The sequence below is a fragment of the Saimiri boliviensis genome, chromosome 11 (assembly GCF_048565385.1).
Source record: "Saimiri boliviensis isolate mSaiBol1 chromosome 11, mSaiBol1.pri, whole genome shotgun sequence".
Lineage (NCBI taxonomy): Eukaryota > Metazoa > Chordata > Mammalia > Primates > Cebidae > Saimiri > Saimiri boliviensis.
Window position 1 is genome coordinate 29,850,498 of NC_133459.1, and position 246,341 is coordinate 30,096,838.

Sequence of the window (246,341 nt, forward strand, 5' to 3'; positions counted from 1 at the left end):
CTACATCTGTGCCTCCTGGGTTCAAGTGATTGTCATGACTCAGCCTCCCAGGTAGTTGGGATTACAGGTGCCCCTACCATCCCTGGCTAACTTTTGTATTTTTAGTAGAGACAGGGTTTCACCACCTTGGCCAGGCTGGCCTCGACCTCCTGACCTCACGTGATATGCCTGCCTTGGCCTCCCAAAGTGCTGAGATTACAGGAATGAGCTACCGTGCCCAGCCACCCAAGAACATCTGATAACATCAACATCGAATCATCCCTGCCTGCCTTTGTGCAGGGACTTCTTTTTTTTTTTTTTTTTTTTTTTTTTTTTGAGACGGAGTTTCGCTCTTGTTACCCTGGCTGGAGTGCAATGGCGCGATCTCGGCTCACCGCAACCTCCGTCTCCTGGGTTCAGGCAATTCTCCTGCCTCAGCCTCCTGAGAAGCCGGGATTACAGGCACGCGCCATCATGCCCAGCTGATTTTTCTATTTTTGGTAGAGACGGGGTTTCACCATGTTGACCAGGATGGTCTCGATCTCTCGACCTCGTGATCCACCCGCCTCGGCCTCCCAAAGTGCTGGGATTACAGGCGTGAGCCACCGTGCCCGGCTGTGCAGGGACTTCTTACTTAGAAAGTTCTACAGACCCAACGGGCAGGACAGGAAGATAGAGAAGAAAACACCATCTTTAATCAACCCACCTGCACAGAAACCAGGAGAGCATTCCCCTCCATGCAAGGTCCCAGTCAAAAGAGAACCTGGTCCCCTTGCAAAAACCGTCTTATAAAAACAAAAGGCTTCAAAGCACCAGTGGCTACACCCGTTGAGTAGAAAGGGGCCTGGGGAAGTAGGGGTGAAAGGAGTGAGGGCTGGAGGCAGGGATGGCCCATCGGAGGGCAGCAGCTTAGCCTGAGGGAGCTGCCCCACTCTGGAGCTGTACCCACCAGCTGGGAGCTCCATGCCTGTGGGAGCCAGAAGAACTCCTGGGGCTGGCTAATTGTAGATGGGATGGTGAGGTGAGGTTGCCAGCCTTGCTCAGGATATTTTGGCCTTAGAGAGTAGGGAATAGATTGGAGGGTAGTGGGCAAGGAAAGGAGTGGTCACCACAGACAGGCTCAGGTGTGCAAACCATCTGCACCATCTGGGTGTCCCTCTATGCCTCCTGACCGCCTTTCTAACCCAGGGCCATGCCTCTCTCACAGATTGGAATGCTGAGGCCTGATCCTCTCACCTGTGGACACACCAGGCAGGGCATGGGATGCAGGGTCCTCAGGAGCGTCTGTAGAGGGAGGTGGGGAAAAAGTGTTCTCGTCTGTAGTTGCTCCCAAGGAAGGGTGAGAGTGCTGGCAATCCTGAACCCCCCACTACTCACACCCCCATCTGTCCCTTCAGAACTCCTTCTGGGCTTGTGAGAGGAGGCTTCTGGTCATTGGGTTGGTCGTAAACGCTGGTGATCTGTAAACACTAGTGTCTGGGCAGCACTGACCAGCCTTGCTCCTCTCTGGAACCACAAGCCTTCCAACTGGTGAGGTGGATGGAGCTGTCAGGGGGAGCAGAGTTGTGGAGGGGAGGAGGATACAGCAGACCCAGCCTCGGGGACCTGGAAGGGGATGGGGTGACTGAGTTGGGGCCCCACTTTCCTGGAGGAGAGAGTTTAAAAGGTTTGCCAAGGGTGGACAGAGGCTGAGCATAGGAAGGCTTCTCTGTGGGTGGGGCTGAATTTAGGGCTCTGTCCATCCGGTTCCCAATAAGAGAACGAACGGGTATATTGCTTTAAGAGAGGCATTGGCAAGTGGTGGAGGTGGTGGGTGAATATGGTGGCCACATGGGTCTAAGCTGGAGAGGGGTTGGAAATGGAACTCAGAGAGCGGACACTGGGTTTTACAGTCAGAAACTGCAGAAAGTATACTTCCACCAGAAATCTAGCTGTGTGGCCTCAAGCAAATCACAACTCTGGGCCTCAAAATGGGAATTTTAATCCCAGTCTGGCTCAGGGAATTGAGTTAAATGAGAAGTCTAAAAGAGAGCATTTGCTAAGGGATTACTTGAGGTGGGGAGACTGAGGCCCAGAGAGTGCAAGGGTTTTGCTAGATGTCACAGCCAGTGATGGGCCTGTGATTAGAACCCAGGACTCCTGCTCCTAGTTCACAGTCGCTTTCCCAGAGCTGGTGAGTGGTGTGGTGAAATGGGGTGGGTCTGATGTCCTGCTGTTTTGGACAGGGGGCAGTATGCTGGGTGAAGAGGGAAAGGGAGAGGCTGGAGAGGGAGGAAGACCCCAGCTCACGCCAAGGCTGAGATTAAAACAAACAAACAAAAAACCAAAACCAGAAAACCCGCGGTGCCCCTCCCCCGCCCCGCCCCACTCCTCCGAAGTCGGGGCTGTGAAGAGCCAAGTCCAAGTCCAAGACCAAGTCCGCGTCTCCGGCTGCAGACCCAGGGGCGGGCGCAGGCTGCAGTGGGCGCGCGGGGCACCAGGGGGCGCGCCTGCTCCTTGGCCCGAGCTCGCGGCAGCAGCGGTCAGTCCAGCAGCCCAGGGCGAGGCGCCGGGGTGGGCGCTGGGCAGAGGCTACCCCGACCTGCAGGAAACAAAGGCAGGTTAGGGACAGTAGGTCCCAAAAGTATGGGGGAGGGGAGACTCGGGTGCCCTGCCCACTCCTCCGTCCCCTCCTTTCCGCAACCCCGACGCCCGGCCCTCCCCAGCCAGCAGAGCGCCGCGACCCACGTGTACAGAGGCTGCAGCTGTAAATGCGACGTCTTCTGGGGCGCCTGGTATCCGTAGGAGTCAAAGCCTCCGATGAAGTCAACTGCGGAAGCGGGGCGGCGCGTGTTAGGGATGGGCGGCCGGGGCGAGGAGAGAGAGAGGCTGGGTTCTCAAGGGGAAGAATTTGGGGCAGGACCCCACTCTGGAAGCGGAGCCAGATAAGCCATGGGGAGGGGAGCGGCAAGGGTCAGGCCCGGTGCAGGGGCCTGGGGCGGGGCTCCAGCTGGACCCTGAGGGTTGGGCCTCTGGGGGTCTGGAGGTAGCGGGGCCGTGCCAGCGGAGAGTCAGACCCAATCCTTGAGGCTAGAGCCCGGAAGGCCAGGCGGTCCTATAGGAGACAAAGCTCTTGGGGGCGGTGCTCGGGCCTCTAAAGGAGGCAAGACCTCCGATGCGGGTGGGGCGACGCTGGGGAAGGCGGTGCGGGCCCAGCACTGGGCCCATCCCGGAAAGGGCTGGCCAGGCAGAGCCTCCCACTCCAGCCACCTCTTCCCCTCGGAAGGGATCCGTAGTGGACCCTGGGCTCCCTTCCGCCGCGGCCTGTCCCGGGCCTCTGTCCAGGGTGCTGAAGGCGCAGGGCCAGATTCCCCGCTTCCCCAGGCGCGCCTTACTCACAGCTGTCCTCCTCCTCCAGGAACACTTTGCTCACGTAGCAGGCGAACACGAAGCCGAACAGCTGGGAGTGGGGGTGACACGTCAGGGAGGGAAGGAGGAGTGGGAACCTCTTCCTCCACCCCCTGCCCTGCCCTGTACGCCCTGACTGTCGAGGGAGGACATGTGCCAGGATGAAGGCAAACCATAACTTCAAGTTAAATGCTTTCGCCTTAAAAGTCAGACATACATGGTCCAACTCTTCTGAAAGTGTGACTTGAGACAAGTAATTATTTTACCTCTTTGAGCCTCAGTTTTCCCAGCTGGACCTGGGCAACACCTTACAGCTTAAGACAAAAGAGAATCACGTGACTTTGTGAATACAAAGTGCCTAGAAACAGGAACGACTTCTATCTTGGAGCCTTCTTTCTTCCGCGCCCGCCCTTCCTTCTTTTCCTTCCTTCTTTCCTTCCTTCCTTCTTTCCTTCCTTCCTTCCTTCCTTCCTTCCTTCCTTCCTTCCTTCCTTCCTTCTTTCAGATAGAGTCTCACTCTGTCACCCAGGCTGGAGTGCAGTGGTGCAGTCATGGCTCACTTCAGCTTGTTTCCTGGGTTTAAGCGATCCTCATACCTCAGCCTCCTGAGTAGCTGGGACCACAGGTGTGAGGCACCACGCCCAGCTGGGGTCACTTTCTTAACTCTCACAACTCTGAGGTTATTATCATTCCTCTTTGTGAATAAGGAAACACACTCAGAGAAGGCAGGCGACTTGTCCAAGGTCACGAAGTGGGTGTATTGAGTATTTAAACCCAGTATTGACTCACAGTCTATTGCCTCATCCTGTTCACTAAACCTGTTCACTCCCTGCATAGGGGTTGGGGCAGGGGTGAGGGAAGGCGGTACAGGGTATGGAAACAGATCCAGACAAAAGGACTGACAGGCTGAAGACCTAGGTTCATCCCCTCTTAATTAGAGCTAAAGAAAGGGATCAGAAATTGTGTGCAGGGTGGGGAATGAAAGGACTCACTGCCAGGAAGATCTGCAGGGCACTGCTGAGGGCTTCAATGTAGGGATAGTCAAGCAGGCAGCCAGTGACAGAGATGACATGGTGGTCCTCCAGAGCCAGGCGGGAGTTCAGAACGGGTGTCACCAGGCAGCCAGGCCCATTCTCCATCCACCAGGAGCGGTGCAGGGATGTGTTGAAGGTCATGATGAAGTCCCGGTCCTGGGGGCAGAGGGGCATGGGATACTGAGTGTGAGAGAGAGGCAGTGGGGAGCTACTGCCCTGGCCCAGGGAGTCTTGATTGGTGAAGGGATCCAGGGAGCCTACACCTGCAAGTCCACATTTGGCCAACAGGTGGCACTTAATGACCACACAGGTCTTACTCTTTTGTCACTGAGATGGGAAGGGGCTGGTGTGTACTCAGGGGCCACACAATTTTCAGAGCTGGAAGAAACACTAACAGCTGTTGGGTTCAATTTCCCAGCCACTGGTGAAATCCTCAATAGGGGCCCCTTCGCAGCCCATTCAGTCTCTCCTTTGCTCCCGCTGAGTGTGACCCTGGGGGCAAACCTCTCTTCCTTTGGGGCCTTGATCTCCCCATCTGTTAAATGGAGAAGGGGCTGGCCTAGATCATAAATTTTTCTTTTTCTTTCTCTTTTTGGGGGATGGAGTTTTGCTCTTGTTTCCCAGGCTGGAATGCAATGGTGTGATCTTGGCTTCTTGCAACCTTTGCCTCCTGAGTTCAAGTGATTCTCCCATCTCAGCCTCCAGAATAGCCGGAATTACAGGTGCCCACCACCACACCCAGCTAATTTTGTATTTTTAGTAGAGACGGGGTCTCTCCATGTTGGTCAGGCTTGTCTCAAACTCCTGACCTCAGGTGATCCACCTGCCTCAGCCTCCCAAAGTGCTGGGATTATAGGCCTAAGCCATCGTGCCTGGCTAGATCAGAAGTTCTTACCCAAGGTGTGCACCTATGTACTCATCCATGCAGTCACTCATTCAGTCGATAAATACTCACTGCCTGCCAACCAGGGGCCAAGCACTCAGATATGCCATCTTCTTTTATCCCCTCAGCAATCACATAAAGTTGCAGTTGCTATTACGTCCAGTTACTAGATGAGGAAACTGAAGCTCAGAGAGAATCCGCCACTTGCCCAGGGTAACACAGCTAGGAGGTTTTAGAGCTGGGATTTGAATCTAGCAGAGTCAAACTACAAAGCCAATGCTCGTACTCACATATTTTGCCTCCTTTATATCTAAAAATAGAAGTTGTGTCTCTCTGGGCTTGCTCTTATTCAAGCGAAACAGTCCTACTTTCCTCAGCGGTTCTCCATGTGACATGGTCTGCTCAGTCTTCCCTGAACAAACTCTAACTAGTCTCTTTCCCTTCTGAAAAATATTGATCAGAATTAGACCCAAATCTTTGTGGTCTAAGCAGTACAAAGCGCATGGCATTTTCACCTCCCTTGCTTTGAATACTCTACCTCTATTAGTGGGGCCTAACAGTAGCTTTCTGGGCCACCACATACTGTTGGTTTTTACTGAGCTTGTGATCAACTGGGACCCCCAGCTCATCTTCACATGGACTGCTCTTCAGCCTTATCTATTTCATTATTGTGTTGGAGGAGGCCAGAAATAAATCGTGTAGGTGGGAAACGGGGCACACAGATTATTTGGGTGTGGAAGGAGAGGGAGGCCTCTTCAAGACATGATGCTCTGATTCTATACCACAGTACCTTTGGAGCAGGGGATAGGAATGGTCAGGCTCTGCCCTATGGCACTGCCAGGCCTGAGGCTTACCTGGGACAGCTGTCCAACCTCCAAGTAGAAGCAGATGATAAACGCATTCCAGCCAACCCAGAGCACCAGCCAGGCTGCATACTGGGGAAAGCAGAAGTGGGATCAGGGTGGGGCCTGGGGAGTAGGGGATGGGGCGTGCCAGTGGAGACAGAGCTCAGGGATGAGGAGACCTGGGCAGGGGAAATTATGAGATTACCTCACTCAGAGAGCACAGTGTCCTTACAAATCATTTTCACACCCATCAGCTCTTACAACAGCCCTGCAAGGTAGGCACTGTCCTCTCTTTAGAGAGAACTAATTTAAGGCTGAAAGGAGGTTGAAGCTTTCCAAGATCACACAGCTAGGAAGAGGTAAGGCTGCCACTCAAATCCGAGTTCTCCTATAGCTAATCCCATCCACTGTGCTAACAACACCCTCTAGACCAGCAGTCTCTAGAATACTGGAATCACTCAAAGATGTTTGTTAAAAATGCAGATTCTTAGGCCGGGCTCGGTGGCTCAAGCCTGTAATCCCAGCACTTTGGGAGGCTGAGGCGGGCGGATCACGAGGTCAAGAGATCGAGACCATTCTGGTCAACATGGTGAAACCCCGTCTCTACTAAAAATACAAAAAAATTAGCTGGGCATGGTGGCGTGTGCCTGTAATCCCAGCTACTCAGGAGGCTGAGGCAGGAGAATTGCCTGAACCCAGGAGGCGGAGGTTGCGGTGAGCCGAGATCGTGCCATTGCACTCCAGTCTGGGTAACAAGAGCGAAACTCCTACTCAAAAAAAAAAAAAAAAAAATGCAGATTCTTGGGTTCTACCTCTAGACCTACTGATTCTGAATTTCCAGGGATGCTGTTTAGGAGCTGTTTAAGCAATCCCTAGGAGATTCTGACTCAGATGACACTTTTAGAAACATGTCCCAGGTGGTCAGCTACTAGAGGGCGAGGATTTTGCCTGCCTGGCTCACCACTGCAATGCCAGTTCTTAGCACAGAATAGCTGGAGAAACCCATTAAGAATACAGGAAGTGGGCCAGGCGCAGTGGCTAGTATCTGTAATTTCAGCACTTTGGGAGGCCAAGGTGGGCAGATCATTTGAGCCCAGGCAACATGCAGAAAACCCATCTCTTAAAAAAAGAAAAAGAGTCTTCCCCACCCCCATCCACCAGAGTCTTGCTCTGTTGCCAGGCTGGAGTGCAGTGGCGCGATCTTGGCTCACTGCAACCTTCGCCTCCCAGGTTCAAGAGATTCTCCCACTTCAGTCTCCCAAGTAGCTGGGACTACAGGCACGTGCCACCACACCCGGGTAATTTTTTTTGTATTTTTAGTAGAGACAGCGTTTCACTATGTTGGCCAGGCTAGTCTTGAACTCCTGACCTCGTGATCCACCTGCCTTGGCCTCCCAAAGTGCTGTAATTACAGGCATGAGCCACTACACCCAGGCAAAAAAAGTCTTAATTTTTTTTTTTTTTTTTTTTTTTTTTTTTGAGACAAGTTCTCAGTCTCTCACCCAGGCTGGAGAGCAGTGGATGCTGGGAACTTTAGTCCAAAAGAGACAAGAGAGTATCCTGCAGCTTTGTGCCTGAGTATGTATGTGATATCATCTCACATGGCTGTGGCTGGAGTCTGGGTATAAGGGAACCCAGGGGGGATGGAGGCAGGACCATGGATGGGGCCTGGTGAAAGGCTGGGGTGAGCATACCAAACCGAGGCCCCATGGATGGAAAGGGAGTCCAGCCTGGACCCTGGATGCCCTCACTCTATCAGTTTTCTCCCTCCCTTCCTTGCCCTGTAAATTGTACCTGAATGATACAGGTCAGGCCAATCTGCTCCAGGCATCCTTCCATCTGGCTGGAGGGAGAGGGCTGGGAGAGGAGGGACTGGGAGCAGCATTGCTAGGGCAGCACCAAGACCCCTTGGCCCCTCAGTTTTCCCTCATCCTGAATGTGGCCACTTCTGGGGAGAACAGCAATCCACTCACAGCAGTGAGCCGGAGAGGGGGTTAGGGTAGATTTGAGAGCTGGATGCTTCTACCCAAGTCCTGTGTCTGCAATCCTAGTGGCTGTCGCCTGGCAGACAGTGTTGTTGACAGTGGTGCCTGGGGCTTTCCTGAGACCTGGGGAGAAGGGTTCTCTTATGTCAGATGAGAGAGAGCCTTGTTAGAGTCCTGTTTACCTGGCTTCTGAGCCTCCGGAGGTGGGGAGAGAAGTCCTACAATGAGTGTGTGTGGGCTATGGAGGCAGCGTGACACTGCATGTTATTGTGATTGTAGGTGTCATGCTTGTGTGTAGTAAATCTAGTGAAAATCCTTTTCCCTCAAGACAGCCATGTGAAGAGGTCACTGAGGAACAGCAGGGAACATGGGTGAATCTAGCTGAAAGCAGGAGTTCGACAGGGACCATCAGGGACCAGGACTTGGGAAGAGGCTGTCGGGGAGGAGGAGAGATACCCAGACTCCTGGGGCTGGAGCACAGAGAGGCACTGACCTCAAAGCCACACTAGCTGCTCCAGGCCACATCCTTGATGTACATGAGGCAGGAGAGACAAATGCCAAGCCTTCCTGAAGCTTTCTGAGAATCTCAGTAAGATAAAGCCCACCCTCCTGTGTCCCTGCGCCCACCCCTCGGCTTCCTGAGGCCATGTGTTGCCATGGCAGAGGCCTTCACTGTAGATCTGACGCTCTAATCCTGCCGTTAGCTGTGTGACCTTAAGAAGACTCACAACCTTGCTGAACTTCAGTTTCCTCATCTGGAAAATGGAGCTGGTAAGATCTACCTCACAGGGCTATTGTAGACATAAGATGAAGCACGTGAAACTTAGCAGCATGCGTGGCACATGCCAGGCACTCACTACATGATCCATTTTGTTTATATTTGGATTATTTCCCTAAAAAATTCTTCAGAAAAAAAAAAACATGTTGTCTCCTATGAGCAAAGAAGCATTGAGATGTGCACATTTACCCCATCTTGTCTTGGGTGGAGCCAAGACTGGTGTGCCAGGGTTGGGGGACATTTCTGGTTTTGAGGAGCAGGGAGGGGTGGAGTGGGCAGGGGTGAGGAGAGGAGGTGGCTTGGGAAGGGGCTAGGTGAGCCGTACCAGGATGAGGTACCGGGAGCGGTACTGCACGGTGCCAAAGATGCCCAGGATGACTGCCATGATGTGTAGGAAGTTGGCTAGGATGGGAGCCCACTGGTAGCCCAGGAAGTCAAAGATCTGCCGCTCCAGCGCAGCCACCTGTGGAAGAGACAGCCTAAGGCCACTGTCACCCCCTGAAAGGGAAGGACAGGGACTCCTGATTGACCTTGGGGAGCAGGTGGCACCAGTTACCATGGTGATGAGGTGTAAGTCTCAGAACCATTCAGTCCTTCACTAGCAAAGGGATGCTGGGAGGTGAGGATAAGCCTGTGGGAGTGGGGTGGACCCTTAAGCTTGATCATCACTTTGAGGTGGGCTGAAAGGTGACAGGAGCCAAGGTTCAGAACACCCTCCTCCCTGCCGTGGAGTCCCTTCCCTCTAGCAGCTCAACCTCCTGAACCTCCTCCACGTGGGGAAGATGGTGTGGTCAGAATCCAGACTGCCACCGCATCCTGGTCAAAGGCCGAGCCACAGCCCTGGAGGGCAGGGAAGTCCTAGAACCCGAGTCACCTCTTCCAAGGATCCCTATCTGGAGCTTGCCCTGGCCCATGGCATTCCTGGGCTACAGAGAAGGAATGCTTTTCACTCCCCTTCCCCGAGGGAGCGGGAATAGATTGCAACTGGCCTCGAATCCTCCTCTTCCTGTTTCCACGCTCTTCTGCAGTGCCCTTCCACACGAATGCTGTGCCTGGCCAGGCAACTTGCTTTGCCTAAAGGGACTTTGGCAAGTGCGATGCAAATGAAGGCTTGAAAAAAGCATGTGTCCAGCCTGGGCAACATGGTAAAACCCCATCTGGACAAAAAAATACAAAACGTTGCCAGGCGTGGTGGTGCACGCCTGTAGTCCCAGCTACTCAGGAAGCAGAAGTGAGAGAATCGCTGAAGCCCAGAAGGCAGGGGTTACAGTGAGCCAAGACTGAGCCACTGCACTCCAGCCTGGGCAAGAGAGTGAGACTCTGTCTCAAAGAAAAGAAAAGAAAAAGGCCGGGCACGGTGGCTCAAGCCTGTAATCCCAGCACTTTGGGAGGCCGAGGCGGGTGGATCACGAGGTCGAGAGATCGAGACCATCCTGGTCAACATGGTGAAACCCCGTCTCTACTAAAAATACAAAAAATTAGCCGGGCATGGTGGCGCGTGCCTGTAATCCCAGCTACTCAGGAGGCTGAGGCAGGAGAATTGCCTGAACCCAGGAGGCGGAGGTTGCGGTGAGCCGAGATCGCGCCATTGCACTCCAGCCTGGGTAACGAGAGCGAAACTCCGTCTCAAAAAAAAAAAAAAAAAGAAAGAAAAGAAAAGAAGAAATGGGTGTGCACTGGAGCTTGCCCACTTGTTTCACTTATAACAAGACTACCTTGTAAATGAGCCCCAGGTGACCTGCTGGAGGATGAGTGGCCATGGGGAGGAGCAAGAAGGCGCCTCAGCTGACAGCCCATCAGCCATTAGCCATGTAAGTGAGGCCGTGCTAGACCCCCCCGGGTCACTAGCTGACCACAGATACACAGCCCAGACCAGAATAATCACCTAACTGACTCACAGAATTATGAACTAAATAAAATGGTTGTTTATTTTTAAAGTTAAGTATTTACTATTATTATTATTATTATTATTATTATTATTATTTTGAAACAGAGTCTCACTGTTACCCAGGCTGCAGTGCAGAGGAGTGATCTCGGCTCACTGCAACCTCTGCCTCCTGGGCGGAGTCCTCAGCTACTCGGGAGGCTGAGGTGGGGGATGTTAAAGCCAACAAGCACCAGATCAAATACTCCCAAAGTGCTGGGAGTATAGGCGTGAGCCACAGCACTTGGCCTCATCTGCTGAATTTAATGACAAGGAGGTCGCCAGTGACCTCAGTAAGAACTGCTTCAGTGGTGAAGCAGAAAGTCACACTGGCAGAAGACTGAGTAGCAGGGAAGGCCGTGGAGACCTTTTATGTAGTTTTGGATGTGAGTGTGTTGAGATAGATAACAAAGCTGATCAGCTGGAAGATGGTCAGGAGCTTTTTTTTTTTTTTTTTTCTTTTTGAGACAGGGTCTTCTTGCTCTTTCTGGAGTGCAGTGGGCTATGACGGCTCACTATAGCCTCAGCCTCCTGGGCTCAAGCAATCTTCCCACCTCAGCCTCTCAAGTAGCTGGGACCACAGGCATGCATCACCACACCCGGCTGATTTCTTTCGTGTTTTTTATAGAGTTGGGGCTTTTGCCATATTGCGCAGGCTGGTCTCAAACTCCTGAGCTCAAGCAATCCACCCACGTGTGCCTCACAAAGTGCTGGGATTACAAGCGTATACCTAGACACTTTTTCTTCTTTCTTTCTTTCTTTTTTTTTTTTTGAGACGGAGTTTCGCTCTTGTTACCCAGGCAGGAGTGCAATGGCGCGATCTCGGCTCACCGCAACCTCCGCCTCCTGGGTTCAGGCAATTCTCCTGCCTCAGCCTCCTGAGTAGCTGGGATTACAGGCACGCGCCACCACGCCCAGCTACTTTTTTGTATTTTTAGTAGAGACGGGGTTTCACCATGTTGACCAGGGATGGTCTCGATCTCTCAACCTCGTGATCCACCCGCCTCGGCCTCCCAAAGTGCTGGGATTACAGGCTTGAGCCACCGCGCCCGGCTTCTTTTTTTTTTTTTTTATGGTGAAAAGATATACATATATTTAGAATTAGCCAGCTGGACTGTTTAGATAATTCCAATTTCGTTGGCAACATTCAAAGCGTCGTAATCAGGAGCCAGTCGAACATATGCCTTCTTCTCTCCATCAGGCCGAATCAGGGTGCTGACCTTGGCCACATCAATGTCACAGAGCTTCTTCGCGGCCTGTTGGATCTGGTGCTCGTTGGCTTTAACATCCGCAGTGAACACAAGTGTGTTGTTGTCTTCCATCTTCTTCATGGCGGACTCAGTGGTCAGCGGAAACTTGATGATAGCAAAGTGGTCCAGTTTGTTTCTCCTGGGGGCGCTCCTCCGAGGATGTTTGGGCTGCCTCCTGAGTCGCAGTGTCTTGGGCCGCCGGAAGGCGGGTGACGTGCGGATCTTCTTTTCTTTGTGGCTGTGGACACCTTTCAACACTGCCTTCTTGGCTTTTAAAGCCTTTCCTTTGGCTTTGGCTTTAGGACGGGCAGGAGCTTCCTTCTTCGCTTTCGGCGCCATCTTGTGAAAAGGGTCCTTTTTCTTTCTTTTAAATGGGAGAGGCTTTGAGCTTTTTTAAGAGCCAGTGAGAAGGATCCGGGGAAAGGGAGAAGCTATGTTTATAAGAGGGGACCGTGGATGGTCCGGATTCAGCTCCTCTGAGAAGACAGGAAGAGCTGGATCCAGAGTGCAGGTGGCCAGGGCCAGGAGCAGTGGCTCATGCTGTAATCCCAACACTTTGGAAGGCCAAGGCAGGTGGGTCACTTGAGGTTAGGAGTTCAAGATGAGCCTGGCCAACGTGTTGAAACCCCAACTCTACTAAAAATACAAAAATTAGCCCACTGTGGTGGTGCATGCCTGTAGTCCCAGCTACTCAGGAGGCTGAGGCAGGAGAATTGCTTAAGCCTGGGAGGTGGAGGTTGTGCTGACCTAAGATCACGCCGCAGCACTCCAGCTTGGGCAACAGAGTGAGACTCTGTCTCAAAAATAAAAAAATAAAAACAGAGTGGCCGGGCGCAGTGGTTCAGGCCAGTAATCCCAGCACTTTGAGAGGCCAAGGTGGGCGGATCATGAGGACAGGAAATCAAGACCATCCTGGCTAACATGGTGAATGAAACCTCGTCTCTACTAAAAATATAAAAATCAGCTGGGTATGGTGCTGCATGCCTGTAGTCCCAGCTACTCAGGAGGCTGAGACAAGAGAATCACTTGAACCCAGGAGGCGCAGCCTGCAGTGAGCCGAGACAGTGCCACTGCACTCCAGCCTGGGCGACAGAGTAAGACTTTGTCTCAAAAAAATAAAAATAAAAACAGAGTGCAGGTGGTAGGAATGGCCTTGGGTGGAAGGAGAGGCAGTGAGGGTGGGGATTGGGGGAGGGTGGAGTGATCCCAGGAGAGGAGAGGAGGGGAGGGGAAGTAGGGAGGAGAAGGGAGGAGAGGGGAGGAGAGGAGAGGAGGGGAGGCTCACATCTGTCATCCCAGCACTTTGGGGAGCCGAGGTGGGTGGAGGTCAGGAGTTCGAGACCAGTCTAGCCAACGTGGGGAAACCCTGTCTCTCCTAAAAAATACAAAAAATGACACAGGCGTGGTGGCAGACCCCTGTAATTGCAGCTACTGGGGAGGCTGAGGCAGAAGAATCACTTGAACCCAGGAGGCGGAGGTTGCAATGAACCGAGATCATACCACTGTACTTCAGCCTGGGTGACAGAGCAAGACTCCACCTCAAAAGAAAACACACACACACACACACACACACACACACACACACACAAAGAAAGAAGGAAAGGAGGGAGGGAGGAAGAAAGAGAAGGGAAGGAAAGAAGGAAGGAAGGAAGTAGGGAAGGAGGGAAGGAAGGAAGGAAGGAAGGAAGCGAGCGAACTGGGTCAGGGGAGAGCAGAGATCAAAGGCAGAGAGGACTGACAGGCAGGAATGTGGGGCTTCCTCTGTGATCAATGGCAGTGAAGGCAGGGATGTGAGGCCTGGGTGACTTGTTCTCATCTGTCACTCTGGGACTACAGTCAGGGAACTCATTCTTTGTGGCTGGGATGAGATCTGTTATTTCAGAAAAAGCAACTGGGCAGGGTGGTGGCCAGCCTTCCCCTGGCAGGAGATCAGGGAGAAGCCTGTATCTACTGCCCCCAGGAACTTTCATCCCAGCCCACTTAGGAGAGGGATTCAAGAAGCTATCTTGGCTTGGCTTGCAGCTGACCAGGTAAAAATATCCCCAAAGTGAATTTTTCCCTCAGCGCACGTGCATTTGCAGTTTTTGCAAAGGAGTAGATTGCTGTTGCCTCTGCACAGTTCCTCCCTTTTAAGTAACAAAGACACAGCAAGGCGGGTTATGATTTACAGTCACCGCAGCCCTCAGATTAGTGTTTCGGAGCTAATGCAACAAGGTGGGAAAGATATTCCTCTTATTATTGTTAATTAGTTGCATGTAACTGCTACACAAGTCCTGGAATATTTGACATGGTTTTCTTTCGTTTTTTATTTTTTTATTTTTTGAGATGGATTCTCGCACTGTCACCCAGGCTGGAGTGCAGTGGCGCAATCTCAGCTCACTGCAACCTCCACCTCCTGGGTTCAAGTGATTCTCCTGCCTCAGCCTCCCAGATAGCTGGGATTACAGGTGCCCATCACCACACCCAGCTAATTTTTTGTTAAAAAAAAATGGGGGGCCGAGCGCGGTGGCTCAAGCCTGTAATCCCAGCACTTTGGGAGGCCGAGGCGGGTGGATCACGAGGTCAAGAGATCGAGACCATCCTGGCCAACATGGTGAAACCCCGTCTCTACTAAAAATACAAAAAATTAGCTGGGCATGGTGGCACGTGCCTGTAATCCCAGCTACTCAGGAGGCTGAGGCAGGAGAATTGCCTGAACCCAGGAGGCGGAGGTTGCGGTGAGCCGAGATGGCGCCATTGCACTCCAGCCTGGGTAACAAGAGCGAAACTCCGTCTAAAAAAAAAAAAATATATATATATATATATATATAATAAATATATTTTGGGCTGGATGTGGTGGCTCACGCCTGTAATCCCAGCACTTTGGGAAGCTGAGGCGGACAGATCACAAGGTGAGGAGTTCAAGATTAGCCTGACCAACATGGTGAAACCCCATCTCTACTAAAAATACAAAAATTAGCAGGGCATGGTGGTATGCGCCTTATCGCAGTTACTTGGTGAGGTGAGGCAGGAGAATCACTTGATCCTGGGAGGTGGAGGTTGCAGTGAGCTGAGATGGCACCACTGCACTCCAGCCTGGGTGACAGAGCAAGACTTGTCTCAAAAACAAATAACAAACAAATTAATTAATTAAATATATATTTGGGCCAGGCTTGGTAGCTCACGCCTGTAATCTCAACACTTTGGGAGGCCGAGGCAGGTGGATCACTTAAGCCTAGGAGAGTATTGAGACTAGCCTGGGCAACAAGGAAAGACCCCGTTCTCTACAAAAACAAAACAAAACAAAACAAAACAAATCAACTGGGCATGGTGGCATGTGCCTGTAGTCCCAGCTACTCAGGAGGCTGAGGCAGGAAGATCACCTGAGCCTAGGGAGATTGAGGCTGCAATGAACAGTGTGCCACTGCAAGCCAGCCTGGGAGACAGAGTGAGACTGTCTCAAAAAAAAAAAAAGATATATTTAAATCTGCACTCACCATCGGAGGTGGCTTTCTGCAGGCCTGGGTCATAGCTCTGACTACCCCGGGTTGTACTGTCTGATTTCCTGTCCCCCTCCTCTACTAAGGGGGTACTGAGTTCCCAAAGGGCGGGGGCCACAGCTTCCTTCCTTCTACATCCCAGAGCTAGCACAGAGCCTGACATAGACTAAACGTTCTGTGAATAAATAAGTGATGAACCCTGGCTGGGTGAGGACCTGTCAGATGTCGGACGGATGAATAAACGGGTCTGGCTGGCTGTAGATAAATGAGTGAATGATTGTTGAGCGTGAGGATGAAGGAAGGCCAGGGCCGTGTTGAGAGTGGTAAGAATAGCCCCAGCTCCATGTCAAGTGAAGAGAGCAGTCCCTGTGAGCCAGACAAGCAGGCCTTCCTACCAAAGCAGGGAACTGAGCTGCACTGTGAAGACTAAGGAAGACTTGGATAAAGGCAAAGGGAGGCCTGGTGCAGTGGCTCATGTCTGTAATCCCAGCATTTTAAGCAGCCAAGGCAGGAAGATCACCTGAGGCCAGGAGTTCAAGACTACCCCAGGCCACATAGTGAGACCCAATGTCTACAAACAATTTAAAAATTACCCAGGTGCAGTGGCACATGCCTGTAGTCCCAGCTGCTAAGGAGGGTGAGGCAGGAAGATGCCCTGAACCTAGGAATTTGAGGTTACAGTGACCTGTGATCACCACATTGCGCCCCAACCTGGGCAAAAGTGCAAGACTTTCTCCAAATGTCAAATAAAAAATAGGCCGGGCTCAGTGGCTCACACCTATAATCCCAGCACTTTGGGAGGCCAAGGTGGGTGGATCATGAGGTCAGGAGTTCAAGACCAGCCTGGCCTATATGGTGAAACACAGTCTCTACTAAAAATACAAAATTAGCCAGGTGTGGTGGTGCATGTCTGTAATCCCAGCTACTCAGGAGGCTGAGGCAGGAGAATTGCTTGAACTCAGAGGTGGAGATTGCAGTGAGCTGAAATTGTGCCAATGCACTCCAGCCTGGGCAACAAGAGCAAAACTCCACCTAAAAAATAAATAAATAAAATACAATAAAATATAGGCTGAGTGAGGTGGCTCACCCCTGTAATCCCAGCACTCTGGGAGGCCAAGGTGGGCTGATCATGAGGTCAGGAGTTCCAGACCAGCCTGGCCAATATGGTGAAACACCATCTCTACTAAAGATACGCTATTAGCCAGGCGTGGTGGCACATGCCTGTAATCCCAGCTACTTGGGAGGCTGAGGCAGGAGAATTGCTTGAACCCAGGAAGCGGAGGTTGCAATGAGCTGAGATCGCACCACTGCACTCCAGCCTGGACAACAAGAGCAAAATTCCATCTCAAAAAACATAGAAAATAAGGCAAAGGCAAATGAAGGTGGGACTTCAGCTCTTGTTATAGCCTCTTGGAGGCAGGAGCTAACAGGCTATTCAGGATTGAACCAGATCCTAGAGGCCCTCAGTGCCAAACTAAGAAGCTTAGATAGTTAAGCCTTCTATTAACTAGCCACTGTTTATCAACTCTAATTGTCTGTTAGTTTCTGTGATATCTCCATATCCCCACAACAACTTCTCAAGAGAAGAATTATCTTGTCTGTTAATAGTTGAAGAAACAGATTCAGAGAGGGAAAGTGACTTGCCCTAAGTCATACAGTAGAGCTGGAATTTGAACCTGAGTTTGAGTGACTACAGATCTGCTGCAGCTTTAAAATAAAACAAAACAACAAAAAGCAAAACAAACAAACAAAAAACTATCTCTGTTCTCTATTAATAAGGTCACAGAGACCAGAGGGGTTTTGAGCAGGCGCCAGGGAGTGGAGATGGTATCATCTCTTAGGTGGATTTTTTTTTTTTTTTTTTTTTTTTGAGACCGAGTCTCGCTGTGGCACTCAGGCTGGAGTACAGTGGAGCTTCTCCCCCAAGGTCAGCAGACCATGGAAGTCAAGGCTGGAAGGGCCCTTGGAGACTACCTTGTCCAACGAGTTCCATGCCTGGAAGAGGAGCCCCAAACCCAGCTGGGAAAGTGGGCTGCCCAAAGTCACCCAGGAGTCGGAGGCAGAACTTCCCACCTCTTGACTAACTACAACCGAAGAGGAGAGAATTTACACCTCTTGACTCCCCTACCAGTGCCAAGATGAGAAAGGTGGTGCCAAGATGGGACAGGTGGCTGAGAAAGGCCTATTCTGCCACCAACCTGCTGTGTGACCTTGGAGAAGTCACTTCCCCTCTCTGAGCCTCATGTTCTTTCCTCAAAATGAAATAATGATTCCAGCTCTACCTTTCTGCCAAGGAGTATGCAGAGATGAGCTTTACAATCTGCAGATCCCTGGGAGAGGAGTCACCAACAAGAGGCAGGCTGATGCCAGGTGGGTAAATGCCACAGTTGGCCTGGCACCACCAGGCTTCCTCACCACCTTGCCCAAGCCTGCAGCTTCCTTGGTCTCTGCCCAAGCCTTGCCATCTGTGTGGTGGCATCAGCTCCACCTCCTCCTGCCTCCCTGCCTGGAAAAAGGCTTCTGATAGCTTCTCACTTTATCTGAATCTTCCCTCCCTCTCCCCAACCAGACCCTCTTCTCTCCTCTTCTGTTGTAGTTAGAACTCTTTCTTGCAAATGACAAAAATTGGCAGGACAAAGGGAGAATGAGTTTTAGGCACTGCTAGATCCAGAGACCTGAAAGATGGCACACGCTTGGTCTTCCTCCCACACACACTGTCCCTCTGCTCCTTAGCTATGCTTCCTCCTCAGGCAGGCCATCACCTGAGGTGGCCAAGGCAGCCACCAACAGCTCCAAGCTCACACCACACCCATTCAGGCATCCTGGCAGGAGAGCAGCTCTGTCACGGTTATTCCAGCAAATATCTGGGGTGATTCTCAGGGGCAGATCACGGGGTGAGCGCCTAGCCCTAAATTCATCATTGTCTTTGACTATTTGGCTAGACCTGGCTTACCTGTCCACCCCAGAAACTAGAAATGAGTCAGCCCCACTCAAGCCATGTGGACAGAGTGGTAGGAGGTGGTTCTTTAAAGCAAAATTTGGCCGGGCGCGGTGGCTCACGCCTGTAATCCCAGCACCTTGGGAGGAGGTGGTGGGCAGGTCATCCGAGGTCAGGAATTCGAGACCAGCCTGACCAACATGGAGAAACCCCATCTCTACTAAAAATACAAAATTAGTTGGGCATGTGCAACACCTGCCTGTAATCCCAGCTTGAACCCAGGAGGCAGATGTTACAGTGAGCCGAGATTGCTCCATTGCACTCCAGCCTGGGCAACAAGAGTGAAACTCCGTCTCAAAAATAAATAAGTAAATAGCCAGGTGTGGTGGTGCATGCCTGTAATTCAAGTTATCGGGAGACTGAGGCAGGAGAATTGCTTGAACCAGGAAGGCAGAGGTTGCAGTGAGCTGAGATTGTGCCACTGTACTCCAGCCTGGCGATGGAGTGAGACTCTGTTTGAAATGATAATAATAATAAAGCAAAATTAGCCAGGCATGGTGGCATGCACCTGAATCCCAGCTACTCGGGAGACTGACATGGGAGGATCCCTTGAGCTTAAGAATTCAAGTCCATCCTGGGCAATATAGGTGAGATGAGACCCTCACTCGAAGAAATTAAAAAAAAAAAAAAAAAAAAAAAAAAGAACAAGGCATGGTGGCTCATACCTGTAATCCTAACACTTTGGGAGGCCAAGGGAGGGGATGGCTTGAGCCCAAGAGTTCAAGACCATCTGGGCAATATAGTGAGACCTTGTCTCTACAAAAATTTTTTTTTTTTTTTTTTTTTTTTTTGAGACGGAGTTTCGCTCTTGTTACCCAGGCTGGAGTGCAATGGCGCGATCTCGGCTCACCGCAACTTCCGCCTCCTGGGTTCAAGCAATTCTCCTGCCTCAGCCTCCTGAGTAGCTGGGATTACAGGCACGCGCCACCATGCCCAGCTAATTTTTTTGTATTTTTAGTAGAGACGGGGTTTCACCATGTTGACCAGGATGGTCTCGATCTCTCGACCTCGTGATCCACCCGCCTCGGCCTCCCAAAGTGCTGGGATTACAGGCTTGAGCCACCATGCCCGGCCTACAAAAAATTTTAAAATACAAAAATTAGCTGGGCTTGGAGGCATGTATCTGTAGTCACAGCTACTCAAGAGGCTGAGGCAGGAGGATCACTTGAGCCCAGGAGGTCAAGACTGCAGTAAGCTGTGATCACACCACTGCACTCCAGCCTGGGCAACAGAGTGAGACTCTTATCTCAAAAATACGAACAAAAGGCCGGGCACGGTGGCTCAAGCCTGTAATCCCAGCACTTTGGGAGGCCGAGGCGGGTGGATCATGAGTTCGAGAGATCGAGACCATCCTGGTCAACATGGTGAAACCTCGTCTCTACTAAAAATACAAAAAAACGCCGGGCGCGGTGGCTCACGCCTGTAATCCCAGCACTTTGGGAGGCCGAGGCGGGTGGATCACAAGGTCAAGAGATCGAGACCATCCTGGTCAACATGGTGAAACCCCGTCTCTACTAAAAATACAAAAAATTAGTTGGGCGTGGTGGCGCGTGCCTGTAATCCCAGCTACTCGGGAGGCTGAGGCAGGAGAATTGCCTGAACCCAGGAGGTGGAGGTTGCGGTGAGCCGAGATCGCGCCATTGCACTCCAGCCTGGGTAACAAGAGCGAAACTCCATCTCAAAAAAAAAAAAAAAAAAAAAAAAAAAATACAAAAAAACTAGCTGGGCATGGTGGCGCGTGCCTGTAATCCCAGCTACTCAGGAGGCTGAGGCAGGAGAATTGCCTGAGCCCAGGAGGCGGAGGTTGCGGTGAGCCGAGATCGCGCCATTGCACTCCAGCCTGGGTAACAAGGGCGAAACTCCGTCTCAAAAAAAAAAAAAAGAAAGAAAAAAATACGAACAAAAAAAAAATTTTTTTTGAGACTGAGTCATGTTTCAATGTGTTAGCTAGGCTGGTCTCGGCCTCCTGACCTCGTGATCTACTCACCTCAGCCTCCCAAAGTGCTGGGATTACAGGCATGAGCCACCACGCCTGGCCACAAAAACTTTTTTAAAAGACAGAGATGGATTCTGTCACAAAAAGAAGGGAGATTGGACTGTCAAACACAATAGGTATCTTGGCACCTTTATTCCTAAGTATATCAGCATAAAGGTTGAACCAGGGGGCTACCAAGAACGGGTTCTTGACTGATTCCTGTAGGTATAGTTAGCTCTTGATACTGAGAAAATTACTCCAAAATTTAGTGGTTTACGACAACCATTTGGCTGACTTCGGTGGCTCATGCCTGTAATCTTTTTTTTTTTTTTAATTGCATTTTAGGTTTTGGGGCACACGTGAAGAACATGGCAGTGTGATTTGCTGCCTTCCTCCCCATCACCTATATCTGACATTTCTCCCCATGCTATCTCTCCCCACCTCCTCACCCCCCGCTGTCCCTCCCCTATTTCCCCCCAACAGACCCCAGTGTGTAGTGCTCCCCTCCCTGTGTCCATGTGTTCTCATTGTTCAACACCTGCCTATGAGTGAGAACATGCGGTGTTTGATTTTGTGCTCTTGTGTCAGTTTGCTGAGAATGATGGTTTCCAGGTTCATCCATGTCCCTACAAAGGACACGAACTCATCGTTTTTGATGGCTGTCATGCCTGTAATCTTAGCACTTTAGGAGGCCAAGGTGGGGGCATTACTTGAGCCCAGGAGTTGAAGACTAGCCTGGACAACATAGCAAGATCCCATCTCAGTAAAAAATAGTAATAGGCCGGGTACAGTGGCTCATGCCTGTAATCCCAGCACTTTGGAAGGCTGAGGTGGGTGGATCATTTGAGGTCAGGAGTTTGAGACCAGCCTGGCCAACATGGTGAAACTCCACCTCTACTAAAAATACAAAAATTAGCCGGGTATGGTGCCAGTCACCTGTAGTCTCAGCTACTTGGGAGGCTGAGGCAGGAGAATCGCTTGAACCCAGGAGGTGGAGGTTGTACGGATCTGAGATCGCGCCACTGCACTCCAGCCTGAGCAACAGAGCAAGACTCTGTCTAATAAAATTATATTTTCTACAAAACTCCCTACTTCCCTCCGTCCTTTATTTTTTCCACAGTGCTTATGATTTTTTTTTTTACTTTTTTTTTTTTTTTTTTTTTTTGAGACGGAGTTTCGCTCTTGTTACCCAGGCTGGAGTGCAATGGCACGATCTCGGCTCACCGCAACCTCCGCCTCCTGGGTTCAGGCAATTCTCCTGCCTCAGCCTCCTGAGTAGCTGGGATTACAGGCACGCGCCACCATGCCCAGCTAATTTTTTGTATTTTGAGTAGAGACGGGGTTTCACCATGTTGACCAGGATGGTCTCGATCTCTTGACCTCGTGATCCACCCGCCTTGGCCTCCCAAAGTGCTGGGATTACAGGCTTGAGCCACCGCGCCCGGCCTATTTTTTTCTTTTTCTTTCTGAAATGTAGTCTCACTCTGTGGCCCAGGCTGGAGTGCAGTGGTGCAATCTCAGCTTACTGCAATGTCCACCTCTTGGGTTCAAGTGATTCCCCTGCCTCAGCCTCCTGAGTAGCTGGGATTACAGGTGCCGCCACCAAGCCTGGCTAATTTTTTTTTTTTTTTTTTTGAGACGCAGTTTCGATCTTGTTACCCAGGCTGGAGTGCAATGGCGCGATCTCAGCTCACCGCTACCTCTACCTCCTGGGTTCAAGCAATTCTCCTGCCTCAGCCTCCTGAGTAGCTGGGACTACAGGCATGCACCACCATGCCCAGCTAATTTTTGTATTTTTAGTAGAGATGGGGTTTCACCATGTTGACCAGTATGGTCTAGATCTCTTGACCTCGTGATCCACCCGTCTTGGCCTCCCAAAGTGCTGGGATTACAGGCGTGAGCCACCGCGCCCGGCCTTTTTTTTTTTTTTTTTTTTTTTTCCTGGCTAATTTTTAGACTTTTAGTAGAGATGGGGTTTCACCATGTTGGCCAGGCTGGTCTAGAAATCCTAACCTCAAGTGATCTGTCCACCTTGGCCTCTCAAAGTGTTGGGATTACAGGCATAAGACATCGCACCCGGTGGTATTTTACTTTTTATTTTTATTTTTTTGAGATGGGATTCTCCCTTCATCACCCAGCTGGAGTGCAGAGGTTTGATTCCGGCTCACTGCAGGCTCGAACTCCTGGGCTCAAGCCATCCTCCCACCTCAGCCTCCTGAATAGCTGGGACTACAGGCATGTGCCATTGAGCCAGCCCGTGCTTATCACTGGCAAACACACTATCTACTCCTTAGTGACAGCGTGCCTCCTGCAGTGAATGGCAAGCTCTGCGAGGGCAGGAATTTCTGCGTGTGTGGTTCACTGCCGTATTTTCAGTGGTGAGAGCGGTGCTTGGCACACTCCAGGTGCTAAAGCCAAATTTGCTACCTTCCTCGGCTACTACCCGGTTCTAGAGCAGTCAGGCCCCTGACTATTAGCGTGCCCCAGGGCCACATCCCAGGCCCTCTTCATGCCACACTTGTCCCGGGAAATGCATGCCCACCCAAGCTTCAGTGACTACCTGCTCGCGTGCAGCCCTCAGCTGCATTCTAACCGATGACTCACAGAGCGGCTCACTGTGAACTCCATAAGCCCAAACCTGGTCCATTTCCAGTGTTTTGGGCCCCATAATGTGTCTAGTTGCTTGAGTTAGGAACCTAAAGGTTTCAGTCTCCCTTATGCTCCCTACTCATTCCACATCCCCTCCCCCGACAGCCTGTCCCTAAGCCAGGGCTCTCAGATCTTGCAAATCTCTCATATTTCGCCACGTTTTCCCATCCACCTTCTCTTACCTGGCAATGCCAACCCCCCTGCCCTCCAGCTTACTTCAAGCCTAAATGGAACCTCTGCTCTCCAGAATGGGGCCTCCTTGAGGCTCCCTGCTGCCCCTCTCCCCTGCCCTTCGCTCCCCCCCACCCCTAATTATTTATTTATCAGGTAGCTGCCAGCTGTAGGGGGATGCCGTTGCCATGGGAACCTTCAGCCCCGAGTCAGGGCTGCCTCTGTTCTCAGTAGGATGCTCTTGTCTGTCTAGACGCCAACCCCAGGAGCCCAACACGAGGTAGGGGGTGGGGGACAAGGGCTGAATAATGCAGATGGGTCCACCCTAGCCCCAGGAAGCTGGCTGAGGGAGAAGGCAGGGTAGGGGCCAAGCTCAGGGCCATGGAACTCATCAGAAGTCTCTTGTGCCCAACCCTTGCCAGCCAGTTCTGCAAGTCAACTACTTTCCTGGCCAAAATTCCAGCCATGTTGACATAGGCCTTAGATACCGAAGTCAGCCTGTCTGGGGAAAGAGGAGAAAGAGCTGTTGAAGTTTCTGCAGAAAGCTCTGGTCCAGCCTGGTTCTGTCTCTCTTAGTGACTTCGGTTCACTGAGGGACGAGCTCTCCATTTAAGGACAGGGAGACCTGAGTTCCAGCCCCAGTTCTCCCTGACTCACTGGGTGACCTTGGGCAAGTTATTCCCCCTCTCTGAGCCTCAGTTTTCTCATTAGTTAAATGTCCTGAGGATTCAGACGGTGAACGTAAAGCCCGCAGCCAGCCGGGTATCGGGCACACAGGGTGCTCGGTAGCTGACAACAGCTTTTGTTGCATCCCCAACCTCAGGCCCCCCTTTTCCCAGTGGATTTCTGAGGCAGCTGACAAAATTAAACTCGACTCAACCCCTCATCCGTGAAATGAGGGAGTGGGACAAAAGCCGCAGATGACAGAGCTGGAAGGACCCCTGAGATCCGCTGGCCCAACCCCCTCATTAGGGAGGTTAGCAAACCGACAGCAGAGCGGGCAGTGATCTGCCTGAGGGGAGGGTCTTCTCTCTCTCTCCGAGCTCTGCCCCCATCTCCCTGTCTCCAGGGGTCCATCTGAGGTCAATGCCATTTGAGCATGAGTTGAAATGAGATTCAACTCAACATGAGATTAAAAGGAATGGTCAGAGAGACCAAGTGGTCTTTGACCCTGCCAAAGAAGATGGACCTAGTAGGGATAGGGACTCAATTCATTGAACAAATATTTCTTGAGCACCTACTATGTGCTGGGCCCTGGGCATACGGCAGTGGACAAGATGGCGTCCTGCCCCAGAGAGCTCAAGTCTGGAGACAGAGACCACTGTCCTCTGGGAGCTGGTGAGCTGATGATGGGGGTTTCTCCGCCAGATTCCCATCCCTAGTGATTCTCCCACCTCAGCTTCCCAAGTAGCTGGGATTACAGATGCCCGCCACTAAGCCTGGCTAATTTTTATACTTTTAGTAGAGATGAGGTTTCACCATGTTGGCCAGGCTGGTCTCAAACTCCTGACCTCAAGTGGTCCACCCACCTTGGCCTCCCAAAGTGTTGGGGTTACAGTCATGAGCCACCACACCTGGTGCATAGGGACCTGTGAAGATGCCTTCCTGGGCCCCCCAACACACACACACACACACACACACACACACGTCTCCCCTCTGTTTCTTTCAGGGCTTCTGCAGCCTTTCTGCCTCCCTATCCCAGTCCGGATCCCACTGGGAAATGGCCAAGGCCATCACTGTTAGGTGAAAAAAGCAAGCTGCAGAGCAACATGATTCCATTCATGTAAACACCTTCCCCAAAAGGCACCAAACGCGTGTGACTGTAAATACAGAACCAAGAGCCTGGGAGAGACACCATAAACAGTTATGAGATGTTATCTCTACGGTGTGGGGAGATGGGGAGACTGAATTTTAACTATATGCATTTTTTTTTTTTTTTTTTTTTTTTTTTTTTTTTTTTTGACATGGAGTCTAACTCAGCCGCCCAGGCTGGAGTGCAGTGGCAGGATCTCGGCTCCCTGCAACCACCGTTTCTCGGATTCAAGCAATTCTCTGGTCTCAGCCTCCCGAGTAGCTGGGATTACAGGTACCTGCCATCATGCCTAGCTAATTCTTTTATATTTTAGTAGAGACGGGGTTTCACCATGTTGGCCAGGCTGGTCTTGAACTCATGACCTCAGGTGATCTGCCCGCCTCAGCCTCCCAAAGTGCTGGGATTACAGGCGTGAGCCACCATGGCCAGCCTAACTATATGCACTTCTATAATTCTGGAATTTCTTACAACAAAGTTGGACCACCAGAGAAGTCTCCTCTCTCTCTCTCTCTCTCTCTCTCTCTCTCTCTTTTTGAAACAAGTTCTCACTGTTGTTCAGGCCGAAGTGCAGTGGGGTGATCAGGGCTCACTATAGCCTCAGCCTCTTGAGTAGTTGGGACTACAGGCACTTGCCACCCACACTTGGCTATTTTAAAAACTCTTTTGTAGAGACGAGGATCTCACTATATTGCAGGCTGGTCTGGAACTCCTGAGCTCAAGTGATCCTTCTTTGCCTTGGCCTCTCAAGGTGTTGGGATTACAGGAGTGAGCCACTGCGCCCAGCCACATTTATTAATCTCCTATTTGATCTAGACACTATTCTGAGTACCTAACATGTATTCGTCCTGCAGACATTCCTTGCGTGTCTCTTGCATGCTAAATCCCGAGAACATAGGGGTGAATACAGCGCACCCAGTTCCTGCCCCCTGGGGATGAGAGTCCCACCCTTGCCCTCCTCAGTGCAGACACCGGTAACACCTGTCCCCTTAGGAAACAAAACAAAACAAACCTCCCAGGAGATCAGGAACCTCCCTCAAGGGGTCTATCTTAGGATACCTCACAGAGCGCTCACTGTCTATAAACCTCATGCTCCTGTCATATCTCTTAATCCTACCCCTTCTTATAAATGAGGAAACTGAGGCCCAGAGCAGTGGCAGCCTTGCCCAAGGGGATGCAGAAGAGCTGACTCCAACCAGTCTTGGTGCCACACCCTTGCTCTTTTCTACCGCATCCTACCACGCGTGCTCTCTGAGACTTGGCTGCCCAGCCTGCTTGCATGCTCCGGCATTTGGGAATCTCACGCTTTACGGCGCTGCTGGAGGTGCCTTCCATTCTGGAGGGGTAATCTTCCTCCTCCTCAGGACAGGTCCGGGCCCCCAATCCCCTGACTGCCATCTGCCTGTCTGCACACCCTCCTGCTGCAGCCCAGCCCTCAACCTTCACTGGGGCCCCGGGAACCAGGGAGCATCTGCTCACCTTCTGCATCATTAGCCCTCAGAGACCAGCTTGGAGCTGCTAGGGAGACCCAGGATGCACCTGATCTGGCCAGCTCACATCTTGTCAGGAGGCAGCCACAGGGGCCTGGCCTCTGTATCCATGGCAACCCCACCCCTCATCTCAGTGACCGCTGACCCATCCCCATCCCTTCCCCAGCCGGGGGGCTCTGCAGGCCCCTTCTGGGCAGATCTAACCCACTACACCTCTGAGCTGGCAGCTCCATTAGAAGAAAGTGCCTGGTAGTGATCTAATTAGAATATATCTACATTAATTTGCATAAATCCTGGGCCAAAAGGCCCAGGGTGCTACCAAAGGGAAGTCTTTAAAAAAATGAAGCTGGGTGCAATGGCTCACACCTGTAATCCCAGCACTTTGGGAGGCTAAGGTGGGAGGATCACAAGGTCAAGAGATCAAGACCATCCTGGCCAACATGGTGAAACCCTGTCTCTACTAAAAATACAAAAATTAGTTGGGCACGGTGGCCCATGCCTGTAGTCCCAGCTACTCAGGAGGCTGAAGCCTGAGAATCGACTAAACTTGGGAGGTGGAGTTTGCAGGAAAAGCAAAACTCCGTCTAGAAAAAAAATCCAAAGTCACTTCATCCTATTGGCCTGTCTTCTCACTGACCATCTGATTCAAGCCGCTGTGGGCCACAGTGGAAGGCAATCTGGAGCAGTGCAGAGACCGGTCTGCAGGCCAGTGACTCTCTGTGACTCAGTTTCTTCCCTAGAGAGGGGGACAGGATGCCCTCCTCGCTGTGGTGCTGAGAAGACTGAGGGGTTTCCTAAATTCATTCCCAATCACAGGCCTCACCACACGCAGGCCAGTCCCCAGTCTCCATTCCTGGAGTTCCTTGCCTTCTGCCCGGGGGGCTGGCCCCTCTCAATGGCCCAGAAATCTTGAAGGAGCCAGGCAGAGGCTGCTCCTCTGATGCCGCAACCTTCCACGAGCCCTTCCCCTCCCCCATCTCTGGTTTTGGACTGGAAGTGAATTAGAAGCTGGAGGCAGGCTTGGCATGGTGGTTCACAACTGTAATCCCAGCAGTTTGGGAGGCTGAGGCAGGTGGATCACCTGAGGTCAGGAGTTCGAGACCAGCCTGGCCAACATGGTGAAACCCCGTCTCTACTAAAAATACAAAAATTAGCCAGGCGTGATGGTAGGTGCCTGTAATCCCCGCTACTCAAGAGGCCAAGGGAGGAGGATTGTTTGAACCTGGGAGGCGGAGATTGCAGTGAGCTGAGATCATGTCACTGCACTCTGGCCTGGGTGACAGAGCGAGACTTTGTCTCAAAAATAAAATAAAATAAAATAAAGAAGCTGGAGGCTACCAGCTTTGTACGCTAGCCCTTTCTTTCTTTTTATTTATTGAGATCGAGTTTCACTCGTTGCTCAGGCTGGAGAGCAGTGGCGCAATGTCGACTCACCGCAACCTCCGCCTCCCAGGTTCAAGTGATTCTCTTGTCTCAGCCTCCCAAGTAGCCAGGATTACAGGCACATGCCACCATGCCCGGCTAATTTTTGTATTTTTAGTAGGGGGTTTCACCATGTTGGCCAGGCAGGTCTCGAACTCCTGACATCAAGTAATTTGCCTCCCTTGGCCTCCCAAAGTGCTGGGATTACAGGCGAGCACCACCACACCCGGCTGAAGAGTAATATTTTTATAAGAAAAAAAGACATTCAAAGACTAAACTGATGGGGACAAATTAGCATGTCCGCATGAGTCTGCCTGAGACTGTGGGTGACCCTGAGCTGCAAGTGACCAGCCGTCCCGGTGTGCCTGAGGCCATGGGTTTCTCGGAGCACAGCACTTTCAGGGACAAGTTCCAAAAGTCCTGGGCAAACTGGGACAAGTTGGTCAGATGATATGGAGAGGGTATGGACAGCTTGGAGGCCTGGGGTAGCTCTGGATGAATGAAATGAGGGGTGGTGGGGTGTGAGAGAAGAGATGTGGCTGGACCTTGGACCCAGGGCTTTATTCTGTTGGTCCGTAGGAGACAGGGAAGGTCTGAGCATAGAGACATGGAATCTGGGTGCTTTGGGTGCAGTGCTCTCTGGCTGCAGGAGGAGGATGGGCTGGAAATGGGGGACCAGGTGGGAATGCTGAGGCCTTTCTTGGCAAGCTGAGGACGGGGTTCAGAATCCTCCATGCCTGAGGTCACACTCTTCCAGGACTCCCATCTTCTTGTCAATTCCTACTCTACCTCTGCCCATGTCCCCATGTCTATACTGAGGCATTCCCAATCCCATCTTCCAGATGCTGGGACCTGGGCAGGCTTTGGAGTGGGCAGCCAAAGCCCGGAGAGAAGGTGCCCTCCAAAGAGAAGCACTTAAGACAGGGGTGGAGGGGAAGACAATCCAGGCAGGGCAGCTCAGCAAAACCAAGGCTCTCCCAGGAGACGCCAACTGCAGATAAATGAACATTTGGGTAAATAAAATGGTGATTAATCAGATCCCCCGACTAAGTACAATGAACACCACATAATTAAGCCAAAAACTCATGGCGGAAAGCACCTTAATGAAGCGGGCACTTAGATAGAGAGAATGAATTAAGGCAGCGTTCGGAATTTCAGGAGTGGCTAGAGGGATGGAAATGATGAATGGAAGGTCAGAACAAAAACAAGCAGGAGGTAACGTCCGCCCAGCACGGGAGTGAGGCTGCTGGAGAGCTTGGTAATTATCAGCTCAGGCAGGCCTGGAGGTGAGTCCCAGCTCTCACAAGTTGTAGGATCTGGGAAAGTCACCTCCTGTGTGTCAGTTTCCTCAACTGTAAAATGGGAACAATATCTACCTTCTCGATTTGTGGGAGGATTACTGAGGTAATGTGAATGAATGACTTTTCACATTAGGTGTTCAATTATCATGGATTGGACAAGGTTTTTTTTTTTTTTTTGAGACAGAGTCTCGCACTGTCGCCTGGGCTAGAGTGCAATGGCTCGATCTTGGCTCACTGCAACCTCCGCCTCCCAGGTTCACATGATTCTCTTGCCTCAGCCTCCCAAGTAGCTGGGATTACAGGAGCCCACCACCACACCTGGCCCAGACAAGCATTTTAAACTCTCTAGTTTAGGCCAGGTGCAGTGGCTCATGCCTATAATCCCAGCACTTTGGGAGGCCAAAGTGTGAGGATCACCTGAGATCAGGAGTTTGAGACCAGCCTGACCAATATGATGAAACCTGATCTCTACTAAAAATACAAAAATTAGCGGGGCGTGGTGGCGTGAGCCTGTAGTCCCAGCTACTCAGGAGGCTGAGGCAGGAGAATTGCTTGAACCCAGGAGGCATGGGTTGCAGTGAGCCGAGATCACGCCACTGCACTTCAGCCTGGGCAACAAGAGGGAAACTCTTGTCTCAAAAAAATAAAAATGAAAGTAAAAAATAAATAAATAAAAATAAATAAACTCTCTGGTTTAAATAAGAAATAAACATTTAAAAAGAAGCCAATAAAGCCCCACCTTCTTTACAGAGAAGTTAGAGAATCAGTAAATCACAACCGTGAAAGCAAGCTATATAGTAGTATGTGGTTTTTATTTTATTTTTTAAATTTTTATTTATTTTAGGTATTTAGTTTTTTTAAGACAGGGTCTTATTGCATTGCCTAAGCTGGAATGCAGTGGCAAGATCTTGGCTCACTGCAACCTCTGCCTCCTGGGCTCAAGCGATCCTCCTGCCTCAGCCTCCTAAGAAGCTAGGACCATAGGTTCATGCCACTACACTTGGCTAATTTTTTTGTATTTTTGGTGGAGACAGGGTTTCACTACGTTGCTCAGGTTAGTCTCAAACTCCGGAACTCAAGCGATTTGCCCACCTCAGCCTCCCAAAGTGCAGGGATTATAAGCGTGAGCCACTGTGCCTGGCCTATTTTTATTTTTCTGACACAGGGTCTCACTCTGTCGCTCAGGCTGAAGTGCAGTGGCATGATCATGGCTCACTACAGCCCCAAGCTCTAAGGCTCAAGGGGTCCTCCCACCTCAGCCTCCTGAGTAGCTGGGACTACAGGCATGCACCACCACATCCTGCTAATTTTTGTAATTTTTATAGAGATGGGGTTTTGTCATGTTGGCCAGGCTGGTCTTGAACTCCTGACCTCAAGTGATCTGCCCACCTCAGACTCACAAAGTGCTGGGATTACAGGTGTGAGCCACTGTGCCCGGCTATATGTGCTTTTTAAACTGTAAAATGCTGTGTCCACATGTGCCATTATTGGGATAATAATTAAATCATTGATTTTATACCAAGGTCAGATTCTTGCTGCTTGTCCTCCAAGAAATTGTACACCATAGAAGCTAAAGTATGGCCTAGCTAGGCGCGGTGGTGCGTGCCTGTAGTCCCAACTACTCAGGAGGCTGAGGCTAGAGGATCGCTTGAGTCCAGGGGTTTTAGGCTCTATCACGCTATGCCGATTCAGTGTCTGCACTAAGTTGAGCATCAATATGATGACCTCCTGGGAGGTCGCTTAAGGAGGGGTGAACTGGCCCAGGTCAGAAACGGAGTAGGTCAAAACTCCTGTGCTGATCAGTAGTAAGATCGCACCTGTGAATAGCCACTGCACTCCAGCCTGGGCAACACAGCGAGACCTCGTCTCTTAAAAAATAAAAATAAAAGGCCGGGCACGGTGGCTCAAGCCTGTAATCCCAGCACTTTGGGAGGCCGAGGCGGGTGGATCACGAGGTCAAGAGATTGAGACCATCCTGGTCAACATGGTGAAACCCCGTCTCTACTAAAAATACAAAAAATTAGCTGGGCATGGTGGCACGTGCCTGTAATCCCAGCTACTCAGGAGGCTGAGGCAGGAGAATTGCCTGAACCCAGGAGGCGGAGGTTGCAGTGAGCCGAGATCGCGCCTGGGTAACAAGAGCGAAACTCCATCTCAAAAATAAATAAATAAATAAATAAAAAGTGTGGCTTAGGAGCCAAACTATCTGGGTTTGAATCCCATTTTTAAGACTTATCAGCGGTGTGACCTTCAATAAGTTACTTCACCTCTCTGTTCTTTAATTTCGAATCCTGGCTGTCATTTACTAGCCATTTGTAAAATGGAGAGGATGACAACGGTACCAATTTCAAGGGGATGTTGTGAGGCTTAAGTGAGGGAATCTGTGTCAAATGTTTCGAACGCTGCCTGCTTCACAGCCACGTTAAGTGTCAGCTATGATGACTGTTCTCTGTAGTGCAGCCTCTGGGCCTGTGTTGCCCGTACAGAGGACTCATGTTCTGAGGGAGCAGGGATCACAGTTGTCCTACTGTGCAGGTCACTTTGAGGCCAGGTGGCATTTTCCCCCACTCATCCCCAAGCAGCCCAGCAACTGCCTGGCCCAGCTGGACTCCCTGCCCCACTCTTGTTCTCCTCTGCCCATGAAGCATTTGTGGGTGCAAAGAGGAACAGCCCGTGCCCTGACCTTGAGTGGTGCCCAGTTATGGTGACACAGAGACCAACTTCAAGTGTCAAATTACACAAGCCCAAGGAAGAGGGCAAGGACTGAAACTGACATTGCCCACCCTCTGGGGTTTTGCACTGAGCCTGCCCTGTACACACTGCTTGATGTCCATTTCATGTACTCCTGTCAACTCCTGGTTTTGTTTTGTTTTGTTTGAGACAGAGTCTCGTTCTGTCACCCAGGCTGGAATGCAGTGGCGTGATCTCGGCTCACTGTAACCTCTGCTTCCTGGGTTCAAGCAATTCTCTGCCTCAGCCTTCCAAGCAGCTGGGATTACAGGCTCCCACCACCATGCCCAGCTAATTTTTGTATTTTCAGTAGAGACGGGGTTTCACCGTCTTGGTCAGGCTGGTCTTGAACTCCTAACCTCGTGATCCACCCGTCTCGGCCTCCCAAAGTGCTGGGATTACAGGCATGAGCCACTGCGCCCGGCCTCCTGTCACCTCTTGAAGAAGTGTCATTTTACATACATGGATGCTGAGGCCCAGGAAGGTGAAGTAACAGATCCCAGGTCACACAGCCAGGACATGGTAGAGGCAGGAACACAGATCTGCAGGCTCTAGAGCCTGTCCACCAGACTCAGGTGATTTCTCCACTGGCTCTTCTGGTCCACAGACAGCTGCTGGGCTCCCAAAGCATCACCGCTGGGGCCTAACTCCCTGCACTCCTGGAACCAGAAACCCTCCCAGTGGATCCATTCACGCCACCGATGATGGCTGAGATGTGTTCTGTTCAAATCCCCACTCCATCATTTACTGGCCGTGTGACCTCTAGCAAGTGTTTAAATCTCCCGAAGCCCATTTCTTCATCTATAAAAAGGAAAAGAATAAAACCTCAGCGTCTTTGTGACATAAAAGGACGCAAAGCATGATGTCTGGTACAGAAGAAGCACCCAGCACATGCCGTTCTTTCGTCTCCTCTGAGTCCAATTCTTTCTTCCCCTCCCTACTTATGGAAACTTGTGTTCTGATGGAGCTCTGCCTCCGCAGCAGCTTTCTCGTTCCCGGCTTCCTTTCGTGAAGGCTTCTATCATTCTTTCCAGAAGCCTTTCTTCCTTGCTAATAAGACAAAATGCAGAAGTCCTACAGGCCTTTTCTACCCTATCAAGCAGGGCAGCCTACCTGCCTTCATAGTACCCCCGGGGGTGGAGGTCCCAGGCACAGAGACATCAAAGCTCGCAGGACCCTGCAATTAACCCGAGGTCTCTGTGGCCCCCACAGGTGCACATGGGGGCCACTGGAAACCTCTGATGTAAGTGCACTGTTTGCTAGGCCACAGGGCTCTCTCAAAATGCTCCCTTGAAGCTGCCCCAGTCTTTGAGAGCATCAGCCCTTGTCTACAGCAGAGGTGTTACGCAAACCTGACTTTCAGGAATTCTGCCTGTTCCTATCCCGTGCCACACTCTGGTGGAGGTCTCTAACATGCTGTCGGTCTCTGAGAGTCATGATATTGAGGCCTTGGGCAAATCACCCTTGACCTTCCAGGGCCTCAGCTTCCTCATCTGTAAAATGGGCACTACAACTCCTACCCTTCTCGCCTTCCAGGTGGTAGGAGTGGATCCAGTGGAATAACCGACATCCTGGGAGCCATCAAGCTCTCCCCTAACAGGGAAGATACCCTCTGTGGCTTGAACAGGAAGACCATCCCACTGGGCCAAGACTGGGCTAAGAAAAGCAGGCCAGGCTGGGGGCGGTGGCTTATGCCTGTAATCCCAGCACTTTGGGAGGCAGAAGCAGGTGGATCACCTGAGGTCAAGAGATCGTGACCAGCCTGAGCAACACGGTGAAACCCCATCTCTACCAAAAACACAAAAATTAGTTGGGCATAGTCCCAGCTACTCAGTAGGCTGAGGCAGGAGAATCGCTTGAATCCGGGAGGTGGAAGCTGCAGTGAGCTGAGATTGCACCACTGCATTCCAGCCTGGGCAACAAGAGTGAAACTGTCTCAAAAAAAACAAAAGACAAAAAACAAAAAACAGCGGCCCAGCAGAGTGCAGCCTCTACCTCTCTACCAGCTGAGCACCCCAACAGCACAGTCCACCTCCAGGGAGCCTCCTGCAGAAAAGGGAGTCTCCTGTAACTTTGTTTTATCCTAAAAGAATATCCATAGCCAGGCATGATGGCTCGCACCTGCAATTCCAGTGTTTTAAGAAGCTGATGCAGTGCTACTTGAACCTAGGAGTTTGAGACCAGGGCAACATAGTGAGACCCCTGTCTCTATAAAAAATAAAAAAAGTAGCCAGGCATAGTGGTGTGCACCTGTGGTCCCAGCTACTCTGGAGGTTGCGGTGGGAGGAACACTTGAGCCTGGGAGGTCAAGGTTGCAGGGAGCTGTGATTGCATCACTATCCTCCAGTCTGGGTGACAGAGCGAGATCCTGTCTCAAAAAAAAAAAAAAAAAAAAAAAACAAAGAAAGAAAGAAAAAAAATTAGCCAGGTGTGGTGGTACATGCCTGTAGTCTTAGCTATTCAGGATGCTGAGGTGAGAGGATTCCTTGAAACCAGGAGGTTGGTTGAGACGTGAGCTATTGTTGGGCCACTGTACTCCAGCCTGAGTGACAGAGTATGACCCTGTCTTATTAAAAAAAAGAAAAAAAGAAGGCCGGGTGCGGTGGCTCAAGCCTGTAATCCCAGCACTTTGGGAGGTCGAGGCGGGTGGATCACGAGGTCAAGAGATCGAGACCATCCTAGTCAACATGGTGAAACCCCGTCTCTACTAAAAATACAAAACATTAGCTGGGCGTGGTGGCACATGCCTGTAATCCCAGCTACTCAGGAGGCTGAGGCAGGAGAATTGCTTGAACCCAGGAGGCGGAGGTTGTGGTGAGCCGAGATCGCGCCATTGCACTCCAGCCTGGGTAACAAGAGCGAAACTCCGTCTCAAAAAAAAAAAAAGAGAGAGAGAATAGAATACGCATCATCCAGCATTCTACTGTGCAATAGAGGCTCCTCCTTAGTTCATGCTCACCAAGTTCAGGGTAGAATGATGCTCTGCAGAGATGCATTATGTCTTTTTTTTTTTTTTTTTTTTTTTGAGACAGTCTCGCTCCGTCGCCAGGTTGGAAGTGCAGTGGCATGATCTCGGCTCACTGCAACCTCTGCCTCCCAGGTTCAAGTGATTCTCCTGCCTCAGCCTGAGTAGCTGGCACTATAGGTGTGCGCCACCACACCCAGCTACTTTTTGTATTTTTTTTTTTTTTTTTTTTTTTTGAGACGGAGTTTCGCTCTTGTTACCCAGGCTGGAGTGCAATGGCGCGATCTCGGCTCACCACAACCTCCGCCTTCTGGATTCAGGCAATTCTCCTGCCTCAGCCTCCTGAGTAGCTGGGATTACGGGCACACGCCACCATGCCCAGCTAATTTTTTGTATTTTTTAGAAAAGATAGGGTTTCACCATGTTGACACAATGGTCTCGATCTCTTGACCTCGTGATCCACCCGCCTCGACCTCCCAAAGTGCTGGGATTACAGGCGTGAGCCACCGCATCCGGCCTACTTTTTCTATTTTTTTTTAGTAGAGATGGGGTTTCATCACGTTGGCCAGGATGATCTCAATCTCTTGATCTTGTGATCCAACCACCTCAGCCTCCCAAAGTGCTGGGAATACAGGCATAAGCCACACGCCCAGCCCACGTTGTCTTACTAATGGATCTCTTAGAGCTTAGCACCCTCCTTCTCCCAGGCCAGCAGGTACAAGAACAGCAACCTGAGAAACCAGACGTACCCACCGGCCACACAGCTATTAGGTCTGGTGCAAAAGCAATTGTGGTTTTTGCCATTACTTTAGAGTAGGTCAGTCAACACAGCTGAGCCCGTTTCCTCATCTGAAATGGAGATCATTTCTAACAGAACCCAAGTCTGTGTGTCAGGTCAGGGGAAGGCTGACAGGGGTGAGTAAGGAGAAAGGGTCCGATCTTGAAGTCAGGGACATGGACATTTAGAATCCCTGAAGGAAGGGTCTTGGAAGGCTGGGCTCCATTGGCCATTGTGAGTCCTCTTCATTCTTACCTGATTTGTCCAACCAATACATATTTATTGGATGTCAATCATAACACTAGACAGTGGAGACAAAGCAGCGGACAAAGGCAAAAGCAGGCACAGCCACTGTCATGACAGAAACACTCAACAAAATAGAAGGAGAAAGGAACTTCCTCAACCTGGTGAAGGGCATCTACAGGAAACCCACAGCTGACATCATACTTAATAGTAAAAGACTGAAAGCTTTCCCCCTAAGATCAGGAACAAGACTGGATGTCCGCTCTCATCACTGCTATTCAACACTGTGCTGGAGGTTCTAGCCAGGACAATTAGGCAAGAAAAAGAAATCAAAGGCATCCACATTGGAAAAGAAGAAGTAAAACTATTTGCTAATTGCAGATTTCATGATCTTGAATGTAGAAAAAAAACTAAAGAATCCACAAAAAAACTACTAGAGCTACTAATTTAGGTCAGCAAGGCTGCAGTCCAAGATCAATATGCAAAAATCACTTGAATTTCTACACACTAGCAATGAACAATCTAAACATCCAATTAACAAAACAATTTCATGTACAATAGCATCAAGAAGAAGAAAATGCTTAGCATAAGTTTAACCAAGGAAGCGCACGACCTGTACACTGAAAACAAAACACGATTGAAGAAATTAAAGAAGACCTAAATTCATGGGTTGAGAGACTAGGTATTGTTAAAATGGTGATACTCCCAAAATTGGTCTACAGATTCAATGCATTCTCTATCAAAATTCCAACTACCATTTTTTTCCCAGAAATGTGTAAGTTGACCTCAGAAAATTCATATGGAAATATGTAGAATCTTGGCCAGGCATGGTGGTGCTCGCCTGTAGTCCTAGCTGCTCAGGAGGCTGAGGCAGGAGAATCACTTGAACCCAGGAGGTGGAGGTTGTAGTGAGCAGAGATCGTGCCACTGCACTCCAGCCTGGGTGACACAGCAAGATTCCATCTAAATAAAAAAAGAAATACATGGACTCCAAGTAACCAAATAATCTTGAAAAAGAACAAAGTTTTAGGACTCACACTTCCTGACTTGAAAACTTACAATGATAAAGTTACAGTTATCAAAACAGTATGGTACTAGTGTAAGGATAGACATGTAGATAAATGGAGCACCTAGTCCCAAACCAGATCCAAACATCTATTGTCAAGTGATTTTCAACAAGGGTGTCAGACCGTTCAATGGAGAAAGCACAGTTTTTCATCAAATGGTGCTGGGACAACTGGATACCCATATGCAAAAGAATAAAGCTGCCCTCCTACCTCACATCATAGACAAAAATGAAGTCAGAATAGGTCAAAAAGCTAAATATAAGAGCTAAAACTGGGCCAGGGGCGGTGGCTCACGCCTGTAATCCCAGCACTTTGGGAGGTCGAGGCGGGTGGATCACGAGGTCAGAAGATCGAGACCATCCTGGTCAACATGGTGAAACCCCGTCTCTACTAAAAATACAAAAAATTAGCTGGGCATGGTAGCTCGTGCCTGTAATCCCAGCTACTCAGGAGGCTGAGGCAGGAGAATTGCCTGAACCCAGGAGGCAGAGGTTGCGGTGAGCCGAGATCGCGCCATTGCACTCCAGCCTGGGTAACAAGGGCGAAACTTCGTCTCAAAAAAAAAAAAAAAAAAAAAAAGAGCTAAAACTATAACTCCTTAGAAGGAACCATAGGTATAAATCTGTATGACTTTGGATTAGGTAACAGTTTCTTTTTTTTGAAACAAGGTTTCATTCTGTCACCCAGGCTGGAATGCAGTGCTGTAAATCTCACCTCACTGCAACCTCCGATTCCTAGGCGCAAGTGATCCCGCCTCAGCCTCTAGAGTAGCTAGAACCACAGGTGCACACCACCAAACCCAGCTACTTTTTGGATTTTTGGTAGAGATGGGGTCTCGCCGTGTTGCCCAGGCTGGTCTCGAACTCGAGCTCAAGCAAACTGTCCATCTCGGCCTCTCAAAACTTCGGGATTACAGGCATTAACCACTGTGCCCAGCCATAAAATAAAAACAACTTCATTTTTCTTTTTATTGAAAAACAGTATATCAAGGATACCATCAAGAAAGTGAAAAGTTGCACTGATAAAGTTGTTAAGGTTACAAAAAAAAGGCAGTGAAAAGTCAGCCCATACAATGTGAGACGGTGTTTGCAAATCATACATCTAATAAGTGTCCAAAATCCAGAATATATAAACTTTTGCAATTCACCAGTAAATAGATAAACAACCCAATTTAAAATGGACAAGCAGGCCGGGCGCAGTGGCTCAAGCCTGTAATCCCAGCACTTTGGGAGGCCGAGGCAGGTGGATCACGAGGTTAACAGATCGAGACCAACCTGGTCAACATAGTGAAACCCCGTCTCTACTAAAAATACAAAAAATTAGCTGGGCATAGTGGCGCGTGCCTGTAATCCCAGCTACTCAGGAGGCTGAGGCAGGAGAATTGCCTGAACCCAGGAGGCAGAGGTTGCAGTGAGCCGAGATCGTGCCATTGCACTCCAGCCTGGGTAACAAGAGTGAAACTCTGTCTCAAAAAAAAAAAAAAAAAAAAAAAAAAAATGGACAAAGGATTTGAAGAGAAATTTCTCAAAAGAGGTATACAAGTGGGTAATAGGCATGTAAAAATAAGCTCAAAATAGTCATTTGGGAAATGCAAATCAAAAACGTGAGATACTTCACACCCACTAGAGTGGCCTTAATGAGAGAGGCAGATAATAACAAATGTTGATGAGGATGCAGAGAAACTGGAACTCTCATGCATTGCTGGTGGAAATGTAAAATGGTGTGGCTGCTGTGGAAAATGGGCCAGTTCTTCAAACAGTTAACAGAGTGATCACGTGGCCCTGCATTTCTACTCCCAGGTATCTACACCTGAGAAGTGAAAACAAAGTTAACACAATGCTTGTACACAAATGCTCAGAGCAGCATTATTTACGGCAGCCAAAAAGTGGAAACAGCCCAATGTCCATCACCTGACAAATGGATTAAAAAAATGCAATTCAAGTCGGCTGCAGTGGCTCATGCCTGTAATCCCAGCACTTCGAGAGGGTGAGGTGGGAGGATCCCTGGAGTACAGGAATTCAAAACCAGCCTGGGCAATACAGGGAGACCTTGTTTCTACAAAAACTTAAAAATTAGCTGGGTGTGGTGGTGCACACCTGTAGTCCCAGTTACTTGGGAGGCTGAGGCATAAGGATTGCAATTGCTTGAGCCCAGGAGGTTGAGGCTGCAGTGAGCCACGATCACACCACTGCACTCCAGCCTGGACCAGTGTGAGTCCCTGTCTCAAAAAAACAAAACAAAACAAAATAAATTAATAAAATAAAATTTTAAGAAGTGATATATCCAAACAATGGATTATTAAGCCATAAGAAGCAATGAAGTATTGATACCTGCCACAACGTGGATGATCCTTGAAACATTATGCTAGGTGAAGGATGCCAGTCACAAAGGATCACCTACTGTGTGATTCCACTTACACAAAATGTCCGGAGTAGGCAAATCCAGAAAGACAGAAAATAGATTAGTGGGTGCCAGCGGCCAATGGCAAGGGGGAGTGGGGAGTGACTGCTAATGGGTTTGGGGGTCTCTTTTTTTTTTTTTTTTGAGACAGAGTTTCACTCTTGTTACCCAGGCTGAAGTGCAATGGCGCGATCTCGGCTCACCGCAACCTCTGCCTCCTGGGTTCAGGCAATTCTCCTGCCTCAGCCTCCTGAGTAGCTGGGATTACAGGCACGCGCCACCATGCCCAGCTAATTTTTTTTGTATTTTTAGTAGAGATGGGGTTTCACCATGTTGACCAGGATGGTCTTGATCTCTTGACCTTGTGATCCACCCGCCTCGGCCTCCCAAAGTGCTGGGATTACAGGCTTGAGCCACTGCGCCTGGCATATGGGTCTCTTTTTAGGTGATGGAAATATTCAGGAATCAGACAGTGGTGACGACTGCACAACTTTATGAATACATGGAAAACCACTGAATTATACACTTTAAAATAGAACAATTTTATGGTATGTGAATTGTATCTCAATAAAACTTGAAAAAAAGGAAAAAAAAGAAACGAATATTGGCCTCAGAGTTTACATTCAGTGTTTGTGGATGTGTGCACATGCACATATGTGTGCACACATATGTATGCATGCGTGTACTTGTGTGTGTGTGTGTGTGCACGCAAGCCCACCCCTGTTGTGCTCAGCGCTCTGAAGGAAGGGTGCCAAGGAGAAGAGCTGTGATGGGAGTGGTCAAGGAGGACTTCCAGGAGGAAGTGACCTGAAGGAAGAGGTAACAGGATAAGGAGGAAAGGGAGGGAGACTCCGGCAGAGGTGAGTGCCTGTGCAAAGGTCCCGTGAAGAGAAGGAGATAAGCATAATAGGAGGGGCTGGAAAGGACCCAGGTGGCTAGAGCTGGGGGCATGGGAGGGATCGACACCAAAGGGAAGGGCTGGAGGGGCTGTTGTGCCCTGTGGCCTGAACAGGGAAAGCAGCCTGGGGCTGGGAAGGGGACACTAAGCCCTCCAGTGGCCCCTAGGGCCAAACATCATGCTGGAGGCATTAAACATCTATGGTGGGGAGTCTTATGTTCCGGTCAGCATCTGGAAGGAGTCCAGAGGTCATTGTCCTGGCTGAGGCCACTCTTCATGTGACCTTGAGGGAGGAGAAAAAATCCAATTCCCTGACTTATTTAGTGGCAGCTCCTTGTACTGATTCTCCCAGGAAGGAAATTCTGATGAAAACCAGTCTCACTGCTATGGCAGCAGCAACCACTTCTGACTTCTCCTTCCCACTAAAAGCCAGGTGGGGAAGTCTGCCTGGCAACAGCAGTGGGTGTCCGGAGCCCCGCAGGCAAAGGTGCACGGCAGTCCCTCCCCACCCAGGCCTTCAGGATCCCCCGTACCTACTTTCTGTCCCAGTCTTGGCTCAGATCCCAGCCTCGGATCCTAGCTTCCCGCTTCTCTTTCCTGTGGAGAGTCACAGCAGGCACCAACATCTGGACAGCGCTTCACTGCTCAGATGGTGATTTACGCCGCCTGTGATGTGGGACTGTTATCCCCATTGGACGGTCCAGGACACTGAGGCTCAGACAGGTGGAGGGGTCTGCCAGTCTGGTGTCCTTCCTGGCACTGCACTACTCATCCCTAAACTGAGGCTTTGCTTGTCGGCACAGGCCTCCTGCTCTGATTCCGGCGGCATGATGGAATAAATGACACCTCCTCCACCCCTCCTCTCAGTCCCTTTCCTGGTAATCCACCGTATATGGGGAATGGAGGTGTCTGGCCCAACTGAAGGCCCTGGGAGGGATCACTGGGGCCTGTGAGTGTTCAGGCAGTGGGAAGGAATCGTGGCGGAGGCCGTGAGCAGCGCATCTCTGAGGCAGTATCCCCAGTGACTGGGCTTGACGGTTTCCCTTCAGAATACTGGACTCTGACCTTTAATACAAGCATTCATAACAACGGCTAGGGCTGGGTGAAGTGGCTCACACCCGTAATCCCAGCACTTTGGGAGGCCAAGGTGGGTGGATCACAAGATCAGGAGTTCAAGACCAGCCTGGCCAACGTGGTAAAACCCCATCGGTACAAAAAATTCTCCTGGCTCGGTGGCTCATGCCTGTAATCCTAACACTTTGGGAGGCTGAGGCAGGTGGATCACAAGGTCAGCAGTTTGAGACCAGCCTGACCAACATGGTGGAACCCCATCTCTACTAAAAATACAAAAAGTAGCTGGGCGTGGTGGCACATGCCTGTAATCCCAGCTACTCAGGAGACTGAGGCAGGAGAATTGCTTGAACCTGGGAGGCAGAGGTTGCAGTGAGCTGAGATCACTCCACTGGACTCCAACCTGGGCATCAGAGCAAGACTCTGTCTAAAAAAAAAAAAAAAAATTAGCTGGGTGTGGTGGCGAGCATCTGTAATCCCAGCTACTTGGGCTGAGGCAGGAAAATCAGTTAAACCCAGGAGGCGGAGGTTGCAGGGAGCTGAGATCGAACCCCCGCATTCCAGTGGCGGTTTTTTGAGACTCTGTCTCAAAAACAAACAACAACAAAAACAACGGCTAAGACCTGCACATGGACTCTGGGCCGGCACTTTTTGTGCCCCATGTCATTCAACTCTCACAACTACAAATGAGGGATGGGCCCCCTCATTCTCTGAAGGGAACAAGATCTCAGAGCCGGAGAAGGGGCACAGCTGCAGTAAATCCAGGTGGTCTGGGCCCAGAGCCTGAGCTCTTACGCAGATACCTACAGGCCTCACTGCAGCCTTGGGAGGAGACTCTCTCCCCGCTCTATCTAGAAGGCAGGCTGGGAAGATGAAAGGGGAGGGCAGAGGAACACAGGGTGGGGGAAGGGAAAGGAATAATCATTTCCTGGCCCAGGGCCAGAGGCGGCTGGCGGGACTTGTTGGAGGAAGCGGTGGCGGTGGCGAGCTCGTGGCCAGAGTGGAGGGAGGAAGGAAAGGAAGGCCTGGTTCCCCTGGCCTAGTCTGCACGGACATATGCCGAGAGCGGCTCTTCACAGGTGGGATTTCCTTCCATCCCCCAAGTGACACTGCGCGGGAATCACAGCTGATGCTTACCCTACGCCGAGCATCTCTCCAGTGCTTAGGACGCTTTGATTCATTTAATCTTCAAAGAAACGTGCCAGGTAGAGCCTAAAGTCAAGTCTGTTTCGCATATGAAAGCACTGAAGCACACACGGAATAACTTGCCCAAGGTCACAAGGCAGATCAAGATTTGGACCAGGTCCCCTGGCTCAGGCCCATGAGTTTGACAGACTCGCTGCCTTGCTAGGAGAGCTAGAGGACTTTTCTTCCAGAGGAGGGACAAGGCCCTCATCAGTGGGGTTTGGTCTCGTGGGAATGCCTGTGGCATTGACTTTTATTTATTGATTATTTATTTATTTATTGAGACAACTGGAGTCCCGTGGCACAATCTCAACTCACTGCAACCTCCACCTCCTGAGTTCAAGCGATTCTCCTGCCTCAGCCTCCAGACTAGCTGGGATTACAGGCGCATGCCACCATGCCTGGCTAATTTTTATATTTTTAGTAGAGTCGGGGTTTTACTATACTGGCCAGGCTGGTCTTGAACTCCCAGCCTCAGCTTCCCAAAGTTCTGGAATTACAGGCATGAGCCACCTTGCCCTGGCACTGACAGTCTTAGTCTGTTGCCCAGGTTGGAGTACAGCGGCACAGTTATAGCTCACTGAGGCCTCCAACTCCTGGACTTCAGTGATCCTCTCACCTCAGCCTTCCAAGTAGCTAAGGCTACAGTTGTGTGCAAACACGCCAGCTCATTTTTGTGTTTTTTGTAGAAACAGGGTTTCACCATGTTGGCCAGGATGTTCTTGACCTCCTGACCGCGTGATCGGCTCACCTTGGCCTCCCAAAGTGCTGGGATTACAGGCATGAGCCACCATACCCGGCCGCAGCTACCATTTTCTAAGCCTTAACTAAGTGCCAGGTGCTGTGCCAAGTGCATTTCATGGATTCTCTCACTGAATGTGCTCAGTGGCTCCAAGAGGCAGGTACAGTCATCTCTGCTTTACAGATGAAGAAACTAAGCTCAGAGAGGCTGGGCAACTTGCCTCTGTTCACACTTTTAGGAAGTAACAGATGGAGGATTTCTACGCCCTCAGCTTCCTCTTCTGCAAAATGGGAGGAAACTGTACCATCACCTGGTGCCACTGGGAGGGTGAGGGTTGATCAGGTGCATCAAGCATTCGGCCACAACAGGCCTTGATAAACTGTGTCCCCGTCCCCTCCTCCCCACTTCCTGTCCTGTTGGTCTCTGACACCAACCAGCCCAGCCTGTCACAGTTGACAACCAGGGTGTGATTCCCAGGCTGGGCCCCAGACAGCCTCTCCGTTTAGTGGATGATCCCTGTCTCTGGTGACCTGTCTTGAGGATGACAGCTAGTGGGCAGCCTGGGGACAGCAATACGCTCAGATGGCTTATGGGGCTGCTGACCAGCAGACAGGCAGTGACAGGCTGAGCAGCTGGCATCACCTGAGGCTGATCAGACACCCAGGGAGCCTGGGCCCGCATCCCATCCCCAAGTCCAGACCTTTCTCTAACACTGGGGGCCTTGTGGACCAGGGCAGGAGCACCAGTGCGGGTGTACACCTCACATGCCTGAATACCTAAGTTACAAAACAAACTAACCAACTCCTAAATATATGTTCTGTCTTCTAATAGACCAAATGGTCTGGAAGGCCAGGCTGGGAATTCCAATTCCTCTGACTTCTCGGAGTTCTGAGCCAGAAGGCAGTAGCGTCTTTCAGCACGTGGGAAAGCCAGCTTTCCAGCTAGCGTTCCCATTTCTGGCTGGGGTCTCATACATACGGGTCTGGCCCCTAGGACACATGTGTAAGTTCTGTCCGCACCTGCCCCTCCTTCCAAGTAGCTGGCCCTGTCTACGGGTGAAGACGCACACACCGGCCATACAGGCTGTCCTCTGGAGAAGCCCTGGCAGGCCCTGATGGTGGGCTTGGGGCTGACTGGATGGAGGATTCCGGGGGTCTGAGTATGTGGAGTGGAATCTAGGGTGGGAGGGTAGGGCATAGGTTTCCAGTGGACATGTCCCCCTGATCTGGTGGAGTCCCTGCCTTGGGGCAAGGGGCGTGGCCAGAGAAGGGCCACAGAAGGCCCCCTAATGCCTCTGGTACCGCCCAGGTCCCCTGTGATGTCTGTTGGGAGCAAACTAGTAAATCATCACTGGAGACACATTCCCAAAGGAAGGTCTCAGGCCACACAGGTGCCTGGACTCCAGGGATGGCCCAGGTGTATTGGACAGCTTGGGATCAGGAAATCCAGGTTCAAGTCCTAGCTCTGCCACTTGCTGGCTGTGATTGTGGCCCAGTGAATTCCCCTCCTGGGTCCCATCTGTTCATCTGTAAAACAGCGATGACAGTTTCTGCCTAGCAGGGTTGTAGGAAGGAGCACATGAATGCAGTAAGGTCTGTGGAACGGTGCGCGCCTTGCTTGCACAGGCTGTTCCACGCCACCCTCGCCACTGCTGCTAAACCCGCTCCGTAACGCTCAGATCTTTTATGGTCATTTCCTGTATAGCGCTCACCATTCGTGTCCCAACAAGATCACTGAGAGTATCTGGGTCCACATGGGCAGAGACATTGCCACCCATACTACTGCATCCCCAGCACCTACCTAGTGCAGAATAAGCACCCAGGACCAGGTGCAGTGGCTCATAACTTTAATCCCAGCACTTTGGGAGGCCGAGGCAGGTGGATCACCTGAGGTCAGGAGTTTGAGACCAGACTGGCCAACATGGTGAAATCCTGTCTCTACTAAAAATATAAAAATTAGCCAGGCTTGGTAGCATACCCCTATAATCCCAGCTACTTTGGGAGGCTGAGGCAGGAAAATCACTTGAACCTGGGAAGTGGAGGCTGCAGTGAGCTGAGATTGTATCAATGGACTCCAGCCTAGGCAACAGAGTGAGACTCCATCTCCAAAAATTAAAAAAAAAAAAAAATACACCCAGTAAATATCTGACTGGCTGCATAAACTATGAAACTTTGTGATTATTCACCTGGGCCTTCCATCTGCTCTTGGGGTTCATTTAAGCATCACACATTCACTGAATTCCTTCTTAGGGCCACACTCCATGTCCACACTCAGTGGACACTATTCCAGGCCTTAAGGAGCTCCCAGTCTAGGGAGAGGGATTTGATGTGGAAATAGAGCAGAATTATAACAGCATACGGCCGGGCGTGGTGGCTCAAGCCTATAATCCCAGCACTTTGGGAGGCCGAGGCGGGTGGATCACAAGGTCAAGAGATCGAGACCATCCTGGTCAACATGGTGAAACCCCATCTCTACTAAAAATACAAAAAATCAGCTGGGCATGGTGGCGTGTGCCTGTAATCCCAGCTACTCAGGAGGCTGAGGTAGAAGAATTGCCTGAACCCAGGAGGCGGAGGTTGCGGTAAGCCGAGATCGCGCCATTGCACTCCAGCCTGGGTAACAAGAATGAAACTCCGTCTCAAAACAAAACAAAACAAAACAAAACAAAACAAAACAAAACAAAACAAAACAAAACAAAACAGCATAGTACCTGCTGTGATGGAAGCAGGGGGCAAGGTTCAGGGCCCAGAGAAAGAAGTTAGTGTGGCTAGGATTCGGGAGTACAGAGAGATGCCCTGAGGAGGAAATGATGGATTAGTGGGCCTAGGAGATAAAGAAGGAAAGAGCTTCCAGAGGAAGGCACAGCAAATGGCAAAGGCTCTGAGGCATGAAACATCCCAGGGTGTTTAGGTCCATGTGGCCTGAGTTTAGGGACATGGCAGTGGTGAGTGTTGGTTAGCAGGCAAGCTAGGGCAGGCTTTCAGTGTCCCTCTGGTCTAGACAAATAATTCTCAATGTGTGGTGCCTGGACTAGCAGCATCAGCACCACCGTGGAACTTGTCAGAGATGCACATTCTTGGCCCCCACCCCAGACCTCCTAAATCAGAAACTCTAGGGGTGAAGCCTGGAAATCATATTTTAAGAAACCCTCCAAGAGATTCTAATGCACGCTAAAGTTTGAGAAACACAGCTCTAGACTTGATCCTGAAGGCAATGAGGGGCCAGGGACAGGCTCTAAACAGAGGCGAGGCAGGATCAGAACTGTACTTTTGTTTTTTTGAGACAGAGTCTTCGCTGTGTCGCCCAGGCTGGAGTTCAGTGATGCGATCTTGGCTCACTGCAACCTCTGCCTCCCAGGTTCAAGCGATTCTCCTGCCTCAGCCTCCTGATGAGCTGGGATTACAGGTGCCTGCCATCACGCTTGGCTTATTTTTGTATTTTTAGTAGAGACAGGGTTTTGCCATGTTGGTCAGGCTAGTCTTGAACTCCCGACTTCAGGTGATCCACCTGTCTCAGCCTCCCAAAGTGCTGAGATTACAGGTGTGAGCCACCGTGCCTGGCAGAACTGCACTTTATTAAGATCACTGGGCTTGGCCGGGCGCGGTGGTTCAAGCCTGTAATCCCAGCACTTTGGGAGGCCGAGGCGGGTGGATCACGAGGTCAAGAGATCGAGACCATCCTGGTCAACATGGTGAAACCCTGTCTCTACTAAAAATATAAAAAATTAGCTGGGCGTGGTGACACGTGCCTGTAATCCCAGCTACTAAGGAGGCTGAGGCAGGAGAATTGCCTGAACCCAGGAGGCGGAGGTTGCGGTGAGCCGAGATCGCGCCATTGCACTCCAGCCTGGGTAACAAGAGCGAAACTCCGTCTCAGAAAAAAAAAAAGATCACTGGGCAGGCCGGGCCCAGTGGCTCAGGCCTGTAATCCCAGCACTTTGGGAGGCCGAGGCAGGTGGATCACGAGATCAAGAGATCGAGACCATCCTGGTCAACATGGTGAAACCCCGTCTCTACTAAAAATACAAAAAATCAGCTGGGCATGGTGGCGCTTGCCTGTAATCCCAGCTGCTCAGGAGGCTGAGGCAGGAGAATTGCCTGAACCCGGGAGGCAGAGGTTGCCGTGAGCCGAGATCACGCCATTGCACTCCAGCCTCAGGAACAAGAGCAAAACTCCGTCTCAAAAAAAAAAAAAAAAAAAAAAAAGACCACTGGGCAGGTTGGGTCCAGGGCGGTCTGGTGAGGGGCTGGCTGGTAGAAACCCACATTTAAAAGCTGGCCTGACATGGAGCCTCCTTCCAGCTGGACAGAGCTGCTGTGGCTGCTGAACAATCTATCTTCACCGGTGAAAGGGAAGTGGCCACTGGGAAGTCAGTGCCCTGCTGAGCAAAGGGCCTGTTGCCAGGGTGACCACCTGTCACTCAGATAAAGGGGCACAGTCCTACAGAGAGTCAAGTTGGGGAGCTGGTTGTTACGGCAACCTCCCCTCAGGTCAGGCATGGTAGGGGAAGAAGGAAGCCCAGACGGATGTCCCCAGGTACCTCACCCTCATTCTCTGGATGGAGCACCACTAACCCCAAGCCTCAAGTTCCTCCTTGACCATCTAGCCCATCCTCCCTTCCTCTGTCCATTTGGGCCCCAGGAGGCAGTTTCCTTCCCTTCCCATCATGAAGCTACACCCTCCCTGTCACAGCCTGAGCGCTCGGGGACTGTCTTCTTGGCTACAGCCCAGGCTTCTGCAACCACTGGGACCTTCATTCAAGACGCCAGAGACTCTCATCCACCAGGCCTTCGCTTTCCTTTGCCAAGGCAGGGTATGGACCCATCTGGGGGTGGTGACCCATCACCAGTGGTGGGGCTCTCTCATTCTCTTATCAGCTGGCACAGGGCGAGAGGAAGAGGAACAGGAGGACTCAGTGCATTCCCTTCGACCAGGAGACCGATGCAGAGGCGCACATTAAACAGCTCTTCAAGGATCCCCAACAAGGAAGCTCAGAACAACTGAGGCCCAACTTGAAGCTCATTAGAGAGGAAAGGAAGAAAGAGCAATTGCACCCTCGGACCTGGTAGAGTGTAAAGTTCAAGGAGTCTAGAGTCCGAAAGGCCTGGGTTAGAGTCCTGAACCAATCAGTACTGTGTGATGTTGGGCAGGCTCTGTCACTGGAGCCTCAGTTTCCTCATCTGTACATGGCAGATAGTATCCATATAATAGTGTGTACTTCTTTTTTTGTTTGTTTTGTTTTTGAGACGGAGTTTCGCTTTTGTTGCCCAGCCTGGCGTGCAATGGCGCAATCTCAGCTCACCAAAACCTCCATCTACTAGGTTCAAGCAATTCTCCTGCCTCAGTCTCCTGAGTAGCTGAGATTACAGCATGTGCCACCATGCCCAGCTGATTTTATATTTTTGGTAGAGATGGAGTTTCTCTATGTTGGTCAGGCCGGTCTGGAACTCCCAACCTCAGGTGATCTGCCTGCCTCGGCCTCCCAAAGCGCTGGGATTACAGGCGTGAGTCACTGTGCTCTGCCTAATAGTGTCTACCTCTTAGGAGTACTTCAGGATCAACTGAGGAAACGCATCTGAAGTGGACGCACAGTGCCTGGCACCTCCCTGCATCTTGTCCTCCTTTTCCTCAGGGAGGGAGAAACACCGGCTCTCAGGTGGCTACTCCTTGATGGTGGGACACTTGCTGGGGAAAAGCAGCAGCTCTGGGGTCAGAAATGCTCCATAAATGGCCGGGCACAGTGGCTCACACCTGTAATCCCAGCACTTTGGGAAGCCAAGGCAGGTGGATCATCTGAGGTCAGGAGTTCGAGACTAGCCTGGCCAACATGGGAAAACCCTGTCTCTACTCAAATACAAAAAATAGCTGAGCATAGCGGTGGGTGCTTATAATTCCAGCTGCTTAGGAGGCTGAAGCAGGAGAATTGCTTGAACCTGGGAGGCGGAGCAAGACTCCATCAAAAAAAGAAGAAAGAAAGAAAAGGAAAGAACAGAAAAGAAAGAAAGAAAGAAAAAGAGAAAAAGAAAAGAAAGAATAGAGAAAGAGAGAAAGAGAAAGAAAAAAGAAAAAGAAAGAAAGAAGAAAGAAAATGAATGCATCATAAACATTGACTGCTGGTACTGTTCTTATTACTATTAATTACCTAGCAATGAATGAACTCTGCCTTGCAAATTGCTTCCTCCAGGTAATCTGCATTTCCTATTGTCCTTACAGTCTTCATTCACTACAATCTGCTGAACGCATGTTTTCTAGAAAACAACTAGAAAGCAGGAGCCATGTGGTACTTTTTAGTTTTCTTACAATCCCTGGCCCAGTCCCTGGCAGGGAGCACCCAAGAAGCTCAGCAAGGAAGGGACTGGGAGATCATCTACTCTAACTTAGTATGCAAGACAGACAGCTCTCCTCCCTAGCCTTATCAATTGCTTGAATGCCTCCAGGGATGAGGTCCTTATTCCTTGTAGAGCAGTTTCCAGTGTCCAGGACTTGGGAGGCTGAGCTCCACGGGGTGAGTAGGAGCTGCATGGGCAGCTGTAGGGGTTGGGGACATTCCCCCCGCCCCGCCCCGTGCCCCAGCAGCCCCCCTTCCCTCCCTCTGAGAGCCGATGATAGGAGTGGTTCTAATTATGCTCTAACTGCTTTCTTCCAGGCAGTTTCTCTGGAGCCAAGGAGTTCAGAGTTCATGAATAAATGAAGAGAGAGGAAGCGGAAGGGATGTTTATTGATCCACAAATCTCTTCGTGCCAGTGTCCGCCCCACAAATGCTTGGGCATGCAGCAGTGTGCAGTTTCGAATACAGATGCTCCCTGACTTACGATGGGGCCACATCCCAATCAACCCATCCTAAATCGAAAATGCATTCCACACCCAATAAACCCGTCGTAAGTAAAAAAACCATCTTGAACCACTGTATGTTGGGGACCAGCTGTACATACAAACACAAAAACATACCAGCTATGCATACAAACACAGAATCATACCAAAGACCCCAAAGGTCTCTCCAACACACTGGTGGGGACTAAAAGGAAGGTAACAAGAAGTTTCCTGATAGATGAAGCAACTTGAGGCTCAGCAGCGTAAATGCCCCACCCAGGGCCTCAGAGCCTGCGAGTGGCAGAGCAGGAGCAGGAGCAGGGCAGGAGCAGGTCCACAGCCTTTGCTCTTCCCCACCTGGTGTCCCACCAACATGGCGATAACAGTCACCCAAATGTGGGTTCCTCCCACCTCTTCCCTAGAGCCTCTTCTCTTGGAGGATGGCCAGCTTCTCTTGGGGGATGAGGCATTTGGATGGAAGGGCACTCTGAAGGTGGCAGTGCCCACCTGCCAAGGGTAGAGTTGAGAGTGGGACCCGAAGCCAGCAGGCACCGTGTGTAGAGACTTGTGGATCAAATACCCTTGACTTGCACCATGGTCTGGGGCAAGCCATAGCACATTACCTTTTCTTTTCTTTTTTTTTTTTTTTTTTTTTTTTTTTTTGAGACGGAGTTTCGCTCTTGTTACCCAGGCTGGAGTGCAATGGCGCGATCTCGGCTCACCGCAACCTCCGCCTCCTGGGCTCAGGCAATTCTCCTGCCTCAGCCTCCTGAGTAGCTGGGATTACAGGCACGTGCCACCATGCCCAGCTAATTTTTTTTTTTTTTTTTTTTGTATCTTTAGTAGAGACGGGGTTTCACCATGTTGACCAGGATGGTCTCGATCTCTCGACCTCGTGATCCACCCGCCTCAGCCTCCCAAAGTGCTGGGATTACAGGCTTGAGCCACCGCGCCCGGCTTTCTTTTCTTTTGAGATGGAGTCTTGCTCTGTTGCCCAGGCTGAAGTGCAGTGGTGCGATCTTGGCTCACTGTAACCTCCACCTGCCAGTTCAAGCCATTATCCTGCCTCAGCCTCCCGAGTAGCTAGGACTACAAGCATGTGCCACCTGCCCAGCTAATTTTTGTATTTTTAGTAGAGACAGGGTTTCACCATGGTGGCCAGGATGGTCTTGATCTCCTGACCTCGTGATCCACCCACCTTGGCCTCCCAAAGTGCTGGGATTACAGGCGTAAGCCACCGCCCAGCCTTGCTTTTTTTTTTTTTTTTTAAGACAGAGTCTCCCTCTGTTGCTCAGGCTGGAGTGCAGTGCCACTATCTTGGCTCACTGCAACTTCTGTCTCTCAGGTTCAAGTGATTCTCGTGTCTCAGGTACACAAGTATCTGGGACTACAGGCACTCAACAACACGCCTGGCTAATTTTATTTTTAGTAGAGAGAGGGTTTTGCGCTGTTGGCCAGGCTGGTCTTGAACTCTGGCCTCAAGTGATCTGCCCACCTTGGCCTCCCAAAATGTTGAGATTACAGGTGTGAGCCACCGCATCCAGCCTCATAGACCATTTCTGGGCTTCAGTTACCCCAGCTACCTAGTGTGAAGGTGGAGGCAATGTGTGAGAGCTCCCTCTCAGACAAACTAGAATTTAAGATGTCCGGCAGCTAGAGACCTGAGCTCTGCCCCCTCAGGTGGGCACTGCCTCCCTCAGATTACCCCTCCATTCAAATGCCTCATTCCTCTAGGAGGAGCTGGCCAGAGGCTCTAGGAAAGAGACAGGAGAAACTCACATTTGGGTGACTGCCACCTCCACGTTGGTGGGACACCGGCTGGGGAAGAGCAAGGCTGTGGACTCAGGTGCCTGCTCTGCCACTTACCTCAATGTATGCTTTTTGAGCCTCAAGGTGCTTCATTTGTTAAATGGGAATGACAGATTATGTTAAGAAGCTTCACCCAGGGAATATAACAGGTTTAGCTGAGAGCCTGGCACATAGGAAGTGTTTGATAGGTGGTAGTTGTTATTGCTAACATTACCAAAACCCTGCAAGGAACAGCTGTCGCCTTCCTTACAGATGAAGAAACCAAGGCAAAGAGAGGTCAAGCAACTTGCCCAGAATCACGTGTTAAGCACCAGGATTTGAACCCACTATCTGATCCATCTGTGTCCCCAGGGATTGGCACATAGTAGGTATCCATAAATAATGTGCTGAATTACGGAGAAATGGAGCAAAAAAAAAAAAAGTGCATGTAAAAACAGGTCCTGCTTCTAGTGACCAAGTTGGGGGTGGGCTGAGAGAGGAAGAACTAGACCAAAATTTCCTTCAAGGTCAAAGTGAAATGCTGGGTCTGAGGGACCCTGGGACCCCTTGACTCCTTGGTGGCTGGGACCAGGCCAGACAGGGACATCAGGGCTCCATGGTATGTGCTTGTTGAAAACCTTTTTTTTTTGAGATAGAGTCCCGCTCTGTTGCCCAGGGTGGAGTGCAGTAGCACAATCTCGTCTCACTGCAACCTCCACCTCTTGGGTTCAAGTGATTCTTGTGCCTCAGCCTCCCGAGTAGCTGGGATTACAGATGTACATCACCACACCCAGCTAATTTTTATATTTTTAGTAGACATAGAGTTTCATCATATTAGCCAGGCTGGTCTCAAACTCATGGCCTCAAGTGATCTGCCCACGCTGGCCTCCCGACGTGCTAAGATTAGATGTGTGAGCTCCTGTGCCGGGCCAAAGGAAATCTTTTTACCCCTTTATGACTTCCACTAAGAAGCCAAAGGTAGGAAACCTGGCTGTTGGCATCAGCCAGACCCTGCCTGCCCTGCCGCTGCCTCGCTGCGTGACTTTGGACAAGTGACTTCAGTTCTCTGAGACTCAGAGTCCTCATCTCGGAAATGGAAATGGCTGTGACAGTTTCACCTCTAGGGCTGTTGTAAGGATGACTGCAGGTGGCACATGCAAGGCCATGTGGCACTGGGGTAACGGCGGGGCCCGGGTTTGCATCCCAGCTCTGCCACTGCTGGATGTGACTGCTCTCAGACTCAGATTCTGCTTCAGTAAAATAGAGACAGTAGCTGTGCCCACCCCACGAGGTGTCGTTAGGATGAATGAGCCACTCCAGGTACAGCAGTTACAGCAGAATGAGGTGGGTCATAAGTGCTCAGTAAATCTTCTCTATTAGACTATGCCATGTGCAGAGACCCTGCAGTCCATTTTATATATGGGGAAGCAGAGCCCCCAGGAGGCCCAAGGACTTACCCAAGGTCACAGAGCCAGTTCACAGCAGTGCCAGGCCTATCTGCGAACCAGGTGTAGGCAGGACCCCCTTGTCCAGACCTCCAATTCCCGGGTAGTGTGAGATGTATGAATAGATAAACACAAGATTTTTCATGGCCCCAGGCCATCTTGCTCACGGCTTGAGGATTCCAGGGGTGAGAGGTGGCTCATGCTCCCCTCCCTTTTCCTCCCTGGTGGCTCCAAGGTTGGCCTGAACCAGTGGGGTGTGTCAGAGTATGGGGGGGCTGCCCCACCTTCCTGGCCTCCCTGACCAGTTCCTCCACTCCAGTCCTGGCTGTTAGAAGCCTCAGAAACAATCCAAAGGCCCAGGACCAGAACACCATTTGTCAGCTTTGCATGGTGGTGGCGGGCTTGTCTCCATGGCAACAGTGCAGTGTGAAGGCATCCTGGCATCATTAGGGAATGCGCTGAGTAGTATAAACAGAGGCTGCAGTAGATTACACGCCTATTATGAGCAGTCTCGGGCTCTGAGCACTGGTAATTATGCCTAATTGTGCATTTAATTGTGTAATTGAAAACCCACATCTCTGGTTCAGGCTGGGGCTGCAGAACATACCCACCTCCCTCCAAAAAGGAAGCTTAGGAACCAATGCTTACCCTGAAAATCTCAGAATATTTGCCCTTCTAGGGCAAGGGGTGGCCGGAGCAGGCAAGGGGGTAAAATGCCTATAGATTTCCATTTCCTCTACTGCCTGTACCAGGAGCTCACCAGGCCCCGTGATTAGAGGTAGGCGGTAAGGAGTATGCTAAGGCAAGGGGACATGGTGAGCTCACAGAAATGTTCATAATTATGTACACATAAATTCTTTCTTTTCTCTCTCTTTTTTTTTTTTTTTTTTTTTTGAGACAGGTCTTGCTGTGTTGCCCAGGCTGGAGTGCAGCAGTGTGATCTCGGCTCACCGCACATTTGACCTCCTGGGCTCAAGTGATCGTCCTACCGCAGCCACCTTAGTAGCTAGGACCACAGGCAGGCACCACCATGCCTGCGAATTTAAAAAAATTTTGTACTGTACTAAATCAAAGTTAAAAAAAATTTTTTTTTTTTTTTGTAGAGATGGGATCTCATGTTGCCCAGGCTGGTCTTGAACTCCTGGCCTCAAGTCATCCTTTGGCCTCAGCCTCCCAAAGTGCTGGATTACAGGCGTGAGCCACCATGCCTGGCCACACATAAATCCCATTGCCTGGGACAGGAAACTCATCACCTGGTTATCAGCCCCCACCCCTGCAGAGCCTCTGGAGAGTCTGAAAGCTGTGGACAGAGTTCAGTACTCTGCTCTCCTTTCCCACTTCACAGAATATGATAAATGAGGCCCAGATAAGACCAGGCCCAGCTCAAACTTGCACAGCGAGTGAGTACCAGAATCCAGGGATTCTGACTTGCAGCTGAGGGCATGTTTCATACCCTAAGGTGACTCAGCACCTAGAATCATGCCTGTCAGTTTGTTTGTCCTTGATAAATATTTGCTGGATTCAACTCCAGGCAGAGTTAGCTGGAGGCAATTCTCACTCTGACTCAAGAGTATTAGTCTTTCTGTAGTTCAGGAAGCTCACCCGTGGTGAGCTGGAGGTTAGTGATGAGCCACAAGCCTCCCAGCTCTGAATCTCTATAGTCCGAGACTTGATTTTACAACCAGATATGCTACTTGGGCATTTGGGGTGGGAGCAGTGCAGACATTCAGACAGACAAAAGAAAGATGAGGTCACCAGAGTCCCTGACAACCTGACACCCAGGCGCAAAGTCTGGAGCAAGCCAGCAGAGGCAGAAGTCTCCTCCTGCCCCTAGGCCCTGAAACCCCATCAGTCCCCACTGCCTGCCACACCGTGAGCCAGGCAGCACCTCCAACCTGCACCTGGGAAAAGACGGAGCTCATTGCTGACTCAGAGCTGGAAGGGTCCTTTGAGATGATGGGTCTAACCTTTTCGCTATACAGAGCGGAAGAGAGGCCCAGAGAGGCCACGCCTTTGTCTTAGAACCCCTCTTAGTGAGTAGCAGCCTGTGCCCACAGCTCTCCCTGCATTATTTCAGGTCACCCTCATTATAATCCTATGAGGTGGGACTATGGACTATGGGTAATATAATTATTCTTTTTTTTTGAGACTGAGGCTTGCTCTGTTGCTCAGGATGGAGTACAGTGGCATGATCTCGGTTCACTGCAACCTCTGCCTCACAGGTTCAAGTGATTCTCCTCCCTCAGCCTCCCAAGTAGCTGGGACTACAAGCATGTGCTGCCACTCTGGCTAATTTTTTTTTTTTTTTTTTTAAATTTTTAGTAGAGACATGGTTTCACCATGTTGGCCAGGTTGGTGTCAAACTCCTGACCTTGTGATCCACCAGCCTCAGCCTCCCAAAGTGCTGGGTTTACAGGCACAAGCCACCATACCTAGCCATGCATCACAGCTCTTTTAAGTCCAACACAGAGCTTGGGGTGGGTAGAATGGGGGAAAGGGGGCATCTGAATAAGCAGTTAGATCTGGCATCTGGTAACAAGCTCTATGGCTGAGGAAAGGTTTGGATTTCTCCACCTGCTTCCATGCCGGCATCCCACAATACTAGCAAGGGGCAATGGGGCATGCAGGAAGAAGCTGTGGCCTCTTATTCCCATTTTACAGAAAAGAAGACTGTGGTCCAGCAACACCAAGACCACACAGATGAAGAAGAACCACTGCTCCAGCTTTGGCCTTCCACTCATTGAGAAAGGGGTCGTCTCATTTCCCACCCCATGGGTACTCAGATTTGCAGAGCCTGCAGCCTCATTTCCTGGGCATTTAAGAGTGTGCCCTCTTTGTGAGCCCCCACTCTGCACGTTTTCTTTTTTATCTTTCCTTTTTTTTTTTTTTTGAGACAGAGTCTTGCTCTGTTGCCCAGGCTGGAGTACAGTGGCACGATCTCAGCTCACTGCCACCTCTGCCTCCCGGGTTCAAGTGATTCTCCTGCCTCAGCTTCCCAAGTAGCTAGGATTACAGGTGTGCACCACCACGCTTGATGAATTTTTGTAGTTTTAGTAGAGACAGTGTTTCACCATGTTGGCCAGGCTGGTCTTGAACTCCTGACCTCATGATCCGCCTGCCTTGCCCTCCCAAAGTGCTGGGATTACAGGCCTGAGTCACTGCGCCCAGCTGCACATTTTATTTCAAAGAAGCCTCCCAACAACTCTCTGAGGCAGATGATTATTATCCTGATTTAGAGAAGTGCAGGTGGAAGCTCAGAGAGGTTAGGGATCTTCTTGCCCAAGGTCATCGAGCTACAAAGAGGCAAAGCTGGAACTCATTTCCCAGCCTGCCCCCAAAGCCCAGCTTCTTCCCAGTTCCCAGTCCACCTCCTTGTCTCTCGATTTGTCAGTTGCTTTGAGAGAGGCCAGGAGGCCAATGTAAATCAGGAAAACCTGCAACCACATTTCACAGCTCTTCTAAAACCTCAGTGCTCATTCAGAGCGTCTCGGGGAAGGCTGCTTTGCTATCTGAAGCTCTCCCTCATCTCTGAATCAATCAACATCCCTAGGGAAAAAGGGAAAGGCAGGCAAAGCTCTAGGACTTAGCTCTCTGGGCCTAAAACCAGCCTCCACCCCCATGGCCTGGATCTAGTTTTCAATTTCAATTTTTTTTTTATTTTTGTGGGTACATAGTAGTTGTATATATTTATGGGGTACATGAGAAATTTTGATACAGGCATCTACTGTGCAATAGTCACATCAGGGTAAATCAAGCGTTTATCCTTTGTGTTACAAATCATCCAGTCATACGCTTCAGTCATTTTTATTTGTATTTATTATTTTTTTGAGATGGAGTTTCACTCTTGTTGCCCAGGCTGGAGTGCAGTGGCATGATCTCGGCTCATTGCAACCTCCGCTTCCTAGGTTCAAGTGATTCTCCTGCCTCAGCCTCCTGGGTAGGTGGGATTACAGGTGCCAACCACCACACCCAGCTAATTTTTTGTATTTTTACTAGAGACGGGGTTTCACTATGTTGGCCAGGATGGTCTCAAACTCCTGACCTCAAGTGATCTACCCACCTCGGCCGCCCAGAGCGTTGGGATTACAAGCGTGAGCTACCATGCCCAGTCAGTTATTTTTAAATGCACAGTAAATTTTGTTGACTGTAGTCACACTGCTGTGCTATCAAATACTAGATTTTATTCATCCGACCTATATTTTTATACCCTTTAGCCACCCCTACCTCCCCACTCCCCTACTACCTTTCCCAGCCACTGGTAATCCTTAGTCTTACTTCTTTTTATAATTAATGATTTTTTTTTTTTTTTTTTTTTTTTTTTTGAGACGGAGTCTTGCTCTGTTGCCAGGCTGGAGTGCAGTGGCGCAGTCTCAGCTCACTGCAACCTCCGCTTCCTGGGTTCAAGCGATTCTTCCGCCTCAGCCTCCCGAGTAGCTGAGACCACAGGCACGTGCCACCACTCATCGCTAATTTTAGCTTTTTTTTTTTTTTTTTGAGATGGAGTTTTGCTCTTGTTACCCAGGCTGGAGTGCAATGGCGCAATCTCGGCTCACCGCAACCTCCGCCTCCTGGGTTCAGGCAATTCTCCTGCCTCAGCCTCCTGAGTAGCTGGGATTACAGGCACGCGCCACCATGCCCAGCTAGTTTTTTGTGTTTTTAGTAGAGACGGGGTTTCACCATGTTGACCAGGATGGTCTCAATCTCTTGACCTCGTGATCCACCCGCCTCGGCCTCCCAAAGTGCTGGGATTACAGGCTTGAGCCACCGCGCCCGGCAATTTTAGCATTTTTTTTAGTAGAGACAGGGTTTCACCATGTTGGCCAGGATGGTCTCAATCTCTCGACCTCATGATCCGCCCATCTCGGCCTCCCAAAGTGCTGGGATTACAGGCGTGAGCCACCACACCCAGCCGAAATTTTTTTTTTTTAAATAGAGCCAGGGTATCACATATTGCCCAGACTGGTCTCAAACTCCTGAGCTCAAGCAATCCACCCACCTCAGCCTCTTGAAGTGCTGGGATCACAGGTGTGACCCACCGTGCCAGTACTCTCATTCTATTCTCTACCTCCATGAGTTCAATTGTTTTAAATTTTAGCTTGGACAAATAAGAACATCTGAAGTTTGTCCCTCTGTGCCTCACTGAATTAGCTTTTTGTTTGTTTGTTTGTTTAATTTGTTGTTTGTTTGTTTTTTATGTTTTTGAGATGGAGTTTCACTCTTGTTACCCAGGCCGGAATGCAAAGGTGTGATCTTGGCTCACCGCAACCTCCGCCTCCCGGGTTCAAGCAATTCTCCTGCCTCAGCCTCCTGAGTAGCTGGGACTACAGGCACGCGCCACCATGCCCAGCTAATTTTTTGTATTTTTAGTAGAGACGGGGTTTCACTATGTTGACCAGGATGGTCTCCATCTCTTGACCTCGTGATCCACCCGCTTCAGCCTCCCAAAGTGCTGGGATTTTTTTTTTTTTTTTTTTTTGAGACAAGGTCTTCCTGTGCTGCCCAGGCTGTAGTGTGCAGTGGCACAATCATGGCTCACTGCAGGCAGCCTCAACCTCCTGGGCAGTCCTCCCACCTCTGCTTCAATAGCTGGGACCACAGGTGCATGTTACCATGCCCAGCTAATTTTTACTTTATTTTAACCTTTTTTTTTTTTTTTTTTTTTTTTTTAGATGGAGTTTCGCTCTTGTTACCCAGGCTGGAGTGCAATGGCTGGATCTCGGCTCACCGCAACCTCCACCTCCTGGGTTCAGGCAATTTTCCTGCCTCAGCCTCCTGAGTAGCTGGGATTACAGGCACGGGCCACCATGCCCAGCTGATTTTTGGTATTTTTAGTAGAGACGGGGTTGCACCATGTTGACCAGGATGGTCTCGATCTCTTGACCTCGTGATCCACCCGCCTCGGCCTCCCAAAGTGTTGGGATTACAGGCGTGAACCACCGCGCCTGGCCTTTTTTTTCTTTTTTTGGGATGGATTTTGCTCTTGTTGCCCAGCTGGAGTGCAATGGTTCAATCTTGACTCACTGCAACCTCCCAGGTTCAAGCCATTCTCCTGCTTCAGCCTCCTAAGTAGCTGGGATTACAGGCATGCACCACCATGCCTGGCTAGTTTTATATTTTTAGTAGAGACGGGGTTTCACCATGTTGGTCCAGCTGGTCTCGAACTCCTGACATCAGGTGATCCGCCTGCCTTGGCCTCCCGAAGTGCTGGGATTACAGGCATGAGCGACTGCTCCTGGCCTACTTTTTTTTTTTTTTAATATATATCTATAGAGATGGGGTTCTCACTATGTTCCCCAGGCTGGTCTCAAACTCCTAGGCTCAAGTGATCCTTCCACCTTGCCTTCCCAAAGTGCTGGGATTACAGGTGTGAGTCACTGCACGTGGCTTGGAGCTAGTTTTTAAAAATACACCTGTAGCCTTAGTCTGTCTTTCTGTTACCCATCTCTCCTTAAGACCAGAGAAGAGTAGTTTGGGAATCTTCTACCGCATAGAAGGAAAAAAAAAAAAGTATTAGCGAGAACATGTTCCAGTGATCAGAGCTGACTATCTCTGCTTGGTCCACATTTTATAACAATTGTTCTCCAACCTTTCCCCTTGATGACTACTCTGAGGCCCAGACTGTTATCTCCTGTTTCCTTGGTGAGATGTCATTTCACTCTTCTTAGCCTCAGTATGTCTATCAGTTAATGGGTATAAAAACCACACATCCTGGCCGGGCACGGAGGCGCATGCCTGTAATCCCAGCACTTTGGGAGGCTGAGGCGGGTGGATCACGAGGCCAAGAGATCGAGACCATCCTGGTCAACAAGGTGAAACCCCGTCTCTACCAAAAATACAAAAATTAGCTGGACATGGTGGCGCGTGCCTGTAATCCCAGCTACTCAGGAGGCTGAGGCAGGAGAATTGCTTGAACCCAGGAGGCGGAGGTTGCGGTGAGCCGAGATCCCGCCATTGCACTCCAGCCCGGGTAACAAGAGCAAAACTTCGTCTTAAAAAAAAAAAAGAACCACACGTATCTCATATAGTTGTTATGAGGATGGATCAGATGTAGATACAGGGTAGTTTATTCCCTGGTTTTCTCAATCTGCATTACAGCTCCTTGGCTCACTGCAACCTCCGCCTCCAGGGTCAAGTGATTCTCCTGCCTCAGCCGCCTGAGTAGCTGGAATTACAGGCACCCACCACCACGCACAGCTAATTTTTTTGTATTTTTCGTAGACATGGGGTTTCATCATGTTGGCCAGGCTGGTCTCAAACCCCTGACCTCAAGTGATCTGCTTGCCCCACCCTCCCAAAGTGCTGGGGTTACAGGCGTGAGTCACTGTGCCTGGCCATGCATCGCAGCTCTTTTAAGTCCAGCACAGAGCTTGGGGCTGGTAGAATGGGGAGAGGGGACATCTGAATAGGCAGGCAGATTTGGCATCTGGCTAGGAAACCCTATGGCTGAGGAAAGGTTTGGATTTCTCCACCTGCTTCCACTCCATCATCCCACAATATTAGCAGAGGGCAATGGGGCATGCAGGGAGAAGCTGTGGAGTCCCAGATCTGAGTCTGAATCCTCATTTCTGTACCCACCATTTATGTGGCCATGGATAAGCTGCATAGTAGCAAGAGACATATATAAAATGCCTAGCATAATGCCTGGCTCATAGCAGACACCAAACAAAAAGAAATTCTCATTCTTTAAATTTCCCTCTCAGCCCCGTATTTTCCACATAAAGAAGAGTTGGAGTGTTTGTGGGGATGACCCTGATCACGAAATCCTCTAATAACAGGCAGAGATGGGACTTGACTGTGATGTGACTTGTCCAAGTCTCAAGGCAAATAATAGCCCTGGAGAGCACTTTCCTAGGCCGGGCACCATACTTGTCTATCCTGGCATCAGCTTGCAAATGCCCCCAAACTGCCATGGGCTCATGGGGTAGAGGCTGTTGTTCTGACCACTTTGTAAGTAAGAAGGCAGAGGCTCAGAGAGGGTACGGAACTTCCTGGGAGTCACAAAGCAGAGCAGCAACGTCTGCCTAATCCCAGATGTAGTGTCCTACCCCCTGTGACAGATCTCAGAGAAGCTGCCATTTACCGGCTGCTAATTTAAAAAGCATCCACCCACCTACCCCTACAAAGGAGCAGAACCAGGGCCATCCCCAGGTCCCCTGGAGGCCCTCTTCTCCATTCTGCCTTGCTCCGCCCATCTCATAAGGGGCTTGAGGGCAGTTTGGCCTCAGTCTGTTCATCCACAAAGGAATTTGATCCCCCACAACCACCCCCAACCCTGTGCAAAGGGGTATGAGAAACAAAAGGAGCCAGTGGCCTGCATAATTTCATGCTCCTGACTCTGACACCTGGCCCAAGGACCTCAAGCACCCCAAGCAGAGGCAGACCCTCCCGAGAAAGCCCTGAGCCTGCAGCTGCAGCTGCTCCAGAGCGCAGGGCCCTGCTGGAGCCCATCTCCCTCCGGTCTTTGCCATCAATATTGCTAATAACGACATCAATCAGGTTGACCATGTTTCACACCATTACTCGCAGCTCAGCTGGAAGCTACACCTCCCCCGCCCCCACCTGCCAGAAAGCAAAGAGCTTTCTAGAAGGGAAAAGAATGAAACCAGCATTTTTCTGAGTACCTACTATGTGTCTGGCACCTGGCCAAGGCAGCCCTTTCTACAACTCTGCCAGGTAGAGTTCTCTTTTACAAAGGCTAGAGGAGTGACTGCATGTGTCCAAGGTCACACAGAGCTGAAACAGAAACAACCATGGCATTGATCTATTACTGGGCACTCACTGGCTCACAGTGCAGGCACTACCCATGAGCCTGCTGAAGAAACAGTACCATTTCATTTTCAGATGAGGAAACTGAGGCTTGGAGCTGTCCGGGATGAGACACGTTAAACGTGAGCAGCAGAGCAGTGTGGGGCTGAGAGGGTGGCTCTCTGTTCAGACAGAAGAGTCCTCGAATCTTTGTTCTATCACTTACTAGCTTAGCGAGGTTGGGCAAACCTCGCACCCCTCTGAACCTCAATTTCCTCACCTGAAAAGGGGGATAATAAACACATCTATCCCATCGTGTGGAACTGCGACAAGAAGGATGAAAACAGAAAAAGAGCTAACGTTTATTGATCATTTAACATGTACCAGGCACTTTGCCAAGCACTTTACATATGTATGCTCATTTGGTTAAATGAGGTAATGCATATAAAGTGCTTAGCACAGGACTCCCAAAATAGGAATGATAATGATGATGATGAAGAAATTGATGACGATTCCCTAGGGCAAATCTCACTGGTTCGTACACTTCCAGGAAGAACAGAGTGGCCTGTAAGGTTTCAGAAAGGAGGTGGACTAGGAAGAGCTGGGTTTGGACAGGGGAGAGAAAAGGCACAGGATTAAAAATTACAGGGTGTGGCCAGGCGTGGTGGCTTATGCCTGTAATCCCCGCACTTTGGGAGGCCAAGGTGGGTCACCTTTCAGGATCACCTGAAGTCTGGAGTTCGAGACCAGTCTGACCAACATGGAGAAACCCTGTCTCTACTAAAAATACAAAATTAGCCAGGCGCGGTGGTGCACGCCTGTAATCCCAGCTACTCAGGAAGCTGAGGCAGGAGAATTGCTTGAACCCAGGAGGCGGAGGTTGCGGTGAGCTGAGATCACATCAATGCACTCCAGCCTGGGCGACAGAGATTCTGTCTCAAAAAAAAAAAAAAAAAAAAAAAAATTAGAGGGAACATGTTAATAACGTTTCAAGATAATATACCAAAAAGAATCCAGGAAAGCAAGGGACCCAAGACGTTCTACAGAAAGGAACCAGACCAAGATTCAACAAAACTGCTGTGCCAAAGCTGGGTGTGGTGAGATGCACCTTTAGTCCCCAGCTACTTGAGAGGCTGAGGTGGAAAGATCATTTGAGCTCAGGAGTTTGAGGCTGCAGTGAGTTATGATTGCCACTGCACTCTAGCCTGGGCAACAAACATGGCGAGACTCCTATCTCTAAAAAAATAATAAATAAATAAACAAAACATGCCAGTCCAGGCATCATCCTGAGTTCCAGACAGGTAGAGCTGGCAGGATCCCAGCGAGCCAGACCAATAATTCCTCCCCATTTTACAGATGGAAAAACCAAGGCCTGGAGTGGGGAAGAGACTTGCCCCAAATTGCAGAATGTCAGAGGCAGAGCAGGGCTTGAATCCAGGTCTTTTGCCTCTCAGCTCAGTGCCCAACTACCTGCTACTTCCTACAAAGCGCAGTCCACAAGAACAGTGCAGGGGGCCACCTGGATATGTACGGGCTACAATACCACAGACACATCCCATGATATGAATCATTGAGATAATCAGAGTAAGCTACAGCTTAATGAGTACTCACTCTGTACCTGGCACAGTGCTAAATTCATTATAGGGGTTGAATCCTCACAACAACCCTAAGGATTAGGAACTGTTTTATATTCACCCTATTTAACAGATGACAAAACTATGGCTCAGAGACGGTAAGCAACCTGTCCCAAATTGCACAGCCAAAAAGTGACCAAGCCAGTACTAGAAGTCAGGTCCGTCCTGTCAAACTCCAGAGCCTTAACTATTATCTTACAGTTATCAATCTGAAAGGCACAGTCCCTATCTGCTTCCCCGAAACCCCATGCCCCACTCACACCTCACTCCCTCGCCCAAATCACATCTATCCCAACTGAGGAAGAATGTTTCGAATTGGCCTGATTCATTGTAATGATTAAACTCCATTTGAAAAAGAAAAATGACATAGTTCCTCCTGTTTTCAGCTAAAAGATATTCAACAGCCTCTTTTTTTCGCTTAGTCCCTTGGATGAGAAAACCAAGACTCCCTTCTCCCCACAGGCTGGTGAATTCCAACATCCCAGGAGCACATTATGGAAGGTGCCAGGCAGTGGGAACTCCTGGGTGTCAGTGACAGCTAGAGAGCCCCACTCTGCAATCAGCCCAGATAGCGCAACAGAGCCAAGAGAGCAATTTTCAAGTCCCCCCTGCAAATAATCTCATGTAACCTTCACAAGCTGCCCAAAAGCCACCCAGCCGGGAAATGGGAGAACTGGAATCCCACCCAGGTCTCATATAACTCAAGCCTGTAGTGCTGGTGAGATCTTCTAAGTGGAAGAGTGGGGTTAGCTTAGTGAAGGAGAACCATGAAGGAAGGGAAGTGGGAGGCAGAGAGACTCTCTACCACCTTCATTTCTCTCTAGAGCCATGAGCACCTCCCATAGAGCCCCAGACTTATCAGGGCCAGAAGTACTTATTTTATAATTAAGAAGGCAACAGAGGACCTAGCCAACTGCCTGGATTCAAAGCCTAGATCCTGGCTGGGTGTGGTGGCTCATGCCTATGATCCTATGCTGGGATCATAGGCATGAGCCACCACACCCAGCCAGGAAGGCTGAGGTGGGAGGATGGCTTGACCACAGGAGTTCAAGACCAGCCTGAGCAACAGAGTGAGACTCGTCTCTAAAAAAACAACAACAACAAAAAAAAAACGGGCCGGGCGCGGTGGCTCATACCTGTAATCCCAGCACTTTGGGAGGCCGAGGCGGGTGGATCACGAGGTCAAGAGATCGAGACCATCCTGGCCAACATGGTGAAACCCCATCTCTACTAAAAATACAAAAAAATTAGCTGGGCATGGCGGCGCATGCCTGTAATCCCAGCTACTCAGGAGGCTGAGGCAGGAGAATTGCCTGAACCCAGGAGGCGGAGGTTGCGGTGAGCCGAGATCGCGCCATTGCACTCCAGCCTGAGTAACAGGAGCAAAACTCCGTCTCAAAAAAAAAAAAAATTAGCTAAGCATGGTAGTGTGTGCCCATAGTCCCAGGTACTCGGGAGGCTGAGGTGGGAGGATTGCTTGAGTGTGGGAGGTCGAGGATGCTGTGAGCCGATTGCACCACTGCACTTCGGCCTGGATGATAGAGCAAGCCCATATCTCAAACAAAAACAAAAACAAAACCCCCAAAACAAAGCTTGGATCCTAGTTCCTGTAAAATTCTGGACAAGTTACTTCATAGGGTTGTTATGGTTAAATGAGTTAATATATGGAAAATTCCTTTTAAGAGTACCTGGCACTTAGTCAAGGGCTCTCCAAAGCTAACTGTTGTTACCATCACCAACAGAGAATGAGCATGGGACAAACTGTTAGGTTCACCTTTGGGAAGGAATCTAGTTATAGAGAAAGTAAAACCTTTTATTTTATTTTATTTTTTTGAGACATAGTTTCACTCTGTCATCCAGGCTGGTGCGCAGTGGCATGATCTCATCTCACTGCAACCTCTGCTTCCCAGGTTCAAGAGATTCTTGTGCCTCAGCCTCTCGAGTAGCTGGGATTACAGGTGCACGCCACCATGCCTGACTAATTTTTGTATTTTTAGCAGAGATGGGGTTTCGTCATGTTGGCCACACTGGTCTCAAACTCCTGACCTCAGGTGATCTGCCCACCTCACCCTCCCAAAGTGCTGGGTTTACAGGCGTAAGCCACAGCACCTGGCCTAGAAAACTTACTTAATCTTCTGTCCTGTTTGATTATGTATTGATTTATTTATTTTTACAATATATGTACAATTAGTTTTCTAATTTAAAAAAAAAAAAACCCATGCCGGGCGCGGTGGCTCACGCCTGTAATCCCAGCACTTTGGGAGGCCGAGGCGGGTGGATCACGAGGTCAAGAGATCGAGACCACCCTGGTCAACATGGTGAAACCCCGTCTCTACTAAAAATACAAAACATTAGCTGGGCATGGTGGCGCGTGCCTGTAACCCCAGCTACTCAGGAGGCTGAGACAGGAGAATTGCCTGAACCCAGGAGGCGGAGGTTGCGGTGAGCCGAGATCGCGCCATTGCACTCCAGCCTGGGTAACAAGAGCGACACTCTGTCTCAAAAAAAAAAAACTCTAGTTTAAAATTTAAAAATTAGCAAACACAGAAGTAGAATTCTCTGAAAGGTTTACACATTTCCTGGCATTACATGTTCCTCAAAGTAGATAGGGAAAAACAGACAATCTGCCCTTCTGGAGTTTCTGTTCCACCTGATCTTAATCTCCTCTGCAATCCTCAGGGATGATCATTTTACAGATGGGAAGACTGAGGCCGCCTCCTGGGGGGAAGTCACTTGTCCAGTCTCCCACAGCTGGGAGCAGGCTATAATCTCCAGTGCTAGGGCTGTTTCTACCACTGCCCAGGCCAGGTCTGTGGATGGCATGTTTGAAACTGGTGTCCCCAGGAGAGAAGCAAGGCGAATGAAGAGGTCTGCACGTCCAGGCTCAAAGCTTCACTCTACTCTACATTATCATGGGCTCCTGTGGTACGGAGGGCGTCATGGATGCAGGCAAGAGCAGAAACCCAGAGCAAGGAGTCCAGCATGAGGGGGGCTCAGGCTCCTCACTGCTCACACTCATAAGTTCAGCAATGGAGGTCCCCATGCACCTCTGCCTAGAGGAGAAGCACAGCTTCAACCTCCCTAGTTGTTCAACCTCAGCTCTAAGGTAGGTAGGAGACTCTTGCCTCTCCTTAACCACCCTCCCAGATTCTCCTGCCATGGCCTTATTTGAAGGGCAGAGCTGGTTCCCCTCGTCCGATACAGTCACTCCTCCCCGAGACAAGAACCGGAGTTCCCCATGCTGGGGCTAGGCACAGTGTCCTCAAATGCTCTGGTCCTCCCCGGGGCACCCAAGTGTCCCCACCCTACTGGTGCTGGCCCTGGCAGAGGAGGGGCTCTGGTGGAACTGATGACTGATGGAACCCCATGGCCACAGCGGCCAGACCAAAGCAGGAAGGGTGGTCCAGGCTGGGTCAGGCTGGTCCAGATTCTGGCAGCTCCTGGTGACCCTCTCCAGGGAGGTGGCTACCCATTCCCAGGACTGCCCGGTCAGGAAGAAGGGAGGCAGAAACAGCACAAAGGACTGGAGGGTTCTTGAGGTCTAAGATCCCAGCACACAGATGAAAATGGACCAGAAATGGTCAGCGATCTGGAGACACACCAAAGACAAACCCAGAGAGACACACGCGGGCGCAGAGACTTCGTGAGAAACACTCACACAGGGGCGGTGATCAGAGGCAGACACCCGGAGGAAGGCAGACCCATGCAAACGAGGGATCTAGAGGGAAACATAGCAGGACCTCAACGGATCCACAGATCAGCCTCAGACACACCCCCGGTCCCAACGAGCCACAGTCCCACAGCGCGTCCCCCAACAAGAGGCCACTTGCACAGTGCGGGCGGGCCGGGGACTCGCGCACAGGACGCACTCAGGGACCCGAGGAGCGCCGGGCACAGCAGCGAGAAACGCACACAAAGAGACAGCCCGGCCAGCGGGAGCAAGCTCCGCCCGACCGCTCCGAGACTCCAGACCACCCCCCGCCCGGGCACACGCACCAGACACACACACAGAGACACGAAACCCCACCCGCCCGCCCCGGGACCGCGCCCCGCCGCGCCCCACCCTGCCCCGAACGCCCGGGCGCGCGGCGCTCACCAGCTGCAGGCAGCAGAAGGCGACCAGCGTGCAGCGCCCGCTGCACTTGCCCATGGCTCCGGGGGCTGCGCGGGCCGCCCGCCGCGGCGCCCCTCTTGCTCGGCGGCCGCCGCCTGCTCGCGCCGCGCGGGCTCCGCGTCTTCCCCGCTGGGCGCGCCGGGCGGCGGGGCCGGGCGCTTAGGGCCGGGCCCGGGAGCGTCGGGTCCCCAGGGCTGGGGCCGGCCGCCCGCGCTCCGAGTCCATGGTCCGTCCGTCCGCGCGCTGGCTCCGCCGAGCCGCGCCTCCTTTGTCTGGCGGGCCGGCAGTCAGGCGCGCCTCCTGCCCCGGGGCGGCTGGCGGGGAGCGCGGAGCAGGGAGAGCGGGCACCGAGCGCGGCGCGGCGCAGAGCAGCACTGCCCAGCTGGGGCAGCCGCCCGGGCTCTGGGCGGCCGCGGCTTCCCGGCCCCACCACGTGGCTCAGCTGCCGCCACCCGCAGGGAGGGAGAGAAGGGGAGGGAACGGCACTGGAGGGTGGGGCGGGGCAGCGGCGGGAGGGGAGGGGAGAGGGGTAGGGACGTGAAGGGTTGGAGGCTCAGAGAGTGAAGTGAAAGAGTGCGGTTAGGCGACGACGCCCTGGTCAAATCCAGACTTTGCTGCTCACTTGCTGTGTGACCTTGGGCAAATCTCGTCACCTCTCTGGTCCCGTTTTCTCCTGAACAAAGTAGGAATACTTATGCCTCCTTAGAGTTGATATGAAGATGAAATGCAGGGATGTGAATACAACGCTTAGCCCTGTGCCTGGCCTCCTGGCTTGGAGCACTTTTCTGTCCACCCTGTCTCCAGGGTTCCAGGGTTCCAGCTTGGACTTCTAGTTCCATTTCCGTTCCCAGATCTGCTCCTCACCCAGCCTCTCCCCTGAGGGCCTGGCCACATTTTCCACCTTCCCTCTTTCCTTCTACTGGCATTTATTGAGCCCTGACTGCATACACACTCCTGGGAGCCAGAGTTGAGACCTGCAGCACTGTTCCAGATCCCTAGAGCTTGACCGCCCAGGGAACAGATAGGCTCCCAAGAGCATGTCAGTGAGATGGGTGATGGCAGAGGTCTGCCCAGGTGGATGTAGGGAGCCCCTACCCTGGGCTGCAGTAAGGAGAGAGTCAGAAAAAGTTTCCCAGCAGATTGTCTTCTCCAAGCCACCCCAAAAAGCCCTCAAACTGGACACATCTCAAATCACATAATCGTCCCTGTCCTACTCCTAACTCCCTAAATTCACTTTGGCAATTAGCGCCACCCAAGTGGAATTTCCTAGATCATCCTCCAGGCTTCCCTACAATATCTGATCTGCCATTACATTCTGTAAACTGTACTTTCCAACCAACATTTATGAAATACCTACTATGTGCCAAGTTCTCTGCTGGGGATAAGGGAACAAAATCCGACAAAATATCTGCCCTTATTGAGCAGTCTAGTGAGGGATTGTCATTAAAACAAGGAAATACACAAATAAATACACAACTGAAGTTCTGATGAATAAAGAATATTCAAGAAGAGACAGGGCACGGTGGCTCGCCCGTAATTTCAGCACTTTGGGAGGCTAAGGTGGGTGGATCACCTGAGGTCAGGAGTTCGAAACCAGCCTGGCCAAGATGGTGAAACCCAGTCTCTACTAAAAACACAAAAATTAAGCCGGGCATGATGGCTCACGCCTGTAATCCTAGCACTTTGGGGAGGCCAAGGTGGGCAGATTATGAGGTCAGGAGTTTGAGACCAGCCTGGCCAACATTGCAAAACCTCGTCTCTACTAAAAATACAAAAATTAGCAGAGTGTGGTGGCGGAAGCCTGTAATTCCAGCTATTCAGGAGGCTGAAGCAGGAGAATCGCTTCAACCCGGTAGGAGTAGTTTACAGTGAGCTGATATCACGCCACTTCACTCCAGCCTGGGCAAAAAAAGATAGAAACTTCATCTCAAAAACAAACAAAAATACAAAAATTAGCCAGGAATGGCATTGGGTGCCTGTAATCCCAGCTACTTGGGAGGCTGAGGCAGGAGAATCATTTCAACCTGGGAGGCAGAGGTTGCAGTGAGCTGAGATTGGGCACTCCAGCCTGGGTGACAAGAGTGAAATTCTGTCTCACACACACACACACACACACACACACACACACACACATACAGCTGGGCATGGTGGCTCACACCTGTAATCCCAACACTTTGGGAGGCTGAGGTGGGTGGATCTCCTGAGGTCAAGAGCTCGATACCAGCCTGGCCAACATAGTGAAACCCCGTCTCTACCGAAAATACAAAAATTAGCTGGACATGGTGGTGGGTACCTGTAATCCTAGCTACTCAGGAGGCTGAGGCAGGAGAATTGCTTGAATACGGGAGGTGGAGGTTGCAGTGAGCTGAGATTGGGCCATTGCACTCCAGCCTGGGCAACAAGAGCGAAACTCCATCTAAAAAAAAAAAATACTGAAGGAGAAAAGAGAGAATAATAGGGGCATAATTTAGGTTTGGGGACCAGAAAATACCTCTTTGAGGAAATGACACGGATACTCACAGGACAATAGGAAGAAAGGAGAGGCAGTGGAGCAAAGAGTGTTCTGGTGGGAGAAACAGAAGGTTCGTATTCTTTCCCTTCCTCTCCACTCTCACTAGCTCTCTTGATTCAAGAGACAGGAAGTGTGGTAAGATGCTTGAACCTGGGAGGTTGCAGTGAACCGAGATCCTGCCACTGCACTCTAGCCCGGGCAACAAGAGCAAAATTCCATCTAAAAAAAAAAAAAAAAAAAAAAAAAAAAAAAAAAAAAAAAAGATAGGTCCCTTCACAGGTCTGCCTCTTCCACGCATTCTGCAGGATACCACTTTGTATTTTAAAAGACACAGGAGGCCAGGCGCGGTGGCTCAAGCCTGTAATCCCAGCACTTTGGGAGGCCGAGGCAGTTGGATCACGAGGTCAAGAGATCGAGACCATCCTGGTCAACATGGTGAAACCCCGTCTCTACTAAAAATACTAAAAATTAGCTGGGCATGGCGGCGCGTGCCTGTAATCCCAGCTACTCAGGAGGCTGAGGCAGGAGAATTGCTTGAACCCAGGAGGCGGAGGCTGCGGTGAGCTGAGGTCGCGCCATTGCACTCCTGCCTGGGTAACAAGAGCAAAACTCCGCCTCAAAAAAAAAAAAAAAAAAAAAAGACACAGGATATTCTCACAGTTGAATATCCTATGTGTGCTGAGGTTCTCACTTGAATCAATAAGCTAACAGTGGGAACTTTTTTCTTTTTTTGAGACAGGGTCTCACTCTATTGTCCAGGCTGGAATGCAGTAGCAAGATCATGACTCAGTGCAGCCTTGACCTCCCAGGCTCATTTTATCTTCCCACTTCAGCCTCATGAGTAGCTGGGGCTGCAGGCGTGTACCACCATGCCTGACTAATTTTTGTATTTTTTGTAGAGGAGGAGTTTTGCCATGTTGATCTCAAACTCCCGGGCTCAAGCAATCCGCCTGCCTTGGCCTCCCAAAGTGCTGGGATTACAAGTGTGAGCCACAGTGCCTGGCAGAACAGTAGGAAATTTTCTCAGCCGTGCTTGGCAAATAACAGCTGTGTCCAACCAGGTTCCCTGACTAGACAGGCTTCCAGGAGTCTGTGAAGTTGCTGAAATAATATGCAAAGCATCATGTGAGCAGCTGTGCCTTTTTCTGGGGAGACGCACAGCTTTCATCAGGTTCTCCAAAGAGTCCATTTCCCACAAAAGAATAGAACCACCTTCACAAAGGCTCCACCCAGATGTAACGTTCTGTACCAGATCCTCTGCAGGGACTCTTCCAGATAGAATCTCTGCCAGTTACCTCTGTGAGGCTAACAATGCAACTCAGTAACAAAAAAAAAAATAATAGCTACCATTTATTGAGTGCTTTCTTGGAGCCAAGCTCTCTACATACATTATCTCATTTAATCCCTGTGGTAACAGTGGATTCCACTGGGGCTCTGACTACTCCTGCCGGCTCATGACTATATCATGTCATGACTGTATCATGTCATGACTGTAACCCTCTATTCCAAGGCCTGGCTGACTCACTCATAAGTCTGTCCTATGGGACTGGGAATGGCCTGCCTGTCCTCAGTAGAACTAACCTCTGCCCCGGCTCATTCCTGCTTAGTCCAAGTGCGGCCCTGATGAATTCACACACACTCGAAGCCCTCTCATACTTCCGCTCTTAAGCAACCGCATCATAAATTATCTCCACAGCCTACAGGGCTAGGATCATGGCAGGAATCAGCAAATGTATAGCGAATGAATAATTGCACACCCAGCACTCCTTTCTTCCCTGCTTCAGTGCCCAGCTTATCTTGGGCCCTCTTTACCACCTGGAAGTCAGAGTTGTGAGGAGGAAGGCAGCCTGACTGTAAGGACAGATAGAAACATCTTTGGCAAGAAGTTGGAGGGGCTAGGAGCTGGGGATGACATCAATATTCACCTTGAAGGATGACTAACCCTTGGGCCAAAGAAAGGCTATGGGGAGAATGAGCACGGTTTGGAAATAAAGGACGAAGATAATTCAGATCACACTCACGCGTCCTGAGTGAGAAGACAGAGGCATGGTCAGCCCCAGAGAGATGCACGGTAAGTGCTGCTGGAGGTGATGAGATTTTTTTTTTGTTTTTCAAATGGCCTCGCTCTGTTGCCAGGCTGGAGTGCAGTGGGGCGATCTTGGCCCACTGCAACCTCTGCCTCCAGGTTCACGCTATTCTCCTGCCTCAGCCTCCCGAGTAGCTGAGACTACAGGTGCCCGCCACTATGCCCAGCTAATTTTCGTAATTTTAGTAGAGACGAGGATTTCACCATGTTGGCCAGGATGCTCTCGATCTTTTGACCTTGTGATCTACCAGCCTTGGCCTCCCAAAGTGCTAGGATTACAGGCATAAGCCATGGCGCTCGGCCTTCTCGGAGGTTAAGACGTTCCTCCTCTGCCTTAAACCAAGCCCTGTCAGTGTTTGAATCGTCCACCATTAGTCTCTCTGTGGGTTAAAACACTAAAGGCTTCTGAGAAAGTTCATTTATAAGATAGCTGAGTGTTAAATCTAACAATTTCCCCTTCTTTCAAGTTAGAGGACTGAACATGCTCACTAATTATAGCCGCTGGGATGTTTTCTGTCATCAGCCAAATTCTTCACACCAACTGGGTGGCCAACAGTCCAGTTCAGTTCTGACACGAGCTGTTAGGAGTTAGCGTAGACCCCACAGGTTAAGGACTCAGTTCGTCGAGACTGCCCCTACTTCAGATGCCAGTCACAAGTCTCTGGCCACCCACCTATACTGCTGATAAACTGGTTACAAATTGGGGGTCCCCATGATCCCCTCCTCAGTTCTGATAGTTTGCTAGAATGGCTCACAGGATACAGGAAGCCACTTTACTTACGTTTGTGGGCTTATTATAAGGGATACTAATGAGCAGCCAGACGAAGTACACAGGGTGAGGCCTAGAAGAGTCCCAAATGCAGGACTTTCTGCCTCTGTAAAGTCAGGAAGCACCACCCTTCCGGTCTGTGGACGCATTCACCAACCCAGAAGCTCCCTGAATCTCACTGTGCAAGAGTTTTCATATAGCTCCATCTTCAGCACCACCCCCATTCCCAGAGGCCAGTGGGTGGGACTGAAATTTCCAGCCTTATAATCACTTGGTCTTTCTGCTGACTGGTCGCATTCCTAGATCTAGGGGCTCTACCTAAGTTACCTCATTAGGGTAAACTCAAGTGCAATAGAAAGGGGCTTATGAATAACAAAAACACTCCTCTCTCAGGGAATTCCTAGGGTTTTAGGAATTTTGTGCCAAGATCCAGGGACAAAGACCAATTATGCTTTTGTATTATACCACTGTAGCCAAAACTTATCAAGAATAATGTGCCAGGCTTGGTGTGGTGGCTCATGCCTGTAATTCCAACACTTCAGCAGGCTGAGGTGGGAAGATTGCTTGAGCCCAGGAGTTCGAGATTATCCTGGGCAACATAGCAAGACCCTGTCTCTACAAAAAATTGTTAAAAAATTAGGTGTGGGGCCGGGCGCGGTGGCTCAAGCCTGTAATCCCAGCACTTTGGGAGGCCGAGGTAGGTGGATCACGAGGTCAAGAGATCGAGACCATCCTGGTAAACATGGTGAAACCCTGTCTCTACTAAAAATACAAAAAATTAGCTGGGCATGGTGGCTCGTGCCTGTAATCCCAGCTACTCAGGAGGCTGAGGCAGGAGAATTGCCTGAACCCAGGAGGCGGAGGCTGTGGTGAGCCGAGATCGCGCCATTGCACTTCAGCCTGGGTAACAAGAGAGAAACTCCGCCTCAAAAAAAAAAAAAAAAAAATTAGGTGTGGTGGTGCAAGCCTGTAGTTCCAGCTATTTGAGCCCAGGGGTTTGACGCCGCAGTAGGCCATGATTGCACCACTGTATTGCAGCCAGAGTGGCAGAGTAAAACCCTGCCTTAAAAAAACAACAACAAAAAAAAAAAAAAAAAACAAGCCAGGCGCAGTAGCTCACGCCTATAATCCCAGCAGTTTGGGAGGCCAAGGCGGGGAGATTATGAGATCAAGAGATTGAGACCATTCTAGCCAACATGGTGAAACCTCATCTCTATTAAAATAAAAAATTAGCTGGGCATGGTGGCATGCACCTGCAGTCCCAGCTACTTGGGAGATTGGGGCAGGAGAATCACTTGAACCCGGGAGGTGGAGGTTGCAGTGAGCCAAGATTGTCACTGCACTCCAGCCTGGTGACAGAGCAAGACTCCGTCTCAAAATAATAATAATAATAATAATAATAATATGCCAGGCACAATTTCTATGTATTAACTTATTAAACCTCACTACAGGCCGGGTGCAGTGGCTCAAGCCTGTGATCCCAGCACTTTGGGAGGCTGAGGCGGGTGGATCACGAGGTCAAGAGATCAAGACCATCCTGGTCAACATGGTGAAACCCCGTCTCTACTAAAAATACAAAAAATTAGCTGGGCATGGTGGTGCGTGCCTGTAATCCCAGCTACTCAGAAGGCTGAGGCAGGAGAATTGCCTGAACCCAGGAGGCGGAGGTTGCAGTGAGCCGAGATCGTGCCATTGCACTCCAGTCTGGGTAACAAGAGCGAAACTCTGTCTCAAAAAAAAACCTCACTACAATCCTTTGAGGTAGGTTCTATTACCATCATCTCCATTTTCTTTTATTTATTTATTTTTATAGAGATGGGTTTCACCATGTTGGCCAGGCTGGTCTCAAACTCCCAACTCAGGTGATCCACCCGCCTCAGCCTCCCAAAGTGCTGGGATTACAGATGTGAGCCACCGTGCCTGGTCTTTTTTTTTTTTTGAGACAAAGTCTCACTCTGTTACCCAGGCTGGAGGGCAATGGCGTGATCTTGGCTCACTACAACTTCTGCCTCCCAGGTTCAAGTGATTCTCCCTGCCTCAGCCTCCCAAGTAGCTGGGATTACAGGTGCCCTCCACCATACCTGGCTAATTTTTGTATTTTTAGTAGAGATGGGGTTTTGCCATGTTGCCCAGGCTGGTCTTGAACTCCTGAGCTCAGGTGATCCACCCGTCTTAGCCTCCTAAAGTGTTGGGATTACAGGCGTGCGCCATTGCGCCTGGCATCATCTCCATATTCTAGATAAGGAAACTGAGGTTAGATCACTTGCCCAGAGTCATATAACAAGGAAGTCACAGAATCAGGATTTGATCCCAGGCAAAACTACTTTGCCTATGCCATTCCTTATGATTTCAAACTTTTCTAACAGTGAACTATCTTCTTCAAAAGAAAGCATACATTTCTTTTTTTTTTTTTTTTTTTTGAGACGGAGTTTCGCTCTTGTTACCCAGGCTGGAGTGCAATGGCGCGATCTCGGCACACCGCAACCTCCGCCTCCTGGGTTCAGGCAATTCTCCTGCCTCAGCCTCCCAAATAGCTGGGATTACAGGCACGCGCCACCATGCCCAGCTAATTTTTTGTATTTTTTTTTAGTAGAGACGGGGTTTCACCGTGTTGACCAGGATGGTCTCGATCTCTTGACCTCGTGATCCACCTGCCTCGGCCTCCCAAAGTGCTGGGATTACAGGCTTGAGCAACCACGCCTGGCCTCGCATACATTTCTAAAAAAGAAAAAAGTAGAACTTGTCTGGTTGTATATGGAAAGAGGACTAGACCTGCTCTCTCAGTCTGCCCTCCCCTCCTGTAAAGGCCTCCAAAATCAGCTCCTCAGTCCAAGATTTCTAAAGAAAAATGGGAAAACTCATTGGCCTAGATGATCTTCAAGGTGTCTTCTTTTGAAGAGGGGAGAGAGAAAGAAAGAGAGAAGCTGAAGGGCAGAGAGGTTGAGTGAGTTCTTTGCAGTCACACAGCACCTTAGGTGCAGAGCTGGACCTCAACACTTCTGGTCACGTTAGTTTCATTACTGTGACAGGTATTGTGTTAGGAGCTTCAGAAGCAAAGATGAATAGGACAGGTGTGCCCAGGAAAACCCTGGGATAAAGACCTGAGGTTAGTACAGTGGCCAGCAGCGTGGCATTGTCCACTGATCAATGTCTTTTTTTTTTTTTTTTTTTTTTTTGAGACAGAGTTTCGCTCTTGTTACCCAGGCTGGAGTGCAATGGTGCGATCTCGGCTCACCGCAATCTCCGCCTCCTGGGTTCAGGCAATTCTCCTGCCTCAGCCTCCTGAGTAGCTGGGATTACAGGCACACGCCACCACGCCCAGCTAGTTTTTTTGTATTTTTAGTAGAGACGGGGTTTCACCATGTTGACCAGGATGGTCTCGATCTCTCGACCTCGTGATCCACCCGCCTCGGCCTCCCAAAGTGCTGGGATTACAGGCTTGAGCCACCGCGCCCGGCATTGTCTTAAACTCAGCAGCTTCACCAGTTGTTTTTCCTCTCTGGCCCTTGCTGGCATCTGAGTTTCTGACTCTTAGGCCTGTTGGAGAGGCAAAACATATAAACAGAGTTAGAAGAAATACACAGAATGGCAATAGCATCTATGAGGTACAGAAACAGAATAGTGGGGAAAATGATATTTTGCTTGGGATTAGGCCGTAATGAAAAATTTCAGAGAAAAGATGATGCCTGAAATACAAGTTGACAAATAGGAAGAGATGTGCAGACACAAAAGTGTGTAACTTCTTCTTCATCTTTTTTTTTTGAAACGGAGTCTTGGTCTGTCAGCCAGGCTGGAGCGCAGTGACGCCATCTCAGCTCACAGCAACCACCACCTCCTGGGTTCAAGCAATTCTCCTGCCTCAGCCTCCCAAGCGGGTGGGACTACGGGCGCATCCCACCACGCTAAATTTTTTTTTTTTTGGCGCATATATATATATATATATATTTATTTATTTATTTATTTATTTATTTTTGATATTTTTAGTAGAGAGGGTTTTTTTGTTTTCTGGGTTTTTTTTTTTTTTTTTTTTTTTTTTTGTATTTTTAGTCGAGAGGGCTTTCACCATATTAGCCAGGCTGGTCTTGAACTCCTAACTTCATGATCCACCTGCCTTGGCCTCAACCCATCCACCTGCCTTTGCCTCCTAAAGTGCTGGGATTACAGGCCACCTCGCTTGCAGAAGTTTCTAACTTCTGCCCATACTTTTTCAGGAACTATGACCCCTCTTTTCTTTAACTTCTTTTTTTTTTTTTTTTTTTGAGACGGAGTTTCGCTCTTGTTGCCCAGGCTGGAGTGCAATGGCGCGATCTCGGCTCACCGCAACCTCCGCCTCCTGGGTTCAGGCAATTCTCCTGCCTCAGCCTCCTGAGTAGCTGGGATTACAGGCACACGCCACCATGCCCAGCTAATTTTCAGTATTTTTAGTAGAGACGGGGTTTCACCATGTTGACCAGGATGGTCTCGATCTCTTGACCTCGTGATCCACCCGCCTCGGCCTCCCAAAGTGCTGGGATTACAGGCTTGAGCCACCGCGCCTGGCTCTTTTCTTTAACTTCTACCCACACGTTTTACTTCTTCTTGCCTCCTTACTGCCGTTACTGTAAGTTACTTCCCTTAACTGTCTTCCAAATCTCACCTCCAGGGCAAATATTAAAAGGAGAAACAAAATCTATGATCAGAAAGGATGGCTGAGAAAAAGGGAAGAGGTTAGGACAGGGTGCATATAAATGGGCAGTGTCTAGGACAGGAAATCCTAAACAGTTCTGACAGCAGCACAGCTTGTAGAAAATTTATTTATTTATTTATTTAGAGACGGAGTTTCGTTCTTGATGCCCATACTGGAGTGCAACGGCGAGATCTTGTCTCACTGCAACCTCCACCTCCCAGGTTCCAGTGATTCTCCTGTCTCAGCCTCCTGAGTAGCTGGGATTCAGGTGCATGCCACCCTGCCCGGCTAATTTTTGTATTTTTAGTAGAGATGGGGTTTCTGCATGTTGGTTAGGCTGGTCTCAAACTCCCCACCTCAGGTGATCCACCCTCCTTGGCCTCCCAAAGTGCTGGGATTACAGGCGTGAGCCACTGTGCCCGGGGAAAATATACTCTTCTCTGGGCTGCGGGGTCCAGTGTTTAGCGCAGAATCTGTCGACAGCTGAGACTAATCTCCCTTTCCAGCAGCCTTTGGAAACCTTGTGGGCCTTCAGTTCAGGTCTGCCCTCAGGCCAGTTGAGCTGGGGACAAGGAGAGATGGCTAGAGGCCTTCTCACTGATTGCCCCCTTACTGTGTTGAGTCATTATGCTGCACTGGGGTTGTCTAGGGACCAACTAGGGATAGGAAGACAGATGGAGTCAGCTCAAGCCTGTCCCCTCTAGCTTGTCCCAAATGCCCTGATGAGATTCTCAACTCCCTGCTGCTCTCTATTCCTTGACATTTTCCATAGGGCCTCATCCAGGTGTCTCTTCTCAGCCAACAATCCTCAGGATCCTAAAATTACCATCTTTGAGTCTGAGGAAAACTATCATCTTAAAATCACAGCACTGTAGAGCTGGAAGGACTTTTTTTTTTTTTTGAGACAGGGTCTCGTTCTGTCATGCAGGCTAGAGTGCGGTGTGCAGTGGTGCAGTGGCGTGATCTCGGCTCCCCACAACCTCTGCCTCCTGGGTTTGAGTGATTCTTGTGCTTCAGCCTCCCGAGTAGCTAGCATTACAGGCATGTACCACCACACGAGGCTAATTTTTGTGAAGTTTTAGTAGAGATGGGGTTTCACCATGTTGGCCAGGCTGGTCATGAACTCCTGGTCTCAAGTGATCTGCCTACCTTGGTCTCCCAAAGAGCTGGGATTACAGGCATAAACCACTGTGCCTGGCTAAGCTGGAAGGACTTCTAATGGACCAGTTCCCAAATGACCAGTTCAGACCACCTGCATCTGAATCAGGGCTCCACACCAACCAAAGTCAAACAAAGGATCTGTGGAGGTGGGACCTGGTTGTGGGTGTTTTTAATATACTCCCCATGGATTCTGATGAGTAGCTCTAATCCTCTGAATCAATCCGACAGGAATTCCTGTCTAATAGTCACCCAGTTTCTACTTGCACACCTCCAGAGGAACTACCTTCCATTCTGAGAACAGCTCTGATTGTTGCTCTTTTTGTTGTGGTTTTTGAGATGGAGTCTCATTGTATCACCCAGGGTGGAGTGCAGTGTCCTGATTTCGGCTCATTGCAACCTCTGCCTCCTGGGTTGAAGCGATTCTCCTGCCTCGGCCTCCTGAGTAGCTGGGATTATAGGCGTGAGCCACCGCGCCTGGCTAATTTTTGGTAGAGACGGGGTTCACCATGTTGGCCAGGCTGGTCTCAAACTCCTGACCTCAGGTGATCTGCCCACCTCGGCCTCCCGAAGTGCTGGCATTACAGGCGTGAGCCACTGTGTCTGGACTCTTGCTCTTTCTTTGCTCAGTATAAATCTGCCTTCCTATGATTCACTTTGTCTTGGCTCTGCGCGCATCTCAGAGTAAGAGTGTTTGCCCTCTTTTCCAAGGCAGCTTTTTGCTGTTTAAGGCAGTGATCTTATCTGTCTTCTTCCCTAATTCCTCCAACAACTGTTTCCCACAATAACTTCCTAAGAGGGCACCCAGAACCAAAAGCATCCTTAGGTGTGGTTGACCTCTTGTGCAGGGTACCAAGAACCCTCTGGTTGCTCCCTTTCCACAGGATGATGCCAAAGCTTTCCAGGCCTTTCGTAATTCGGCTCCATCACTTTCCAAGGCTCCTATTTATCTGTTACTCCCCCAACATGCTGTCACCACATACGCTGCATGCTATTTTTGAACACACCAGATTTGGCAATCTGTGTTGCTGTCCACGTTTATTCCACTATCTAGACGGCTCTTACCCACAGTCTCTCAGCTCCCTCCCTTCTCCACAGTTTCTGATCCTCCTTTAAGATTCACCTAGGCCAGGCGCAGTGGCTTTCTCCTGTAATTCCAGCACTTTGGGGAGGCCAAGGCGGGCAGATCATTTGAGGTTAGGAGTTTGAGACCAGCCCAGGCAACATGGTGAAGCTCTGTCTCTACTAAAAATACAAAATGAACTGGGTGTGGTGGTGCACACCTGTAATCTCAGCTACTCGGGAGGCTGAGGCAGGAGGATGGCTCAAGCTTGGGAGGCAGAGGTTGTAGTGAGCCAAGATCGGGCCATTGCACTCCAGCCTGGCGACAAAGCAAGACTCCGGCAACAAAACAAAACAAAACAAAACAAAACAAAGCAAACAATTCCCCCGAAGTGTTATTACCTCAGTAAAACTTTTCCTAACTCCTCCCTATGCATTGCCTCCTTTGCAGGTATGCCCTTGACAGCATGCATTAGACTGAATTGATAACTGGTCTAAAACAAGTACATGAGAAGACACAAAGCACAGAGTAAATGTACTACATCTTCCTGGAGTGTCCATTTCAGTTGGTGCTAAGTCATTTAAAATATTTATTGGCTGGGCATGGAGGCTCATGCCTGTAATGCCAGCACTTTGGGAGGCTGGGGTGGGTGGATTGCTTGAGCCCTGGAGTTTGAGACCAGCCTGCGCAACATCGGGAGACCCTGTTACTATGAAAAATTAACGAAAAATTAGCCAGATGTTGTGACACGTGCCTGTAGTCCTAGCTACTTGGGAGGCGGAGGTGGGAGGCTCACTTGAGCCTGAGATGTAGAGGCTGCAGTGAGTCAAGATCTCACCACTGTACTTCAGCCTGGGCAACAGAACAAGACACTCTCTCTAAAGAAAAAAATGATTAACATAAAACAAGCACAACTATATATTATGAAGCAACATACAAAACCATATACTTTTTATTTTGAGACAGGGTCTCACTCTCTTACCCACCAGAGTGCAGTGGCACGATCTTGGCTCATGGAACCTTCGCCTCCCAGGCTCAAGCGATTCTCTTGCCTCAGCCTCCTGAGTAGCTGGCATTACAGATGCACATCACCACACCCATCTAATTTTTGTATTTTTAGTAGAGACAGGGTTTCACCATGTTGGCCAGACTGGTCATAAACTCCTGACCTCAAATGATCCACCCACCTCAGCCGCCCAAAGTGCTAGAATTACAGGAGTAAGCCACTGTGCGTGGCCCATATACCTTTAAATAGTCAGTATCATTGAGAAAAAAGGTAAGGGGACTGTTGTACATTGAGACACTAGAAAGAATAGCCAAAATATAAAACTTGATTGATTCTTTTTTTTTTTTTTTTTTGAGACAGAGTGTCGCTCTTGTTACCCAGGCTGGAGTGCAATGGCGCGATCTCGGCTCACCGCAACCTCCGCCTCCTGGGTTCAGGCAATTCTCCTGCCTCAGCCTCCTGAGTAGCTGGGATTACAGGCACGCGCCACCATGCCCAGCTAATTTTTTGTATTTTTTTAGTAGAGACGGGGTTTCACCACGTTGACCAGAATGGTCTCGATCTCTCGACCTCGTGATCCACCCGCCTCGGCCTCCCAAAGTGCTGGGATTACAGGCTTGAGCCACCGCGCCCAGCTTGATTGATTCTTGATTGAAAAATAGCTATAAGACATTTTTGGTGCTGGTATGATCATTAGATGGTATTAGGAAATTGTTTTAATCTTCTGAGGTATGGTAATGGAGAACATTCCTAGGAGATGCTTATTGGAATATACATATACACACACACACACACATACACACACACACACAAATATATTTTAAGAAGATTTGGGAGTAAAGAATTGTGATGTTTGAGCTCAGCATGGTGGTGTTCATCTGTAGCCTCAGCTACTAAGGAGGTTGAGATAGGAGATTTGCTTGATCCTAAGGGTTCAAGTCCAGTCTGGGGAACAAAGCAAGACCCTATCTTAAAAAAAAAAAATTGTGATGTAGGATGTCTGTATCTTACTTTCAATGGCCACTGAAAGTCAAATATGTCTGTGTGTATGTACATGTGTGTGACAGTGCAAAGATTTTGGATTATCTAACCTAGGTGGCATACAGATGTATATTTTATATATTACAGATGTTCAGTATATTAATCTTTCTTTTTGAGATGGAGTCTCCTCTGTTTCTGTTACCAGGCTGGAGTGCAGTGGTGCAATCTTGGTTCACTGCAACCTCCACCTCCTGGGTTCAAGTGATTCTCCTGTCTCAGTCTCCTGAGTAGCTGGGACTACAGGCACACGCAACCATGCCCAGCTAATTTTTGTATTTTTAGTAGAGCCAGGGTTTCACTGTGTTGGCCAGGATGGTCTCGATCTCTTGACCTTGTGATCCACCAGCCTCAGCCTCTCAAAGTGCTGGTATTACAGGTGTGAGCCACCGTACCTGGCCCTCAATTTTTATATTTGAAAAATTTTAAGTAAAAAGTTGGAGGGAGGATCACAGATTCAAGGTAAAATTTATTTTTAAGAAAAATTTAAACATTAATTTTTTTGGAGACAAGGTCTCACTCTGTCACCCAGGCTGAAATGCAGTAGCTCAAACACGGCTCATTGCAACCTCAACCTCCTGGGTTCAAATGATTCTCCCACCTCAGCTCCTGAGCAGCTGGGTTCACAGGTGCATGCCACCATGTTCTGCTAATTTTTTTGGTGATTTTTTTGTAGAGATTGGATCTCACTTTGTTGTCCAGGCTGGTCTTGAACTCCTAGGCTCAAGCGAATATCCCACTTTGGCCTTGCAAAGTGCTAGGATTACAGGTATGAGTCTCTGGGCCTGGCCAAGGACAACATTTATTTATTTATTTATTTTTGAGATGGAGTTTTGCTCTTGTTGCCCGGGCTGCAGTGTGATCTCGGCTCACCGCAACCTTTGCCTCTCAGGTTCAAGCGATTCTCCTGCCTTAGGCTCCCCAGTAGCTGGGATTACAGGCATGTGCCACCATGCCCAGCTTATTTTGTATTTTTATTAGAGACAGGGTTTCTCCATGTTGGTCAGGCTGGTCTCGAGCTCTGGACCTCAGGTGATCTGCCTGCCAAAGTGCTGGATTACAGGCATGAGCCACCGCACCTAGCCAGGACAACTATTAAGTAAACAGGACAAGGCTCTGGCACTCTCCTAGGAAAGATTAAAATTTTCCGAGCCTATAGAACAGTGGTTCTCAAACTTGCACCAGAATCACCTGGATGGCTTGCTAAAACACAGACTACTGAAAACTTTCCTCCCACAAAATTTCTTGAAGGGGAAGTTAACTTGGCTTTATGCTGTCCTCCTGGCTATAGTTCTGGCCATGGCCTGCACCAGTGTTTTCAACCTTGACTGCACATTGGAATCACCTAAGGAAGTTTTTTTTTTTTTTTTTTTTTTTTTTTTGAGACGGAGTTTCGCTCTTGTTACCCAGGCTGGAGTGCAATGGCTTGATCTCGGCTCACCGCAACCTCCGCCTCCTGGGTTCAGGAAATTCTCCTGCCTCAGCCTCCTGAGTAGCTGGGATTACAGGCACGTGCCACCATGCCCAGCTAATTTTTTTTGTATTTTTAGTAGAGACGGGGTTTCACCATGTTGACCAGGATGGTCTAGATCTCTTGACCTTGTGATCCACCCGCCTCGGCCTCCCAAAGTGCTGGGATTACAGGCTTGAGCCACCGCGCCCGGCCCCTAAGGAAGTTTTAAAAACTGATACCCTTGGCCGGGCGCGGTGGCTCAAGCCTGTAATCCCAGCACTTTGGGAGGCCGAGGCAGGTGGATCACAAGGTCGAGAGATCGAGACCAACCTGGTCAACATGGTGAAACCCCGTCTCTACTAAAAATACAAAAAATTAGCTGGGCATGGTGGCGCGTGCCTATAATCCCAGCTACTCAGGAGGCTGAGGCAGGAGAATTGCCTGAACCCAGGAGGCGGAGGTTGCAGTGAGCCGAGATCGCGCCATTGCACTCCAGCCTGGGAAACAAGAGCGAAACTCCATCTCAAAAAAACAAAACAAAACAAAACAAAACAAAAACTGATACCCACCTCAGAGATTCTGATCTAATTGGCAGGCCTTGGTGGGGCTATAGAAACTGCACTTTCAGGAATTCTTAGGTTACAGATGCTGTTGGTCCAGGGACCACACTTTGGGAATCACTGTTCTAGAGCAGGATTTCTCAAAAGCATCACTCATGACATTCTGAAATCAGTAAATTCTTTGAGCATCTCTGGCCTCTACCCGTTATATGTCTGTAGCACCTCTCTAGGTATCTCCAGACATTGTCCAATGTTCTCTGGGAGGCAAAATTGCCCAAGGTTGAGAAGCACTGCACTGCTCTAGAAGATCTAAGTTGAAAAAGAATGCGAGTTTAGGTGGGTTGCAGTGTCAATTGAAGAAGTTGAAGCCTAGAAGAAAGCGTTTGGAACATCCCAGGGGCTTGATGCAGACGATGGGCATCCATGCAGGCTTCTTTCAGAGAAGCATCATTGTGTGTCTGGGGTTCAGAGACACCTGACCAAAGGGCAGGCTAAGAGCTCAGACTTGGCATCATTTGGTTGCACAGGAACAGGGCTGTCCACTTTGTCAGGCCCCTCCCTCTGTCCTGGGACATCAGTTGTCAAGCCTTGAATCTTCTTGGAAAAAGCAGTCCTGTCCTAACTCAAATGGCCTAATGACCTTTCTTTAAGGCTCCATTGCCCACGGCTCCAAATTGCTCAGAGCGCTCTCTTTTACCTCAGTTTCCCATTATTCCACTTTGAAATGTTAATAAGGAGCAGATTATAGTCTATTAGTAAAAAGTAAATACTTTCCTTTTGTTGTGAAGAAGCAACTCTGGTAAGGGCCTTGACCTGTTCTTTCTAGTTACTCACTAGACCCAATCCCTGAAAAAGATTGTTCTTGTCTTTGAAACCAGCAACTCTGCCTACTATCTATTTACTTGAAATAGAAGACAGTGTCTGGAGGCTTGGATCTGCCTCCCTACAGAACTCATCTTTGCATAACTTCACGAGGCCCATGAAGATCTCCAGGGAATAGCTTCTCTAACTTGAAAGGGATTAACCATCCCTGAACAACCAGAGGAAGTAGGTGAGGGAACAGTAGCAATTTTTGTTTTGATAGGTTGGCCTGTAAATAAACTGTTCAGGGGTTTAGGACTGGATGGGATTAGGGCTACTGACTAGGAGAAAAAGTAATTATATCAGGGAGGCCAAAAATAAAAAAAAAAACTGACCTGAAAATCCGCCTCCCTGAAAATTCAACCCGCAAAACTCAGCCACGCAGCAAAAAAGAAATTTGGCTCTTTTAAGTGCCAGCAGTATTAAGTGCTAGAGATTGTGGAAGTCATAAAGGGAAATTAACTGAAAGCCAGAGACGCCATTACTCATTCGGGAGCAATTTCTTTCTCCCAAAGTGAGGATACAATCTGCACCCTCTGGGGATGTTTTATCCTCAAATCTTTATTTCCCAGACTGGGGCTTCTATTTTCTTCAAATTCTAAGTGGTGCTGCTATTTCCTGCTAATGGCTTCTACCCAGCCTCTTGAAGAAGGCACCTGGGAGGGGACTGGAGAAGCTGAGGTTAGAGGAAAGCCCTTGCAGTCTCCAGGGTCTTGGTTCTTCCTAATCACTGCCAACTTCTCAAGGGATTGGTAGGCTTTTAAAAGTGCAGTGTCAAGGTTCAAGCTCTATTTTATTCCAAGCCAAGAGGAGGGTGGGTGGGACTGGATCAATTTCCAAGTAAAAGTGGAATATCTCTCTTTTTTTTTTTTTTTTTTGAGACGGAGTTTTGCTCTTGTCACCCAGGCTGGAGTGCAATGGCACGATCTCGGCTCACCGCAGCCTCCGCCTCCTGGGTTCAGGCAATTCTCCTGCCTCAGCCTCCTGAAGCTACTCAGGAGGCTGAGGCAGGAGAATTGCCTAATCCCAGCTACGGGATTACAGGCACGCACCACCATGCCCAGCTAATTTTTTGTATTTTTAGTAGAGACGGGGTTTCACCATGTTGACCAGGATGGTCTCGATCTCTTGACCTCGTGATCCACCCGCCTCGGCCTCCCAAAGTGCTGGGATTACAGGCTTGAGCCACCACGCCCGGCCAAAAGTGGAATATCTCTTATCCAAAATACTTGAGACCAGAAGTGTTTCAGATTTTGGATTTTAATTATTATTTTTGAGGCAGGATGCCACTTTCAGGATGAGTACAGTAGCACAATCTTGGCTCAATGTAGCCTCCAACCACTGGGTTCAAGCGATCTTCCCACCTTGGCCTTCCAGGTTGCTGAGACTATGGGCGCATGCCACGATGCCTGGCTAATTTTTGTATTTTTTGTAGAGACAGGGTTTTGCCATGCTGCCCAGGCTGATCTCAAGCAACCCTGGGCTCAAGCAATCTTCTCGTCTTGGCCTCCCAAAGTTCTGGGATTAGAGGCACAACCCATTGCACCCAACTTCTGAATACTTGCATATACATTATGAGATATCTTGGAGATGGGACCCAAGTCTAAAAACAAAATTCATTTGTTTCGTATACACCTTATACACATAGCCTGATAATCTTGTAAAATATTTTAGTTTGTGCATGAAACAAAGTTTTTTTTTTTTTTTTTTTTTTGAGATGGGTCTCACTCTGTCACCCATGCAGGAGTGCAGTGGCATGGTCATAATCACTACAGCCTTGACCCCTTGGGGTCAAGCAATTCTCACCCCAATCTTCCAAGTAGCTGGGACCACAGATGTGTGCTACCTCGGCTAGTTTTTAAATTATTTGTAGAGACGAGGTCTTACTATATTGCCCAGGCTGGTCTCCAACTCCTGGGCTCGTGAACCTCCCACCTCAACCTCCCAAAGTGCTGGGATTATAGGTGTGAGCCAGTGTCCAGCTGAAACAAAGTTCTGTGACCTATCACATGAGATTAAGTGTGGAATCTTCCACTTGTGGCATAAGGGCCCTCAAAATTTCAAATTTTGGAGCATTTAGGATTTTGGATTAGGGATGCTGATATATTTTGGATAGTTGTTCCCTCCAAATCTCATGTTGAACTTTGATGTCCAATGTTGGAGGCAGTGCCTAGGTGGAGGTATGTGGGTCAAGGAGGTGTATTCCTCCTGAATGGTTTGGTGTCCTCCTTGTGGTAGCGTTTTCATGGGTTATTTGTAAGTGCATGGCACCTCTCCTCTCTTGCTCCTTCTCTTGCCATGTGATACACCTGTTCCCTCTCTGCCTTCCACTATAATTGTAAACTTCCTGAGATCCTCACCAGAAACAGTTACTGGCGCCATGCTTCTTGTACAGCCTGCAGAACTGTAAGCTCAATAAACTTCTAAGTTACTCAGCCTCAGGTATTTCTTTGTAGTAATGCAAAATGGACCAAGACAGATGCTCTACCTGTATGTGGACCTGGTGCTTAAAAGGGAGTAATCTGTGATACCGCTGGAGGTATGAAAAGTAGCTTGCATACTATCTTTGTCCAAATCTCACTTGGTTAAAGGCATAACCATATATATTGCTCAGACCAGAAATCTGAAAGTCACTATTCCCTTTGGAGATTCCACCACACTATGTATATTAAAAGCTCTTTTTTTTTTTTTTTTTTTTGAGACGGAGTTTCGCTCTTGTTACCCAGGCTGGAGTGCAATGGCGCGATCTCGGCTCACCGCAACCTCCGCCTCCTGGGTTCAGGCAATTCTCCTGCCTCAGCCTCCTGAGTAGCTGGGATTACAGGCACACGCCACCATGCCCAGCTAATTTTTTGTATTTTTAGTAGAGATGGGGTTTCACCATGTTGACCAGGTTGGTCTCGATCTCTCGACCTTGTGATCCACCCGCCTCGGCCTCCCAAAGTGCTGGGATTACAGGCTTGAGCCACCGCGCCCGGCCTTAAAAGCTCTTAACAGTCCTGCAGTAAATAAACTGGCTTCACTTTATTTAACCTGGTCTTGAGCAGGGTATCTTTATGCCCCAAAGTACCTAGCAAACAATCAAAACAGTGTTCTTTGCAATGCACTTTAGGAAACCTCAAACTATGGATCATGTACATGAAGTAAAAGCTTTCTAGGATTTGGCTTCTAATTCTGTAATTTTACTCTTTGCTGCTCCCCATCTCTCACCACCTTCAAGTTCTTTTGGTTTATAAAATGTGCCACACTTTCAAACTTGTGCCTACTTCTTGAAATGCACATGTTCTTTGTCCACCTGGCAAGACCTACTCATCCTCCAAGTCCCAATCTCAGCATAATGACATAATATGTGAAACTTCCTAAACTCTCCAAGTCACAATAAATTGTTTCCTCCTGTGTTTCCAGTGCACTTTATCCAAACTTTATTCACTGATTAAAAGTAATTGGTTTGAGAGCTTTCCCATCCTGCTGGTTCCTTCATTAATGAGTTGTATAAATCTTTGGCATGTGTTCACTTAAACAAGTAATGAATTTGAGATAGTCTTTTCTACTGGTGTGAGCACTTCTCAAGATGGCAAGGACAGCAACTTATTTCTCTCTGTCCTCAGCAACAATGATCATGCCTGCCACATAATAGGGCTGATGTTTCTGTTGAATGATGATGCCCCAAATCCAGGGTAGATACCCTCTCCCTAACTTAAGATAAATAGATGACTCAGGTTTGAGAGCTGTAAGTGTAAAACCAAACATGCTCAGACAGGTTAGAACTGTGACACTCTCTTTGTTCTGAGATAAGATTCAGAAAAAATGCACTCTACTCCCCAGTGCCAGATGAGATTCAGTAGTGTCTGTCTGTGTGTTGGGTATAGTCATCCAGTGATCCAGGGAGACAGTAACCTGTCTTAGTGGTAGAAGGCACGTGATAGCATTTCTTCTTTTTTTTTTTTTTGAGAGATTTTCACTATTGTTGCCCAGGCTGGAGTGTAATGGTGTGATCTCGGCTCACTGCAACCTCTGCCTCCCAGGTTCAAGTGATTCTCCCGCCTCAGCCTCCTGAGTAGCTGGGATTACAGGAGCCCACCACCATGCCTGACTAATTTTTTATTTTTAGTAGAGATGGGGTTTCTCTATGTTGGTCAGGCTGGTCTCAAACTCCTGACCTCAGGTGATTCGCCTGCCTCAGCCTCCCAAAATGTGGGAATTAAAGGCATGAGCCACTGTGACCGGCCAATAGCATTTCTTAATGTCCCTGTCTGTTTATGCAAACAGACAAGTAAACAGAATCATAAAGATGTCTCAGATAATATCATGGCTAAGTTGCACCCAATCAGTCTCATATTCTATTTGAGTTGTGTTTGATGCAGCATTCTGGCCAATGTCATTTTTACAAGCATTTGGCCACTTTCAAGAGCCTGAGTTTAGAGAATGCAGCTCAGAAGAGTTCTTTTGGCAGGGGACAGAGTAAACACAGGCTCTGTTAATTAAAGATCAGGTACAAGTACACAAAAACAGGTTCTTTTATTTATCACCTCTTGCCTGCACTGCTTCTAGTAGGAAAAAAGTATTTGTTACTGATAAATAATTATTCTCTGTCAGTGTCGTGGAAATGTGGAAACCTAAAAACACAGAAAAGTGGGGAAAACCCCCCAAGCGAACAGCTTCTTGGACTTTTAAATGACCTGTGGCCACATCATGCTCTACTCTGATTTTTAGCAATCAAGCCTCAAAAAAGAAGATAGCAATAAATCCAATCCATACGGCTCTTGTAAAAAGGCATCTATTTGGCTTTTAATACAAAATGACTCAGAGAAATACAGAGAGAAAATATCATACAAGCCAGTTACTTTAAAAAAAAAAAAAAAAAAAAACCCAACCAACAAATTTGTCACATTGGGCCTGCATTAGAAAACAGAAAACAAGAAAACAAAACAGTCCCTGAAATCTGGCAGGTGGTTTTTAGAAGCCACAGGGAGCTTGCCTTAGTCATCCTGGTGAAATGGGACAGAAGTGGTTTTTGGAATATGGCCACCACCTCCTCTGTTTCTTGCTAGTAATGGTCATCTGAAGGGAGGCTGCTAGCCTGGGCAGCCAACATTTTACGTCACTTATGCAGTCTGAGGTCTCAAAGACAAGCAGCCTTGGAATCTTCTATTCCATATCTTCACTGAATCTCTCCCATATACAGTCTCTTGTCACTCGATGCTGAGATAACTGAGGTAAAAAAGAACAGAACAGATAACTAGAAATAATTAAGGCTCAAGGAGACTTGGTACTCAAGGGCTCTTGTGTTAAGAGCCAATTTTGGTATAATTTTGGTATAACAGAGCAATTGGATTTAGATAAATTCCCCTCCTCAACACCATCCACAGGAAATGGTAGCCTTGCTTTTCAATCCAAGTCCTCTAACATCATGAGGATGACTGTACTATGGGAAATACGTTATCAGGCTCTAAATACTGATGTCCGCTGTCAGTCAATCCCCAAGAAAAAGACTTTCCCAGTCATTCTAGAAGAGAGGATCTATGTCTGTACCAGCCATTTTGTAAATGAGCTTCTGCTTGTTACACTTGGCCCTGGAAAGTTAGTTTCTCCTTTAACTCACAGCTTAAATTATTTGGTTTAGCCAGCGAAAAAATTTTAAGCTGAAATTTGTAACTAAATATTAAGAAGTATCATTCTTTTAACCAAATACATCATTGAAACAGACTTGATGGAAGTAAACTAAAAAAAAACTAGACTTACCAACTTCCCCTTGAGATCAAGAAGAAAATGGAACATTGCTCTTATTCTCACCACTTATGACCAATGGTGAGCCTCACTGATATCCATATAAAGACTGTTTGCGGCTGGGTGCAGTAGCTCATGCCTGTAATCCCAGTACTTTGGGAGGCTGAGGCGGGTGGTTTACTTGAGGTCAGGGGTTCATGACCAGCCTAACATGGTGAAACCTCATCTCTACTAAAAATCAGTTGGGCATGGTGGTGGGTGCCTGTAATCCCAGCTACTTGGGAGGCTAAGGCAGGGGAATCGCTTGAAACTGGGAGGTGGAGGTTGCAGTCAACGGAGGTTGCAGTGAACTGAGATTGTACCACTGCACTCTAGCCTGGCTGACACAGCAAGACTCCCTCTCAAAAATAAAAGAAAAAGAAAAAAAGGCTGTTTGCATGGAAATTCGAATAAAACAGATACCCACTTTTGACTCTGTATTCCCAGGATCCCTAAATGGGGGGTTCCAGTTTCGTTTTCCCCCTCGTTGGGACAGACTTACTGATGGGCTCGTCAGGGTGGAAAGCAACTTCATTGATGGAGCCAGCATGGCCAGGCAGCTTATACAATATTCTCCTGCTTGTAGTATCCCACACATACACAAACCTGTAAGGTATTATGAAAAGCAAGGGTAAGGCCTTCCAGAACTGGGGGAAGGGCAGAGGCATGGCTATTCAAAGGAAATGGAAGCAACTATTATTTACTTACCTTACATTTACTGAACCGTGTTCTGGCTTTTAGAAACTAGGAATAGAGAGTTTCAGTAAGACATGGACTTAGCTCTTGAGCAATAGGGTAGAGAAATAAAAATAACTAAAAATATAAGTAGTACTGGCATGTTCAAATATAAGCTTCTCAAATGGGAAACACCATAGAGAAGAAAAGAGTTTTTCCTGCAGACATCACACAAAAACCTTAAACCTTTTTTTTTTTTTTTTTGAGACGGAGTTTAGCTCTTGTTACCCAGGCCGGAGTGCAATGGCGCGATCTTGGCTCACCGCAACCTCTGCCTTCTGGGTTCAGGCAATTCTCCTGCCTCAGCCTCCAGAGTAGCTGGGACTACAGGCACGCACCACCATGCCCAGCTAATTTTTGTATTTGTAGTAGAGATGGGGTTTTCACCTTGTTGATCAGGATGGTCTCGATCTCTTGACCTCGTGATCCGCCCGCCTCGGCCTCCCAAAGTGCTGAGATTATAGGCATGAGCCACCGCGCCCAGCCCTCCACAAAAACCTTTTAAAAGGTGTCCAGTATAATTAGGCTACAGTTAACTTCACACTCATCCAGGAAGCCTAAGAGGTAACCCAACTCATGGCAGGAGGGAGCCTAGATTGTAGATCCAGGTGCACTTCTTAGTACTGTATTCAAACAGAGCCCAGAGAAGGGACAGGAAGTGTCTGATATATAAAATATTTACCGTATTTGCTAACCTAATACTCACTTGAGCCAAATTTTCCATTGAATTAACAGGCAAAAGGAATACTGAATTCTAGAATGGGAAGGGGCCAACAGAAATCAGCTTGTCTAGGTTGGGTGTGGTGGCTCATGCCTGTAATCCCAGTACTTTGTGAGGCCAAGATGGGTGGATCATCTGAGGTCAGGAGTTTGAGATCAGCCTGACTAACAAGGTGAAACCCGTCTCTATTAAAAATACAAAAAATTAGCCAGGCGTGGTAGTGTGTATTTGTAATCCCAACTACTTGGGAGGCTGAGGCAGGAGAACTGCTTTAACCTGGGCGACGGAGGTTACAGTGAGCCAAGACTGTGCCACTGCCCTCTAGCCTGAGTGACAGAGTGAGACTCTGTCTCAAAAAAAAAAAAAAAAAAAAGATTAAAAAAATCAGTTTGTCTAAACTCCTCGTTTTAGAGATAAGAAAACTGAGGTACAGTGACTTTTCCAAGGCAACACAGTTCATCAATGGCATAACTAAAATTAGAACTCTTAAAAAATTGAGTTTATTAAAGAATGTTCTTAGGAAGACAACATTTTTGATTTGTCATTAGAAAAAATCATGGGGCTGGGCATAGTGGCTCATGTCTATAATCTTAGCACTTTGTGGGGCCAAAGCTGGTGGACTGCTTGAGCTCAGGAGCTTGAGACCAGCCTGGGCAACATGGTAAAACCCCATCTCTACAAAAAAATTAGCTAAGCGTGGTGGTGCCTGTGGTCCCAGCTACTTGGGAGGCCAAGGTGGGAGGACTGATTGAGTCCAGCAGGTTGAGGCTGCAGCGAGCTGAGACGACACCACTGCACTCTAGCCTGGGTGATAGAGTGAGATCCTGTCTTAAGAAAAAAAAAAAAGCTATGCTTTTTTCATACTGTGTAATAAAGGTAATGCAAGAGACAACAGAGTTATAAGCTTCTTTCTACTGGAATACTCTGATATAACACAATGAAATTTCTGCAATGCTAGAATAAAAAAAAAACACTTCTACATTTCTCTTCAGAAGCGATGAATAGTAACAGAAGATGGTATAAAAAGGTGATTATTTTCTTATTCAGTCTGTAGTTCTGGAGCCAGTACTTTTATCATCACAGGCCATAATTTTCACTTTGTCCACTTTAATAAGTTCTATCACCTTTGGGAATCCAGTATCATTCAACAGAAAAGTCTACATATTATTGCAGAATCTTTTTATTTTTCTAAATTAATATATATATATATATTTTGGTAGAGACAGTGTCTTCCTATGTTGTTGAGGCTGGTCTTGAACTCCTAGCCTCAAGTGATCCTCCCACCTTTGCCTCCCAAAGTGCTGGGATGACAGGCATGAACCACCATGCATGGTATAAGGCAGAATCTGTCCGTATTCAGAGAGCCCCTGAAATCAATTCTGATCCTGATCCTCTGAGTCAACGATGAGTTTATAGCCTTCTCAAACTGAAGTAAAACTTGAAGGGCAATTTGAGTGAACTGCTGAGATTGCATGAGCTCATCTAGGCTTTCCTGAAGACTATTTCCCAACGTAGTATTTCTGTATAATTGATACGACATGGCTTAGGAGGAAGAAATTGTTCTTCTTTTTCAAGCTTGCCTTGATGTCCTGTGCTGAAGGCGTCCTGCCATGAAGAGGACAGCAGTGACCAGGAGCCCCGCAGGGCATTCCTGTGTTCCTGACCACCTCCTTCTGCAGCCACAGATACCACAGAGCTGCACCTAAGACCCTGGAGGCTCTTAATATACTCCAGTATTTTACTTCCGCTTACCATCTACAAATATACAGGCTAAAAATAAAAAGTTCCTTTGACCCTCAACCTTGCTTAAGTCATGAAAGGGGAAAATAAAGAGCTGTTATCTCTTAATCTGATGATGTAAAATTCATCTGTTGGTAAATATAAAGGGCTGGTGGCTTTGAATCAGGTATTTAAAATTATTTACATATTTTGTTTTGTGCAATCAACAATTCACCAGTACTTGATCATAAAAATGGTACATTCACCAGTACTGGATTATAAAATTCCTAGTTCTAATCCAACATTACACTTTTGGTCAAAAATGCAAATAAACAAGAGCTTCTTAATTCTACTATTTCGATGTCATCAGCTAGGCTCCATAGAAACTAAGTAAAAGTTCTAAGCAAGATGGAACAGAAGCAGGAACTCCATCTGTATAGACTCCTTGGCTCTGATACTCATTCCCTTCCTACTGTCTTCTTCCTTGTCATGCACAAAAAGCTGGTTCTCATTAATTCAACGAAAGGCAATGTAACAGTGAAAGAGTATGAGCTCTGGAGTCAGAAACACTGGGGTTCAAGTCTCAGTGCAGCTATTTACTAGCTAAGTAATCTTAGCTCACAGAAGTTAAATAATAATTGGAGATCATTTAATTTCTCTTAAGGTTTTTAGTTACAGTGATGGAGAAAATATTGATCTCATAACTTTATTGAGAAAAATGAGATAATATATACAAAGTGCCTGGCACACAGAATTAATTACAGCTATTGTTATTATGAGTACATTCATCATCAAAACAGAATCTCATGAAGTCAATGGGCTGAATAAATCCCTCTTGGCCGAGAGCCTGGCCAGCCTTTCTGTAGTCCATAGGACTATTTAGGATTTCAAGTTTGAATATGAGGAGATGATTTGTAAGTTATTAGTTAACAGAAAGGAGAAATTTGCCAAATCCAGGCCAAGCTGAAAAGCAGTTTTCTGAGGATACATTTCCCAGACACATAAAAGACAGAACTACAAATCTCTAAGGGTTTACACTTCAAGGCCTCACTCTTGATGGTTGCCAATTAGATGCTAAATTTAGAGGGGTTCCTTGCCCTCTCCTTACTTTGGCATGGCAACATTTGGCAGGAACCAGGAGCCTTATATAACAGAGCTGCTTGTTGACTTGGGGCTAGCTGGTGAGGTGGCCTGTTAAATCTGGCCAACCCCCAATAGGTGGAGAGGGGCAGGTTTCCTCTGACCATGCTTCCACATGTGATTTTTTTTTTTTTTTTTTTTTTTTTAACGAGACGGCATCTTGCTCTGTTTTCAAGGCTGGAGAACAGTGGCATGATTGCACCTTGCTAATATCCTCAAACTCCTGGGCTTAAGGGATCCTTCCACCTCAGCCTACCAAGTAGCTGGGACTACAGGTGGGTACTACTATGCCTGGCTAATTTTTAAAATATATTTTTTTTGTAGAGACAGGGTCCTGCCATCTTGCCCAGGCTCGTCTCGAACTCTTGGGTGCAAGCCATCCTTCCACCTTGGCTGCTCAGAGTGTTGGGATTACAGGTGTGCACCACTGTGCATGGACCACATGTAAAGTTTAAAGGGAGAGTGGAGAGGGAAAGAGAAAAGAGGACATTGCAATTCAGAAAGGGCCAATGCCAGAAACAAACTGCTCAACAGAAAAAAAAAGTATGTAAATATAATTTAAAAATTTAATTACAAAGGAAAGATATGCTCTGCTGAAAATTATGTAAAAATACTTAGAATAGTTCTTACTCTGTCAGAACATGAGACACCTTAGTCTGTTTCTTAAAGTCTTCTTCAGTAACTTGACAACTTAAAATTCTTTTGATTTCCCCCTTCCAGGCAGCTCTCTAAACCACTTGCACTCAAATGACCAATGTGACACTTTCACCTGAATCCTTTCTATTTTCTCCAGAAAACACCTGAATACTTGTCCATTTTTCTTGGTATTAAACTTGTCAGGAAAAAAAAGTAGACTCTGGAATTTAAGTATGTTCAGTATTATTCATAAATAGAAAGGTAAGAGACAGACTACAGTGCAGCTTCTGCATGGCAGTGCTAGGGCCCCAAATAGGGGAAAACCCTGGAATATGCTGAAAGCCCTGGCTAGCCCAAGAAAGGCTTCCTATTTATTGGATGGTGCCTGTTTCAGGAGGGTTGGAAGAAAAACTCTAAAGGGGAGGACAGGATTAAGCTAAAAAGGGTCAAGATATTGCCCAATGGGAGCTAAATGCAGAAACTGCTATCAGGGGGTCTTATTCTTTACCATGCCACATTTGCAGCCCATCACACTTCAGACCTGGACATCCCTATTTAACCTGATTCTCCCCCAAGCACAGGTTACCACAGACATGCCAAATACAACAACATCTGACAGAATAATTCTCTTCCTTCTGTTTCTCATTCAGCATATAATGCCTGAGCCAGTTTAGATTCATATTTCATAAAGCCTTAGCTGATTAATTCAGCATTGGGTGGAAAATACCTAGTTCACATTTTATTACATCCTGCACCTAGCAATCATCGTACTTCCCACTAACCCAGACACAGCTCTGAATCATCCCTAACACAGGCAGCCATTACCAACAGCTGAGCTGTTATGTAGGGTAAAATTTGACTGCCATTCTTCAACTAGGAATTCATTCATATAATATAAACTAATCGGTTAGAAAAGTTCAAGCATTGACAACAGTCCCATGGGTTCACAGAAATGACTAAGATTCATTCCCTAATCTCTAGGAGAAAATAATTTAGTGAGGGTGCCTCACTTTATCTGATTGTAAGATGTAATAAATGCTAATAAAGCTTAGATGTATGAAATGCGATTACAGCACAAAGAACAATTATTATGCCCAAGAGGTAATAGAGAGAGGGAACCAGGGACAGTTTATAGATATAACATAGAGGTGGCTACTAGAGAGATACCGGAGTCTGGATAATAAAGAAGAGGGAATGTGAGAGAGAACCTGGAGGTGAGAAAGCAAAGGGAGGTTAGAATACAAGAATTCCATGTGAGCAGCACTGTGGTGATGGTGGGGGAGGTAGGTTAATATGTATTCAAATGAATTGAAGCATGGCAGAAGAAATGTGGTGAGGGAGACTGGAGACAGGTTATGAGACTTAGGGAACCCAACAGAATCAAACAAATTGTTGATCCTCTAGGTCTTAAATGTCTCCAAAGTGGGTAGAAATGATCTATTTGTCCAACATGGTTTCCGAAACCTTTCATGCCACACAGAGCTTCATCTTCAAGCAGTCATAACTCTATGTCTGCTCTAGCTCCATATCCATGTTTTATGTATCAAACAAGAAGATATCCTCCGCAGCTACATCATTTTTTTTTTTTTTTAGATGGAGTCTCACTCTTGTTGCCCAGGCTGGAGTGCAATGGTGCAATCTCGGCTCACTGCAACCTCCGTCTCCTGGGTTCAAGTGATTCTCCTGCCTCAGCCTCCCAAGTAGCTGGGATTACAGGCATGCTCCACCACGCCCAGCTAATTTTGTATTTTTAGCCGAGATGGGTTTCCCATGTTGGTCAGGCTGGTCTCAAACTCCTGACCTCAGGTGATCCATCTGCCTTGGCCTCCCAAAATGCTGGGATTACAGGTGTGAGCCACCATGCCCGGCCAGCTACATCATTCTTTACTTTGCACCCAGTAATGCTTACCTGTCGGCTGAGCCAGCTGCTATTTTGCTTCCATCAGGTGACCAAGAACATCTCAGAAGATTCTATGATAAATAAGAATTCACTGAATAGTAATATACCAAACTCCTCTTTGCAAGGCTACAGAATCACCGAGAGGCTTTAAATTTCCTAAGAAGAGTTTTAATTGTTCTTCTTAGGAAGATGGTTATCTTATATTCTATGGCTTCAAATAGCATACTTTGTTATTTTACACCATATAAAAACTGTAGAAAATGCTTAACTTACAATTAATTAGATTGAACCTCGCAACAAAATTTTGTTCTACTTATAAATGAAGGCTCCCTTTATCTTGATATTCATTATTCTTTTTTCCTATTTATCTTGAATAAAAGCAAACCCAACAAATAATTTTTTTTTTTTTTTTGAGATTGGGTCTCGCTCTATTGTACAGGTTGGAGTGCAGTGGCACAATCATAGTTCACTGCAGTTTTGACCTCCTGGGCCCAAGTGATACTCCCACTTCAGCCTCCCAGGCAGCTAAGACTGCAGGCATATGCCATCACATGCAGATTTTTTATTTTTTGTAGAGACAGGGTCTCATTATGTTGCCCTGGCTGGTCTCGAACTCCTGGCCTCCTGCCTTGGCTTTCCAAAGTGCTGGGATTAAAACTGTGAGCCACCGTGCCAGGTCTAAAAAATAAAATTTGATTTATACAGTGAAACTGAATCTCAATGAGCTCTCAAAAGGAAAACATTAATCTCTATTAACAAATTCTCTGAGAGTAAAAGCTTCCTTCAATAGAGCTGACCTTTAAATTTGAGGGTCTGAAAAAATTCTGTCTCTCAGAACTTGGGCCACGGTAGGTATTGAGAGGAGAGATGTATTCTTAGGGTTCAAAAACATCTGGTCACGGGGTAGGGAGGCACGTGAGGGAGACCTTTTAACAGCTATGGGAGCTTGGGTTCCATATGAAAAACTGATTTAACGGCCGGGCGCGGTGGCTCAAGCCTGTAATCCCAGCACTTTGGGAGGCTGAGGAGGGGGGATCACGAGGTCAAGAGATCAAGATCATCCTGGTCAACATAGTGAAACCCCATCTCTACTAAAAATACAAAAAAAAAATTAGCTGGGCATGGTAGCACGTGCCTGTAATCCCAGCTACTCAGGAGGCTGAGGCAGGAGAATTGCCTGAACCCAGGAGGCGGAGGTTGCGGTGAGCCGAGATCTCGCCATTGCACTCCAGCCTGGGTAACAAGAGCGAAACTCCGTCTCAAAAAAAAAAAAAAAAAAAAAAAAAACTGATTTAAGAGGGTAAAATTCCCAGGTAATTAAAAGGCCAGTAGTGTCGTGTTGAAGGTGGTGTGAAGTCAGATGCCCTCAGTTTTGAGAGCTGGCTCCATTACTTTTGGGCTATGTGACTGGCTTCTTCCCAATCACGAATATTTCTATTAGTTTTATTTTTGGCAACAACAGTTTTGATTAAGAGCAGTGTTACCGGAATGAAGTCCATTCTCAGCAGAGCTACTGCTCTCTATCCTTAGTACCACCTGAAATGTTTCTTTGAATTAAATGAACAGTCAAACTCCCCTGCCATGTAGAACTCACCTTTTCAAAGTTGTGTACATTTCCTTGAAATATCTTTACACACCTCTCTTTGGGGGCAAATGGCCGGACATCCCAGACACGAACTGCAAAACAAATCCAAATAAACAAACCAACCAAAACAACTATCAGCCAGAGGCCTCCTGAGCACCCAACTGAAATTAGTATCATGTCAATGACAGATGCCGTTTCCAGGATGGGGAAGTCCAATATGACTCATTACTACCTGTTATGCCTCTTTTCTTTTTCAAGCAGGAAAAATACATCTAAATCCCAATAACCGAGGCTAGCTGAGGAGGCAGAAAGGAAAAATGTCACTCACAACGTTGGTAATTTGCAACAGAATGCAGTTGGGTGTGATACTAATTTCAAAGATATTTTGCAAAAGAGTCCTCTGCCAGCAAAGCTTCAGTAAGACAAACTAAATACCATGAACTACTATGACAATGAACTTATAAAAACCAAACTTATACTGCCCTTTCCTAATTTCCCTCATCTGGGCACCTGACAGTCTAAAACTGAACAAGGTCAGATATATATAAAATACATAAAAAGTTGTTGGACTCAGTGGCTCATGCCTGTAATCCCAGCACTTTGGGAGGCTGAGGCGGGTGGATCACCTGAGGTCAGGAGTTCGAGACCAGCCTGACCAATATGGAGAAACCCCGTGTCTACCAGAAATACAAAATTAGCCAGGCGTGTTAGCTCATGCCTGTAATCCCAGCTACTCGAGAGGATGAGGCAGAAGAGTCGCTTGAACCCAGGAGGTGGAGTTTGCGGTCAGTGAGATTGTGCCATTGCACTCCAGCCTGGGTAACAAGAGCGAAACTCCATCTCAAAACAAAACAAAACAAAAGTCAAACAAATCAAAAGAGTGTTGCACGATACCAAAAATCAGAAAAAGTAAATACTGATTCTAATTCTAGCTCTGTTGCATATTTGGGTGACATCAGGTAAACAGTGAGATTGTGTCTTGGTTTTCTTGCTCTGTAAAATGAAGAGAAATTATCTGTTCTTTTAAAAATAATACTATTTTATTTATTTTTTTGAGATGGAGTCTCACTCTGTCACCCAGGCTGGAGTGCAGTGACACGATCTCAGCTCACTGCAACCTCTGCCTCCAGGGTTCAAGTGATTCTCCTGCCTCAGACTCCCGGGTACCTGGGACTAGAGGCATGTGCCACCACACCCGGCCAATTTTTGTATTTTTTAGTAGAAACGGGATTTCACATATTGGACAGGCTGGGTCTCAAATTCCTGACCTCGTGATCTGCCCACCTTGGCTTCCCAAAGTGCTGGGATTACAAGCGTGAGCCACCGCGTCCAGCATATTTATTTTTGAGATGGAGTTTCACTCTTGTTGCTCAGGCTGGAGTAAGTGGCACGATCTTGGCTCATTGTAACCTCTGCCTCCTGGATTCAAGTGATTCTCCTGCCTCAGTCTCCCAAGCAGCTGGAATTCAGGCACTTGCAACCATGCCTGCCTTGTTTTTCTATTTTTAGCAGAGACAGAGTTTCACCATGTTGGCCTGGCTGGTCTTAAACTCCTGACCTCAGGTGATCCAACTGCCTTGGCCTCCCTAAAGTGCTGGGATTACAGGTGTGAGCCACCATGCCTGGCCAATAACACTATTTTAAAGATCCAATGAGATAACGTATGTGCAAAGGTTCTAAAATTTGTAGGCAACAAAAATAATGTATAATTTTATTATGCAGCCATAATAAGAAATTATTCTATTAATTTTTTCCCTTATTTTAATATCAATTTAGGAAACTTCACTGTTCCTCACTATAAAGAATGCTAGAACTAGCTAGGCGTGGTACTTGGGAGGCTTGCTTGAGCCCAGGAGCTTAAGACTAGCCTGGGCAACACAGCAAGATCCTGTCTTGCCAAAAAAAATTTTTTTAAATGGTAGATTATATGTGTATAAACATCTATTGTAAGCAGTAACTATAGCCGTTGTAACTGAAGCTATATCTGTAGTGGAATTTGAGTGATGTCATTTTATCTGAGTATGAAAAAAGTATTATCAATTCTTGGAGTCAGGCATAAAAAGGCAAAGCTATGCATGAAAGTTTGTTATTAAGAATATAGTCAAAAGGTAAAGATGGCCATTCATTCAACAAATATTTATTAAGTATTCAATGAATGTCAGGTATTGTTTTTGCTATAAAATGTCAGGGAATACATTTTAGTTCCTGACAAGCCTGTAAGTTTGTATACCAGGGCCATTTCCAAACTTCTCAACATTAAGCATATAATCCAGCAAGCCACCTTACTTTTTGTCTATAGTAATCCATCCTCCCACCCTACAACTCAAAAACAAGTAAAGAGAAATAGGAAGAGTATGTTTATGTAAATCCAGAATGTCGAGATGTTTTATTGAAGACCTCTTTCCACACCAATGCTTTTGGAGTGGGGAGGAAAGACAGACTGGCAGGAAAGAGCAAAAGAGATCACTCAAGCTTGGTGTTCTCTGAAAACGCACGAGGACTGCCTTGAATAGACTTCTAAATTCACATCTTTCTCATTAAACTCATCACCTAGTTTCTTATGTCCTGAGAGCTGAGACGGATCTTAAAGGTAAAGTCCAGTCTTCTTATCAGTGTAGAAACTGGTGCCCAGAGAGAAGAATTATTGTGTGCAATGTCGTCCAGGAACAAGACAGAGATCTGAGACTAGATTCTTTACTATCTTACTAGCTTTCACCATTACAACATGTTCTAATTGTCTGATGCAATTTGTGAGCAATCTTTGACTTTTTCCTTGGATCCTGGGAGAGATTTCCTCTCCAAAGTTACCTGTATTATCCATTGCATTGGACAAGAGATAAGAGCCTTCAGAACTTAAACTCAGGCCAGTCACTGAATCTGCATGGCCTCTCATGGTGTAGGTTAGCTTGTTCTGGCGTAGGTCCCAGACCTGCAAAAACAAAAAGGTGCCCCTGGATCAAATTAATAAAAGTAGAGAAAAAGAATGACACAAGAAACAAGAGTCAATTGCCCAGAGATATTGGTATTACTCTACCATAAGATACAGGATTTCTTTCAAAGAGAAAAACACCTTTGTCTTTTTTTTTTTTTTTTGAGACACGATCTCACTCTGTCACCCAGTGCAGTGGCACTACCATGGCTCACTGTAGTCTTGATTTCCCAGGCTCAGGTAATTCTCACACCTTAGCCTTCCTAGTAGTTGGGACTACAGGAGCGTGCTACCATACCCAGCAGATTTTTTTTGTGTATTTTTGTAGAGACAGGGTTTCACTATTTTGCCCAGGCTAGTCTTGAACTCCCGGGCTCAAGCGATCCTCCCACTGCATCCTCTCAGTGTTTGGATTACAGGCATGAGCCACTACCTGGCCAACCTCTGTCTTTCTAAAAAGGTACTTAAGGTTACTATGTTTGACTAGACAAATATAAACTAATGCATAACAAATGTTAAGATAAAGTTTTAAACAAAAACGGAATTCAGAAAGGTTATTTTCAAATCATAGCAAAATAATTAAAAACAAACTATTATAGAAAAAACTAAAGAGTGCTTAAAATGCTTAAACTATGATTCTTAGTCATTAAAAATTATTGGAAATACATAAAACCAGTAAACAATATAAAAAATATAGATGCTTGGGCTGGGTGCAGTGGCTCACGCCTGTAATCCATCCCAGCACTTTGGGAGGCTGAGGCGGGTGGATCACCAGGTCAAGAGATCGAGGCCATCCTGGTCAACATGGTGAAACCCCGTCTCTACTAAAAATACGAAAAATTAGCTGAGCACGGTGGCGCGTGCCTGTAATCCCAGCCACTCAGGAGGCTGAGGCAGGAGAATTGCCTGAACCCAGGAGGCGGAGGTTGCGGTGAGCCGAGATCGCGCCATTGCACTCCAGCCTGGGTAACAAGAGTGAAACTCCGTCTCAAAAAAAAAAAAAATATATATATATATATATGCTTAAAATTTTTCATTTAATGCCACAATATGTGACAATAAATGTATACATATGCACATGTATGGGCATGTACATATACTATGGAAAAGCACATTTATTAAAAGAAAAACAAATTATGGATTCACTATTGCTTGTGTAGGAAAGGTAAGATACAGAAAATAACCTAAATGTCAAGCAGGAAAAATTGACAGTTTATTAAATTATGGCCCATAAGCACACTGCAAAACTAAATTCTCATACAGGAGATAGCATGTCAGAGTATAAAGAGTAGTGACTTAGGGTAAGAATAAACTGGTCCCTGCCACTTAGGGTTATGTGTCATTGGGTCACTAACTCTTTCTGGGCCTGTTTCCTGGTCTGAAAGATTAAGGATAACAATAGCTACTTCTTAAGGCTGATGTAAGGATTATAAATAAGAATGCTTAGCATATGCCTGGCACATGGCAGGTCCTCAATAATGTGTAGCTACTGTTAAGCAGTTCCTAAAAATAACTCCCAAGACCAAATGTAAAAATATTTACATAGTAAGCTATTCAGCAAAAAAGGAAAATACAAAACAGTATTTATCTTTACACAGACTATACCTATGTAAAACATGTATTTTTATTTTTATTTTTATTTATTTATTTTTTTGAGACGGAGTTTCACTCTTGTTACCCAGGCTGGAGTGCAATGGTGCGATCTCGGCTCACCGCAACCTCCGCCTCCTGGGTTCAAGCAATTCTCCTGCCTCAGCCTCCTGAGTAGCTAGGATTACAGGCACGTGCCACCATGCCCAGCTAATTTTTTGTATTTTTAGTAGAGATGGGGTTTCACCATGTTGACCAGGATGGTCTCGATCTCTCGACCTCGTGATCCACCCGCCTCGGCCTCCCAAAGTGCTGGGATTACAGGCTTGAGCCACCGTGCCTGGCTAATTTTTTTTTTTTTTTTTGAGACGGAGTTTCGCTCTTGTTGCCCAGGCTGGAGTGCAATGGCGCAATCTCGGCTCACCGCAACCTCCGCCTCCTGGGTTCAGGCAATTCTCCTGCCTCAGCCTCCTGAGTAGCTGGGATTACAGGCACACGCCACCATGCCCAGCTAATTTTTAGTATTTTTAGTAGAGACGGGGTTTCACCATGTTGACCAAGATGTTCTCGATCTCTTGACCTCGTGATCTACCCGCCTCAGCCTCCCAAAGTGCTGGGATTACGGGCTTGAGCCACCGCGCCTGGCTCTTAAACATGTATTTTTAAGCTAACAGAAATAGTCTGGAAAGTCACATGGAAAAAAAAACAGTAATTTTGTTAAGGTCACTGGTATTACATAAAATACAAAATTTCCCCCAATTTTATTTCATATTGCAATGTAGTATTTTTCTAAGTGAATACAATTTTTGCTGTACCTTAAATCAAGACACTTTTCCTTATCTAGAAATGAGTTAGGTGTTACACACCATTTTCTCCATCAGTAACTCACTCATGTGTGGAGTCCAACACATTTTATATACAATCATTTTTTTATGTCAAGATGTTGTTCCTTATCTTCCGAGCAGACACTGCTGAAATCTAGCATTGTAATTAGGAATGTGTTTTGCCAATCCCTCATAGAAGTGGTATGCTGTTTCCAAACTTCCTTGAGGCCTATACACCTTGTTTGTGCAGGGCCCAAAAGCATTCACGATTTGCCACAAAAAAATCTACAGCAGGGGCCGGGCATGGTGGCTCACACCTGTAATCCCTGCACTTTGGGAAGTCGAGGTGGGTGGATCACCTGAGGTCAGGAGTTCAAGACCAGCCTGGTCAACATGGTGAAACCTCATCTCTACACTGAAAATACAAAAATTTGCCAGGTGTGGTGGCAGGTGCCTATAATTCCAGCTACTTGGGAGGCTGAGGCAGGAGAATTGCTTGAACCCGGGAGGCGGAGGTTGCAGTGAGCCAAAATCGCACAAAACTCCGTCTTTAAAAACAATAATAATAATCTAGAGCAGGAATTTAAGCAAAACATTTTTCAAGTATCCTAATCAGCTGTTCAATGAAAATCTGGGCATCTGCTTAGTGAAGGTACTTCTGGAGATTAAAAAAAAAAGACATAGCCTCTGCTCTCAAGGAGTGTTCAGTATAACAAGGAAAACTTAAGACGTTTAAACAAGTAACGTGAGGCTTATGCAAGGTACAGTTGGCAGTTGCAAAGAGAACAGAGGGGTTAACTCTGGTGGAACAGAGATGTGAGTGAGAAAGGGAAGCTTCCACAGAAAATGAAGCACCTGAGTGTAGTCTGGAAGAAGGAAGATTTTTTTTTAAAACTTAGACAAATAGAAGGGTATTTACTAGGAGAAGGTAAGTAGAGGGGCCTGAAAAAACTGCTGGATTCTAAGAAATTAGGCACTCAGAGGCCGATGATGAGGTAGACAGGCAGAGGCCAGCTCATGAAAGGTTTTGAATGGCTGGCTTGCATTTTATTTCCTTCGCTGGGGGATCACAGAAGGGTTCAAAGTAGAAGAATGAGTCATTCAGATTTACATTCTGGAAAGATCCTTCTTGAGACCAGAGGATGTAAAGTTAGTGAGGATCTATCCTATTTGTGTGTTTGTGTAGTAGAAATGGGGTTTAGCTATGTTGGTCAGGGTCATCTTGAACTTCTGGCTTCAAGGAATCCACCCGCTTTGGCCTCCTAAAGTGCTGGGATTACGGACATGGCCACCACACCCAGCCTAATCTATCCTTTTAACCATTACATTAAAAAATAAAAATTACAAACTGAACTCCCATCCTAACTAGAGCTCAGGATTATAAGAAATGCCAAAGACTGCCAGCCAGACCAATAGACTCTCAAGTGACATTTTTCTTTTTTCTTCATTTTCTTCTGACTCCCCAATCCTATCACCAGGGAGGAAGTTCCAAGAGATTGATGGGAACAGCATATCTGCTCACAAATATACACAGAATTTGTTCACCTTCGGTTTTAAAAAGGGTTCCCATTCCTTATTTCTCTTTCTCAGAACAGGCAGTGTTACCTAAGATAGACTGAGAAACAAACAAAAACCAGGCTCTCTGAGGAGCATCTCCTAATGTAGAGAGGCAATGTGGTGATTTGTCACGCAAGTGCTCAAGACTGGTAAGCCTCTAAGTGCTTCAAAGGTACGTATTTGTTAATTGACTAGAGGTAACAAGATAAGAGTGGTAAGATTATTAGCCCTCTAGAGATAAAGCTCTGGTCCTGGCTCTACCACTGTCTGAGTGATGACTATTTGATCTTGGCCAGATCAATTAACCTTGTAGGGCCTCACTTAGTCACCTATGAAATGAAAGATGGAGGTGATGCCTAAGGTTCTTTTCAGGTTTGACATTTCCTGAGTCTTTCTAATCGAGCCTCTCTTTTGCATGTTGAGAGAAATGTATGAGGTCTTTAGGACAACTAAGAGTCTTCCAGGTTCGACAGAATAATTACTCTCCCCTCTGCATGTAACAATTAAAAAAAAAAAAAACACCTTTTTTTTTCTTCTCTGAGACAGAGTTTCGCTCTTGTTACGCAGGCTGGAGTGCAATGGCGCGATCTCAGCTCACTGTAAGTAACCTCTGCCTCCTGGGTTCAGGCAATTCTCCTGCCTCAGCCTCCTGAGTAGCTGGGCTTACAGGCACGTGCCACCATGCCCAGCTAACTTTTTTGTATTTTTAGTAGAGACAGGGTTTCACCATATTGACCAGGATGTTCTTGATATCTTGACCTCATGATCCACCCGCCTCGGCCTCCCAAAGTGCTGGGATTACAGGCTTGAACCACCGCGCCCGGCTTAAAAACCTTTTTTTTTTTAATTTTTGTTTTTTTGTTGTGATGGAGTCACACTCTGTTGTCCAGGCTGCACAGCAGTGGCATGATCTTGGCTGGCTGCAACCTCTACCTCCCAGGTTCAAGCAATTCTCATGCCTCAGCTTCCCAAGTAGCTGGGTCTATAGGTGTGTGCCACCATGCCTGGCTAATGTTTATATTTTTAGTAGAGAAGGGGATTGTACCATGTTGGCCAGGCTGGTTTGAAACTCCTGGCCTTAAGTGATCTGCCCTCCTCAGACTCCCAAAGTGCTGGCATTATAAGCATTTTGTGCCAGGCCACCGAGCCACCGTGCCGGGCCAGCAACAGGGTATTTTTAATAGGGAGAAGACTAACTTCTGAGTAAATTCTAACACACATCCCTACCTCTCCAGTCCATCTCTGTTATATGGGAGCAAAAATAAAGAAATAATTCTAGCAACCTGGTTCAAATATTAACTGCTGCTGCCAGAAAACAATATGGCAGCCTATATGTATCCCAAATAAGAAACACCCTTATACTTGTTAACACATTAATTTTCATCTGGATAGCTATTCTAAGAAAACAAAAACAGGAAAAGTTTAATGCACAAATATGTCCATAGCAGCATAATCTGTGATTGTGACTCAATTGAAACAGCCTAAATGTCCAATGACATGGTTGTCACTAAATTATTCAATATTGTAATAATAAAAATAAAAATGATGATGATGATGACAGCTGACATATATTGAACATACTATGTGCCTGCCACAGTGCTAGGAATACTATATCCTTACTTCATTTAATTCATGTAACAATTACATGAAGTGAGCTGACAATTCCCATTTAGAGATTAGAAATGGAGACGATGAGGTTCAAACAACTTTCTTTCTTTCTTTTTTTTTTTTTTTTGAGACAAAGTCTCACTGTGTGCCCAGGCTGGAGTGCAGTGGCACAATCTCAGCTCACTGCAACCTCTACCTCTCGGGTTCAAGGGATTCTCCTGCTTCAACCTCCTGAGTAGCTGGGATTACAGACCTGCGTCACCACGGCCAGCTAATTTTGTATTTTTAGTCGAGACGGGGTTGCACCATGTTAGGCTGATCTCAAACTCCTCACCTCTTGATCTGCCTGCCAAGTGCTGGGATTACATGCGTGAGCCACTGTGTCCAGCCTTAAAACAATTTTCTTAAGATCATAAAGCTAACAATTAAGTGGCAGAATCAGAAAAATGATCTCAATTTCGCTGAAGCCCAGGAATTCAAGGTTAGAGTGAGCTACGATTCTACCACCACCCTGCAGTCTGGGCAACATGAGACCTCAAAATAAAACAAAAATGGACAAGAAAATGATTCTAACTATAATTCTAAGAAAATAAGAATGATTTGATAGAAAGCAACTAGAGGTGGGCTTAGTTTAGGAAATACTTTCTAGAAGAGATAACTATACTGAGATCTGAAGACAAGACAGCAAGTCACTGCAATGCATCAAAGGTTGGGGGGGTGGTTCATGATAAAGGACCAGCTATGTGGTAATAAGCGAAAAGAGATCATGGCTGGGGCTGGGCACAGTGGCTCAAGTCTGTAATCCCAACACTTTGGGAGGCCAAGGAGGGAGATTGCTTGAAGCTAGGAACATGGTGAGACCTTAGTTCTAAAATTTAAAAAAAAAAAAAAATTGACGGGGTGTGGTGGTTCATGCCTGTAATCCCAGCACTTGGGAAGGCTGAGGCAGGTGGCTCACCTGAGGTCAGGAGTTCAAGATCAGCCTGGTCAACATGGTGAAACCCCATCTCTACTAAAAATACAAAAAAATTAGCCAGCCGTGGTGGCAGGTGTCTGTAATCCCAGCTACTTGGGAGGCTGAGGCAGGAGAATTGCTTGAGCCCAGGAGGTTGCAGTGAGCTAAGGTTGCACCACTGCACTCCAGCCTGGTGCCTGGTGACGGAGTGAGACTCTGTCTCAAAAATAAATAAATAAATAAATAAATAAAACCAAATTAATGTTTTTAATTTTAAACATTAATAATAGAACATAATTTAGAATTGCCGAGGTGAGAGAATTATCTCTACTGAAAATACAAAAATTAGCAGGGCATGGTAGTGGGCGCCCGTAATCCCAACTACTTGGGAGGTTGAGGCAAGATAATTGCTTGAACCCGGGAGGTGGAGGCTGCAGTGAGTCAAGATCCCACCACCGCACTTCATCCTGGCAGCAGAGCGAGACTTGCCTCAAAAAACAAAAAACAAAAAAGGATAAAGACTACATGGACACAATGTAAATTTATAAACTAGAGTAAGTAGGAATTCACCAATAAAAACCAGCATTGAAGGGCTCCCCAAAGAAACAAGCAATATTTTAGAAAAAATAGTAGTGCTGTACACAATTGCTGTATTCATGGAACTACATTTATACATTTCCCATATTTGAGGTTAAGTTCAAATTTCAGAGCCAAACTGGTATAAAACAGCAGACAGTGATGGAGATTTGTTATCTGCAGAAATAACCCTAAAGGAAGGCATAACATACAGCATATCTTTAAGAAAACATGAAAAACCTTCAAATTCTGAAAGGGGACTGGGTATACTTTCTTTAGGACTATATATCACTATTGTCATTAGAAGGCCTAGAAACAGTCTAGATAAAGCGCCCGAAGTAAGCCATACTTTCAGCAGTAAAAACACTTTACTAACTCAAGAGTATTACAGTTTAGGTTAGTCTACCCCCACAGAGAAGATCAGGGCATCAATCAGATTCTTACAGCTTAAATAAAAGAAGCTAGCCTCAAAAGGTTATATATATATATATGATTCCTTATATGATATTCTCAGAAAGAAATTATAGGGAAAAGAAGAGATCAATAATTAGGAAGTGTTAGGTCTGACATAAGGGGAACACTTAGGAAATTTTTGGAGTGATGAAAATTGTTAAGTACTCTACTGGTGATAGTGAATGTATGCAAACATTAGAATTCTTCTAACTATGGCTGGGTGTGGTGGCTCTGCTTAAAGAAGGTGCTTAAAGTCACAAAACTAGAAAATGGTGAAACTGGGATTAGAACCCAAGTCAATTACTTGAATGTTTGAGCTACATTGTACTGCCATAAGGTCTACGGCCTCTTTCTCTAATATTACCTTCTCTCATTCTTAGAAAAACTTAGAATTCTAATTCCCTTTCCACAGTGTCGAAAACACAGTGAGAGATAAGGATACAGAATCACAAACTGATTCAATGCTCTCATTAAACTGGTTAAAAAAAATTTTGAATGTCTTTAAAAGGAAATGCACTCTATTTTTAACAGTCCCCTCCAGAGACTTCACATTAAGTGCCTGATCCCTGACAGCATTTATAAGATCTGCAATACAACCTTTAATTTAGGAAGTCAATCAAGATAGGAGAAAAAGAAAATAAGTTTCAACTTACTATTTTTCTTTCAATTGGTATTAAGTGCAAAGCTACCATAATCTCAGAAGTTTGAAAAAATTCGTTTCTAAGTGCAGATAGATGAAATGGAAGTATATCATAAATATCAAGCATACCTTGATATCATTGTCTATTCCACCAGAAATAATCTGATCACTTGTGTCATTGAAGGTCACAGCTAACACCTGGTATGTGTTCTGAAATGTCTGGATGGCTGCTTTCTTCCGGATGTCCCAAAGCTGAAGCAAAGGACAAGAGAGTCTATCAGTAACATCATTCTAAGAAGTAACTGCATAATACAAATATCCCTAAGTATGAGGACTTTGTGGACACATCTATAATTGGGATCCCATTTCACAAACTCCTTGATATCCTAACAACACATATGGTAAGCAGTGTCTTCAATTTTGCCAAGATATTTGAGGGCAAATAACAACTTCGGTTATATTTTCAGACTCTTTTGTTAAAGTGAATAGAGTTAAATCAACATACTCTTAGAATGAAATTCCTCTAAAGTCTTAGTTCATATATTTTTTTAGGACAACAAGGGTATCAGATAGTTTCTTCAACTGTAGATACTAACTCATTAGTGGGCTACGATCCACATTAAAAAAAAAAATAGGGTATGTCAGTGAAAATAGTATAATAAACAATGACAAAAGCTTGTCCCTCCACAAAAGCAGCAAATTAAGCAGCAAAAATCTGTCAGAATCAACTGTTGGAATTCCAGAAACTAATCAAAAGTTTATAATAACCAGGCAAACCCTTAATGAGGAAAAAGGGAAACAAAAAACCACCTGAGTCCCAGTAAAAGGGCTTTGTAGTGTTTTAACTTATGCTGGCTCTGTCTCCTACTCAGCAATGGCTTTCAAGGTAACCCACATTCCTAGACGCTTTCCTAGTACTGAGGAAGCAAAGGGGTCCTATTTCTTATTGTTAAAGAATAAACAATAAAAATTGTTTATTTTTACCTATCTGGTGGCTCTCTGAAGGATGAGCTCAAAGGACTTGCATTTATTTTGCCTAACTTGGAACTTTACTTGAAAACATTTAAAAGAAAAGACATTATTAGCCTCTGGTGCCTGGGGGCAAGGAAAAACAGTTGGGGAATCAAGTCCAAACTTCTTAACTTGGAATTCAAGGTCTTAACAATTTGGATCCCATATATTTTATAAACTGTACTATAGTCTTTGCCTCAAAAGATTCTTTACTCAGGTCAAATCTATCTTTGTCGTTCTCCTAAAAGTTACGGTAGTCAAAGTTTGTTTAAAATAATTTAGAATTTTAGTTCCAGATAGCTATCACTTTTTTTTTTTTTTTTTTTTTTTTTTTTTTAAGGCAGAGTTTTGCTCTTGTTACCCAGCCTGGAGTACAATGGCGCCATCTCGGCTCACTGCAACCTCCACCTCCTGGGTTCAGGCAATTCTCCTGCCTCAGCCTCCTGAATAGCTGGGATTACAGGCATGAGCTACCATGCCCAGCTAATTTTTTGTATTTTTAGTAGAGATGGGGTTTCACCATATTGACCAGGATGGTCTCGATCTCTTGACCTCATGATCCACCCGCCTCGGCCTCCCAAAGTGCTGGGATTACAGGCGTGAGCCACTGTGCCTGGCCTGCTATCACTTTTAATAATTATTTTACTTTGAAACAATCATAAGTTTATAGAAAACCTGGAAGTAAAAAAGAACACTTTTTTTGGTCTAAATCATTTGAGAGTAAGTTGCTTATGTAATGCCTTATCACTCCTTTTTTTTTGTTTTTTGTTTTTTGTTTTTTGAGAGAGTCTTCCTTTGTTGCCCAGTCTGGAGTGCAGTAGCATGCTCTCCACTCACTGCAACCTCTACCTCCCGGGTTCAAGCGATTCTCCTGCCTCAGCCTCCTGAGTAGCTGGGATTACAGGCACCTACCACCATGCCCGGCTAACATTTTTGTATTTTTAATAGAGACAGGGTTTCTCCATGTTGGCCAGGCTGGTTTTGAACTCCTGACCTCAAGTGATCCGCACACTTCAGCCTCCCAAAGTGCTAGGATTACAGGCATGAGCCACTGAGCCCAGCCCCTTATCACTCCTAAATAGTGTTTGTCTACAAAGATGTTCTCCTACATCATCTCAACATAACCATTAAAATCAAGAAATACAGATACATTATCACCATTTTATCCTCAAATCCCACTCAAGTTATACCACCTATCCCAAAAGTCTTTTATTGCAAAGATTTGGTCTGGAATCATATGTTAAATTTAGACTCCAGCCTGGAAGATTCTCAGACTTTTCTTGAGTTTTATGAACTCAACACTTCTGAAAGTTACAGGACAGTTAGGATCCTCAATCTAGGTTTGTCTTATGTTTCCTCATGATTAGATTTAAGTTATACATCTTTGGCAGGAATATCACAGAAATGATGTTGCATCTTTGTTGTATCCTAGCAAACGGCTCATGACTTTGACTCATCCCATTACTACCTATGGTTGATTTAATAATTTAGTTAGGATGTTCTTTTGACAAGCTTTCTTGCACAAGATGTTCCAGGCTTATCTTGTACTTTCACTGCCCTCAGCCTGAAATAGGAACCCTGGTTCCTTTTAGTGGAAAACAGTACTTAAAGGCCATGACCCGTGAAGTAAGGGGTGCTCATTGCTAATGGGGTCTTGTTGCTCCGAAACATTTTCAAGTGGATGGTCAGGCAATACATGTACATTTAGGTACACCCACACCTATACACTCACACATTCATGTCTTTTTTCTATGCCTATCTGTCTCTATACTTAATGTCAAGAGTTTACACATACACCTCACACAAGATACATTTTAGTTTTCTCCTCTTTTGTACTGGTAACTCCTTTCTCAGAGAGAGAAATCAGCCTTCCATTAAACTCAATATATTCACTTATTTGATTACGCTTCCTGCATGCAACCAGTTTCCCATATTCTATTCCATCCTTCCCCTGCATAGCTGTCCTTTCCCTATTTGAACTGTTGATTCCTATTCTTGGTTGAACTTATCTGGGACTCCTCCTTACCCAACTTCAATCATTCCTCTGTGTGAACACTCTCATCACTTGCTATGGCTCCTTTCCAGTCTGCACTTCAAGTTCCAGGCATGCTGTCATCATCTTGCTCAGTCTCAGACTCCCTACACCAAATTGCTTCTACCCTGTGTGGATGCTCTCGGTTCAGGCTTTGACATCCACACTCTCCCCATATTGCTTCATGAATAGACGACCCTTTCACTCAACTAGGGCACTGACTCTCCATGTTAGGCTGCTGCCCCTGCCTCACCCTCAAATTCCCCACACTGGTTACCTACCCTGTGTTGTACAGATGCCTTCCTCACCCTCTGACTACTCCCTACAATGTACTGCCCTGCCCTGTGTTGATACCTCTCGTTACCACATATGGGCTCTGACACCCCACCCTGGGCCACCTTGGCCCACCTCCAACTATAGCACCTTCCCTGCTTTGGCCTATATAACTGGCTTTAGGACTGAAATACTCATGAAAGGGAAAAATTTATATATATATGAGTACATACAAACACATATACACATACATACACACAGTATTTCACTTTATTAGAAGAATGTGCTTGATAAAAAGTTGAAAACGATCTATATGCATAATGCCCAGAACATTACTTCTAAACTAAAAATGCAAGTGCTGTTGGGAACCTCTGCTTTCTGTTAAGAAATGAAACGTAAAAAGCAACATGACTTTTCTCCTTTTAAACTGAAGTTATTCAATTCCTGTACCTGCAACCTAGTAACAAAAAAACAGTAACACAAAAGCATTCCAACTTCCCGAGTAACTGAAAAGTACGTTGCAAAAAGTTATTTAATGATGCCTTAAACATAAATATACTGAAATTAAAAATAGGAGCTGGTGAAAAAGCAGTCAGCTTTAGGTGATTTGACATATTGCTCATTAAAAAAAGTATTAAGTATTGAGTAATGAGGTAAAAATAACTATTCCAAATCATGTTTACTTCAGGCAGAAGAGAAGCAAAAAACCAAAAGAAGGAAGACTACTTTTTCTACTACTTAAATAGTTCCTAGATATTTATTACAGCAGGCCCTCAATAATAAAGTTAACAAAATTCACTAGTATTTCTACCTGTTATCTTCTGAAATGCCAATTAGCAAATCAGCTACTGTTAAGACCCTCAAACTACAGTAACATCTAGGTCAGAGCTCTGATTTAGAAAACAATCTTATACCACAGACTCTCCTCCCATCCAAGCATCAAGGAGCCCCAAGTGATTAGGCACAGGAAAACCACTTAGCAGAAAAACATCTCGGCCAAGTGTGGTGGCTCATGCTTGTAATCCCAGCACTTTGGGAAGCGGAGATGCATTGATTACCTGAGGTCAGGAGTTCGAGATCAGTGTGGCCAACATGGTGAAACCCTGTCTCTACTAAACATAAAAAAAGCATCCGGATGTGGTGATGGGAACCTGTAATCCCTGCTACTCAAGAGGCTAATGCTGGAGAATCACTTGCACCCAGGAGGCAGAGGCTACAGTGAGCAGAGATTGTGCCACTGCACTCCAGCCTGGGCGACAGAGTGAGATCCTGTCTTAAAGAAAAAAAAAAGCAAATTCATTTAAAAAGCAGTATGGGGGTGGAGTCTCCCAGATGTATTCTTTAGAAGTCCCTCCCTGTTTAATAATTAAAATATAAACCAGAGTCCAAAATTCATGTCAAAGAAAGAATCAAATGTGGTACGACGCACTGTGTCCATGTGTGCCTCTGAGTTATTTCTAGGCCTCAGTTTCCTTATTTGTAAAATAAGGATGCTCAATGAGATCAGTGGCTCCCAGAATGTCAGACTGGCTACTATGAATCACTTGAAGGACACATTAAATAAGTCCTGATTCCCATTTCAGATCCACTGAACCAAATTCTTTGGGTATTTTTAACAGGTTCTTCAGATGATGATATAAAGATAGGCTGGAAACAATGTGACTAAACGATTTTTTTTTAAGATGGGGTTTCACCATGTTGGTCAGGCTGGTCTTGAACTCCCAACCTCAGGTGATCCACCTGCCTTGGCCTCCGAAGTGTTTGGATTACAGGCGTGAGCCACCATGCCCGGCTAAATGATGTTTAAGTTCAAATCTTGTGCTATACTAAAACCATTCACTTAAGTTTTTATATATTGTCTGTAATCTCACGACAGCCTTTTTTTTTTTTTTTTTTTTTGCTGCTTCCCTGTAGGTAAAGATACTCATAACAGCCTTGAAAGACAAGCATGTTACTGTCACTGTTCTGAAGATTAAAAAACAAGCTCAGAAAAGGAACTGCCCAACCTCACACAATTAACAGCTGAGCCAAGAATCAAATCCATATGGTCCACTTTATTCCAAGTAACAATTTATTCTATGGTTCTATTATTGTTCTGTAGGGTAATTAAAACACATATTAAATGTTTTATTTTAAATGGGGGAAAAATTTCAAGTATCTGTTATTGGAAATGACTGCTAAAATTAAGTTGTGCAGAGGAAGGTAGAGTACAAGTGGAGAGGCAAGGTAAGGTTCACAGTACCTCACCTCAGAAACCGCAACACAGACAGACAATACCCACCTTAACTGTGCCATCGTCACTGCCAGTGCAGACAAGTTGAGGCCCTCTCCTGGCTGGATAACAGGAATTCACAAAGGAAGTATGTCCCTTTAGCCTTTTAACCCTCTCACCTGTTTCACTATCCCACACAGCCACAGTTTTATCTGTGGATGCTGAGAAGAGCATACTAGAAAGTAAGAGGAAGAACAAAAAAGAAGTAAGTGAACACAAACAATAACTATCTTTTGTACTTGCCAAATGATGCCAAACTCTTCAAGATCACTGACCTGCTGTGCTTTGCGAGTTTGCCCATGATGCTGGAATGCCTCACCCCACCAAAATCCTATTTGTGCTCTAGACCCAGATATAAGATCTACCCCTATGAAGAAGTTTTAAAACTTCCCCTTCTTTAGGGCCGGGCTTGGTGGCTCAAGCCTGTAATCCCAGCACTTTGGGAAGCCGAGGCGGGTGGATCACAAGGTCGAGAGATCGAGACCATCCTGGTCAACATAGTGAAACCCCGTCTCTACTAAAAATACAAAAAACTAGCTGGGCGTGGTGGTGCGTGCCTGTAATCCCAGCTACTTAGGAGGCTGAGGCAGGAGAATTGCCTGAGCCCAGGAGGTGGAGGTTGCGGTGAGCCGAGATCACGCCATTGCACTCCAGCCTGGGTAACGAGAGCGAAACTCCGTCTCAAAAAAAAAAAAAAAAAAAAACAAAAAAAACAAAAACTTCCCCTTCTTTGAGTCCCCAAGACATACATCTAATATAGCAGTTTGTTCTTTTCTCTTTTGTGATAGGTTTTGTTCTATCTTTTTCTCCTTTGTGATAGGTAACGTTTTACAAATAAGACGCCCTCTCACATGGAAATGTTTAATCACTCCCTGGTGCTGCAGAGGTAAGACAGACTATGCCAACTTTGGACCTGACAACTGAGTAACTCCAATCCTTTCTCTCTACCAAACTTTTTCTTTTGTCTCTGAGGACAATTTCTTTCTTACAGTTTTTTTTGAGATGAGATCTTGCTTTGTCGCCCAGGCTGGAATCACGGCTCACTGAAGCCTCGACCTCCTGGGCTCAAGTGATCCTCCCACCTCAGGCTGTGGTCCCTCTTGAGCAGCTGGGACCACAGGTCTGTGCCACCATGCCCAGCTACTTTTTAAAATCATTTGTAGAGGCAAGTTCTCATTATGTTGTCCAGGCTAGTCTTCCACTTCTGGGATCAAGCAGTCTTCCTGTTTCAGCCTCCCAAAGAGCTAGGGTTACAGGCATGAGCAACCACACCCAGCCTCTGAGGATGATTTCTAAGTAATAACTGATTTTATAATGCTTTCTTTTTTGATTTTTTTGAGATGGAGTCTCACTGTGCTGCCCAGGGTGGTTTTGAACTCTTGGGCTCCAGGAGTCCTCCTGTTTCAGCCTCCCAAATAGCTGGGATTATAAATGCATCCCACTGTGCCGAGCTTTCTAATGCTTTCTTTTATTTAAAATGTATAAAATGCTGTGTCAATTGATGGCACACCCTAAGATTTTAGAGGTCAGAAATGTAAAACAAGTTGGGCGTGGTGGCTCAGGCCTGTAATCCTAGCACTTTGAGAGGCTGAGGCAGGCAGATCACCTGAGGTCAGGAGTTCGAGACCAGCCTGACCAACATGGAGAAACCCCATCTCTACTAAAAATACAAATTAGCCAGGTGTGGTGGCGTGTGCCTGTAATCAGCTACATGGGAGGCTGAGGTAGGAGAATTGCTTGAACCTGAGAGGCGGAGGTTGTGGTGAGGTGAGATTGTGCCATTGTATTCCAGCCTGGGCAACAGAAACAGAAATGAACTACATCTCAAAAAAAAAAAAAAAAAAAAAAAGTGAAACAATGAATGCTTACCAGAATATCTAACAATGGAATTAATTTTGTATAGTCTGATTTCTATGTTATCTATAATATATTCCAAAATAATATAGTCATTAAAATGTTTATGACATCAGATGCTGGCTGAGCAATGTTAAAAAGGCAGAAATAAGACTGTACACATAGTTCTAATAAACATGTAAAAACTAAACAGTTCTGAGTAGAAAAAAGGCATTAGAAAAAGGTATAAAATAAACAGTGATTATCTTTGGAGTGACAGAAACATGGACTATTTTTTCATCTTTCTGCTTTTTTGGGTTACTCAAAATAAATGATTTTTATAATAAAAATAATTTCAGGCCACACTTGATGGTTAATGCCTGTAATCACAGCATTACTGGGAGGCTGAGGCAGGTGAACTGCTTGAGCTCAGGAGCAATATAGTGAGACCATGTCTCTACAAATGATTTTTAAAAATTAGCTGGGCATGGAGGCATGGGCTTGTAGTCCCAGCTATTTAGAAGGCTGAGGTGAGAGGATTCCTTGAGTCCAGGAGGTTGAGGCTGCAGTGAGTCATGTTCGTGTCACTACACTCCAGCCTACATATAAAAATCACATTTTTTGTCTTAAAAAAAAAAAGAACGCAAGTTTGTCTGGGTTGTGGAAATGACAGACACGATCTCTTTATATTTGCATACACAGACAGTAACACTTCACTTGGGGTGACAGTGATGAATGGAATAATAAAAGTAGCTACCCAAAATTAGTAGATTTTGATAGCAAGGTCTCCCGAGAGAGGATAAAGGTGAAAGGACACCAAGAAGAATTAGTATGAGAAGCAGCTGTCATTCCATTATGTAGAATACTCACCTGCCATCTGTGTTGTAATGCAGTTCCATCACTGCTCCACTGTGTCCCTTCAGTGTGGCATAGTTATCACAGTCACCATAGACATTCCACAACACTGTTAGGAAGACAGGGGTTCTGTGAGCATTACTAGGCAAAGGGTACTTAAGAATTTATCAGAGCAACAGTTTTCAGGCACAGCGCAGTGGCTCATGCCTATAATCCAGCACTTTGTGAGGCCGAGATGGGTGGACCACTTTAGGTCAGGAGCTTGAGATGAGGGTGACATGGCGAAACCCCATCTCTACTAAAAATACAAAAATTAGCCAGGCATGGAGGCAGGCACCTGTAACCCCAGCTACTCGGGAGGCTGAGGCAGAAAAATTGCCTGAACCTGGGAGACAGAGGTTGCAGTGAGCCGGAGATAGTGCCACTGCATTTCAGTCTGGGTGACAGAGTAAGACTTTGTCTCAAAAAAAAAAAAAATTTACAAATTATACTCTCTGGAACACTACTGGTTTTAACAGTGGACTAATTTTCTTGACACTAAAAAATAATGGCAATATGTTAATAAGGTTTAAAAAAAAAACCTAACATAAAATTTTTAAGACCTTATTTTTTTTCTCCTGTAACTTTAAAAAAGCATCTAACTTTTTTTTTTTTTCTTTTTTTTTTTTTTTTGAGACAAGAGCTTCATTTTGTTGCCCAGGCTGGAGTGCAGTCGCGTGGTCTCCGCTAACTGCAACCTCTGCCTCCTGGGTTCAAGCAATTCTCATGCCTCAGCCCCCTACGTAGCTGAGATACAGGCGCTGCCACCACATTCGGCTGATTTTTTTTGTTTTTTTTGAGACGGAGTTTCGCTCTTGTTACCCAGGCTGGAGTGCAATGGCGCAATCTCGGCTCACCGCAACCTCCGCCTCCTGGGTTCAGGCAATTCTCCTGCCTCAGCCTCCTGAGTAGCTGGGGTTACAGGAATGCACCACCATGCCCAGCTAATTTTTTGTATTTTTTAGTAGAGACGGGGTTTCACTATGTTGACCAGGATGGTCTTGATCTCTTGACCTCGTGATCCACCCGCCTCAGCCTCCCAAAGTGCTGGGATTATAGGCTTGAGCCACCGCGCCCGGCTCTGATTTTTTTTTTTATTTAGTAGAGATAGGGTTTCACTATGTTGCCCAGGCTGGTCTCGAACTCCTGAGCTCAGGCAATCTGCCTATCTGAACCTCCCAAAGTGTTAGGATTACAGGCATGAGCCACCACACCCGTCCAGCACCCAACCTTTAAAGTCAGCTCTGAGTCTGAAAGCAGACTGCCAAATGACAGCACTTATGGAAAACCTAAGGCGGCCATAATTAAAGTTCACATGGTAATGACTTCATATTACATTTATTAATTCTATATGCACTAAGTACCTACATGTCAGACTTAGGGTAAATGAGTAGACACAGCTGCTATCCTGAGGGAGCTTGGTCTAGCAAAAAGTCAAGTTTGGTAAGTGTTACTAAGGATCACCCACAGACATAAGTGGTACCTATAGATGACATTATTTTTTTACTGATAAAACTATGGAGTTTGGGCTGGGTGTGGTGCCTCATGCCTGTAATACCAGCATTTTGGGAGGCTGAGATGGGTGGATCACTGGAGGTCAGAAGCTGGACACCAGCTTGGTCAACATGGTGAAACCCCATCTCTACTAAAGCACAAAAATTATCCAGGTGTGGTGGCGGGTACCTGTAATCCCAGATACTCGGGAGGCTGAGGCACAAGAATCGCTTGAACCCAGGAGGCAGAGATTACATGGCATCACTGCACTCCAGCCTGAGTGACAGAGTGAGACTCCATCTCCAAAAAAAAAAAAAACAAAAAAAACAAAACAAAACAAACAAAAAAAACCACAAACAACTAACCAGCCAAACAACAAAAAAACCCTATGTAGTTTTTCTGATAAAATTAAGAATAGCAATAATTCATATATGTTTTGCAAAGATCCATAGCCATCCAGACGTTTGGCCACTAGCAAGCTTAAGGATCACAGAGCCAGAACATCCAAATCAAAATGGGCAGTGAAGATGGGTATCATCCACTTGAGGCAAAGGGTTAACAGAAAACAGCCAAAGAACTCATTTCACCTCATAATCTGGTAAGAGCAGCTAACAGAAGTAGATGATTTTTTTTTCATTCTGGCTTCATTTGCTGGAATATAAATGAAATAACTTTTTCTACTTACTTCTGAAAAATGGGCATTGAGAAATTCTACTTATTTCTCAAAAATGGAAATCTAGTAGCAGATCCTAATGTTGTACAGGTAGATTATTTAAGGGAGTTACCACTTTAGGATTCCTACTTTCCTATATGCTGGCTAGGATTCTGGGTGTGAATTAAGAGGACTTTATACCTTTGGGGGAAAAAAAGTTATTTCTCTCCTCATTACTCCCATCAACCTGTTATGTCTAGATTGCTAAGTGTCTTGGTAAATCAACAGGAGATTCGCCTCTATAAGGAAGATATTCTCAAACCAGAACAACTCACTTTCCAACTAGTAAAATAACTCCTTCTGTATTTACCCCATGGACCCCAAGTTCTACAGCCAAGATCATTCAGCATGTTCATGCCCCAATTTTAGTATATTAGTTAGTCATGCAGCCTGTTATGTTGCTAACATAGATTGATACCTTCTGTGGCACCCAAAATTTTTAAAAAATCACTATCTGACAGAAAAAATTATTCCAGATTTAAAAACTATGCCTCACATATCAGTCGGTCAAATCCTGCAGATGCTAAGGTGGATCCGTTGGGGTGGAACTTGCAGCAGTATACTTCCCCTTCATGTCCAGAGAGCAGCATGATTGGGGCCTGAAGGGAGGAACACCTTGGAGGTCCCTAAACAAAAGAGAAGCACACCGTAACTACTGTATACGGGCAAAGGAGGCTACCATATTAGGGGTAGGGAGTGGAGGAAAAGACCAGAAAAAGAACGATTAAGTGGATTTCATCTGATTTAGAGAATGGCCCCTTTTCTCACATGAATGCCCTCAGTTTGGTACTTTCTGAAACTTTCCATTATCTACCTCTTATAATGACTCTCCTGTTCATTCTCTCGGCTCTTGTTGTATAATCAATTTTTTGCAGGGTACAGGGTCTCACATCGTCACCTAGGCTGGACTGCAGTGGCGAGATCATGGTTTACTGCAGCTTCAAATTCCTGGGCTCAAGTGATCCTCCTGCTTCAGCCTCCTGAGTAGCCAGGACTGCAGGCATGCACTAGCATGCCATGCTGATTTTTTCAGTTTTTGTGGAGATGAGGTCTTGCTACATTGCCCAGACTGGTCTCAAACTCCTGGCCCTGCTCCTTGACTTCCCAAAGCACTGAGATTACAGGAATAAGCCACTGTACCTGTCCTGGCTTATTTAATGAAGGACAGAACTGACTTTCCCAAGAATCCTGCATGGTATGGAGTACTGGGTGAAATAGTTTTATTTTTAAATTTTGGGGGTTTTTTGAGACAGTCTCACTCAGTCGCCCAGGCAGGAGGACAGCGGCATGACCTCAGCTCGCTGCAACCTCTGCTTTCCAGGTTCAAAGGATCTGGTGCCTCAGCCTCCAGAGCAGCCCAGATTACAGGCGTGCACAATCATGTCCAGCTAATTTTTGTATTTTAAGTAGAGATGGGGTTTCACCATGTTGGCCAAGCTGGTCTCAAACTCCTGGCCTCAGTGATCCGCCTGCCTTGGCTTCCCAAAGTGCTGGGATTATAGGCTTGAGCCACTGTATCCAGCCTATTTTTATTTATTTTTTCCATAGCACAGAGATCCCCAGCATGAGTGAAGTAGTTTTGATTATGGTCTTGGATGCTAAGGCAACATTTGGGAAATTCATCTAAACCTGGGCTGACACGATCACTTGCAAATGGGAGAAGTATACTACCCAAAATCCAAATGTCTTCGGTACTTTCCAGCATATTCACTTTTTTTTTTTTTTTTGAGATGAAGTTTCGCTCTTGCTACCCAGGCTGGAGTGCAATGGCGTGATCTCGGCTCACTGCAACCTCCACCTCCTGGGTTCAGGCAATTCTCTTGCCTCAGCCTCCTAAGTAGCTGGGATTACAGGCACGCACCACCATGCCCAGCTAATTTTTTGTATTTTTAGTAGAGACGGGGTTTCACCATGTTGACTAGGATGGTCTCGATCTCTCGACCTCGTGATCCACCCGCCTCGGCCTCCCAAAGTGCTGGGATTACAGGCTTGAGCCACCGCGCCTGGCCCCATATTCACTTATTTATTTCTATTTTATTTTATGAAAAGGAGTCTTGCTCTGTTGCCCAGGTTAGAGTACAATGGCATGATCTTGGCTCACTGCAACTTCCACCTAACGGCTTCAAGCAATTCTCCTGTCTCAGCCTCCCCAGTGGCTGGAATTACAGTGCCTGCCACCACACCCAGATAATTTTTGTATTTTTAGTAAAGATGGGGTTTCACCATGTTGGTCCAGGCTGGTCTCGAACTCCTGACCTCAGGTGATCCGCCTGCCTCGGCCTCCCAAAGTGTTGGGATTACAAGCGTGAGTCACCACGCCCAGCCATATTCATATTTTTAAAAAATGCTATGTGCAGGCTGGGCGTGAGGCTCACACCTGTAATCCCAGAACTTTGGGGGGCCGAGGTGGGCAGATCACCTGAGGTCAGGAGTTTGAGACCAATCTGAACAACATGGCGAAACCCTGTCTCTACTAAAAATACAAAAGTTAGCTGGGCAGATCACCTGTGGTCGAGTTCGAGACCAGCCTGACCAACACGGTGAAACCCCGTCCCTATTAAAAATACAAAAATTGGCCGGGCGCGGTGGCTCAAGCCTGTAATCCCAGCACTTTGGGAGGCCGAGGTGGGTGGATCACGAGGTCGAGAGATCAAGACCATCCTGGTCAACATGGTGAAACCCCATCTCTACTAAAAATACAAAAAATTAGCTGGGCATGGTGGCACATGCCTGTAATCCCAGCTACTCAGGAGGCTGAGGCAGGAGAATTGCCTGAACCCAGGAGGCGGAGGTTGCGGTGAGCCGAGATCGCGCCATTGCACTCCAGCCTGGGTAACAAGAGCGAAACTCTGTCTCAAAAAAAAAAATAAATAAATAAAAAATAAAAATACAAAAATTAGTTAGGCATGGTGGCGGGACCTGTAATCCCAGCCACTTGGGAGGCTGAGGCAGGAGAATCGATTGCACCTGGGAGGCAGAGGTTGCAGTGAGCCAAGATTGCGCCATTCCACTCTAGCCTGGGCAACAAGAGCAAAACTCCATCTCAAATAAAAAAAGCAACAACAACAATAAAAGTTATGTTCTAGGCACTAGGCAAAGAGCAACAAACAAAATAAACAATAGGCCTTGCTGTTCCAGTAGGAAAGGGGAAGAGTAGGAGGGAGGGTGAGAGAAAACAAGCAAAATATGTACTTGATGTCATGTGCTATAGAGAAAATAAAAGGATGGGCCAGGCGTGGTGGCTCATGCCTGTAATCCTAGCACTTTGGGGAGCTGAGGTGGGTGGATCATGAGGTCAGGAGTTTAAGACCAGCCTGGCCAAGATGGTAAAACCCCATCTCTACTAAAAATACAAAACATTAGCCAGGTGTAGTGGTGGGCGCCTGTAATCTCATCTACTTGGGAAGCTGAGGCAAATAATTGCTTGAACCCAGAAGGTGCAGGTTGTAGTGAGCTGAGATCGTGTCATTGCACTCCAGCCTGGGTGACAGAGTGAGACTCCATCTCAAAAAAAGAAAAAAAAAAAAAGAAAGGAAGGAAGGATGGGCACGTTGGCTCATTCCTGTAATCCCAGCACTTTGGGAGGCCAAGGTATGTGGATTGTGTGAAATCCTGTCTCTACAAAAAAAAAAATTAGCTAGGCATGGTAGTGTGTGTCTGTGGTCCCATCTACTCAGGAGGCTGAGGCAGGAGGATCACTTGAGCCCTGGAGGCAGAGGTTGCACTAAGCCAGTGGGCAACACATGGAGATTCTAAAAACAAAATATCTCCATAATGTGCAAGTGGGAGGATAAAAAAAAAGAGAAAAAAACAAATAAGTAAACAAAATAAAATGAAAGAAAGAAACTAGTAATGCGGTACTGCAATTTACATTAAGGTGGTCAGGAAAACCCTTACTAAAAAAATTATAGTTAGGCAAATATTTGAAGGAGCTTAGTAGAAGTAGACTCCTCTTCTTCCCATGTAAACATTTGGGAAGATGAGCAATCCTCGCAGAGGGAGCAGCAAATGCAAAGGACTGAGGCAGAGGCTTGGAAGAGAGTGTAACTGGAGCCAGGTTGGCAATGAGAAATTGGTCAGAGAGGTAAAGAGAAAGAGGGCAAATAATTACAAATATTTTGGTTTTTACTCTGGGTGAAGTAGAAAGCCACCAGGAAGTTTTCTGCAGAGGGTAACGTGATCTGATATTTAGAAGGATTCATCTGGTTATTGGCTTGGTAACAGCTGCCGATCCAAAAGCAGAAAGCAGAAGAACAGTTAGGACCCTACTACAAAAATGCCAGTTAAAGGCCGGGCGCGGTGGCTCACGCCTGTAATCCCAGCACTTTGGGAGGCCGAGGTGGATGGATCACGAGGTCAAGAGATCGAGACCATCCTGGTCAACATGGTGAAATCCCGTCTCTACTAAAAATGCAAAAATTAGCTGGGCATGGTGGTGCGTGCCTGTAATCCCAGCTACTCAGGAGGTTAACGCAGGAGAATTGCCTGAACCCAGGAGGCGGAGGTTGCGGTGAGCCGAGATCGCGCCGTTGCACTCCAGTCTGGGTAACAAGAGTGAAACTCCGCCTCAATAAAAAAATAAAAAAATTAAAAAAAGCCAGTTGAGGTAACAATGGCTTATGCCATGAGGCATGAGGCAGTGATGGAGATGGTAGAAGGAACAATTCTAGATTTATTTTGAGGACGGTGCCAGCAGGATTTGTTTAAAACATGAGAAAGAGGGCACTCATATTTCCTCAATTGAGCCTAAACAGGACAGTGGGAGTGTGATCACTGTTTTTAATCTTATAAAAAAGGTAGTTCGGAGCATGGTTTCTCAGTTCAAAATCTGTTTCCGTCATGTACTTGGTAAGTTTGCTTTCCCATCTGCAAAATGGGTTAACAACGTTCCTAACAGGCTGCTACCAAGATTAATGGATATTTCATATAGGAAACACTTTACTACAAGAGTCCAAGAACGTTACCTGCTATTTAGTTGCTAACAATACTAGCGCAGAGCCGGGCGCGGTGGCTCAAGCCTGTAATCCCAGCACTTTGGGAGGCTGAGGCGGGTGGATCACGAGCTCAAGAGATCGAGACCATCCTGGTCAACATGGTGAAACCCCGTCTCTACTAAAAATACAAAAAATTAGCTGGGCATGGCGGCATGTGCCTGTAATCCCAGCTACTCAGGAGGCTGAGGCAGGAGAATTGCCTGAACCCAGGAGGCGGAGGTTGCGGTGAGCCGAGATGGCGCCATTGCACTCCAGCCTGGGTAACAAGAGCGAAACTCCGTCTCAAAAAAAAAAAAAAGAAAAAAAAAAATGCTAGCGCAGAAAAATAAAGGGAAAAGCAGCCAACCCCAATCATTTCCCTTCTTTCCTCCCTCCCTCATTCATTCATTCTACACACTTTTCTGAACGTTTGTTCTACGCTAGCTAGATCCATGTGAGTTAGGATGCTCAAACCAGGGCTCGGGTTTTGAGCCCAAGGTTCTAATTCAACTCTAATTCTAAAGCTAACTCACAGGGCAGTCGAAAGGCTGAAAACGAGCGCCAAACAGGGGAACATGTACGGAGTATCCGCAGGCTCTGGGACGCTTAGTGTTTATGTGCTTTAACTTCAGGGGCAAACTCTCGTTCTGCCCCCGCAATGCGGGAAAGGGTCGGTGCGGGGGTCACCAGACACAGCGCTCTGAGGGGAGAGAAAGATGAGCTGAGGGCCAAAGGCCGCCTGCTTCTTCACTTACCGCTTGCAGCAAAGCTCCCGGCGTCGCCTGCTGCTGCCCGGCTCCGGGGCCCGACCCTGTCGCTCCCAACAGCAACTCATGTCGCTGCCGCTTGACTGGGACCAGCGGCAACTCCGGGGCCTTACGCTTCTGCTGTTCTATCATGGCGGCAACCGGACTCCTCGGGGCCGCCACTGAACGCGCCGCAGCCCTCAGGCGCCACGCAATTGGTTTCAACTTAGTCCTTCCTCCACAACTTCCAGCTTGAAGAACCAATCGGCTTTCAATATTCCCATTTGCACCGCCCTCCAGATAGTCTCTTGTTATTGGGCCTATCTTCCTGACGTCATGAGAGCGCGATTCCAGGATTGGTGAACGGAGCTGGCGACCTTCCTAGGCGCGCTGGGTGTTGTGGGTGGAAACGCGCTGGCTGACTGGGTTCGGCGTTTAGTTGAACGCCGCGATTTGGGGACCAGGAGCTGACGCCTAGTACGTATGAGGAAGAGCGGGTTGGGTGGCTGCCTGAGTCTGGAGGCGACGCCTCTGTTGTGCAGTCTGAGCCTGCCGTTCTCAGCTGAGGGTGCTGATAGCGAGGGGTGGGAGGCGGGCCCCGAGTCCCCAGCTCTGGTAAGTAGTAGCCTCGGCTACCTTTCCGGGCAGGCGCGGAGCCTTGGGGTCTCTGTGGCAGGACCCAGCCCCCGCGGCTCCCTTCTTCAAGAGTGCCCATCGTGGCCAGTCCTGTGCCGGGCATTCCCAGGGAGAAGGGCCTGTGTCCAGCCTCCACCGGTGCCCCGTTTGGCCGAGGAAGCTGACTTGTTTCTGCCACTGATTTTGCAGTTTTTGGTGAGGGCCTGTTCTATGCCCCGCTGAGAGAGACCGTGATGAAGGAAATGTCCGGCTCCTTCTCCAGACACAGTCTTGTTGAGAAATTTGAGACTCATGCCCATGAACGTGGTCATTTCCTCAGTCGTCCAGCTGATATTTCGTGTGCAGCGCGTTGGGGATACGTTGTGAACCAGGCACGGTCCCTACTCTCAAGGCGTTTAAGCCTGGTGGGGAAAACGTTAAACGGTGACCTCACTAATACATGGAAGTGCCTCCTAGTGCTGCATCGATGCTATGAGTGCCTGAAATAAGCAGGAAGGTTTTTCAGAGGACAAGATGCCTGCGCTGGTAGCAGCAGGAAGAATTGTAATTAATTAGGTGAAGAGGCGAAGGCAGAACCTTCCATAGAGAACTACTTGTTCATTTTCCTCCCAAGCCCTGAGGCACTTGGGAGGAAAATGGCTAAAAGCACAAAGAACCAGTGTGGCTGGTACAAAGAGAATGAAGGGGAGTATGGCACAAGATGAAACTATGTGATAGCGGTCAGACCTTGCAGAAATTTGTAGCTTTTATTTTAAAACGGATGAGATATCACTGAGCCGTCTTCCCCCAGTGGGATGTGGTGGAGGAGGGGACTTGATCTTTCGGGCTCAGTGGTGTGAACAGACTGGGGTTGAGGAAGCCCTCGTGGCTGTATGTAGACCACTTAGGATATGCAGTAATCCTGGTTAGAAATGTCAGTGAGGACGGAGACATGGGTGGAACTGCAGAGAACTGGACGGATTACAGAGGTATATAGGAGGTAAAACGGGTGGGACTTGGTGATGGGTTGATTTTAGGGCGTGAAGAGAGCAATCAAAGGTAACTCCTAGAATTCTGACTTACATAGTTGAATAGGTGGTGGTACCATTCACTCACTATCACTGACTCCCTCAAGCTGGATAGGGAACACTAGAAGATGACTAGAGACCAGTTTTATTTTTTTATTTTATTATTTTTTTAAGACATGATCTCACTCTGTCGCCCAGGCTGGAGTGCGGTGGTGTGATGTTGGCTTACTGCAACCTCCGCCTCCCAGTTTCAAGCGATTCTCGTGCCTCAGGCTCCCCAGTAGCTGGGATTACAGGTGCCCACCATCAGGCCCGTCTAATTTTTGTATTTTTGGTGAAGACGGGGTTTCACTATATGGGCCAGGCTGGTCTTGAACTCCTGGCCTCAAGTGGCCTGTCTCAGCCTCTGAAAGTTCTAGGATTACAAGGCCTGAGCCACTGCTCCCAGCTGAGACCAGTTTTCATTGAATGATTGATTGATTGATTGTGTGGGATAATTCATGACATCCAAGAGGCAGTTTGAAATACAGCTTTGGTGGTCAGAAGAGGGATTTGTGTTGGGAATATAAAGTTGGGGATAATCTGTATATACACGAATTGAGCCATAGATGTGGGTAAGGTCACCTAAGTCAGAACCTTGACTAGTTCCAACATTTGATGGTGAAGAACAGGTGGATGAACCTACAAGAGTTAGAGAAGGAAGGAGGACTGGAGGAAGTCTCAGAAGCAAAAGAATGATTTGTGATAGAAACTTCTAGAATTTAACATGAGGATTGAAAAATATATTTTGGCTTTTATCATCATGGAGGTCATGGTAACCTTAGCAAGAGTTATTTTGTGGGTGTAATTGGGCCAAAAGCTAGATATGAGGCAAGGATTTGGACAAGAAAATGTAGGCAGTGAACCTATACAGTATTTTTCATAGACGTGATTGTAAAGAGGAGAGGATGTGCTAACTAATGGGGATAAGGGATTATTCAGGATCCAATTGAAGATCCAGTTGTGAGAAATTTGAGAATATTGTAGAACATTTGAAAGTCATTGTGGAGTGTAGGAGAATGAGCTTACTAGAAAAATGTAGGATGCAAGGAAAAAAAATCAGTTTCTTTTTTTCCAGCACATCAGGCGGTTTAGTGAATGCATGGAGAAAACCTGTGTGGGTATGGCAGGGACTTGGCTTGCTCCAGACACATTCTGACCTCTAATGTGTCTTCTCTTACTGAAAAATATGGAAAACTAAAAACCATTTTTCTAGACTCCCATGCACCTAAGGTGAAAATTGAATTTGGAACTGAGTTAAATGTGGAGAGAAGGAGGGTGCGAGTCATCCAGTTTTGCTGCCAGTCATGGCAGTGAAGTTCTCCAGTTGATAGCTTCCTGGTTTGGTGGCTTGCTGCAGTGATAGCCGTAACTTTTGGATTGTGGCAAAGGTGGTGTTATTTGGTGGGTTAGGTGTTGTTCCTGGAAGTTCTGCCAGAATCTTGTAGTACATACGTTTCTACGTAAGTGGGTTCTGTTATCTGCAACTGTCCCTGACCAGGGTAGAGGTACTGCCAGATAGGTAAATGTAAAGACAGAGTTAAAGGGAGTTTAGGGTGTTGTTGGAATGATGATCTATGGAATCTAAGCTGGATTGGGAGAAAACTGAAGAAAAAGAGGAGGGCTGATAGATTGGAAAAAAATAGAGGCCAATAAATCAGGGTTCTAAAGAGGTCAAAGAACAATATTCTCTGCTAGAAGATTTCTGTTTATCCTAAAAGGCTTACTCAGTTATCTATTTAACTTCCCTCCTTGCCCCAGACCCTCTTTCTCTTCCTAGCTACTACTTTGTTTTGAGACAGGGTCTCACTCTGTTGCCTAGGCTGATAGCAGTGGCATGATTATGGCTCACTGTAGCCTTAACCTCCCAGGCTCCAGTGATCCTCCCAGCTCAGCCTCTCCAGTAGGTGTGCCTACAGGTATGTGCCACCATGCCAGGCTAATTGTTATATTTTTTGAAGAGACAAGGTCTTGCCATGTTGTCCAGGCTGGTCTCAAATTCCTGGCCTCATGCAGTCTTGCTGCCTTGGTCTCCCAAAGTGTTATAATTATAGTCATAAGCCACCATGCTTGGCCCTCAAGTTTCTACTTAGCACTTACCACATTGCAGTGTAATTGGTCACCATTATCCCTATCACACTAGGAGGTCTTTGAGAACAGGAACTGTGTTGCACAGGGTGGTTTTGGCCAAGCACAGTGCCTCCTGCCTATAATCCCAGCACTTTGGGAGGCCAAGGCAGGTGGATCACTGAGATCAAGAGTTCGAGACCAGCCTGATCAACATAGTGAAACCCCATCTCTACAAAAATACAAAAACTAGCTGGGCATGGTGGCATGGGCCTGTAATCCCAGCTACTTGGGGAGGCCGAAGCAGGAGTATCACTTGAACACAGGAGGGAGACGTTGCGGTGAGCCAAGATGGCACCATTGCACTCCAGCCTGGGTGACAAGAGCGAAACTCTGTCTCAGAAAGAAAAAGAAAAAAAAGTGTTTTTCAAGTGTTTGGCCTTCGGAATGGCCTAAGATTTGTCTCTTTCTAGCTTTGTGGTTTTGGAAAAGTTATTTGATTCCTGTAAAACAGGATTACTTGCTTTGTAATAAAGCAAGTTTAAGGATTGAAAGCAGGCTTATAAACTACCTTATATCTAAACATCAATCAATAGTGTATTGAGTTGATGAATTAACAGTTTAAATGAGGTAAAATTAAATACTTCACTATTTTAGTAGATATAAATTTTGATGTGTGTTACACTGTGCCAGGCACTGGAGATTTGGGGAGGCAGGGTATGATGATGTACAGGACAAGGGCATGCTTAAAAGAATTTCACATTCTACAAAGGAAGAAAAAAAATGTCCCTAAATATGATTTGAATCCCATCTCCATCATTAATATTTTGCAATTTTGAGCAAGTTTACTTAGCTTCTCTTGTGTCCTCATTTTAAAAATGGAAATGATAATTGCCTGTTTTATGGGATAATCAAGAAGAGAATTACTGAATGTCATGAAGATAAAATTTTAAATTAGTTAAGAGAAGATAAAATTTTAGATTAGTTAAGAGAAGTAAAGCTGTTAGATTAATACATGGCAGATATGAAGCACTCAAATGCTAGCTATTATTATTATGAGACTTTGAAGGAATCTTAGGAATAATTGACTGAAAGAGTAGTGTTGGGTAGTAGAATAAGTGCTGATCCTGGGGTCTAGTACCAATGTTGTTACCCGAGCAGCCTTTGTCAAATCACTTGGCTTCATTTTCAGTTGTATAATAGTGATAGGTTTAATTATTTTCATAATTCCTTTAAGCTTTTACATTTTCTGAGTTCACTTTTTGTGTTTTTCCTGGCATTTTACTCTTCCTCTTTACAGCTTTTAGCTATTTTCTCAACAGGCCCATAACTGGAATTTGAAAGGAAGAAGCATCTGTCTTACATAGTCACTTTAGAAATGTGGTGGGAGGGAGAAAAGTTGGACTACCAGTTTGACATTTGAAAGTGTTCCAGCCAGGCGCGGTGGCTCACGCCTGTAATTCCAGCACTTTGGGAGGCCGAGGAGGGTGGATCACGAGGTCAAGAGATCGAGACCATCCTGGTCAACATGGTGAAACCCCGCCTCTACTAAAAATACAAAAAAAAAATTAGCTGGACATGGTGGCGCATGCCTGTAATCCCAGCTACTCAGGAGGCTGAGGCAGGAGAATTGCCTGAACCTGGGAGGCGGAGGTTGCGGTGAGCCGAGATTGCGCCATTGCACTCCAGCCTGGGTAACAAGAGCGAAACTCCATCTCAAAAAAAAAAAAAAAAAAAAAAGAAAGTGTTCCAGCCGGGCTTGGTGGCTCATGCCTGTAATCCCAGCACTTTGGTTGGCTGAGTTGGGCGAATCATTTGAGGTCAGGAGTTCGAGACTGGCCTGGCCAACATGGTAAAACCCTGTCTCTACTAAAAATACAAAAATTAGCCAGGTGGGGTGGCACATGCCTGTAGTTCCAGCTACTTGGGAGGCAGAAGTGAGACAATCACTTGAAGCCAGGAGGCAGAGGTTGCAGTGAGCCAAGATCACCCCACTGCACTCCAGCCTTGGTGACAAAGCGAGACTCCGTCTGGGAAAAAAAAAACAAGTGTCCCATCTGTTGACCTGTCCAACATATTAAATGGGACTCGGCTCCTTTAGACCAGAATGCATTCCCCCTTCTTTCTCTACCTGTGCTTGGCATTGACATATAGTAAGACTCAGTTCACTCATTCAAAAAAAACTGAATATACCAGGCACCAGGAACACAAAATTGAATAAGAAATGGTCCTTGGTTTCATGTTCAAATGAATGGATCCAGACCTTGCTCATTCTAGCCTCTTCCATGAATGATATCCTTCAGATTACTCCATATTGATTCCTTTAATGTTGGGACCCAGTTAGTGTTAGAGTGATACACTACAAAATTTAGATTTAGACTGTGTATAAAGAACTGCCTGGACTGGATAATTATAAAGGAAAGAGGTTTAATTGACTCACAGTTCTGAATGGCTGGGGAGTCCTCAGGAAACTTACAACTCATGACTGAAGGTGAAGGGGAAGCAAGACACATTTTATATGGTGGCAGGAGAGAGAGAGAGAGCAAGGGAAACTGCCACATTTAAACCATCAGATCTTGTGAGAACTCCCTCACTATAATGAGAACAGCCTGGGGGAAAGCACCATGATCCAATAACCTCCCACCAAGTCCCTCCCCCAACACGTGGAGATTGCAATTCAAGATGAAACCCCGTGATCCAATTACCTCCCACCAGGTCTCTTCCCCCAATACCTGAGGATTACAATTCAAAATAAAATTTGGGCGTGGTGGCTCACGCCTGTAATCCAAGCACTTTGGAGGCCAAGGCGGGCGGATCACCTGAGGTGAGGAGTTCAAGACCGGCCTGACCAACATGGGGAAACCCTGTCTTAAAAAAAAAAAAAAAAAATTTGAGTGAGGACACAGAGCCAAACCATATTACATTGTGAATCCCCCCTCCCCCACTTTTGTTTTTAGATGGAGTCTTGCTCTGTCATTTAGGCTGCAGTGCAGTGCCACAATCTCAGCTGACTACAGCCTCTGCCTCCTGGGTTCAAGCAATTCTCCTACCTTGGCCTCCTGAGTAGCTGGGACTACAGGCATGTGCCACCATGCTCAGCTAATATATATATATATTTTTTTTTGGTAGAGATGGGGTTTCACCATGTTGGCCTTGGTAGTATTGATCGTTTGACCTTGTGTTCCGCCCGCTTTGGCCTCCCAAAGTGCTGGGATTACAGGCGTGAGCCACCGCGCCTGGCCTAGATTGTAAATTCTTTTTGAGGTATAGTGCTTAAGAATGCAGGCTCTTGGCCGGGCGCGGTGGCTCAAGCCTGTAATCCCAGCACTTTGGGAGGCCGAGGCGGGTGGATCACGAGGTCAAGAGATCGAGACCATCCTGGTCAACATGGTGAAACCCTGTCTCTACTAAAAATATAAAAAATTAGCTGGGCATGGTGGCACGTGCCTGTAATCCCAGCTACTCAGGAGGCTGAGGCAGGAGAATTGCCTGAACCCAGGAGGCGGAGGTTGCGGTGAGCCGAGATCGCGCCATTGCACTCCAGCCTGGGTAATGAGAGCGAAACTTCGTCTCAAAAAAAAAAAAAAAAAAGAATGCAGGCTCTTGGCTGGGTGCCGTGGCTCATGCCCGTAATATCAGGACTTTGGGAGGCTAAGGTAGGAGGATTTCTTGAGCTCATGAGTTCAAGACCAGATTGAGTAACATAATGAGACCCAGTCTCTACCAAAAAAAGAGAAAAAATTAGCCAAGCTCTTTGGTATGTTTCTGTCTCATCTATTTGGGAGGCTGACATGGGAGGATCGCTTGAGCCCAGGAGGTCAAGGCTTCAGGGAGCCATGATTGGATCATTGCACTTTGGCCTGGGCAAGAGAGCAAGACCCTGCCTTGAAACCAAAAACAAAAACAGTGCAGGCTCTGGAGTCATTATTCTGTCTCTGTTCATATCCTACTATTTTTAATTAGCTTGCTTTGCTCTCAATTCCAGCACAGATTAAAGATAAATTAAAATTCCTTCAAATTCTTTAGGGTTCTTGTCAATTAGTACTCCTAAGTAACAAAAAAATCTAAATCCAAACAGTAACAAAAATCTTGACAAGATCAGTAAGGTGACACATTAAATGAGGTTCCAAAAAGGCTATAAAGTGTCTGGCCAATTTAATATTGTTCTTTAAACTTTTTATTGCTTGAGGGATGGGAGGACAGGATGTGTAGGGTTTTCTTCCTAGTTGCATGTGTACTTTAAAAATTTTTTTGAAACAATCTTGTGCAATGTACACAAAACATTTTTCTGAATTATTTGAGTTAAATTGTTGACCCAACGCTCCAATGGCCCTGAAAACTAGTTTTCTTACAAACAAGGACATTCTCCTCGTTTATTTTTATTTTTATTCTCCTCTATAGTCAGTGTAATTACTAAAATTATGAAACTAACATTGTATTACTTCTTTGATCCTCGGGCCCCACCTTTTGATACTGGAGCTCTGACTACCCATTCTGGGATGCTCCAATGTGTGCCCTCATCACTCTGCTCTTCCCTGTATTGCAGTCCTCTTTGTAGATTCCTTCCTCACCCAATATAGACTCTGACCTCACTCTGGGCCACCATTTCTTCTGCTGTACCCTTTACTTCCATCACATACTTTCCTTGCTCTGCCCCTTGTTTTGGAAAGAGAGTGGCTAGTAATTGGTCCCTGTTGCTTCCTTACATAACACAGTTGTTTAAAACATTCGAGCAAAATGCTTTGTTCTGCATTCAGAAGTATTGCAAGGCAACTCCAAATGGCAGACCTCAATCCTTGTCAATTTACTGGATCTTTTAAGTGTATGAATGTGGTCCTGTCTGACTGTATTTATCTTAATGTTATATGTTCTTTTTTTTTTTATTTTTCTTTCTGAGACAGAGACTGTTGCCCATGGTAGAGTGCAGTGGCACGATCTTGGCTCACTGCAACCTCCATCTCCTAGGTTCAAGCAATTCTTCTGCCTCAGCCTCCTGAGTAGCTGGGATTACAGATGCTCACCATAATGCCCGGCTAATTTCTAAATTTTTAGTAGAGGCGGAGTTTCACCTTGTTGCCCAGGCTGTTCTCGAACTTCTGGCCTCAAGTGATCCACCCGCTTTGGCCTCCCAAAGTGCTGGTATTACAGGTGTGAGCCACCATGCCTGGCTCAACTCTTTATTTAATTAATTTATTTATTTATTTATTTATTTATTTTGAGACTAAGTTTCATTCTTGTCTCCCAGGCTGGAGTTCAATGGCATGATCCCTGCTCACTGCAACCTCCACCTCCTGGTTCAAGCAATTCTCCTGCCTCAGCCTCCCGAGTAGCTGGGATTACAGGCACCTGCTACCATGGCTGGCTAATTTTTGTATTTTTAGTAGAGATGGGGTTTTGCCATGTTGGCCAGGCTGGTCTTGAACTCCTGACCTCAGGTGATCCACCCTCCTTGGCCTCCCAAAGTGTGGAGTTTACAGCCGTGAGCCACCACACCTGGCCTTAAATACTCTTTCTTTTTTTTCTTTTTTTGAGAAGGAGTGTCGCTTTTGTTGCCCAGGCTGGAGTGTAATGGCATGATCTTGGCTTACAACCTCTACCTCCCGGGTTCAAGCAATTCTTCTGTCTCAGCCTCCCGAGTAGCTGGGATTACAGGCATGAGCCACACCTGGCTAATTTTTTCTGTTTTTAGTGTAGATGGGATTTCTCCATGTTGGTCAGGCTGGACTTGAACTCATTACCTCAAATGATCCACCTGCCTTGGCCTCCCAAAGTACTGGGATTACAGGCATGAGCTGCCACACCCAGCCCTATATACTCTTTAAAAGTAGCAGAACACTTTTTTTCTGAGTGAAATCTTAGACAGAATTTTAGTGTGTAAACTGGATCAAAGCAGAATACATTGTTACAGTAGGCACCCTTCCAGTAATTCTCACCCACTCCCCTTTGTCACTGTGGCCCACCATAATATGGCTGGGAGATTAAGTGTGAATCAGTAATAATTGACCTTTGCCTAATTACTGTACTGAGGAGAGGCTCCTACCCAACTGCTCTGAGTGGGACTTTCCCCAGCTCTGGCTTCTTTGGGGGTTCTACTCCTCCAGCCTTTGGTATAGAGGCTCACCTCTGGCTGGTTGACTTAGAGGTAGCCTCATGGGTCTTGGAGCTTGTGGTGACCTAGATATTTCAGAGTTGACTTTTTTGTTTTTGAGACAGGGTCTCATTTTGTTGTCCAGGCTGGAGTACAGTAGTATGATCAAGGCTAAATGCACCCTTCATCTCTTGGGCTGAAGTGATCCTCCTGCCTCAGCCTCCTGAGTACCTGAGACTACAGGCATGTGCCACCATGCCCAGTTAATTTATTTTATTTTATTTTTTGTATTTTTAGTACAGATACGGTTTCACCATGTTGTCCAGGCTGGTCTCAAACTCCTGACCTCAAACACTTTCACCTACCTTGGCCTTCCAAAGTGCTGAGATTACAAGCATGAGCCACCACACCCAGCCATAATTTTCTTTTCTTTTTAAATATTTTGTGGCGGTGGGATGTCACTGTGTTTCCCAGGCTGGTCTCGAATTTCTGGGCTCAAGCATTCCTTCCACCTTAGCCTTCCAAAGTGCTGGGATTGCAGGCATGAGCTGCTATGACTGACCTGGAAGTTAACTTTTTAAAAATAAATATAAATTAGCTGGGCGCGGTGGCTCACGCCTGTAATCCCAGCACTTTGGGAGGCTGAGGCGGGTGGATCACGAGGTCAAGAGATCGAGACCATCCTGGTCAACATAGTGAAACCCCGTCTCTACTAAAAATACAAAAAATTAGCTGGGCATGGTGGCGCATACCTATAATCCCAGCTACTCAGGAGGCTGAGGCAGGAGAATTGCCTGAACCCAGGAGGCGGAGGTTGCGGTGAGCCGAGATCGCGCCATTTGCACTCCAGCCTGGGTAAGAAGAGCGAAACTCCGTCTCAATAAATAAATAAATAAATAAATAAATAAATAAAAATTAACTAAGGTGTCTCTGAGTAACCACAGTAGAACCCTAGGTTTCTACAGAATTTGAAAAAAAGTTTTATATTCCATGTTTAAAAAATGACAACCATTTACTTTGCTGAAATTGTAAATCTGTTATAGTTGTATCCCCTTGTCCATGGGGATATATTTCAAGATCTCCAGTGGATCCCTAAAACTGTGGCTACTGCTGAACCCAGTTGCTATCAATTGGAGATGTTTCTGTTTGTATTTTCTACTTACAAATTTAATCCCTTTTCCATCTTAACTGAGCACTTATAATGCACTGTGGCTATAATGTTAGCAGTTTGAGGTGCAACGGCAAAACTAACATGAATTTTTTTCTTCCTCACAATTTCAGACATTGAAGATTCATTCTTAGCATAGATCTTAGCAACCTAGACATATAATTTCTTTTTCCCCTTAAGTTGAGAACTTTCACCTTTTCACTTAAAGGAAGCACTTTACAGCTTCTCGTTGGCATACTGAAATTGCCAGCATTACTACTCATGCCTTGTGGCCATTATTAAGTAAAGAAAGGATTATTTGAACGCAGAGATACTTCAACAGTCAGTCTGATAACCAAGATGGCTACTACATGGCTACTGAGCACTTAGTATACACTAAGTGACTAGTGTGTACAGGATGGATATGCTGGACAAAGCAGATGATTCACATCCCAGATGGAACAGATTGGGAGGGCACATGATTTCATCACACTAATAAGAACAACATAAGCCGGGCGCGGTGGCTCAAGCCTGTAATCCCAGCACTTTGGGAGGCCGAGGCGGGTGGATCACGAGGTCGAGAGATCGAGACCATCCTGGTCAACATGGTGAAACCCCGTCTCTACTAAAAATACAAAAAATTAGCTGGGCATGGTGGCACGTACCTGTAATCTCAGCTACTCAGAAGGCTGAGGCAGGAGAATTGCCTGAACCCAGGAGGCAGAGGTTGCGGTGAGCCGAGATCGTGCCATTGCACTCCAGCCTGGGTAACAAGAGTGAAACTCCGTCTCAAAAAAAAAAAAAAAAAAAAAAAAAAGAACAACATTACAGTTTTAAACTTATGAATTGTTTCTTTCTAGAATTTTACATTTGGTGTGTTTGGACCATGATGGACTGTTGAATAGTTGCAGTTGTGGAAAGTGCAACTGTGGATGGGGGGATTACTGTACTGTTATATTTCAGGCTTTCCCTCAAAAATGCATCCCTCTTTTTTTGAGACAAGGTCTCACTGTGTCGCCCAGGCTGGAGTACAGGGGCATGATCATAGCTCATTGCAGCCTTGATGTCCTTGACTTAAGCAATCCTCTTGCTTCAGCCTCCCAAGTAGCTGGAACTATATTTTGGTGTCACCACACTTGGCTTATTTATTTTTTAAGTGGAGATAAAGTCTTGCTGTGTTGCCGCTAGTCGAACTCCTGGCCTGAAGTGATTCTCCTGCCTTAGTTTCCCAGAGTGCTGGGATTACAGTCGTGAGCTACTGCATCTGGCCCCAGTTTCCTTCTTGAAGAATTGGATGCGGTTTCATAGGCTACTGTTCTACAGGAGGTGCGAATCCAAAAGCTTTAAACTTTTATATGCCTATCACAGCAGAGCTCTGTAAGGAACAATGTAAGTTCCTTATATGACCTTTTTTTCTGAGACGGAGTCTCACTCTGTCGCTCAGGCTGGACTGCAGTGGCCTGATCTTGGCTCACTGCAAACTCTGCCTTCCAGATTCAGGTGATTCTCCTGCCTCAGCCTCCCGAGTAGCAGGGTTTACAGGCATCCACCACCTCACCTGGCTAATTTTTGTATTCTTAGTAGAGATGAGGTTTCACCATGTTGGCCAGTCTGGTCTTGAATTCCTGACCTTAGGTCATCAGCCTACCTTGGCCTCCCAAAGTGCTAGGATTACAGATGTGAGCCACCGCGCCCAGCCTATGACCTTTGTGTAGAGGAACAGGTGATAGATTACAATGTTTGAAGTTAATTTAGATATTTCAGCTGCCCCTATGGATTTTTTACCTCACTAATATGTTTCAAGTGTTGCAGGGTTAATAAAAGTCTCCTGATAGAACCTGATCGATTAGTAACTCCTGTTCTAGCATGTGAGGTGAGGGATACTAGACAGAGGGAAAGGACAGCTAGAGATGAGATTGTATTGCTATGAAATGGAAGAGGCAGGATTTAGCCAGGATGTAAAACTTGAAACTGTTCATGAGCTATTTCTCAAGAACTGACAAATCTCCCTGTATTCTCTCTATGTACTTTTTTTTTTTTTTGAGACAGTGTTTCGCTCTTGTTACCCAGGCTGGAGTGCAATGGCACGGTCTTGGCTCACCGCAACCTCTGCCTCCTGGGTTCAGGCAATTCTCCTGCCTCAGCCTCCTGAGTAGCTGGCATTACAGGCACGCGCCACCATGCCCAGCTAATTTTTTGTATTTTTAGTAGAGACTGGGTTTCACCATGTTGACCAGGATGGTCTTGATCTCTTGACCTCGTGATCCACCCTCCTTGGCCTCCCAAAGTGCTGGGATTACAGGCTTGAGCCACCGTGCCCGGCCCTCTCTATGTACTTTTAGTAAAGTAATAAAAAGACACTTGGGCTGACCTAAGCAGAAAAGGGCAAGTTTATAAGTATCCTTATAATACAGGATTATCTTTTGGAACTTGAGGACAGGGATGCTCCTGAGTTATGGGATGATACTAGAACAAGGGTTTGGATATCCTGAGAGGATTTTCTTTCATTTCTGTTTCAAGTGAAGCTGTCTACTTAATGGATGGTCATTGTAAACTAGGAATACTTGCCAAAAGCAGGACATCAAGTCATCCTCTGAAAGTGAAAGGAAGCAGTAGAGGTTGAGAAGAGAAGGAGATATTTGCCTATGAAAACAAAAATAATTTCAGGTCTTACTGGTATCAAGTGTAATTGGGAGGAAAGAGAACTGAGGATAGTGCCATTAGGTTTATCTTGGCAGTGATTTATCCAACAGAATGAAGAGGCATGTTTAAGAGCCACTAGATTGCTGGTTTCCTCTCTGTTTAAAATCAGGAGGCTGAGCAATATTATCTCTAAGGTAAGTATCCGAAGCTGTAAGTTTCGCTACTTAGGCAGCATCAGCATCACCTAGGAGCTGGTTGAAAATGCATTATCTTGGGTAGCACAGACCTACTGAATTGCAATCTGCATTTTCACATAATTTGGAAATAGTTAAATGAATTTCGTACATCCAACAATGGTTTCTTAGATAGGTGTTAAAAAAAAGTTGTATATGCATATGAATTGCTATAGTATATTAAGAAAATGTTAATGATTTCATGATCCCATTAACAAACCACTTCTACATATTAAAAAAACTAAGACTATAAATTGAATTAGATGATTTTATTTTCTTCATTATTAATATATTATCTGAACTTTTACAGTTTGTATGTGTGTTTTAATGTTATTAAGAAAAAAAATGTATGCCCTTCTCTCTTTGAAATCACTTCAGATTTTTTTTTTTTTTTTTTTTTTTTTTTTTGAGACAGAGTCTCATTCTGTCGCCAGGCGCCAGGCTGGAGTACAGTGGCGTGATCTTGGCTCACTACAACCTCCACTTTCTGGGTTCAAGCAGTTCTCCTGCCTCTGCCTCCTGAGTAGCTGGGACTACAGGCACATGCCACCATGCCCAGCATTTTTTAGTAGAGATGGGATTTCACCATGTTGGCCAGGATGATCTCGATCTCTTGACCTCATGGTCCGCCCACCTCAGCCTCCCAAAGTGCTGGGATTACAGACGTGAGCCACTATGCCCGGCGGTCACTTCAGATATAACACCTAGCATAGTAGTCATGAGAATGGACTCTGAAACAAACAAACAAATAAAAAACAAAAAGATAAAAATAAAAAAAGAGAATGGACTCTGGAGTTAGCCAGTTTGACCCCCCCATTTCCTGGCATTTTGACATGCTTAGTGATTTGACTTCTGGAAGCCTTTGTTTTCTCATCTGTATAATCCCACATTTTAAGAGTTTTGAGAATTTGTTTTGTGATGGAGTTTGTTCTGTTCTCCAGGCTGGGGTATGGTGGTGTAATCTCAACTCAAAGCAACCTCTGCCTCCCAGGTTCAAGCGATTCTTCTGCCTCTGCCTTCCTAGTAGCTGGGACTACAGATGCCTGCCACCACACCTTGCTAATTTTTGTTATTTTTCATAGAGACGGGGTTGTCCCATGCTGGCTAGGTTGGTCTGGAACTCCTGACTTCAGGTGATCTGCCCACCACAGCCTCCCACAGTGCTGGGATTACAGGTGTGAGCCACTGTACCTGGCCTGAGTTTTGAGAATTAAATGAGATTGCATGTCTAGTGTTTAGCACAGTGCCTGGACATAGTATGTACTCCATTAATGTTAGTTTTTATTACTGTTATTCCATTTTTTTGAGATCCAGTCAAACTTACCTTCTTTTCCCACCACCCACCAGAATTCTTCCCCTGGCCAAAAAAAAAAAAGGCAATTTAAAAAACCAAAAATCACACACAACAAAATTAGTAGTCTAATGGCCTTGGGTAAGTAACAGATTGTTAAGAAATAGGTTCAAGATTTCCCAAACTCCTCACAATTAGAATAAACAAGATATTTGGATAAAAGTGTACTATGTTAAATCTAGTGGTATTCCATAGAAATAGCTGTGAATTGTCTGTGTATTCATTTTTTTAACACAGGTATCTCTCTAATTGGTGTCTAATTTCTTTATGACAGGACACTTTTATTAGCTTTAATAGAAGAGAAATGGAGGAGCCATAGAATATTAAAGATGAATTCAGGAAGGCCCGAGACCATGGAAAACTTGCCTGCTCTCTACACTATTTTCCAAGGAGAGGTATATTCTTTTGTGCTTTGAAAGCCTACCATTTATGTTAAGAATAGACTGAGGGTGACAACTGGGTTTGATGTTCCTGTCCACTTAAGTCTGTCTCGAGCATTACAGCTTAAATGGGAAGGGCCAGTAGAATATCTGGCAATCACATGTGCCTTCTCTAAGCTCCAGATATTTAAGTGCATAGTTGACATCATCATTGGAATATCAGCATTTCTAATTTATGTTTTAAACTGAATTTGTTTTTTCACTGCTGTGGTTTGAACATGTCCCCTAAAAAGCATGTTTTGGAAACTTAATCCCCACTGCATCAATGTTGGGAGGTGTAGGGCCTAGTAGGAGGTATTTAGGTCATGAGGGCTCCGACTTCCTGAATGGATTAATGCCAGTTATTGAAGGGCTTGAGGCTGTGAGTTTGATCTCTTTCTCTCCTTACTCTCTTACCTTCCACCATGGGATGACATAACAAGGAGATTCTTGCCAGTTGCTGGCACTTTGCTCTTGGACTTCCCAGCCTCCAGAACTATGAGCCAAATAAATTTCATTTCTTTATAAATTATCCAGTCTCTAGTATTCTGTTGTAGTAACACAAAACGTACTGAGACACTCAACTATTTGGTTCTCTTCTAGATTTTTTTTCACCTCAACGAATAGAACCATTATCCTGTAGGTTCCCAGACTACACATCTGACCATCATTCTTGATTTCTCTTTTGATTTGATTTTGATTTTCCGTCCCACTCCAGTCTGTTTGCTAGTTCTAATTATATCTCTTGTCTGTGTACTTCTTTATCCCCTTGGCACCCTATTAAAACTCTCGATTCTTGCCTGGTGTTTACTGGGATCCCTGCCTCCTTGTAGCTCCTCTCAAGTCTGTTGTTCACATTGCAACTAGCATAAGACTATTGTTTTTTAAAAAATTATTTATAAAAAATTGAGATGGGATCTCACTATACTGCCCAGGCTGGTCTCAAACTTCTGGGCTTAAGTAATACTCCCACTTCAGCCTCCCAAAGTCCTGGAGTTACAGGCATTAGTCACTGTGCCTGGCCTAAAATAAAATTTTATTTATCTATTTATTTCTTAGACGGAGTTTTGCTCTTGTTATCCAGGCTGGAGTGCAATGGTGCCATCTCGGCTCACCGCAACCTCCGCCTCCTGGGTTCAGGCAATTCTCCTGCCTCAGCCTCCTGAGTACCTGGGATTACAGACACGTGCCACCATGCCCAGCTAATTTTTGCATTTTTAGTAGAGACAGGGTTTCACCATGTTGACCAGGATGGTCTCGATCTCTCGACCTCATGATCCACCCTCCTCAGCCTCCCAAAGTGCTGGGATTACAGGCTTGAGCCACCGTGCCTGGCCTAAAATAAAATTTTTAAAGTAGGTTGGACATGTTGCTTTCTCACAACTCTTCAGAAGCTTCTCATTACAATTGAATACAAACTCATTTTCATGGACCTTCCACAAGTTGGCCTCTGCTTGCTCTCACAATGTTGTTTATTCTTTTTTTTTTTTTTTTTTTTTTTGAGACGGAGTTTCGCCCTTGTTACCCAGGCTGGAGTGCAATGGCACGATCTCAGCTCACTGCAACCTCCGCCTCCTGGGTTCAAGCAATTCTCCTGCCTCGGCCTCCTGAGTAGCTGGGATTACAGGCACGTGCCACCATGCCCAGCTAATTTTTTGTATTTTTAGTAGAGACGGGGTTTCACCATGTTGACCAGGATGGTCTCGATCTCTCGACCTTGTGATCCACCCGCCTCGGCCTCCCAAAGTGCTGGGATTACAGGCTTGAGCCACCGTGCCCGGCACAATGTTGTTTATTCTACCCTGTTCGTAGTCAAGACAACTGGCCTCCTTAAGAGCTATGAACAGTCTTGAGTTCTTGGTGTCTCTTTAGGATTTTTGTAGACGCTGGGTTTTTTTAGTCTGTCTGTGCTGCTATAACAAAATACCTGAGATTGGGTAATTTATAAAGAACAGAAATTTATTTCTTACAGTTCTGGAGGCTGGGAAATCTAAAATCAAGTTGTCAGTAGATCTGGTGTCTGGTGAAGACTACTCTCTGTTTCCAAGATGGCACCTTTCTGCTGCATCCTCTGGAGGGAAGAAATGGTGTGTCCTCATGACAGAAGGAACAGGAGGAGTGAACTCACCCTTTCGAGCCCCTTTATGAGGCACTGATTCATTCATGAGGGCAGAGCCTAAAGGCCTCATCTCTTGATGACATTGAATTGTGGTTTAGGCTTCAAAGTGAATATTAAAGAAATACCAAAGTTCATGTTGAACTTTAATCCCCAATGTGGGGATATTAAGAAATGGTATTAAAAGATATTAATCACGGCCAGGCGCGGTGGCTCAAGCCTGTAATCCCAGCACTTTGGGAGGCCGAGGCGGGTGGATCACGAGGTCGAGAGATCGAGACCATCCTGGTCAACATGGTGAAACCCCGTCTCTACTAAAAATACAAAAAATTAGCTGGGCATGGTGGCATGTGCCTGTAATCCCAGCTACTCAGGAGGCTGAGGCAGGAGAATTGCCTGAACCCAGGAGGCGGAGGTTGCGGTGAGCTGAGATCGCACCATTGCACTCCAGCCTGGGTAACAAGAGCGAAACTCCGTTTCAAAAAAAAAAAAAAAAAAAGATATTAATCACTTGGGAAGTGATTAAGTCATGAAGGTGCTCTGCCTTTGTAAATGTGATCAATGCCCTTATAAAAGAGGCTACAGAGAGCTGCCTGACCCCTCCGTTCCTTCTGCCACGTGAAGACATAGCATTCGTCACCTCCAAAGGACACAAGAACAAGGCACTATCTTGGAAGTAGAGAGGGATCCCTTATAAGACACAGAATCTGCTGGCACCTTGATCTTGAACTTCCCAGCCTCCAGAACTGTGAAAAATAAATTTCTATGGTATTTTGTTGTAGCAGCACAAACAGACTAACTAAGTCACTCTTCCTTTTAACTACCCACTTTCCCATCATCTTGTCTTCAGTGCTTTAGGTCTCAGCCTTAATGTTGTCTCCTCAGAGATTTTTTTTACCCATCCTATAGATTTCACGCTGTGTTTTAATTGTATACTTGTTTAATGTCTATCTTCCTCACAACACACTAAGCTCCATGAGGGCAGAGTTCTGTCTGTTTTGTTGTATATCTCAGTCTTAGGTGGATGGGTAGAAAATAGTAAGTGCTTGATACATTTTTGTTGACAGAATGAATTATCAACCTTTGGTAGAGAAGGCATTATATTTGTTTCAAGAGCAGAGGCTTTGGAACCAGACAAAGTCAGGATTCTAGTCTCAGCTCTTTTACTTACTATATGAGCCTTTAGGCTGTCACTTAAGCTCTTTGAGCCTTAGTTTTTCTTATTTGTTAAATGGAGATTCCATTTATTCACAGTAATTCTCTTTCATAGAATTACTGTGATGGTTAAATAAGCTATCATCTATAAAAATACGATGCCTGACCCATAGTAGGAATTAATTAACGTTGGCTCCTTCCTCTTTAAGTGAAACTAAAGCCAAAAAATTGTTCCCAGTGTCTTATGAGAACATGTTTCTTTTCTTTTCTTTTTTTTTTGAATTGGAGTTTTGCTCTTGTCGCCCAGGCTGGAGTGCAATGGCATGATCTCGGCTCATTGCCTCCCAGGTTTAAGTGATTCTCCTTCCTCAGCCTCCTAAGTAGCTAGGATTACAGGCACCTGCCACCACACCCAATTAATTTTTGTATTTTTAGTAGAGACAGGGTTTCACCATGTTGGCCAGGGTAGTCTCAAACTCCTGAACTCAGGTGATCCACCCACCTTAGCCTTCCAAAGTGCTGGGTTTACAGGTGTGAGCCACTGCACAGGCCTTTTTTTTTTTTTTTTTAAAGACAAGGTCTGACTTTGTTGCCCAGGCTGAACAGCAATAGTGTGACCTTGGCTTACTGCAACCTCCACCTCTTGGGTTTTAAGTGATCATCTCACTCAGCCTCCCAGGTAGCTGGGACTACAGGCGCACACCACCACATCTGGCTAATTTTTCTGTAGAGACAAAGTCTCACTGTGTTGCCCAGGCTGGTCTCGAGCTCCTGAGCTCAAGTGATCTGCCCGCCTAAGCCTCTCAAAATGCTGAGATCAGGCATGAACCACCATACCCAGCCTGAACCTGTAGTATTTTAATGTTATCATTCATACTTGATATTCATACTTTGCATTCATACTTGCTTTTTATGGTTGACAAAAGTTTTACCTCCCAATAATGTGACGCCTTTGAGGACAGACTTTGTGACTATCAGTCAGTTATAGATAATTGTGGTTCCTGACTTCTGTTGATCTCAACTTGTAATGTAACAGTCAAGATACAAAGGATAATAACATTTTAACAATAGCAAACAGCTCTGCTCTTCAAAGCCTCTATCCTTTTTCTTTATGGTTCATGGTATTCCCAAAGGTTAGTAAGGTACCAGAGCTCAGAAGAAGGAAGTGTAGCACTGGAGGTGAAACTGATTTTTCTGATCATGGAGCCCTCACTGATCAAGTGCTGCACCAAAGAAAGGGAAGAACACTCTGTCCTCCACAGAATGACTCAGATTTCTAAAGTGGATCCTAACCTACTGTTTTTTCTTATATGAGATGGAGCTTGAATTAGTGTAGGTTTTATATATTACTATCAAGGAAGGATGGTCTTTAGGAATTTTCAGAGAGAACTTTATGGTTCTAAATTACTATTTCCGTAGCACGATTTGAAAAGGGATGGTTTAGAAGTGACATGGAGTTAGGGAAAGAGAAATATAAACTGGAAAGAAGGAACTTTTCAGAATATTCATCAAATGAACGTTTAACGAGTACTCAATATTTACAAAGAAGAGGAATCACATTAAAACTAAAAAAAAATGTGTAAGCCTAATCTTTGTTAGTACTTCCACACATTCTGTTATTGAATCTCTCCAAAGAAATTGTTAACCCTATTTAATAGATAAGGAGACTCTTTTCAAAAGTTAAGTATTTTTAGTAAAGATGGGGTTTCACCATTTTGGCCAGGCTGGTCTCAAACTCCTGACCTCAAGTGATCCGTCTGCCTTGGCTTCCCGAAGTGCTGGGATTATAGGTATGAGCCACCACACCCTGCCAAGAGAATCCTTTTGACTGAATTGAGTTATAGGAGAAATATAGATGGTAAATCTAGTGGCGCTGTGGTCATTTGTTGGTACAACTCTATTACAGAATTTATCCTGGTCTGTCTTATTATTACTTGTATGTGTCTCACTCCACTACTAGATTGTGAGTTACTGTAGAGCAGAGGCCATGATTGTCTCATATGTCTTGGTAACCACTTCAAATTTATTTAAAATAATCTGGGCATCCCTTTTTTAAAGCTGTCTTTATTTCACAGTATCTGACGTGGTATCTTGCACATAGTAAGTAGGTGCTTAGTAAATGTGGGAATAAAATGGAGCCCAAGCCTCATAGGACGAGTTGTCCTTGAAGAAGGTGGTGTTTCAGCTCATGTCCCAGCACTTCTCTTGGTGGACTCAGCAGGGATTTGGGACCCAGTAATTAAATTGCTCAGAAGCTAATATTCATCCTCTCATCTTCTGAGAAGGATGTTGGTAGCAGAGTGCATTATTCTAATACACGATAGCGGGTACAGGCATAGCAGTGAGACTTGGGATTTGGCTTAGGCTTGCAACAGCCAAAGAAATGCTGAGGGGAGATTCATTTTGGTAAGGTAGAAATAGCGCTGGACTCGAAGTAAAAAAAAAAAAGTCTGTGTGATATTTGGCTGTGCTACTATCTAACTTTGTGACTTTTGACAAGTAACTTATGCCTCTGAGCCTCAAATTCTTCATTTACATTATGGTGATAACAAGTTTCAAGGCCAGTTGCCACCTATAATCTGAAAATGGGAAATTTATTTTACCCAAGCTCTTATGACTTCAGTCGAGATAGTTACTGAATTTTTTCCCCTGAGCTATTTGACTAATTATCTTTGGGACACCAGGCAGACTGCGTGATCATCTGTGGCAGGTGTGACTGTACCCTGAGAGACACAGTGATGAAAACACCTGGTGCTAGAAATAGGCAACAATGCCTGAACAGTTGCATGCATCCATTCTGGAACATACTAACCTTTCCTTTTGGGAGAGGCCAAATTACGATCTGTTATATTACCTCTAAAAAGCATAATGTGATACTGGAGCTTCAGGATTGAAAAGTGAGGTTGTCTTAATTTACAGCAGCAAGGTGATTTGGGCTCTAACTTCCAGATTTGTATATTTATTGACAGAGTCTTGCTCTCACCCAGGCTGGAGCACAGTGGCAGGATCTCAGCTCATTGCAACCGCTACCTCCTGGGTTCAAACGATTCTCGTGTCTCAGCTACCCAAATAGCAGGCATGCACCACCATGCCCAGCTCATTTTCTGTTTTTTGTAGAGATGGGGTTTCACCATGTTGGCCAGGCTGGTCTCAAACTCCTGACCTCAGGTGATCCACCCACCTCGGCCTCCCAAAGTGCTAGGATTACAGGAATGAGCCACCATGCCTGGCCTCCCTAACTCTTAAGTAGTAGTGTGACTTCCTGCCAGTCACTAATCTCTTTGTGCTTCAGTGTCTTAGACTGTAAATGATTGAAAAGCTACACTTTGTTGAATGTCCATTATGTGCCATTTATGTATGTTGTATGATTTATGTACATCATGTGTTACCTGCAGCAGCAAAGTGAGAGCAAATGGGAACTTAGGCCTTGAAAGGCAAATTGTGTGCAAGATCCCACAGGTAGGAAATGGCAGAGCTAGGATTAGAAGCCACATCTTTCACTCCAAAGCCTGTGCACTTTATATACCTATACTGTTATTTTGTCTTTTATTTTCTAAAAGCTTTTTTAGGGCTGGGGTCTTGCTACGTTATCCAGGCTGGACTCGACTCCTGGGGTCAAACCATCCTCCAGCTTCAGCCTCTGGAGTAGCTGGGACTACGGGCTTGTGGCACAGCACCCAGATACACCTATACTATTCCACTTCATTTGCAGCATAGGAACGTACTGTATATGATTTCTAGGATTGTTGCTAGGAACAGATAGGATATCAGATACCACATTGCTTTTGGCTGTTAGAATTTTATAGTTAAAGGGAACTCATGAGCAGCTCTAGTGTAATTAAGACTCTGGATCCAAATCCCAGCTCTGCTACTTATTGAGCTTTGGACTTCCGATAAGTTATTTAATCTCTTTATGCATCTTTTTGTCATCTATTGAATGGGAATAATAGTACCAATTCCATACAGTGGCATGAGGATTATGCAAAGCATTTTGAATAGTATTTTGCATGTAGTGAGTATTTTATATATATTAGTAAATAGCAGTGCAGTTGGGATTGTTTTATTTGCTCCCCTTGTTTTAGTTATGGTGAAGCTGAAACAGTGCTCAAGATAAAGCAGCTAATTAAAAGGCACTGAAAAGAATAAAATTTATATATATAAGATTACATTGAATATTTTACAAATAATAATTTAGTGTTAAATTCCCTATATAGTGACAACATTACCCTCAGTCTATAGGTGGGCAGTGGGATAGGCTACAGGGGGAAGAGAGAGCTAGAGCCTGGGTTGATGATTTATCTGGCAAGGGTTCTGGGCATTTCATCACTAACATTTGTTGGTTGCCTTTTTTTTTTTTTTAAACCCTTCATGAATGCCAATATTGGTTGCCTGTTACATAGACCCATTGAGCCTCTAACTTCTTCATCTTAGACAACTTTGCAAAAGACTCTTTCTCTCTGCTTTTGAAGTTCTGTCAGATGTCTGTGTATTGGCTTTTTATCTAGTTGTTTTGATGAAACCCAAGACTCAGACTTGGAGTTAAGTATAACAGACTGTATGCTCTGGATTAACTTGAAGTTCAGGTATAAGCTATACTTTGCATGATCCATCTCAAATTATTATAGTGCTCTGTATTGGAATTGGAGGCCTCAGTCCTAGCTAATATAAAGTATATAACTTTATTACCTGATTTTTTGCTTTTTATTCCTTTTGTTCATGAAACTCCTTTGGTAATATCAATATGTTCCCTTTGTTCATGAAACTCCTTTGGTGATTTTACCAGGTATAGGATTTGGATATTCCTCAGTATCATCACACCGTGTGACAACACTCTAATCTCACCAGTGTTTTTTTTTTGTTTTTTTTGTTTTTTTTTGAGACAGAGTTTCGCTCTTGTTACCCAGGCTGGAGTGCAATGGCGCGATCGCGGCTCACCGCAACCTCCGCCTCCTGGGTTCAGGCAATTCTCCTGCCTCAGCCTCCTGAGTAGCTGGGATTACAGGCACGTGCCACCATGCCCAGCTAATTTTTTGTATTTTTAGTAGAGACGGGGTTTCACTATGTTGACCGGGATGGTCTCGATCTCTCGACCTCGTGATCCACCCGCCTCGGCCTCCCAAAGTGCTGGGATTACAGGCTTGAGCCACCGCGCCCGGCCTCACCAGTGTTTTTAATGTGTACACACATACCTGTCAGTCTACATTTCAAAAAAAAACAGAAAGAATGTTTGACGGAGCATCATTTTTAGGCAGTTTTATAGCATACAGAGGCAGTCAATTTGAAGTACAAATTTGGGGAGACTAGGCTAAATGCTACAGAAGAAAGATTCTCATTTATGTGACATTGATTTTCCCCCCCATCTTTATAGGTTGCTATGGTGACAGACTATGGAGCCTTTATTAAAATCCCAGGCTGTCGGAAGCAAGGTAGGAGCCTATAACTTGAAATTCAGCCCTCTGATTCTACTCTCTGCTATCACCCTACCACCTCCTAATTATAGGCTCTATATTTTTCAGACAGTAGTTTTTTGTTCATTTCTTTTTAATGTATAGATATGAACACAAGATGACAGTTCATTTTTAGCGGGCAGAAGAATGGTGGTCTCTGACTCAGAGGGAAGACTGGGGTATAGCTAATTGGGTTTACTTCTGAAACCAGCTTCTTTCTAGACTTCACTTGTGACCCTGTGCAAATCACTTGACTTCTTTAGACATGGGATTTGTGGGAGGGCAAGCTACCTCTGTCTGAGGCTGACACTGAATTTTCTAGTAGATGGTGCATGAAATGGGAATAGTATTGTAAGTGATACAAATATATATTATATATGTAATGTTTTAAGTTTTCTTCATAAGTAGGCATCTATTGAACACTTTTTGAGAATCTCGTTGTAAGTCTATAATCTTATTTATTTCCCAAAACTTTGTTAAGCAGAAAAGGCAGGTTCCACAGACTGGTTGTTTGCCCAGAGTGATTTGGCTAGGTAATGGCATAGCCAAGACTAGAACCCAGTCCTTCTGATTCTAGCCCCTGGATCTTGCTACTATATCACACTGCTGGTGGATCAAAACTTCTTTTTTTTTTTCTTTTTTTTGAGATGGAGTTTCGCTCTATTGCCCAGGCTGGAGTGCAGTGGCACGATCTTGGCTCACTGTACCTTCACTTCCCAGGTTGAAGCGACTCTTCTGCCTCAGCCTTCGAGTAGCTGGGGCTACAGGCACGCACCACCATGCCTGTCTAATTTTTTTATATTTTTAATAGAGACAGGGTTTCACCATATTGGCCAGGCTGGTCTCAAACTCCTGACCTCGTGATCCACCCACCTTGGCCTCCCAAAGTTCTGGGAATACAGGTGTGAGCCACCACACCCAGCTCAGCTTGCTAACTTCTTATGCTAAATTAAGTTAAGTTAAGGTTTAATTAAAGATTTTAAAGTACAAAAAGTAACCATAAGAGTACTAGAAGAAAACATAGAATAATATTTTGTTACATAAAAATGAAAAACTTAATTGCAAAAATCATTGTAAGCAGAGTTAAGTTGGGAAAAAGAATTTGTAGTACATATGAGAGAGTGGGTATTAGGAAAAGGTGCCAAGAATATGAAAAGATGGCTGGGCGCGGTGGCTCAAGCCTGTAATCCCAGCACTTTGGGAGGCCGAGGCAGGTGGATCACGAGGTCAAGAGATCGAGACCATCCTGGTCAACATGGTGAAACCCCGTCTCTACTAAAAATACAAAAAATTAGCTGGGAATCGTGGCGCGTGTCTGTAATCCCAGCTACTCAGGAGGCTGAGGCAGGAGAATTGCCTGAACCCAGGAGGCAGAGGTTGCACTGAGCCAAGATCGTGCCATTGCACTCCAGCCTGGGTATCAAGAGCGAAACTCTGTCTCAAAAAAAAAAAAATATATATATATATGAAAAGACAACTCACAGAAGAAAAAATATTAGTTGGTACTGTAGTAAAAGATACTCACTCTCAGTATATAAAAAGTAACTTAAGGCCGGGTGCGGTGGCTCAAGCCTGTAATCCCAGCACTTTGGGAGGCTGAGGCGGATGGATCACAAGGTCAGGAGATCAAGACCATCCTGGCTAACATGGCGAAACCCCGTCTCTACTAAAAATACAAAAAATTAGCGGGGCATGGTGACGCGTGCCTGTAATCCCAGCTACTCAGGAGGCTGAGGCAGGAGAATTGCCTGAACCCAGGAGGTGGAGGTTGCGGTGAGCCGAGATCATGCCATTGCACTCCAGCCTGGGTAACAAGAGGGAAACTCCGTCTCAAAAAAAAAAAAAAAAGTAACTTAGACTGGTAGAGTCATATAATGGGATATTACTCAACAATACGAAGGAATGAGAATAAAATGTTGATACGTGCAACATCCTGGATTAATATCCAGAAATTATGCTGAGTGATAAAAGCTAATCTCAAAAGGTTATACATTTAACGATTCCATTTATATAACATTCTTATGTTTTACTTGAGATATGATTCACATACCACACATTTCACCTGCTTAAAGTGTACACTTCAATGGTTTTTTTGGTATATTCAGAGTTTGCGACCATCACCACAATCTACTTTGAGAACACTGTTGTCACCCCAAAAGAAATCCTGTACCCATTAGCCATCACTCCATATTCTCTCTATGCTCTCAGATTTAGGCAACCATTTTTCTACCTTGTCTCTGTATATTTGCTTATTTTGTACATTTCATAAATGGAATAATGCACTATGTAGTTTTTTGTGACTGATTTACTTAACCACATTTTCAAGATTCATCTGTTTTGTAATATATACTTCATTCTTTTTTTATTGCCATTCCAAATTAATTAATTGCAATTCCATCATTTGATGGATATTTGGATTGTTTCCACTTCTTTAGTATTATGAATAAGGTTGCTATAAATATTTGTGTACAAATTTTTGTGTGGATGTTTGCTTTCATTGGGTATATACCTAGGAGTGGAATTAGTGGGTCATATGGCAACTCTGTATTCAACTTTTTGAGGAACTGCTAAACTGTTTTTCCAAAGTGACCATACCATTTTACAGTCCCACCAGCAATGTATGAGGGTTCTGCTTTATTTACATCTTTGTTAACACTTGTTACTATCTTTTTGGGTTTGGCCATCCTAATGGATGTGCTGGGACATCTCATTGTGGTTTTAATTTCCCTAATGGCTGATGATGTTAAGCCTCTTTTCATGTTTGGCCATTTGTATATCTTTTCTGGGGGAATGTCTATTCAAATCTGATATGGTTTGGCTGTGTCCCCACCCAAATCTTGTCTTGAATTTTAGTTCCCATAATCCCCACGTGTTGTGGGAGGGACCAGGTAGAGATAATTGAATCATGGTGGTGGTTTCCCCCATTCTGTTCTCATGAGAGTGAGTTAGTTCTCACAAGATATGGTGGCTTTATGTATATTTTTTATTAAACCATCATTTGCTGGGCACTCATTCCTTCCTGCTGCCCTGTGAAAAAAGGACATGCTTGCTTCCCCATCCTCCCATGATCGTTAAATTTCTTGAGGCTTTGCCAGCTGTGCTGAGCTGTGAGTCAGTTACATGTCTTTTCTTTATAAATTACCCAGTCTTGTATGCCTTTATTAGCAGTGTAAGAACAGACTAATAAAAAATCCTTTTCTTTTTTTGAGACAGAGTCTCACTCTGTTGCCCAGGCTGGAGTGCAATGGTGCAGTCTCGGCTCACTGCAACCTCTGTCTCCCAGGTTCAAGAGATTCTCATGCCTCAGCTTCCTGAGTAGCTGGGATTACAGGCATGCACCACCATGTCTGGCTAATTTTTTTTATTTTTAGTAGAGACTGGGTTTCACTATGTTGTCCAGACTGGTTCCAATATCCTGTCCTCCAGTGATCCACCCTCCTTGGCCTCCCAAAGTGCTGGGATTAAAGGTGTGAGCCACAATGTCTGCCTTTTCCCTTTTAAAAATTGGGTTACTTTTGTTTTTATTGTTGAATTAGGCAAGTGTTTCTCATATATTCTGGATACTAGTCCCATATCAAATATATGATTTACAAAGATTTTTATGTAACATACTTGAAATGACAAAATTATCTAAATGGAAAACAAATTATTTAATAGTTGACAAGGATTAAGAAGGGAAGAAAATGGCAATATGAAGGCTCCTTGTGGTGAGGGACCTATTCTGTATCTTAATTGTGGCAGTGTATATATAAATCTACACGTGGTAAAATTAAGTGGAACTAAATACATATACATACATGCACAAACGCAAATAAACACAGGTAAAACTGGGGAAATCTGAACAAGATCGAATGGATTTTGTCTGAGATGTTTTTTCCTGCACTAACCAATTCTCCAGTTCTAACATCAACTGGATGTCCAACAATTCAGTTCAATTCTGACACTGACTACCTGAGAGTTAGTGTCATACTTCACATACTTAAGGGCTCAGTTCCACATGACTGCCCTCACTTCAGATGTCAGTCCCCATATTGAATCCTCAGATTACCTACACTTTTGTCTCACTTGGCTGCAATTTTTGGGATTCCCACGTTCCCCCCTGCACCCCCCGCCCAAGGTTGATAATTTGCTAGAATGACTCAGAGAACTCAGAAAAATGCTATAGTTGCTATTAGTTTATTTTAAAGGATAAAAATGAACAGTCAGATGAGATACACCGGATGAGACCCAAAGAGTTCCAAGTACAAAGCCTCTGTTCCCATGGAGTTGGGGTACTCTCTAAACCAGGCATCCCCAAACTACGGCCCGGCCCGCAGGCTGCATGCGGCCCCCTGAGGCCATTTATCTGGCCCCCTGCCGCACTTCAGGAAGGGGCACCTCTTTCGTTGGTGGTCAGTGAGAGGAGCACAGTATGTGGTGGCCCTCCAACGGTCTGAGGGACAGTGAACTGGCCCCCTTTGTAAAAAGTTTGGGGGCGCCTGCTCTAAACTACGTTGCTTAGGGGTTTCTATGGAGGATCTATTACATAGGCATAATTGGTTAAATTATTGGCCTTCATTGTTAGAGCTCAGTCTTCAGCCCCTCTCCGCTTCCTAGAAGTCAATGGATAGGGTTGAAATTTCTAACCCTCTCTAATCATATCGTTGATTTCTCTGTTTCTGAAGCTATCTAGGGATCCACCAATAGTCACCTTATTAAGGGACTTAATGAATAACAAAAGATACTTCTATCACTGAGAATATTCCAAGGGTTTTAGGAACTCTTGCCCGGAACTACGGACAAAGATCGAATATGTATTTCTTATACTACGGTATCAATGCCAGCATCCTGGTTGTAATAGTGTACTATAGTTTTCCAAAATGTCATCAATGGAGAAAACTGGATAAAGTGTACGTAAGATCTCTGTATTATTTTTTGTGAGTACAGGTAAATGTACAATTATCTCAAAAATTTTTCACGTAGGGCAACAAAATTATCAAATACGTTAAAAAAATGATTTAAAAACACTCCTAAAATCTTTGAGATTAACAAATATTTTAAAAGATTGCTTTTAATACCTAGTGTTGGAAATGAAAACTTTTATGTACCGTCAGGAGCATAAATTCACAGACTTTGCAATGCCTATTAACATTTTTAATGTGCTTATTACCCTTTAATCCCGAAATCCTTTGGAGAATTTAGTGTAAGTAGATAATTACATAAATTGTATGCATCTGTTTTGTAGACTATGCAGATGATAAAAAGAATAACTGTATTTCTAAGACACACTTAGGTTTTGTCTTAACAGAAAGATGCAATGGAAGGTTTTCACACAATTCCATCACACTGCTCCCTACTGATAACAGTTGTAAAACATCATTGATTATGAGAAGCATTTCCATTTCAGAGATATTAAAGTGAGGGGGAAAGTGCATCTTAGAATCAATGAAACATCTCAATTTACTGACATGAGCTGGGAATGGTGGTATGCACCTGTAATCCCAGCTACTTGGGAGGCTGAAGCAGGAGGATCACTTAAGGCCAAGAGTTGTTTTTTTTTTTTTTTTTTTTTTTTTGAGACGGAGTTTCGCTCTTGTTACCCAGGCTGGAGTGCAATGGCGCGATCTCGGCTCACCGCAACCTCCGCCTCCTGGGTTCAGGCAATTCTCCTGCCTCAGCCTCCCAAGTAGCTGGGATTACAGGCACGCGCCACCATGCTCAGCTAATTTTTTGCACCATTAGTAGAGACGGGGTTTCACCATGTTGACCAGGATGGTCTCGATCTCTTGACGTCGTGATCCACCCGCCTCGGCCTCCCAAAGTGCTGGGATTACAGGCTTGAGCCACCGTGCCCGGCAAGGCCAAGAGTTTGAGGCCAGCCTGGGCAACACAACAGGACCCCATTGATGGCAATGGAGGCCTGTCTAGAGCGGCTGCTGCAAAGACACCAGCCACAGTGGGGGCTATGTGGCCAGGGCTGTGTGTTCCATGGAGCTGGCAGGAGCCAAGAACAGTGCGATCCCTGCCCTCTTCTGAGTTGGTGGGGTAGTAGTCCACCCTCCCAGGTACAGCTATAGTCCCCCAGACCTGGCTGCAGACCCAGGCATCCCTGTGCTCTTGGGGCTTCCTGCTCCTGCTGCCTGGCCTCTCCCAACTCCCAGCACCTGCTCTGATTTTGGAGCAAAGTTGAAGCCGAGCCTGGGCACTATTGCAGCCTGACTGGGTTTGCATGCCTTGGGGTGGTGCAGACATGCCAGCTTCCTACCACCTCGGCCCCCTCCGGACTTTGGGTGTCAGTGAGCACAGGAGGGAGGCCAAAGGGCTGCTGAGGGCAGCTCAGCAGAGGCCTGCAGGCATCCCTGGGCACAGAACAGTGGGTGTCATGGACAACATGATTGATGGTGGCAAGAGGCAGACAGGATCCTGGGTGGAAAGGGGCAAGTGAAGCCCCACCTTCAACCCAGGGATGGTCTAAAGCATAGGGGCCAGGCTGTCAGTTCCAGGTGGAGTCTGTAGCCCAGAGTGAGAACTTATGGTGCTTTTTCTGGGCCTGCCCATGGCTGCCCATGGACCAATCAGCATGTACTTTTGAAGACCATACAAACCCTGGACTCAGCCAGACTTGGGCAGACATTGGGAGGACCTGCCTGTGGAAATGGTCTACCCACTTTGGCTCTCCTCTGGCGAGGGCTGCAAATGTTAAAATGACCTGCCTGCAGATAGGGTCTGCCCACTCTGGGTCTCATCTATGCTGAGAGCTGCACTCATCGGATTGACCTGCCAGGCCAATTGGGCAGGACGAGCCCAGCAGGCTCAAGCAAAACTCGGGCAAAGGTGCTGCTGGCCACAGAGGCTTCCGGCTGGAAAAGCGACACCTGAAGAATCTTGCTACACCATCTTTACAAAACAGTTAGCTGGGTGTGGTGGCAGGAGGATCACTTGGGCCCAGAAGTCAGAGGCTGCAGTGAGCTATGATTGTGTCACTGCACTCCAGCCTGGATAATAGAGTGAGACCCTGTCCCTTAAAAAAAGAAATTACTGACTTGGAAAGAAGTCCAAGATAGTAAAATTTAAAAACATGTTGCGGAAGAGTTTGTATAGCATCTCCCTTCCCTACCCTTTTAATGCAAGTGTGCATATGCCTTTGTATCTCTCTCTTTCTTTATATATTTTAAATTACTGCCTATGTTTAGAAGAAAGGCTGGAGGAATATTCAACAGATTAACAATTGTCACCTCTAGGGAGTTGCTAGGGATGTATTTTGAAGAAGGACTTTGGCTTTTGGAAATTCTTGTTTGTTTTTTGAGACAGAGTTTCGTTCTTACTGTCTAGGGTGGAGTTCAATGGCATAGTCTTGGCTCACTGCAAACTCTGCCTCCTGGGTTCAAGTGATTGTCATGCCTCAGTCTCCCAAGTAGCTGGGACTGCAGGTGCATGCTACCACGCCTGGCTAAGTTTTGTATTTTTAGGAGAGATGGAGTTTCACCATGTTGGCCAGGCTGGTCTTGAACTCCTGACCTCAGGCAATCCACCCACCTTCGCCTCCCAAAGTGGCCAAAGTGCTGGCGAAGCCACCACGCCCAGCCCAGAATTTTTTTTTTTTTTTTTTTAGTTTTTTTTCCTGATATGCCAAAGAGAAGCCATAAAGTTAAAAAAAATCCCAGAGGTGATCTTTAGATAATAATCCATGCCTCTAACCTTGTAGACTACCATTCTGCAAATTGCATCTTTGCATTAGAAATGGTTTACCAGCAGTTTTCAAGCTGGCAGTCAGCAGTCTGTAATTAAGTTTCTCATTTTATGTTGGCTGGGATTTAATGATGTGGAACTCTTCCCCATCCCATAGGATATTCACCTCTTTCTGTCTGAGCACAGGTTTTCTTGTTAGTGTACTCACCATAGCTGCCAGTGCCTGTAAGTCCCATTTTAACTTGGGCATATGTGACACTTTGAGGTCTGTGTGGGATTAAAGGCCTGTGACCTTCCGGCAGTCAATTTTCAACTCACTTTATCCATACCCTGTCAGGTGATGCCTCTGATTGTGGCTGACAGCTTATAAGTGACTGTCAGTCTGACAGCTGGGCTGAGACAAGCCTTGGAGGGAAAGCTCAGGGAACCAAATAATTAGGTGGAAACTTGTGAGTTTTAATCCTGAGATCTATAGATTTGTTGGATAACCTGAGCAATTGACTTCCTTACAGTGTATCTTAGTTTCTCTGCCCATAAAGAGGGACGATTATTAAGTTTCAGCCTGAAAGGACTGAGTTAGGAAATAACTCTGGTCTGATCAGATTTTAACATCTTTGGCTCAGGAAGGTAGATTCTAATTTGAGCTAGTTAACCAGATCTCCTGTTCTCAATACTTCAGCCACCGCTGAGTTGAAGACCCCTTACTAGTATTCAAACCTAAGCTAGATTTTCTTTCCCCTCTCATAGTATTATCCAATATAACTTTCTGTGATGATGATCGTTTTTTTGAGACAGAATCTTACTCTGTCACCCAGGCTGGAGGGCAATGGTGCGATCCCGGCTCACGGCAACCTGGGTTCAAGCAATTCTCCTGCCTCAGTCTCCCAAGTAGCTGGGATTACAGGCATGTGCCACTACACCTGGCTAATATTTTTGTATTTTTAGTAGAGATGGGGTTTCTCCATGTTGGTCAGGCTGGTCTCGAACTCCTGACCTCAGGTGATCTGCCCACCTTGGCCTCCCAAAGTGCTGGGATTACAGGCATGAGCCACTGTGCCCAGCTGATGAAAATATTCTTTATGTTTTCTGATTTGTTTTTTGACACCAACTCCCCAATTCTCTGGACACCAACTGGGTCTCCAATGGCTCAGTTCAATTCTGACATTATTTGTCTGGATCTTGTGTTAGCTCTCAGTCCCATGAAGTTACCCCCGCTTCAGTTGTCAGCTGCAAGTCCTGGGCCACTTGTGCTTCTGACCAACCAGTTGTAAATCACCGATTCCATCATCACCTTCTTAGATTTGAGACTTTGCCAGAATGGCTCATAGAAGAATGCCTCATCTGTGGCTTTACTTTACAGTTTCAGTTACCGTAGGTCAATGAGGTTTGAAAATGTTGAGGGAAAAATTCTAGAAACAATTCCTAAGTTTTAAATTGCAGTGTGATGAAATCTTGTACTGTCCTGCTCCATTCTATCTGGGACATGAATCGTACCTTTGTCCATCCACACTGTGTATACTCCCTTCCCATTAGTCACTTAGTAGCCTTCTCAGTGATCAGATTGTCTGTTATTGCAGTGCTTGTGTTCAAGTAACCCTCATTTTACTTAATAATGGCCCCAAAATGTAATAGTGATGCTGGCAACTTTGATATGCCAAAGAGAAGCCATTAAGTGCTTCCTTTAAGTGAAAAGGTAAACGTTCTCCACTTAATACGGAAAAAACTGGGGACTACCAGAGAGGGGACTGATGAAGGGGGAGCGGAGTACAATGGTTGAAAAATTTATTGAGAACTCAGTACTTCTTTAATGGGATGATTACAAACCTCAGCATCATGCAGTATACACAGTTAACAAGCTTTAACATGTATTCCCGGAATCTAAAATAAAAGGTGAAAGAAAATTAAGGAAAGAAAATGTAATCCTATCTTGTGGTTGCTAAGATCTACACTAAGTATGAATCTTCAATGTGTGAAATTGTGAAGAAGGAAAAATTCATGCTAGTTTTGCTGTCGAACTTGTAACTGCAAAAGTTACAGCCACAGTGTGTGATAACTGTTATTACAGTATGTTGTTATATTATTATTATTGCTAATCTATACCTGTGCTTAATTTATAAATTAAATTTCACAGCCAGGCATGGAGGGCACTTTGGGAGGCGAGGTGGGCGGATTGCTTGAGTTCAGGAGGTCAAGACTAGCTTGGGTAACATGGTGAAACTCCATCTCTACAAAATACTAAAATTTACCAGTCATGGTGGTGTGTGCCTGTAGTCCAAGCTACTTGGGGGTGAGGAGGCAGGAGGATTCTTTGAGCCTGGGAGGCAGAGGTTGCAGTGAACCGAGATCGTGCCACTGCACTCCAGCCTGGTTGACACAGCAAGACCCTGTCTCAAAAAAAAAAAAAAAAAACTTTATTTTAGGTGTGTATGTATAGGAAAAGACATATATATGTATATGTGTGTATGTATATGATTTGATACTATTGTTTGCCAGTTTATTTTAAAGGATACAACTTAGAAACAGCCAAATAATAGAAGAGATACATAGGACAGGGTGTGGGTGGACTGGAGTGGGGTAGGGTAAGGCGTGATGAAGAGCTTTCCTGCTCTCTGGGTATGCCACCCTCCCAGCCCTAGGATGTGTTTACCAACCCAGAAACTCAACAAATCTCATGTATAGGAGTTTTTATAGAGCTCAGTCACTAGTTCCCAACCTTCCTTTTCCCAGATGTAGGAGATTGGTGAGTGAGACTCAAAGTTCCAGTCCTCTAAGCCAGCATGGCGGAGAGCGCCTGTAGTTTCAGCTATTTGGGAGACTGAGACAAGAGGATCAGTTGAGCCCCCCAGGAGTTTGAGTCTAGCCTGGGCAACATAGCAAGACCCTGTCTCAAAACAGAAAAAGAAAGTTCCAACCCTGTAATCACTTGGTCTTTCTGGTGACTAGTCCATCCTCATGATGGACTATCTAGGGACTTCACTCTGTCAACTCATTAACGTAAACTCAGGTGTAATCAAAAAGGGCTTATTATGAATAACAGAATACAATCCTATATCACGTAGTAAATCCCAGGAGTTTTAGTCCTTTGCCAAGAAGGGGGACAAATATATTTTTGTATTATACTACATCTGTGCTGATACAGTAGCCACTGACTTTTTAATTTTACTTATTTCAACTAATTGAAATGGAAACTTAAAACAGCTTCATGACTACTGACTATCTTTTTAGGCAGTGCAGCCCTATACAATTATGAAGTTTTTTTTTTTTTTCCTACTGTCTTCTGCCCTTCAGCACTAAACTATGAAATTTTGAGAACAGAGATTGTTCAATATTATACTCAAATATATTTAGCAGTGGATTCAGTTTAGCAAATAATTATTGAATTCTATGTTCAGATTAGCTTTTTTGGGGAGGAACACAGAGGTAAGAGAAACATAAATCCCTTGCTGCCCTCAGATTGCTTACAGTCTAGTGATGTAAACAAATTACAGTGATGTATAATAAAAATGAGTATTGTACTTAGTCCATGGAATTGTGAATGGTTAGGCTGTTTGGATGAGTCAGAGCATAGTACATACAATACCTGAGGTATAGTGAGTGGGTGTTCAGTAAATCTCACTGAATGAATGAATGAATTCTAGTCTTAGTTCTACCGTTAACTGCCTTCTTGAGCAGGTTGCCTAGTCTTTGAGCCTTAATTTTCTTATCCCTGAAATGAGAATGATAATGCGTATTTTAGGCTCTGAGTTTTTTGACTGGCAGGACCATGTTTCATTAATCCTTGGATATATTTTTGCCTATAATATAGTAGATGTCTAGTAAATGTTTTAGTAAATCCTTAATCCCAACAAGATAAAGGATATTAAAACACTTTAATTAATGTGCTTATAGTATTGTCATATATCATTGATTGGGAGATGACTGACTTGAAAAGTGGAAAGGGAATTTGGATTCCCCAGAGGTAACAATGACTTTTCATTTTGACATTTTTTTTGGCTGCAGCTGTCCTCTAATGATTTGAGATTTTCACTTCTTTCCTTTATTGCCAGTGGAAATTATGAAAGAAATTAATATTGAATCTAACACATTTGGGGCAACAGTTTTAAGGGGACTATGATGGGCTCACTCCATTACTCTCATGGTGATTGAAGAGCTAGCCCTTTCCAAGTTGTCAGATTTTTTTTTTTTTTTTTTTTCCCCTGTTTTTAACAGCAGACACTCAGATGGGACTTGTTCTGTTTAAGTGTCACGTTGGGTTTATTGAACTTGATGACAGACTTGATATGCCCCTTGGGCATTTATTTATGGCTTGATGTCAGAAATCCAGGCACAGATTGCTCTGAAGTGCTCCCTTCCATGTGGTGTGACAAGCAAAGCATTTTTGTTTGTTTCTGTTTGATTTTGGAGCATATGCTTGAACAGATTTAGATATGCTTTCTCTATTTGTAGGTAAGTTCATCTTTTTCTTTTTTTTAATTGAAAGGATAATATAGATTAATAAAGAAAAATGAGGAAAATATTGGTACGATGAAGTAGACCTGATAAACTCATGTTTGAATTGCACTGCTGTTATTTATCAGCCTTGTGACCCTGGATAGTTTATATGATTTTGACTATGTTTTCCTATGAACCTTTGTCAAAGAGGATTAAATGAATGGATGGATAAGGTATATATAGTGAGGTACTCAGCACAAAGGGAAGGGGCCTCAAATCTGTTATACGGCGTCCACTACCGCATATATGTCATCTAACTTTTGGTGGTGTGTCTGTGGTAACAATGAAGTCTCTCAAAAATTCAGACTGCTTTCTGAGAATGAATCTAGTCATGAATCCCCCCATATAGATTATGGGTTCAGCCATAGATAGAAATAAACCAAGTAATTGCCTATAAATCTGCCTGAAGAGATAGGAGGAAGCACTAAAGATTTAAACAAGACAATCTGGGTATAATTCCAGGGAAAAGGGATTGGGATGAAATTGTAATTTAGGAGACTGAAATCATAATACTCCGTTGTTTTTTTTTCTTCTTGAGATGGAGTCTTGCTCTGTTACCCTGGCTGGAGTACAGTTGCACGATCTCAGCTCTCTGCAACCTCTGCTTCCTGGGTTCAAGCAATTCTCATGCCTCAGCCTCCTTAGTAGCTGGCACTATAGGCAAGTGCCACCACGCCTGGCTGATATTTGTATTTTTTTTTGAGACGGAGTTTCACTCTTGTTATACAGGCTGGAGTGCAATGGCGCGATCTCGGCTCACCGCAACCTCCGCCTCCTGGGTTCAGGCAATTCTCCTGCCTCAGCCTCCCGAGTAGCTGGGATTACAGGCACGCGCCACCATGCACAGCTATGATATTTGTATTTTTTTAGTAGAGATGGGATTTCACCATGTTGGTCAGGCTGGTCTTGAACTTCTGACCTTAAGTGATCCACCCACCTCAGCCTCCCGAAGTGCTGAGTCACCGTGCCTGTCCTGTATGATAATCTATTGAGGGAGAGATTGGGGAACAAGCAGGGAGTTGTCAGTTTAAAACATAGTAAACATAGTAAAAGAACGGCTGAGTGCTTGAAGTTGGTGGAGTTTATCTTGCCTTATTTAGGGCAGAAATTAATCTGATTATATGAACTGTAGAGATGGATTTTATTTATGAGGAAGTGATAGTCCACTAAACTTTCATGGACAAAAAAAGTATCTCAAAAATAGTTGTCTCCCTTTTGTTGTGATTCCATGTGGGAGCAATTTCTGATCACTAATGTAATTGTACAGGTATTAAATACCTAGGCAGCAGCTAGTTTACCTAGATGAGGACTGAGAACCTTCCAGGTATAAGGAAAGTATATCTTATATTGTAAATTAATAAACTGGCGAATTGTGTCTCTCTTTGAACCAGTCACTAAAAGTGACATTCTAGTTAACGTATTTTAGTACATAAGCATCTGCATGCTGAAGACTCCTGCCCTTGTATCTACAGTTCATATGCTTCCCCTGAGCTACAGACTTACATATGCAACTGCCTGCTTGACATTTGCATTCAAGACCCAGGGCAAGGGCTAGACGATGTCTTTTTTTAATTCACTGTATAAGCTAAGGCCTTAAGGTAATAAACTGTTAATATCTTAAAACTAATAATCCTGTACCCTATTATAACTATTTTTATATTTCCTTTTTGTCTATGTTCATGTGAGACATGGTTTCACATTATTTCAGTCATAGTGTATATATTATTTAGTGTTGATTTTGTTATAATTTTTGTGATTGGAAATAATTCATGCTTATCATAGAAAAATAGAGGGGAAAAACCACAACAAAAAATTATCATTATGTGATGTTACTACCATACAGAATAGGCACTGTTAACATTTTGGTGTATTTCTTTTCTTTTCTTTTTTTTTTTTTTTTTGAGACAGAGTCTTGCTTTGTCACCCAGGATGGAGTGTAGTGGCGCGATCCTGGCTTCAAACAATTCTCCTGCCTCAGCCTCCCGAGTAGCTGGGTCTATACGTGCCTGCCACCACACCTGGCTAATTTTTATGTTTTTAGTAGAGATGAGGTTTCACCATGTTTGCCAGGCTGATCTCAAACTCATGACCTCAGGTGATCTGCCCGCTTTAGCCTCCCAAAGTGCCGGGATTACAAGCGTGAGCCACTGCACCTGGCCAACATTTTGTTGTATTTCTGTGTATTCACATATGTGTATACAATTTAATATGTTGAGATTAAGATTATACTCCATATTTAAAATTTGTAGTTTCTTGCACATAATGGACCTTAAACATTTCCCCATTTAAAAAATATTTTCTATAAACAATTTGTACCTAATAACATTTTAAGTTGTTTCTAATTTTTCACTGTTAATGCCTTTAGACTTGTCGTATTTATCCAGGAGAGAGATGCCTGTACCAAAAAAGAAAAAAAAAAATTATACTTTGGAATTAGTTGAGAGAATCACAAGTTGTTGATGCCATTATTTCTATGTGGTATACCGGTAAACAGACCTTCTGTTTTAGGGGAGAAAAATAATGTTTTCTTAAGTATGTTAGGTTCAACATTAATTACTTTATAGCTTTCATTAGCAATAGAGGAAAAAGATTAGTTTTAACCAGTAGAGGACAGTTGCAGCCAAAAAACAGTAAAAGTAAAGGGTTTCTACTTTGTGGGATCTGAATTTGCTCTTCAAACTTTAAAATTAGACTAGTTGGCTCATTACATCATAGGGGGAAAAAATAAAACCCCACCTGCATGAATTTCACCCAATTTGGAGATAATGTGTTGACTTTAAATTAAAAACTTAATGTATAAGCCGGGCGCGGTGGCTCAAGCCTGTAATCCCAGCACTTTGGGAGGCCGAGGAGGGTGGATCACGAGGTCAAGAGATTGAGACCATCCTGGTCAACATGGTGAAACCCCGTCTCTACTAAAAATACAAAAAATTAGCTGAGCATGGTGGCGTGTGCCTGCAATCCCAGCTATTCAGGAGGCTGAGGCAGGAGAATTGCCTGAACCCAGGAGGCGGAGGTTGCGGTGAGCCGAGATGGCGCCATTGCACTCCAGCCTGGGCAACAAGAGCGAAACTCCGTCTCAAAAAAAAAAAAAAAAAAAACTTAATGTATTTAAAACATTTTAGAGGGCCCACTGTTGTTTAGATAGGTAGGCTATCGAACTCCAGAATCAGCTTATGTAGGTATGAGAGATGTAGTGATGATGGATAGAGAAAGCAGTGGCTCCCAGTAGGAGCTCTAAACAGAAAGGGCAGATACTTTGAGTTTCAGGCATGTGCAGGCACCCACGAACATCTCTTTGTGTGTATGTGTCTGTGTGTGTATGTGAAAGAGAGTGGGAGAATGAATGGAGGTGGATAAATTTCCCAGGCAACTTTAGGGAGGGCAGTTATTTTAGATAGGATGCCTACTTTATGTTCATTCAGAGTAATTATTTATGTTCATCTTCTCCAGAATCAAAGTAATTCTATAGTTTATTATTGAAAATAAATGAAAAAGTTAACTTGTAATACTGTAACCATTGATAGAATTTAGAGTCATTTCTTTCTAATTTTAAAAATGTTTTTAAAACAAGGTACTATATAATTTTGCATCATGCTTTTGTTATTTAGAATGGGAAAATGCTAGATATGCACAGTACTTGACACATAATAGGCACTCAATAAATATTTACTAAAGAAGGAATTATTGACTTGTTTAAAAATACTTTGAATGGACCATCAAGTGACTATACCATAATTGACCTAATTGTTCCCCTTTTGTTGGAAATTAGGTTATTTCTGAATTTTCCTGTCTTAAAAATACATTGAATATTTTGATGCAGATCACTTTTCCTGAAGCATTATAGCTTTTCCTAGGTATAAAGTTATTTTCTTAGGACAGGTTCCCAGAAGTGATTAAGAGTCAAATTAAGTATTAGAACTCTTGGTTGCAAGGGGTGGAAACTTAATTGAGAAACATTTTGGCCAGTCTTGTCAGGGGCTTCCAGGATAAATCTCAGTTATGTTTCTCAATTATGTTTCTGTCCCTTGTGTCTCTTTCCTCTTATTGCTGGGACTTTTTAGCCTTTGCTGTATTAGGTGCTCAGATTACACTCCCAGGGCTTTGTTTCCTGTTTACCAGTGCTCTTCTTTGCTTTTCTCTGGCAGACTCTTGCCATCTGGTGGTAAAAATTGGCATTGGCAATTTTTTGTAGTTTTTGATCCTGACGTTTATGTGTATAATATAAGCAAGGTGGTTCTCCCAAGGAAAGGATTTTGGACAGACAGGAAAAGGACGTCTGTTATAAGTGTTTTATTAAGTGTAATTAAAATAACACTTAATAAATTTGATTTTTGAGACAGTGTCTCGCTCTGTCACCTAGGCTGGAGTGCAATGGCACCATTACAGCTTACTGTAGCCTTGACTTCCTGGGCTGAAGCCATCCTTCCACCTCAGCATCCTGAGTATCCATAACTGCAAGCATGCACCACCGTATTTTATTAATTTTTCCATAATTTTTGTAGAGATGGTCTCACTATATTGTCAAGTCTGATCTTGAATACCTGGACACAAGCGGTCCTCCCAAAGTGCTGGGATTACAGGCCTGAGCTTCCATGCCCAGCAATTATTTGATTTTAAATTATTTTTTATTAAATGTGTAATAGTTTATGAATATTTTATCATTCTTGGTGGCCATTGCAAAGTGACTTCCAAAAGTATATTCCAGCCTCAGTAACATTTCTTATTTTACTATCCTTTTACCACATTGAATATTATTATTTTCTAAATATTTTGCTAATTTAATGGATTAGAAATAGTGGCTTGCTTATATTTCCTTTTTTCACTTAACATCTGTCATAATTATTTTTTGTAATTAATCAAAATGACTGTTCACTCTTTTATTCAGCAGATTTACCATGTTTGCTGTGCTGTTTTTCTGTTATTGTTAATTAGGGTTATTTTATGGTTCTTACATTTTTAAACCTTTGTAGGTAATAATATTGCAAGTTACTTATTTATTTATTTTTGAGATGGAGTCTTGCTCTGTCACCCCGGCAGAAGTGCAGTGGTGCAATCTCAGCTCACTGCAACTTCTGCCTCCTGGGCTCAAGCAGCCCTTCCACCTCGGCCTCTTGAGTAGCTGGGAACACAGGTTCACACCACCATGGCCAGGTAATTTTTGTATTTTTGGTAGAGATGAGGTTTCACCATCTTGCCCAGGCTGGACTGCAAGTTATTTCAGGTCTCTTAAGTTTTTTGGCTCTTTTGAGTTTCTCCTTTGGAAAAAATTCTGTTGATATTCTTGCACCAAAGATATAAACATCTATATGTTTTTGCTTTCAAATAATTTTACCAACTTACATTTCTATCAATATTGTGTACTACAGTTATTTTATTACATCTTTTCTAATATGGAACATTAAAATTTTTTTGTTGTTTTTAAAATAAGATTTATAATATTTAAAAAATAGAGATGGGGGCCTCCTTATGTTGACCGGGCTGGTCTCAAACTCCTTGCCTCAAGGTATTCTCCCATCTTGGCCTCCCAAAGTGCTGGGATTACAGGCATGAGCCACTATGCCCGGCCTATTTTATTTACTTTTTTTTTTTTTTTTTTTTGAGCCAAGGCCTCCCTCTGTCACCTGGGTTGGAGTGCAGTGGCACAACTGCAGCTTACTGCAGTTTCAACCTCCTGGGCTCATGCAGTCCTCCTGTCTCAGCCTCCTGAGTAGCTGGGACTACAGGCACTACGTGCCACCATACCCAGCTAGGGGGTGTGTGTTTGTGTGTATGTGTTTTATTTTTTGTAGAGACTGGGTTTTGCCATGTTGCCCAGGCTGGTCTCGAATTCCTGACCTCAGGCAATTTGCCTGCTTCAGCCTCCCAAAGTGCTGGGATTACAAGCATGAGCCACTGTACCTGGCCACTTTGAACATTATTTTAAGAATGTTTGTTGGTTGATTGGATATAAAAAGCAGTCTCAATTTGCAGTTTGAAGTTTCACACTTTTCAGGGAAAAATTTTATTTTTCACTTATAATCCCCAACTCTTATCTTCTTTTCCAGTTTAGAGTATAAATACCAGATGTGCCCTCTGCTTTATATTACTTCTTCTTGTGCCCAGGTCTGGTCCATCGAACTCATATGTCATCCTGTCGGGTGGATAAGCCCTCTGAGATAGTAGATGTCGGAGACAAAGTATGGGTGAAGCTTATTGGCCGAGAGGTAAAGTTCTGTGCAGCTTCTGTGTTGTTAGAAAGGATTAGGAAGAGCTGGGATTTTCTTGGTATTTTATGATAGTGAGTGTGTAAATTTTGTTAATTGTGACTGATGATCTTATTTTTAAATCCTGCCACTAGAATTTATTCTGTATTTAAACCTTCTTGCAAACTCAGAAGGAATTTTATGAGCTATAAAGGTGTGGTACAATAAGTGCATGTTTGTAAACCTTCCTTCCCTGAAGTTTACCCATAGAGTGGGCAGGAGGAAAGAAAAAGAACCAAAAAGAGAAAAGGAAGCTTGATCTATGGGACAAGTGTTTATCACAAACTTTAAAGAATACCTGCCAGATACACTTCAATTTGGGATAAAACAAAAAGAATACAGTTTACAGTCATTTTTCCTAATATCTGGCACCATGCAATGTGCAGAAAGTGAAAAAAATCTGAAGGACCCTGTTACTCCCTTGAGGGTATGAGGGCTGTGGGCCAGACTACAGGAGAAATAAGAGCATACATTGAGTCCTGTTCTTCTGCCAGAGAAAGGCATGGGAGATAGGCATGAAAGAGCTATTATTTAACAATAAAAATAATTAATATGTGCTAGGTTTGGGAAATATAAGAGCGAACTAGACATAAATGATCCTGGCTATTATGGAGCTTATATAGAATATAAGTAGAGGAGACAATTTTTCTTCCTTTTTTGAGAGAAGATCTCTCTTTGTCACCCAGGCTGGAGTATAGTGGCACCATCACAGCTATGTGCAACCTCAGCCTCCTGGGCTCAACTGATCCTCCCACCTAAGTCTCCTGAGTAGCTGGGACTACAGGCATGCACCACTACACCTGGCCAATTTTTTTTATTTTTTGTAAAGATGGGTCTCACTGTGTTACTACCCAGGCTGGTTCAAACTCCTGGGCTCAAGTGATTCTCCTGCCTTGGCCTCCCAAAGTGCTAGAATTACAAGTGTGAATTTCCATGTCTGGCTGAGACAAATACACATAAAATAATTACAAGTTATAGTAAGTGCTATATTGGGTTCAAACACTATTGGAGGAAGATTTCTAATTGTCAGGAAAGGACTGTTTGAGGAGATAGTATATGAGCTGAGACCTAAAAGAAAAGGAACTAGTCATCGAAGACTTGGAATAGGAACATTCCATGCAGAGAGAATAACTGATGCAAAAACTCTGAAGTTAAGAAACGCTTCATGTGCTGTGGGAAGCAAAAGCGTCAACAATGTGATAAATGTCTTCATGCTTAAAGAAGCCCTAGACCAAGTCCAGAAGGAGATCTAGTCTCCTCACATGTTCAAAAGCCACTTCTGAGCTTGGGGATCTCTGAACAAATCACTATGCTGAACTTACCTGGAAGAAACAGCTTTTATTTTCTGCCTGATTATTTCTGCAAGCCTTGGATTTTTGCCTCTTTTAAAGACAAAAAGACTTTTTTTCCTTTTCCCCAGAGGGACAGGAATGAGATTAAGACTGTTTCCTATAATCCTTCTGCTAAGGGTCTACCTGTTAGGCTTATTTGTATCCACAGTATTCCTAGCACTGTAAATGGTCCATTAGAGAAGCTCAGTGTTTGTTATAATGATGAAAACGTTGACTCTTAATTTTAGACTGGCCATCTAAATGATGTATTTAAAGTTTTTGATGACTTTTTTTGGGTCTTTTTCAGATGAAAAATGATAGGATAAAAGTATCCCTCTCCATGAAAGTTGTCAACCAAGGGACTGGGAAAGACCTTGATCCCAACAACGTTATCATTGAGTAAGTAAAAGGTTTGAAAAGGTAAAAATTCTTCTGCCTCCCAAAGCATACAATGCTTTAGTAAGTCAGACTGAACTGGGAACTCTACCATTTATGGACTTTGTGAAATTGATAAGTTATGTAACCTTTGCAATCTTTGGTTTTTAGAAATATAAAATGAAGTTAGGCCAGGCACAGTGGCTTGCCCCCGTAATCCCAACACTTTAGGAAGCCGAGGTGTTGGACCACCTGAGAGATCAGGAGTTCAAGACCAGCCTGGCCAACATGGTGAAGCCCTGTCTCTACTAAAAATACAAAAATTAGAAATTTGTCGGGTGTGGTAGTACGCGTCTGTAGTCCCCGCTATTTGGGAGGCTGCGGCAGGAGAATCGCTTGAACCCAGGAGGTGGAGGTTGCAGTGAGCTGAGATCACGGCACTGTACTCCAGCCTGGGTGACAGAGGAAGACTCCATCTCAAAAAATAAAGTAATAAAAATAAAATAGATAAAACTTTGCTGGATAGAATTCTGAGATGAATGCTAATGTGCCAAGCTCCTGGCATTGGAATGCTCTCTCAGTGGTTTTGTTTCCTTTCCCTTGATCTCATTCTATTTCCACTCTTTAACAAGTTAGCTAATAAGCATTCATGAAGGACTATTCTTTACCTCTCTTAATAATTTCTGCATTGGGGCTACGTGGGTCTCTTCTATGTGGAGACCATATGGAAGGGTAGAGTAATCCAGGAGCAATTCCAGTGGGGTTTAGACTACCACATCTTGGGATACACTGTGCTCTGAAAACAACATCTTACTTTCATTGGCTCTTCTGACCTTTCATTTAGGAATGGAAAATTATCTATGTAGGATAACATCTGGTGATACAGTGAATTTTCTGTCTGTCTCAAGTCTTTCTTGTATTTCTTTCTTTCTTTTTTTATTGAAGATGGGGTTTCACCCTGATGGCCAGGCTGGTCTTGAACTCCTGACCTTAGGTGATCCACCCACCTTGGCCTCCCAAAGTGCTAGGATTACAGGCGTGATCCACCGCGCCTGGCCTCTTTCTTTTTTTTTTTTTTTTTTTTTTTTGAGATGGGCCACCCAGGTTGGAGTGCAGTGCCATGTTCACGGCTTACTGCAGCCTTGACCTCCCGAACCCAAGCAATCCTCCCACCTCTGCCTACCGAGTAGCTGGGACTACAGGCATGTGCCACCTCACCTGGCTAATTCTTATTTTGTAGAGACAGGGTCTTCCAATGTTGCCCAGGCTGTTCTTGGATACCTAGGCTCAAGTGATCCTCCTACCTTGGTCTCTTAAACTGCTGGGATTACAAGTATGAGCCACCGTGCCCAGCCTTCTTTCCTAAATTTCTCATCAGGGGTTCTTGGATCCCTAAAGTCCCTTAAAGGGGGATCTTGGAGGGTTTATTAACTATTTTTAGTGTTTTAGAAAGCCATCCAAAATTGTATGTGTAACCTCAGGTTAACCATGCTGTTATTTTGTCGCTTTTGATGATAAAATATCACATTGTTTGTCTTATGTTAATTAGGTACTCTCAATGTTAATTATGTCATTGATTAATTTAAAAGACAAGAAAAATAATAGAATGTTATTTGAGTGGGATCTTATTGGTGAAAAGCTTGGAAAGCCTTATGTTTATAGTTCTGAGCAAAATCAATTTGAATTTGAATTTTATCTGGAAGTAAGGGGAATGATGTACTGCGGTGCCAGGCATTTCTTGTACACTCCTGTGTACATAACAGCCTGCAAAGTGGATGTTATCTCCATTTTCCTTTCTATTCCTACTGTGTAGCTTGGTGTTTGGTGATAAGCAGCTTGGCTGTGGTTACATAGCAAATTCGCAAGGACTCAAAACCGGGCCTCTCTGACCTTAAAAGCTAATGCCCTTTTTACGATATAATGCGTCTCACTGTTGCATGTGACTTACATAACTTTTCATATTTCTGTAGTTTAGTATCTAAATATTAACATGTTTGTAAGGCTGATTATTGACAAAATACTGTTCAGTAATAGTAGAAATCTTTTATAACTCAGTGCAGAAATGTTTAAATGTAGCTGTGGTTCAGGATAGTGTTTGGAAAAGAAAAAAGAAAATTTTTTTTTTTTTTTTTTTTTTGAGACGGAGTTTCGCTCTTGTTACCCAGGCTGGAGTGCAATGGCGCGATCTCGGCTCACCGCAACCTCCGCCTCCTGGGTTCAGGCAATTCTCCTGCCTCAGCCTCCTGAGTAGCTGGGATTATAGGCACGCACCACCATGCCCAGCTAATTTTTTGTATTTTTAGTGGAGACGGGGTTTCACCATGTTGACCAGGTTGGTCTCGATCTCTCGACCTCGTGATCCACCCGCCTCGGCCTCCCAAAGTGCTGGGATTACAGGCTTGAGCCACCGCGCCCGGCCGAAAAATTTGATGATTGCATTGTAATAAATTGCTTTTGCTCCAAAGAAGCTGACACAGCTATACAGAATCATTAGAAAGTAGTGAAATTTCCTGTAATCCCAGCACTTTAGGAGGCCGAGGCGGGTGGATCACGAGGTCGAGAGATCGAGACCATCCTGGTCAACATGGTGAAACCCCGTCTCTACTAAAAATACAAAAAATTAGCTGGGCATGGTGGCGTGTCCCTGTAATCCAAGCTACTCAGGAGGCTGAGGCAGGAGAATTGCCTGAACCCAGGAGGTGGAGGTTGCGGTGAGCCGAGATCACGCCATTGCACTCCAGCCTGGGTAACAAGAGTGAAACTCCGCCTCAAAAAAAAAAAAAAAAAAAAAGAAAGTAGTGAAATTTCCCAAAGCCACCCTTAAAATGATAAAATGTAAAACATGTAAGATAAAAGAGCTAACCGTGTTTCTCAGAGAAAGGGTAGGGAAGGGAAAGCTCCCTGGTTTTGGGCTGTCTCTGTGTAAAACCATTTCTAGGAATAATCAAGTGGCTGAAACAGTAACTATTGTTGTAAGCTATGTTGTAAACATACGACTTTCTGCTGAAAGCCATATATTACTTAGTCTCTTTGAATCTCAGCTTCGTTACTATAAAAGGGAGATAATAGCATATATCTGAGGAATGCTTGAATGATTTATAAGGAGCCAGCCTCATGTCTAGTCTATGGTAGACATTTAATGTATGTAGCTACTTGTAGTATTGTTTTAAATGCCACTTTGTTTTTTCCTATAATATCTGAGATGATAGCACCCTTTTTTTTTTTGAGATGGAGTTTCGCTCTTGTTACCCAGGCTGGAGTGCAATGGCACGATCTTGGCTCACCGCAACCTCTGCCGCCTGGGTTCAAGCAATTCTCCTGCCTCAGCCTCCTGAGTAGCTGGGATTACAGGCACGTGCCACCATACCCAGCTAATTTTTTGTATTTTTTTAGTAGAGATGGAGTTTCACCATGTTGACCAGGATGGTCTCGATCTCTTGACCTCGTGATCTACCTGCCTCGGCCTCCCAAAGTTCTGGGATTACAGGCTTGAGCCCCCATGCCCGGCTTATAGCACCCTTTTCTTTTTCCTTCATACTGTGTTGTGCAGAACCACACCTTTGCTTTTAAAAGAATGTGTAAGCCCCAAAAAACAGAGACCATGACTTGTTTGCCATTGTGCCTGATGTATACCATTCGTAGAATTCATTTAGTGTTTTGTTTTGTTTTGTTTTCAAGTATGTCTTAGTAACGTGAAAATGGGCATTTAAGGGTTTTTTTTTTTTTTGAGATGGAGTGTCGGTCTGTCACTCAGACTGGAGCGTAATGGTACAATCTTGACTTCACTACAACCTCTGCCTCCCAGGTTCAAGCAATTATCCTGTCTCAGCCTCCTGAGTAGCTGGGACTACCGGCACACACCACCACGCCTGACTAATTTTTAGTATTTTTAGTAGAGACGGAGTTTCACCATGTTAGCCAGGATGGTCTTGATCTCCTGATCTCATGATTTGTCCCTTTTGGCCTCACAAAGTGCTGGGATTATAGGTGTGGGCCACCATGCCCGGCCTAATTTTTGTATTTTTAGTGGAGACAGGGTTTAACCATGTTGACCAGGCTAGTGTTGAACTCCTGACCTCAAGTGATCTTCCGCCTTGGCCTCCCAAAGTGCTGGGATTACAGGCATAAACCACTGTGCCTGGCCCTAGCTAGTACTTTCATTTACTCATTTATTCAACAAATAAAAGGCAATATGTAATAAATACTAAGAGTAGTTTAAAGCAGCAATCCCCAGTCCTTTTTGCAATAGGGACTAGTTTTGTGGAAGACATTTTTTCCATGGATTGGGGCCTGGGTTTGTTCCACCTCACATCATCACACCTTAAATTCTCATAGGAAGTGCACAACCTAGATCCCTCACATGTGCTGTTCACAATAGGGTTTGCACTCCCATGATAATCTAATGCTGCTGCTGATCTCATAGGAGGTGGAGCTCGGATGATAATGCTCCTTCATCTGTTGCTTAACTCCTGCTTTGTGGCCTGGTTCCTAACAGGCCATGGACCAGGAGCAGTCTGTGGCCTGGGGGTTAGGGACTCCCTGTTTAAAGGAAAGTTTCTAGGAATTCACTTTAAAGGGAATGATTTCCTTCAGGCCTTGATGATCAGCGAATAGATGGCATTTGAGGTAGGTTTTCAAGAACAGGATAAGATTTTATCAGACAGCTGGAGAAGGAATGGTATTTCAGGCAAAAGAAATGGTTTGAGGAAAGGAATGAGGCAGGAAAGCACACGGTACATTTGGGAATCCTGTTTAAGGAAAGAAAACGATCTGGTCAAGCACTAGAATAGAATGGAAAGCTTGAAAGGTAAATTAGGGTCAGATTGTGGAGAGCCATGAGTATCAGTTAAATATGGTGCAGTGGCTCACGCCTGTAATCCCAGCACTTTGGGAGGCTGAGGCAGGTGGATCACCTGAGGTCAGGAGTTTGAGACTAGCCTGACCAACATGAAGAAACCTCATCTCTAGGAAAAATTAAAAATTAGCCAGGCATGGTGGCGCATACCTGTAATCCCAGTTAATTGGGAGGCTGAGGCAGGAGAATCTCTTGAACTGGGGAGGCAGAGGTTGCAGTGATCTAAGATCATACCATTGCACTCCAGCCTGGGCAACAAGAGCAAAACTCTGTCTCAAAAAAAAAAAAAAAAAAAAAAAAAAAAAAAAAAAAAAAAAAGAATTTTTGTATTTATTTATTGTTTTGAGATGGACTCTCGCTCTGTCACCCAGGCTGGAGTGCAGTGACACGATTTCAGCTCACTGCAAGCTCCACCTCCCAGGTTCAAGCAATTCTCCTGCCTTAGCCTCCTGAGTAGCTGGGATTACAAGCGCTGACCACCATGCCTAGCTAATTTTTGTATTTTTAGTAGATGCGGGTTTTACCATGTTGGCCAGGCTGATCTTGAACTTCTGGCCTCAAGTGATCCTCCTGCCTTAGCTTCCCAAAGTGCTAGGCATGTGCCACCACACCCAGCTAATGAATTAAAAAAAAAAAAAAAAAAGGCCTTTGAACACATAGGCTTCTGGTCAGATTATAGATTTTTTTTTTTTTTTTTTTCTAAGAGACAGGGTCTTTCACTCCCAGGATGGAGTGTAATGATCATAGCTCACTGCAACCTTAAACTCCTGGGCTCAAGTGATCTGTCTCCCTCAGCCTCCCAAGTAGCTGAGACTACAGATCTATGCCACCATGCCCCGCTAATTTTTAAATTTTTTGTAGAGATGATGTCTTGCTGTGTTGCCCAGGCTGATCCCGAACTCCTGGTCTCAAGTGATACTCCCACCTTGGCCTTCCAAAGTGCTGAGAGCTTATAGGTGTGAGCTACAACTCCCCGCTCATAGGGTAGTCTTTAGAAAAAGCACATATGTCTTAACTGTATTAAAATTATTCATTTGTGTGTCTCCCTCCACCTAGACTATAGGTTCATTCCAGAAAGAATCATGTTTTGTTCATTTTGGTATACATACTACTGTCACTAGTATTAGCACTGGCGCTAGCCACTTACTAGCTGAACTGAAAAAAGAGATTAATCTCAGAATGTGTGCTGGGATGGATTGGAGGCAGAAAATTGGAGGCAGGGAGACTGGTGAGGGAGTTACTACTCTAGATGAAACATGATAGGAGCCTAAACTAGAATGATAGCAATGAGGACGTGTGGGTGAGTGACACATTGGTTGAATTGAGTGTTAAGTGGGAAGTATAATATGGTTTGTAGTCTGTTAGAAGCCACAGAGTACTGAAATTGATTGTCATGGGGGTTGCTTAAGCTGCAGCTCACAGCCACTTGAAACTCAGCTCTACAAATAAAGATACCTGAAAGTGAAAGCTGTGTTTGTGAGTTGCTTGAGTTATGTCCTCAAGTTTCTGCCTTGGTTTTTGTTATTCAGGCTTCATTATGGGTTTTTTGTTGTTGTTGTTTTGGGTTTTTGTTTGTTTTTGGAGACAGGGTCTTGCTCTGTCGCCCAGACTGGAGTACAGTGGTGCAATCATAGCTCACTGCATGCAACCTTGATCTCCCAGGCAATCCTCCTGCCTCAGCTTCTCAAGATGCTGGGAATACAGGCATAAGCCACCATGCCTGGCTAATTTTTTAAAAATTTTTAGTGAAAGGAATCTGTACTGTTAGAAATTAGAATAGTGATTACCCTTGCGGGAAGCAGGTGACTAAAAGGGAGCATGAGATGGGCTTCTGAGATGCTGGCAATGTTCTGTTTTTTGATATTCAAATTGTGAAAAATCAAGTGAACTGTATACTTACGATAAACATTTTTCTCTATATTTGTATTAGTTTATTCTCATGCTGCTATAAAGAACTACCTGAGACTGGGTAATTTATAAAGAAAAGTTTAATTGACTCAGTTCCACAGGCTGTACAAGAGGCATGGCTGGAGAGGCCTCAGGAAACTTAAAATCATGGCAGAGGGGTGAAGGGGAAGCAAGCATGTCTTCAAATGGCAGCAGGAGAGAGAGAGAGCGCAAAGGGGGAAGTGCCACACACTTTTAACCATCAGATCTGGTGAGAACTCCCTCACTATCACATGAGGGAAACCTGAGCCCCATGATACAGTCACCTCCCACCAGGTCCCTCCCACAACAATGGGAATTACAATTCAACATGAGATTTTTGTGTGGGGTGGAACACAGAGCTGAACCATATCAACATATGTATTATATTTGGTAAGAAGTTTAAAGTTTTTTTGAAAGCCTATGAGAAAGGCAACAAAGAGATTAATTCTGTCGGAGGGGCTCAGGGGAAAAGACTTTTTGGAAGGAGAGCTGGTAACTGAACTGAGCCTTGAAGTGGTAAGGTGGGAGTCAAGAGGGGAAACAGAGCGTTTCACAGAGAGAGAGAACTGCCTGAGCAAAGGCACTGAACCATGTGAGGCGAAGAGAAAATAGACTTCTTTGGCCAGAGCATACTGTGTTGTAAAGATGAGGCTGGAAAAGTAGTTTAGAGACAGACTGTGAAAGGCCTGGAATGCCAAGGTTGGAGTTGATTTTCTAGAAAGCCTTTGAAAGTCTTTTAAACCTGTTAGTGACCTGGTAAGTGTTTAGGGTGTTTAGCATGGTGAGTAATTATATATTTCCATCCTCTGTGCGTTAGTGAGATGAGGGTTAGTCTCATTTGTAATTGTTAATTTAGAGCTGTTTCACATCATTACTTTTACTGCCTATCTTGTTCTGCCAAAAGCTTTCCTTCTTTCTCCCCTTTCCCTGCCAAAAACAAAACAAAAAACCAATATACGACCTTACCTTGTAGTATCTCTGGCCATATCTCTTAAGGGGGCCAGGAGTCAGTATCTTTTTCATTATAGGCAAGAAGAGAGGCGGAGGCGGTCCTTCCAGGATTACACTGGGCAGAAGATCACCCTTGAGGCTGTCTTGAACACTACTTGCAAGAAGTGTGGCTGTAAAGGTAAGGTGAAGCCTCTGCCCTTTCTCTCCTTGTGGATGGACGCTTTTCTGGAAGGAGGAGGCAGCCCAGTGTGAGTTTAGTTCACCTGTTTTTTAGCCAAGTGATGGCCTTACCTGTTTATGCTGTTATTCCCGCCAGACTCACATCAGAGTTCATGGCTTGATGCTTTTTCTGTTTTTTTTTTCTGAGTGCTGGCCCTACCAGATACAATACCACTATTCCTCCCACCCCACCCATAGCTTATGCCCTATCTGAGCAATACCCCCATGAACTATGCCAGGAGGGGTAAGAGTGTTGGATTATGATTAACACTCAAATTTTATCTCCAAGGATGATGATTCTGCAAAAATTAAGCAACTTGGAAATATGTAACTTAAAGAGCCAAGTCAGACTCTCATCTTTATCTCTTTCATGTCAGAGTTCTGAATACAATATCCTCTTAAAGGATATCAAATAAAGAATACAGGATTGTCACTTCTTTTTAGTTCTATTTCCTCAGGTTTCCTCTACTCTTACTCAAATATTAAAAAGGTCTTTCAGCCTGATTTCCCTTGTTAGAGCTATATTGAGAGAGACTGCCAGCTTCTCATTTTCAGGGTGACCTCAGTTTGTCACCCCTTCTTCCTAGTCTTCCATGTACCCTACTATGTTGATTTTTCTACAATAACTGGTAGCAGATTTGTGCCCTGGTTGAAGTTGTGGGGTTTTAAGCCCCTATTGATCATTAGCATAGAGGGGAGAAGGGGAAAAATAAAATTGAGAGAAAGAATACCTCCTCAGGAAAGCTGTGGGAACATTCCAGATATTTGGAAAACTCTATGCTATATTTCCCTGTCAGGTGCCACCCAACTGCTGGATCCAGAGGTACAGAGTACTTTACACATTGCTTTTTTTTTTTTTTTTAAGATAGGGTCTGGCCGGGCGCGGTGGCTCAAGCCTGTAATCCCAGCACTTTGGGAGGCCGAGGTGGGTGGATCACAAGGTCAAGAGATCGAGACCATCCTGGTCAACATGGTGAAACCCCGTCTCTACTAAAAATACAAAAAACTAGCTGGGCGTGCTGGCGCGTGCCTGTAATCCCAGCTACTTAGGAGGCTGAGGCAGGAGAATTGCCTGAGCCCAGGAGGCGGAGGTTGCGGTGAGCCGAGATTGCGCCATTGCCCTCCAGCCTGGGTAACAAGAGCGAAACTCCGTCTCAAAAAAAAAAAAAAAAAAGGGTCACCCAGGCTGGAGTGTAGTGGTATGATCATAGCTCAGTGCATCTTTGAGCTCCTGGGCTCAAGCAACCCTACTTCCACCTCCTGAGTAGCTGGGACCACAGGTGTGTGCCACCATGTCCAGCTAATTTTAAAATTTTTTTTGTAGAGATGGGGTTTCCCTGTGTTGCCCAGGCTGGTCTCCCTGGGCTCCCGTGATCCTCCTGCCTTGTCCTCCCAAAGTACTGAGATTATAGGCATAAGCCACTGTGCCCAGCCCACATGTACCTTTTGATTCTCTCATGCAATTTCTGTGTGCCCCTGAGACAGGCTGTACCACAAACTCAGACACAACTAGGGGTGTAGAGCATAGCATCTGTTACAGGGCCCCTCAATACCACTACAGGCTCAGGGAAGGTAGGTGTCTTTTAACCTTAACTGGTGTCCAGCAGGCATTACATAAAGAAGAGAAGAATAATGAGAGGTGGAATTTGTCCCAGTTAGCAAAGGTCAGGCCAAAGGTCGTTGATTTGGGTGCAGCAGAAAGCACAGGGCAGGGAGATGTGAGACCCAGGATAAGTTTGAACTCTGCTGCTGTCTGGGTGACCTTGAGCTACTTCTCAACTCTGGGTTTTCATCTTCTACAGATGTAGGATGGGTTTGATGATCTCTAAGGTGCTTGCCAGACCTGACAACCTGTAAATGTTCAGGGCCCCTAGGTGACTGTGCCTGTTTCTCTGTGTGTTAGCTTAGATGTGAGTGCCCACTTGCTGCCAGCTACCTAAGAGCATCTTCCTTTAGGGCAGGCGTCCCCAAACTACGGCCCTTGGGCCACATGTGGCCCCCTGAGGCCATTTATCCGGCCCCCGGCCGCACTTAAGGAAGGGGCACCTCTTTCATTGGTGGTCAGTGAGAGGAGCACAGTATGTGGCGGCCCTCCAACGGTCTGAGGGACAGTGAACTGGCCCCCTGTGTAAAAAGTTTGGGGACGCCTTCTTTAGGGCTTGGCCTGCCACTCAGCTCTCTCTGCTAAGTATCCTGCTCTCTGGAACAGTCTTTCATTGTCAGGAATATGTTCCAAATAGATCTTTAAAAATTAAGGGCCATTACTAATAGAAGGCGGTACAAACCTGCATCCTCATATCCTCTGCCATTTTGAGAACAGCACCAATGTTTCCCACAGCCCCAAGACCAGCTGCTAGTCTGGCTGTGGTTGAGTGAGCAATGCCATGTTGAGGTGGTGGAAAATCTATTGCGAATCAAGCAGCTACTCTGAATGACGTCAACAATATTTCTTGAGCCAACTAGCCCGTTCCAGGAGCCTTGGAGGAAAATTCACTTGCTGAGATGAGAGGCTACTTCCTTCTTCTATACCTTTTCTACTTCTCTTCTGCAGGCCACTTTGCAAAAGATTGTTTCATGCAACCAGGTGGGACTAAATATTCTTTGATACCTGATGAGGAAGAGGAAAAGGAAGAGCCAAAGTCAGCAGAGTTTGAGAAGCCCAATCCCACAAGGAATTCTTCTAGAAAAAGAAAGAAGGTCAGTGCTACTTTGCTTTTATTTTATCATATCTTTTTCAAGTTCTACAATGAAAATCTGAAAAGCCTGGTGCAGCGGTGCACATCTGTAGTCCCAGGTACTTGGGAGGATAAGATGGGAGGGCTGCTCGAAGCCAGAAGTTAAAGGCTGCAGTGAGCTATGATTATGCCTGTGAATAGCCACTACATTCCAATCTGAGCAATAGTGAGACCCAACCTCTAAAAAGAATTTTTTTATTAGAAAAATGAAAATGTGCTTTTTGCAGAAATTTTAGAAATACTGAAAAACATAATGAGGCAAACCAAAATCTTCTGTAATCTTCTGTAATCTTTCTATCCAGAGAGACTGTTGTTAGCATTTTGTGGTATATTCTAATCTTTTTCCTTTGAGACAAGGTATCTTGCTCTGTCACTCAGGGTGAAGTGCAGTGGTACGATCTTGGCTCACTGCAGCCTCCCAGGTTTGAGATTCTCATGCCTCAGCCACCTGAGTAGCTGGGAATACAACCATGCCCAGCTAATTTTTGTATTTGTGGTAAAGATGGGGGTTTCGCCCTGTTGGCCAGGGTGATCTCAAACTCCTGGCCTCAAGTAACCCACCTGCCTCAGGCTCTGAAAGTGCTGGGATTACAGGCATGAGCCACAACACCTGTCCACTTTTTTCTAGGTAGTAATAAATATAGATGTATAGACCAGGCTTGGTGGCTCACACCTGTAATCCTAGCACTTTGGCAGACCAAGGCAGGCAGATCATGAGGTCAAGAGATCGAGATCATCCTGGCCAACATGGTGAAACCCTTTCTCTAACAAAAATACAAAAATTAGCCATGCGTGGTAGCACACACCTGTGGTCCCAGCTACTCCGGAGGCTGAGGTGGAAGAATTGCTTGAACCCAGCAGGCAGAGGTTGCAGTGAGCCAAGATGGTACCACTGCAATCCAGCCTGGCAACAGAGCAAGACTCCGTCTCAAAAAGAAAAAAAAAAAAGATGTATGTAGCTACACATACGTATAAACACAAAATTGTGGTCATTTTTGGTATAGATAAATATATGTATAGTTTATACCTTTTTTTTTTCATTTTACTTATCGAAGGCATTTCCTGCTACCCTTAAGTGTTCTTCAAAAACTTTAAGAGCAACATAATATTTAACCCTATGGTTCTATGATGATATATTTAATTATTTTCCTATTACTAGATATTTTTTATTACTTCCAACCTAAATTTTTGGTCACATCTCTTATTGTTTTCTTTGGATAAATTCCTAAGTAAGATTACTGAGTTAGGGCTTTAGGGCTCTTGATACGTTTTATCAAATTGCCTTCCAGAAAATATTTATCTGTCCCCAGCAGTGTCTAAGAGCACCTGTCTCACTGAATTCCATCTCCTGTCTACTGCTTAAGGCAGAGCAGTTCATAAAAGAGACATTACTGTGGTGCAGAAATAAACAGTGTATTTGTAGCATGCTACACAGAGAGGAAATAAAAGTTATTCTGTAGGTTGATTAGGAAATATTTCGTCTATCATTATCCAAACCATGGCCAGTATATTCACTTTTGTTTTGTTTTTATATCTTTGGCAAACATTTTTTGGGGGGTCATTTTGTGCCAGGCATTGTAACTCTGGGAATATAAAAACTGTGATGAGGTCCTTGCCCTCAGTGATCGTTATCTATAGTTTAAGTATTATCTTCATTTTCTGGGTGAGGAAAAGGTTTCATTATACCATTATAAGAATTAGCCACATATATGAATAATTATTTCTCAATCTATATGTTCTCTCTCTGGGTAATCCTATCCCTCCTGCATTATTGACTTCCATATCCTTAACTAGGATGCCATGGGTACCTCAAACTTTGGCTGGAGTCAGTCAGATCCAGGCTTGAAGCCCTTTCTGTGCCCTTTCTGTGTTCTAGCTATTAATTTGTGGCTTTCTTTTTGTTTTTTTGAGATGGAATGTCACTCTGTCTCCCAAGCTGGAGTGCAGTGGTGCAATCTCGGCTCACCGTAGCTTCTGCCTCCCAGGTTCCAGCAAATCTCCTGCCCTCAGCCTCCCGAGTAGCTGGGACTACAGGCACAAGCCACCATGTCCTGCTAATTTTTGTATTTTTTAAGTAGAGACGGGGTTTCACCACATTGGCCAGGCTGGTTCTGAACTCCTGACCTCAATTGATCCACCTGCCTTGGCCTTCCAGAGTGTTGGGATTACAGGCCTGAGCCACCACACCCGGCAATTTGGGTCTTTTTAACTTCAGTTTTTTCATTTTCAAGGTGGGATTGTTATGATCTTTGAGGACAATGTCCTTGCAGAGGGATGCCCAGCTCCCAAAAATAGATATAAAGCACTGACAAGTAAGTTTCTAATTAGTGTTGGCTGTTGTGACAGTCAGCCCTAATTATCTTTTTCAGCCTCCTTCCTAAACATGCACACACAATACCACCATCACCATTACCACCAAAACCCTTGTTTCCATCCCTCTAATGGCAGCAGTACTCTCGAAGTCTCCCAAGAAAGAAACCAGTGTCATTTATTTTCCTCTCCTTTTCCATCCTACATCTAGTCATTGGTCACGTCCTGGTACCTTTTAAGTACATATCTCAAAATTATTCATCCATTTCCTGCTGCTACTATTCAGTTTATCCCCTCACTCACTTCTCTCACATTCAGACTACTGAATGCTGTAGCCTAGGGGGTTTTAAAATACTTATGTTTGGCCGGGCGTGGTGGCTCACGCCTGTAATCCAAGCACTTTGGAGGCCAAGGCAGGCGGATCACCTGAGGTTGGGTGTTCAAGACCAGCCTGACCAACATGGTGAAACCCTGTCTTAAAAATAAAATAAAATAAAAAATATATATTTGCCCTCTGCCTCTTAGGTACTATGTTTACAGGGCCTAGGTCTGGCCTTTTTTTTTTTTTTAACATCTTTATTGGCTGGGCATGATGGCTCATGCCTATAATCCCAGCTGAGGCCGGAGGATAGCCTGAGTCCAGGAGTTTGAGACCAATGTAGGCAACATGGGGAGACCCTGTCTCTATAAAACAGAAAATTAGCTGGGCATGATGGTGCACACCTGTAGTCCCAGCTACTCAGGAGGCTGAGGTGGCAGGATCACTTGGGCTCAGGAGGTCAAGGCAGTAGTGAACTGTGATTATGCCACTGCACTCCTGCCTGAGCAACAGAGCGAGACCCTGCCTCAGAACAACAACAAAAACCACCTTCTTTATGTCACTGCACACTTCTGTTCATTGTTGATTTCTCACCCTATGCTTTAATTCTGAATGTTGGAGTGTTCCAAGGTAATCTCATTCTGTCCTATGGTTTTAAATGTTATCCCTGTATTAATAACCCCCAAATTAAGTGTTTATATTGTTCTTTTATTCAAATCTGAATCGCTATTCTTGACTTTTTCTCTGGAACTCCAAATTTAGGTAAAAGACTGCCTCCTTCACATCTACATCTAGTTGTCTAGTTAGCCATCAAGCTTAATACACCCAAAACTTAGTTTTCATAACCAAAGCTGCTCTTTCCACATTTGGCCCTGTCTCAGTGATTGGAACACATGGGAACACATTGTCTCAGTGATTGGAAAACATTGAAATAAATTGATCCATTTGATAAGCCAAAATCTGCAGCGTTTTTGTGCAGTGTTTTTTGTTTGTTTTTGTAGGAAAATACACAACATAAAATTTACCATTATAGAAGTACTGTTCATTGGCATTAAATACATTCATATTGTTGTACAACCATCACCACCTTTCATCTTGAGAACCCCCATTCACCCTTCTTCCCTACACCTGCAGCCATGGTTCTACTTTCTGTCTTGGAATCATGTGGTATTAGCCTTTTTGTGATTGGCTTATTTCACTTATCATGATGTCCTCAAAGTTCATCTACATCATAGCATGTGTCAGAATTTTCTTCCTTTTTAAGGTCAAATAATAATTCTGTTGTATGCATGAAGCAGGGTCTTGTGCTGTTGCCCAGGTGGGAGTGCAGTGGTACAATCATGTCCCACTACAGTCTCAACCTCCTGGGCTAAAGTAATCCAGGAGTGTGAGTGTGCCACCATGCCCAGCTAATTTAGTTTTTGTAGAGATGGGGTCTGGCTATGTCTCTCAGGCTGGTCTTGAACTCCTGGCCTCAAGTAGTCCTCCCACCTTGGCCTCCCAAAGTGCTGGGATTACAGGCATGAGCCACCACGTCCGGCCCCATTTTTTTTTTTTTTTTTTTTTGAGACAGAGTTTCCCTCTTGTTACCCAGGCTGGAGTGCAATGGCGCGATCTCGGCTCACCGCAACCTCCGCCTCCTGGGTTCAGGCAATTCTCCTGCCTCAGCCTCCTGAGTGGGTGGGATTACAGGCACGTGCCACCATGCCCAGCTAATTTTTTTTTAGTATTTTTTTAGTAGAGACGGGGTTTCACTATGTTGACCAGGACGGTCTCGATCTCTTGACCTCGTGATCCACCCGCCTCGGCCTCCCAAAGTGCTGGGATTACAGGCTTGAGCCACCGCGCCCGGCCCCGGCCCCATTTTATATGTATACCACATTTTGCTTATCCATTCATTTGTGGTGAACACTTGGGTTGCTTCCATTTTCTGGCTATTGTAAATAATGCGGCTGTGAACATGGATATATAAATATCTCTGAGACCCCCCTCTCTTTTCCTTTTGGTATATATCCAGTAGTGGAATTGCTGGATTATATATAATGTTTTTAATATTTTGAGGAACCACTCTTTTTCCCACTGTACATTCCTATCAGTAATGTACAGGGGTTCCAGTGTCTCCAGATCCTTGCCAACACTTTCTTTCTGGGTTTTGTGTTTTTTGGAGAGTAGCCATCCTAATGCATGTGAAGTAATGTCTCATTGTGATTTTGATTTGCATTTTCCTAATGATTAGTGATGTTGAATGTCTTTTCATGTGCTTATTGGCCATATGTATATTTTCTTTGGAGAAATGGCTATTTAAGTTCCTTGCCTATTTTGCATAAGGTTGTTTATTTTGTTGTTGTTGACATGTAGGAGTGTTTTATATGTTCCGGATATCAAGCCCATCAGATATATAGTTTGCAAATATTTTCTCCTAATCTGTGGATTGTCTTTTTACTCTATTGATAGTGTCCCTTTTTTCCCATCAGATTTAGATTTTTAAAAATAGTGATAAAGAACATATAACATAACATTTACCATCTTAACTATTTTAAAGTGTACAGTTCATAATGTTGAATATATTCATGATAGTGTTCATCGCACACAAAAAAAATTAATCTTAAGTTAAACTTACCTTTTTTCCCTCTTACTGCTTGTGCTTTTAGTGTCAGATTCAAGAAATCATTGCCAATCTAGTGTCATGAAGCTTTTCCCTTATATTATTATTATTATTTAATGGGTTTTTTTTTTTTTTTTTAGACAAAGTCTTGCTCTGTCACCAGGCTGGAGTACAGTGGTGTGATCTAGGCTCACTACAACCTCTGCCTCATGGGTTCAAGTGATTCCCCTGTCTCAGCCTCCCGAGTAGCTGGGAGTACAGGCGTGTGTCACCATGCCTGGCTAATTTCTTATATTTTAGTAGAGATGGCATTTCACCATGTTGGCCAGGATGGTCTTGATCTCCTGACCTCATAATCTGCCTACCTTGGCCTCCCAAAGTGCTGGGATTACAGGTGTGAGCCACTGCGCCTGGCCCCTTATATTATTTTCTAAGAATTTTGTAGCTGTAGCTCTTACATTTAGGTCTTTGATCCATTTTGTGTTTATTTTTGTATATGGTGTGCAGAAAGGTCCAAATTTTATTTGTATGTAAATCTCCAGTTTTTAAAACATAATAGGTTGAAAAGACTGTCCATTTCCCCACTGAATGGTCTTGGCACCCTGTTGAAAATCATTTGACCAAATATGTGAGGATTTATTCTATCACTGGTCTATATGTCTGTCTTTATGTCAGTACCACACTGTTTTGATTACTGTGGCTTTTTAGTAAGCTTTGAAATTAGGAATTGTGAATCCTTCAGCCTTGTTCTTTTTCTCAATTGTTTTGGCTACTTGGGGCCCTTTGAGAGATTTCATATAAATTTTAAGATAGGTTTTTATATTTTTGCTGCCAGGTGTGGTGGCTCACACCTGTAATCCCAGCACTCTGGGAGGCCCAGGCAGGTGGATCACGAGGTCAGGAGTTTGAGACCAGCCTGGCCAAGATGGTGAAACCTCGTTTCTACTAAAAACAAAAAACAAAAATTAGCCGGGTGCAATGGTGGGTGCCTGTAATCCTAGCTACCTGGAAGGCTGAGGCAGGAGAGTTGCTAGAAATGCAAAGTGAAGGTTGCAGTGAGCCAAGATTGCGCCACTGCACTCCAGCCTGTGTGACAAAGCAAGACTCTGTCTCCCCTCCAAAAAAAAAAAAAACTTACATTTTTGCAGATTCCGATAGGGATTGCATTTAATCAGTAGGTTGCTTTGGATAGTATAGACATTTCAACTGTATTAAATCTTCCAATCCATGAAAACTGGATGTCTTTCCATTTATTTGTATCTTCTTTAATTTCTTTCAACAGCATTTGTAATTTTCTGTATACAAGTCTTTCATCTCCTTGGTTAAGTTTCTTCCTAAGTATTTTATTCTTTTTGATGCTACTATGTGAATGAATTGTTTCCTTAATTGTTTTTCAGATTGTTCATTGTTACTGTATAGAAACAACTTGATTTTAGCATGTTGGTTTTGTATTTTGCAACTTTGCTAAATTCATTTATTCATTCTAACAGGAGTTTTTGTGTGGAATTTTTAGGGTTTTCTACATAGAAGATCATGTCATCTGTAAACATAAGTATTTTTTTCACAGATTGAGATATTTTTTTTTTCTTTTGAGGCAGAGTCTTGCTGTATGACCCAGGCTGGAGTATAGTCACATGATTGTGGCTCACTGCAGCCTTGACATCCTGGGCTCAAACCAGAACTAGATTTTCAACTGTGTTTCTATTTGTATGTTCCAAGTATTATTCTTTTTCTTTTCTTTTAACCTTTTAGAGGTAAATGATACTTGTTAGATTCCTAAAGTGGTTATTTGGATATCTCACTTCTGTGGGTCTTTGGTTGAGTTCTTTTTGCTGAATATGTTGAGTACAATTTGCTATTGCTTTGTTTCTAAAGCTGCTTTGAGATATGTATTTCAGGCCAGGCGTGGTGGCTTACGCCTGTAATCTAAGCACTTTGGAGGCCAAGGCGGGCGGGTCACCTGAAGTTGGGAGTTCAAGACAAGCCTGACCAACATGGTGAAACCCCATCTTAAATAAATAAATAAATAAAAATAAAAACAAATTTAAAAAGAGGTATGTATTTCAGTTCACCAAACCAATTTTTGACGATCTGCTAGGTATGAGGCTCTTTATGACCTGCTTAGTCAACCCACTATCCAACCCTCCATTGCCTTTCACTTAGTAGAGGAATGGTGTGATGAACAATGGCAGTAATAATCATCATGCATTATTATTTTTTAAAAGTATCTTTGGCCAGGCACGGTGGCTCATCCCTGTAATTTCAGCACTCTGGGAGGCCAAGGTGGGTGGATCAGGATCCCACTTCCGTTGGTCTTTGGTTGAGTTCTTTTTGCTGAATATATTGAGTACAATTTGCTATTGCTTTATTTCTAAAGCTGCTTTGAGATAGGTTTTCAGGCCGGGTGTGGTGGCTCACGCCTGTAATCCAAGCACTTTGGAGGCCAAGGCGGGCAGATCACTTGAGGTCAGGAGTTCGTGACCAGCCTGGCCAACATGACAAAACCCCATCTCTACTAAAAATACAAAACTTAGCCAGGTGTGGTGGTGGATGCCTGTAATCCCAGCCACTCAGGAGGCTGAGGCAGGAGAATTGCTTGAACTCAGGAAGCGGAGGTTGCAGTGAGCTGAGATTGTGCCATTGCACTCCAGCCTGGGCAAAAGAGTGAGACGCCATCTCAAAAATGAAAAAATACCTTTGTGTATATGAACTTCTAACTCGTGAGTCCTCTTTGATTAAAACGTTTTCTATGAAGTTGAGAAGGGTAAAACTTTCCTCTTGATGCCCATTATTTCTACCCAGATATCATTTAGCATCATTGTCCTTTCACCTCATTGTTAATCTCTTCATTATCTTTTATGCCTCATATTTGTTTAGTGCTTATAGTTTATAAAATGACTTCCTATTTTTGTTTCTTTTTATCTTTATACAATCCTATGAGATAGCCAGAGCAGATATTATTATCCCACCATTTTACACATGAGGAAAATGGAGATTCAGAGAAATTGACTTAACTCACCGGAAGTCACACAAATAGGAGATAGTGCTGAAATAAGAACCTGTGTCTTCAGATTACTAACAATATTCTTTTCTGTGTATCACACTTCAACCATTCATTTATTTAACTCTTCAATTATTAATTTACTGAAGAAATATGTATTATCTGCTTCATAGGTTTCTAGCATTGTGTTAGGTACTTGACAACAGGACACATCAGGTCACTTTTTGGTGGATTTTTGTTTTGTTCCCAGCTACCCGCAGCAGCCATGTGCTGTTATCTGTTGATTTGTTTCTGTTCACAACTGTAATCAAGATTCCAGACCTCTTGATTGTTTCCTTTTACCCTCTAAATTTTGGATTTCAGTAGGTGGTTGGGTTTCCTTACTGGTAAAATCTGCCGGAGATGGCTTTTTTGGTATGTGAATGGCAGATTTGGACACTTGTTTCAGGACTAGTCAGCTCTGGGAGCCAAATACGGAACTGAGTAATTTATTTGTGGAGGAAAATGCCTTCAGCAGTCCATGCCTATGAGTTGGACAGTGAAGAGTAGGAATGTCTAGTGTGTGGAAGGGCATATATGATTGTAACTCATGTGAAGTTCAGTTAATGCATTTTTTTTTTTTTATTTTGAGACGGAATCTTGTTCTGTCTCCAGGCTGGAGTGCAGTGACGTGATCTCGGCTCACCGCAACCTCTGCCTCCCGGGTTCAAGCGATTGTCCTGCCTCCACCTCCCTGGCAGCTGCGACTACAGGTGGCGCCCAGCTAATTTTTGTATTTTTAATAGAGACGGGGTTTCACCATGTTCGTCAGGCTAGTCTCAATCTCTTGACCTCATGATCTGCCTTCCTTGGCCTCCCAAAGTGCTGGGATTTTTCCTGCATTTTTTTTTTCTTTTCTTTTCTTTTCTTTTTTTTTTTTGAGACGGAGTTTCGCTCTTGTTACCCAGGCTGGAGTGCAATGGCGCGGTCTCGGCTCACTGCAACCTCCGCTTCCTGGGTTCAGACAATTCTCCTGCCTCAGCCTCCTGAGTAGCTGGGATTACAGGCATGTGCCACCATGCCCAGCTAATTTTTTGTATTTTTAGTAGAGACGGGGTTTCACCATGTTGACCAGGATGGTCTCGATCTCTCGACCTCGTGATCCACCTGCCTCGGCCTCCCAAAGTGCTGGGATTACAGGCTTGAGCCACCACGCCTGGCTTTTCCTGCATTTTTAACTGTTAAAAAAAAAAAAAAAAGTAACTCATGAAATAAAGGTCATATGGTGCCTTCACTCAAGCAGCTAATCGCATAAGAAAAAGATAAGCAGCCAAGGTATGTGTAGTGGTAAAGTATAGAAACACATTTCATTTGATCTCATGGACAACGAAGGACAGAAAATGCAGTGTAGTCAGGCAACCTGGGACTAGAACTGGAAAGTGTCATTGGGTTCTCAGCTCTTTCTTCACAAGTCTATTTCATTGCCTCACTTTTTGTAGTCTGGTGGAAGACAATGCAAAGCCTCTAAGACAAAAGGTGGTAGACCTGTTGAGGAACCACCAGAAAATAGCCCAGGATAAAGTAAGGGTGTCACTTACTACAAATAATGCCTGGTACTTAATAGGAATGCATGCACTAACTACTTTTGAATAGATAGACTTCATAATCTCTGCTCTCTCTAACTCCTTGGGTGTCTTTACTCAGTGAGGCCTGCCCTCATTTTGCAGAGTAATAGGTATTAACTCCTGCTGCTGGTAGTGGGTGATAATGAAGGGAGCAGGGGCAGGAGTAAGAATAACAGATCTTCCTAACCTTGAGCCTTCCAACCTCTTTTCATTAAAACATACGTGTATTGAATGCCTTTTCCCACAAGTTCAGGATGCATTGGTTTAGTTTTGTGCATCCAGTACCATGAACAATTTTTGTCCCAATGTCTGAATATTATAAGTAATTTGGTGGGGCGGGGGCATAATTAGAATAAAAGGAAACTGTGTGTTGCAATTGGAAGTGGGTTATGAAGTGGTTGGTAAAATAGGAGTGGAGATTTTGTAGTGACTCCCTGGATAATCTTCTGATGAATTTGTGGTCTGTGCTTTGCTGGCCTCTTTCATTCATCATAGGCTAACGTAGGTCTTTCTGAATCAGTGCTATGTTACGAGGAACTATGTGCCTTGAGGACCAAGCTGCCAACTGATTATAGTGAACTTCAGATATATTTGATTCAGAATATAGTTTTCTTTTGATTTTACTATGCAGTTTTCTGCTCTACCATATATAGAAGAACAAGAAATAGGAATGTTATTCTTAGGCCGCAGTGTTGGCTCTGTCCTGCTGTCCAGAGAACTTTTTCTGGTGCCTATCTGGAGAAACGTTGCCAGGCCTGAGCCCACTCAGAGGCAAGTTCTCTGCCTATTCAGTTAGAGCAGAGAGTGTTGCCCAGTGTTGCCTACTCAGAAGCCTTCACTGGTTCCCTTTCTTCTATGACATAAAGTCTAAGTTCCTTTCAGACTCCTCACAATCTACCCAGCTTCTTAGCATCATCTCCCATCAGTCTCTTCTCACACACTGTACTCCAGCTTCATTCATTAATAGAGCTTCTACTATGTGCCATACTCTATTCTGGCTACTGCAGGTAAAATAGTGAACAAAACAGGTAAAATCCCTGTCTTTATGGCACTTAGATTCTAATAGATGGGGTTGATTGATACAGATAATCTGGTAAACAAATACAAAGTAGTAAAAATAATGTAGCAAGTAGTGGTAAGTGCTATTGAGAAAAATTAATTTAGTTATGGGAGATAGGGAGTCCTAGAATGAGGATGTGGGGAGCAGGTGACTTTCATTTTAGATAGTGTGGTAAGGCCAGGCCTTTCTCATGAAGTGTCATTTGAGTGGATATCAGAAGGAAGTGAGGACACAAGCTATTCAGATAAGTGCAGAGAACATTTCAGCAAGTGTAACAGCTAGATATTGGGAAAGAGTGGCATGATTAAGGAACATTAAGGAGGCCAGTGTGGCTAGAGTGAAATGAATGAAAAGACAGTGGTAGAAGAGGAAGTTCGGTCAGAAGGAACCCAGATCATTGGGGCCTTATAGGTGATTGGGAGGATTTCATGTTTCACTTGAGTGAGATGGATGTTATTAGCAGTTTTGAGCAGAAGAATGACATGATCTGATTTCCTTTTAAGAAAATTATTCTGGCTGCTGTGTGGAAACTGAGATGGTCAGAAAGGAAGAGTAGAAGCAGAGAGTTGATACATAATAATCCAGGTGAGAGATGATGGTGGCTTGGAATATAGTTTAGGTAAAAACAACAACAAAAAACAGAATGTCTTTGAATAGGAGAGAAGGGAAGGAACCTAGGACATAGTAATAAGCCACTTAGGATAATTTCCTGAAATATCTTTTGTGCATTTGCCTTATTATTATTATTATTTTTGAAACAGTCTCGCAACACTATGTAACTGGCTTTCTAAGTGCTTTGTAGATAGTAAATGTCAATAAATACTTGAGTCGATTGATAAAACTTTTTCTTCTGATACTGCCTTTTCCTTTCCAACCTATAGTATACTGGTGCCTTGTAGGCAAGTTCTAGACAGGAATCATCCTCTATCCTACTTCCCCAAGGTTTATCCTAGAGAATCAATTTGAAAATCAAATCATCTCTTGAGAATCAGTCTGTTTTGCAAGAAGAAATGCTTGTTTGTTTGACTGATTTCTGGCCATATCAGTCCTTTTTGGTTGGGAGGTGTTAAGTTAGTTGCTGCCTTTGATAGAGACAGATCTAGAAAGAACATCTACTTTGGGACCTGGCCTGAGTCAAATCCAGGTTCTACCATGTGGGCAAGTCAGTTCATCTCAGTCAGCCTCTCTGAAATTACAGTTTCCTTTCCTGAAAATGTAGGGATACTTACACCAAGTCTATAAATTGGTTGTGAAGTTTAGATATGTGTGCAGTGTGCCCATCCTAGCACTTAGAAAATTAAGTACTGGCTAGGTATGGTGGCTCACGCCTGTAATCCCAGCACTTTGGGATGCTGAGGCAGGCAGATCACTTGAGGTGAGGTGTTTGAAACCAGCCTGGCTAACATGGTGAAATACCGAGTCTGGTTAAAAAAAAAAAAAAAGCAAAACTTAGCTGGCCGTGGTAGCATGCGCCTGTAGTCCCAGCTACTCGGGACTACAAGTGATTCAAGGAGAATTGCTTGAACCCAGGAGCCATATGTTGCAGTGAGCCAATATCAGGCCACTGCACTCCAGCCTGGGCAATAGAGCAAGACTCCATCTTAAAAATAAGTAAATAAATAAAATAGAAAATTAAGTACTCAATAAATGTTCACTGCTATATTCTCCTTTTTTAGTTTTTGCTTTAATTTTTGTTTCTCTCTCACACTGGGCTGCTGCTATCATGTTTCAGAAATATAGTGAAAATAGGAGGACTAGCTGCTCTAGCAAAGGATATGTGTTTTTCCTAAAGAACAGACTTTGAGACATTTGAGCAGTGGCTTCTTTTCACTGTCCCTCTTGACCTGTACCATGGGTTCACACCCGTATGTCATTAAAAATTTTTTTTTTTTTTTTTTTGAGATGGAGTTTCGCTCTTGTTACCCAGGCTGGAGTACAATGGCGCGATCTCGGCTCACCGCAACCTCCGCCTCCCGGTTTCAGGCAATTCTCCTGCCTCAACCTCCTGAGTAGCTGGGATTACAGGCACGCGCCACCATGCCCAGCTAATTTTTTTTGTATTTTTAGTAGAGACGGGGTTTCACCATATTGACCAGGATGGTCTCGATCTTTTGACCTCGTGATCCACCCGCCTCAGCCTCCCAAAGTGCTGGGATTACAGGCTTAAGCCACCGTGCCCGGCTAAAATTTTTTTTTTTATTTTTAATTTTCTGGCCAGCACAGTGGCTCACACCTGTAACCTCAGCACTTTCGGAGGCCAAGGCAGGTGGATCATGAGTTAAGGAGTTCAAGACCAGACTGGCCAAGATGGCGAAACCCATCTCTACTAAAAGTACAAAAATTAGTCGGGTGTGGTGGTGGGCACCTGCAAACCCAGCTACTCAGGAGGCTGAAGCAAGAGAATTGCTTGAACCTGGGACGTGGAGGTTGCAGTGAGCCAAGTTTGCGTCACTGCACTCCACCCTGGGCAACAGAGCCAGACTCTGTCTCAAAAAAAAAAAAAATTATTATTTTTAATTTTCTATTTCCAAATGATACTTGAATCCACATCATTTTTTTAAACTGTTATCTTCTGTTTCCCTTCTCACTTGAATGCAGTTGAGAGCAGAAGTTTGGTTCACTTTCTGGCTCTCAGTCTTCCCCCACCACAACTCCCACCTTTGCTTTTGAACTACAACTTCTGAAGTCATTGTTCTTTTGTTCTGTAGCTTAAGGCTAGACACACAGGGAAAATGACACCATCTGCTGGAAGATTGAATTCTTTGTTCAGGCTGCAAAACAGCTTTTGCATCAAAGTTGAGGTCTAAGAGAAGGCCATCTCCTTGATCCCTTCTTGCTAGCTAGAGTCCATGTTCGAGCATGCCAGGGCTTTCTAGTGATTTGTTTTTATCTTCCCTCCTTCTGAGCCTGCATCTTTGAGAGAGAGCAGTGTGCCAAACTCCGTGTTGGAAAGTACAGTGGTTTTGCTGCTTTAGCCTTGGTCAACTCACTTTACATTTCTGAGTTACAGTTTTTCCATCTGCAAATGGGAAAAATAACTCATGAATTCTGACCCTACAGATTATTATTGTAAGATAAGAATGCAAAAGGCACTGTTTAGGTGTAAGGCAGTATTATTACTCTCCTCACTTATTTATCCATACTGGACCAGGCTTGCAGGGAACTGGTGCCAGACTCTACGTTTTCATTTTTACCTTCCCAGGATATTCCCCTGGGAGAAGCCAGTGAGACTTTTGACCTCATAATTCCCTGTGATGGACTTCCATGGTCTTGCCATCCAGGAAGGTACAGCAACGTAGCTAAACTATTGATTTGCCAATTCTCAGCTCCTCCCAGCCATGGTTGTTATAGCTTGGTAACATGGGTCTGAGAAGCTTTGTTCGCTTCTCTCTACTCTTTTGTGATGCCAAGAAAGAACTGTTGTTTCATCTCCTCTTAAAATTTTGACTGTAGATACTTGGCCAGGCTGTCAGAACATCCTGGGAGTTAATGAGAGAAAAATACATGTAGCTCCCTCTAAGTACCTATAATATGTCAGGCACTATAGTTAGTGCTTATCTTGTTTAAAGCTCATAGTATCCTTTGAAATAGGTGCTTATTAGTTCCTATTTACTGAAAAGAAAACTGAGATTTGAAAAAGTTAAATCGTTGTTCTAAGTCACATAGTGACTTAAGTGGCAAAGTTGGAATGTGAACTTAACTCTTATTCCAAAATTTGTTGTTCTAATGACCATACCATGAGGCCTCCTGTCACTATACAGAAAGAAGGGCCATGTGCTCCATAGGAAAACTTAGGAAATTTCCATTCATGTGATCTATGTGAAGATCCCAGCTGTGCCTATGTGATCTGGGACAAATGGCTTTCAACTCATCTAAGCCTTAGATACTATCTCATTAACTCGTCACCATAGCTATATGACACAGGTGGGTTTTGGGTTTTTTTTTTGTTTGTTTGTTTTTTGAGACAGGGTCTTACTTAGTTGCCCAGGCTGGAGTGCAGTGGCAGGATTATGGCTCCCTGCAATTCCAGCTCCCTGGCTCAAGCGATCCGTGGCCTACCTCAGCCTCCTGAGTAGCTGGGACTACAGGTGTTGGCACCACCACACCTAGCTATTTTTATTTTTTGTAAAGGATGTAGATGTTATTCTTACCTCCATTTTACATTTTTTTTTTTTTTTTTTTTGAGACGGAGTTTCGCTCTTGTTACCCAGGCTGGAGTGCAATGGCGCGATCTCGGCTCACCGCAACCTCCGCCTCCTGGGTTCAGGCAATTCTCCTGCCTCAGCCTCCTGAGTAGCTGGGATTACAGGCACACGCCACCATGCCCAGCTAATTTTTTGTATTTTTAGTAGAGACAGGGTTTCACCAGGTTGACCAGGATGGTCTCGATCTCTCGACCTCGTGATCCACCCACCTCGGCCTCCCAAAGTGCTGGGATTACAGGCTTGAGCCACCGCGCCCGGCCTCCATTTTACATTTTAATGGACCAGTCATCAGTGAGGTCAGATGACTTGCCCACGGATACAGAATAGTAAATGGCAGAGCCAGAACTCAGGTCCAAGTCTATCTAATATCTGCTTCATTGTTCTTTCCACCATTTCTCACAGCCAGCTCCTAAGACCTGATAATCATTCAGCTAGATTTATAGCTCTCAGGGTGCTGGTTGGAAGCTGGCGTCCTTTTCTGCTCTTTCTCCTCCCATACTTTCTCCCTCTTCTTAGAAACCTTATGGAAGCAATATAGATATTTGAAATTCAAAGAAGAGATTTATGCCGTGCTTAAAATCTGCCCATACTGCCCCATTAGACACTTGGAAATCTACCTCTCATCCTTTGTATGGGTTTGTACTATTACTTTGGTAGCATGGTGTGGTGCATATAGTTTTGGGATAGTTCATTCTCAGCTCTTTTCTTTATGAGTATAATCTTGTGAGGTGCCTGTAAAATTAGAGATGATAAATATTCAAGGGTAGCAAGTACAGGCTTATTATTTGATGCAGTCATTTCCCCTGGCAGCAGGATCTAATAACAAACAGAATGGGAGTCAGGAGTTTTAAATCTTTTATTCTTTGACCTTGGATATGTGAGTCACTGTTTCTAGATAGATTGGCTAATCTTTAAGGACCCCTTTCAGCTTTAATATCCTGCACTTTTAAAAATGAAAGTAACAGATACTTGTTTTTTAAAAAAATCAAATTGGACAGAAGTATATAAAGGAAAAAGTGAAAGACCCATATCCTTACCCCCATTCATTTCATTCCCAGTGTGTAACACTTATTACCAGTTTGATGTCTCCTTTTCAGTTTTCTCTGTGTATACTAAATATACACAAGTATGTGTAATATATACACTTTGTCATTTGCATATATATATAAATACACATGTATATGTTATATGCACTAGAATCTACAATACATACTGCATTCATTATGTCTTGGTTCTTTTACTTAACATGTTTTAGCTATTTTTCGATTGTTGGTACTTAAAGATTTACCTTATTGTTTTTAATGCCTCATACTTTATTAAGTGGTGGCTGGGTATCTCACACCTTTAATTCTAGCACCTTGGGAAGCTAAGGTGGGCAGATTGCTTGAGCTTAGGAGTTCAAGGCCAGCCTGGGCAACATGGAGAAACCCCATCTCCACAAAAATTAGCAGGGTGTGGTGGTGCATACCTGTGGTCCCAGCTACTTGGGAGGCTGAGGATTGCTTGAGACCAAGAGGTTGAGGTTGCAGTGAGCTGTGATTATTGCCACTGTACTGCACTCCAGCCTGGGCAACAGAGTGAGACTGTCTAAAAAAAAAAAAAAAAAAAAAAAAATTACTAAGTGGTCCCCTGTTGATTATGTGCTATAATTTTTCTTTTTTTTTCTTTTTAGAGATGCAGTCTCGCTATGTTAGCCAGGTTGGTCTTGAACTCCTGGCTTCAAGCATTCCTCCCACCTTGGCCTCCCAAAGTGCTAGGATTACAGATGTGAGCCACTGCACCTGGCCAGTTATGTGCTATGATTGTTTAAAGCAAATATTTACTTACAATGTTGATTTTTAATATTTTCTTTTCAGGAGAAGAAGAAAAAGAAACATAGAGACAGGAAGTCATCCGATTCTGACAGCTCAGACTCTGAGAGTGATACAGGCAAGAGGGCAAGGCACACATCAAAAGACAGCAAGGCAGCAAAGAAGAAGAAAAAGAAGAAGAAGCACAAGAAGAAACACAAGGAGTGAGAGTAGAAAGAGTGTGGGGTGGTTGAGAGTAAGGAACCAGGAGCCTCGTGCCTTTAGGCTCCTGGAAACACTCAATAGTGAGAATATAGCCTCCCACCCCATTAACTTTGCTTCCATGGAAATGGCTTCCCCTCATGCAACAGGCAGGTTTGGGAGTTAGAGGTCAGAAGCAGCTGCCTGAATGAGTTGTTGTTTCCTTATCACTCCTGGCCCCTTTGCAAGTGAACCCTGCAGCTCACCCATTCATTCACCCAACTTCCTTCATTCAGCAGGAGGTTCCATTATCCTCTCCAGCTGCCACTGCCGGAGCTGGATTCCTGTAAGAATCCAGGCTAGAGCCAGAGACTGTTGTGGAGATGAGTCTGGCTGTAGTTGGAGAAGAGTGGTTGGACCCTTCCATTTGGTCTGTTCTGGGCCAGTTGGTGGGTGATCTCTGCTGCATCCAACATGGGAGCAGAGAGACTGGCAGCAAGAGGCAGAACATGGTGAGAAGTGGTGCTGACTTTTCCCATTCCTCCTAATATGGTTCTACTATGCTAGAAGTGACATCCAGTGGTCACCACAGCTAGAAAATAATCTGCAGTGTCACTTGTGTATTGCATTCCAGCAGACCACTGAACCAGACAGCTGAAGCCAAGATCATTGTTCTTTGTATTTATTACTCTGTGAATCAGTTGATTCCACTTCAGGTCCCTGCTTAAATTCCTGTTGCTAAATGGAAATGTGTTTGGTTTTAAACTTACTAAAAGTTCTTTTTCCTGTAATCCTTCTTCCTGGGCAACTTACAAACTTAAAGTCACTGAGCCTGCACTAGCTCACAAAAGCATTTAATATACCTTAGACTTTGGAGAGATGCCCAGCAGAGGTACAGAGCCAAAGGCTCTAGCTGGTCGCAGCCTTCTTGGGAGATCACTTATAAGCCCTCCCTTTTGTGATGATCAGATGCCCTCTTCCCTCAGAGTTGATTAGAGAAGTAGTAAGAATTTGTAACCATGAGTAACTAGCCTGGTGCATAGATCAGCAATCATCTTGGCCAGTGGTCATTTTCTCCCACCACCGTGGTACAAGCCTGGGTTCTGTGCCCTGAACCTGAATTCTGGAAAGGGAGACCTATAGCATTTCACAGAACAGCCAGGCCCAAGAGTTCTCAGTGTAGGATGGGCGTGAAGTGACAGTTCAACAGCCAAACCTGGGGAAGCCCCACCACTGACTGAACTAGGAAATTTGACCATGGAGTGGGGCAGTGTAAAGGCAAGGTGTAGGTACAGCTGTTTTATTAAATGTGTACGGTGATCAGCTGATCATCAGTCTCTGAGACTGTCCATTTCAGTCTCCCATCCAGTGCTTCTTTCTGAGTAACCTTCAGGCAGTTATTTCTGCCCACTCTTTGACAAACAGGGGAAACCAAGACTCCCAGAGTTATGTTACCAAAGGCAAAAAGGCAACTGGGTGGCCTTGGCTCTGCTTTATTGACCTCAGAGCACCCTATGAATGCCGTTAACAAAAAAACCACATACACAATGGAAACTAGAAGTGGATCCAGGCCAGTGGCACCTGACCCTAGAAGAATTTGTGGATTTGTACAAAATGCAGAGGAAGAAATGAGGCAATGTGGTGCTGAGTCGAGGGGTAGCCGATTGGCAGAGTAGGAGTCAGCAACAGTGCAGTCAGGTCATGCCTCTTTCTCATAAGTGCGAGTGCAAACTGCAGTGCCGTGGGTGAGTGTCTGCAAGGAAAGACAGAGTCAGATGGGGAGTGAAGCCAGGAAGGCCATTGCAATTACTCTACCCTCCCTTCCTCCTGATAATTGTCACTTGAGTACCTACTACGTGCCAGGCACATATATATGTGTGTGTGTATATATATATATATATATATATACACACACACACACACACACACACACATACATACACACATATATATGTGTATATATATGTATATTTATATATATAAAAAATACATATTTTCGATATGTACAGCAAATCTTTAAGATAGGCATTGTAATTCTTATTTTAGAGATTTGGAAAAATTAGCCTTTAGAGAGGAAGACATTTGGTCAAGATCTTTGAGTGTTTCTTTTTCCCTTATACCATTTTGCTTCCTTTATTCTTTGCCCAAGATGGTGCCTGGCATATAGTTGACAAATAGGAAAAATATCCAGAGACTCAGGAAAGGACTGTATTCAGCTAATAACTCCAATTCTTCCCTAACTTAGGGTAGTACCAGGGCCAGAGCCCTATACCTCCGACCATCCAGTCTGGCATCATAAAGCCAAACCCATGGCCTCACTGTAGTTCAGTTGTCCACTGAGAATTTGGTCCTGCGTACCACATCCCCACCAAAGCTAGGCACCTCATTCCAAACCTCAAGGGGACCGCTGTCCCCCATGAGTGCACAAGAATGCAGTTAACACGTTATGCTGACCCAAGAAGAGGTGCAGTGAATATGCCCAGGTGAAAACCTGAGGCCCTGCAGTTAGGCAGCATCCACAGTTGGTTGCTCTCTGGGTCTGGGGGGAATTCAGTCAAGACTCCAAGTGAAGTCTCCAAGCTTGAATGTATCTGCTAGCCTGGCTGTGGTACTTCCTACTACCCAGGCAGTAGTCAAGTAGTTGCAGTAGGCCAGACATAGAAAGCTTGAAAATGGGGTAGGACTAAAATGGGGAAGAAAGGACTGTGCTGTCATTCAGTGTCCCCACCATTCACCAGCCTGTTCCTGCAAGCGACAGTGCAGTCGTAGGGAGGAGAGAAAAGGGAATGCTGAGGTAGGAAATGGGAGCCTCTCCTAGAGGGCCTGGGCTCAGATTTGGCCCTGTTTTCTACTTCTTCCTGGGGTGAGGCAAGGTGGAAATATAGGAAGACCAAACAAAGGACATGCTGTATCAGTGATGCTTTGTGCTGTGCATACACTGTCTCTTACAGACTTCCCAGCAAGGTTGGTATTCTTTTTTTTTTTTTTCTTTGAGACAGAGTTTCGCTCTTGTTACCCAGGCTGGAGTGCAATGGCGCGATCTCGGCTCACCGCAACTTCCGCCTCCTGGGTTCAGGCAATTCTCCTGCCTCAGCCTCCTGAGTAGCTGGGATTACAGGCACGCGCCACCATGCCCAGCTGATTTTTTTTTTTTTTTGTATTTTTAGTAGAGACGGGGTTTCACCATGTTGACCAGGATGGTCTCGATCTCTTGACCTCGTGATCCACCCGCCTCGGCCTCCCAAAGTGCTGGGATTACAGGCTTGAGCCACCGCACCCGGCCAAGGTTGGTATTATTAATACCCATTTTACAGTTGCACTTGGAGAGGGTGATTTGAAGTCATGAAACCTATAAGGTAAGATGTGAGCCCCAGCCTGTGTGAGTCCAAAGCCGCCACACAGAAAATTCCCACCTGATACCACCCTGACCTTGTAACCACTCTTGTCCCAGCTTCTGTGGCTCTCGGGGGAGGACTTGGCTTTTTAGAACAGGCTTGGCTGAAAGAGCAGTAGTAAAAACCAATTAGATATGGCTCCAAAGTTGCCCATCTTACCAGGATGAGTTTTCCATCAATTAGCTCCCGCACAAGTGTCGTCTCTTGCCCGTCCCACTTCTGTAGGTGAACAAGTTTGCCTCCATCCAGTGTCACAATGGACTGTGGAAAGAGAGTAGAGGCCTGAGCTGTGATCTTAGGATTGAGGGGCAGGATGGGGTCTGGACACTGGGGCCACAGAGGACACAGCCTCTGACCCAAACTAGTGATGGTGTGAGGACAAGAGCTCAGGCAATCCACTTCCCAGCCAGCCCTGCAGGACATCTAGTTCACCTCCAGCTTCTTCACCACTACTGCCTTGCTGGGGAAGAGGCCTTCAGGTATTAGGTGATGAGAGAGGGGGAGGCAGTATGATGGAGCCAGAGAGCCTGGCTCTGAGAAGCATCACAACCCTTCAAGATAGGCACTTATTTGAACAGCCTGTTCCCCTCAGATACAGGTGAGATTTACTAGTCTATCCCTGGGAAAGACCGACTGAGGAGGTGGAGTAGTCTTGAGAATCTCCAGCCTTGTGGTTAGTACACATAATGTCTGAAAGACCCTTTGTGATAAGAAGTATTGGATAATTAGACTTCCTCCCCTGTATTCCTACACCTCTTCCTGGGCCACATCATGTGACCTCTTTAAAGGGGCAAGAGGACACCAACCGCAGTCCTGGGACTGGATGCCCTTGGATCGTTCCTCCGCTCTGGGTGCTGCCCACATACATCAGCTGGTTCTCATTTGGCAGCTCTTCCAGGTGTCTCCTAGGAGTTTGGGGGCCACAAGGCCAGACTAAGGGATCTTGATGAGCAAGGTGGTTCAGTAGGAGAATCTGAGAAGGTTCTGTGTATTGTTTGGGGGGTAAGGAATATGGGGCCTGTCTTTTAGTGTGCTGTCTTTATTCTTAGAAGTAAGCTGCTTGTTCTCGTTCCCCTAGTTTTTTTTTTTTTTTTTTTTTTTTTTTTTTTGCCTACTCAGAGTAGATATTTTTGCCCTAGGGATTCTAGAGGGCTATTGTGTTTAATTGGGGTTCTTGCCCCTTGAGAAAGTAGGCAAGCCCAAGGAAGTAGGGGCAGCCACCTTTATCCAAGGTAGACTGCCATCTTCGGGCACCATCCCCAGCTCTGCTGCCAGGCACCTGTGTGATCCTATCCTTTCTGGGGACAGCTGTGAGGAAGAGGAAACAGCTGATGGGCTGAATGATAGTGTCATGATAGAACACTGCTGTAGGTACACCCTATAGAGGTCAAAGCCTCCAAGCTCTCTTGTACCCATGCCGGGCCTGGAAGGTCTGAGGCAAGCTGTCAAGACAGCCACTGCAGTGTGACAGTACCCTGGGAGAGGGGGCTGAAGCTTGGTGGGAAGACACTGCAAACTCATTTATGACAAGACAAATGCCCTGTACCAGCACATAGCTCTTCCTGCCTGTCAGCTGGCAACATCGGGAATTTTTCAGGGTCATTGGTCATGTCTGAGATTTAGAAGTTGAAGCAGCATCTGAGTAGGTGCTGCTTGTTCCTGGCTGCCTTTTTTGCTGCTGGAGGCCACAATGGCCTCACTCAGTGGAGGGCCCTGACTTTTGGGCATCATTGCTAAAGCACTTCAGGTCACAGCCATGGGCACATAACTCCACCATCTATGGAAGGGGAAAGAAACCTAGAGCTACTACTGCATACCTTACACAGGATCACCCAGCTGGAGCTGGAGTAGATACTGAGGTCAGAAGAACATCCTGATTCTGCACTGCCCATTCTGAGGCAGCCAGTAGATGAATTCCAAGAAGGGAGGGAAGAAAACAAGATGACAGAACTAACATTTATTTGGCATCAGTGGCATTCCAGCACTACCCAGGCTTTATGAATCGTGTTGCATTTAAATCTTCCGTGATAGTCCACCCCTCAGGCAACAATACCAGGGAGCCAAGACTACCAGCCTAGGTAGAGTCTCAGCACTCTCCATTCCCGACCCATTTCCCTGACTTACCTTGACCTTCCTGTCATCTGCTGTTGTCTCATCAAATTCCACCCCCAGCTTAAAGCTGATCTCTGTGTTCTTGAAGGTGCTGTGTGTTTTTAGGATGATAGTGTCACCATTCTTTTCAATGATTGTGGTAGGCTTGGTCATGCTGGCCACCTGCCTGGTAGCAAAACCCACACCTGAGGGTAGGGGGAAGGTTATGAGTATATGAGCTAGAGTAGAAAGGTGGTGTTCAAGAAACTCAATGAATAACTCTCAGGCCTGGGTGTGATGAAGTGGAGGACTGTATCTTTCAAAGCCTTTGCATTGGGAATTTTAAAATTCAGTCTTGCCCTTAGTTCTGTTTGGTGAATACAGGTTACTGATCCCATTCGACAGATGAGATGGTTAAGGAACAGCAGTGCAAGTCAGTGGCAGAGCTGGGATTAGAATAAGCTACTATTAGGCCAAGTTTGATAGCTCACATCTGTAATCCCAGCACTTTGGGAGGCCAAGGCAGGTGGATTACATGAGGCCAGGAGTTTGAGACTAGTTTGGCCAACATGGTGAAAACCCATCTCTACTAAAAATACAAAAAGCCAGATGTGGTGGTATGTGCCTGTAATCCCAGCTATGCGGGAGCCTGAGGCGTGAGAATTGCTTGAACCTAGGAGGTGGAGGTTGCAGTGAGCTGAGACTGTGCCACTGCACTCCAACCTGGCTGACAGAGTGAGATTCTATCTCAAAAAAAAAAAAAAAAAAAAGCTACTATTAAGTACTGTAAGTTTTTTGTGTGGTAAGAACTGTATATATTATCTCATTTAGTTCTTCCTGTTCCTCTGAAGACTTTCCACGTTATGGATGCAAAAACATAAGAGTTAAAGTCTAGGTCACAAATCTGAGATTGAAATCCAGAATCGTCTGACTCCAGAGCTTGCTTAAGTGCTCAGCCATACCGCCTCCCAAGGCTGGAGCATAAGGCTTTCCAGGGCACCTGAAAAGCTCTCTAGGCCTTAGAAATAAGGCTGAGAGCCAGGTATGGTGGCTCACAACTGTAATCCCAGCACTTTGGGAGGCCGAGGTGGGTGGATCACAAGGTCAGGAGTTCGAGACCAGCCTGACCAATATAGTGAAACCCATCTCTAAAAAAAAAATAAAATAATAAGGCTGAGAAACGTAGACTTTGCCTCCCAAAGCCTTAGGAATAATAAAGAGTTTTCCACCTTTGGAAGTTTTACCCTGAAACTAAGAAGCATTAAATGTGCTCTTGTCCCTTATATATGGCAACCCAGCATTTTCAAAGCCTGTTATCTATGATCCAGGAGTTAGATACAAAGGAAGTATTTGTCCTCTTGCACAGATTGAGGAGGAGCCTAAAGCGGTAGCAACAATGAGTTAGACTCTGCTGGGCACAGCGGCTCACGCCTGTAATCTCAACACTTTGGGAGGCCAAGGTGGGTGGATCGCCTGAGTTTGGGAGTTTGAGACCGGCCTGACCAACATGGAGAAACCCATCTCTACTAAAAATACAAAATTAGTTAGGCGTGGTTGCGCATGCCTGTAATCCCAACTACTTGGGAGGCTGAGGCAGGAGAATCGCTTGAACCTGGGAGGCAGAGGTTGCAGTGAGCTGAGATCATGCCATTGCACCCCAGCCTGGGCAACAAGAGCGAAACTCCATCTCAAAAACAATGAGTTAGACTCAAACCCAAGTCTCCTGACTCCCAGTCAAAGGCTCTACAGAGACTATCTTCCTGACCCAAGCATGGCTTCCTTGGGTACTGGGCAAAGTCCTAAGTGTCCTGCAAGCAAGTAAAGAACAAAGAATCACGACTGCCCCTTCTCCCCCCAGCAGCTTATGCTGAGCTGTCCTCCAAGGCAAAGGTGAGGCAGGAGGCAGCCCAGTGTAGTGAAGTGGTGTGTGTAATCTCCAAATGTGCCTGGCTACAGAGTGCTTACTGGAGCTAGGTACTCTGCACGTGCCCTACATGAGTAGTTGTACTTAATGCTTGTAACAGCCCTCAAGCCTAGATTATCCCCAATTTATTTACTCCTAAATAAAGAGAGTAAAGTGTCTCATCTAAATTCAAATGGAGTGAACTGACAGATTTGAATCTAGGCTCCAAAATGGCTCACTGTTTCCACTAGGCCATTCTGCCCAGCACATACTCAATCCAGGCCACCAGTTGTGCCTGTGGTCACTGGTACTAGACGGGACCTCTTTGCCCCTTGAGAGCCCTAGATCTACAGCAGGAGGGGCAGGGGCTGCCTCTGCCACTATGCTGTCAGCCTACCCTTGCTTGGCCAGTGAGGAACTTTGCCTTGCCCCTTGGTGTCAGGATGAGTCAGGCCAATGACACTCCCCTTCACAGAGCAGGACCTTGTCACTGCACTGGGAGATCTGTTTGCTATAGAGTGTCTGAAAAGGAAACCACTGTGGGATGAGTGAGGGTCTGAACCAAGAGAAACGAAGAATATTGAGCTGACAGAATTTAGGAGACTGAGGGAGATCTGGGTTCTACTCAGAAATGAAGCCAGTGCTATTTACTGAGAGCTGAGGAGAGTCTTTTCCCAGGCTTCTCGTTCCTACGAAAAGAAAGCAGGCTGCCGAAAAATAAGCAGGTCTTTAAGGAGATCGCCCCCCACCCACCCACTTGGGGCAGAATAAGGGAACAACAGTGGTAAAGTTGTTTCAGCTCGGTTCAGGGACTCGGCTCTGGCCTAGCTTTGGAAAGAGGAACTAAATCTGGGCATTCCAACTTCCCAGTAGCTGCTGGGGTGTGTTAGTGGGGGTTGGAGGGCTGCTCCTCTAAGAACGACTGCCTACCTGGAATTACTGGGCATAGCGCCCAGGGTAGGGTAGGGGCCGTTAAGAGCTTTGACCTCTCCATCTAAGACCAAAGCAGTAGAAGAAGGGCTGAGGTCAATCATTAGCTAAGCAGTTCCTACTTTGCTTCCCACTCCCAGGGCCTGTAGGGTAGTGGAAAGAGCTCTGGGTAACAGATCTAGAAACCTTAGGTTTTCATTATCAGCTCTGCTGTGGAGTTATAATACATTTCTACTCTCCTGGTTTCAATTTCCCTGTTGAACCAGATGGTATGTGAATCTCCAAGTTCCTCACCTGTAAGATTCTTTGAATCCTTATTCTTATCCATCTCAAAGCCACAGCAGTTATTCACATCCTCCTAAACCTGTCACCCTCCCTCCCAGGTCTTGACCTTGCTCTGACACCCTCTACTGCACAACAGAAGTCCGATGGCTTTCACTGCCTACCCTTCGCACAGGTGGGTGAGCCTTGGGTTGCAGGAAAGGCCCAGCTGATGATGGGCCGCTTGCCCCACCCTACCACGAGGCTCACAGACGGTGATTAAGTCCTGGTTACATATCACTGCAGGACAAGGTCAGACTGGCTGGTGAGAAAGAGCATTCTCCAGCAACAATCCCCTTCCCTAATCCAACAGAGAGAGATGGGAATTGCTGCTTACTGCAGGTCCCTGTCTTATCTCCTCATATCTGATTCACTGATCCACGTTTTTTTCCCCGCCAATTTTCCTCCTCGGTATTTCCTACTTGTTTAAGGTCATAGTACACTCCTAGCTGCCCCATTCCCTTTCTGGGTTCAGTCTCCTCCAATTTCTAAACTACCCATGCCCCTGTTCTTTCTCTTCCCTGGCTAGACTCCCCTTCCTGTGATCAGTGTTCTTTATCCAAACCCTCCTTATACCTCCAAATCATATATCCCTCTTCCTGGAAAGAGCCTCTCACACAGCTGCCTCCTTCCTCCACCTCCCTACCGTGGTCTCTAACCAGATTTGGACCATGAAAGCCCCTTCCGAACAGGCTCCACCCAGGCTGCCATTCCGCGTTCCCCTATTCCCCAGTCTTAACCAAGAGGGATGCAGCAGGAGCCCTGTGTGGGGCTAGGCACGCCACCAGCCCCTCCCCAAGGCAGCATCCTGAGCCCCGCGGCTTGCTCACCGAGTGACTTCATGTAGTCATCGAAATTCTTGCTGTCCACTAGCTTCCAGGTGCCCAGGAAAGCGTCCACCATAGTGATGCTGGGCTAGGCTGAGACACAAGCTGTGAGAGAGCAGGCGTGCAAAGACTCGGACGGCGGCTCCCTGCCCGGGCTGCCGCTTTAAATAGCCCTCGCATCACATGAGATGTGGCCCACGCCCCCGGCTCCCGAAATAGGAAGCCCCAGGCTAGGGCTCACCCAGGAGGGGCTGGTCCGCCATCCCCCAACCCGCCGAGGTGGGAGGGGACCAGTCAGTGGCGCCCTGCTCGCCTGCGTCAGCGCCAGTGCCTGGCCCCCGAGTCTCTACCCCAGGCTGGCAGGACCGTCTCCCTTTCCTGGCCTCTAGGCACTCTGGAATCTGAGAAGGAAACAGCGGTTACCGGCCGGAGAGCTAGGGCGCATGCCATGGATATCTTCCGTAGCCCAGTCCCTCTTTGAGCTTGGGGTCAGAGCAGAGATGAGACTAGAAAAGGAAAACTCGTCCTTGGGCTGGTGCCCACGCCAGGAAAAACTGGTTGACTTCTGGCTCGGGCATCCGTCCTCGTTTTACAAGTGAGAAGCCCGCGGCTCAGAGGGGAACTGACAAGGTCTCAAGAAATAGGGAGTGAATGGATCTTCAGATTGCAAGCTTAGCCTAGCGAGCCCGCGCTGTCCCTTCACTCCCACTGCCTGGTGGCGGAGACAATCACCAGGGGCTCCGTCTGCGGCTGAGCTGACCTTGTCTTCTGCCTGTTTTGAGCGAAAGCCTGACCTTTCGCGTCCGCGCCTGTCCGCTCACACGTGCTTGCCCCTCCCTGCAGAATGTCTCCTGCTGGCCCTCCTCCCGCCCCACCTCACCCCACCCCACCCCACCTCACTCCACCCCACCCCACCTCACTCCACCTCACCCCACCCCACCCCACCATCCAGCTCCCCACCCGCCCCTGCAAGTGCTCCGGGCTTTTCCAGTCTCTCCGCACAGCTCCAAGCTATAGCTCAGTTCCTTCCCAGCTCACCCTCCTGAGAAATTCTGCCAATTCGGTCAGCTCTTCACGGCCCACTGCTACCTTCCCTACGTGCTGCCCTTTTTCTGACCTGTTCACACTAGCTAGCCGCCTGCACTTTGAGTACTTTGTTGCCTCCTCTTCAGAGCCTGTTGTGCAGTGGTTTGACACTGTGTAGTTTACTGAGCACTTTGAGTGGAAATAGCAAGACCTTGTACTGATATTTATTGCATGCTGAGGGCTTTAGGTGTATTGTTTCATTGGACTTTTCATTTTATTATTATTTTTTAGAGAAAAGGTCTCGCAATGTGTCTCCCAGGCTGGAGTGCTGTGATGCCATCATAGCTCACTGGGCCTCAAACTCCAGGGCTCAAGGGATCCTCCCACCTTAGCTTCCCAAGAAGCTGAAACTGTAGGCACACAGCACCACGCTTGTCCTCACTGAACTTTTAAAACAAAATCCATGAAATAAGTGTTACTGTATTATCTTCTCGTTTTAAAAAGATGAACAAGCTGAAGCTCTGAGGAGTTCACTCATTAATTCCGCAGTTATTAAAGTACCTATTTTGTACCAGGCCCTGCTTTGAAGAGAGACAACAGGGAACGAAACACACACTCACCTCTGGGCAGCCAAACACAAAACTAATGTGGTGACTTTAACGGGGGTCCTGTCCTGACCTGAGGTTCAGTGTAGGCTTCTCAGAGGAAGTGAGGTATAAATCAGTTTCCGAGTGATGGCAGGAGGCCCAGCACATGGAGTAGTGCGGAAGTGAACTTCAGCAACAGCCTGCCCAGGGTGGGCCTGCAGGAGCCAACACAGGAGCCCTAAGGCCTGCCAACTCTGCCACGTGCATATAGTGTGGCAGGTCCTCCTTCCTGGGACTCTGTTTCTCCACGTGCAAACCCTGCCTCCCTTTCCTTCCCTGGACTGTTCTGGGAACAAGGCCAGGAAGGAAGAGCCCTCTCCCCACCCTAAGGTCTTGATTCCTTTGGACAGTCCAATTGCCAGAAAACTTGGAGGGTCATTTTTGCCAAAGCTACAGGGACAGGCCTCAGGGCTGGGCATGGAGCCTTGGTGATCTCACTGTTAGAGCAGGTGCCAGGAGAGGAGGAGGGGAAAAAGATGATTTCTGACTCAAGGTCGTAGCCTTCAGTCACAGGTCCTCCTCTCTCAAGGACTGCATGGCCAGGGACTAGAACTGTCTCCTTATGTGGTGGCCCTTATAATGCAGTGATGGAAAGCTGGGGCTGGGCTAATGGCTACTGGCAGATCTTTGTTCTGATCTGAATTTCTTTTCTTTCTTTCTTTCTTTTTTTTTTTTTTTTTAGAGACAGGGTTTCACCATTTTGGTCAGGCTAGTCTTGAACTCCTGACCTCAGGTAATCCTCCTGCCTTGACCTCCCAAAGAGCTGGGATTACAGGTGTGAGCCACCACACACACCCAGCCTTTTTTTTTTTTTTTTTTTTTTTTTTTTTGAGATGCAGTCTTGCTCTGTCACCACCAGGCTGGAGTGCAGTGGCGCAGTCTCGGCTCACTGCAACCTCCACCTCCTGGGTTCAAGTGATTCTCCTGCCTCAGCCTCGCGAGTAGCTGGGATTACAGGCATGTACCACCATCCCTAGCTAATTTTTGTATTTTTTAGTAGATATGGGGTTTCACCATGTTGGCCAGGATGTTCTAGATCTCTTGACCTCGTGATCTGCCCGCTTAGGCCTCCTAAAGTGCTGGAATTATAGGTGTGAACCACCACGCCCAGCTCTGATTTGAATTTCGTTGGGTACTAGCTGTGTGGCCTTGGGCAATTCACTTAAGGCACTCTGAGTGTTTTTTTTTTTTTTTTTTTTTTGAGAAGGAGTCTCGTTCTGTCACCCAGGCTGGAGCACAGTGGCACCATCTTTGCTCACTGCAACTTCCACCTCCCTGTTCAAGTGATTCTTCTGCCTCAGCCTCTCGAGTAGCTGGGATTACAGGCATAGGCCACCACACCTGCCTAATTTTTGTATTTTTAGTAGAGACGGGGTTTCACCATGTTGGCCAGGCTGGTCTTGAACTCCTGACCTCAAGTGATCCGCCTGCCTTTGCCTCCCAAAGTGCTGGGATTACAGGTATGAGCCACCACACCCAGCCTACTTCTTTATTTTAAGAGAGTCTCACTCTGTCACTCAGGCTGTAGAGTAGCATGATCTCAGCTCACTGCAGGCTTGACCTTTCAGACTCAAGGTATCCTCCCACCTCAGCCTCCCGAGTAGTTAGGATTACAGGTGCATGACACCATGCCCAGCTAATTTTTTATGTGCTTTTTGTTTGTTTTTGGTAGAGACAGTGTTTTGCCTTGTTGCCCATACTGGTCTTGGATTACTGGCCTAAAGCAGTCTTCTTGCCTTGGCCTTTCAAAGTGCCGAGACTACAACAGATATGAGCCACAACGCCTAGCCTGAGATAACACATTTAAATGCTGAATGTGGTTGACTTAGTAAATGTTCACTGCTGCTGCTTCTCCTGCTGCTATTGTTATTATCTCCAGGGGTAGTGCAGACACCTAAGACCTAGTCTGAGTTCTGCAGCTTGCCTGCTGAGTTAGTTACCCAAGGCAAATTGCTTTGCTTCTTTAATCCTTAGTTTTCTTATTTCTGGGACAGGATTAGGAACTGCTGCAACTGTGAAAAGAGGTCCATGGAGGCTTTTAGGATGGGTTGTGGGGGGGCACTGCCCGAAAATCCATTTGCTCCCTCTCTTGGGGCCTGTCCGAGTTGAGCAGCATGGGGCTTTGAGAAGCTCTACTAGACAAACCTCAGACCAACTACCCTCACTGCTCTTCCCCCACCTCGCCACCATGCACAGACCTGGGTCACTGAGGTTAACCTATAAGCTGCACCCCATCTCCTTTCCTCCTGGTTTATATCCTTCCTTCTTCTAAGTATGTACAGCTCTCTCCTCGTCCCTCTGAGTACCTGCATCCTCCAGCTCTGTTACGCTCACGACATTTGGAGGAGAACGTGAGCCCTGTCACTTTTTGTGCTCCCCTGTCTTGCCCTTGGCAGATCCAGATGTGGATATAACATCTGGCAGGCAGCAAGACCAGTGCCTGCCAAGAACAGCATCTTCCCAGCCCTCATCCTATGGTGAGATCACCGTTCTGTGTTTCCATGGCAACCACAGGCTGGGAAAATGGAGAAGAGGAGAGATGAGTAACCAGAAGCCAGCCAATGAGATGAGCTGCAGCACCGGATGATCCATGGGGCCATGGGGAGGGGGAACAAGGGAGGCCTGCTCAGCATCTTTAGCTGTTTCCTGGATCCTCCCTGCCGTCTGGATGCCTCCACTAGAGAATAAGCTACTGGCACCAGGAAAGAGCTAGAAGCTCTGCTGATCCAAGAACATGGCCCTCCTTTTTTGCCTCTTCAGGGTCTAAGTCTATAAATGCTGACTGCCCCTGCCCCATCCCACCCGTAATATCTGCAACTGGGAACTTTTCCCATTTGCTGGTAATGATGATGGGGCTCTTTCTGCCTCTGCCTGCCATAGAACCAGCAAGTCTTAGACATCCCTTCTTTTTATGCCCCTGGTGCATGGTGTCTTTGTTACCAGAAAGGGGTCCCAATCCAGACCCCAAGAGACAGTTCGTGCATTTCACACCAGAAGGAATTTGGGGCAAATCCACAGAATAAAGTGAAAGCAAGTTTATTAGAGAAGTAAAGAAATGTCTGTTTAGTAAACATTATTAACCTGTTCCCTGAACTGTAAACATTTTGTGACTAAGAATATTTCACATCTTAGCCAGGTCTCAGCTTCATTTTACCCAGGCTCCATGCAAGATAGAGTCACTCTGGTTAGAATGCCTCTGACATCTTCGGATGCGATGTCTTTAGAAAGATCCCTGATTCTAAATTCCAGGCCTGCAGTTACTAGCTAGAGAACTGGAACAAGCTCGTTGACCCTTCTGAGTCTCCTTTTCTCCCAGATAGATGAAGGCCATCAACTTCTTGAGGTTATCAGGATTAAAAGATAACACATGGAATGGGCCGGGCACGGTGGCTCAAGCCTGTAATCCCAGCACTTTGGGAGGCCGAGGCGGGTGGATCACGAGGTCGAGAGATCGAGACCATCCTAGTCAACATGGTGAAACCCCGTCTCTACTAAAAATACAAAAAATTAGCTGGGCATGGTGGCGTGTGCCTGTAATCCCAGCTACTCAGGAGGCTGAGGCAGGAGAATTGCCTGAACCCAGGAGGCGGAGGTTGCGGTGAGCCGAGATCGCGCCATTGCACTCCAGCCTGGGTAACAAGAGCGAAACTCCGTCTCAAAAAAAAAAAAAAAAAAAAGATAACAAATGGAAAGCCTACCATGCACTATTGAGTAACCAGAAGCCAGCCAATGAGATGAGCTGCACCTGCTGATCCATGGGACCACGGGGGGCGGAGACAAGGGGACCTGCTCAGCATCATCAGCTGTTTCCTGGGCCCTCCCTGCCATCTGGATGCCTGTGCTAGAGAATGTGCTACTGGCACCAGGAAAGAACCAGAGGCTAAAAGAGCGGAAGTAGTAGTAACTCCTTTCTCCTTTTCTCCTTCCAGTTCTTTTCCCCAGGACATTTGAGTAAGCCGAGTCCTTTTGAGACCCTGAATCAATAGGAAAGGATTCAAGTATGTGGCCAACTCCTCCTCATTGAGGTCACAGGGTGGCCTTCAGATCTTGGAGATAAGTTTCTTCATGTTTCCCTTTCTCTCTCTCTTTAAATATTCATTCATTCTACCAATCATAATGGAGCACCCCTATGGCCAGGCACTGTAGGCTCAGTGGAGATCCAGGGTGAATAGGAGAGCCCCCTGCTCTCACTAAGCTCACAGTGCAGGGCAATTTCAGCCACAGTGGGTGGAGTGGAGTGTTCTTTCTGCCACTAGGAAATCTTCCTTGTTCCCCAAGAGTTCTAGATACTGTGGGCTCCAGAGAACAAATGATGGCAGAAGGTAGAGGTTTACTCAACACCAATTTGCTTCTAAGAAGCTGCTGCCTCTGGCAGAATGCTCCCTGAAATGAGAACAGTGGCCCTCCCTGCCCTGGGGGAGAGGAGGCAGCTCAGTGGGGAGGGGCAATCACCTTCTCAGAAGCCAGCCATCTCCCCATTGCTGGCAGAAGAAAGCCCAGATTCTAGCCTGGCCCCATCTATTTCCTTGGTCTAATTACTGAATCCTATTTTAAGAAGAGTTCCTGGAGGAGAATAAGGTGCAATTGACAAGATTGGGTGCATTCAGGGTGGCATGGCTGTACACAGGTGCAGTATATTGAATGAATGAACAAATGAGTGAGTGAAGGAGAGAATCTACCTCTCTAGCTTTAGGGGCTCTGGAGTGAGACTTGGGTTCCAATATTGCCTGCTACATATACAACAGCTGTGTGACCTTGGGCAAGTCACGGTCTCACTGGGTCTCAGTTTCTAAATCTGCAAAGCGCATGATCACTATCCTCACCTAGCCAGCCTCCCAAGGACCCTGAGGAGATAGGGGAGAACACGTTGAGGAATGCAGCACAAAGGTTGTTTCTCCAACTCCTGGCCTCAAGGGATCCTTCTGCCTCAGCATCTCGGGTAGCTGGGACAGGTGTATCTGGTTTGTGCTTTTTCTCTTCTAGACTTCTTCCTTGGCTGCCTGAGGTTCTTAGCACAAGACCCATTTTCTTTGACATGCCCCATAGCCAGGACCCACAGCCTCATAGCCTATATACTCTATTTCCTACCTGCCTCTCCAGCTTTCCACACTGCAGCCACTCTGACTTTTTTGTACCTTGAGGGGCACCATGTTTCTCTCTTTCTGTTTGCCAACAGTGCTCCTCCTTGCCCCTACAGTCTTTTCATTAACTCCTTCTTTCTTTCTTTTTTTTTTTTTTTTTTTCTTTTTGAGACGGAGTTTCGCTCTTGTTACCCAGGCTGGAGTGCAATGGTGCGATCTCGGCTCACCGCAACCTCCGCCTCCTGGGTTCAGGCAATTCTCCTGCCTCAGCCTCCTGAGTAGCTGGGATTACAGGCACGTGCCACCACGCCCAGCTAGTTTTTTTGTATTTTTAGTAGAGACGGGGTTTCACCATGTTGACCAGGATGGTCTTGATCTCTCGACCTCGTGATCCACCCGCCTCGGCCTCCCAAAGTGCTGGGATTACAGGCTTGAACCATCGCGCCCGGCCCCTTTTTTCTTTCTTAAAAAAATCTTTTAAAAGTAGTATTCTTTTTTTTTTTTTCTTTTAGATAATCTCACTCTGTCACCCAGGTTGGAGTGCAATGGTTTGATCTCAGCTCATTTCAACCTCTGCCTCCCGGGTTCAAGCAATTCTCATGCCTCAGTCTCCTGAGTAGCTGAAATTACAGGCATGCACCACTACATCTAGCTAATTTTTGTATTTTTAGTAGAGACGGGGTTTCACCATGTTAACTAGGCTGGTCTCCAACTCCTGACTTCAAGTGGTTCACCTGCCTTAGCCTCCCAAAGTGCTAGGATTATAGGTGTGAGCCACCACACCCAGCCAAATCCTACTCATTTTTCAGCTTTCAGCGTAAGGATCCTTCTTCTGGGCAGCCCCTTCTGCCCTGTCCTTTCCTATCCTGCTTTGATGTTTGTTTCAGAGTCTGCCTTTGCCATTACACTAGAGGCCCTTAGAGGGCTGGGACCCAGTCTGTGTTGCTCCCTACTATGCACAGGACCCGGCACATATTTGTGGAATGGACAACAGTCTCTCCAGAGAAAAGAAAGCTACTTGTTCTTTGCAGTGTTTTCTCTGTTTTAAAATTCTAACACAATCACTGTCTCCTTCTCCACTACTCTCAACTTTCCTCCTGCCAGAGTATCCTGTTTTGTGCCCTCTTTCTCACTCCATCCCTGAGCCGTTTCCCGTGTGTGGTGGGGCCCCAAGATCTCCCAGGTGAGAACTGCCCTTCGGGAAGCATGGGTGTAGCCTGAATCTCAACAGTAGCTTTCTTTGGGGACGGGGTTATTCCCAGAAAGTAATTAAATGAGGACGCAGGCCTGGGGCTGACCGTGGCTCCCTCCTCAAACTTCAGTTTCCTTTTTTCTCAAGTGAAAAAAAGGTTGCCTCTGCAAAAATCTGAATAATCTCTAATATTGTATTAGGTAAAGTATAATTAGAAAGGTAAACCTTAGGCTTATAAAACAGCACTTCACATTACCAAGTCTCAAGCATGTTTGTGTGCCATGTGGCCTGGTCTCCATCCCCTCTCTGGGCACCAAACGGATGGTTCAGTAGTCATGCCTCATAGTGCATTCTATTCAGGAACAGCTTACCGGAGATTCTGGAAGGATTCAACCAGCCCCCAGAGGCCTAATGAGCCTGGTTGGTGTGGACACAGATGACCACTGTTGTCACTGGGTGAGGAAAGCTGGCAAGCCATGGCAGGGTGGCTGGCAGGGAGTGTTCCAGGAAGCAAGTACAGAGCCAACACTGTCAGCCTGGCTTGGGCTGAGATCTTAGGAGTTATCTGGTGTGGGCTGATGGGACAGCAACCCAGGACTCTGTAGTAAAGAAAGGCATTAGATAGAAAAAGGAAGGAGCCCATTTGCAGGAAGGACTGGGTGGGCTGGGGGGTGACCAGAACTGCAGCCCAGGGTGAGAGATTTCTCCTTGTAAAGGTTGGCAGTGTTAGGACCATGAGGTTAGAGGGATGAGATCAGAGTCGGGAAGAGATAAAGTCAGATTAAAGTCAGATGAAGCAGGCTGTCTTTCTCAGAATGGGATCACTCAGTGCAGGAGCAAAAACAGCCCAGGCCACACCTGTAATTCTAGCTTTGCGAGGCCAAGGCGGGTGGATCACTTGAGGTCAGAAATTCAAGACCACCCTAGCAACATGGTGAAACCCTGTCTCTAAAAATACAAAAATTAGCCTGGCATGGTGGTGGGTACCTGCAATTCCAGATACTTGAGAGGCTGAGACAGGAGAACCGCTTGAACCTGAGAGGTGGAGGTTGCAGTGAGCCAAGATCACGCCATTGCACCCCAGCCTGGGCAACAGAGCAAGACTCTGCCTCAAAAATAAATAAATAACAGCCCAGTAGTCATAGGCTCGTATATATCTGGTTATTGAATCTTCTCCAACCGCTGGTGAGTCAGTTTATGATCTGTCCGCGGAAAGGAAGAGAAGGTATAAATACCACCAAAGAAAGTTGGGAGACATTACACTTGCGTGGACTTGGACGAGTCAGTCTCTCTGTGCCTGCTTCCTCTGTGTGATAAGGATAATAATGTCTAACCTTTGAGAGAATAAGCAAGATTGTGGGTACAAAGAAGCTTTGTGTGCTATGAGCGTGGTGCACAATATGTCACTAACATCGATATAGCACTTCCTGAGCACTTCACTGGACTCAGTAGCTTTTTGTCTTTCACCTCATGTAACCCTGACGAAAACCTAGTGAGGTAGCTATGATTCTCATCCCTGATTTACAGATGAGAGCCAGGATTTGGATTCAGGCAGACAGGCTCTAGAGCTTGCATGGCTTACCCTTTATTCTACACTGGCTCTCCCTGTGACATTGTTCACCCTGCCTTCTCTGCGATCTTGGGCCAGTGTCTTTTCTTCAGTTTTCCCAACTCTGTGGTAGGCGGTTGGGCCAGATGATCTCTTCAGTCCTTCAAGCTTGGCAGTCAGTGGTTCAGGAAAGGAACTTCCAAGTAGGGGAGAGGGTGAGGTGGGGCCAGAGCTGAGAGAGGACAAACTTTTCCAGTGTCTTTGCCTTGCCATTAGTGGGTAGGCTGGCAGGCTCCCCTTTGCCCTATAAGTGGGGCCAAGGAAGCAGGTGATGCTCAGTCCCAGCCTGAAATATTAACTGGTCCCTGAGGATCGCTGACATCTGACCACCAGGTCCACCTGCCAATAATCAGGCAAGGCCCATCTGCCTCTGCTAACGGACCCCAGAGGGCTCTTCTTCAGTCTTCAGTCTCTACCTGTCCATTCTGGGCCCCTGCCCCCTCACCCAAGATCAGTTTATCTGGGCACCAGGCCTGGTCTGGGGCCTGGGGGTGGGGCTATTTTTAGATGTCCTCTGTCTCCTTGGCCTGGGCCTCTAGCCAGATCAGGCCATTCATACCCATGTATGTGCACACACACATTTTCTCTTGCTGTCAATTCCTCATTGAACTTGACTGTCACTAGTTTAATGCCTGGCCTCATACTGAGTACGGATAATCAACAGATGACCTAGACTTGGTCCCTGCCCTCATAGAGGGATGGGAGACGTATACTTGTCTACAGACTATGACAATACCGAAAGGCTATTACTGTCACATAGGGCTGTCCCTATACCATGGAAGACCGGAGAAGGGAGCCCCCCACTCTGCCAGAAAAGGCAGGAAAGACCTCATACAGGAGGCAGTCTTTGAGCTGGGACTTTCTTTCTTTCTTTCTTTTTTTCTTTTTAAATAAAGACAGAGTTTCACCGTGTTGGTCAGGCTGGTCTTGAACTCCTGACCTCAGGTGATCCGCCCACCTTGGCCTCCAAAGTGCTTGGATTTACAGGCGTGAGCCATCATGCCCAGCTGGGCTGGATCTTGAAGGATAGGCACATCGGAGTCCACTAGATGTGAGGACGGGAATTGGGGAGGCAGAGGAGAAGGATTCGGTGAGAGAGGATGAGATTTTTCCTGATGATTGCCCTCAGGTGACGGCAGAAGATAAAAATGGCAAGTGACGAGAATGGAAAGATAGTGTAGGGCAAACAGGAGATCTTGCCCATCATCCAGAAGTCTGGACTTCCTTCTGAAAGCAGTCGAGAGCCATGGGGGGTTTCAGGTAGGCGACCTTCATGATCTGATTTGTGTTATGGGAAGAGTTCCCTGTCTGCTGTGTGGAGGCTGCACTGGAGATATTGGTTAAGAGGCTATGGCAGCTGTTCAATCTGCACAGTCCAGCAGGGCTCACCTATGCCCACACTGCAACAGAGAGAAGGGGAAAGCGGGAGGACACACTCCTAATTAAAGGCATGGTGTGGCCACTGCACATCTCTTCTCTCCCAGGTGCATCTAGATGCAAGTGAGACTAGGAGATATGGTGATTATTCTGGACTGCTTTTTACTCTAGAAAAGAGAGAGAGTAGATATCAGGGGACTGGAGGCCTCTGATACAGTGGTTAAAAATCTCTGAGCCAGGTCTAATCCTAGCACTTTGGGAGGCTAAGGCAGGCGGATCACTTGAGGCCAGGAGTTCGAGACCAGCCTGGCCAACATGATGAAACCCTATCTCTACTAAAAATACAAAAATTAGCTGGGCATGCCAGCTAATTGGTGTATGCCTGTAATCCCAGCTGCTTGGGGAGCTAAGGCAAGAGAATCACTTGAACCCAGGAGCTGGAGGCTACAGTGAGCCAAGATTGTGCCACTGTACTCTAGCCTAGGTGACAGAGCAAGACTCCGTCTCAAAAAAAAAAAAAAAAAAAAGAAAGAAAAAGTCCCTGAAATCAGATTTCTGAGTTTAAGTCCTGCCTTAATCACTTACCGTCTGTGCAGGCAGATTACTCACCCTCTCTGCCTCAGTTGCTTCCTCTGAGGGTACAGTGAGCTAACACATACCAAGTGCTTAGAGTAGATCCTGGCACATAATGATGCCCAGAGCTATTTTCTATTTCTAGGAGAAGGGGAGCTCTGGGAACAGGTGTTGCCTGAGTCCCCAGGAATCACCGAGGGACCCACAGTGGGGGCAGATGCCTGGCTAGGGCAGCCAGGACTATGAGCCGTGCCCTTTAGCTCCATTCTCTTAATCCCTATGTCTTAGCTGAGGCAGAGGATTCTGGGAGCAGGGTATGGGGTCCTGGGAAAAGAAAGGAAGGTGGATTTTGGAGCTAATTCAAGGATGGATAGCCCAAGAAGTGATGTCTGTGGATCTAGAAGCTTCAGATGCAGCCCAGCCTGGAGCCCCTTTCCCTCACAGGACAACAGATCTCCCAGAGTCGTGGTGGGGTAGGGAAGTGGAGGTGGGGTGGCTAGTCAAGGTCATCTTGACTAATGACTTCAGACTTGGCTGCTGTGTGACCTCAGGCCTCCAACCACCACTGACCTTCTCTGGGCCTTGATCTTTCCATCTGGAGGCTGGGATCACTTCTCCTTCCTTACCTTCCTGCAAGATGAGCGTGAAGATTAGATGTCAGTCCTAGAATTAGGTTGCCCCCTTCTTCTTAAGCTTCTAAGACCAGTTCCCCTTAGCCTTGCATTTCAAAAGGAGAAGTTGAAAGTTGAAAATAGAAGGCACAAGGTCAGCGGAGGAGACAAAACGGGTGCCACTAGAGGAACCTGGAGGTGAAAGATGAAGGAACAATCTACCCCGCCCCCTTCCCCTGCCCCAGTTCCTATCCTGTCTATAGCTCCCAGGCATGGTGTGGAGGAATCTTCCCTGGAAAGCATTGTTCTTGCTTAATCATGATTAGACCCCACCTAAGGTACCCCTCGCTTACCTCATCGATCCCGACCCTCTCACATGTACCCTCTAAGACTGTGAGCCTTTAAAAGAGGCCAGGATTTTCTAGTCAGCAAGCTTGGTTCTTGAGATGCGAGTCTGCCGAGACTCCCGGCTGAATAAAAAGCCATTTCCTTCACAAACTTGGTGTCTGAGAGGCTTTGTCTGCAGTGTGTCCTGCTGCACCGGCAGGGCTGAGTGCCTTGGAGGCATGTGTCAGCAGCAGATACCACTGCACCCCTTCCCCGGAAGGAGAAGCGTAGCCGCTCAGTCCAGCTGAGCCATGACTGCCTGTCCTGCCTTCTTCCTCATGTGAGCTACACTCTTTTTTTTTTTTTGAGACGGAGTTTCGCTCTTGTTACCCAGGCTGGAGTGCAATGGCACGATCTCGGCTCACCGCAACCTCCGCCTCCTGGGTTCAGGCAATTCTCCTGCCTCAGCCTCCTGAGTAGCTGGGATTATAGGCATGCACCACCATGCCCAGCTAATTTTTTGTATTTTTAGTAGAGACAGGGTTTCACCATGTTGACCAGGATGGTCTCGATCTCTTGACCTCGTGATCCACCCGCCTCGGCCTCCCAAAGTGCTGGGTTTACAGGCTTGAGCCACCGCGCCCGGCCATGTGAGCTACACTCTTTTCCTGAGTCTACCGGTTGTAAAATAGGGTGGGATAAGAGTAATGTGTGAGGGCCGGGCGTGGTGGCTCACGCCTGTAATCCAAGCACTTTGGAGGCCAAGGCGGGCGAATCACCTGAGGTCGGGAGTTCAAGACCAGCTGACCACCATGGTGAAACCCTGTCTTTATAAAAATAAAAATAAAAATAAAATTTGAGAGTAATGTGTGAGGGAGAGGACAGGTGGAAGGAAACGAGGGAGGAGGATAGCAACATCAGAAGAAAGGCAGAACAGTAAGACTGAGGGATCATAGTGGAGGAAAATGAGAACTGAGTGAAGTGGGAGGTGTCTAGAATTAGCTCTGTGGGAACCCACTCTCTCATATTCAGGCACAGATGGGGAGCTTGCAGAGGGTAGGTGCTGTGCCTTATTCATCTCTCTTTCTTCCCAGGGCATAGCATAAGCCTCCATCGAAAACAGGTCTGCTCTCAGAGTTTGTCAATTGAACCCCAGACTTGGCCCCCCACTGAGCCTTCATGAAGCCTCCTCACCCAGGCCCTGCTTAGGGGAGGAGCCGAAAGGCAGTCTTGAGAAGAAGGAAGGGCAGCTGGGAGACAGGAGTGTGGGTCCCGCTAGGGCTCCCTCAGTGCCTTGCTGTGCTACCTGGGACAAACCTCTTATCCTCGAAAGCTCTTTGTCCTCCTAAGTAATGTGAGTCTATGGCTGTGGTTTGAGAGCTGTTTTCACTCCATAAAATCCTATCTTCAAACAAATTCTTAGGCTGGGTGTGGTGGCTTATGCCTATCATTCCCACACTTCGTGACACTGAGATGGGAGGATCGCTTGAGCCAGGAGTTTGAGACCAGCCTGGGCAACAAAGTACAGCTCTACAAAAAAATTAAATAATTAGCTAGGCATGGTGCATGTGCCTGTAGTCGCAGCTGCTTGGGAGGCTGAGGGAAATCATCACTTGAGCCCAGGTTGAGGTTGCAGTGAGCCATGATTATGCCACTGCACTCCGGCCTGGGCAGCAGAGTGACACAGTCTCAAAAGAACACAGTATCTTAGGTGGAAGTGCAAGAGATAAAAGGGAGCTTCACTGGTGGAAGCCAGGAAGGGTCTTGGAACACACTTAATATGGTCCTGGAGGGTCCGGGGAGGCCAGTTTAAAGAATGGAAGCTCTGCTCTCTGGGCCTCCAGCAGGCCTGACTATCTTAACCCTGCCTGCTATCCCGTCCCTACTACCTCACTTCGCATGTCTTTTCTGCAGCCCGGGTGGGAAGGGGTGGGTGTGGGGTCCCGGCAACTTGCAAAGAGCAAGCAGTGCCCCTCTTGGGGCTGTCTTTCAGTCCCTGGGAACTGGCACCACCCACCCAGCCTTACCGCACACAGACACAGTGGTCTTGCTCTGGGTCTCTTGGGTTGGGGAGAGGCCCAGAGAGAGCCCTCAGATTCTAGAGCCTCTGGATGCTTAGCAGGGATTGGGGTCTTTAAGAGGGGGTTGGGAAGAGAAGAAGTGTGTTTTGGGGGAACCACAAGATTGGAGCCCGGACACTCCTGGCTAAATGATCTGGAGTACCCACTGCATCTCTCTGGGTCTTAGTTTCTCCATCAGTACAATGAGAGATGAACGCCCTTTCTCATTTGTGTCTGGTGGAATTATAGGACTGGAGATGGGGCTGTGGATGCTGAGTTTCCCGAGAGAACGTCTCGCTTACAGTTCAGAGCCAGCCATGGTGGCTGCAGCAACCGAGCCTTGGAGGGAGGGTTGATAGGAAGACTTGGTTGACCCTGTGCTCTGCCAATAAGTCAGTGGGTGTTGTCCCCTCCCAGGGCCACACTTTCTCCATCTGTCTAATGGGACTAGATGTGCCCAGACCCGGGAGCCGGTGACTGCACCTGGCATCAGAGACTGGGGCAGAGGCCTGTGGCTGGCTCAGGGTGAGGGCCACAGTCCCATTGTGCAGTGGTTGCCAAAGATAGCATAGAAAACCAAGAGTCAGGTGGGAGTGCCGAAGGGACCTTCGGGATCATAACTTCCAACTTTTTTGGTTTATAGATGGGGAAACAGGCTGGAGGTGGGGAGACCAGTTGTCCAGGGTCCCAGAATGGGTTAGGGGACAGAGTCAGGGACTGCTGACCATCTCTTCCAGCTTCTCCTCACAGGAAGCTCTGATAGAAAGTACAGGGAGTAGCCTTGCCTGGGGAGCAGGGAGATGGCCCCTCTCCCTTCCTCTCCCTTCGAGGTGGGGAAATAAAACACAGTGGGAGCTCAGCCGCCTGTGTTCCCTTTCCTTTTCTCCCTCTGCCTGTCCTGCACACTCCTCAGGACTTTTTAATCTCACAAGTCTCCAGTTAACCATCTCATCTTTCCCACAAAGACAGCATAGGGGTGCAGTCGGACAGGAGCAGCAGATAAGGGGGTTGGGATTTTGCCATGACAAAGAGGTCCAGGTGCAGGGGCATGAGATTGGGCTGGGACATACAGGGAGGAACTGAGGACAGAGCTTTCCCCTGTGTCTGGGGTGAGGACAAGGTAAGGTTTGTCTCTTAGTTCCTGAAACCCCTTCAGAGACCATGGTTTTCTGGTTTCCAAGTCCAGAAGAGACGTCTGAGACATGCACAGGCACAGACACATCAACCACAGAGGACCTCACCCACATCCAGGCACAGCCACACACAGCCCCTACATAGAACTGGCTACAAGGCCGGACGTGGTGGCTCACACCTGTAATCCCAGTACTTTGGGAGGCTGAGGCAGGAGAATCACTTGAACCCAGGAGGCAGAGGCTGCTGTGAGCCAAGATCGTGCTATTGCACTCCAGCCTGGGCAACAAGAGAAACTCATCTTAAAAAAAAAGAAGAGGCTGGGCACGGTGGCTCAAACCTGTAATCCCAGCACTTTGGGAGGCCGAGGCGGGTGGATCACAAGGTCAAGAGATCGAGACCATCCTGGTCAACATGGTGAAACCCCGTCTCTACTAAAAATACAAAAATTAGCCGAGCATAGTGGTGTGTTGTAATCCCAGCTATTCAGGAGGCTGAGGCAGGAGAATTGCTTGAACCCAGGAGGTGGAGGTTGCAGTGAGCTGAGATTGTGCTGTTGCACTGACTGATCTAGGAATGCCTGGGAGACAGAGTGAGACTCCATTTCAAAAAACAGAATTTCAAGATGAAGACAGCAGATCATTAAACCAAGAGTGAGGCCCTTCTGAGGTCTCTGACTGCACAGACTGGTTTCACACCCTGCTCCTAACACATTCCAACCATTCCCTTGAGGACTCACAATCCCACAGACGCCATCCTGCTAGAGAGACACACTCAACCAGGAACAAACATTCACATCCCTAGACCCATCACCACTGAGGGCATACCCATCCCTCCACCCCAGGCACATACAGTCACGTCAGCCCCAGTACCATGGAACCTCACCTACAGCCAGAGTTCCTCCCAGCTGGGCGGGTCCAGGCATCCCACCAGGGTACAAGGCCATTATACTCACCTCTCCCTCGGGCTGCCAGGGTCTCCTCCACCCTCTTGTTCCACACAGTCCCTCCCCGATATGCACACTAGCCTACCTGCTGGGCTGGTGGTGGAGGATAGCAGAGAGGGCAATGCCAGCTCTTTCACCCACTCTGCAGCCAGCCTACAGGGACCCAGCTGAGGATAAGATGCCAATAATAATAATAATCCCTAACCCTTGAGCATTTACCATGTGCCAGGCACTGTTCCAACACTTTATAAATACTAACTCATTTAATCCCCACAACCCTATTGTTAAAACGCACACTCTGAATGAAGAGACGCCCAAACAGGCTTTGTGTGAGAAACATGACTGTTTATTCCCCCCGGGTGCAGGCAGGCTGAGGCCGAAAAGGGCGTCAGCCGAGGGCAGAGGGGTAGGAGTTGGTTTTATAGGTTTGGGGTAAGCAGTGGAAAGTTACAGAAGTAACTTTAGGGCGTTTTTTTGCAAGCTGGGAGGGGACAGTAGGGTGTGGAGTCCCAAGCTGGGAGGGGGTCCTAGGGTGTGGAGTCAGGAGGTTGGCCAGTGTTGGTTTCAAAGTCCTACGGCCTTGTCAGTTGAGGCTGGAATAAGAACAATAGAGAATATCTTAAAGTTAAGCAGGCACCGCAGTGGTTGATCATTTCTTCCTCTTCTCATGGTCTTCCAGTTACTTTAGATTTTCCAGGAACTCATTTGGAGTGTCGTTGCAGGTCACAGAGGTTAATATGGCATCCATGGGCTGTCAGTCAGCCTAAAAGACCTTGCACCAATGAAGTAGGTAATTTTTTTTCTTGCTTTGTCATATTACCAGAGAAGTAGGTAATATTTTTTATCCCCATTTTATAGATAAGGAAACCGAGGCACAGAAAAGTTAAGTCACTTTACCAAGACTACTAGCTAGTAGGAGAGGAAGCTGGGATTTTAATCTGCTGCAGACAGCATGCTCTGTCTGCTGCTGTTGTGTCTGTCCCGGGCATGTCAGGCTCTGCAAGGGAACCGGTGGTTCCAGGGTCTGCCCTGAGGAGCTCAGGTCCTCTGTGGAATGATGAAAAACGATGATTATGATGTAGCAGTTTTTGACTGGGGTCCATGGTCAGTCCCGGGTGTCCCCAGGATAGTCACTTGGCTGGAGGAACAGAGATGAGTTTCTTTTACTACAATCACAATATTTGGAAGACGTGGAACCCTGCTCTGGCAGTGCGTTCTGGGCAGGCAGCAGGCCTCATTCATGACTTAGTTCAATATTATAAACCTTCTCCTTTTGCGAGTGGCACTGTGTGGCGGCGAGCATGCAGAGAGGACTGCATGAAGGCCTCGGGCACACTACCAGAGTACACCCCAAATGCCACACACCGCCCCTTTGCTGCATGGGAATCTTTGTGACTAATCATGTCGTTGCCAAGTCCCGCTTCTGGCACTTGGTATCTCAGTTAAAGATGAAGATGGGCCGGGTGTGGTGGCTTCACACCTGTAATCCTAGCACTTTGGGAGGCCGAGGTGGGTGGATCACCTGAGGTCAGGAGTTCAAGACCAGCCTGGCCATCATGGTGAAACCCCATCTTTGAAAAAAAAAAAAAAGATGAAGATGTCTTCAGGGAAGATTGTCTGCTGTGGGCAGGTGTTAGAGAAGTTCCCCCTGCAGGTGAAGTACTTCAGCATCTGGCTGTGCTATGACTCCTGCAGCAGAACCCACATGTACCAGGAATACCAGACCTGACCACCCAGGGTGCTCTCATCCAGTCCTACCGAGACATGGGTACCTGGCACCTCACCTGGGCCCACTCCGTCCAGATCATGAAGGTGGAGGAGATCGAGGCCAGCAGGTGCTACCGGCCTGTGGTCAAGCAGTTTCACGACTCCAAGATCAAGTTCCCGCTGCCCCACTGGGTCCTGCCCATCAGCACAAGCCACGCTTCACCAAGAGGCCCAACACCTTCTTCTAGGTACATGGCCCTCACTGGGCTGTGCCCCCAAATAAACTCAGGAATACTCTGGTTTAAACAAACAAACAAACAAAGGAAAAAACCTTCAGGAGCCTTGCCTGGCCCATGCCCCACTCCCTCCTTCTCAGAGAGTTGCTGCTCCCCACTAGGCGTGGCCCCTGAGGCCATGTTTGTTTGCTTCAACTCTTGCCCCTCCAGCTTCCCGGCCATGACTGCCTGACCCAGGAATGCCTACATGATCCAAGCAGGCCCGTCAGGTCCTTTGTCTGGGGCCTGAGGATCTGCATTCCATCGGGTGGGGCTGGCCCCTGAACTGAGAACAGGTAATCTTGGGAACTGTAAAGCAGCTGCCTTTACATTCACCGCTGTTTGCAAAGAAGAAAAGAAGCAGAAAGCTATCCACAGGGATAGAGAAGAATGAAGCAGTGAGGAGGGGTGAGTGCTGAGCTCCAGAAGCCATCCAGCTCCACAGAGGGCCACAACTGCTCCCCCAATGCTTATGATAACGCCTGCTTTTTCTTTCCGTAAGCCTGAGACAGTTTCTGTTACCTGTAGTCAAATCGCCTTATGTAAAGCACTTGAATTAGAAAACATCAAAGTTAAGAGAGTGCCACAAACCCCCTGAATGTGTTGGTTTTATTGTCATTTTTTAATATGACAGACTACAAAGCCATGGAGCTACATGTGTCCTGGAGTGTCCCCAGTAGAAGCTTGAGGTTGTTTGTCTCTCTATCCTGAAAATACATCCCCTACTGGAGATGGCTTCCCTGATAAGAAATGTGCTTTGAAGCCGGGCACGGTGACTCAAGCCTGTAATCCCAGCACTTTGGGAGGCTGAGGCGGGTGGATCACGAGGTCAAGAGATCGAGACCATCCTGGTCAACATGGTGAAACCCCGTCTCTACTAAAGGTGCAAAAAATTAGCTGGGCATGGTGGCGCGTGCCTGTAATCCCAGTTACTCAGGAGGCTGAGGCAGGAGAATTGCCAGGGGGTGGAGGTTGCGGTGAGCCGAGATCGCGCCATTGCACTCCAGCCTGGGTAACAAGAGTGAAACTCCGTCTCAAAAAAAAAAAAAAAAGAAAGAAATGTGCTTTGAAAAGACTTTATTAAACTTGAATTTGCCCAGTGGTTTGCTGGACAATAATACTTGACAACTGGTTTCTCAAAAATCCAAATATGTAGGTTATACATGGACATATATTTATTATAAATTTTGCTGATATAATAAAGGCTGTGTAGTATGGGCAAGGTGGTTTATGCCTGCAATCCCAGCACTTTGAAAGGCCAAGGCAGGCAGATGGCTTGAAGTCAAGAGTTAGAGACCAGCCTGGCCAACATAGTAAAACCCCATCTTTACTGAAAATACAAAAATCAGCTGGGCATTGTGATACACACCTGTAATCCCAGCTACTCAGGAGGCTGAAGCAGAAGAGAATCTCTTGAACCTGGGAGATGGAGGTTGCAGTGAGCTGAGATTGCACCACTGCACTCCAGCCTAGGTGACAGAGTGAGACTCTGTCTCAAAAAAATAAATAAAGGCTGTGTAGCACACAACTTAACTTACAAATGACACACTATACAAACTCCTTTTTTTTTGAGACAGGGTCTCACTCTGTCACCCAGGCTGCAATGCAGTGGGGTGATCATGGCTCACTGCAGCCTTGAACTACTGGGCTGCTGTCATGGTGTCATAGAGCCAAGAGTTAGGAAGAGGTGTGCAGAAGCACACCATTATATCATAGTTCCACTATACAGGTAATAACAGATGTAGGGCTGGGCTTAGGAGCTCACACCTGTAATCCCAGCACTTTAGGAGGCCGAGGTGGGTGAATCACTTGAGGTCGGGTGTTTGAGACCAGCCTGGCCAACATGGTGAAACCCCGTCTCTACTAAAAATACAAAACTTAGCCTGGCATAGTGGCATGCGCCTGTAATCCCAGCTACTTGGGAGGCTGAGGTAGGAAAATTGCTTGAACCTGGGAAGCAGAGGTTGCAGTGAGCCAAGATGGTGCCACTGCACTCCAACCTGGGTGATAGAGCAAGACTCTGTCTCAAAAATAAATAAATAAACAAATAAATAAATAGATGTAGGTAACCTCAAGAGAATAGACAATACTGGCCAGGCGTGGTGGCTCACGCCTGTAATCTCAGCACTTTGGGAGGCTGAGGCAGGTCGATCACCTGAGGTCAGGAGTTCAAGACCAGCCTGACCCACATGGTGAAACCTTGTCTTTATAAAAAAAAAAAAAGAAAAGATAATACTGAAATATAGTAAACTAATCAGGAAGTGATGATTTTAATATTATCTTTGTTTAAACATAATTTACTTAATTGTAAATGTATACAATTTAAAATTTTTTATGATTATGATTTTTTTTTTTGGTCGAGGGGAGACAGGGTCTCACTCTGTCATCCAGGCTGGAGTGCAATGGCATGATCATGGCTCACTCACTGCAGCCTTGACCACCTGGGCTCAAGCAATCCTTTCACCTCAGCCTCCTGAGTAGCTGAGAATACAGACATGCACCACCGCACCCCGCTAATGTTTAAAGTTTTTTGTAGAGACAGAGTCTCACTATGTTGCGCAGCCTAGTATTATGATTTTTTTTTTATTTCAGTCTCTGTAGAGACTGTCAAAAATTACCAGTGCTGACTATATTTCAAGTTGTCATGGTGGGGTATTGAAAAAAGTTTTCACTTTGGGAGGCCCAGATGGGTGGATCACCTCGGGTCAGCCTGGCCAACATGGTGACACCCCATTTCTATTAAAAAAAAAAAAAAGGCCGGGCGCAGTGGCTCAAGCCTGTAATCCCAGCACTTTGGGAGGCCGAGGCGGGTGGATCACGAGGTCAAGAGATGGAGACCATCCTGGTCAACATGGTGAAACCCCATCTCTACTAATGGTGCAAAAAATTAGCTAAGCATGGTGGCGCGTGCCTGTAATCCCAGCTACTCAGGAGGCTGAGGCAGGAGAATTGCCTGAACCCAGGAGGTGGAGGTTGTGGTGAGCCGAGATCGTGCCATTGCACTCCAGCCTGGGTAAAAAGGGCGAAACTCCGTCTCAAAAAAAAAAAAAAAAAAAAAAAAAAAAAAAAAAAAAAAAAAAAAGAAAGAAAAAGAAAGAAAGAAAAAAGTTTTCAATTAGCAATAATCAAGCCTCAGATAAACTCCATTGGCTACGATAGTGCCACTTCGCAAAGCTGGTATTACGATTTTTAGAGATGTATGTCTTGCTGTTTTGCCCGGGCTGGTCTGGAACTCCTGGCCTCAGGTAATCCTCCTCTTACCTCACCTTCCCAAAGTGCTGGGATTACTGGTGTGAGCCTCTGTGCCCGGCATACAATTTAATTTTTAACAATGACTGTTCAACAACCAGCTTGCAAAATGCCTGAAACTTTAGTAAATTTGCTCTTGCTAGCTGGTGTGAGCTGGCTCTTATGCACTGATGGACTTGTCCCCAGCCAAAGACATCCCATGGGACACTGTCAACAAAAGAGGGCCGGGCGCGGTGGCTCAAGCCTGTAATCCCAGCACTTTGGGAGGCTGAGGCAGGTGGATCACGAGGTCAAGAGATCGAGACCATCCTGGCCAACATGGTGAAACCCCATCTCTACTAAAAATAAAAAAATTAGCTGGGCATGGTGGCGTGCGCCTGTAGTCCCAGCTACTCGGGAGGCTGAAGTGAAAGAATTGCTCGAACCCAGGAGGCAGAGGTTGCAGTGAGCCGAGATTGTGCCACTGCACTCCAGCCTGGCGCCTGGCGACAAAGTGAGACTCTGTCTCAAAAAGAAAGAAAGAAAGAAAAAAAGCCCCATGATATAATATTTATAGTTATAAATATTAATAATTGTTATTCCAGTCAAAATCATCTCCCAGACCTCTGGGAGTAAAGGCTGATGGGCTGGCCGGGATACCATAGCAAGGGCTCACATTCTCCTGCCTCAGCTGAAGGCTGGTTTCTTATGCATCTATCTGCAGATGTTTAAGGTTCCTTATACCTTCTCTTTATTCCCCTAAACACATCGTTCCCATTTAGGCTACTGAATGTCCGAGCCAGAAGGGTCCTGAGACCATTTGGTGCCTTCAGTTTGTGAAGATGGGGAAACTGAGGCCCAGGGAAGGGTAGGGACTTGCTTAAGCTCATTAACATTGAAAACCAAGTCTTACGGCTCCCAGGCCAGGACTCATCCTATTAACTCCCTTCTTAGGGATAGGGGAAGCCAGAGGAAGATGAGGAGTGCAAATTCACACAGCAAACGAGCGCCTCAGAACCAGAGCCTGGGGATTCTCCTCGGCTGCGCGGATCTCCTCGGAACCTTCACCTTCCTCTAGGGCCCTGGAAATGAGGGATGTGCGCGCCTCTTTCGGGCATCCAGGGCCATGGGTGAAGACGGAAGGGGCGATTCCTGCGGGTCTTCTCGGAGCTGAGGTTGGCACTTATCAGTTTGTCCACTGGGGGGCACTACGGAGCCGAGGTAGGAGAGTGCGCGGGTTCCCAGAGCCTCCCAGCCCGGATTCTTCCGCACTTGAGCCAGACGGGAAAACGAGTGTCCCGAGGGGAGAGGAACTAGCCGGAGGTGACCCTGAGAACTAGAGACAGAGCTGGCACTTGACGCGGGCCACCTGACACCAGTCAGGTGCACTGCCTGGGCGTCTGAGCGCGCCACCCCCCCGCCACCTCTGGCGGCCGGGCCGGACTGCTCTTTCTTTTCCTGCCAACAGGGGTCAGCAAAGGCCCTTCTGGGCCAGGCTCTGCAGAGCCACAGCGCTGTCTGGCGTGGCATTGCACCACCGCTGCACAGTGGCCGGCGCTGAGCCACACAGGCCTCATTCCCGCTCTGTCCAGGGCCGCCCCCTCCCGCCAGCTTTCTTTCTTTCTTTCTTTCTTTTTTGAGACGGAATCTCACTCTGTCTTCCAGGCTATTCAAGCGATTCTCCTGCCTCAGTCTCCCGAGAGTGGCTGGGATTACAGACGTGTGCCACCACACGTGGCTGATTTTTGTGTTTTTAGTAGAGATGGGGTTTCACCATGTTGGCTAGGCTGGTCTTGAAAACTCCTGACCTCAGGTGATCCACCCGTCTCTACTGGGATTACAGGCGTGAGCCACTGTGCCCGGCGCCCTCCACCTCCCCAACCCCCAGCCCCACCTTCTAGCAACCTGTATCAGCACAAGTCTTTGCCGTTTACCAAATATCTGTCACATCCTCTGATTACCTTCTTTTTCTTCGTAGAGAGGAAGGGTGGTGGGGCTGGGGTTAGACCTGAGCTTCAGTCTTGGACCAGCTGCTCAAACTCACCTGGTTACATAATCACTTTGTGCCTTGGTTTCCTTGTTTTAAAGCAGAGATGATAGTTCTTATCTCACAGGGTTGTTGAGAGGATTAAAAGAGATAGCACAGGCCCAGCACGGTGGCTCACACCTGTAATCCCAGCACTTTGGGAGGCTAAGTCGGGTGGATCACGAGGTCGGGAGTTCAAGACCAGCCTGGCCAAGATGGTGAAACCCTATCACTACTAAAAATACCAAAAAAAAAAAAAAAAAAAAAAAAAAAAAAATTAGCCAGGCTTGGTGGTGAGTGCCTGTCATCCTAGCTGCTCAGGAGGCTGAGGCAGAAGAATCGCTTGAACCTGGGAGGCAGAGGTTGCAGTGAGCTGAGATCACGCCATTGTACTCCAGCCTGGGCAACAGAGTGAGACTCCGTCTCAATAAAAAAAAAAAAAAAAAAAAAAAAGGGCGGGCGCGGTGGCTCACGCCTATAATCCCAGCACTTTGGGAGGCTGAGGCGAGTGGATCACGAGGTCAAGAGATCGAGACCATCCTGGTCAACATGGTGAAACCCCGTCTCTACCAAACATACAAAAAATTAGCCGAGCACGGTGGTGTGCGCCTGTAGTCCCAGCCACTCGGGAGGCTGAGGCAGGAGAATTGCTTGAACCCAGGAGGCGGAGGTTGCGGTGAGCCGAGATCGCGCCGTTGCACTCTAGCCTGGGTAACAAGAGCGAAACTCTGTCTCCAAAAAAAAAAAAAAAAAAAAAAAAAAAAAAAAAAAAAAAAAATGAGGTAGCACAGCAAGTCCTTGGGAACTTTTCGTTTTGAGACCAGGTCTTTCTGTGTACTCCAGGCTGAAGTACAGTGTGGCGATGGTGGCTCACTGCAGCCTCCATCTCCTGGCCCCAAGCAATCCTGCCTCAGCCTCCATGTAGCTGGGACTACTGTGGCTCCACTATGGCTAATTTTTTATTGTTTTGTAGAGGCAGGGTTTTACTTTGTTGCCCAAGCTGGTCTTCAACTCCCGGGCTCAAGTGGTCTTCCCGTCTCGGCCTCTCAAAGTGCCGGGATTACAGGTAGAAGCCACTTTGCCCGGTCTCTGGGAACTTTTTATCATGACTGAAATCTGCACAGATAACATAGGAGAGAGATGGAACTGCCTTCACCTTACAATGGCAGAACTGAGGCTCCGAGAGGCGCTCGGTGAGGAGTCATAAGGGATCTTTCTATTTGAGTGGCAGCTGTGATTGGCCATGACTCAGGTATAACAAGTAGAACTTTCTTTTTCATCAATCTGGAGCTGTGTCTTAAGTGAGATGGGAGATAATTTTTGTTTTTTTGAGATAGAGTCTCACTATCACCCAGTCTGGTGTGCAGTGGCGTGATCTTGGCTCACTGCAACCTCCACTTCCCAGGTTCAAGCGATTCTCCTGCCTCAGCCTCCCCAGTAGGTGGGACTACAGGCAGATGCCACCACGCCCAGCTAATTTTTGTATTTTTAGTAGAGATGGGGTTTCACCAATTTGGTCAGGCTGTTCATGAACTCCTGACCTCGTGATCCACCCGCCTCAGCCCCACAAAGTGCTGGGATTACAGGCATGAGCCACTGCCCCTGGCCAAGACGAAAGATAAGTTTATGTGCAGCTAAGCCTTGGTAGGTCCATATGTGTGCCTAGCATTTTTTTTATTTTTTTATTTTTTTATTTTCTTTTTTTTTTGAGACGGTGTTTCGCTCTTGTTACCCAGGCTGGAGTGCAATGGTGCGATCTCGGCAACCTCCGCCTCCTGGGTTCAGCCTCCTGAGTAGCTGGGATTACAGGCACGCGCCACCATGCCCGGCTAATTTTTTATGTATTTTTAGTAGAGGCAGGGTTTTACCATGTTTACCAGGATGGTCTCGATCTCTTGACCTCATGATCCACCCTCCTCGGCCTCCCAAAGTGCTGGGATTACAGGCTTGGAGCCACCGTGCCTGGACTCCTAGCATGTTTTTTAAATGGGTCATCTTGCAAAGCCCATTGTCCTTTTTGTTCTGAGTGGCCCTTCTGAGGCTGACATCTCTCTCTGTTTCTTCTGGGTATTACTAGAAAGGCAAGAATTGTTCTGCGAAGTTGGGTTCACAGTGCAGCTTGGGGTCATTGGGTCACTCTGGGCTCTAGCCATCATCGGCAGAGCCAGCCTGGGAAGCCTCTTGTCTGCCTAACAGACGCCCTGCTTGAATTGGGAGAGGGAGAGTAGCAGAAGGGAAAATACCCAGAGAGAAACAAATGAATTAGTGATTCCAATACCTATTTCTGGAGTGCCTTTTATGTAGCACTGTTTTAGGCCCCAGGGTTACAGCTCTGTGCAGGCTGACACAGTCTCTTCTCTCAAAGTGACCTCCAGGGAGCAGACAGTGATGGTCATAATGGTTACCATGCATGGTGCCCTACTGTGTGCTGGGCCCTGTGTCATCTCATTTACTACTCCAACAGCATAATGATATGAGTGCTGCTGTTATCTTCATTGTATAGGTGAGGAAACAGAGGCACCGGGAGGCTCTGTAACTTGCCCAAGATCGCAGCTAGTAGAGGGAGGATTTCAATTCAGACAGTCTGAAAATTAAGCAAGGCCATGGGGTGCAGAAGGGTTAACTTCCTCAGGGAGGAGGTGCTCTTCTAGCTGAGTCCCGCCTAATGAGAAGCAGCGGTGCCTAGATCTGAGGGATAAGTCTTGCAAGCAGTAAGAACAGCAAGGGCAAAGGTTGAGACAAGAATGAACTTGATGTGGTCAGGAGCTGGAAAGGAAGCCGCTATGGCTACCAGGGAAGGAATGAGGAGGAGAGAGCGGAAGGAGGTGAGGGGCAGAGTGGGTGGACCCAGGAGGAAGGAGGTGAGGGGCAGAGTGGGTGGACCCTGGTTGGCAATATAAAACCCCCTAAGGGGTTTGCAGCCATTGGGCTTCTTCCCTTGCTCCGGCAGGGGTAAGCCCTATGCCCATAAACCCCAAGGGATCATTATCTCTCTATCCCCATGGGTGGCTAGGGCAGCCATTGAGGGGCTGCCTCTAACCTCCCACTGGTCCCACTGGTCCGGGGACCCTTATGACCATCCAGTTTCTGGGACATCAGAGAGGACGCCAAGGGAGAGCTTATGGCCCAGAGAAACCCTTTAAGCTAAATGTGGGGTGGTGCTGATTCAGGGCAGGAGGTGCTGAGCCCTGAGTCAGAGGCCAGGTGGTACAAAGGCATTTTAATTGGAGTTTTTAAGATCACCGAGTTTTGATGGCCCAACCCTGAGTCAAGACATCCGTTGACCCCCTTAACTTCCTGGCCTGACTGCTTGCTACCTCCAGTGACAGGAGAAGTCCTTTTAAGGACACTAATTAGAACTTCCTCTTCTGGATTCCAGAGCTTTCTCCCTGACTGGGGTCAGAGAAACAGCTCTTTCCAGAGAGCAGCTACGGCCCCACCCCTCCCACTTCCTCCTGGTCCTGGCGGTGCCACTGAGGCTGGTGCCACCACAATCCCAGGCCTCCTAGCCCTGTCCACAGTGAATTCTTGCCCATGGGTTCCTTCCCTCTACTTGGAATGCCTTTTTGACTTTCGTTTACATCGACAATTCGAGCTACCTTACTCTTCAAGGAATAACAGATTCCTTCCTTTAATTCATGCCATCATTCTTTCTTTGTTTTCATCCATTCATTCATTTCATTCATAAAATTTAGGCATTCATTTGTTTTCTGCCAGGCACTGGGGATGCAAGAGGGGCTGGGACTGATCCTGGGGTCAAGGGATATCTCATCCTCTGTGAGAGACAGAAGGTAAACCAGCAGGACCTGCTACCTAATTGGCAGGTCCCAGTGCAGATGAAATGCAGAGCCCCTTGTCCAGAATTTAATATGAATTTCAAAACAGTGACAGCAGACCCTCAAACCAGTCCAGGGGCCCTCTTAACCATGGGGTCCTTCTGCAGCAGTCATACGCCCACAAAGCTGGCCCTGTAAGCAAGTGAGTTCATGAGAGACATGTGATGGAGGTAAGCCTGAAAGTCATCAGAGAGGAGGTGATGTTCATAACTGCCAGACCAGGAGGAAAGAAGCCACATGGCTGTTTCTGGAAAACTGCCAGTTGTCCAAACAAAAGGGCCGGGAGCAGCTGGAGTCAGACTGTGTGGGGCTTTGTGGGCCAGTTAGGGAGCTGGGTCTTTATTGCCATGTAGTGGGGAAGCTCCAAAAGTGTTAACCAAGAGCGTGATTAGATTTTTAAAATTTACTTATTTATTTGAGATGATGTCTCCTCTGTCACCTAGGCTGGAGTGTGGTAGAGCAATTTAAGTTCACTGCAATCTCCGCCTCTCAGGTTCAAGCAATTCTCCTGCCTCAGCCTCCCAGCTGGGACTATAGGCATGTGCCACCATGCCCGGCTAATTTTTTTTTTTTTTTTTTTTTTTAGATGGAGTCTCGCTCTGTTGCCTGGGCTGGAGTGCAGTGGTGAGATCTGGGCTCACTGCAAGCTCTGCCTCCCGAGTTCAAGCAATTCTCCTGCCTCAGCCTCCGAAGTCTGGCTAATTTTTGCATTTTTTTTTTTTTTTTTTTTTTTGAGACGGAGTTTCGCTCTTGTTACCCAGGCTGGAGTGCAATGGCGCGATCTCGGCTCACCGCAACCTCCGCCTCCTGGGTTCAGGCAATTCTCCGGCCTCAGCCTCCTGAGTAGCTGGGATTACAGGCATGTGCCACCATGCCCAGCTAATTTTTTTGTATTTTTAGTAGAGACGGGGTTTCACCATGTTGACCAGGATGGTCTCGATCTCTTGACCTCGTGATCCACCCACCTCGGCCTCCCAAAGTGCTGGGATTACAGGCTTGAGCCACCGCGCCCGGCCAATTTTTGCATTTTAGTAGAGATGGGTTTCACCATGTTGGCCAGGCTGGTCTCAAACTCCTGACCTCAAGTGATCTGCCCACCTCAGCCTCCCAGAGTGCTGGGATTACATGCACGAGCCATCAGGCCTGGCCAGAGTTTTTTTGTTTTTTGTTTTTTAAAGCTAATTCTGGCACCAGATATGAAATATAAATGATAAACATATGGAAAATACAAATAATACATATGAATAATACAACAAATAAAATACAATGGAAAGAAGTTCAATTTCATTAGCAAGTAAAAAAATTAAAGACAATATTGTGGCAAAAAGAGAAACATACGGACAATGTAAGCAAGGCCAGGTGCAGTGACCCACCTCTACTAGAAATGCAAAAATTAGCTGGGCATGGTGGTGCACACCTATAATCCCAGCTACTCGGGAGGCTGAGGCAGGAGAATCGCTTGAACCTAAGAGGTGGAAATTGTAGTGAGCTGTGACCATGCCACTGTACTTCATTCTGGATGACAGAGAGAGACTTTGTCTCAAAAGAAAAAAAAAAAATGTAGGCAAAATGGCGAAAAGAAAACTTTCCCAGTAGCAATGGGTCTATCAATTAGTGCATATTTCTGGTTTCAATTTGTTTGGAAAACCTCAAAAATGTGCACCCTAAGATGTTTTGGGAAGAATACTTAAGAAACTGGTGCCTGTGGTTGTTTCTGGGGAGGGGTCTGAGGGCAGGGGAAGGAAGAAGCTTCACTTTTCTCTGTACACCCTTTGAAATTTTGTGCCATGTGTTTACATTTTCATCATGTATCCCTTAACCAAACCATTCCATCCCTAAGAATTTTCCCGGAAAAAAATAATAGAGGTACACAAGTCTTTACAAGGCTGGTTATCACAGTGTTATTTATAATATCAAAACATTACAAATGACTTCAGTCCACATGCTTCAGGCTGGTATCCTTGCCCTCAGAGGTACTGGGTCGTATGTTAGGGTGCTCTAAGCAAGATGGTAGATGTGGTACACATTCAAAGGGGGTACTAATTTAGAAGAAAAACTTTATATTAAACCAGTCTAGCACATCACGCCACTAGGATGACCAAAATAAAAAAGGTAGATGATAACAAGTATAGCTAAGGATGTGGAGAAATTGGGGTCCTCTTACATTGCTGGTAGGAATGTAAAATGATGCAGCAACTTTGGAGAACAGTTTGGCAGTTTCTCAAAAAGTGAAACGTTGAGTTACCGTACGACCCAATAATTCTACGTGAAGGTATATACAGAAGATAAATGAAAACGTATGTTCATATAAAAACTTGCATATGGGCTGGGCGCAGTGGCTCACACCTGTAATCACAGCATTTTGGGAGACCGAGGCAGGCGGATCATGAGGTCAGGAGTTTGAGACCAGCCTGACCAACATGGTGAAACCCTCATCTCTACTAAAAATACAAAAATGAGTCGGGTGTGGTGGCACGTGTCTGTAATCCCACCTACTCAGGAGGCTGAGGCAGGAGAATCCCTTGAACCCAGGAGGTGGAGGTTGCGGTGAGCTGAGATCATGCCACTGCACTCCAGCCTGGGCCACAGAGTGAGACTCCATCTCAAAAACAAAAACAGAAAAACTTGCATACGTATGTTCATGGCAGCATTATTCCTAAGAGTCAAAAAGTAGAAGCAACCTAAATGTCTGACAGTTGATGAGTGGATAAACAAAGCATGGTATATATTTGTACAATGGACTCTTGTTTGGCAAGTCAAAAGAATAAGGCACTGATACAGTGATACGTGCTACAACATGGACGGGCCTCGAAAACATTGTTAAGTGGAAGAAGACAGTCGTGAAAGAAACGGCTAGAATAGGCAAGTCAGTAGAGACAGGAAGGAGATGAGTGGCTGCCGGGACCTAGGAGGAGTGTGAATGAGGAGTGACTGCTCAACCAGCATGGGGGTTTCCTTCTGGGGTGAGGAAAATGTCCTGGAATTAGACAGTGGTGGTGATTGCACAACCTTGTGAATGTACTGCAAACCACTGAATGGTTTCTTAACATAAGTCAGTAAACCTGTTTTTTGTTTTTTGTCTTTTTTTTTTTTTTTTTTTTTTGAGATGGAGTCTCACTCTGTCTCCCAGGCTGGAGTGCAGCAGTGCGATCTCAGCTCACTGCAACCTCTGACTCCTGAGTTCAAGCAATTCTTCTGCCTCAGCCTCCCAAGTAGCTGGGATTACAGGCGTGCACAACCATGCCCGGCTAGCTGTTTTCATTTTTTTTATTATTTTTAATATGGATACAATAGGCATAGGATTAGGGTTACCAATTGTTCTAGTTTGCCAAGGACTAAAACTTTTCCCAGGGGTGGGGCGCAGTGGCTCATGCCTGTAATCCCACCACTTTGGGAGGCCAAGGTGTTTGGGTCACCTGGCCAACATGGCGAAACCCCATCTCTACTAAAAATACAAAATTAGCCGGGCATGGTAGTGTATGCCTGTAGTCCCAGCTACTTGGGAAGCTGAGGCAGGAGAATCACCTGAACCCAGGAGGTGGAGGTTGCAGTGAGCTGAGATGGTGCCATTGCACTCCAGCCTGGGCAACAAGAGTGAAGCTCCAACTAAAAAAAAAAAAAGTTTTCCCAGGACATGAAACTTTCAGTTCCCAAACCGGAATAGTCCCAGGCAAAGCAGGATGAGTTGGCCACCCCATGTAGAATGCAGACTTTACATTCATATTAATAATAATTAAAAGGGATTTCCTGCTTGCAGTTCACTAGTGCTACTGCAGAGGGAACGTTTAAGAAGCACTGACATCAGTGTCCAACCAGAGGAAGTAGTTTCGTTGGTTCATTCATTCATTCACTCCCCATTAAAATGGAAGCGCTAAGAAAGCAAGGGCTTGGCTGAGTGTGGTGGCTCACACCTGTAATCCCAGCACTTTGGGAGGCCAAGGCGGGTGGATCATGAGGTCAAGAGTTCAAGACTAGCCTGGCCAACATGGTGAAACTCCATCTCTACTAAAAATACAAAAAATTAGCTGAATGTGGTGGCATGCGCCTATAAACCCAGTTATTTGGGAGGCTGAGGCAGGAGAATTGCTTGAACCTGGAGGTGGTGGTTGCAGTGAGCTGAGTCACGCCACTGCACTCCAGTCTGGCTGACAGAGCAAGACTCCACCTCGGAAAAAAAAAAAAAGAAAGAAAGAAAAGAAAGAAAGTGCTTTTGTTTGTTTGTTTCACTGCCATCCTCCTGGGACCTAGAATTTTGCCCAGCACATTAGACTCTCTGTAGATGTTTGTTGAGGGGGACCGGGTGCTGGGAGCCAGCAGTACGTTGTTCTCTACTGCCAGCTCCTGAATGGTCCCAGAAGTCTGGCTAAGAAGGCAGCTTCTGGTGGAGGACACCCACTGACAGTGAGTATGAAGCCATCTCAGTGCTGTTAAGAAAATATTTTAGGCCGGGCTCGGTGGCTTAAACCTGTAGTCCTGGCATTTAGGAAGGCTGAGGTGGGTGGATCATGAGGTCAGAAGTTCAAGACTAGCCTGGCCAACATAGTGAAACGCCGTCTCTACTAAAAATACAAAAATTAGCCAGGCATGGTTGTGGGCGCCTGTAGTTCCAGCTACTTGGGAGGCTGAGGCAGGAGAATTGCTTGAACCTGGGAGTCGGAGATTGCCGTCAGCTGAGATCATGATACTGCACTCCAGGCTGGGAGACACAGTGGGACTCTGTCTTGAAAAGAAAAGAGAAAAGAAAAGCACCTGGGTCAGGTTTGGGTGCTGAGCAAGGGTTGGGGAGGTAATGATGTCCTGCAGGGGCTTGGCTGTCCAGATGAAATGGGCCTTGCTCTGAGGCCTGGCCTGATTACAGGGAGCCCTGTGTTTGCCCTCCCTGGGGCCCCGGCCTGGCCATGCTGCAGCCCCTGTATGCCCAGCTGTTCTGGAGCAGCTGCAAAGGTAGGAGGGGCTGAGGGATTTGGGATAGCAGCTGCCAAAATGCATTGGCTTTGGGGTCTGGCACAAGAGATATAACTCATGGTGAAGCCAGCGAGTTCATGCCGGTTCTCATCTGAGGGCTAACTGGTAGTAACAGCAAGGAAAAATGCTCATGATGGAATCTTATGTGAAAAAGATAGGACATGCCAGGCGTGGTGGCGAGTGCCTGTGGTCCTAGCTACTTGGGAGGCTGAGGTGGGAGGATCGCTTGAGCCCAGGAGTTCTGGGCTGTAGTGTGCTATGCTGATCGGGTGTCCGCACTTTCAGTGTCAATATGGTGACTTCCTGGGAGCGGGACCACCAGGTTGCCTAAGGAGGAGTGAACTGGCCCAGGTCGGAAATGGAGCAGGTCAAAACTCCTGTGCTGATCAGTAGTGAGATTATGCCTGTGAATAGTCACAGCACTCTAGCCGGGGCAGCATAGCAAGATCCCATCTCTTAGAAAAAGAAAAAGACAGGACACAAACTTATTTAGGTAGTGTGAGTCCAGATTGTTTGTTTAATAGTGTTTACATGGCCAGGCATGGTGGCTCATGCCAGTAATCCTCCCACTTTGGAAGGCCAAAGTGGGAGGATTACTTGAGTTCAGGAGTTTGAGACCAGCCTGGCCAACATGTACAAAAAGTACAAAAAGTAGCTTGGCATGGTGGTGCACACCTGTAATCCCAGCTACTCAGGAGGCTGAGCATGAGAATCCCTTGAACCCTGGGAGGCAGAGGCTGCAGTGAGTCTAGATTGTGTCACTGTACTCTGGCCTAAGTGACAGAGTGAGATCCTGTCTCAATTTTTTTCTTTTTAAATAAAGATGGGGTTTTACCGTGATGGCCAGGCTGGTCTTGAACTCCTGACCTCAGGTGATCCACCTACTTCGGCCTCCCAAAGTGCTAGGATTACAGGCGTGAGTCACTGCACCCGGCCTGTTTCAAAATTTTTAAAAAATTAATTTAAAAAAAGTGTTTAAGCATTAGGATAGATGAAAATAGGACATATTAAAGTATGTCAAAGATGGGAATCCATTGGTGAATTCTTTTGAATTTTTAAATTCTTTTTTTTTTTTTTTTGAGATGGAGTTTCGCTCTTGTGACCCAGGCTGGAGTGCAATGGCGCGATCTCGGCTCACTGCAACCTCCGCCTCCTGGGTTCAGGCAATTCTCCTGCCTCAGCCTCCTGAGTAGCTGGGATTACAGGCACACGCCACCATGCCCAACTAATTTTTGCATTTTTAGTAGAGACGGGGTTTCACCATGTTGACTAGGATGGTCTCGGTCTCTTGACCTCATGATCCACCCGCCTCGGCCTCCCAAAGTGCTGGGATTACAGGCTTGAGCCACCGCGCCCGGCCAGATATGATTTTATAATTGGAGGGAATGAAACCCAGAGTAAAGGAGCAAAGTTATTTTTTAAAAAGACTGATGAAATTCTGGATGTACTGAAGAACCAGCTGGAAGCTTGTAGTTAGGGGGCTGTTCCAGCAGCAGGGGAGACTGGGGTGTGGGGGTGAGGACTTGTTTAGGAAGAAGCAGGAAGCCAGAGAATGCCTCTCAACACACACTCATTGTGTGTACTCTGGTAAGTCCTTTCTCCTGTCTTGGCCTCAGTTTCTCCATCTGTTAACTGAGAGAAGGCACTAGATGTATGTGCTTATCTCTTTATTATTCAAGTCAGAGAACTTTAAAAAATTAATTGACAAATACAAATTTATACATTTATGGTGTGCAATGTAACGTTTTGAAATATGTATATATTGACCAGGCATGGCAGTGCATGCCTGTAATCCCAGCACTTTGTAAGGCTGAGATGGGTGGATCACTTGAGCCCAGGAGTTCGAGACCAGCCTGGGCAGCATGATGCGACCCCATTTCTACAAAAAATACAAAAATTAGCTGGCTGTGGTGGCACATGCCTATAGTTCCGGCTACTTGGGAGGCTGAGGTGGGAGGATGGCTTGAGCCTGGGAGGTGGAGGTTGAAGTGGGCTAGGTTGGCACCATTGCACTCTAGCCTGGATGACATAATAAGACCCTGTCAAAAAATAAAATAAAATAAAAATAAATACGTATATATTGTGGAATGGCTAATTGTGCTAAGTATGCATCACCTCACATACTTTTTTTTTTTTTTTGAGACGGAGTTTCGCTCTTGTTACCCAGGTTGGAGTGCAATGGCGCAATCTCGGCTCACCGCAACCTCCGCCTCCTGGGTTCAGGCAATTCTCCTGCCTCAGCCTCCTGAGTAGCTCGGATTACAGGCACGTGCCACCATGCCCAGCTAATTTTTTGTATTTTTAGTAGAGACGGGGTTTCACCATATTAACCAGGATGGTCTCGATCTCTTAACCTTGTGATCCACCCGCCTCGGCCTCCCAAAGTGCTGGGATTACAGGCTTGAGTCGCCGCGCCCGGCCTGTAACTGAGATTTTGTATCTGTTGACCAACATCTCCTCAATCCCTTGGACCCCGCCCAGCCCCTGGTAACCACCGTTCTGCTCTCTGCTTCTATGAGTCCAGCTTTTAAAATTTCATATAAGTAAGATCATGCAGTATTAATCTTTCTGTGTCTGGCTTACTTCACTTAATATCATGCTCTTCAGGTTAATCATATTGTCACAAATGACAGGACAACCTTTTTAAATGTTGTATAGTATTCTATTGTGTGTATATCATAATTTTTTTTTTTTTTTTTGAGATGGAGTTTTGCTCTTGTTCCCCAGGCTTGAGTACTATGGCACAATCTCAGCTCACTGCAACCTCCACTTCCCAGGTTCAAGCAATCCTTCTGCCTCAGCCTCCCAAGTAGCTGGGATTACAGATGCCTGCCACCACACCTGGCTAATTTTTGTATTGTTAGTAGAGATGGGGTTTCACCATGTGAGCCACCGTGCCTGGCCGTCACAATTTCTTTATCCATTCATTCATTGATGGACACTTAGGCTGTTTCCATAGCTTGGCTATTGTGGATGATACTGCAGTGAACATGGGAGTACAGACATCTCTTTGACTTACTGATTTAATTTCTTTTGGATATGTAACCAACATTGGGATTGCTGGATCATGTGGTAGTTCTATTTTTATTTTTTCAGGAGCCTCCATACTGTTTTCTATAATGGCTGTACCAGTGTACATTCCCACCAGCAGTGTGCAAGTGTTCTTGTTTCTCTGCATCCTCACCAACACTTGTCTTTCTTTTTAAACATTTTTTCTTTCTTTTTTTTTTTTTTTTGAGACGGAGTTTCGCTCTTGTTACCCAGGCTGGAGTGCAATGGCGCGATCTCGGCTCACCGCAACCTCCGCCTCCTGGGTTCAAGCAATTCCCCTGCCTCAGCCTCCTGAGTAGCTGGGACTACAGGCACGTGCCACCATGCCCAGCTAATTTTTTGTATTTTTAGTAGAGACGGGGTTTCACCATGTTGACCAGGATGGTCTTGATCTCTCGACCTCATGATCCACCCACCTCGGCCTCCCAAAGTGCTGGGATTACAGGCTTGAGCCACCGCGCCCGGCCTAATTTAAACATTTTTAAAAATTATTTTTTATGAGGCTGGGCATGGTGGCTCACACCTGTAATCCCAGCACTTTGGGAGGCTGAGGCAGGCAGATCACCTGAGGTCAGGAGTTTGAGACCAGCCCAGCCAACATAATGAAACCCAGTCTCTACTAAAAATACAAAATTTAGCCGAGTGTGGTGGCGGGCACCTGTAGTCCCAGCTACTGGAAAGGCTGAGACAGGAGAATTGCTTGAACCTGGGAGATGGAGGTTGCAGTGAGCTGAGACAGTGCTATTGCACTACAGCCTGGGCAACAAGAGCAATACTTAGTCTCAAAGAACGAACAAGCAAACATTTTTTTTATGTTTTACATAAAAAAAAATATATATATATCTCTAATGTTTTTTAGAGATAGAGGCCTCGCCATGTTGCCCAGGTGCTGGTCTTGAACTTCTGGGCTCAAGCAGTCTTCCGGCCTTGGTCTCCAAAAGTGCTGGAGTTACAGGCATGAGTCACTGCACCTAGCCAAGACTTGTCTTTCATCTTATGGGTTTTTTTTTGAGACAGAGTTTTGCTCTTGTTGCCCAGGCTGAAATGCAATGGTGAGATCTCGGCTCACTGCAACCTCTGCCTCCCAGGTTCAAGTGATTCTTCTGCCTCAGCCTGCCGAGTAGCTGAGATTGCACACTATGCATGGCCCACATTTTTAAAAAATAACTCCCCATTCTGCTCTCTTCCCACCCCCTAGAAACAATCATTGTGCTTTCTGGCTCTACAAATTAGACTACTCTGGGTACCTTGTATAAGTGAAATAATACAGTTTTTGTCTTTTTGTATCTGGCTTATTTACTTAGCATAACATTCTCAAAGTTCAGTCATGTCGTAGCATGTGTCAGAATTTCCTGTCTTTTAAGGTTGAATGGTATTGCATTGCATGTATACACATGAGATGGCTATAGAGCTTCCTTCAACTTTTGGGTTGTAGAAGTCTAAATGCCAGGTCTCTGTTGTTCCTCAGGGCAGACTGCTGCCTAGCTTCAGACAGACTTTCTTTCCTGCTTATGTCACTAGAAACTTCCCTGAGCCCAGTGGGCCTAGGAAACCCTGGGGAGGGATCCTGGGAATGAAAGGCTTTGGCTAAACACCTGCTGCCTTCTCTCCTAGGCTTCAGCAGCTGGGTCAGGCTTGGGTGCTGAGCAAGGTTGGGGGAGGTAATGATGGCCTGCAGGGCCTTGGCTGTCCGGATGAAATGGGCCTTGCTCTGAGGCCTGGCCTGATTACAGGGAGCCCTGTGCTTGCCCTCCCTGGGGCCCCGGCCTGGCCGTGCTGCAGCCCCTGTATGCCCAGCTGTTCTGGAGCAGCTGCAAAGGTAGGAGGGGCTGAGGAATTTGGGATAGCAGCTGCCAAAATGCATTGGCTTTGGGGTCTGGCACAAGAGATATAACTCATGGTGAAGCCAGCGAGTTCATGCCGGTTCTCATCTGAGGGCTAACTAGTAGTAACAGTCACTGTTGCTTCAAGTTTTAATACGTTCACCACATACCAGACACTGGACATGAATTATCTCAGTTAATTGTCATACAGCTGTAGGAGGTTGGTATCATTGCCCTGATTTTACAGATGGGCAAGCTGAGGCTTGGAGAGCCTTTCCTGGGTCTGTGCAGTTGGTAAATGGCCCAACTGGAATTGGGCCCCAATTATGTGCTGAAGGCTGGTTTCTTATCCACTGCTTCTGTGCGGTGGGACATTCTTTGGCCAGCTTCTTAGTGGAGAGTGGGTAAGGGGCCAAGATC

At 46.1% G+C, this 246,341-nt stretch overlaps 4 protein-coding genes and 3 pseudogenes across 7 annotated transcripts; 2 read left to right on the forward strand and 5 right to left on the reverse strand.

Annotated features, from left to right (window-relative positions):
* Window positions 1–652: 652 nt before the first annotated feature.
* NKAIN1 (sodium/potassium transporting ATPase interacting 1) lies at window positions 653–68,380 on the reverse strand. Of its 2 annotated transcripts, XM_039474104.2 has the most exons (7): window positions 67,958–68,380; window positions 9,217–9,354; window positions 6,138–6,218; window positions 4,359–4,556; window positions 3,358–3,418; window positions 2,707–2,788; window positions 653–2,560 (listed from the first exon to the last, which is right to left on the reverse strand). In XM_039474104.2, the coding sequence occupies exons 1-7, from the start codon at window positions 68,009–68,011 to the stop codon at window positions 2,551–2,553; spliced, it is 624 nt and encodes a 207-aa protein (XP_039330038.1). In that variant the 5' UTR covers window positions 68,012–68,380; the 3' UTR covers window positions 653–2,550. The 2 variants fall into 2 exon arrangements, with proteins under 2 accessions (XP_039330038.1, XP_074236524.1); XM_074380423.1 differs by lacking the exons at window positions 6,138–6,218; window positions 9,217–9,354.
* On the reverse strand, window positions 11,880–13,118 carry LOC120366022 (large ribosomal subunit protein uL23 pseudogene; annotated as a pseudogene).
* A 21,530-nt stretch (window positions 68,381–89,910) lies between the features above and the next one.
* SNRNP40 (small nuclear ribonucleoprotein U5 subunit 40) lies at window positions 89,911–126,928 on the reverse strand. The gene is made up of 10 exons (XM_003937592.3): window positions 126,731–126,928; window positions 121,499–121,628; window positions 118,773–118,866; window positions 116,079–116,244; window positions 110,611–110,733; window positions 102,158–102,278; window positions 99,359–99,441; window positions 97,774–97,835; window positions 91,416–91,519; window positions 89,911–90,358 (listed from the first exon to the last, which is right to left on the reverse strand). Exons 1-10 carry the CDS (start codon window positions 126,872–126,874, stop codon window positions 90,309–90,311), a joined length of 1,077 nt encoding a protein of 358 aa, XP_003937641.1. The 5' UTR covers window positions 126,875–126,928; the 3' UTR covers window positions 89,911–90,308.
* A 163-nt stretch (window positions 126,929–127,091) lies between these two features.
* Window positions 127,092–199,754, forward strand: ZCCHC17 (zinc finger CCHC-type containing 17). 3 transcript variants are annotated; one of them, XM_003937589.4, is made up of 8 exons: window positions 127,092–127,198; window positions 142,207–142,327; window positions 150,991–151,048; window positions 169,334–169,434; window positions 171,112–171,203; window positions 178,992–179,092; window positions 181,685–181,830; window positions 198,829–199,754. In XM_003937589.4, the coding sequence occupies exons 2-8, from the start codon at window positions 142,262–142,264 to the stop codon at window positions 198,988–198,990; spliced, it is 726 nt and encodes a 241-aa protein (XP_003937638.1). In that variant the 5' UTR covers window positions 127,092–127,198; window positions 142,207–142,261; the 3' UTR covers window positions 198,991–199,754. The 3 variants fall into 3 exon arrangements, with proteins under 3 accessions (XP_003937638.1, XP_003937639.2, XP_010346463.1); XM_010348161.3 differs by lacking the exon at window positions 127,092–127,198 and adding an exon at window positions 127,248–127,336; XM_003937590.4 differs by lacking the exons at window positions 127,092–127,198; window positions 142,207–142,327 and adding an exon at window positions 127,205–127,336.
* Window positions 199,755–200,440: 686 nt separating this feature from the next.
* FABP3 (fatty acid binding protein 3) lies at window positions 200,441–208,595 on the reverse strand. The gene is made up of 4 exons (XM_003937591.4): window positions 208,434–208,595; window positions 204,483–204,655; window positions 202,518–202,619; window positions 200,441–200,716 (listed from the first exon to the last, which is right to left on the reverse strand). The coding sequence occupies exons 1-4, from the start codon at window positions 208,504–208,506 to the stop codon at window positions 200,663–200,665; spliced, it is 402 nt and encodes a 133-aa protein (XP_003937640.1). The 5' UTR covers window positions 208,507–208,595; the 3' UTR covers window positions 200,441–200,662.
* A 17,716-nt stretch (window positions 208,596–226,311) lies between these two features.
* Window positions 226,312–226,965, forward strand: LOC101040172 (large ribosomal subunit protein eL20 pseudogene; annotated as a pseudogene).
* Window positions 226,966–230,087: 3,122 nt separating this feature from the next.
* LOC120366294 (U4 spliceosomal RNA) lies at window positions 230,088–230,168 on the reverse strand (annotated as a pseudogene).
* Between the last annotated feature and the right edge of the window lie 16,173 nt (window positions 230,169–246,341).

What these genes read in the sequence shown, in the direction of transcription:
- FABP3 (XM_003937591.4), bottom strand. Translation starts at nt 208,506, where the DNA reads ATGGTGGACGCTTTCCTGGGCACCTGGAAGCTAGTGGACAGCAAGAAT. An exon ending in TGACTACATGAAGTCACTCG is followed by an intron (nt 204,656 to 208,433) that starts GTGAGCAAGCCG and finishes CCCTACCCTCAG; the next exon opens with GTGTGGGTTTTGCTACCAGG. An exon ending in TTGATGGAAAACTCATCCTG is followed by an intron (nt 200,717 to 202,517) that starts GTAAGATGGGCA and finishes CTTTCCTTGCAG; the next exon opens with ACACTCACCCACGGCACTGC.
- NKAIN1 (XM_039474104.2), bottom strand. Translation starts at nt 68,011, where the DNA reads ATGGGCAAGTGCAGCGGGCGCTGCACGCTGGTCGCCTTCTGCTGCCTG. An exon ending in GCTCCCGGTACCTCATCCTG is followed by an intron (nt 6,219 to 9,216) that starts GTACGGCTCACC and finishes TGCTTTCCCCAG; the next exon opens with TATGCAGCCTGGCTGGTGCT. An exon ending in CCCTGCAGATCTTCCTGGCA is followed by an intron (nt 3,419 to 4,358) that starts GTGAGTCCTTTC and finishes CCCCACTCCCAG; the next exon opens with CTGTTCGGCTTCGTGTTCGC.
- ZCCHC17 (XM_003937590.4), top strand. Translation starts at nt 127,205, where the DNA reads ATGAGGAAGAGCGGGTTGGGTGGCTGCCTGAGTCTGGAGGCGACGCCT. An exon ending in GCCCCGAGTCCCCAGCTCTG is followed by an intron (nt 127,337 to 150,990) that starts GTAAGTAGTAGC and finishes CCATCTTTATAG; the next exon opens with GTTGCTATGGTGACAGACTA. An exon ending in CAAGAAGTGTGGCTGTAAAG is followed by an intron (nt 179,093 to 181,684) that starts GTAAGGTGAAGC and finishes TCTCTTCTGCAG; the next exon opens with GCCACTTTGCAAAAGATTGT.
- SNRNP40 (XM_003937592.3), bottom strand. Translation starts at nt 126,874, where the DNA reads ATGATAGAACAGCAGAAGCGTAAGGCCCCGGAGTTGCCGCTGGTCCCA. An exon ending in AGGATTTGACCGACTGATAT is followed by an intron (nt 118,867 to 121,498) that starts GTGAGGCATAGT and finishes TCTTCCTAACAG; the next exon opens with TGTTGTGGAATGTCTATGGT. An exon ending in GCAGCTGGCTCAGCCGACAG is followed by an intron (nt 91,520 to 97,773) that starts GTAAGCATTACT and finishes AATACCTTACAG; the next exon opens with GTTTGTGTATGTGTGGGATA.